Source organism: Muntiacus reevesi, chromosome 5 (assembly GCF_963930625.1).
Source record: "Muntiacus reevesi chromosome 5, mMunRee1.1, whole genome shotgun sequence".
NCBI classification, from domain to species: domain Eukaryota; kingdom Metazoa; phylum Chordata; class Mammalia; order Artiodactyla; family Cervidae; genus Muntiacus; species Muntiacus reevesi.
This window is the reverse complement of record NC_089253.1, coordinates 51,130,695-51,416,986: the sequence shown is the minus strand read 5'-3', so window position 1 is coordinate 51,416,986 and position 286,292 is coordinate 51,130,695. Positions and strand designations below refer to the sequence as shown.

At 47.7% G+C, this 286,292-nt stretch overlaps 4 protein-coding genes and 3 non-coding genes across 19 annotated transcripts; 5 read left to right on the top strand and 2 right to left on the bottom strand.

The window, feature by feature from the left end:
- Positions 1 to 6,778: 6,778 nt before the first annotated feature.
- LRRN2 (leucine rich repeat neuronal 2) lies at positions 6,779 to 72,357 on the top strand. Of its 6 annotated transcripts, none has more exons than XR_010663472.1 (5): positions 6,779 to 7,156; positions 11,266 to 11,722; positions 12,126 to 12,215; positions 12,497 to 12,553; positions 14,119 to 15,253. XR_010663472.1 is itself a non-coding variant. In XM_065938225.1 (5 exons), the coding sequence occupies exon 5, from the start codon at positions 69,598 to 69,600 to the stop codon at positions 71,734 to 71,736; it is 2,139 nt and encodes a 712-aa protein (XP_065794297.1). In that variant the 5' UTR covers positions 6,779 to 7,156; positions 11,266 to 11,722; positions 12,126 to 12,215; positions 12,497 to 12,553; positions 69,362 to 69,597; the 3' UTR covers positions 71,737 to 72,357. The 6 variants fall into 6 exon arrangements, 4 of the variants coding, with proteins under 4 accessions (XP_065794297.1, XP_065794299.1, XP_065794298.1 ...); XR_010663471.1 differs by having other exon boundaries at positions 13,524 to 15,250; XM_065938225.1 differs by lacking the exon at positions 14,119 to 15,253 and adding an exon at positions 69,362 to 72,357.
- Positions 72,358 to 125,172: 52,815 nt separating this feature from the next.
- Positions 125,173 to 175,130, bottom strand: MDM4 (MDM4 regulator of p53). Of its 4 annotated transcripts, XM_065938221.1 has the most exons (12): positions 173,119 to 173,181; positions 160,509 to 160,771; positions 154,154 to 154,258; positions 152,645 to 152,719; positions 150,289 to 150,422; positions 149,226 to 149,281; positions 145,659 to 145,726; positions 144,892 to 144,991; positions 142,118 to 142,278; positions 140,165 to 140,314; positions 139,314 to 139,394; positions 125,173 to 137,268 (listed from the first exon to the last, which is right to left on the bottom strand). In XM_065938221.1, the coding sequence occupies exons 3-12, from the start codon at positions 154,229 to 154,231 to the stop codon at positions 136,696 to 136,698; spliced, it is 1,476 nt and encodes a 491-aa protein (XP_065794293.1). In that variant the 5' UTR covers positions 154,232 to 154,258; positions 160,509 to 160,771; positions 173,119 to 173,181; the 3' UTR covers positions 125,173 to 136,695. The 4 variants fall into 4 exon arrangements, with proteins under 4 accessions (XP_065794293.1, XP_065794295.1, XP_065794291.1 ...); XM_065938223.1 differs by lacking the exons at positions 160,509 to 160,771; positions 173,119 to 173,181 and adding an exon at positions 175,080 to 175,130; XM_065938219.1 differs by lacking the exon at positions 160,509 to 160,771 and having other exon boundaries at positions 173,119 to 173,243.
- Positions 175,131 to 180,175: 5,045 nt separating this feature from the next.
- TRNAK-UUU (transfer RNA lysine (anticodon UUU)) lies at positions 180,176 to 180,248 on the top strand. The gene has a single exon. It is a non-coding gene; the product is annotated as a tRNA-Lys (tRNA).
- A 268-nt stretch (positions 180,249 to 180,516) lies between these two features.
- On the bottom strand, positions 180,517 to 180,589 carry TRNAK-UUU (transfer RNA lysine (anticodon UUU)). Its single transcript has one exon. It is a non-coding gene; the product is annotated as a tRNA-Lys (tRNA).
- A 5,626-nt stretch (positions 180,590 to 186,215) lies between these two features.
- PIK3C2B (phosphatidylinositol-4-phosphate 3-kinase catalytic subunit type 2 beta) lies at positions 186,216 to 251,804 on the top strand. Of its 4 annotated transcripts, none has more exons than XM_065938214.1 (33): positions 186,218 to 186,534; positions 205,881 to 206,901; positions 210,006 to 210,106; positions 210,684 to 210,838; positions 211,015 to 211,135; positions 214,391 to 214,502; positions 214,653 to 214,732; positions 215,115 to 215,178; positions 216,564 to 216,710; positions 217,355 to 217,388; positions 218,187 to 218,382; positions 219,504 to 219,626; positions 222,948 to 223,115; positions 223,541 to 223,652; positions 224,812 to 224,954; positions 226,151 to 226,339; positions 227,463 to 227,556; positions 227,693 to 227,787; positions 228,448 to 228,628; positions 229,368 to 229,475; positions 230,835 to 230,927; positions 231,743 to 231,872; positions 235,802 to 235,938; positions 239,868 to 240,037; positions 240,482 to 240,638; positions 240,936 to 241,045; positions 241,959 to 242,160; positions 242,591 to 242,715; positions 243,640 to 243,757; positions 245,016 to 245,097; positions 248,551 to 248,657; positions 250,336 to 250,398; positions 251,315 to 251,804. In XM_065938214.1, exons 2-33 carry the CDS (start codon positions 205,969 to 205,971, stop codon positions 251,501 to 251,503), a joined length of 4,839 nt encoding a protein of 1,612 aa, XP_065794286.1. In that variant the 5' UTR covers positions 186,218 to 186,534; positions 205,881 to 205,968; the 3' UTR covers positions 251,504 to 251,804. The 4 variants fall into 4 exon arrangements, with proteins under 4 accessions (XP_065794290.1, XP_065794286.1, XP_065794285.1 ...); XM_065938213.1 differs by having other exon boundaries at positions 186,219 to 186,534; positions 250,270 to 250,398; XM_065938217.1 differs by lacking the exons at positions 186,218 to 186,534; positions 205,881 to 206,901 and adding an exon at positions 208,294 to 208,610 and having other exon boundaries at positions 250,270 to 250,398.
- Positions 194,232 to 194,361, top strand: LOC136170123 (small nucleolar RNA SNORA3/SNORA45 family). Its single transcript, XR_010663567.1, has one exon. It is a non-coding gene; the product is annotated as a small nucleolar RNA SNORA3/SNORA45 family (small nucleolar RNA).
- An 8,507-nt stretch (positions 251,805 to 260,311) lies between the features above and the next one.
- Positions 260,312 to 268,455, top strand: PPP1R15B (protein phosphatase 1 regulatory subunit 15B). Of its 2 annotated transcripts, none has more exons than XM_065938212.1 (2): positions 260,312 to 261,563; positions 265,651 to 268,455. In XM_065938212.1, the coding sequence occupies exons 1-2, from the start codon at positions 260,913 to 260,915 to the stop codon at positions 265,870 to 265,872; spliced, it is 873 nt and encodes a 290-aa protein (XP_065794284.1). In that variant the 5' UTR covers positions 260,312 to 260,912; the 3' UTR covers positions 265,873 to 268,455. The 2 variants fall into 2 exon arrangements, with proteins under 2 accessions (XP_065794284.1, XP_065794283.1); XM_065938211.1 differs by having other exon boundaries at positions 260,318 to 262,823.
- Positions 268,456 to 286,292: the final 17,837 nt, after the last annotated feature.

Sequence of the window (286,292 nt, the reverse complement as noted above, 5' to 3'; positions counted from 1 at the left end):
CTTCTAGGCATATACCCTGAGGAAACCAAAATTGAAAAAGACACAGGTATCCCATTGTTCATTGCAGCACTGTTTACAATAGCTAGAACATGGAAGCAACCTAGATGTCCATGAATGGATAAAGAATGAATGGAGTGGATGAATGGATAAAGAAGCTGTGGGATATATACACAAGGGAATATCACTCAGTCATGAAAAAGAACACATATGAGTCAGTTCTAATGAGGTGGATGAATCTAGAACCTATTACACAGAGTGAAGTAAGTCAGAAAGAGAAAGATAAATATCATAAACTAACACATATATATGGGATCTATGAAATGTTACTGAATTTATTTACAGAGCAGTAATGGAGAAACAGATGTAGAAAATAGACTTATGGACATGGGGAGAGGGGAGGAGAGGGTGAGATGTATGGACAGAGTAACATGGAGACTTAGCCATGTTAGCCAACAGAAATTTGCCGTGTGGCTCAGGAAGCTCAGACTCTGTATCAACCTAGAAGGGTGGGATGGGGAGGAAGATGGGAGGGAGGCTCAAGAGGGAGGGGATCTATGTACACCTATGGCTGATTTCTTCTGAGGTCTGACAGCAAACACCAAAATTCTGTAAAGCAAGTAGCCTTCAATTAAAAAACTAATTAATTAAAAAAAAACAAGAAAGAAAATATAGGGGTTAGAGACAGTGCCAAGAGAAAAGGACAGGATTAGACTAGAGGGAGTCCCAGTTTCTTTGCCCTGTCAACCACTTCTGAAATAAAATGTTCATAAATGAACAGCATCTGATTGGCAAAGAAAAAAATCAGAGGAGTCATGCCATGGAAAAAAGCTGGATTTGAGTAAACACTTTATTTTTAACATGTGATACTGAGTCAACTCCTAGGCAGGTTGATAAGAAGTCCAGGGTCCCCAAGAAGGAGACACGGGTCTGGGGCTCTCAAGGAGGAGACAGATGTCTGAAATTCTCGAGGAGGAAGAAAGGACAAAAAACATTTTTTTTTCCTCTACATTCCTTAGTCTTAGTTACATAAAACTAATTAATTTTTCTTAATAATTTTTTATTAATACTTTTGCTCCAGTTTCATGAAATCTTATGTGTGTACTATGTTGTGGTGTTCAATATATATCTTACCATGGTCTCTATCAAACCATGGCCATTTATTCCAAAGATTCAGCAAATAAGATACTTATGAGGATCTTCATAGCTTAAGGTGAAAGGTGTTAGGCCCAGAACTGATGATTACACAGCAAAGAACGCAACTTGAACTCTGTACTAAGGGTTATATAACAACAACATATCCTACTTGAGGACAGTTTTCCCTTCCTGGAAACCTTCTGACGAATCCTGATATCTTAGAATGTACATTACGGGAGTGGGTCTGGTAAAATCTTTCTATTGTTAAGTTATAAGCTTGTTAGACTTACTTAACTTATATGCTTATTTAACTTATATGCAGAGTACATCATGAGAAATGCTGGGCTGGAAGAAGTACAGGCTGGAATCAAGATTGCTGGGAGAAATAACAATAACCTCAGATACGCAGATGACACCACCCTTATGGCAGAAAGTGAAGGAGAACTAAAGAGCCTCTTGATGAAGGTGAAAGAGGAGAGTGAAAAAGCTGGCTTAAAATTCAACATTCAAAAAACTAAGATCATGGCATCCAGTCCCATCACTTCATGGCAAATAGATGGGGAAACAGTGAGAGACTTTATTTTTCTAGGCTCCAAATCACTGCAGATGGTGATTGCAGCCATGAAATTAAAAGACACTTACTCCTTGGAAGAAAAATTATGACCAACCTAGACAGCATATTAAAAAGCAGAGACATTACATTGCTATGGTTTTTCCAGTAGTCGTGTATGGATGTGAGATTTGGACCATAAAGAAAGCTGAGCACCAAAGAATTGATGCTTTTGAACTGTGGTATTGGAGAAGACTCTTGAGAGTCCCTTGGACTACAAGGAGATCCAACCGGTCCATCCTAAAGGAGATCAGTCCTGGGTGTTCATTGGAAGGACTGATGTTGAAGCTGAAACTCCAATACTTTGGCCACCTGATAAGAAGAGCTGACTCATTGGAAAAGACCCTGATGCTGGGAAAGATTGAAGGTAGGAGGAGAAGGGGACGACAGAGGATGAGATGGTTGGATGGCATCACCGACTCAATGGACATGAGTTTGGGTAAACCCTGGTAGTTGGTGATGGACAGGCAGGCCTGGTGTGCTGTAGTCCATGGGGTCGCAAAGAGTCAGACACAAGTGAGCGACTGAATAACAACAATGGAGAGAAGGGGGAGACTCTGCAGCCCCCTCTGTGGCTCCCTCCTTTCCCCCAAAGAGCGTTTCTCCCAGGAATCTTCTGAATACATTAAATTAAGCAGAATGGGATTTGGTTACCATTTTCCCCAGTTTAGCTGTTTTATATTATATTATATACTCAAAGTCAATTTAACAAATACAGAGTGCAGGTGTCTCACTTAGAGTCATTAAATATGACGTTTATGGTGTTTATACTTATTTCTATAAAAAGCTGGGCACCAGGACCTTGGTGAGAATTATAATTTCCACCATCACATCGTTTCTGGGCAAAACCAGACTCAGCCTACATCATTTTCCCTGCAGTACCTGTTCCAGGAATATAAGCCAAGATACGTTTGGGGACTCCCTGCAGTTCCCTCAGGTCCACCATCTGCAGTGTCCTCTTGCTTCTCTGGTTCTCTGGGCTCCAAGGGTGTCTATGGGTCCTGGGAGCTCCGTGAAGGCAGGGGCCAGGGGAAGATCCAGTTTTTGTGGGGCCCTCTTAAGAAAAAGAACAAATACAAAATTAGGCCCAATGGTTTTATTTCTTTAGAACTAGAAAGATCACACCAATTTATGTGAACCTTGGAAATTCAGATCCCTTTCTTCTGATACCTCTTCATTCAGTTCACCAGAAATGCTTGCATAAAAATGCTTGCTGTTTGTAAACCAACCTCCCCTCCCTTCCTCCCCTCAAGTGAACAACCATAAAGCTTTAACTTCATCAGCTTCATCGAGAATCTGCCTCTGGCAGGGACGTCGTGTTCTCCTTTCACTGTTGTTCCCCAACAGCCAGAATATAGGGCTCTGTACTTGTGCCCAGGTAGAGAGTGATCAGAGAGTGACGGACACCCCCCACCAGTGTCTCAGAGCAGCTTTCATCCACCACTTAAATCAGAATCACCTAGAGAAACTCTGCCAAACTGTAGATTCCAAGAACTAGAGGATCTAACTCTGCTGTAGGACCTGTGAGTCTGCATTTGCACACATGCTTAAGCCTGAGGACCACCGCTCTGGGGTCACACTCTCTACCGAGCTGAGTCACTGGTGGTACAACAGTCCTCAGCAACTCCAAAGGCCTCATTCAGGGCCTCCTGAAGTCGGGGCTGAGCAGAGGCTGCAGCCAACAGCGGGGGGGTCCATTGAAAGAGGTGGCACCAACCCGCAGTCTCCCTTCTCTAACTTGGCTCACCGCCAGGCTCCAGGAGCACCCCTTCTCTCCTCATCGCCCTCCCCCACACAAACAGCATGCTTCCAGCTCAGTGTCTGACTCCTACAGTAGAGAGAGCCAAGCGGACTTCAGCTGAGAATCATTTGTAGCGGTGTGTAATCCAGCATCCTTCTCCCAAGACACTCTGGGGTCACAGAGTCCCAGGCTTCTGGCAGTAGTGATGCACAGCTAAGCCTAGAGATTAAATCTGGAGGTCAAAAGGTCACTCCCCAGTCCATTAAATCTCCCGGGTAATTACCTAAGAGCTTCCAAAGGACTGAGTTGAGTGCCCATCTTTCCCCAGGAAAGTGTCTGGTCCGGAATGGAAGCCATGGAAGACGAGTTGAGAGAGAGAGAGAGAGACGGCCATTTACTGAGATGTGCTATATGCCAGATAACATGCTCACTGCCAGACACACGTATCCCTGTGACATCTCACAACAATCCTCTGAGTCCCAGTGAACGCCCTTATCGCTACCCTCATCTTCAAGAGGTGGTGCAGGCTAGTGGTTCAGAGTTAGGACTCTATCATCAGATACCCTGAGTTAGATCTCAGCTCTACTAAGTACTGGTTACATAATTTTAAACCTCGTTTGTCTTCCCATCTCCAGAGTCCTAGGGTTGATGGAATTTTCAATGAGCTAAGGCATAAATATGCCTTATGAGTAGTAGGTGTTCAAAAAGTACTAACTGCTATTACTTGAATTTTTTTACACAGAAAAGAAGTGGAACTCAGAGAAGTTAATCCACTTTTCCCGAAGAAAGACTAAGTGATGAGGAGAGTTTCAAACCTCAGGGTCTGAAACCAATGCTCAGGTCCATTGGATTGTAAGAAATCTGGAGTCAGCAAGATGTTTCCCCCATTCTCTGCCCAGAGACAATACAATTCCCTTATCCCTTACCCAGCACACGTCTTACAGGGTCTGCCACTTAGAAACAGCCAACTGGCGATGTTACTTGCTTTCACCCCACTTATTCTGTAATTATCAGTTATTGAGCATCTATTATAAGGCATTGCTCCCCTGGTAGCTCAGGGCTAAAGAATCTACCTGCTAACGCAGGCGATTCAGGTTCGATCCCCAACCCACTCCAATATTCTTGCCTAGGAAACCCCATGGACAGAGGAGCCTGGCAGGCTCTAGTCCATGGGGTCGCAAGAGAGCTGGACTTGACTTAGCGACTAAACAACCATAAGGCGCTAATCTCGACTCAACGCTGTGTGGGAAGTCCTAGCTCTCCAGAAGTTTCCCATCTGGGTTGGGAGCTAAGACACACCATGCAGCACGGATAGGTGTTGGGGGCTGGGACGCTGGAGTGTCGCTGAGTTGGTAAAGGGCTGGTGACACTTCCTCCTTTGTAAGATTAACCTGAATATACTGACATCGTCCCTCATGATGGTGAACTGACAAGGGACTCCAACACTCCTGCTCAAAAGCTTAGAGTCAAGTTTTGGCCCCTTTCACTCAATCAGTCAGTGTCAAATTTCTACCAAGTCTTCTCACAGAGGCCTATTGCATTTACTCTCCAGTCTCACCGCTACCCTCCCTTTTGTTCCACTAACAGTCTTCTCTCCAGCCTCCCATCTTCCAGCTTCTTTTATCCCAAATCACTTGTGTTCTGGGCCAAGGCTAAACTGTTCAGCCTGGAAATTCATGTTCTTTGCTCTGCAGACCCAGCATGGTGTTACAGCAAGGGCACTGTGGTTCCAAGAAGAGGTTCAAATTCTGCCTATAAACTCTCTGAGCCTCTATTCTACTGTCTGTTAAAGGGGGGTGTAAGAGTCAACTCAGACGATAAAATGAGAGGGACAGGGGTGTGTGACCATGCTTGGCATCCAATAGTAGCTCCATAAACTCCCTCCATTGCCCCCTGCCCGCCAAGCAACCCACTCTGCTCTGCCGTCTCTACTTGCTTGCATTTGCTGGTCACTGTTTTCTGTCAGCTCCTCCATTCGGGCTCAGCCTGACACTCACCTCCTTCATAAAAGCTTTCCTGAATAACCTTAACCTATGACAGCGTTTTCTTTCTATATTTCTATGGCACTTCCCTCGCCTTTAAATGTTTAAAATTGCTTCCTGTAGTTCCAACTTGTCCCTCTAAGCTCCTAGAGGCCATCATGCAGGGGTGGAGAGGGTGCCATGGGAGTGGTTTAGGAGGTACAATGGGAACTTAATAGGTGCTTACTGAATACAAGGAGGTGAGAACCCCCTCGTGCATACAGAACACACAGACCTTCAGGCTGATTTGATAAAAGCCTCCGGGGGTGGAGTTAGCATTGGCTGTGCCCTTGGAGAAGACAGAGCCAAAAAGCTCTCTGAAGCTCGCAGCTGAGCTCTAGCACTGGATGGAGGAAGGAGGACCGGATGCCACTCCTGGCAGGACTCCCCATCCCTTGGGCTCCAGCCCACCTGCTTCTCTACGGTTGTTTCTGCAGGCTCTGGTCAGAACCCATCAATTAAGAGTGTGGCCTGTCATGGATCTGAGCTTGTTTTGAGTGGTCCAGGCTGAAGGCCCCAGTGAGGAACGGGACTCAAGCAGTCGGCCCCAGCAGGAAACACACGCTCCTACGCTCTGACAGGGGTGGTGACCCAGCCTTCGTAAGCCAGCATGTAGCAGCCGAGCATCACCTTCAGCGCCCTGCTCTCCTTTTCTAGTGCTCACAACGCTCGGCCCGTAGTGGGGGCATCCGCCCAAGCCAAGCCCCAGAGGGGCTTGCCAGTTCCTGTCTCACACCTATGGAGATGGACACCTTTGCTAAAGGCCAGGATGGAACCTTCCAGAAGGTCAGAGCTACCGTGCTCAGGGGGCCATGCTAGAAGTGTATGCAACTGGCGGCGGTGGGGTGTATATTCCACACTATTCTTTAGGATAAAAGACGCCTGTGCCCGTGGACAAATTCTATCCCACTGTTTGCATTCCTTAGTCCGCTGTTAACTTGGGGGGAAAGGGCGGGGGGGAACAGCACCGAGCAAGGCAAAAATGCTGTGCTTGTGAGTTGCACCTGTCCTCTAAACGCTGCTGAATTTCCCCTCTGTCTTCCTTTCCAAGGGAGTAAGAGGCAATATGAGACCGGCCCCTTTCCCCTCTCGGATTTCCCTTCTTTCGGACCAGCCCTGCGTCTGAAGGCACAAGGGCGCCGCGGCCCCGGAGGCCCAGCCGTAGCATCCGGCCCCGGCCCCGCCTCCCGCGGGCTGTGTCGGGAGCGGGCCGCCGGCCACTCAGGAGTTAAAACGGCAGCGGGCCTGGAGGGAGGGGGCGGCGCGGCAGGCAGACGGCGAGGAGGCGCCCGGCGCGGGCTGGGGAGGCCGGGGCGCGGCGCAGCGGCGAGAAGAGGCCGGGCGGAGGGCGCGCGGAGGGGCGCGGGCGCCGCGGGGTCCTGCCGGCCGCACCCGCGAACCCGCGAACGCGCGGCGGGCGGAGGAAGCGCCGCTCTCGGCCGCCGCCCTCCAGCCGGGCGCGCGGGCCCGGCGCGGGCGGGGAGCGGGTGCTTCTGCCGGCGCCGTCACCCGCTCTGCCCCGGGACCACTCCCAGGAAAACTCCGCGGCGGGGAGGCGCCCGCGACCCCGCCCCGGCCTGTGCGCGCGGCCTCCCTGAGCCCGGCCCGGGCGGGAGCCGAGCGGTGCGCGGGCAGCAGACGGCGCCCGGGGTGAGTGTGCGGTGCGGCTCGCGGGCGGGCCCCGGGGGCCGAGGGGCCAGCTGGGGGCTTGGGCGGGGGGCGTCCGCGCGGGGGAGGGGAAGGAGGGCCGGAGACCGGAAAGGTTGCCGGCCGAGGAAGGGGCGTCCGAGCCGCCCCAAACTGTGCCTCGGCAGAGCGGGGGCCCCGAGACGTCGGGGGGCCGCGATCTTAGGGGGGGCGTGACGGGGGCAGACTCGCCAGGGAGAGCTCCGGAGCCTGCGGACTTGCCCTCCCCGGGAGCTTGGGCGCCCAAGGTGGCCTTCGTGTCGGTCCGAAGTCTCTGGAGCCCGGCGCCCGGCTCCTCCCGAGCGGCCGGAGTCTGTGCGCGGCCTCTGCGCGGGGACCTGCGGCGTGGAGGAGGGGCCGGCCCTGGCCGCCGCGGCCGCCGGCCGACTGAGGGTGGGCCAGCTACAGGTGGTGAGTCCGTCCTGCGGGCGGAGGGCGGCGCGGGCTCCGGCTGCCCCGCCAGCGGGGAGCCGCTGGGTCGGGGGAAACTGAGCTCGGAGAAGCCCCGGAGGTGCGGAGACTGGGACCTGGAGGAGGGGGGTCCGGGGGATGTTGCTGTGCTCCCCTGCGGGCTCTGCCCTTCCTCCCCCACCAGAGGAAAAGGAAGGAATATGTCAGCTGGGCTTTGTGCTCTCTTCTTCAGCCTGCCGCAGCTCCCATCTGTTGGAGCCAACGCAGCTTCTAATTGGGCAGCCGGCAGGGTCGGGAGGGGGTGGGCTGCGCGCAGCGCTCGGTTGCTAGAGATGGGCCGATTGGGCCCTCTTCTTGAAGACCCTAGAAGGTGGGTGGTAGAGAAAACAGATACCCCCTACCCCAGGTCAGGGGGGTAGAGGTGGCTCCCTGCCAGCTTGGCCATCATCATGGGGAGATCTGGGTCTTTTCATGCGCCCTGGTAGCCGCAGGCTCCCCTTTCCTGACAGCTTGGGATGGGCTCTGGCCCATGTCCTCTTCCTGAATGAGAAGGCAGGGATCCTCTCCCACTGCCCACTGCTCTTTAAAGTTCCCTCCAACAGGAGCACTGGGTGTGGGGTGGGCAGGGCCCTGTACAGGGCACTGAGGCCCCTGGCCTGTTGTTGTTAGACGAAAGTCACATGTGAGCAGCCTGACCCACTTTCCTGGCTGACCAGGTGCCCTTGTGGGGAGAAGATGGAAAGAGAGACCAGCGAGGGGTCTGAGCCTTCTGGATACCTTTCCTTCCCCTGGACTGGCTCACACTGAGTCTCCTTCCCTTGGTGGCTGGGGAGGGGCCACCTCCTAGACCTAGGGTGAGACCTCATTGTTTGGAAAGGATGGAGCTAACCACCTCAGGCTTCAGGATTGGGATCTGCCCAGGGTCTGGCAGACACCTGGCATCTAGGGGCACCCCCAAATCTACAGCCTCCCCCTGCACAGCCCAACCCAGAGGAGATGCTGGGTGGCAGGGGGAACTCAGAAGTCTTGCTAAGACGAATTTCACCCAGGCTGAGACAGCAGATTTCCTCTGGAACTCTCCACAGTTCCTACCCACTCCTCATCCTTATTTCCGGTGCCTCTCCCCCTCTGTGCTCCTCCTGTCTCCTTCAGGAGTCTCTTCCTCTCCCCACCCCCTCACAGAGTTCCCCCTCCTCTCTCACCCTCCTCCTCTCCCACCCTCCTCCTCTCCCCAGACTTCTCCCTCCCTCACTTCCAGGCCTGTGTGCACCTTTTCCCCTTCTCTTCTGTAACCTGCAGCTTCAGCCACAAGCTGGGCGGTGCATGGGTTCCTGGCTCTGGAGCCTCCTAATGGTGGGAACACCTGTCCTGTGCTGGTAGCTTTGTTGCGGCCCCTTTGCAGGGGCGGAGCCTGGGTGGCCTGCCTGGCAGCTGCATTCCCCTGGCATCACTCCTGAACCAGGGCATTTACCCCTCCTACCCCCTCTCTCTCTTTTTTTTTTAAATTTGAAATGGGAAAGAAAACCCATTGTTTAAAAAAAAAATCATTGATTCAACAATTTATTGAGCACCTCCTCTGCTTAGCACTATTTTAGGAGCTGAGGATACAGCCATTAAACCTTTATATCTCAGGGCCGAATTTGTATCTGGACCTCCCAGCCGATCAGGTCTCTGCCCATCAGACTTTTTACCCATCACTTGTGGTGTTGCTGGGGGAGGGGTGTGAACAGTCCTAGCAAACTGTCATCTTGATCATACTGAGTAACCTCTAATATGACAGGCCCATCTCCTTACAATAAACCAGATACTGCAAAGCGTACAGACCCAGGGTCATCCTGTCCTTAAGACATTTCTGACCTCCAAGGATAGACCAGTTCATATCTCATCGTTTATCTGGGAGAGCTGAATAGAAGGCCGGTGTCTTAGATGGAGAAGGGAGAAAGAAGCATTTATTATTGAGTATCTACTAAGCATCAGTCTGTCAGGAACTTTACAAAAATTATCTGATTTGATCCTCCTAATAACTTTATAAATTCGGGATTATCATCCACTTTATAACTGAGGACATTGAGGACTGTGGAGGATAAGCCGCTTGTCCCAGGTCACAAAGGTCTCCGTTTTGAAATCACTGCCTCTTTGCAGTTCATTTGGCACCTGTGTCTGTGACAGCTGGTAACTTATGCAGTTCTCTGAAGGTTACATTTTAACCGAACTTTGCAGAAGCATGCCTTGTCTCAGAATATTAAGATATATAAAGATTTGCTGAATGGTTGCATGAATAAGCTTTCTCAAGGGATCAGGAAAGGCTTCCTGGAGGAACTGGGCCCCTGGGAGAAGAGACAGGGCAGTGGGTCTTCCTGATCTCACACAGGTCTGTGACAAGCTGCAGGCAGGCAGTCACACACACACAGCACGTAAGCAGAGGTCGCTGTTTTCATTCAGGGTCTGTGTGTAGGAGCTTGGTCTGTGGCCAGTCTAATGAATCAGTGTCACTGGTGTTCTCAGCTTCCTTGGGCAAGTCTGGATTCTAGAAAAGCTCTAAGGCAGAGAATGAGGGTGGAAGGCTTTCAAGCCTGCAAGAACTATACGGAAGGGCAGGGACGATGGATGGAGGCTGAACGGGACAGGACAAGGGGAGAGTGACCGATGAACAGACAAAGGCAAAAACCAGAATGCAGGAGACGTGCAGGAGAAGGCTCAACGGGCAGGACAGACTGCAGTATGTGGTGCACTTGCTAAGAGAGGGCGCATAAGAAGGATGCCTTTACCTGATGCTTTCCAGAGGGCCTTGGTCTCTCTGTCCTGCAGCTCAGAGGCTGGGACATTCGCCATGTTAGCCATATGCAGGCACATGCTTTCCCCATCTTTTGTAAGCACCTGCTGTGCGTTCAGCCCAGTGCTAGGTTCGAGGGATAGAAACACATCAGGTGTTGCCCCTGCCTTCTAGGAGTTCTAAAGCCGCATCACTGGGGCTTAAATCCAGGCCCCATGACTTCTAGCTGAGTATTGGGCAGGTTATCTTAACATCTCTGTGCATCGGTTTCCTTGTGTATGAATGGGATGATAACAGTACCTACTTCATAGAATTGTAATGATTGAATGAGTTAATACATGGCCTGAGTTTAGAACAGTGCCTGGCACAGTAAGTGCCAGATAAGTATTATTCTTAGTCTTATTAAATGGAGTAGTTAGCCTTACAATAATGAAACAAGTGCTATAATACGTGGCTTTCCTGGTGGTCCAGATGGTAAAAGTGAAAGTTGCTCAGTCATGTCCAACTCTTTGCGATCCCATGGACTATACAGTCCATGGAATTCTCCAGGCCAGAATACTGGAGTGGGTAGCTGTTCCCTTTTCCAGGGGATCTTCCCAACCCATGGTAAAGAATCCACCTAAAATGTAAGAGATCTGGCTTCGATCCTTGGGTGGGGAAGATGCCCTGGAGAAGGCCAGTATTCTGGCCTGGAGAACTCCATGGGCAGAGGAACCTGGTGGATACAGTCCATGGGGTCACAAAGATTCGGATATGACTGAGCGATAAGCACATACAGCAGTTAGTCTTTCAGTAATGAAACAAGTGGTGTAAAAAAAAAAAAAAAAAAAAGAAACAAGTGGTGTAATACAGGGATAGTGGATAAAGAGGTGACTATGTCTATCTCCAGTTTAGGAAATGGACCTTGGAGGACAGGATACTGGGGCGCAGCTTGAAACGGAGTCAGCCAGGCAGAGGTGGTGGGCTGAAGGCCCTGACGCCCAGGACTGCATGTGGAAGGGCCTTGCTGTATGCGTGCTGTCTTCTGTGGCGAGCAGGAGCACCTTGGACACACCCCACTTCAGCCTCTGTTTCCAGCGCTCAGAGCTGGGCTTCCAGTGGGGCTGGCAGGTCATCCAGAACATTCCAACACCCTCCAGCCGCAAACAATCGGCCTTTGGGCAGGGGACCTGGTGCACCCCTAGGGTTGCTAGGGTTGGTCTTGTGACCGTGGCATCCTAACTGCTCTAAGCCTTCATCGGGCAGTCTCTGCTCCAAAGCCAGTGTGGCCACGGGCCTTGTTCTCTGCCTCTTTGCTCTTCCTGGGACCCCGGAGACGCCTGGGCCTGAGGTGCCCGTCTTCGAAGGTGAGTTCAACCAGGCTTGGTTTAGAATTCAGTTTCTCTCTGTACATTTCTTCCACCCACACCTTCCCTGCTGCTCAGCGTTTGATGGACTTGAAGTTCCCAGATGAAGAGCAGGCAGAGGGTTTGTGGGGCACTGACTGTTATTCAGCCTCCACCTCACACGTTGTAATGGCATTAATTACAGCAGCTGGCATTTATGGAGCACTAACTATACGCCAGGTACTCCGCCGTGTGCTTTACCTACGTTATTCCATTAAGCTCTCAAAAAGTACCCCGTTAGGTAGGTCCCCTTGTTATCCCTAATTTAAACACCAGGAAACTGAGACTCAGGTTCAGTAACTTGTTCAAGGACATGTCGCTAGAAAAAACCTGAGGGAGGACTCAGCATTCTCTCTGACTGCAGGGATCCTGCTCCTTACGCCCCCAGAACCCAGCATTGCTGGGCCAAGAGGTGCCCTGGTGGCGTCCTGCCCATTCTCCTCCACTTCCTACGGTAAGCCGCTCCCCAAAGGAAGGAGGTGGGAGGGAGGGGATCTGGGTGTACCTGTGGCTGATTCCTTTTGATGTATGACAGAAAACCACAAAGTTATGTAAAGCAATTAACCTTCAATTAAAAAAAAATATGAAAAAAAAAAACCGATGCCCCTTGGACAAGTCCTGCCCAGGCCAGGGGCTGCCTGCCCCTCTTTGGGGACCTTCAAGAAGGGTCTCCCTTTTTTTGCCTCCCTCAAATGACAGCTCCTGGAGAACCAACATTTTTTCCTTCTACTTCAGCTAAGTGCCTCAGGGGCCACATGGAGCCAGTGACCTCAGAGGAACTGTACCCTAAGAGTAAGTCCCTGGGGGCTGACACAGCAGTGGGGCCAACGCAGAGGTGACTTCTGGGAGAGGTCTTCTCCCAGTGACTGAGGTCCCAGTGCCTCCTGGGAACCAGAGTGCAAAGTCCAGACACGGCGGTGGCAGGGGGAAAGCTTGCGATTGGTGTTGCCAGTGGGATGAGGCTCCTGTGTGCTGGGAAGAACAAGCGTTCCTTTTTGCAAATATCTTGCAAGGCAGAGCCTCCAGGAGCAAACATGTGGAAGAAGGGGCAGTGATTGTGAGGCCGCCAGCGTGGGTCCCCCAGGAAAAGCAGGTCTGTCTTCCCTCATCCCTTCCAGAGTGGGAAGAAAGGGGCGAGGAGAGAGGAAAGGCAGGGAAGGCTGTGTTCCTTTACGCAGTATTCTCAGAGTGAGCATCAGAGGCAGGTGATGAAAGTGTCTGGACTGGGAGGGCAGGGGTGGTGATGCCCAGGAGATGGAGCGACCAGGGGCAGCGGATGGGCAGGCTGGAAGTGTGAACGCTGTGCGGGCGGAGCGGAGGGGCTGGACACTTGACATTGACTCTGCCTGGTCCTCACCCTCACCCTTCACCGGCTCCTTGGAGAGCCCTCCCAGCAGAAGGTGCTTGCCCAGACTTGGCCCGGGATTGGAATTGTGGAACCCTGGGCTTCCCTGATAGCTCAGTTGGTAAAGAATCTGCCTGCCATGCAGGAAACCCCCGTTTGATTCCTGGGTCAGGAAGATCTGCTGGAGAAGGGATAGGCTACCCACTCCAGTATTCTTGGGCTTCCTTTGTGCCTCAGCTGGTAACAAATCCACCTACAATGCGGGAGACCTGGGTTCAATCCCTGGGTTGGGAAGATCCCCTGGAGAAGGGAAAGATTACCCACTCCAGTATTCTGGCCTGGAGAATTCCATGGACCATACAGCCCATGGGGTCGCAAAGAGTCAGACACGACTGAGTCACTTTCACTTTCATCTAGGGAGAACCTACAGAAGTTCCTGTCCATTGTCCTGCTCTGAGCAAAGCTGTGCCTCGGCCATCTCAGACCAGGGTGGCGCTGGGGTGCCTTCATTCAGCAAGTATTTATGAAGCACCTGTGTCAGACGCTGGGTACAAATAACTAAGCAACCAGAGATCATCACCCTTACAGAGTTTATACTTTATTGTCTGAGGATACAGTAAATAAATAGTACAGTTGACCCTGAACCACACAGGTTTTAACTGCATTTTTTTTTCAGTAGTAAATGCTGAAGCACTACATTACCCCTAACATGCTTGGCTGAATCTGTGGATACAGAACTACAAAATAGAGGGTTGATTATAAATTAAACTCAGATTTTCAACTGTGCAGAGAGAGGGTCAGTGCCCCAAACCCCACATCGTTCAGTAGTCAGTTATGTATTATTAGGTTGGTGTAAAAGTAATTGCAGTTTTGCATTGTCGAACTTTGCCTATTGATATTGGAATATATTCTTAAATGTGGTTATGTTATATGTCATTTTAACGTGCATTTCTCGCTTTATGTTTTTTTGCTAATGACTTATTACTTGCTGTTTGTTTTATATTTATTTTAGACTAGGGAAATGATGTTAGACAAAAAGCAAATTTGAGTGATTTTCTTGAGTTCAAAATGGGTCATAAAGCAGTGGAGACAACTCACAGTATTAACAGTGCATTTGGCCCAGAAACTGCGAATGAACCTACAGTGCAGTGGTGGTTCAGAAAGATTTACAAAGGAGATGGGGGCCTTGAAGATGAGGAGCACAGTGGCCGGCCATTGGAAGTTGGCAAGGACCAACTGAGAGGATCATCAAAGCTGATCCTCTTAAAACTGCACGAGAAGTTGCGGAAGAATTCAGTGTTGACCATTCTGTGGTCATTCAACATCTGAATCAAATTGGAAAGGTGAAAAAACTCAATAAGTGAATGCCTCATGAGCTGACCTCGAATTAAAAAAAAATCATCATTTTGAAGTATCTTCTCTTATTCTACACAAAAATAACAATTTCTCAATTGGATTATGACATATGACAAAAAGTGGATTTTATATGACAACCGGCAACAACCAGCTCAGTGGTTGGAGTAAGCAGCTCCAAAGCACTTCCCAAAAGCCAAACTTGCCCCCCTGAAGGTCATGGTCATTGTTTGGTGGTCGGCTGCCTGTCCAATGCAGCTTTCTGAATCCCAGTGAACCATTACATCTGAGAAGTATGCTCAGCTAATCCATGAGATTCTCCATAAACTGCAATGCCTACAGCTGGCACTGGTCAACAGAAAGGGCCCAGTTCTTCTCCACAACAACTCCCAACCCCACATCGCACGATCAGTGCTTCAAAAGTTGAAAGAATTGGGCTACGAAGTTTTGCCTCATCCGCCATATTCACCTGACCTTTCCCCAACCCACTTCTTCAAGCACCTTGACAACTTTTTGCAGGGAAAACACTTCCACAACCAGCAGGAGGCAGAAAAAGCTTTCCAAGAGTTGGTTGAATCCCAAAGCATGAATTTTTATGCCATAGGAATTAGCAAACATTTCTCGTTGGCAAAACTGTTGATTGTAATGGTTCCTACTTTGACTAATAAAGATGTGTTTGACATTGTTGTTGTTGTTCAGTCACTACCGACTCTGCAACCCCATGGACTGCAGCACACCAGGCTTCTCTGTCCTTTGCTATCTCCCGGAGTTTGCTCAAACTCAAGTCCATTGAGTTGGTGATGCCATTCAACCATCTCATCCTCTGTCATCCTCTTCTCCTCCTACCTTCAGTCTTTCCCAGCATCAGGGTCTTTTCCAGTGAGTCGGCTCTTCACATCAGGTGACCGGAGTATTGGAACTTCGGCTTTAGCATCAGTCCTTCCAGTGAACACCCAGGACTGATCTCCTTTAGGATGGACTGGTTGGATCTCCTTGCAGTCCAAGGGACTCTCAAGAGTCTTCTGCAACACCACAGTTCAAAAGCATCGATTCTTTGGTGCTCAGCCTTCTTTATGTTTCAACTCTCACAACTGTACATGACTATTGGAAAAACCATAGCTTTGACTAGATGGACGTTTGTCAGCAAAGTCATGTTCTGCTTTTTAATACACTGTCTAGGTTTGTCATAGCTTTTCTTCCAAGGAGCAAGCATCTTTTAATTCCACGACTGCAGTCACTGGTCACAGTGATTTTGGAGCCCAAGAAAATTAAAATCTGTCACGGTTCCCACTTATTCCTCATCTATTTGTCATGAAGTAATGGGACCAGATGACATGATCGTAGTTTTCTAAATGTTGAATTTTAAACCAGCTTTTTCACTCTCTTCTCGCACCTTTATCAAGAGGTTCTTTAGTTCCTCTTTACTTTCTGCCATTAGAGTGGTATCATCTGCATATCTGAGGTTGTTGATATTTCTCCCGGCAATCTTTATTCCAGCTTGTGATTCATCCAGCCCAGCATTTCACATGAGGTACTCTGCATATAAGTTAAATAAGCAGAGTAACAATATACAGCCTTGACTTACTCCTTTTCCTAATTTGGAGCCAGTCTGTTGTTCCATGTTCAGTTCTAACTGTTGCCTCTTGACCTACATACAGGTTTCGCAGGAGGTAGTCTGGTATTCCCATCTCTAAGAATTTTCCACAGTTTGTTGTGATGTGCACAGTTCAAGGCTTTAGGATAGTCAATGAAGCAGAAGTAGATGTTTTTCTGGAATTCCCTTGCTTTTTCTCTGAGCCAGCAACAAGACCTGGAGCTGACTGTGGCTCAGACAACGAACTCTTTATTGCAAAATTCAGACTTAAATTGAAGAAAGTAGAGAAAACCACTAGACCATTCAGGTATGACCTAAATCAAATCCCTTTATGATTTTGCAGTGGAGGTGAGGAATATATTCAAGGGATTAGATCTAGCAGGCAGAGTGCCTGAAGAACTATGGACAGAGGTTTGTAACATTGTACAAGAGATGGTGGCCCAAACCATCCCCAAGAAAAAGAAATGCAAGGAGGCAAAGTGGTTGTCTGAGGTCTTACAAGTAGCTGAGAAAAGAAGAGAAGTGAAAGGCAAATGAGAAAGGGAAAGATATACCCAACTGAATGCAAAGTACCTGAGAATAGGAAGGAGAGATAAGAAAGCCTGAAGTGAACAATGCAAAGAACAATAGAATGGGAAAGACTAGAGATCTCTTTAAGAAGATTGGAGATACCAAGGGAATATTTCATGCAGAGATGGGCTCAATAAAGGACAGAAACAGCAAGGACCTAACAGAAGCAGAAGATATTAAGAAGAGGTAGCAAGAATACACAGAACTATACCAAAAAGATATTAATGACCCGGATAACCAGATGGTGTGATCATCACTGAACCAGACATCCTGGAATGTGCAATCAAGTGGGCCTTAGGAAGCATGACTACGAACAAAGCTAGTGGAGGTGATGAAATGCCAGATGAGCTATTTAAAATCCTAAACGATGATTGACTTCCCTGTAGCTCAGATGGTAAAGAATCTGCCTGTGATGCAGGAGACCAGGGTTTGACCCCTGGGTGAGGAAGATGCTCTGGGGAAGGGAATGGCAGTCCACTTCAGTATTCTTTCCTGGAGAATTCCATGGACAGAGAAGCCTGGCAGGCTACAGTTTGTGGGGTTGCAAAGAGTCAGCCATGACTGAGCGACTAACACACAGACAATGATGCTGTTTAAGTGCTGCACTCAATATGCCAGCAAATTTGGAAAACTCAGCAGTGGCCACAGGAGTGGAAAAAGTCAGTTTCATTCCAATCCCAAAGAGAGTGTTTGAGCTTAGTTATAATGATTTAAAAGTCACAGTCCAAAACTGCAATTATGTTTGTACCAACCTAATAGAAAGTTGGCAAGTGCTAAACAGAAAAATAAAGCCAGGAAGGGGGATAGGAGAGTCTTAGAGGAGGAGACTGTAGCTTTGTCCAGGCTGACCTTGCTGAGAGAGTGGCATGAGGAAAGCAGAAGGTGCAGGTACAGGACTTGGAGGCAGGGCTGTGCCTGGCGGGATTGAGAAGGCCAGATCTTGGCGAGCCGTGGAGCTGGGCTAGGGAGTTTGTTTTTTTCTCAGAGCGAGGGGACGAGGGGAGCTTTTGCAGCATTTAGGACAGGGGGTGATATGGTCTGATACTTTGAAACCCCAAGGTTGGGGCCATCCATTTCCATGTTTTACTAAGTGGGAAGAAGTTCTCCAGGCCTTGAAGCTGGTTTAGTCAATCCACATTGTCCCAACAAGTCGTCTCATGAAGGGCACGGCCTCCCAGGCAATAGTGGGTGGAGGGGAGAGAAGATAAAGAAACAGTAGACACGGTCTTTACTGGTAAGGAAATCTCCTGGTCACTGGAAAGGCAAAACTCACAGTCACAAGAAATAAAGAGGGAATAATACCAGACAGTATTTAAAACCAAGTGCTAAACTGTGTGATTTAGACTATAAATGTTATCAGAGCTGTGAGCTCTGTGTGGGAGTATATTCTTCCCTGAGGAGGTACAGCTGATTTGGGCATGGAAAACAGGGTGGGGTTTGGATATGCAGAGAGGAGGACTCTCTGGAGGAGAGCTTGTGGGGTGGGAGGGGGGACGGGTGGCCAGGCCAGGAGAGGGTGTGTGGCTGGGGGTAAGGCGGCAGGTGTAGAAGCTGAAAGGGCAGGCGTTTGTCTCTGGAGTGGCCCTTCCCCATCACCTGGGTTTCTGGGTCCCCTTTATGCTCTCAGGGAACAGGAAGGCAGCCCTTCAGTGTTCTTGGCCTCTCCTTTGCAGAGCCAGCTGCCCTCTGTCCCTTGAAACCCTCTTGCTCTTCTCAGTCCCAGCCCCAGCTCTCTGGTGGTTTTCATGGACCCGCTGTCTCACAGTCTGGGGCCATCCATGAGGCCCCAGCCTCCTCACGTTCGGGGCTCGGTTCTCTGCAATTCCCTGGGGCCCTGTCTGCAGCCAACTTCTCTTCTTCATTTCTCACTGCCTAGGCTCCTCTTGGGTAGGTTACTCCTAGAACATCACAGTAGTTTCATGTGTAGTGAAATGGGGCTTCCCTGCTGGCTCAGACAGTAAAGAACCCGCCTGCAGTGCAGGAAGCCTGAGTTCGATCCCTGGGTCAAGAAGATCCCCTGGAGAAGAGGGTGGCTACCCACTCCAGTATTCTCGCCTGGCAAAACCCATGGACAGAGGAGCCTGGTGGGCTACAGTCCATGGGGTCGCAAAGAGTCAGACATGACTGAGCGACTAGAGAGAGAGAGAGAGAGAGCGCGAAATGGAAATGAAATTCTGCCCAAATGTGCCCCCATCCTTCTGTTTGTCTTGGAGAGGGTCTGCCTGGGTCCTGGGGGTCGGGCTTCCTTCTGGAGTATGAAGAAAGACAGCCCTGGAGTGGGGTGGGATCTTGGGTGGTGCCTCCCCTGCCCGACACCGGCCGACCCGAGCCAAGCGTCACTTGGGCGAAGCCTTCTGCCCAGCGGTCCGCTCTCCCTCCTCGGGGCCCCTGGCAGTCTAGCACCGTCACCTCCAGGATGCAGGCCTGAGCCTGGGGCTGCCTGCCGACCAGAGGAGCTGTAACCAGAGCTGCTTAACATCCCTTCCCTGACTGTATGCCCTTGGGCGTTTTGCCTCTCTGAGCCTCAGTCTCCTCATCTCTACATCTGGACTAATAGCACTCACTTCATAGGCTTGTTAATGACCACAGCTGAGTCGTTGAGTGCTTGTGATGTGCCAGAAGTTCTGCTGCATTCATCTCACTTAATCCACATAATGCTGTGAAGTAGATGTTATTTTCTCCCATTTTGGTGTTGAGGAAACTAAAGCTGGGAAACATTAAATAACTTGCCTGAGGCCACACACAGCCAGCAAATGGCAGCCGGGAATTCAGCCCCCAGTCTTTCTGACTCCAGAGCCCTGGTTCCCAACCAAGTGAGCTAATGAGCCAATCTGTGTAGAGTGCCTGCCTGCTCCAAAGTAGAAGCTCAATAAACGCTAATTCCTCTTGCTTCCCTTGTGGCTCAGCTGGTAAAGTGTCTGCCCGCAATGCGGGAGACATGGGTTTGATCCCTGAGTTGGGAAGATCCCCTGGAGAAGGGAAAGGCTACCCACTCCAGTATCCTGGCCTAGAGAATTCCATGGACTATATAGTCCATGGAATCTCAAAGAGTCAGACATGACTAAGCAACTTTCACTTTCTTCTCCTCAGTCTTTCCAGGGCCCCACCTCCAAAGAACAACTTTCCCCTCCTCTATCAAATTTCTTCTCCAGAGTTCCCTGGGGCACATGATAAAAGTAGGAATGGGAATGAGCCATCGGTTGATACCAAGGGGGAAGAAAGGCTGAGAGAGGGTGAATAATTTGCATAAAATAAAAAAACACCAGGGCTGTGATTAATACTCAGGGTACCCTTCTCATAAGAATTTGGTTACTCAGCTCCACTGGGTCCCAGGCAGTTTGGCAGAGACTATCTTGCAGAAGTGAGAATAGGTTATGCTGTAAGGGAGGGCCACCGTCTCCGCCAGGGCAAGTCTAGGCTCCCAAGGGGCCTAGAGACGTGCTAGTTGGGAGATTCTAAGATCTTTGTTTCTGAACTTGGGTGCTGTTTCTGGAGTTTATTACAGAGCATCTGGGGGCTCCTCTGGATGGATTTAGGAGGGGGACAGTGAGGGGAGAAGAGATGCTATCTCTTCTTTTTGACTGTCAAGCTAGTGTACCTTCTGCACCAGACACAGTGCCGAGGGCTGGGAATGGGTAGTGGGGTGCAAAGCAAGCAAGGATGTGGCCTCTGGGGTCACCTGGTCTGATGGGGAGGTCATTCACTGCATGCCTGGGTACACCGCACACACAGCTCCATCCGACCTGACTGGAAGCAAAAACAAGAACAGATGACTGCAGGGTAATGCATGTGGATACAAATATGTGGATACAGAGGGATGGGAGAGGAAAGAGTTGAGACTGGTGGATTCCCCAAGACAGGGCTCTTCTGGTGGACACGGACACCCACCTCTCTGCATACCCTGCTGGGACAGCCCAAGCTGCCAGCTTTCATTCTCAATGGGCAGGCCCTAGAGTTCCTCTGAATTTCCTTGCAAGGGTCCCCCAGGGAGAAAAGGAGGTGTCCAGGTCGGAGCATTTAAAACTGATGGCCACTGAGAGTCACGTGGCTTTCAAACATTGCTAGAAATTGATCTGTTTTTCAAAACAAAGCTATATGTGTGGTAGGCAGAATAATGGCCTCCCAAAGATGCTCACCTCCTGATCTGCAGAACTTGTAAATTTGTTATGTTACGGGGCAAAGGGAATGAAGGCTGTGAATCAGCTGACCTTAAAATGAAAAGATTATTCTGGATTATCCAGGTGGGCCCCATGTTATTATCACAAGTCCTTTGAATGTGGAGGAGGGAGCAGAAGTCAGTGTCAGAGTGATGACATGTGAGGAAGACTGGCCGTTGCTGGCTTGGAAGGTGGAAGGGACCGTCAGCCACAGAATGCTGCAGCCTCAAGAAGCTGGAAAAGGCGTGGAAACAGGCTCTCCCCTAGACTCCAGGAAGGAACACATACCTGCTGACATTTTGATTTTTGCCCAGTGAGACCCATTTTGGACTTCCCAGGTGGTGCTAGTGGTAAAGAGCTTGCCTGCCAATGCAGGAGAAGTAAGAGACGCAGGTTCGATCCCTGGGTTGGGAAGATCCCCTGGAGAAGGGCATGGCAACCCACTCCAGGATTCTTGCCTGGAGAATCCCATGGACAGGGGATCCTGATGGGCTACAGTCCGTGGGGTTGCAGAGTCAGACATGACTGAAGCAACTTAGCACACATGCACGAGACCCATTTTGGACTTCTGGCATTTCAAATTGTAGACAATTATGTTACTTTAAACCACTAAATGTGTGGTAGTATGTTACCGCAGCAACAGGCAATTAATACCGGCTGTTGTAGCTGGAGCAATGCTGAACCACAGCCCCCCTGTTCAGCCTCCTCCTGATCCTGACTGGAGGAATCGCTCCAGAACTCAGAGGCTCAGCAGAGCCCTTTTGAGGTACACTGTATCTGGAACACAGTCTGGTTATTTTCTCAGTGATGAACTCGAGGCCCAGAGAGAAGTGACTTTGTCGAAGGTCCCCCTAAACTGGTGTTTGGTCCAGAGCCTGCTCCTGTCCTGTCAGAGATCTCGGGTACTGACCACGTTCGTTCCCATCTACTCACCCATTTGTGGCCAGTGGGTGTATGTGCTAAGCTCTGGACTGAAGCGCACGTGAGTTCCTCGTCCAGGAAGGTGGGAGAGTGTGGTTGAGCATAGTCCTGCCCTCACCCCTCGGGCTTCTTCCTCTAGACTCCGGCCAGCTGCTCAGGTCACTGGGGCATTAGCTTTCCTCCCCAGGGCTGGTCCCCGAATGTTCTTCATCACCTCCTCCGGGCAGAGAGGCAGCTCTCTGAAGGGAGGGGCTGCCTGCTGGCCTGGTGCTCCTGCCCTCTGGCAGCGCGCAGGGCCTCGGGGAGGGCGGGGGGCTTGGCCTGCTGCCCCCTGCAGCCCGCGCCTGCGGGGGCCGCCTCTCCCCTCTGCCGGGTGTTCCGGCCTTGCCAGCCCTGCGCGCAGCACACCGGGGCCACGGGCCGGCCCGCAGGGCTGCCAGCTCCCGGTGCTGGTCTCCATGGCAACCCCACATTTGCTGTTCTGGTTCCTAATGACTTATTGGCATGTGTGGTAATTTGCAGAGCTTGGCAGGCAGAGCTAGGGGAGTTTGTGGGGGAGCGGAGGGGGGCTTGGCAGTGGGGAGGGGGTTCAGGTTTGGGAGGGTAATTGAGGCCCGCTTTCCTTCCCAGCCCGCCCTGCCTGTTCTCTGCTGGTTAACACCTGTAGCAAAGGAGGACCTTCAGGTCCAGGCTCCCGTCTGAGGAGCATCAACTCCCTGCAGGCCCCTGAGATGCAGATGGACAGACAGATGTGGAGTACAGCTGCTCACCTGTCAGGCAGTGGCGGGCAAGCGTGGGCTGACAGCCATGTTCTTCCATGCAGGTCAGACCCCTTCTGTTTTCTGACATCTCCTGTGTGCTCCCTGGGCCCTGAGAACAAGGGTCCCTCTTGAACAGATAGTGTTTCCCCCTTGTGGGGAGGAAACAGGGCCGGTTTATCCACAGTGGGACAGATCTTTGCTGCATCTTGGCCTCTCACACGCTCAGAGAACCAAGTCAGGCAGTGCTAAGTGGGATGCCAGCTCTCATAGGCAGTGGGTAATCCAGCCAAGCAATCAAAGAGGGAGGCATGAGCAAGGGTCTGACCCTCTGCACTTCTCTTCAGCAAAGCTTACCCAACCTCAAAACTGCTTCCCTGGCCAAGGCAGCGGGGAGCCTCGCCTGTGTGCCACACAGTCTTCACCCTTTTCTGCCACCGTCTTTGCTTCTGTCTTCATTCTGGTCTCTCTAGGTGAGAGGTAGCTTGGTGTGTTGAAAAGACCACCATCTTTAAAGTTGGATGCATCTGGGTTAGTGTCCCAGAGCCACTGGCTACCACTTCTATGACATTGGACATATCTCATAACCTCACTTTGAGCCTCAGTTTGCTTATCTGTAAAATGGGATTAACAGACCCAGTTCACAGGGTTCTGGAAATGAAGCCAACTCACACTTCAGCAATTGGCATATAGTACTGTGCTGTGCTTAGTCGCTCAGTCGTTTCCAACTCTTTGTGACCCCATGGACTGTAGCCTGCCAGGCTCCTCTGTCCATGGGGATTCTCCAGGCAAGAATACTGGAGTGTGGGTTGCCATGCCATCCCTTAGAGGATCTTCCCAACCCAGGGATCAAACTCAGGTCTCCCACATTGCAGGCAGATTCTTTACTATCTGAGCCACCAGGGAAGCCCAAGAATACTGGAGTGGGTAGCCTCTCCCTTCTCCAGGGGGATCTTCCCAAGCCAAGAATTGAACCAGGGTCTCCTGCATTGCAGGCATATTCTTTACCAGCTGAGCTACCAGGGAAGCCCCTGGCACCAATAAATATAAAAGAATTTAAGAAATAATCTCTTATCTATGCCAATTAATAGCAATGTGATCAATAATTTAAACAATTGTGGTGGGCTTGGTCAAGTTTTCTAAGTACTTGAAAATAGTCTTCATTTATTCAGTAAATGTTTACTGAGTACCTACTGTGTACAAAGCCCTGGGCCAGGTACTGGTCTTTGCTAATATTATGATTAGGATGTAACTAAGTTGCCTGTGCAGTTCCTAAGCATTAGCGTCGGACAGGAGGTGGAGGGGGGCTGAGGAGGGCTGGTGGCCGAGAGAGGGGAACCCAAGGTCAGCCACGTAGTGCTTATCTGTGGATCTCCAAGGAGTGGTGGCCCCAGAACGGTCTGCACTTTGAAGGCTCTTTCTGGGTCACGTGCCCCGAGACATTCTGCCTTGGAAATAGGGAGCCCGTTTTTAGAACTGGGAAGTCTTACAGGAGCAAGGAGGAGGTCGCTCCTCCACTTCCAGAAGTTGCTGCGGAGGCTTGAGGGGGTCACCCGCAACCCCCTGGCCCAGGACGGGAGAGGAGCAGCCGCACCGGCTCACCTGGGCAGCCATATGGGTCCCAGCCCTTCAACTGTTGCTGGGAGGGAGGCAAGGGGAGCTGGGCACTTGGCTTCCGTCTCTGCCAGCAGATGGGCTTCTGCCTGCAGCCAGAGTCTGTCTGTTCTTCCGTCAGCCTCCCCACAGCCCCTTCCGAGATGTAGCGCTGAGCTGGCTGGGCCTGGAGAGTCTGGCCCACGCTTCTCTGTGCTCTTGTGCACCATGCAGCACTCTGACGTGATGACGGCGACTCAGGAACTCTGACTCGGGGGCTGAGGGGCCCCGTGTCTGAGCACACCTGTAACCCATCTGGGGAGCGCTAGCTTAGCCATTTCCCCAACCTATTTTTATTGATGTGAAATCTGAGGCTTGGGAAGGGGGAAGGACCTGCCCAAGGTCACATAGCATGCAAGTGACATCAGGACTGGTGTTCATTTCTTGACTTCTGACCCTGTGCTGTATCTGTTACCTCTTCTCAAGACTCTTTCTGCTTTCTTTTCTGACCTTCCACTCTGGAGAACGTACTTAAGGTGCAAGGGAATGTAATTCCCCTAAGAGACCATTCTTCCCCAAATCTCATAAAATTAGGCTTCATCTCCACCTCCCCCTTGTCATCACCAAGCGCCCTCTTGTTCATAGAAGTCTTTGGCATCTGCCCCTAGGCATCCTCCCCTGGAGCAAGTCTGTCCATCATTCGGAGTGAGCTCAGTGACTCAATGCGCAACGAGTTCTACCCCCAGGCCCATCAGCCCCTTTACAGGTCTCCCCCTCAGCCGCCCACTCCCAAGGTCACACACTGGATCTTGCCCTTGCCTGGAGGTCACCTGATAGAGCCCCCTGCTTTCTGGCCACAACCTCCTAGCCCCCAGCTTGTTATCTCAGACTCTCACACAGCCATTTTTAACCTCGCTGAGACCTTTGGTTCTTATGGACGTTGATCTTTTGGGACCTGTGTTCTAGAGTCTTCAGTCCACTGGCACCTCTACTTTCTTGCCATCCATGACTTTATTCTGCCTACTCTTCGAATCCAGAGAGGTTCCATGTTCCATCACTTTAAGAACTCTCCTGCTGAATGCAAGGATTCTTTAATATCTGCAAATCAATCAATGTAATACACCACATTAACAAATTGAAAGATAAATACCATATGATTATCTCAATAGATGCAGAAAAAGCCTTTGACAAAATTCAACATCCATTTATGATAAAGACTCTCCAGAAAGCAGGAATAGAAGGAACATACCTCAACATAATAAAAGCTATATATGACAAACCCACAGCAAACATTATCCTCAATGGTGAAAAATTGAAAGCATTTCCCCTAAAATCAGGGCTAAGACAAGGGTGCCCACTCTCACCACTACTATTCAACATAGTTTTGGAAGTTTTGGCCACAGCAATCAGAGCAGAAAAAGAAATAAAAGGAATCCAGATAGGAAAAGAAGAAGTGAAACTCTCACTGTTTGCAGATGACATGATCCTTTACATAGAAAACCCTAAAGACTCTACCAGAAAATTACTAGAACTAATCAATGAATATAGTAAAGTTGCAGGATATAAAATTAACACACAGAAATTCCTTGCATTCCTATACACTAACAATGAGAAAACAGAGAAATTAAGGAAACAATACCATTCACCATTGCAACAAAAAGAATAAAATACTTAGGAGTATATCTACCTAAGGAAACAAAAGACCTATACATAGAAAACTATAAAACACTGATGAAAGAAATCAAAGAGGACACAAATAGATGGAGAAATATACCGTGTTCATGGATTGGAAGAATCAATATTGTTAAAATGAGTATACTACCCGAAGTAATCTATAGATTCAGTGCAATCCCTATCAAGCTACCAACGGTCTTCTTCACAGAACTAGAACAAATAATTTCACAATTTGTATGGAAATACAAAAAACCTCGAATAGCCAAAGCAATCTTGAGAAAGAAGAATGGAACTGGAGGAATCAACCTGCCTGACTTCAGGCTCTACTACAAAGCCACAGTCATCAAGACAGTATGGTACTGGCACAAAGACAGAAATATAGATCAATGGAACAAAATAGAAAGCCCAGAGATAAATCCATGTACCTACAGACACCTTATTTTTGACAAAGGAGGCAAGAATATACAATGAAAAAAAGACAAACTCTTTAACAAGTGGTGCTGGGAAAGCTGGTCAACCACTTGTAAAAGAATGAAACTAGAACACTTTCTAACACCATACACAAAAATAAACTCAAAGTGGATTAAAGATCTAAATATAAGACTAGAAACTATAAAACTCCTAGAAGAGAACATAGGCAAAACACTCTCCAACATAAATCACAGCAAGATCCTCTATGACCCACCTCCCAGAATATTGGAAATAAAAGCAAAAATAAATGGGACCTAATGAAACTTAAAAGCTTTTGCAAAACAAAGGAAACTATAAGCAAGGTGAAAAGACAGCCTTCAGAATGGGAGAAAATAATAGCAAATGAAGCAACAGACAAAGGATTAATCTCTAAAATATACGAGCAACTCCTGCAGCTTAACTCCAGAAAAATAAATGACCCAATCAAAAAATGGGCCAAAGATCTAAACAAACATTTCTCCAAAGAAGACATACAGATGCATAACAAACACATGAAAAGATGCTCAACATCACTCATTATCAGAGAAATGCAAATCAAAACCTCAATGAGGTACCATTACACACCAGTCAGAATGGGTGCTATTCAAAAGTCTACAAGCAATAAATGCTGGAGAGGGTGTGGAGAAAAGGGAGCCCTCTTACACTGTTGGTGGGAATGCAAACTAGTACAGCCACTATGGAGAGCAGTGTGGAGATTCCTTAAAAAACTGGAAATAGAACTGCCACATGACCCAGCAATCCCACTCCTGGGCATACACACGGAGGAAACCAGATCTGAAAGAGACATGTGCACTCCAGCGTTCATCGCAGCACTGTTTATAATAGCCAGGACATGGAAGCAACCTAGATGCCCATCAGCAGATGAATGGATAAGGAAGCTGTGGTACATATATACCATGGAATATTACTCAGCCATTAAAAAGAATTCATTTGAATCAGTTCTAATGAGATGGATGAAACTGGAGCCCATTATACAGAGTGAAGTAAGCCAGAAAGATAAACACCAATACAGTATACTAACGCATATATATGGGATTTTAAAAGATGGTAACGATAACCCTATATGCAAAACAGAAAAAGAGACACAGATGTACAGAACAGACTTTGGGACTCTGTGGGAGAAGGCGAGGGTGGGATGTTCTGAGAGAACAGCATTGAAACAAGTATACTATCAAGGGTGAAACAGATCACCAGCCCAGGTTGGATGCATGAGACAAGTGCTCAGGGCTGGTGCACTGGGAAGACCCAGAGGGATGGGAAGGGGAGGGAGGCGGGAGGGGGGATCGGGATGGGGAACACATGTAAATCCATGGCTGATTCATGTCAATGTATGGCAAAAACCACTACAATATTGTAAAGTAATTAGCCTCCAACTAATAAAAATAAATGGTGGGAAAAAAAGAACTCTCCTGCTAGTATCCTAAACTCTCCTGACTCACTGTCTTTTTACTGTTCCAGTCTGGCAAAGTCCCAGTTCTGGATTAACCACTCTATAAGCTGCTTTCTGCCTGCATCCAGTCAACAAACCTGCTAGAAGAAGACTCAAAATGAGGCAGATTGGGACCTGTAAAAATTCACCATCACCAACCCAGCTTCTTCTTCAGAAGTGTTCCTACCACATTCCTATGGTTATCTCCCTCTCAACTCTCCACGATGACTAGTTCACACCTTCCTTCCCAAAACTCTACCTACGCCCTCACTCTCAGCTCGAGACCTCGCTTCCTGCTTCACAGAGACACAGGAGCCGTCAGGAGAACACCCTCAACTCTTGCATCAAGCCCGGAGGCCCGCCTGCCTCGCCCAGTCCTGCTCCTCCCTCCCCTCTGAGCCGAGGCGGGAGGCGGTGTCGCCCCTGCGGCCCAGCTCCCGCTCCGTCTGTGCCGCGCACCCTGTCCTCTGGTCTCGGGACGTCCTTGCAGCCATGCTCATGCCTCTCCCATCTCCAGCCACAACAGAAAGCGTCCTCGAGCCGGCGTTGCCTCCTTAGGGGCCGTGTCTTGAAAGGACCGGCTGCGCGGGATCCATTTCAGCCCTCCCACCGCTCCCTCGCTCCGCCTCCTCCGTGAAACAGCTTTCCATGGCGCTAAGCGCAGGCAACAGTTTTTAGCTCTCAGAACCGTTTTTCACTCCTTTCTGACACTTCTTTTCCCTCGGCTTCTCTGACCCCCTATTCCTGGCTTTTCTGGTTATTCCAGGTCTTCTTTGCTGACTCATCCTTCCCTTCTCTGCCTCTCAACGTTGGCAATGCCTGTAGTCTGGCTCACACTCTTCTTTCCTGACGGGGTAGCTGTCCCTAGACGATTTCATGGCAGACTTCTCCTGTCAGCCCTTTTGCATGGATGTCACCCGCACGTTTCCGCTGAGTTCCACGTCCCTGTGTCCACCTGCCTAGTTGACGAAGTGGGGTGTCCCGAGAAACCTCAGCCGTGCATATCTAAAGACAGAGTCGTGGTCCTCCTGAATCTCCACTGCCCCTCAGCTCCCCTGCCTGAACCCCTCCACCGTTGCCTGGTTTTTGAATGCCACCACCTCAAGCCAGTTCTGTACTGGGAGTCCTTGTCAACTCTTCCCTTTACCCCTTTATGGATGCACTTGCTAAGTGCATTCACAGGTCCTGGCCAGTCTCTGGAACAACACCCATGTCCCCCCACTCCCCATCTTCACACTCCCCTTCATACTGCCTTCACCTCTCGCCTCAGACACTGGAATCCCCTTCTGATTTGAGTACATCTGCCCTTGCCAGTCCGATCTCCAAATAGCTGCTGGAATGGTCTTTTAAGGACGCAGATCTGATCTGGTCCCAGTTTTTCTGTACTCTCAAAACTCCTCAATGATTCCCAGCGCCCCTACTACCCTCATGCTCTACACTCTGCACACTGGCTTCTTTCCATTCTTTGCTAAACTCTTTGCCTCACGGTTTTCACACATGCTGTACCCTGGCCTTTTGTCACTCTTCCCATTCCATACACTTCTCCCTCAATTCTAGTTAGGTTTCAGATCTCAACTCAAATAACCCTTCTCTCAAAAAGCTTCCCCAGGGTACCTGCAGAATTTTATCAGGTCCCTGTTGGACACACTCATAATACCCTGTATGCTTGGGTGCTTGTTGGACAAATGTCCATCTCTGCCAGTAGACTGTGACCCTGTGAGGGCAGAGACACTGGCTGTTAAGCTCACTTTTGTAACACAGATTAGGTGTACAAAAAGTATTTGAGGAGTAAATTAGTTAGTGAAAGATCTTTAAATACAAAAAGGATTGCAAGAGAAAGGGTGAAGGGAAAAGCCAGCCACAAGTGCAGTGTTGGTAGACCAGATGGCCACTGCCTTACCTGTGTTCCCTTGTGAAGGGAAGTAGGGTTGATGGTCCTGTCTCCTTTCCCTTCACTCTCCTACCCCAGCTAAAGACCTTATCCAACTTCAGAGAAGGTTTACTCTGGTTTTCCAGCCAGAGGGGTAGACTCCTCTTCACCAAGAGTTCTTTCAGGAACAATAGCGGTAATCTTCTGCATCTGGACAGTTGTTTGCAACCTAGAAAGCTCTTTCACATATGTCATCATAGTGTTTTTTAAAGGCCTTTGAGCCACCCCTTTGAGGAAACTGGGGTATGCATTATGATCACTTGTTTCATAGCAGAGGAAACTACTGCTCAGAAAGGTTCAGTGGCTTACTTGCAGCCATGGGGCTGGTCAGCGAAGAGTTAAGCTCAAACCTAGTTCTTGTGGCCCAGTTCTGTGCTCTCTGCACTGTTCCATTCATGCTAGTATTCAAAAAGGAGACAAGTTCCGGGTTATCAACAGTAGTGGAAGGAGTTGTACCAAAGAAAAACAGACAAACCTACACGGGTGGGGAAGAAGGAGGTGGGTTGGAATGTGATGTGCAATCTGGTTTGTGTAGATTTACCTGCTGCGTGGCTCAGGGCGATCCCAGTGGGCTCTGCGGAGCCTTCACGGGCCTCTCACCTTTCCCAGGCACTTAGAGTCCCTCTTTCAGCACAGACCAGCAGGACCCGTCAGGCTCTGGGGACCCCAGGAGCAGAGTGCCGGGGGAATCCAGAGGAAGGAACAAGGTGGCTGAGGTGGGCACGGGGCAGCGGCCCCCACACTCAGCTTCGGAGGGAGGGTTCTGCGCTCCCAGTGGCTCCCTGCTTGGCTCCTGCCTGCTTTGCAGCCTCCTTCCCTACCACTCTCTGCCCCCTAAATGCGCGAGTAAGCCTTCTCTGCCGCTCTGCACTGTAAGCTTTGCTCTAGTCTTGCCCTGCCTTGGTGCCTTTCATGCACACTCACCTGATCAGCTCTCCCTGAGCTTCAGCACTCAGCTCTGGTGACATCTTTCCCAGGAAAGCTTCCCCGAAGCCTGAAGACCTCTTCCCTTGTACTGAGCACACTCAGCTTGCCATATGAAAAATCTCTTTCCCGTGTCTTCCTATCTCGTTGGGTTGGAAGCTCCTTGAGAACAGAGGTCTCTGTGACTTATTGATGTGGTGCTCCCAGCAACTGGCCGGAAGTAACAACAGGTAATGAAAGCTTGCCATGTTCTAGATGCTGTGTGAAGTGCTCTGTATTAATTCATTGAACCTTAAAAACAACCTTATCCTGTAGGTACTATATACCCTATTTTTAGAAAAACGTTTTGTCTTGGAATAAGTATAGATTCACTGGAAGTGCAAAGAAGCGTACCAGGAATTCCTGAGTATGCTTCATCCAGCCTCCCCCAGCATTAACATCTTATGTGGCTATAGTTCAATATCAAAATCAGGAGACCGGCACGGATGAAATTCATAGAGTTTATCCAAATTTCATTTGTGTATATAGCTTTGTGTAACCACCACCACAATCAAGACCCTTACCTGGACGGTCACAGGGCTCCCTGCTGCTACCTTCACAGCTACACACCCCATCCCTAATGTCCGCCAGCCTCTGACATGTCCCCCATCTCTGTGGTGGTGTTATTTCACAGGTGTTACATCAGTGGGATCGTACAGTCTATATCCTTCCCATTGGCTTCTTTCCCGGCAGCCCAGTTTCCTTGGGCTGCAATCAGCTTGTTCACTGTATCGGTAGTTGGCTCCTCTTTGTTGCTGAGTGGTGGTCCCTGATGGGGATGTGCTCCAGTTTAATTACTCACCCCCTGAAGTACATTTGCATTCCTCCATTTTCAGGTGAGAAAACTCACTTGCCTAGGGTCACATAACTAGTAGCTGGCATTTAATAAGGGTTTAGTAATAGGCACCTAATAGATGTCTCTTGTTCTAAGCTCAGCTGAGGGCACTTCGTGCGCTTCTGTTAGTTCCTAGCCTGGTGTCTTACACACAGTAGGTGTTCAGTAATATTTGCTGTGAGGATGTGGATGCAGTTGCATCTGTGTTTACATAGGTAGCAGTAATGTCTAACTTATCCCTGTGCCTAGACATTTGCAAGAGAGACATTTGATAGCTTATATAACTGCACTTTCAGTTTCACTTGGAATATCAGAAAAGGAAAATTGGGGCAGTAAATATGATCACATACAGGGCTGGCATTTTATTGCCTAAAATGCCCAAAGCTGTTGGTTCCAAATTAATACATGCCGTATTTGCATGGTATTTTGCATCTGATTTGCAGGTGGCTCGTTTTAGCACAATGGAGAGAGGCCCTTCCGGCTCCTGCTTGTCACCCCGGCCCTCCCAGCTGCTCCAGGCAAGCCGGCTGGTGCAGGCTGCGCAGACCACAGTTGGGGCCTGAAAGTACCCACCCTCGGCCAAGAGGGCCACCAGGGTGTTTTTGCCCATCGAAGAGGACCAGAGTTGTCCCTCAGCAGGGGCCTCTGGAGGTTTAATTAAGGAGGATTTGGGGAGCAGTTGGAAGCCTCAATCTCAGGTGTGGAGCCAAATGCGATTAAGTGACTGGAAGGGCCCCGCAAGGTGGCTTGTCTCCACCTGGGCACGGCACCCAATGGATGGGCTTGCTCAAGTCCCCGTGCCATCCCTCTGTTGGGAGAGGAGAGGTGGCAAGAGAGCCAGTCCCAGCCTCCAGGAGTCCAGTCAAGGCCTCACCAAGGGTGCGTGTTGGAGGGTCAGACAAAAAAGGTGAGCCCTGCCCTCAAGAAACTGCTAATGGTGTTGATCCAGCCTCAAAGCAATTATTTAAACACCAAACTAAATGGTACAGGCCCCCACACCAGTGACAGTTGGTGGAGAAGAGAGGCTGTTAACTGGAGACAGTGTTCTAGAGGAGGTCAACCTGGTGGGTGCGCCTCTCGGGGGAAGCTGCTCCTTGACTCAGAGGCTGAGGGGGGAAACCCTAGAAAAAAGCAAGTGTGGGTCTAGCGTGAAGTTCACAGAGTCAGGCCAAGACTGCAGAGTCCCTGGGACCTTTCTGCAGGCCGCTTGGGACTGTGTCCTCAGACCCCCGGGAAAGCGTGACCACTCTCTGTGGTCAGGGCCGCTCCAAAGGAGCAGCCCTCAAGAGCGTGGAGTGGTGGGTGGAGAGGCAGCATGGATGTTGGGAGGACGGCTCTCTGGGGGCTCGGCCGACACCGGGGAGAGGGTGTGGCGTGTCTGATTTGGGGCCAGTGTTCGAAGGACTTGGGTTGGAGTTTGGTTGCTTAGGGACTGAGTGGAGAGAAGAGATCCCAGCGCTCGGTGGTCACCGGGGTGGTGCTGCCAGTGTGATGGGGGGGCCAGGGAGGGCGGGGATGAGCCTGCAGGAGGCCGGCCCTAGACGGGGGTGAGAACCGGGAGCACGGAAGACGGGGAGAGGGTTCCCCAGTGAAAGGGCTCCTCCCCGTGTGGCTGATTCCGTCAAGGGCTCCCAGAGGCTGAAAGCAAAGAAAATGCTGCCAAGTTGAGAAGAATGGTGAGACTGGAAAGCAGCTCACATAGCACTTTTATAAGCCTCTATTTAGGAGGAAGAGCAGACCAAAATGGCATTTTTATTGTTGGTTTTAAAGGTGGAGAGGGTGAGTGAAGGACTGAGTTTCCTGGAGGTGGGAAGGGATGAGGTTGATGTTTAGAGAAAACCTCTCTCTTTAAGATGGAGCGAAGGAAGAGAAGACGGGCTGCTGGGTGCTGGGCGAGGTGGGGACGGAGGCCCAGCGCGGGGGGAGGGGCACGGGAGGTCACGCCTGCCCAGCCCGTCAGTCCCACGGGTTGGCAGGGTCTCTTGTCAGAGGCCAGGGAGAAGCAGGTCCGGGAAAGGGCACCCAGAGTGTGCCAGGGTGGCAGTGAGAGAGGGCTGAGAGGGCGGCAGCGAGCCGGCTGGGGAGGCTGCCCCTGCAGGCCTGTTACGCGGCTGGTCTGCTGGCTTCTCTGTCTTCTTCCTGCAGTGCTTTGGGAGGAAAGGAACGAGGCGGGGTAGGGAAAATCAGTAATCTTTTCATTAAGACGGGGTGGCATTGACACCAGTAATCTTTGCCTTAGTTCCTGGGGCCTGGGCTCCTAGACCTCTCTAAAGACTACCCAGCCTGGCCTCCTCCTGCGAACAGCCCAGCCAGGTGGCCCATCCATCTGGCCTTGCCATCTGAGGAGTCTTCCACCTCTCAAAGGCTGAGGTCGTTTCTTCTTGTCCAGACTTATCAGTGGATCCGGTTCTAAAAGAGTCCCATTTGCCCTCACTGCTCTCTGGGCCCTGTTTTCATTTTTCTCCCCTCCTTGGTCTTGCAACAGCAGCTAAATAGCCTGCGAGAGGGTCAGACGGGGAAGATGAATGCTGGCCTGTGGGGGCTGCATCCTGCCTCTCCGTTAAGGAGTCGATAGAAGGCGGGAAGCAAAGAATGGATAATCCAAGGAAACAGCAACAGACGCAACATGCACCTTGTAGGATAATCCAAACAGCGCTTCCTCTTGTGCTCAGAGAGTGCTGTGATGACTCGAGTGCGCCGATTTGCTGGTCTAATTAGGTCTGATTTGCAGAGCACTGGTTGCATTGCCTAGAGGAGAGGCAGCAACAAGCAAAGGATTGCTTTGGAGAAGCCATCTGGTGAATAATCCCCAAGTTCATGCAGAAGCAGGATGGAGGGTCCGTGAAGGCCGCCTCCCGGCTCGTCTTCAAAGCAGTCCAGATCCTGCAGGGCGCCCCAGGACACAGGACTCCACACGTGTTGTGTGTTGGCCCCCAAAGGCCAGGTTAAGCAGGGGAGAATGCCTGCCCTTGACTCTCTCCCTCGAGATAGGAACAAAGAAATAAGGGAAAAAACCCACCAGATTTTTCCCGTGCTTAACCCTAACCCCCCCTCATGGCACTTTCCTCCCTGTCCCCACCCCAGGCCTTGGAGATGTCATGTTTGGTCGCCATCCTCTAGTGCTTCTGGAGGCCCAGGACCCAGCGCAGTGCCGCCAGAGGACCCAGGCCTGTTCCCCTGCCCGCCTGCCTGTCACAGCTCCTGGGGACACACGTTTGCTGTGTGCAGATTGTCAGAGTCCAGGCACACTCCAGATGAAATTGGCCAATTTTAGCTACAAATGAAAAGACAAATGAGATGGAAATTGCACAGAACAAGCCTGGTCCTCATCAGTAGGTATCAGTCCTGACACAGGACTGTGTAGCCTGTCCAGGCCCTTCCCTCCCACTGAGGCCCATAGGACTCAGCCGAGCTGAGATGCCCGGCTCCTTCGCTCCCAGCCCAGCAGAGGGGTGGTCTGAGGGGCTTCGAGAGGAAGCCAGCCAGGGTGTGAGCGTGTGTGAGATGGTGGTGGGGTGGGGGGTACAGGTAGGGAACACAAAGCAGAAACCGAAATAGCACCATGCAGAAAGAAGAGTTCATTATTCCAAAAAGGAAAAAAAAAAAAAAAAAAATGAACCTCTGTGTGCCCAGCCCTGTGCTAAGTGTTCTCACTGTAAAGGTAGAGAGCCCTATGGGGTTCCCAGCCCAGGGGACATGAAGAGAGAAAACGAGATGATGGGGCCAGAGACAGCAAGTGCAAGAGGACATGTCTGGCAGAGGGAGGAGATACTGGAAGGAAGAAGCAGGGATGGGCAGGAGAGCGGGGGTCAGCTCACACAGCGGGGACAGAGCAGTCTGAGCTCTACAGCCGGCCAAGGCTGTTTCAAGACCAGGGCTGTCCTGGAGCCTTAGGTACAAAGCAGAGAGGGAGAGCTGGAGGACGCAGCCCGCCTGTCCCCTGGACCGGGAAGGGGCAGCCAGGAGGAGAGCTTACCAGTGCTTTACAGACAGCAGCTAATTGGTTCCAGGTGAAGTGTCAAGGAGTAGGGGTGACAGGGAGTAAGCGCACCAATCTAGTGAACGAGGAGAACTAACAATCCAAATGTTTGAAGGATAGTTTACTTGCTCTTTGTGAAGAGGAGTCAAAGACCCAGAAGTTCTCAACTCTGGGTTGAGGGACCTTACACATTTTCTGAGCTGAGGGAATTGCAAAGAGGCGGGGAATGCAAATTTGTTTTCATATGGATGTAAGCTAAATACAGCTTTTGTAATAATAATAACAGTAGCAGACACTTGTAAAGCACTTACCAGGAGCCGGGCTATTGTAAGCACTTAACCGAGCTATTGTAAGCACTTAACCATATTAGTTCATTTCTATAGTAAATATTCTGGGGTCTGGGGTTCAAAGCCAAATACATGTAACTTAAAAGCTATCCATTTCCTTTCTTCCTCCCCACTCTGAAAGTTGGTTAAGAACTGGTGGCCACAGAAGGACTGAGCCAACTCTCCCTTACTTGGGTTAGCATGAAGCAGAAGGGCTGGGGATTTGGGAGTAGTTCCAGGAGGCCTTGGATGATCCGATCTTGGTAGGTCAGACAGACTTCCCCCTCTGCCTCTGCATTCTCTGAGCTGAAGTGCTTCAAGCCAGGTCCCTTGCTAGGGTGGGGCTCGGTGCTCATGGACAGAGGAAATCCAGGAGACACCTTGAAGGGTGAAACCGGCCGTTAGGATGAGTATGGCCAGTTCTCCAGGGACTGCTCTCTTCCCAGAGCCAGAATTGATGTGCATCCCACCACTGTGAATGTCTTTAAGCCTGGCTGTCACCAGGGAACAAGTTTCTATAGTGACAGAGATACACTAGACCCTTGACATTATCAACATCATAGCCTGTCATGAATCAATGGATTAAAAACTACCCTATAATTTCCCCCATAAAACATAGTATGGCTGAGAAATGTAATGAGGATGACTAGTGAGGGCAAAGTTACCTAACTCTCAGCTTGCCAGGAGGTTTCCCTGAATCAGACTCAACAGCCTTCAAGTCAATGCCATGCACTATTTCATGTCAGATGTGAGCTGGTGGTTGCAGTGTAAGCCACTTTATGATAAACTTGAGAATGCCAAGTGTCTATTGCTTTTCAAACAGCAGATAGCACAGAGGGGCTGTGATGGAACGGGGTAGACTGAACTCACCCATGCTTCTTTCTGCTGCCGCATGTAAACAAGAGTAGAGAAGGGGTGCAAGCCCACAGGGCAAGTGACAGGAGACCAAAGTGAGTCAGTGACGTCTGCAGCTTTGGAAGTTGAAAAGCTGACTGACCTGGCTTGATGGAGAAAGTAGAACCGAGAGATCCCTGGACAGATTCCTGCCAGTGAACTACAGACAGGCTCAGAAATCAGCGACATCTGACGATAGGGTAAGGAGTAGGGCCAGAAACAGAAGAGTGATTCCTCACCCATTTTACCACCTAGTAGCATCCTGGAGAGAACTTTATTCTCCAGAGAGACTGAACCCAAGAAGTGCTGGCTTGGGAACACGGGTACAAGCATGGGTGGAGATGAAGCAATTTATTGAAAAATGGGCATCTGCTGAATGTTTGCGAGCCAAATGGGGAGTTCCCCTTGCCCTGTTCTTCCTGTTGGCTCTAGAAGTGCTGGTGAATGGGCAAATAGTGACATTTGGGGGACTCCATTGAAACCTCCCTTGGTGAGATGCACACAGAGCTTCCAGTCAGCTTCCAGATGCCTCGCTCGTAAATACAAGCCATTGGCCAAGCACCACTGTATTTTTAAGGAAGGCGTCCAAAGTAAGAAAGCATTAGCCAAAATAAACATAAAACAAATTGAAGACAGTGAATATATACAGGGAGCAAAATAAAATGTAAACACCACCACTGTCACAATTGAAATCCTCAGAAAAATAAGGCAGGGTTTTTTATGCCCAAAGAACAAAGATCCTTTAAAAAAAAGAATTGAGATATAATTCAATTTATAAATTGATCCTTTAAAAATGAACAGTTTCATGGGTTTTAGTGGTATCCACACGGCCAGATCACCACTATGTAATTATGGAACGTTTTCATCATCCCCAAAGAAACCCCACATCCGTAAGCAGTCACTCCTTATTCTTTCTTCCCCAGCCCCTGGCAGCCACTAATCTACTCTCTGTCTCCATCCATTTATCTATTCTGGACATTTCATAAGTGGAATCATGCAATATGCAGCTTTTGTGTCTGGCTTCTTTCACTTAGCATAATGTTTTCAAGATTCATCCATATTGTGGCATTATCAGTACGTCACTCCTTTTTATGGCTGGATAATATTGCATGTGTGGATATTTCACGTTTTATTTATCCATGTATTGGTTGATGGACATTTGAGTGATTTGCAGACAGTGAAAATGCAAAGAATAAGAATGAACTCTTATAAACTTAAAATATACTCCATATTTCTTAAAGGAAAATGATTACATACTTTCCAGATCACAAATCCACTAGGTGGCCAGCACAATTAGTGACAAAAGACCCTTACAAAGACACATTTTAAAATTTCAAAATATTGGTGATAAAGTGAAGATCCTACAGGCATTAGGATAACAGCAGACTTCTCAACAGAACCCTGGCAGCCAGTAGATAATGGAAAGATTCCTCCGAACATAGGAGGGAAGATTTTTAAAATCTGAAATTATGTTTTCAGTAAATCCATCAATTAATTATGGAGATTAAGACATTTTCAAGCATGCCAATTATTAAGAAACTCACCTCTTGTTGAAAAAAGTAACTTGCCAGTGTGCCCCACCAAAACAAGAAAGATGACGTGAAACCTAGGCAGAGGAACAAGCAGTAAGAATATTTGCTACCGTAGGAAAAAGCCTGAAAGGACTTGCACTAAAATTTTAGTATCAGTTAGTTGGAATTGGGGGAGAAAGCAATGGCACCCCCCTCTAGTACTCTTGCCTGGAAAATCCCATGGACGGAGGAGCCTGGTAGACTGCAGTCCATGGGGTTGCTAAGAGTTGGACACGACTGAGCGACTTCACTTTCACTTTTCACTTTCATGCATTGGAGAAGGAAATGGCAGCCCACTCCAGTGTTCTTGCCTGGAGAATCCCAGGGACGGCGGAGTCTGGTGGACTGCCGTCTATGGGATCGCACAGAGTCAGACACGACTGAAGCGACTTAGTAGCAGCAGCAGCAGCAGCTGGAATTGGGAGGTGGAAAGGGACATTATTTAAACCTTCTCCATGTGTTTTTCTCTTTGCAATAACAATGCTATATTGCACCTACATGACTACCTGTGTGCCGTCTCATGCTGAGACGAAGGCAGGAGTGAGGCGCAGAGGGCAGAGGCGAGTCCCTCTGGGGGCTCCCCCTCCATCACCCCCACTGCAGTGCCCCTGTGACACGCTGCAGCCTCTGGGGCTGTATCGGACCTGCGTCTGTCTGTCTGTCTGCTCTGCTAGGCCGAGAACTTCCCAGGGAAGCGCTGGCTCTTGCCCATCGTGTATAGCCCTAGTGCCCGCAGAGAGCAGGCCCAGAATCAGAGCTTGAATGAATCTGTGGAACGAGAAAGGGAGGAGGAAAGCAGAGACTCCTCACCACACGTAGACCGCAAAGTGAGTGAGGCCTGGCAGTAGGGCCGCTGTCAGAGTTTCACAGACCTGCTGGCCTGGAGATGAGGTCAAGGACGGTAGGCAGCCCGGGCTTTCTCCACCCGGGCTGGTGGAGTCAACTCCTGGAGTAATAATTCCCCAAACACAGAACTGCACCGCTGAGAGGACCAGTGGTCATGTAGCTTTCATCTTACAGACCAGATTCGGAGGCCAGGATCCGGTGAGTGCCCTGCTCTGGGCCTTGGTTTGTTCCCCTGGAAAGCCAGGAAGCAAAGTGAGGTGACTGAGGTGAGCTCTGACCACCCGAGGCTCTTTGAACACGCATCCCAGGAGGCTGAAGACCAGCTCACCTTACTTAGGTGTAGAGGCTGCCCAGGCAGACACCTCCACCTGAGGGTAGAGGGTGGGTAAAGACTCCGCCTCCCAGCCAGCTCCTTCCCTCTGTGGAGGCAACTTCTGAGATAGGTGCGGTGCTGGACCACGTGGGCCAGCTTTCCCCCAGGAGGCAGACGCTGGCCTGGGACAGCATGTTGGACCCAGCCGCCTACATCAGAATCACCTGCTTAGAAGTGAGTTCAATCTGCAGGTTTCTGGGCTCCACCCCTGGGCTTGCACGATCAGGGACTTACAGTTGCTTGTTAACAAGCACCCCAGCTGATTCTTGGGTGCACTCTGATTTGAGAAATGGATTCAGGGGGCTGGGATTACGGTTGGGAGGTTCAGTGCTCATAATCAGGAAATAGCTCCCATTCATCCTGTACCTACTCCGCGTGGGGCACTTTCAGACATGTCTAATCTTTACAACCACCAGCCCGCAAAGTAGGTATTACTCTAATTGTACAGAAGAGAAGATTGAGACCCAGAACAATAAGTTGCCAGACATCACACAGCTAAAGAGACAAAGACCGGAATTTTAGCTGAGGTCCTTCTTTGCTGTCCTACTACGAAACTCTGGCTCTCGCGTGCCTCACCCACTGCACCCGCAGACAACGGGGTCATGTAAAGGCGAGGCTGCCCTGGGTGGGGGCGTGAGGGGCACTGCATCTCTTCTCAGGCTTCTTTCAGGCCCCCAGGCGCGTTTTGACAGGGCGTGAAGTCATCTGAGACCTCTGTCTCCCCTTCTTCCCAGCCTCTCATTGTCTCGCTAATTAAAGACGCCTCAAAGAACTGCCCTGCTGTGAGCCGCTGGCCACCTGCCCACACCCTCTGGGGAAGCTGCGGCAAGGCGGCAGACACCTGGGCCCCGGCACAAGGAGACCCCTGGGCCCTGGTGGGGCAGCAGGCGGAGAGAGCAGGACAGAGGGCAGCGGCCCGGGAGGACGGTGTTATGGGAGGAGACCGCCAGCCCCTCCGGGCGGGTCCCTGTCCTGAGCAAGAGTCCCCACAGCTCCGTCGCCTGCTCTGGTATTTGCCGTGACTCCCTCCGGGACGCGTTCGGTGGAGTCACCAGAAAGCCCCACCTCGGAGCCTTTGCCTGCTGTCCCCTCTGCCTCCCAGTGACCAACCGTTTGGTTTGCTCAGGACTGAGGGCTTTGAGGATTCTGGACTTTAAAGCTGGGAACCGGGGACAGATTGGTCATCGTCCTCTGCTTCCCCATCCTCATTCAGAGAGAGGTCTTCCCAGAGCCCACCATCCAGAGCCACAAGTCATGATCCTGTCACTGTTTGGTTCCTGGATTGGTTTTCTATTGCTCCTGGAACAAACCACCCCTTTAGGTTTCAAAAGGCCGAAATCAAGCTGTCAGCCAGCCAGGCTGGATGCCTCATCTGGAGGCTCTTGGGAGAACCCCCCTCGGAACTTAGGCGGGGGCAGGTGGAGCCCAGCTCCTTGCGGGCGTGGGACTGACGTCCCTTCTTCCGTGCTGGCTGTCAGCATCCAGAGGCCTCTCCAGCCCTGGGCATAGCCCCTGTGCCTCGGAACTAGCAACAGGACCCCAAGTCCCTGCAGCCTGGACTCCCCCTCCGCTTCAGCTGGACAAAGCTCCTGCATTTAGGGACTCATGTGACTAGGTGAGCCTTACGTAATAATCCAGGTCACTGCCTCTTAGAGTCCACAACCGGAGTCATATCTGCACTGTCCCTTTTGCTGTGTAAAAGGTAACAGATTCAACAGATTTCAAGATTGTCAGAGGGCCATCCTGCTTACCACATTCCTTCAGAGCCCTTGTCACTAGCAGGTGTCTTATTTGCGTAGGTGTTTATTCTCTGTTGGGCTCCCCTGGTGGCTCAGAGGGTAAAGCGGCTGCCTGCAATACGAGAGGCCTGGGTTCGATCCCTGGGTCAGGAAGATCCCCTGGACAAGCAAATGGCAACCCACTCCAGTATTCTTGCCTGGAGAATCCCATGGACAGAGGAGCCTGGCAGGCTACCGTCAATGGGGTTGCAAAGAGTCGGACACGACTGAGCGACTTCACTTTCACTTTCTCCTCCCCATGCAAGTGCCACACGAGCGGGACGGCATCTGTATCGTTCCCTGCAGGGCCCCTGGCGCTTTCTAGTGCTTGGCATGCAGTAGGTGTGGCACACAGTTTGTTCAATGAGTGTTATAGTGATTGCTGGACGCCCAGTGGAAAGGGCAACTTCTGCAAATTGCTCAAGGCTTCTCAGAGCCCGCCCCCCCACGGAGCAGATGCCAGGAGGTCGGGCAGGGAGACACCCATGGCTCCAGTGCCCTTGGCACTGACTTCTGACCAGCCCAGCCTCTCTGCCAGTGTCCCCTGCTCCTCCCAGAGCCCCCAGATGCTCAGTGTCTCCCTGCCCGAGGACCCCAGAGGGCAGAATCCTGAGGCTAGCTGGCGCCCTAAGGGGTGGTAAAGACTGCAGGCCAGCCCAGGAAGAGGCAGGGACTGCTGCCGCGGCTGGGTTCAATGCCAATCCACCTGGGACTTCCAACAATTAATTTCCCCCATCTGCACAACGATCAGCTTCTGAGGGAAAACAATTAGCCCACTGCAAATTGTAATTGTCATCTCACTCCTGACTTTAATTTGGACTAATGAGGCTAAGTGATTCCCACTCCCTCTGCCTCCCGCTGGCCCTGGGCCCTCACCTGGGCGGGCAGTTAACCCTTGGCTGTCCGCCTTGCACCAGAGACTTAGGGCCATTTGGAGGCTGGCCCAGGCCAGGGCTGGGCCCAGCAGAGGCTGGCAGGAAGGAGAAAGGAAGAGAGTGCCTCAGGCCCGCAGGGAAGCTGCCTGTTTACGACGATCAGAGTTTTATTGAACAGAATTGACTAGCTGGCTCGCTCCTCTGTCACAGCCAGTTACCTCTGGCGCGCCGTCTCTGGGGACCCAGCGTCCAGGAGCCTCTCCCTCCCGCAGGCCGGGTGCCCCTGCCCACCCTCTCCACTCTCCTGAGCTGAAGCTGTGCTTCTCCGCAGCCGGGAGAGTCACGGGGTTGGTGTGAGCGACTTGGCATCGTTCAGTTCAACCCTGCTCCTACCGCACAAATCAGGGCCGGAGCAGGCAGGGACGTGCTCAAGGTCACGCAGGGGTCCGGCCTCAGGAGGAGCACGCAGCACCGTGCTGCTTGTCGCTTACCTGTCTCTCATCTCCTCGGGCGCGTCCTTGCTCTCTTGCCCATGGCTTGCCCCCAGCACAATGCCTGGCACCCTCACAGATGCAGGAAATGAGGCGTGCAACGTCCTGAGTCCACCAAACCCCTCAGCCCACGTGGCTGCTTTGATTCGTGCGCTCACACTCGTTCATCCATCCGTCACTGTCACTGTGCTGGGACCCGCCCTAGATGCTCGAGCACAGACAAGACCCTTCCCATCCCTCAAGGACCTCCCAGCCTCGTGGCTCTCGTGTGTGGGGCCGTTCTGCCCGGGACCCCCAGCCTCTGGCGGGTCAGTCTTCAGTGAGAACCGACTCTGACCTGACCGGCCGCAGGTGAGGAAGCAGGCCCTGGCTCCCGGCCCCCACCTCTGCTGCGGAGCCACCCTGTCCCTGCTGCCTGAGGAGTTAGGTGTGGAGTCAGGAATTTGGATTCCTCATCCTGGCTTTTTTTTTTTTTTTTTAAAAAACATCTATTTTTATTTATTTGGCTGCATAGAGTCTTAGTTGTGGCATGTGGGATCTAGTTCCCTAACCAGGGATCGAACCCAGCCCCTTTGTATCAAGAGCGCAGAGTCTTAGCCACTGGACCACCAGGGAATTCCCTCATCCTGGCTTTGCACTGGCTCTCTCTATGGCCTTCCGCAAGCCCTCTCCTCCCTCCTGAAGCCAGGGCGCTGGGCTCTGGTGTCTGCACGGCGGCCTCTGGAGACCCCCACCGTGGGGAGCCGGTGGGGCTGGTGGGAGGCCCTGGGCTCCTCAGGAGCAGCCTGGCTCCAGGCTGCTGCCACCCCCGTGACCTGACCCCACGAGCCCCCATCCCTGGCAGGTAGAATGGGGCGGGCGTTACAAGGCCTGCAGGTGAAGCTCTGCGCTGCAGCGGGCAGGCGTGGAGCCCCTTAGGTAACCGCTGCCGCCACAGGAGAGGAAGCAGGCCTTGCTGGCATGCCCTGGTGGGAGCACCGACTCGTGGGGAGGTGGAAGCTGGGAGTCGGGAGAGAGAGACATCTCAGAGTGTCCTCTCCCAGGCTTCTGTGGTGCCAGGCGCATTGGCAGCTGAGCTTTATCCCCGTGATTCCCTGTGAGGGCAGCCTTGGGGGAGGCCACGGCTTCCTCTGGGCCCTGCCCTGGCCCCTCCGTCACCTCCTGAGGGAGACAGGGGACTGCCCATCTGCTGCCTTCTCTCTGCATGCTCCCGTGGCCTGCCCACCCGCGGACCAGCCAGCCGCCACCCGAGGTCGTTTCCTGCTCCTGCTCCTCTTGGCTTGGCTGGGTCACCGGGCCGGGTCCCTCCTCTCCCGCCCCGGCCCGTGCCTGTGAGGGAAAGGCATGGGAATATCAGGACCCCTTCTGCTCTGAGGCCGCTTAGAGCTCATCACCATCAGCCTGTTTGTTGTCCCTGAGGGCGAGAAACCAGATGCCCCAGCGTGGCTGGTTGCTCACCCAGGACATCCCCACTGCGTCCCTGCTGCTGCGGCATGGCCCATTCCCCAGGTGCCTGGGAACCGCCTCTGACACACACAGCTGCTTTCTCTCAGCCACCCCACCCTTCCCTCCGCCTTGCGATGCACACCTGGTCCTTCACTTATGCTTGAACCTCACCCGCTGATGGGGCCGACGCAGCCTGCTCCCGGCTGGGGCTAGGGAGGGCACGCCCCAACCCAGAAGTCTTACGCTGACCCTGCCTGGGATCTCCATCAGTGCTTGTCAAAGACCACCTCCAGAGTGGGCTCAGCACGCAGATTCCTGGGTCTCACCTGCAGAGAATGTGAGTCCAGAAGTCTGGGTGTGTGTAGGAATCTGCAGGATTAGTAAGTACCCTGAACCTGATTCTGGTGTAAGAGGACCACCGTGGACCACCCTCCGTGAAAGGTTGCTTGATCTAGATGTGGTGTGAAGAGCTCTCCCCTGCTCTTTAAGGCCTTGGAGCTCAGGGTCAGAAAGAGAAACCAGCCAGACTTGGTCGGGGCTCTGGAGTATTGGCTCCCCCGAGGTCTTCAGGTTGCTGTCATCACTCTCTTCCTGCCTGGGTGCCTCTGGTAATCCTGGTCTTCATCCTTATTCGTGCACTGTCTGGGAGGTGGGCGCCTCAGCAGAGCAGAGGGGCTGGCTGTGGGCAGCATCTGGGAGCTGGCCCAGCTCTGTAGGAAGGGTATATACTTCCCCAGGGACTCGGCGATGCTCTGATGCTCTCCCACCTTCTTTAGATGCACTTTGAATCCCCCACTTGGGCGCACGAGGCTGGTGATGTGGGGGCTTCAGCACGGTGCGCCTGGTCCAGATCCCCGCCCAGAGCGGTGGTGTCTGCCACAAGGCGCAAGCGCATCAGGCCACCCTAGGAGGTCAGGAGCATCACCACTGCACCTTCCTCCCGCTGCTGCTGCTAGTCCCTCTCAAAGACAGGTGAGGGAACAGTGCCCCGAAGTTAGGTAGTTCATGTTACGGGTCACAGAGCTTTGGGGCACACTCAGAAGTCATCTGCCCTCCCTTCATTTTACACTGAGAAAACCAAGGTGCAAGCAGTAACAGTTTCCCAGATTCTCACAGAGGGCCGATGGAGAAGTTAGGCCTGCAGCTAGTTAGTGATGAGACTTGGGCAGTGTTCAGTCCTGGCTCCTAGGAATAGGAAGGGGAAGCGTTGAGTGAGTGGTGGAGGTAGGATTTGGAACTACATCTTTCCAAACTGCAGTCTATGCTATTGCTCCTCAATAGAAATCTAATACAAACCACACTTTATATATGGAGTAGCCACATGAAGGGCTTCTCAGGTGACTCGGTGGTAAAGATCCTGCCTGTCAAAGCAGGAGACACAAGTTCGATCCCTGGGTTGGGAAGATCCCCTGGACAAACAAATGGCAACCCACTCCAATATTCTTGCCTGGGAAATCCCATGGACAGAGGAGCCTGGAGGGCCAGTCCCTGGGGCTGCGAAAGAGTTGGGCATGACTTAGTGACTGAACAGCAACAGCCACATTAAAAATGTAAAAAGAAACAGGTGATGCTGATAACATATTTAACCCAGTGTATCACCCCAGACTATCATTTCAACATGTAATGGGCGTAACAGGTTTACTAGCACTTTCACTCTTTTTGCACTAACCTGTGAGCTGGCACAGCCGGCAGTGTACTGCGCGTCTCAGGCTGGACTGGCCGCGTCCACGTCTGGCGGGCTCAGTGGCCACGGGGGCCGCCGTGTTGGGTGGTGCGGGCCTAGGTTTCGCAGCCGCTCATTTCTGCTGCTTCGCCCGGTGACTCAGCAGAGACAGCAGAGCCGCCTCCTGGCCCCTGCCGCCCTGACTCCCCGCCGTCCCCGGGGCCCTCCTCTTCCTTTGGGCTCTTAAACGGGATTGTGGTCTTCCTTCCCTCTCGCCTGCCCATCTTCCCGTCCACCTCTCTCATCCCCCCTCTCCTGAGTCTCTCCTGGAGGACTTGTCAGACAGGAAACCTTTAAATAGGTGAGACAAAGGTGACAAATGTCCCTCATTTACATTCAGGTCCTATCTGGCTCTTTTGGCCCCGTTGAATGGCACTTCTATCAAAACATCTCATTTGGAAATGTCAGTGTGCTTTTTGATAAGTCATCAGTCACTGTGATGGCGACCGGCAGACGGGAGACAGCGTGGTGGCATCTGACACGCTGCGGAACCGCTCTTCTGCAGTTGCGTAGTATTTTATTTATTCAACGTGGCATGAAATCTCTCCTGAAGGGAAGATGTGATTAACCCTGCCACACCAGGCCCGTCAAGGCCTTCTTTTCTCCTTAACTTGCCAGCCTTGCGTTTGCTTCCTTGCACCTTTTCTCCCTGGAGTCAGGATCTCATGGTCACCACAGGCCCCAGGGCACCTCCGCTCGAGCGGGAGGCAAGCCAGCTGCCCTCCTGGCACCTGAACAGGAGCTGTGAGAACTGCCCAGCTGCTGCAGGACCCTGGCTCTGAATCCAGGCGCCAGGGCTGCCCATGAATTGCACCTGGACCTGGAACAGTTCCCGTGTGCAAGGAAAGCTGGTGTCCTGCACAGTCACTGTCCACTCTGGTGTGGTTGCTGGTCCTCCATGTCCCCCTCTCTACATCCCACCCTTCCTCAACTCCTGCAGGGTCCCCGCAGGACTGTGCCCCCAGCCATGCACTAACCAGCTGCTTACAGTCCTGATTTCCTGTCAGTTTCACCAGAAACAAGAGTAGATTTTTGAAAAGGAGCATTAAACATTTAAGAAAAATGATAATGCACATGCAAAAAAAAAAAAAAAGCACAGGAGTCTCAAGTTTTCCAGATCACATGTTTCTAATAGAAAATAAAGGTACTGAAATCTGAGATGGGCTGGTTCCGTCCAAGCAGCTGGCCTCCGGCTCCTTCCTTCATTTCATCCTTGTGTGGAATCCCCCTCTCCGCTCACCCTGAAGGGCTCCCTCCCCCTCCCCACACTTCCTCCCCAGCCTTTTGGGGATGAGACTTGGGCCAAGTAGTGCAAGTAACCAAACATGGCATAGAAGCAGATGCGGGCAGAAGCCCCTGGGTTGTTCGCTGCTGTGCTGAGGGCCATTCCCCTCTGGTACTTGGAGACGGTGACGGCCGTTCAGAGGCTCTCCTGTGACCCTGAGCCCGTGTGATGGCCACTCAGAGGCTCTCCTGTGACCCTGAGCCTGTGTGATGGCCGCTCAGAGGCTCTCCTGTGACCCTGAGCCCATGCGAAAGCCGTTAAGAGGCTCTCCTGTGACCCTGAGCCCGTGTGATGGCCGCTCAGAGGCTCTTTTGTGCCCCTGAGCCCGTGTGAAATCCCCTGACCCACATCTGGGCATGCGGGAGGAGAGGTCATCCGGACCTTCCTCCATCCCTTCTCTCTTCATTGGTGTTGAAGGGGAAATATCACACAGGCACACACGTGCGTGCACCCAGTCTTTCAGTGTGAGCCTTCCCCATTCCTTCTCCCTCTGGGTGCTGTGTTATGATTTCTGCAGAAGACAGCGTCTTGGGAAGAAAAGGGCTCTGGCTCTGGAGCGGGACCGTTGGCTCCGGTCTCAGCTCTGTGCAGCCTCCTGCCTGGCTCTGAGCCGGCGAGTCGCCTCTGAGCCTCAGTGTCGTCGCCTGGGAAGTGAGCGGAGGATGCCAGCCTCTCAGAGCTTGCCCGCACACTGCCAGCGTTCCTGATGGTTAATTCCCCTCCGTTCCCCCTTCACATCCACTTCCTCCTGATGCAGGTGCAAGGTAGAGAAGGGTCTGCAGTGATTGGCAGAAACCCTGTGCCCTGGTCCCGTGGCTTGAAATAGGCACGTGCAGATCTGCCTTCTAATTGTCGCCCACTACTCGTCTAGTCTAGACAAAGGGTTAGACCTGCCCCATCAGGGCCCCAGCTGGCCACCTCTTAATGGGGGGCTGTCCCTTTTCAGGAAGCCTCCTGTTAAGGGCAGCCCCACTGCCAGGCATGGGCAGTCACACCACTTGTTCTTTTACCCCCAACCCACATTTATTGAGCACCAGTCATGTGCCAACCCCTGTGTGAGGTGAAGGGGATGGGGGGGGCGGTGCAGGCCCAGCCCCTGCCCTGGAGAAACTCAGGCCCAGGAGGCAGCCACCCTATGGCTGCTGCTCAGCTAGGGTTGGTGCTGGGTCGGGGGGGAGGGAGAGGATGGAGGGCAGGGATGTCACAAAGGAGGTGACAATTGAGCTGACGCTGGACGATAATTAAGAGTTTCCCCAGTACCGAATGGAAGGGCATTCCAGAACAAGTTAAAAGGCCTGCAGGCAGAGAAGGGACCATCCAGTTCCTGTTCAGTTCAGGAAATGAGGAGAGGGGAGGCTCTGCAGAGGGGGTGGGGATGGATGGGGCTGGGGCTGCTGCTCGAGCAGCCAAGGGTCTGCATTTGGTCAAGGAGAGTTGGTGCCCTCCCTCATCACAAGGAGAGAGCTGAGGCAGATGGAGCGCCCAGAGGAGAAGGGGGCCCCAGGGATGCATGAAGGATCGGGAGATTTGGCAATGTGGGCAGAAGTAGCTTCTGGCCCATTCACATGTTACCAAAAAGCCGCTCTCCCCTGCGGTCCCTTTTCTCTGATACTGCACTAGTGAAGCAGGAGGGTGTAGGTGTGCATGTCATGCCCATGTCTGCTGGGATATAGAACTCATTTGTTGAATGCCTGCTGTGCACCAGCACTGTGCCAGATTTTTTGTCAGCATTACTTCACTCAGTTCTGTTCAATTGCTCAGTAGTGTCCGACTCTACGAACTCACGGACTGCAGCAAGCCAGGCTTCCTGTCCATTACCAACTCCTGGAGCTTACTCAAACCCACGTCCATCAAGTCAGTGATGCCATACAACCATCTCATCCTCTGTCGTCCCCTTTTCCTCCCACCTTCAATCTTTCCCAGCATCAGAGTCTTTTCCAATGAGTCAGTTCTTCACACCAGGTGGCCAAAGTATTGGCACTTCAGCTTCAGCATCAGTCCTTCCAATGGATATTCAAGACTGATTTCCTTTAGGATGGACTGGTTGGGTCTCCTTGCAGTCCAAGGACTCTCAAGAGTCTTCTCAAACACCACAGTTCAAAGGCATCAATTCTTTGGCACTCAGCCTTCTTATGGTCCAACTCTCACATCTATACATGACTACTGGAGAAACCACAGCTTTGACTAGATGGTTGGATGGTAACGCTGACTCAATGGACATGAGTTTGAGCAAGTTCTGGGAGATGGTGAAGGACAGGAAAGCCTGGCGTGCTGCAGTCCATGGGGTTGCAGAGAGTCAGACACGACTAAGTGACTGAACAACAACCTCACTGAATCTTTGATAACCCTGTGAGACATTATTCCCATTTTACAGATATAGGAATTGATGCTCAGAGAGGTTAAGTAATTTGTTCAAGGTCACACAGCTAGGAAGAAGCAGAAGTAGGATTTGAACTCGTCTTTGCTATTCTGAAGGCTGTGTTCTCTCCATGCTGCTGTGTAAAGCGTTTGGTCCCTAGCTTCCTGAGCCTGTTCTTCATCTAGCCCCTGGGGTTCTGGAGGGATTTATATGACTTTGATGCTGCCTTCGTCATTAGAAAGCTGTCACTGGGGTGACAGAGAAGAGCAGATGCGGAGCTGTCACAGCGGGAAAAAGGCGACAAGGAAGGCGCTTCCTCCCCGCCGCTCGATTGGAGGCGGCCACAGCCCTGCCTGGTGAAAGCCTCCCTGTCACAGTTGTGTTCCTGCTGCGTCCCCAGAGTTGTCCTAGGCCCCTTCTTCAAGCCGATGGGCTCCAGGCCTCAAAATCCCCTGCCAGTTTCTGAAGGATGCAGAGGATTGTATGGAGAGGGGCCAGCCCATCCTCTTCAGAATTGACCAAGGAATAGAGCAGTGGTCCTTAACATCTGGGGCCATCGACCCCACGCAGGGATTTCTGGACCTTCTCTCCAGAGAGACATACCCGTACGCTCACACTCACGCGCACACACACACATGATTTCAGGTATTTTCCAGGCTCTTCAGTCCAGCTGTGGACTTGAGATTAAGCAGGTTTTCTCTCTGGAGATGCAGGGGATATGTTGATGATAAACACAGTTGCTGACTGTGTTTACCCTTCTGACCCTTTCCTCGTCCTATGGCTCCTGGAGGAAGCAAAGGAAATGTCGCTCAAATTCAGTAATTGCTTTTCAAGAGTGTCTTTGGGGAGGTGAAACCACGGGCTGCTTGAGAGTTCTGGCTTCTCCATATTTAAATTGCAGAGGCCCTTCACGTCTGTGAGGGCTGCACAGGCTGCCTGGGCAGCTGGGAGTGTGCTCTGCCTAAAAGTCTGCCAGGATGCCACTCTCGGAACCTCAGGAGCACTCCTTCCCTGGGTTCCCTGAAGACTGCTCTGGAGGAGACAGCCGTTGCTGCAAGGCTCCGAGGACCTGCGCCTCCCCCTCAGCCACCGCTGGAAGCTCCCGTCCCTTCCTGACAGGAATCACGTGCGCTTGTAATAGAGCTGCCTAATCACTTGTCTAAACTAGACATTTGGTGTGTAATGACTCCTGGCTGCGACCAGAAAGAGCCATCAGCCTTTCTGCAGGGACCAGACCTGCCAGCCATGGCTCCATTGGCTGGAGGAGCGGGGCCGTCCTCCCCAAGGTAGCACCCCTGTGTTAGGAGCCCAGAGAGGGGGTCACCTTTCAAGATTGGGCAAAGACGGCTGACACCCCACTTCCTTCTTCACCTGCTTGCCTCCTCCTGGGCACAGGGTGAGCCCAGGATGGGAAGGAGTGAGAATGTGGGACGGTGGGATGCGGGGGGTCATTTCCCACCTCTGCTAGTGACCCGAGGGGGCGGCTTCTGGAACAGTGGGCCTGTGGAATTGTGGGCCTGCCTTGCCGGCCGGCTGGAGGATATAGGAAATCTGGCAGGGCCTGAGACTTCCCAGGCTCGGGGGTATGACTGGAAAGCTAGCAGATTTGCTATTTGCCCAGAGTTTTGAGATCTGGGGAGAGAGACGCTGGAGAAATATAAGCCACTGCTGTGTTAATTATTATTATTTTTATCATTATTACAGAGGAGAATGTTCCCTTGTTAATTCCCTGGGAAAACAAGCTGGCACCACTCAGGCCTTGAGCCCAGGAGAGCAAGCAGTGGTTAAAAAAAAGTAGCCTCCGTATCTGCTCTACTCCAAGCTGGTTCACCTGGCCGGCTCTGTGCCTCTCACCCACACATATGCACACACACACGTGCCCTCATATGTGGCATAGCCCCTGAAGTGCTTGTTCTTGCATCAGTGGGAGAAAGCTGGCCAGGTCAGAGCAGAACCTTGTGAGACTTGGGGAGAAGACCCCTGCTTCTGTTATTCTGGAGTTTCGGTCGATGAGCACTTTGAACACATCCACCATCCACAAGTGGGCTCCCTCGCGGCCTGGCATGTGGTGTGGTGAGGAGCCAGGGCCCAGCGTCACACGGGCTGGCCTTGTGTCGTGGCTTCTGCATGTGCCAGCTGTGGGGCCTGGGCGGCGGCTTCACTTCTCTGAGCCCCCATCTCCCCTGCAGTGCGTATGCCTGCCACTCTGAGAGGGCTGTTCATGTGGGTTAGAGAAGAGAGAAACTTTGGGAAAGGCCCCGGACAGAGTAAGTGTTCAGTAAATTGTACCTGCTAAACTTCAGAGCAGATGTTCTTTCCCATTTTACAAGTGAGAAGCATCTGGGGCTCAGGGAGGAGGTCCCCTAGTTGGTAAGTGGTGAAGCTTATGTTTCTTTGGGAGATTTCCTTGGGGGCAGTGTGGACCTGGGCCTCCCACTGCAGCCAGCTCCGTCATCCCTGGACTGTACACACACGGCCACCCCTCTGGGGACTGCTCCAAGAGCTGACCTGGACTGCAGCTGCAGCTGCCCCCAGCCTCTGCCAGGTGGGGACAAGGGTGTGGAGACAGAGGAGACCCCCAGCCAGATGGCAGCATCGGGAGCTGGTGGGGGCAGGGAGAGGAGGGATGGATGACCTGCAAGGTGGGAGAGGGGCAAGGAGAGAGGGCAGCAGTGAGAACAGGTGGAAGCAGGGAGAAGGCAGGCCCCACTGGCTCCTGGGGAGCCCATGGCCGGACTGCGGCTCCATTTGCTCAGACAACTGGATGCCCTTCCAAGAGGAGCTTCCTGTTGGTAATAATAAAACATCCTTAAGCTTGGTGGCAAATCCGGCCACTAAATTTGCCTCTCAATATAATATGATTGTGAATTTGTGGCACATGAATTATATCTGAAAACCATTATTTATATATAACTATGTAATAATTATATATACTGCATATACATATATATACACATGCTTATGCATATACTTGCATATTTGTGTGTCTGTAATCACACAGTCATGTCCAACTCCTTGCAACCCTTTGGACTGTAGCCCTCCAGGCTCCTTTGTACATGGAATTCTCCAGGCAAGAATACTGGAGTGGGTTACCATGCCCTTCTCCCGGGGATGTTCCCAATCCAGGAATCAAACCCACATCTCCTTTGTCTTCTGTATTGCAGGTGAATTCTTCACCTACTGAGCCACTGGGGAAGCTCTGCATGCATATATATAAGTTTATAAATATACAAAATGGGGTTGTTAAGGCCACTGTTTCTTGACCCTTCCTAGTTGTATGATCTTGGGCAAGAAGTTTAAGTTCTTTTAGCCTCAGTTCTCTCATCTGCACAATGGGGAGAATATAATGGTTGTTCTGAGTATTTAAAGAGGTAATGAGGGGCAAGTCCCTGGCAAAGAAACAGTCCTTAGTGAAATTGCTTTGCATCTGCTTTAGTTGGACAAGGGGTATGCCGTTGCCCCTTGTTTAGGATCAAGGAAAGTGAGCCCAAGAGGGTTGTCTGCAGGCCTGGAGGGCAGGCGCCGGTGGAGCGCTGACTGTTTGCAGAGTGAAAGGCGTTTCGCCACTTCCTGGGAGGCACAGCTCTGGGAGGCTGAGGAGGGTGACTTTGTGGCCCTGGGGCCGACTGGACCCCCAGTGGACTGAGGGCCCCCCCAGAGCTGCCGGGGTGGGCTTCTCACACCAGAGGGACCCTTACAAGTGAGGAGCTGAGGGAGCTGCCGGGGGGGCGGTGCGGGGTAGCCACAGGTGGGTCCTTGATGGGCATGTGAGCCCCAGACACCCTCCTCCAGCTGGGGCCAGGGGCCTGGGTGGGCTCCCACTTGGAGCAGATGAGCTGAGGTGCAGTTTCTTAGCAAGTTGTGCCTTTTTAACCCCAACCACTCTCTCATCAGGAAGTTCTTCCCCACATCCAACCTCAGCATCCTATGGCCTTTCACCTGCTTTCCTGACCTTTGGTTCTTAACAGATGGGCTTGGCTTCAGATGCCCGCAGCCAGCTTCCCGGAGGCAGCCGGGAAGCGGGTTGAACCCCTGAATGTGTCGGCCCAGGTGTGATCTTGCATGGGGCACATTGACATATTCCCGCGTGGTGGGTCAGGAGGCCAGGGCCCTGGAGAATCTCCATGCCCGCCCCGGCTTCACCCTGGAATTACTTTCCTAGCTGGGCACCTGGAGTGGAACCCGTTCTGAAGGCTGAAACAGGAACACACCACCAGCCTCAGGAGCTAACAGGGAGCCTCTGCAGGCAGCCTGGGCTCGCTTCTCTGCTGCATACTACTTACAAGATCCTGGGCAAGCTCTGTAACTTTTTTTTTTTTCCTCTGTAACCTTTTAAACCCCGGTTTCCTCATCTATAGCGTGGGAATGCCAGTAGTTCGTACTCCGAGGGTTTGGGGCAATTCCGTGAGATCCTGCATGGGAAGCCCTGCGCTGGGTGCCATGTAGGTGCCAAGGCTGAGGTTGGAGGCCTGGCCCTGCGGCACTGCCCTGTGAGTGGTGATGCCCGCGGTCAGTGCTGGTCATCAGCTCCCAGACTGCGGCTGGCAGGCTCTCTGCCGAGGCCTGGCGCTCGGGCTGGGGGAACGGGCAGTCGCAGCTGGGGGTCCCTACACTCAGTGAATGCATTCATGAAGCAGAAGGGGGGCCAGAAAAAAGCAAAGAAGAGGAAAGAAACGCCAGCAAATTCTCCTCTGTCCTCCCCCAGCTCTGCAGCTCCTGGGGGAACTGAGCTGCATAATACAATGGGATTTAATAAAATGCCTTTAACTCACAAAGTTTGTCTGCCGCCAGCTCCTTAATTAAATTGCCTAATGCTGCTTTGCGATGGCAGCACAGACTCCTGTGTTTAAACAGCGTGGTGTTGCCATGGTGCTCTCCCGGCAGGGCCAGCCGGCCTGGAGGAGCATACAGATGAGACGGGGGCCTGGCCCTGCCCGCAGCGTCCGCCGCGCCACACACACCCCAGAGGCACACAAACACCAGACACACACACACACACCAGAGACACACACACACACACCAGAGACACACACACACACCAGACACACACACATACCAGAGACCCACACACCCCAGACACACACACACACCAGAGACACACACATACCAGACACACACACCCCAGAGACACACACACACACCAGAGACATACACACACCAGACACACACACACCAGAGAGACACACACACATACCAGACACACACACACACACCAGACACACACACCCCAGACACACACACATACCAGACACACACCAGACACACACCAGACACACACACACCAGACACACACACATACCAGACACACACACACCAGACACACACACCCCAGACACACACACATACCAGAGACACACACACACCAGACACACACACATCAGACACACACACACACACCAAACACACACACCCCAGACACACACACATACCAGACACACACCAGACACACACACATACCAGACACACACACACCAGACACACACACACACCAGAGACACACACACACCAGACACACACACACATCAGAGACACACACACAACAGACACACACACACCAGAGACACACACACACCAGACACACACACATACCAGACACACACACACCAGAGACACACACATACTAGACACACACATATGAGACACACACACACACACCAGACACACACCAGACACACACACACACCAGACACACACACACCAGACACATACACATACCAGACACACACACACCAGACACACACACACACCAGACACACACACACATCAGAGACACACACACCAGAGACACACACACACCAGACACACACACATACCAGACACACACACATACCAGACACACACCAGACACACACACACCAGAGACACACACACACACCAGACACACACCAGACACACACACACACCAGACACACACACATACCAGACACACACACACCAGAGACACACACACACACCAGACACACACACACCCCAGAGACACACACACCCCAGACACACACACACCAGACACAAACACATACCAGACACACACACCAGAGACACACACACACCAGACACACACATATGAGACACACACACACACCAGACACACACACAACAGACACACACACACAACAGACACACACACATACCAGACACACACACATACCAGACACACACACACACCAGACACACACCAGACACACACACACCCTAGACACACACACACCAGACACACACACACACCAGATACACACACACCAGACACACACACATACCAGACACACACACACACACCACACACACACACACACTACAGGCCTGGCCCCTGCCCACAGTGTCCACCCCACCACACACACACACACACACACACACACACTACAGTATACCCTGGTGTTCCTGGGAAAGGATTGAATCCCTGCCAAGAACGCTAGCTGAGGCTTTACAAAGGGGAGCCCTGGGGACACTGAGCAGAACGGAGCTGGCCTGCTGGCGTGGCAGTGGTCCTGGGCCCCGCCCTGGCACTCGGGCAGCCCCTCGAGGCCTGGGAGCCGGTATCTCCCCAGCCACCACTCCTACGGGCAGTCGCTCCCTCTCCCCTGGTGCCCACCCAAACGCCCTTGTCTGTGTGTTCCGAGACCCAGGGAGGGCCGGAAACGCTGGTTGAGAGTCCGAGTTTGGTGAGAAAGGGGTAGGATATTCTTTGACACATGGAGGGTGGAGGAAAGAGACGCTCACTTGCTTGTGGAATTTTCCTTTAGATGCAGTGCTTCTCAGTAAAACCAGTTGGGTATTTTCCCCCTATACTTTATTATGAAAAATTTTAAATATTGTATCACAGCAAAGTTGACGGAATTTAACAGTGAGCAGTCATATACTTGCTACCTAGATTCTACCATTAACCTTGGGCGAGACTTGCTTTATCACGTCTCCTCACATCCATCAATCCATCTTATTTTTCCTGCATTTTAAAGTAAATTGCAGGTATTAGTACATTTTCCCTAAATGCCTCAACAACTGTGGAGTTCAACTTTATTTTACAGATTTGTTTTTTATGTAAAATTTTCATGCAAATAAATTCTGTGGAGTTTTCATTCCATGCCTGCGTTGTACCCCCAGAGACTGGTTTAATTGGTCCGGAGTGAGATGCAGACATGAGTATATTTTAAAAAATCCTCATATGAATCTCTGGTGCAGCTGGAGTTGAAAAGCAAAGATAACAGGAGGCAAAGAGTTATCATTTTTATTTCCCCCAAGGAGAATGCGAAGCTCTGGTTGCCTGTCCCCTGTTTACACTTCCAGCCCCACTTCCCTTCTCCCAGTACCCTGTGTGTATGCATCACACGTCCACATTCATGCTTCTTTTAGGGTGTACATGTGAACCCACTCATGCTCATGTTAGCCTTACAGGGTCTCTTCATCTATATTTCCAGTGGCAAAATCCATATCTGTTTCAGATCATGTACAAGTCACAGAGATGAACCTGAACAAATCTTAGGATGATCAGGGAGCTTAACGATGACCAGGATTGAGGCAGCGGATGCAGGGATGATGATGCTAGTGAAAGGTGTTCTCAGTGATGTGTGGTGATGACGGTGAGTGAGGGGGTCCTGGCATCACCGCTGAGGATGAGGGCAACGACAGGAGCTGACACTGATGGAGACGGGGTGCTGCAGGCGGGGGGCCGCCAGTGTGGTGTCCATCCCAGGTGACCGCCTCACCTGGTGGCGGTCATCACGTGGTGCTGCTGTTCCCTTCCTGTGAGGGCGTGCAAACAGACACTTGCTCACCACACTGATACCCATCTGGGGAGAATGTTGGTCGGCATATGGCAGGAAGGTGGGTCCCGCCACCTGAGAACCCCACTGCTGCAAAGTGCAGCTCCTTCCCAAATGCCGAGAGGTCACCTGAGAGCCCAGGACGAGGCCCTGACAGAGCAGCGGCCCCGCAGTCGGCTGCCCTGTCTCACTGTGCTTTAAAAAGACACAACTCTAACGTTAAGTACAGGCGGACCATTAGCAACATTTATTTAAGTTGACCAGCTCTGAGCCAGCTGGACTTGGGATGCCAGCCATCTCAAGATCGATAGAGATTTTATTTGCTGCCTTCGTGGTTTCCTGTTCTTTCATGCCTGGTAAGCTTGAGTGAGGACAGAGGGAAAGGGCTTGGGTTCCTCCCTGAGGCAACAGGGGCAAAAGGGTGCAAAGCCCAGCACTCCCGTCTCACCACAGCACTTAGCTGGCCCCTGTATGCATTGTCCTGGGCTGCTGGGATGAGAATGAAGTTAGGATGCTAAGGTGTGCTACTTTAAATATATACATATATATCAAATATATCTCAACATATATATGTATAAGGAATTGTTAGAAAAATATCTTAATGTTGTCCAACCCTTTCATTTTACAGATGAGAAAACTAGGGCCAAGTGGGCAACAAATAAAATCCCTGTTGAGAACAACAATAAAAATCCCTTTCACGTATGTAATATTTCTAATGTGGCAAAGACACCTCACACCTGTGATCTGATTGGATCTTTAAACCAGCCCTGTGAGCTGGCAAGGACCTTCTTGCCCATTTGACAGATGGCTCCTGAGTCATTCCCAGATTTTTTCCACTAGCACTTAAGCCTAAGTGGTATATCACAGCCCATAGCATATTTCACACTCATGTTTTCATTAGATCTAAACCAGATCTCTGGACAAAAGATGGAAGGCACTAGTCTAAACCCCATTTTTCAGAAGTGAAAACTGAGGCTCTTGGAGATTAAGCATTTTGCCAGGTTTGTACAGTTAGTAAGTGGTAGAGTGACAGCCAGAATCTAGGATCCCAGCATAAGTTTGCTGGGACTGCCATATCAAGTACTACAAAGTAGACTGGATGGCTTAAACAAGAGTAACTTAATCGCCTTGGGTTCTGGAGGCCAGAAATCTGAAATCAGTATGTTTGCAGGGTGGCAGGGGTGCAGTCTTCCTGCAGCCTCGAGGGGAGATTCCTTCCCAGCCCCTGGTGCTGTCTTCCTCGGCTCAGAGCTGCAGCGCTTCAATTGCATTCTTCATCACCTCATTGAATTCTCCTTGTGTCTCCGTGTCTGTATCCAAGTTCACCTCTTCTTACAAGGACACCAGTATTGGATTAGGGCCCACCCTAACCTAATATAACCTCATCTTTACTTGGTTACATCTGCAAAGACCCTGTTTCCAAATTAAGGTCACATTCACAGGATCTAGGAGTCGGTCTTCGCTGTATCTTTTGTGGGGGACACAGTTCAATCCTAAGGGTCCAGTGGTCTGCAATGCTGTTTGCTTCCCGTGCTCCACCCCACCCATTTTCTCCTCTGTGGCTGCTTCTACCAAGGATGAGGCGCTCCCCTCTCCTGCAGTGCAGAAAGTGGGGCTGGCTCGGAGCGCTTTTCACCTTCCGCTCTTCCCAAACGATTACAGGCTACTAGGGTGGAATCATGAAATAGAGGCAGGCTTTTTGTCTTTTTTATTCTCAGACAGTAAAAATCATTAAAGCTTGCTCTTAATTAGTTTCATTTCGAAGCTTCTAAATATTGATTTAACCTACACTCCTTTGTACTTGCTGCAGTCACTGAATTATGCCTGATATTGATCATGGGATGGAAGCATTTCCCTCCACCAGGCCCGGGGCCCTAGAAGGCCGTGGTCCCTCAGTGGCGTTGTGGGGCTCAGAAGGCATTGATGGGCTTGGAGGCAAGAAGACCCTGCCAGGTTGGATAGGGCCTTCCTCTCCCAGAAGGGCTATTCAGCTTAGGCCACGGGGCAGTTTCTTTCTCTTGGGCTGGCCCATGCTTGGGGGAATTTGATCAGCTGGAAACCTCCCATTCCTTTCCAGGCCTGAAGAGAGCCAGGCAGGGGGAGCTGGAGGTGCTGTGGGCTCAGGGTTTAGAGTGTGGGCATTGGCAGCCACCAGACCTTGTCTGACTCCTAGCTTTACCAGCCGGATGTTGTTGAGCGAGGGACCTATCCTCTCACATCTATGAAATGGGGCTAGTAATCCCTTTATCTTGCTGTGGTTTTGAGCATTGAGTGTGACCACTCATGTCAGAGCCCAGCCCAAGGCCTGGCTCATAGAGTCCTCAGTCAGTGGCTACCATTATTAACACTGCTGTCCCTCTGGGATAATAAATCTGAATTTGGAAGCACACACTGTCTTTTAGCTGTGGCTCCATTACTTGTTTGCTATATGATCTTGGGCAAGTCGCTTAATATTCTTTCCATTAAAATGGGAGTGATGACATCTATGACCCTGCCAGCCTATTGTGAGACTCACACAGGATCATGGAGGAGGAAGAATTTAAACTGTGAGGTGCATACGGTCATAAGGGGTATTATTGACGGCTACAGGAGGTACTGCGTTCGATGCCCTCTGTCTGCATACTGTGGCCCTTCTGGCTCCAGCCTGCTGTTCCAGTCTCTTCCTACCACTTGCACTCTTGGAAACTAAGGGGGACCACTCAGTTCTTGAAGTTCTCTTCGTCATTTTTATCCCAGGACCTTTGTTCCTGGTGTCCCCGGTATGTAAAGAATATCTTTCATCATCTGTGCATCTGTTGACCTGTTGATTTAGACAGCACTTCCCTGGGAGGTTTGTTTTTTAAAGAAACAAAAACAACTTTATCAAAGTACATTTCATACCTTCAGATCCACCCATTTTTTGTGCATAGTTGAATGACTTTTGGAAATTCCCTCTGAATTTTTGCCCAGTGTCCCTCATGAGGCAGAAATGTGTTTTCTCCTCATGAGGCAGAAATGTCCCTGTTGCCCTTGGTAGGTACTTCCATGACACCTCTTATCATGCTTTAGTAGAGTGGGTTTTTTTAAAATCTGTGATCACACCTGCCCTTCCCATGACCTTGTACCCCTAGCCGCCCATAGTGCCAGCATACAGTCGCGATTCTATTAACGCTCATTGGGTAGAGAATTTCCTTGTGGCCAGGACAGAGGTGCAAGGGGTCTGGAATACTCAACTCGTACCTATCAGCATAATGATAAGAAGCTCATCATACACAGAGTTTTAATTAAGTATTCCTAGCTGGCACTATTCTTGTTCACAGAATTCTAGGCTCAGCTGTGGGGGGAGCCTTAGAGATAATCCAGCCCAGCAATTCTCCAACATGGAGCCCGTCGGAGGCACCTGGAGGGTTTGCGCAAACAGAGGTAACTAGGCCCCACCCTCCGATCCTGGAGGTCTGCGGTGGGCTTGCGAATCTGCACGGCTAACAAGCTCCCAGGTGATGCTGATGGTGCCAGTCCAGGGACCCCAGCTTTAGAACCGCTCTGTAGCCCAGCCCCCCAGTTCACGGGTGAGGAGCCCGAGGTCTGGAGCAGTAGGAGGACACACCCCAAGGTCGGCCCAGGCCAGGCCGCAGACCCAGTCCTGTCCTGCCCCGCGTCCTCTGACCTCTGCTCCTGCCCTAACTGCAGAGAAGGCGGGTGCAGGCACAGGCCACACAGGGCCTCTGACAGGCTCCCCACCAGCCTGACCCCAGGTGGGGAGGGACGCTGTGCTGACTTAGGAGGGAAGCAGGGACAGGGAGGGCCCCGGGAGGCGGGCAGGCGGGCCTGGAGGAGGCCACGAGGACAGGCCCTTCTCACTGCAGTGGTTGTGGGGGGGACCCCCCGCGGGGCTGCAGCTGCAGTCATTTGTCTCGAAGGCTTGCCCGAGACAGCTGACAGAGAGGGGAGGCCGTGAGCCCCACCGGGACCCAGGCTCCTTCCGACGCGTGATTTATCTCGGAGCTTCATCTGGCAAACCTGCTGATGAAACGACTCTCCTTTTCTCTCCGCCTCATCAATTTTCATTCTGATTTCATTTTCTTTTTCCGTTAGAAGAGCTTTGGCCTTTCTCCTTGTTTAACTGGTCTGCTCCCCACTTGCTCTGCATCTTTCTCCTCAGCCGCCCGGGCCCCGCGCCCTCCCCCCAGGCACCCCTCCCGCCGCACCCCACTGCGCACACCTCGTGTTTCTCCCCACCTTGGTTCTGGGCACACGAGTCACAGAGTTGCCCTCGAGGGGCTCACAGTCTGATAGAGGAGCTGAGCACCGTATTGGGTGTGGGTTCCTCAATGAGAAAAAGAGCAAGGGATTAATTAGCTGGGGGTGGGGGTGGTAATGGAAGACTTCAGAGGAAATGTGAACTGAGACCTCAGAGAATTCCCAGGGTCCATGGGTGCTGACAGGGACTTCTGGGCAAGGCCCCTGCATGTGCAAAAGCAGGGGGGCAGGAAAGAGCATTGCTTGCCTCTCTGAAGCCTCCCCCTCCTTCCGCCTGCACTTAGCTCCCAGGGAGCCACTGTGTCTTAAGGGCTGCTGAAACGCTGCCCAGCACCCTGGGTGATTCTAGGAAGAGCGGGGGAATTATTGGGAGGGAGCCGGGGAGGCTGAAGGTCAGCGCTTGGTCTTCGCTTCCCCTTTGGCTGGTGGCCAGTGCAGAATGTCTTCGGGCTGCAGTCACGCTGGGGCATTTAGAGCGCCTCTAGGAAGGGCCCTCTCGACCCTTCCAAGGGGCACCTGGGCAAATGGAGGAGCTGCTCACCTAAGCCAAGGAGAGTGAGCTGTTTGTTGGGTAAGAGTGTCAGACATTGGAGATCTATAAGTGGACTGAGTTCTAGAGCCTTCTAGAGTCCTGAAGACTAGAAACAGAACCCTGTTAGGAAGCTGCAGGGAGTGCTTAGAGAGAGATGGAGAGGGCAGCTCCATCAGGAAGGAGTGTCAGGCTGAGATGGAAGAGCTCCTGGGAAGGGCCGCCTGCTCTAGGGGCACATAGCCTGGGGCAAGCCATCTGGGGCGGGCCTGGTGCGTGGGTGGCCTGGAAGCTGGAGACTGTGCCCCAGACAAACCCAGGGAGATGGAAGTGGAAGAGGGCTCTCCTGAATGCCAGGCGCTTGGCAGGCATCACCTCTTTCAGATTTCCCCCATGAGGGAGGTCTCTCCCCAGTTACAGAGGAGCAGCCTGAGTAAGGATGCTCGAGGTCACCGGGATTCAGGTGCAGACTAACTCCAAAGCCCTTTTGAATGGCTGACCTAACCTAGGTCCCCAAGAGTCCAAGGCCAGTCCAGAGACCTGGAGATGCAGATATTTCTTTCTGGAAATAAATCCCTTCCCTCCCAAGTCAGGAAAAGGGACAGTGAGTCCTCTCACTGCAAAGTGGAAGAGAGGGCAAAGGTGGACAGGAGAACCTCATCCTTTCCCCCAAAAGATGCCCCCAGTTTTTATCCCTGCTCTCCTCCAGTCTCCCCAGCATCTTCTACTCTTGGAAGTCAGCTTCTGGCACTAGAATCATGGAAGCAGAAAGGGCTGGTGTGTGAGGCACAGCCAGGTTCCCACTCAGGCCGGTCCACATCCGAGCTGTGGGACCTGGGTCTGATCCCTGGGCTCCACTGAGCTGAGGTTTCTCTTCTAAAAATTACCCCCTTACAGGGATGTTGGAAGGATGGGAAGAGGTATCTAAAGGGCCAGCAAATAGAAATCCAGCATGTACAAATCACTCAGGGATGTCATATCTTCCCTCTGACACTGATTTATATCATCCTTCTTGTAGCATCAATGAGAGTTGAAGGGACTCACCTCAGTCAGAGAGGCTCTGCAGACTCATCATTTCCAAGCTTCTATAGCTGCAACTCAAAGGCAAAAATGCATGATTTTGCATCATATCTGTGTGTACGCAAGTGTGTGTGTATGTGTGTGTATAAAACAGAAAGAAAAACATTTCTCAAAACATTGCTTAGTCTAGCTACATACCATGCACTCTATTGTCTATTTCATTTTTTAATGCACATTGTTATCCACTTTAAACTGTTTTCATGACCCACTAATGGGTTGAAGTTCATAGTTCATGGTTGTGAACACCTCCCACCTTCTACACTGCCCTAGGTTCTGAGAAGACAAAAGTCAGTACCAAACCATCCTTTCCTGCAGGAGCTTACATCCTGGTTGAGAAAGCAGGCTGACTGAATGGCAGTAAGACAGACGCTGTTATGGTGGAGGTTTGTTCTGGGTTCCAGGGGCTGCGGTGGGCGTGACCACCTTTCTCTGGGGGACTCTGGGCACATGTCACAAGAAGGTGGCCTTTGGGATGGATTTTTATGACTGGAGAGCAGTTTGACAATTGAAGTTGGGGAGAGGTTTTGCTGGTTGAGTGGGAGGCCTGGGGAAGGGAAGGAAATAGCAGGTCTAGTTTGGGGGAAGCGTGAGGTGTTTGGGAACAAGAGGGTCACTCAGGGCTGAGAAGGAGACACTGAAAGAGGCTTTTGTAAGAGTCAAGACGACCGATAAGAAGGGATCGTAAGCATGAGCACTGTGGCGGGCGTGTGTGAGGCGGGAGAAGGGTGGGTCAAGGTGGCAGAGAGTTCCAGTCTTGGAGACTGGTGGGTGCTGGTGCCGCCTGAGCAGGTTTGGTGTGAGATGTTGGGCTTGGGGCACTCTTGTTGAGTGCAAGGAGCCTCTCAATGGGCAGGTGGAGGGGTCCGGGGCAGTTAGAGGAGTCTGGTCTGGGTCTCTCCTTTCTGGCCACTCCCCTGCTTGTCCTCTTGCCTGGAGCCGCAGACTGTCATCAGAATATCTACAGCTCTGGTAGCAGAAAGGGGCCAGCAGTGCTGCCCCAGGAGGAGGCCAAGACTCAGCAGAGCTTTGGGGAAAGGCTGCCAGGGGTGTGTGAGGCCAGGAGGTCATCCTGCCTTTGCCTCGAGGCAACATGGTACTCACGGGTTCAGGTCATAGGGTTCCAACCAGAGAGGGGACCCTAAGATGTAGAACTGTAGATCAAGAAAGAGAAATAGGGCTTCCCTGGTGGTCCAGTGGTTAAGACTGTGCTTCCACTGCATGGGACACAGGTTCAATCCCTGGTTGTGGAATTAAGATCCCACATGCCATGCGGCATGGCCAAATTAAATAAATAATAAAAATTAAAAAAAAAAAAAAAGAGAGAAATAGAGGAATCAGTCTCCCTTCTTGGAGATCACTGATTAAGAATGAGATCGTGAGAAGCTATAGTCACTGTGAAGCAGGAGGATGAATTAAGTGAATTTCAAGTCTGAGGCTCTGGAATTCCCTACAGCCAGAGTCAACTATTTCCAGAGCCATGGTTTCAACTTGTGATAGGAAAGGATGGGAAATTCTGTGCTTAAAAGAGGAAACTGACTGATGGTGACAAAGCTAGGCGGGACGATGGCTACTCCAGGTGGGAGCTGGACAGTGACTGGGAAGCGTCACACGGGAACCTCAGGAGGACTGGAAGTATCTGTTTCTTGTTCAGGGGGTGGTTATATTGGTATCTACTAATGTAGAAATTCACCAGGCTGCACACTTGGGATTTGTGCCATTTATGTACTCTCTTATTATACCTGAATAAGAGAAAGGAAAAGTTTACTACAGAAGGTGAGAATTGAGAAGGAGGAGCTAAGATGGGAGGAGAGGCAACGGGAAAGGGGCCATGACGTTGCCCCTTGTCTAGGACAGGCACATCCTAGACGTTGATCCGGGCTCCTCACAGCAGCTCTGTGAGAAGGTCTCATCCTCACTTCCCTGCCTGGGTCACTGACTTTGCCCAAGGTCACACAGTGAGCGGCAGAGCCAAACTCAAAGCTCTGATCGCAGAGACTGGCTTCCTTCTGCTTCACCACTCCTCCTTTGCATAAGTTATTTATGGAATTCAGACTCTGGAAGACCAGATAAACGCTGAGGTCTCCTGCAGCCCTGAGGTCCTGGTTGTCTGTGATTAAATGGGAGGCGGGAGTGAGGGCTGTGCTCCCTTCCCAGGAGGAGCTCTCAGGGGCCAGGTGTACAGATGGAGTGCTGCCCCCACCCCCGCCCCTCGCGTCCCCCCACCCAGCACTTATCTGCCAGTGAGGAGGCCGGAGTTTATCAACGCTACACTCAATTATGCTGCCCATCTGTCTCCGCAGCTCAGGGGGCCCTGGCACTGAAGCTGCAGTGAAGGCCAGGCTATCGATCACTGCCTGCTGCTCCTCCCTTCTGAAGGCTCCCAGCCCAGGGGGGCTGGGCTACGAGGAGGGGTGGGGAGACAGAGCCGCTTTGCACCCACAGCCATCTGGAGGAGTGGTGCTGTCTGCTGGCAAGAGCCACTGGCCCTGCTGGGCCAGAGAAATGGGAGAAGGGCCGCTCTGCCCCTGATGCCAGCTTCTCCAGAATTCTTCATTTGGTGCTTTGCCTAGGATCGGGGTTCAGTGGGAAGTGTGTGGAGTCCATTCCATACTTTCTGCTAGGTCCAGAGCAGCTCCCCAGAAGAGGGGGGTCCATCAGGGCTCGCAGAGCCAGCTTTTCCAGGAGAAGCTTTGCTTCTCTCTTCTCTTGGGCTAGATCACTCTGCATCCCCCTTACTGAAGGCCAAGGCTGCAGCGGTCTGCACACGGCAGCCCCCAGCCCCCAGTTCAGAGGCAGACTGAGGTCTGTGCCACCTCACAGAGGAGCAGGGTCTTCTCTGTGTGTCCCCACGGGAGTCCCTGTAGCCAGGAATCAGGGCATGGTGCCCGAGGGCCCCCTAAGGTCGCCATCGGGGAGGAGGGGCAGAGGGTGAGGTCATCCCTGAGGGGGCTGGCCTCTGGGGCACACTTGCTGGGCTACCAGCCCTGCATTCTGCTCCTGTCCGGCCAGCATCGGTCTGCCAGGCAGTGAACCTTGGCTGGGCTGGGGAGCCAGGTTATGGAGTCAGAGACCTGGGTTTGAATTCTGACCCCACCATGTCAGAAGCTATGTAACCTCCGACATGTCACTTAACCTCTTGGTGCCTCAGTTGCTTCTGCTGCAAAGTGAGACTAAATAATCTCTTCCTTCTCTGCCTGCACACAAGATCGATAGAATTACATGCTTCACTCTTTGTATTCACTCACCAGTACCCTTGCACACTCAGTCCTACACTTGGCACCATGGGGACACAAAAACATGCATGACACGGCCCCTGCCACCAAGAGCTTGCAATCCAGTTGGGGAAAGCATACATGTGATAATCTGAACTCTTGCTCACCCAGGGAGATTATAGATAAAAGACAATTAGCTTTCTCTGCAGCTCCCAGCAGAAACTGCTAATCAAGCCTGCATGAGTGGGCCATGTGCAAGACAGCCTTAAGCAGTGATGGCAGGTGAGTGGGCAGCTCTGAGTTCCATCCTGGAAGGGGCTGCGAGCTCAGCAGTGATGGGGAGGACTTGTCTAGGCCTTTGCCAAGCATCGGGGCCAGAGGTGCATGTGAACGTTAGGCATCCAGCCACTGCCCCTCTCTAGATGCCGGCTCACCCCCCAGCCCAGCCACAGGGGCAAGGAGGTGGGTGAGCCTGGGGTGGAGGGAAAGGCACGTCTCTGAACATTTTAAATGAGTTTTAAGTGGCTTCTCGATGCCCTTCACACAGTTGTGCATCCCAGAACAGAGGTGCCAGGACAGAGGCACTGGAGGAGGAGCCTGGGGCTTGGGCAAGGCTCGGGGCCCTCCCCACCCAGTGCAGCCTTCTCTTCCCTCACGAGCGTCTCGGGCTCTCCTCATCATTTTGCATTTTTGGTCCTGCCAGAGTGGCACTCTTAAAGGTGTGGCATTTGGCTCTGCCCCCAGGTCCCCACCCCACCTGGGGATGACACTGGGCCTACAGTGGGCAAGCTTCATAGGGGCTGGTTAAGTCCTAGGATCCAACTTCTATCCCCTCTAAGAAGTCCTGGAGCTGGGGTGCCTCCCCATCCTGGGGGATGCAGAGAACTAAGACTAAGCCCTCTCTCTGTGCACCGCACCCAGCTCCTTCAATCCTAACAACAAGCTCGTTCTACACTAAGGAGCAGATGCTCAGAAAAGTCAACAGTTTTTCCCAAAGTGCTCTGGTAGGAAGTGATAAGTAATAGTAAGATCTGTTTGATGGTAGGTAATGTTCTCTTAAGTCAGGCCTGGGCAAGAAGCAGAGGCTTCTTGTGTGCCCGTGAGGCAGGACTGCAGTCCCAGCCCCACGACAGGGACAGCCCTGCTTCCTCTGCACCCACGCAGCACACTGCAGAGTCCTCACCCTTCCTCCTGACCTCCACTCACCGGCCTGCATGGCTGAGTTCCCTGGCTCCCCTCTGCACGTGGATGTAGGTGTGCATGGTTTTGTACACGTGTGTTTGTTTGCCCTGAGTTTTATGTGTCAGTGTACACACACCCCCCACGCAAAACCTCTGTGCATTTTAAGTCATGTTGTTTTTCCCACCTTCAGAAATAGCTGCAGAGGAAGGTGGGAAGTAGTCAAATGTAAACAGGCATGCCGCTCCCCTGCTCAGAGGAGGCCTCCAACTGCTCCCCTCCCAGCCCAGCATCCTGGAAGTGGGAGAAGGCAGCAAAGAGCCCCTCTGGCCAGCTGAGAGGCCCCTGCCTGCAAGGTGATGGGAGACACAGGTCCCAGCTTCCCATAGCTCCCTGGCAAGTAGTCATCTCCTTGGGGGACAGAAATAGTCACCCAGCCTGCTGCTGCAGCAGCCAGGGCAGCTCAGGGTGCCCAGGATTGGGTCGGGCAGATGTGGGGCAGAGGACAGCGTAAAGGGCACACCCTCTGAATTCCTGGCTCTTGCCACTTGCCAACTGTGTGGCTGGAGCCAAACTCTTCAACCATCTCTGAACCTCAGTTTCTTCATCTGGAAACTGGAAGTATTAATGCATGTCTTATCAACTCTTTATGATGGTTAAGTGAAATAAGACATGCACAGTCTTGGGTCCTGGCAAATTGCAGGTGTTTAGTAATCGTGTGCTCCCCTGACGCCTACAGCTGGAAAACTACCAAGTCAGACCTCCACTCAGAAGTCAGATGAGGCTTGGAGGTGCCCTCTAGCTCCCCATCTTGGTTCTAGGCCAAGGCTGGACTTGCATCAAGGGTGATGCAGCTGGCCCTGGGTTCCAGAGAATCTAGACCGGATTGTCCATGCCTGGGAAGGAGGAACAGCAGTGGCTGGGATTCTAGATGGCGGTAGGGGTAAGGACCCAGCCTCCTGGGGGAAGGAGCCCTGGGACCACAGAGATTGATTTATATGATAAACTCTCCCTGGGCCCCTACCCTGGGCTGTAAGCATGATGATAAGTGAGAAGGTGCCCAGCTGGAGAGACATTTCCACATGGTGTGATCAGGGCTGTGATGGAAGAAAGCAGAGGGCACTGTGAGAACAGGAGCCAGGCCCTTAGCCTTCCAGGGGTGGAGAGGGTGAGAAGCAGCTTTCTGTAGGAGCTGACTGGCCTTAAGTTGAGTTTTGAAGAACAAGTGGAAGTTGTCTGGGAGACAGTGAGGAGGAGACAGGGGTGAATGTCAAGGGTAACTCTGGCCCAGAATATTGGCTGCAGTCAGTATGGTGGCCAAATCTAGGAGAATGGGCAGAGGCCAGATCATGTAAGATCTTACCTGCAGGACTGAAGAGCTCAGGCCCAGGCTTAAACACACCTCCTCCTCCTAGCAGCTTGGCCAGGCTGCTGGAGAAGGGAAAGCCCCAAATACCAGGTAGGGAAGTTGGCAAAAAACAAAGCCAACCTCTATCCCAGGAGAGCCTAAGCAGACCCTAGACGACCACCCTACCGTCCCAGCCAGTCTGGGTATAGGGTCGGGGCCCACTGCCTTTCAACTTTCAAAGTTTTAGGAGCTTACCCTGGAATTGCAAAGCCACCTTTGGTTCTGCCACCCTCTACCTGCACTGTTCAGAGAGATGTCTGAAAACTATCACTTTATTTCCCGTTTACTAAACAGTGAGCCAAGGAGGAAGTGAGGAGAGAAGTGAGGCAGGCTGGAGAATCTACTTCATGTCTCTCTGGGCTCAGAGGACTCTGAAGATGGCAGCAATTCCAGCCACCCCCTCTCCTCCACACACACACACACCTTCCCCGAGTTATCCGGGAAGCTTCCAAGGCTCAGAAGGCTTCCCAGAAGACTCTGTCACTCCCCTAGCAGATGGGAGAAAAGGACAACAAAGCCGAAGGGCTGTAGGATGGAATTCAGGAGCCCTGGGTCATCTTGTCCTTTGGCTTCTTGAGTCTAACCAGGGAGACACAGGAGGAACGGGTAGATTCTGATCCTTTGAACCCTCCTTAACTCTGCGTCCTCTTCTTCCAGGTTACCCTGATGGGGCATGGTGATGAGTGAGCAGACCCGGCGCCTGTAGACCAGGATGGAGCACTGTTCCCAGGAGGGCAGGACATGGTGTCCTCCCGTCCCTGCATAGAATGACTGCCCTGGGGGGGTGGTTCCCTGGGTCCTGGCCGAGCTGCTGACCCTCAGCCTGCAAACCACCAAGAGCACCAGGACTCCAGACTCTCCTTGTGGATGGTCCCCTGCCCTGCAGCTCCACCATGAGGCTCCTCGTGGCCCCCCTTTTGCTAGCATGGGTGGCTGGTGCCACTGCCACTGTGCCTGTGGTACCTTGGCACGTGCCCTGCCCCCCTGGGTGTGCCTGCCAGATCCGGCCCTGGTATACCCCTCGATCATCCTACCGCGAGGCCACCACCGTGGACTGCAATGACCTATTTCTGACGGCTGTGCCCCCAGCGCTGCCAGCAGGCACGCAGACCCTGCTTCTGCAGAGCAACAGCATCGTCCGCGTGGACCAGAGTGAACTGGGCTACCTGGCCAATCTCACAGAGCTGGACCTGTCCCAGAACAGCTTCTCAGACCCCCGAGACTGTGATCTCCGCGCCCTGCCCCAGCTGCTGAGCCTGCACCTGGAGGAGAACCGGCTGACCCGGCTGGAGGACCACAGCTTCGCGGGGCTGGCCAGCCTGCAGGAACTCTATCTCAACCACAACCAGCTCTACCGCATCGCCCCCAGGGCCTTCGCGGGGCTCAGCAACCTCTTGCGGCTCCACCTCAACTCCAACCTGCTTCGGGCCGTTGACAACCGCTGGTTCGAGATGCTCCCCAGCCTGGAGATCCTCATGATTGGCGGCAACAAGGTGGACGCCATCTTGGACATGAACTTCCGGCCCCTGGCCAACCTGCGCAGCCTGGTGCTCGCGGGCATGAGCCTGCGGGAGATCTCTGACTACGCCCTGGAGGGGCTGCAGAGCCTCGAGAGCCTCTCCTTCTACGACAACCGGCTGGCCCGTGTGCCCCGGCGGGCGCTGGAGCAGGTGCCGGGGCTCAAGTTCCTAGACCTGAACAAGAACCCACTCCAACGAGTGGGGCCTGGGGACTTTGCCAACATGTTGCACCTCAAAGAGCTGGGGCTGAACAACATGGAGGAGCTGGTCTCCATTGACAAATTTGCCCTGGTCAACCTCCCCGAGCTGACCAAGCTGGACATCACCAACAACCCTCGGCTCTCATTCATCCACCCCCGAGCCTTCCACCACCTGCCCCAGATGGAGACCCTCATGCTCAACAACAATGCTCTCAGTGCCTTGCACCAGCAGACCGTGGAGTCCCTGCCCAACCTGCAGGAGGTGGGTCTCCATGGCAACCCCATCCGCTGCGACTGTGTCATCCGCTGGGCTAATGCCACCAGCACCCGCATCCGCTTCATCGAGCCCCAGTCCACGCTGTGTGCCGAGCCCCCGGACCTTCAGCGCCTCCCAGTGCGGGAGGTGGCCTTCCGGGAGATGACGGACCACTGCCTGCCCCTCATCTCCCCCCGCAGCTTCCCCCGCCGCCTCCAGGTGGCCAGCGGAGCCAGCCTGGTGCTGCACTGCCGGGCGCTGGCGGAGCCGGAGCCTGAGATCTACTGGGTGACGCCTGCTGGGGTCAGGCTGACGGCCGCCTGGGCGGGCCACAAGTACCGCGTGTACCCCGAGGGGACGCTGGAGCTGCGGAGGGTGACAGCGCAAGAAGCAGGGCTGTACACCTGTGTGGCCCAGAACCTGGTCGGGGCCGACACAAAGACAGTTAGTGTGGTTGTCGGCCGGGCCCCCCCGCAACACGGCAGAGACAAGGGCTGGGGGCTGGAGCTCCGGGTTCAGGAGACCCACCCCTACCACATCCTGCTGTCTTGGGTCTCCCCCCCCAACACACTCTCCACCAACCTCACCTGGGCCAGCGCCTCCACCCTCCAGGGCCATGGGGCCACTGCGCTGGCCCGCCTGCCACGGGGCACCCACAGCTACAACATCACACGCCTCCTTCAGGCCACGGAGTACTGGGCCTGCCTGCAGGTGGCCTTCGCGGATGCCCACACCCAGTTGGCCTGTGTCTGGGCCAGGACTACTGAGGCCGCTTCTTGCCGCAGAGGCCTAGGGGACCGGCCCGGGCTCATAGCCATCCTGGCTCTCGCCATCCTCCTGCTGGCCGCCGGGCTGGCAGCCCACCTTGGCGCCGGGCAGCCCAGGCAGGGCGTGGGTGGGCGGCCTCTGCTCCCAGTCTGGGCTTTCTGGGGCTGGAGCACCCCTTCCGCCCGGGTGGTGTCGGCACCCCTCGTCCTGCACTGGGATCCAGGGAGGAAGTGGCCCAGGTCCTCCGAAGGGGGGACTCTGTCCCCGCCGTCGTCACAGAGTTCCTAAAGCTCAGCCTGCTCTCAGCAGTAGAGAAATAACTTGGACTACTTTTTACCAAGAGGGAGGTGATCTGGGCCAGACGCCCTGCCAGGAAATTGACCTGGACCCACATGCTTGAGGCCTGGCAGCTGGACTGAGACAGCCAGCTTCGAGCCCCAGGGGGTGCCTCTGCAGCCTCCGGGAACCGCCTCACCTTCGGGGGGCGCCTCGGCTGCCATTCTGAAGAGCGGCTCCAAGGAGCAGGAAGGACTCTGGCTCGAGCCGCCTACCTCCCCAGTTGTCTTTCTGCCTGGAGAGTCCTGGGCCTCTGCCTGGATGTCCCCTGCCTGCGTCCCCAGGCCCCCGGCCCACAGGAGGCACTCCCTCCTCTTCGCTGTCTCTGTACAGTCTCAGTTGCTTGCTCTTTCCGCCCCTGGGCAAGGGCTGAAGGCCTCTCCTCCCGACCTGGGGGAGAGCTGCTCCCCACGTGGGCCGCCCCCCGGCCCTCGCTGGATTGGAAGGACGCATGGAAGAGGGACGCCCAGGAACGGCTCTGCCCAGCAGCCGGCTCACTCTGACAGTGACTTTCTGTAGGCAATTTTGTACCTTCGTGGAGAAACGTGTCGCTTCCCCTCAATTCAGTTTTGCTCCTGTTTTGTAAAAAATAAAAATAAATAAGAATCACAATAATCAGGGGAGGGGAATGGAACAAAAGAGAAGCGATCATTCGAATACTGAGTGTAACTACAGAGCTCTCAGTTCGGAATCCCTTCGGAGCCTGAGGGTGACAGGGGACTGGGGGGGATGAGGGAGTTGGGGGGGCTTGGAGCTAGAAGCCCGGTTTGCCCCGCAGGTTTGGAGCCTGACCTACAGGCGCCTCTGGACCGCTCCCCAGAGAGCCCTGTAATGGAGCAGGAGATCTGGGGACGGGGAACAGTGTGCAGGAGAGGCTGACAGGACAGGAAAGAAGAGGGGACACGGAGCGAGAGGGAGGGAAAACTGGAGGAGAGTCTGGAGATGGAGACAGTGGAAATTTCCATCACCACACACTCTCGCCCCTTCTCTTTCTGTGATAAGCAATTAACATGCCAGTACATAGGAAGCACTTCCCAGCCTATTTCTAATTAAACAAACCCAAGAGGCAGAGTCACGCAGAGAATTTCAAATCGTCAAGACAGCAAGGACTTTGGCTTACGGGGGCAGGAGGAGTGTTGGGGGGTGACGGAGGGTCTGAGCGGGGAAGTCTGTGGGAGACCACAGCATCTATCTTTCCAGTCCATTTCAGTATAATTTGCAATGAGCTGGGTTTGCTTTTGCAGTTTTTTTTTTTTTTTTTTTTTTAATGGATCGACTTCTTAGGACCAAATGTGAAGAGAAACATCTGTTGGAAAAGCAGAAGAGCCAAGGGGAGGGGGCTGCCGTGGCCAGCCAGTGGGGGTTCCAGGGCAAGAGGCTGCCAGACAACAGCTCTTGTTTCTGAGACGGGTCTCTTGAGACGGAAAAGAAGCCACATGAGAACCTGAGGACTCCAATGTTACAGACACAGTTAGCAGACATGAAGGAAGTGGGCTCAAAGTCACCCTCAAGGTTATGAATGTAGACGCAAGTGAAGCCAGACCAGTAGCCGGAGCTTCCAAACCCCCAGACCCAAGAGAGAGACCCCTCATCCAAGTCAGAGGGTGATGCCCCTCTCCTGATAAACACAGACAGTAGGGTTCTCTGAAGACCTTCAGCAAAAAGCCAGTTGAGAAGGCTTCTTCCTCTTGGACAGTAGGGTTCTCACACACCAGCCTGCATCAGAGTCACATGAGGGCCGGGTCAGCACGGAGGCTGGTCCCATCTCAGAGTTTCTGATCCAAGTCTGGGCGGGATCTAAGAGTGTGCATGTTTAACAAGCTTTCAGATGATACTGCTCTTGCCTGGAAAATCCCATGGACGGAGGAGCCTGATAGGCTGGAGTCCATGGGGTCACTAAGAGTCGGACACGACTGAGTGATTTCACTTTCACTTTTCACTTTCATGCATTGGAGAAGGAAATGGCAACCTATTCCAGTGTTCTTGCCTGGAGAACCCCAGGGACGGGGGAGCCTGGTGGGCTGCCGTCTATGGGGTCGCACAGAGTCGGACACAACTGAAGCAACTTAGCAGCAGCAGCAGATGATACTGATACTGCTGGTCTGGAGACTACACTTGGAGAACCGTGCAGCTCCAACCTGGGTTGGCTGCAATGTTTTGCTTCCTCTAGGCCCCAGTTTTTTTTTTTTTCTAGATAGTGGTATAGGTTATGGCCCTGTGAGAGGGTTGCGGGAGGGGCTGGAGGCTGGTCCATTGGCTCCTCTCCCCTCTACTGCAGGGCTACTCAGCCCCGTTTCAAAAGGACAGCTCATTGCCCTGAGTCAGCAGGCTCCATCCACATGTGCTCTTTCCCATGCACAACAGACACGCTCTTAGGGGAAAGTGAAAAGGAAAGTCGCTCAGTCATGTCCGACTCTTTGAGACCCCATAGAATTCCCCAGGACAGAATACTGGAGTGGGTAGCCTTTCCCTTCTCCAGCGGATCTTCCCAACCCAGGTCTCCCACATTGCAGGTGGATTCTTTACCAGCTGAGCCACAAGAGAAGCCCTCTTTAGGGGAGGGATCTGGGAAAGCTTTAGGACCATCATAGCCAAGTTTGGGGCAGCCTATTCACCGCTGGTGGAGTTCATCCTCCATGATCCAGAAGCTCTGTGGGGAAGAGGCAGGGCAGGACCTGCACTGATCTCAGAAAACTGAAGTCAAAAGTCAACACCTCCTCTGTCTAGGATGAAGGGCAGGTGCTACCTTCCTGATGGGCCCACATGGCAAGGAGAATCCAGGTTCTGGTCCTTTATATAAGCACCCAGAGCCCGGTGAGCCCTGCAACCCTCTCCCAGCAACACCTCCTTTGCCACCTCAAAACTCCCACCCAGAACGCCTCTAAGAGCTCAGGCTCAGCCATAGTAACCCCAAAAGGGACCCCAGCACACCTCAGATCCTGCAAGTGCAAATGCTTGTAAAGGTGCCTGGGATTGGAGGGTGGAAAGGCTGGAAGATGAAAGATATCTTTGCTACCTTCCTTTCCCAAAGACTCCTGAGTTACAGGCAGGGAGCCCCGAGGGAAAGGGGTGCAACTCTGGCTCCCACGTCCTCAGGAGTTCCCAGCACTGAGTCCTTGAAAGTGAATCCCTTCTTCTGGGGGGAGAGGTATTATGGGGAACCCGAGTCTCAACTGAATTCCCTGGTCCTGAGCATGTGGCTGCCCCCAGAGAAGTTAGGTGAGCTGGGAAAGGATGGGGGTGAGTGGCCTCTTTTCTCCTGGAAAGAAAGCAGATGCTGCCAGGCTGAAGCCAGCTAAGAAGGGGAGGGATAGGCACTTTGGGGTTGCCGTGTCCCGGAATAGCTAGAAACTGAGAAAATGAGAGCCTCTACCCTGGTACAGAGCCGGGCACGCGGCTCAGGTGTGTTGAGACCAAGTGGGAGGACAATGGGACTCACTCCCAGTATATCTATTAACGCAACCTAAGTGCCATTCAAAGTTTTAGCTTTCCAACTAGACTGGGTGTGTGGGCAACTAAACATGCTGGGGTTAAGACAAAGCGGCTCTTCAGCCTGGTCTCTTCTGGATATTTAAGATTGCTTTTTAAAATATGCTAAATAGAAGGCAGTATTTATCACTGTTTGAATTTCAGGTTGCTACATTGGGCCTGTCATTTCCATCTATTGAGATGATTTCCAAACCCTGCTCAGACTTGCTGATGGTGTGGGTTGTCCCTGGCTAGGACACGCCTCTGCAGTATCCAACCCTGTTTCTCTGTCCTCATCCGTGGCCCAGATCGTGGAGAAGATGCAGGCCAGGATATGGTTCTGTGGCTCACCACAGCAGCCTTCCCACAGCTGACATGGACCCATCCATCAACACATCTGAGATGGGTGTTCAGCCAGCTACAAACTGCATAAACACACCCTCTTGCAGCCCACGTCTGTGCATTCTCCCACGAGACAGACTTCACGGGAGGCTCTGCCAACACAAGGAGAGAGTGAGCATAAGGCAGTGCTGAGAGCTCTCAGATTAGTCCCCATATGCAGGAGTCATTGAGTTGGGCTGATCTAGTGTAGCATGACCAACTGGGTCTTTCCCGGCCTCAGCACTGAAAGTCCCTTGTTTCAGAAACTCTCTGTCCTGGGAAAACTGGGATGGTTGGTCACGCTGGTCTAGTGACCTCTTCCTCAGCGTACCAGCCACCATCCTTCCTCCTGTTCTCCTTTCTGCCGTCCCATCAGCAAGCATTTAATGAACAAGACTATGCAGTTGGCAGAGTTCGAGGGACTGGGGATGCAGATAAACCTCTCGGAGCCCATAAACCTTACAGTTTAGTGAGTGAAGGAAGTTGATGAACAGGACAGATAAGTAAGAATATGTAGCCTTTTGGGTAGTAGCAAATACCATGGAGAAAAGCTTGAGTCAGGGAAGAGGATGAGTTGGGGTGGGGAGGCTACACTGGAGGGCTCAGGAAAGGCCTTACTGAGAAGCTGATGTTTGAGCAACGCCTTGGGGGAGGGAACCAACCAGTTATCTTGGAGGAAGAGTGGTCCCAACAGAGAAGGCAGACAGGAAGCCCAGAGCAAGGAGAAGGGCGGAGGGAGAGGAACCGTGAGCCCTGAGGGAAGGGAATAGCCTGGCAGTGGGGCTGGGCCCCATAAGCTCCTGCGAGGACTCAGAGTTTTCCCTCCAGTGAGAGGGGAGACACTGGACGGTCCCGAGCAAACTTGGGCAGATTTGACTCAAGTGGATCCTCAGATCATGGGCATGGGGGGAGGCCGAGGGCGGCACAGAGAGACCACTCAGGAGGCCACAGCAGTGAGGGCCTCAGCTTAACCATCACTTCTAGACCTTTGGCAGAGACACACATTCACATGGCCCTCTTTCCTAAGTCTATCCTTTCCCCCATTTTTGAAAATCAAAGCCTCATTTACTCTTTTGCAGGCTCCTGACCCATCTCATTCTCCCTGTGACTCTTCAAGGCAGCTCACATAGGTCAAGACTCCACCATCAAGTCTGCTAGTTCTGCCAATGCCTGTCTCATAACAGAGACTAGAATTTACACAAGGTAGTGAGGGATGATCTTCACTGTCCTCTAATTCCATCTTAATTGTGTTTGTCATTCAAGCACGTTAGTCATTTCAAGGGAGAAACAGCAGAGGCGGGAGTCCTTATCCTGCCCGTTCCTTGACAACTCATTGCTGGGAGTATTGCAAAAACACTGCAGAAGCAATGTGATGACAACACTTTGGCTGTTCCAGGCCTGAAGTCTATCTTCCTTCTTGATGGTTTTACCAAAAGAACACTTGTGTGTTCCTCATAGGTTTCACACACCTCCTTAGCTTCCTAGTACAATTGTTACCCATTTGGGCTATCCTTTTACAGATGCCCTTTGATTGAAAAGTATTTTGTATTTTTTTATGGAATGGTAATAATGGCTAATGTTGAGCATTTACCATATGCTAGCCACTCTAGTAGGGATTTTGACCCACCACTTCATTTCAGTCACAGCTACCTTATGAAGTGGGTACAGCACTTCCCTGGTGGTCCAGTGGTTAGGAATCCACCTGCCAATGCAAGGGACACGGGTTCAATCCCTGGTCCAAGAATATTCCACATGCTTCGGGGCAACTAAGCCCTGTACCAGCTGCTGAAGCCCAGGCTGTAGAGCCTGTGAGCCGCAACACGTGAGCCTGACACCCTAGAGGCCGCCGCAGTGAGAAGCCTGCGCTTCACAACTAGAAAGAGCCCTCATCCAGCAGCAAAGACCTAGCGCAGCCAAAGATAAATAGATAAACATTTAAATAAACAAAGTGGGTGCAATTACCCCCATTTTACAAATTCAGATATCAGAACTCAGAAAAGCTAAAGGACTTATCCATGGTCACACAGCTAGTAGGTGGCAAAGTCAGGATTCAATTGCTGTCTATTTCCAAAAAACTCTTATCTTAACTACTGCTCTACGATATTCAAATGTATGTACTTTTAAAGTATGTCAATAGATTTCCAGAACACGAGAACTTCTAAAATCTGTCTGCAGGTTTTAGAGCACTCTCTGTGCAGCCACATCTATTTTTAGATGCTGTCCTCTTTTTTTTTTTTTTTAAACTCAGGATAATTTGTGGCTTTATTGTCAGGCCTTCAGTTTTAAAACCTCTTGAACTATATTCTCTTGAGAATCAACCACAGCTTCTAACTCTTTTCTCTGAATTTTTGGAACATGCCTTTTAGAAGCCCGGGTGTCTGATTTTGCCCCCTCACCCTCTGCGTCCTTAGATACTGTGAACTCTAAAATTCCACAGTGGCTTCCCCTGGAGGTTCTGATGTCTCCCCTCATCAGTCAGTTCTCTGTTGATTAGAATCACGTCCAGAGCAGCCTTTGCCCACAAGCTTCCTTTTCTTCCACTTTGAGCCAAGCAACGCACCAAGCAAATACCTAGGTGGCAAGAGTCCTGTTACTGCTTCCTCTGGCCTCTGTGTCCGTCTTATAGCATCCATTAGAAAACATGGTCCCCACGGCCCCCTTCTGATCCAGCGACCCTCATCATTCTCATACCACAGTGTCCTCTTGAGCCATTCTCCTTTCACCTTCATCCAAAAGCTGGTTCTGCCCCTTGTGACCTTGCATTGCCCTGGGTCAGCCACCAGTCAGTGTCCCCACCACACACTCCAAACCTCTGTGCCCCTCCAGGTTCCCCTTCCTACAGTCACTAGCCAGGAAACCCAGAGATCCCCTCTGCCATAGTCCCCACCACTGCCGTGCACAAAAAGAGACCTGCTTGTCTCGCTCGTGAATGTCTTAGAGCAGAAGAGCCAGTGTTGGAAATGGCAGCTCCCTTGGCAACAAGAAAACACAAGTTGGTTGAGGGAACACTAAGGAGCTATCCCTCATTCCTTCATTGCTACCCTTGGGAATCAAAAAGCATCAGGCTATCAGCCTGTGAGGGAAGAAAGAACCCAGGCTCAACTATGTGACAAGAACAAGGTGCATATGTTGTGGCATATTACTAAGCCCATTGATACGCACGTTCTCTCTTGCTATTAGTCACAATGAGTCGTGCTGTACAGATACAATTATTATTCCCATTTTACAGGTAAGGAAACTGAGGCTTGGAAAATTTAAATAAGCTTACCCAAGGTCACACAACCAATAAAAGTAGAATGGGAATTTAAACCCAGGTCTTCTAATTCTGAATTCCCATGCTCTGCTCACCTACCCACACCTCACCCAGACACGCAGTGAGCGACTGTGCTCCTCTCAGGATTGGGGGGTGGGGTGGGCATACCCAGGTACTGACTGCAGAGGACAGAGAGGAGAGGGAGTCGCTGGTACTGACTGGGTCTCAGGAGCTGGTGAGAGGGGCGCAGGAGCAGCAGCCCACAGATGGGCTCCAGGACCACGGGTGGGGCTGCCCCAGGCAGCAGAGCCACAGCCGAGAAGGCCAGGTGGCGGCAGTGCCCAGCTACCGGGCGCGGAGGCCAGGCGTGGCGAAGTCCACCTCCTTCAGCTGAAACCAGCCTCCCCGAGTCCTCTGGACTAAGTCACTGGGAGACGGATAGGCACGCTCCTCAGAGCCGTCCGTTAGAGCCAGTCATTCACAGATGGGTGGAGAGTCCATGGGCCGCTGTGAAATTCTGGCAAATTTTTCAGTGCACGTGCACATGTGACATTTTCTGTAGAAAGGGCACCTCGGATTTAGTAAGACTGAAACGGGCCCCAAACCCAGAAAGACCAAGGATTACTGCACTAGAGGGTCTGAGAGTCCCGCTCCCAGCTGTAGGCCTTTTGTTGGGAGTTACCGCAGGAAACAGGGCCACCCACAATTTGTGGGTCTGTCCGGAGGATTAGAGTGATGGATATCCCTCATCCTTCGGAGCGCGGGCTTCTCTCTAGTTGTAGCAAGTGAGCTCAGTTCTGTGTGGCATGTGGGATCTGAGTTCCCTGATTGGAGATCAAACCCGCATCCTCTGCACTGGAAGGTAGATTCTTAACCTAAGTGGATTCAGATTTCCTTACATAGACATTTCCTTTAAAATGAAGAAGGTGAAGTGGATTCTCAGCATTTTCATTTGCAAACATTGTCTGCCCCTAACCAATCAAAGCATCAAGCTTTCAACTCATCAAAACCTATAAGCTCCCTGGAACTCCACAGCAACCCCCACCTGAGCTCCATGGGTCCCCCAGCCCTGAGAGCCCCAGGAGAGTTCACTCAGCCGCTGAGCAACGCCCATCTGACAAGCATGTGCCCAGGGAAGGCACAGGATTCACCCAAATTCCCTGGGAAGCCCAGGCTGAAGCCTTTCTCTTTAATCCTGAGTAGACTAGAATCATCCATCCTATTCTATTTCTCCTTTATCCCCCTTCCCTAATTCCTCAACTTCTCTGACCCCCTGTGCACACACACACAAGCTGTGTGCACACATGCATGTCCATGTATTTGCACAAACACACACAACTTTGTAAATGTCATTTGCTGCTCTGTTCCAGTCCCCATTCTCCACGCCATCTGCCAGAAGCTATTTTAAGCACCTAATAAAACTGTTTTAGAATGAATCCTGGGATGTTCTGCCCTTTGCTTCCCCAGGACAAGAGCAACTGGGCTCCAGATGGAGCTATGTGTTGGCACCAAGTGAAGAGAAGAAGAAAGAAGCATCAACCTAGGGCCAGCAAGAGAACCCAGTCACCTCCCCACGGCAGTGTGGTGTCTACACAGCCATACACCTGGATTTAAATCTCTGCCGTGAAGACTTCCCTGGTGGTCCAGAGGTTAAGAATCCACCTTCCAGTTCAGGGGATGCACATTGTATCTCTAGTCAAGGAACTCAGATCCCACGTGCCTTGTGGCAACTGAACTTGTTTGCTTCAACTAGAGAGAAGCCTGCGCACCAAATGAAAAACCCACGTGCGTCATCTAAGTTCCGATGCCGCCAAATAAATAAAAATAACTCCTCATGGTGATCTTTACCATCCCTGAGACCTTGGCTACTGACTACACCTGTCTGGTTCATCTGTGAAGGAGGGCTGCTAGCAACTCCACGGTTCTCAGCCTGGAGCACACATCAGAGTCACCTGGAGGGCAATTGAAACACAGACTGCGGGGCGCACCCTCAAATCTGGAGTGAAACTTGAGAATTTGCATTTCTAACACAAGCTCTCAGGAGGGTGCCGCTGGTCCAGGACCACTCTCTGAGAAACAGTGACCTAACTTCTGAGCTCTTGTGAGGATTAAATGAGAAAATAGATGTAAATCCCCCGGCACTTAGTATGGTAGTGGATCTCCACCTTGGCTGTGCATTAGAACCACCGAGGGAGCTTTGAAAAGTGGTGCCCAGCACCACAGACCAATTAAATCAGTCTCTAGAGGTGAGATACAGACATTACTACTTTTTCAAAACAGTTCCCGGGTGACTTAAACGTACAGTCAAGGTTGAAAGCCCCTGTAGTAGGGGCTCAGCACGTTTAAAACACCCTGTACAAGCCGCCCAGCTGCCACTGTTTCATGACCTCTATTCTCTCCTCAGGGCCCCATCACCCACTCTGGTTCCCCTGGGAAGGACTGTGGGGAAACTTAACCTTGAATTGACTGCTGGAAGGGCCAGGTGCTGAGGACCATTTGGAAGATGAGAACTGGTTCATTCATTCAAAGCACTCAGTCAGACAGTCATTCATTTACTAACCATCAACCAAGTTGCGAGGCTTCCCTCATGGCTCAGTTGATAAAGAATCCGCCTGCAGTGCAGGAGACTCCGGTTCGGTCCCTGGGTCGGCAAGATCCCCTGGAAAAGGAAATGGCAACCCACTCCAGTGTCCCTGCCGGGAGAATCCCCCTGACAGAGGAGCCTGGCGGGCTGCAGTCCGTGGGGTGGCAAGCGTCGGACACGACTGAGCTCAGCGCAGCACAACCACGTTGCTGTGACTATTTATGAGGGGCTCAGGAGGGGGAGACACGAGAATGAAGAGAACCCAGTCCTGTCCACAGGCGTTCCTGCCATAGCACAGAGGAGGTGGAATAATCACCTCTCAGCTTTGGACGTTCTCAGCCTCTCCTCCTATCTGCCTGGGGAGCTCTCTCCACAACAACCCCATCATTTCATCCTAGCTTCAATACTAAGAGAGCTCCTTAGCTCACAAGGCGGCCGTGGGGTTTAACAATTCTGCCTTTTAAAAAGTTTTCCCGCAGACTGAACGGAAACAGAGCCCTTTGACTCCCACTCATTAGCTCTCAACTCGCCCAGGACTCCCCGCCCACGAGTGGGCCTTCCTGGTGGGTGGGGGTTGGCAATTATGCTGCAGGTTGAGAGTGGTTTCTGATCACCATCCAAGTGTCGGAAGGGCAATGCAGAGGTTCTTGGTAACTGAGTATTAATTCACCAGCTTTAACGGGTTGTGCCAGGACCCAAAAGTCAACATAGAACAAAAACACTTACTAATGAACTGACCACACTCTAACCTTAACCCTCACTCAGTTTTGTTCTGTAGTCTCAGGCTGACCCTGTGGCAAAGGTCTTTGTCCAGGCTCTGCTAACTGTGGGAGGTTAGCAGGAAACAAATAAGATACAAGCCCATTGCAAAGTAAAATTGTGTATCTTGCCCCCAAAATGCAGATTTTAATGCTGTTGACAAAATCCGTGTTAGAGAAGTATTTAAATCATCCACAAAGCAATTGAAGTATTAACGCTGGGGTGGGGACACCACTTAAGAATGAAGAGAAAATCAGCAAGGATCATACACAGCAGTCACCTCAAAAGGAAATCATTTGGATACCCAAAATTGAGAGGCCCATGGGAAATGGAGGAAGCACTGTAATAGTTTTACAAAATGAAGACCCTGTTTAAGATCCTGTTCCTTCCTTTGTGGCTCAGACCGTAAAATGTCTGCCTGCAATGCAGGATGCCTGAGTTCGATCCCTGGGTTGAGAAGATCCCCTGGAGAAGGAAATGGCAACCCACTCCCGTATTCTTGCCTGGAGAATCCCATGGATGGAGGAGCCTGTTAGGGTACAGTACATGCGGCCGCAGAGTCAGATACGACTGAGTGATTTCACTTTCACTTTAAGATCCTGTTGCAAAAGTAAAGAAATAAAGACTGTTTATCTCTAAGAATCTATCATTTGGTTAAAGAGTCAAGTCTTACCCAATAAAAGAATTTCTATGTTATGCCAGTAACACACAGCAGTGATGATCAAGAGTTGGATTGAGGGGAACACAGATTATGAGTTCAGGAGAGGAGTACCAGTGAGGACTGGAGAGGCCAATGAAGGTTTTGCCAGGAAAAGACTTGATTTTCAAGAAAAATGTACACACACCACCACTGTTCTTTCTTGACTCCTCTGTGGATACTCACCACATCCTAGTCAAGAGTCCCAAAAGTTTAGGAAAGCCAAGTGCACCTGGCCTACCCAGCACACCCCCATGTTTCTAGTGAAGATCCCAAGAGCTTAAACACGCGATGGACCACACCCAATGGCAGAGGAAAGCCAAGGGCTGGAGGGCGCCTGAGGTGGCCAAGCAAACACTCAAGGCCCTGGTCACGTCAGTCCAGCCCGTCTGGGGGCACCGCCAGCAGCACATTCCTGGGACACCAGTGGATCTGGCTGCCTCAGCCTGAGGAGCAGTGAGGAAGGCAACAGGGAGTCAATGGCCGCCTTCCCCGCCACGTGGGTGAAAAGAGCTTCCCACCCACCAAGCCACCCAACCCTGGTCTTCAGTGGGACCTCAGCGCAGTTTTCTGGAGGAACAGAGATTGCTTCTCGGCCTTGTGGCTAAGATCGAGTGGAGAGGCCGAGCAGGGAGGAGAAACTGGGAGCCAGAGACACCTTTAGACGAGTGTGGAACCACGGCCACTTCAAGCGTCCACCTCTCAGCCTCCCCACTGTACTTACAGAGAAGAAACAAGCTAGGACTAGTGTCGCGGGGAAGGTCAGGTGAGAGTGTTCAGAGCAGATACAGTGTGTGTGTGTGAGTGTGTGTGAGTGTGTGTGTGTGTGTGAGTGTGTGTGTGTGAGAGAGAGTGTGTGTGTGAGTGTGTGTGTGAGTGTGTGTGTGAATGTGTGTGTGTGAGTGTGTGTGAGTGTGTGTGTGTGTGAGTGTGTGTGAGTGTGTATGTGTGAGAGAGAGTGTGTGTGTGTGAGTGTGTGTGTGAGTGTGTGTGAGTGAGAGAGAGTGTGTGTGTGTGAGTGTGTGTGTGAGTGAGTGTGTGTGAGTGTGTATGTGTGAGAGAGAGTGTGTGTGTGAGTGTGTGTGTGAGTGTGTGTGAGTGTGTGTGTGAGTGTGTGTGTGAGAGTGTGTGTAAGTGTGTGTGAGTGTGTGTGTGTGTGAGTGAGTGTGTGTGAGTGTGTATGTGTGAGAGAGAGTGTGTGTGTGTGTGAGAGTGTGTGTGTGTGTGTGTGAGTGTGTGTGTGTAGGAGGGGCAATGGGGAAGCCGCAGCTGTGACCTTGGCCATTTGGGTACCAGTTCAACACTCAAGTATTTCTTCTCCTGCTGCCCCAACATCCACCTCATGTCCTCACAAATCCCATGAGGTCAAGGGGACTCCTGGGAATCAGACGTCCTTACCTAGGGCTGCTCAGGGGAGGAAAGTCAGAATACAGTTCGACCTCTCACTTCCTACTGCCCTCAGAGAGTGGGAGCTGTTTATACCCCCAGCCCCTGGTCCCTGCTTTGCTTTCTTTTTAATTTAAATCACCTGATTTTTAAAATTTTCATTTTAAATTGTGGTTTAAAACACACAACATAAAGTGTAGTATTGTGGTGAAGAACGTGCCTGTCACTGCAGGAGACCTGGGTTTGATCCCTGTGTTGGGAAGATCCCCTGGAGGAGGGACTGGCAACCCACTCCAGTATTCTTGCCTGGAGAATCCCATGGACAGAGGAGCCTGGCGGGCTAAAATCCATGGGGTCAGAAAGAATCAGACACCAGTGAAGCAACTTAGCACTCATGCAGAACCCGTTCTAAGTATACAGCTCAGAAGTGTTCAAGATATTCACACTGTTGTACAACCACCTCCACAACTTTCTCATCTTGCAAAATAGAATCTCAGTTCCCTTTAGGCAGTGACTCCTTGGTGTTTCCTGGTGGTCCAGTGGTTAAAAATCGCCTTGCAATGCAAGGGACACTAGTTGAATCCCTGGTCCGAGAAGATCCCACGTGCTACAGAGCAACTAAGTCTAGGGGCCACGACTGCTGAGCTGGCTCTCGGAAGCCCGTGAGCCACGACCACTGAGCCGGCTCTCTGTAGCCCATGAGCCATGACCACTGAGCCGGCTCTCTGAAGCCCATGAGCCCATGTGCCCATGTGCCCAGAGCCCTCGTTCTACTAGAAGAGGAGCCACCACACAAGAAGTCATCACATCGCATGGAAGAGGAGCCCCCCTCACCGCAGCTAGAGCAAGCCTGCGTGCAGTGGCGAAGACCCACTGCAGCCAGAAATAAAATAAAGAAAAAAATAAATCTTCAAAGAAGATAAGCAATGACTCCTCATTTCCCCCTCCCCACAAGCCCTGGAAACCACTATTTCTACTTTCTGTTTCTGTGAATTTGACTATTCTAGGCTCCTTTCATTTACATAATATCTTCAAAGTTCATCCATGCGTTGCATGTGTCGGAACGCCTTTCCTTCTGAAGGCTGACTGACACTCCACTGAGTGTATACACCACATTTTGTTCATCCATTTATCCATCGGTGGACAGTTGTGTTGCTTCCACATTTTGATTATTGTGAATAATGCTGCTGTGAACATGGGTGTACAAATATCTCTTTGAGATCCTGCTTTCAGTTCTTTTCTATATATACCCAGAAGTGAGGTTTCTGGATCATATGGCAATTCTATTTTTGATGTTTTTGAGGTATTGCTGTGCTGTTTTCCGCAGCAGCTGCACCGTTTCACATTCCCACCAATGGTGAACTCGGATGCCGGTCGCTCCGTCCAACTTTGCTCTTAAGGAGTCGCCGAGAAGGAGGGGCTCCCAGCGTCTCTGGGCTTGATGAAGAGCTTGGACCTCAGAATGCTTGCTGTCCTGTCCTTTCTGGCCTTATCCTCAAAGGTCTCACGTCACCCATCAGCCCGTGAGGAGTCCTGCTCTCCAGCGGGTCGGGGGGAACAAAGGCAACAGTCTTCCCAGGTAGCCCACAAAACAGATTCCCAAGAGCGATGGTGCTCAAGTAACAGGAGTGCCCAGCAATGGGACAGATCCGGGTGAGGACAGGAGTGGGCCCCTGTCCCCCACCCTGAGCTGCCTGCGCAGCAAGGGGTGGTGGGGGAGAGGCTGGGTGGGGAGCCCCTCCTTCTCAACGAATGTGGAAGTCCACACTGCTGCCAGCTCCCCCCTGAGCCCCCCAACAGCCGGCAACCTGGCCCCCAGCCTCTCTCAAAATGTGCGGGCTCAGCAGCAGGCAGAGGGTGCCTTTGAAAATTCAAACCCAGGGCTCTCACTTTGCTACTGAAAATGGTTCACTGCTCCTCCTGTCCTCAGACTAAACTCCCTGACACACGGTCACAGCCCTTCACATCCCAGCCCCGCCTAGCCCTCGGTGCATCCGCTGTGTCCCTCCCTCCTACTCCGAGATCCAGCCACACAAATGTGTTCCAATTGCTAGAACATACCACACTTGGTCTCTGTTGGGCTTTTGTACGTAATGTTCTCTCAGCTTGGATCAGTCTCCCCCACAACACCCTCTTTCCTCTCTTCATCTAACTAGTTCTTGGCATCCTTTGAGTCTCAGCTTAGATGTCACTTCCTCCAGGAAGCCTCCCATGGCCTCCAGGATTCTAAGTATTACCATGGGGGTCATCTCGGGACTCTGCTGCAGGCATCTTCCCTGGTGACTCATGTCCCTAGGACACTAGGTCTTGTGAGCAGTGTCTTGTCCATGTTTATCTCAGCTCCTAGAACACTGCCTGGCTCAGGGTAGGTGCTCATGACAAGTTTTTGATGAGTGAATGCGTGTGTGAATAAAAGCCTGGAGGCTTCAATCAGGAGGCTGATGAGACCTCGGAGATAAAAGGGACTGGCTTCCTTCCACCCCCCTTTTAACCTCAACCTTGTCTTTTAGCTTTTAGTGTCCCCCAAAGTTATGGGGAAATGAGGATATGCTAAAAAGGGGATAGGGCCCATGCAAATGAAGCATAAACCCTGGAGTTCCTTGGGGAGCTGTTCCAAAGCTCTGGATTATCAGGATATTTGAATTTATCTGGCTGTCCCCGACCTTGTGACCCTGAGTAATGAAAAGTTCATGGCTTCTTCCACCTTCTCTCGCTTCCCAGATTGTGCACAGTGATCACGTTCTGTCCCCTCTGGCCCTACCCCCATTGCTAGGAGACAGCTGTGACCTATGACCATTTGCCTAGGCGGCCCCCCCCGGCCAAGAGGCCCAAGGCCCCAGCTACAAAAGTGATGTACCTCTCAGAGCTGGGCTCTAACGGGCCATTCTCCATCATGTATGGAGATGTGGCAAGACAAAAGACTCCCCTACAGATCCTGAATCTTTCCCCCGCAGCAGAGAAACAGCAAGCCCTGGGCTGGGGACATTCAGAAGGGAAGGGCAGCAATTCGGGGAGAGGAGGGCAGACAGGGTCCATCCCAGCGCCTGACCTCTTCTCAGGGCCCCAGGTCTGTGTACATTCCAGCACTGCCGCGTCACAGAGCCCGGGCCCTTTCTGCTCCCCAGCGCTCCCCAGCCTCTCCTGTGGCAGGCGGGTGAAACGCAGTCCTTTGTTTGTCGTGTGGTAACTGAGGGTCCCATGGTGAGGGCCCGCAGAACCCACCACACCCTTCCTCGGGCCCAGGCACCATGATCCCCGCCCGTTACCCGCTTCAGGACTTGGGAGGGTCGGACAGCACGTCTAAGGCCTCACGCCTCCTTCTGGGCATCAGGAGCCACATTGCAGTTTTTTCTGGCTGCACTGGGCCTTTGTCGCTGCACTTGGGCTTCCTCTAGTTGTGGCAAGCAGTGGCCCCTTCCTCTGGTGTGTGGGCTTCCCACCGCAGGGACTCCTCTTGCTGCGGCGCCAGGCTCCAGGAGCGTGCACAGTGGTTGTGTACACAGGCCTAGTTGCCTCATGGCATGTGGGATCTTCCTCAGCCAGGAAATCCCCTGCACTGGCAGGCGGATTCTTAACCTCTGGACCGCCAGAGAAGTCCACGTGACATCCTAATTAGGAGGAAATCTGAGGCCACTAGCATGGGGGCTCTTAGCGAGAATGACACCCACCTCCACACACGCGGGTCTCAGAGCACTCCACCAGGGCTCATGTGAAGCTATTGTCAGCCAAGGCCTGCAGTCTAGGCCCAGGTTACCAGAAGTGGGCTTTGGGGGCCTCCTGGGTTCTGCACAAATGCAGCCTCCTTGGTTATCTCTTTGCACTGGGGACTGGAGGGGATGGAGGGGGTGGTCCAGAGGTCATCTCACGTGTAGAGTTCAGCTCAGCCTGCAAGGAGGTTTTTCCAGTAAAATGAGATTCAGTTACAGCCAAGGAAAAAAGGAAAGGTCCAGACAGGTGAGGCAAAGACAGGCACTCAACAGCTGTTCTAGAAGATTACTCTCTCACATCATACACAAACACATGTGTATACACACACACACCCCATCACAGCTCCACCCCAGAAGAGACAGTTGCTAAGCATCACAGACAAACCAGGAATAGCCAGCTCAACGGCAAGCCAGCCAGTCAAAGGGGCCAGGAATAGCCAGCTCAAAGGCAAGCTCTCTTGCCTCCTCTCTGCCCAGCACTTAGATCCAGAGACCAGACTCACAGATGACTCAGGCCAGACCCAGGGGGTTTGCAGTTCTTACCCTCTCATTATTGTTCCTGCTTTGAGCTAAACACCACAGTAATTCACCCACATATGCCAGAGCAGTGGAAGAATTTCTCTTGCCAAAAAAGCTAATGGGAGGCGAAATGGCATTGATAACAGTATAGTGTCTAGACAGGAGGCAATGGTCCGGAAACTCTCTGCCCTGGTCAGGCCTCTCTTTGCTCAGCCTAAGAGCCACACGCAGAGGCCACTGGTAAACCTGGGCTCCCTTCAACAAGGGCTCCAGAAAGCAGGGTGGGGGTCTAGAGGGAATCCTTCCCCACTTGCAGCCTGTGAGAGCCATCTTCAGATGGCTGAAGGTGGAGGAGACTGGTTCTCAGCAGGGTCAGGGTGGACACTGAGAACAGGGCCTGTGAGTTACAGGGAGGTGGGTTTCCACTCAAAGGAAGAAAACCTTCTAACAATCAAAGCTGCTAATGATAGCACTGTCATCTTGTGAGGTGCTGAGACCTCTGTCACTGTATGTATACAAACAGTACAGCGTGGTGTTTAAGAGCTTAAGCTATAGTGTCAGATGTATCTGGCTTCAATTCCTTACCGCCACATACTAATTGTGTGACTCAGAGGAAGTTAATTGAAATTGTTTGCTCATTGGTACATAAGCATAATAATTACCTCCTCAAATTTTGATGCATATATGAGATTAGTACATGTATCGTAGAGCACCTCATAACCCCAAATACTCATTGGAAGGACTGATGCCGAAGCTGATGCTCCATTACTTCGCCCAGCTGATGCAAACAGCCGACTCTTTGGACAAGACCCTGATGCTGATGCTGAACAAGATTGAAAGCAGAAGGAGAAAAAGGCAGCAGAGGATGAGATGGTTGGGTGGCATCACCAATTCAATGGACGTGAACTTGGCCAAACTCCGGGAGATGGTGACGGACAGGGAGGCCTGGCGTGCTGCAGTCCATGAGGTTGCAAAGAGTTGGACATGACTTGGTGGTTGAATAACACCAACTACTACATAACAGTAATAAGCACTTGATAAATTTTAGCTACAACTGTTCTTACATATAATAACAAGCAGAAACCAGGTGGCTACCAGTTGGGGTATGCTAACAAAGAGAGTCTCAGAATGATTAGAGATGGGAATAGATAATCTGAGATCCTTTCCAACTCAAAGGATATACAGAGCCACTTATTCTTTTTTTTTTCTCTCTCTTTTTTCTCATTCAACAAATGAAACCACTCAGTGGCAGAAACTATACTAGACTCTGAATAGACAAAGGAGCAGAGGCTGCCTCACACTCCTCCTTCCCTCTGAGAGCTCTTTAATCATTTCTGGCCTTAAAGCCCTCCCCAGCTGATCAGCAGGATGAGATGTTGGCATGCAACACGCACACGCACGCACACACACACACCACCGCCACCACCACAGTGCTCTGCCCTCACCAGCATGACAAACGCTGAGCCCTGCACAAAGCATAAATGCTTCTACACTTGGCTTTTTGCTCCTGTAGCCAGCTCTGGCCCATATGCCTCATCACAGGCTGTCTCTGGACGCTGTTGATGACCCAGCCCTAGCAGTAAGATCTCTCTGCCACAACCTGGGTCACCAGATACTTATTCCTTGGGTAAACAAACTAAGGGCTGCAGACTCCACCATTACAAACATGACCCTGGTTAGCAGGGACCCTCTTTCCTCCAGGAACAAATGTCTGTTCCAGGAGAACAAGCTCCATGGATCAGGAGCCACAATACATCTCAATTAGAAGGAAATTTGGGGCAATTATCTGAATTAACCAACCTAGCCTAAAGCAGCTGACACGTCCCTCTAGATTATGGTGCAAGTCAGGAACTCAGGGTTGGCACCTGCTTTTGGACTGCTGGGCATTTAACGACAGCAGTAATTGGCTTAGCTTTGGTGAGACGATGTGGCTGAGCTATGCCAGGCCCTCAACCTGGTCACTGTGGCTACTCTGTTCACAAGCCACTGAGCAAACACAGGGGAGGCTGAGGGAGAATCCAAACACGTACAAAGTGGACCATCTTGTCTAACTGACCACCAGTGGGAGCTTGGTAAAATTCAGGTGGAACACAAATATTTTCACATTCTGTGCACATTCTAAGAGGCCCGTCCACACACGTTTTTTCTAAACGTCCTTCCTTGTCACCAGTTCTTGAATCTTATCCCTTCCAAGCTCATGACCAAACCACACAAATTAGTAGTTTAACTAATCAGACCTTAACTCAGGCCATCTCTCCTTCCAAGTAAAGTTGTCCAGCTCCAAGCACTCGCCCTGGGCAGCATCTGTCCCCATGTGAGAGCCATTCCAGAATGAGCTGCAGTGCGAGGGGAGTCCCTTCAGGTGGGAATCAGCATATCAGGAAGAGTTCCTCAGCGCAGTCTGGGCTGTTCTCCTCCTGAGTCACCTCCCCCCGAGGCCACAGGTGTCAGCTGAGGAAGGAGCATCAGAGAAGCAGGAGTGGACACCCTCTGAGCTTGAGCGTCTCGCCACGAGAACGCAGGTGAGCCACGGGTATCGCTCAGCCCAGTACCGCTGCTAGCACCTGCACTTGATTATGGAGTGCTGCTGGGCAGGCCTGAATTCATGGCTTGTCAGTCGTGATGAGTAACTGTGGTTGCAAGGTCATGTGTTATCCTGTGGTCAGAGATGTAGTCTATCAGGGCCGGCAACAAGCCAAACCATTTCTCAAACGAATAGTGAGCTGACAAAGCGTGTGTTTGTTCCCAAAGCCTCAGGACAGACTGCGTTTGCCACAGGTCCCACAGAGCATCCCAAGGTCGGTCTCCAAAATCCAGAGACCAGCTTGGAGTCAGGATGGTGCAAGAAGGAGACGATTTACCCTCCCACCTAAGACAGCCACACGCCAGACAAAACGTATGAAACAACTGTTTATAAAACACAGCACACCGGGCAGCGAAGGACGACGATCCCTGTGAAGTGGGAAATAAACAAGGTCATCCCTGGGATTGCCCCAGCCTGCTACCTTAAGAGGACCCCCAGGAAGCCTAGGGAGAGGGAATCCATGTGGAGCCTGATGGGCTGGCTGAGTCAAGGCAGTGATGCTGAGAGTGCAGCAGGCTGAATCCACAGGACGGAGAACAGGAAGGAAAGAACGCACAGAGGGAGGACTCTGGAGACCTAAAGCGCATCCCCATCGGGTCCTCAGCGGAGCACTGATGAGCACGGACACATGAGGATCCTCTGCGAGGCGGGGGAGGAGTAAGCCGGGAGGACTAAGGGAGCAGTGCTCAGTGCTCACACAGGCTGGGAACGGCACTGGCTCCCACGCAGACAGGAATGCCCGGCGACTCAGGAGCACTGAGCAGAGGTGAAGGGCTTCCTTAGGGACTGGAGGACAACTTCTCAGCTTTCTCAGCTGACATTTGGGCTGGATAGTGCTTCATTGTACAACAACTCTAAACATTATAAGCCTTAGAGCTTCAAACTACATGAAGCACAAAGCCACAGTCATCAAGACAGTATGGTACTGGCACAAAGACAGAAATATAGATCAATGGAACAGAATAGAAAGCCCAGAGATAAATCCACGAACCTATGGACACCTTATCTTTGACAAAGGAGGCAAGGATATACAATGGAAAAAAGACAACCTCTTTAACAAGTGGTGCTGGGAAAACTGGTCAACCACTTGTGAAAGAATGAAACTAGAACACTTTCTAACACCATACACAAAAATAAACTCAAAATGGATTAAAGATCTAAATGTAAGACCAGAAACTATAAAACTCCTAGAGGAGAACATAGGCAAAACACTCTCCAACATAAATCACAGCAAGATCTTCTATGACCCACCTCCCAGAATATTGGAAATAAAAGCAAAAATAAACAAATGGGACCTAATTAAACTTAAAAGTTTTTGCACAACAAAGGAGACTATAAGTAAGCTGAAAAGACAGCCCTCAGATTGGGAGAAAATAATAGCAAATGAGGAAACAGACAAAGGATTAATCTCAAAAATATACAAGCAACTCCTGAAGCTCAATTCCAGAAAAATAAATGACCCAATCAAAAAATGGGCCAAAGAACTAAACAGACATTTCTCCAAAGACATACAGATGGCTAACAAACACATGAAAAGGTGCTCAACATCACTCATTATCAGAGAAATGCAAATCAAAACCACAATGAGCTACCATTACACGCCAGTCAGGATGGCTGCTATCCAAAAGTCTACAAGCAATAAATGCTGGAGAGGGTGTGGAGAAAAGGGAGCCCTCTTAACTGTTGATGGGAATGCAAACTAGTACAGCTGCTATGGCGAACAGTGTGGAGATTAGAAATAGAACTGCCATATGACCCAGCAATACCACTTCTGGGCATACACACTGAGGAAACCAGATCTGAAAGAGACACGTGCACCCCAATGTTCATCGCAGCACTGTTTATAATAGCCAGGACATGGAAGCAACCTAGATGCCCATTAGCAGACGAATGGATAAGGAAGCTGTGGTATATATACACCATGGAATATTACTCAGCCATTAAAAAGAATTCATTTGAATCAGTTCTAATGAGATGGATGAAACTGGAGCCCATTATACAGAGTGAAGTAAGACAGAGAGATAAAGATCACTACAGCATACTAACACATATATATAGAATTTAGAAAGATGGTAATGATAACCCTATATGCAAAACAGAAAAAGAGACACAGATATACAGAACAGAATTTTGAACTCTGTGGGAGAAGGTGAGGGTGGGATGTTTCGTAAGAACAGCATGTATATTATCTAGGGTGAAACAGATCACCAGCCCAGGTGGGATGCATGAGTCAAGTGCTCGGGCCTGGTGCACTGGGAAGACCCAGAGGAGTCGGGTGGAGAGGGAGGTGGGAGGGGGGATCGGGATGGGGAATACGTGCAACTCTATGGCTGATTCATATCAATGTATGACAAAACCCACTGGGGAAAAAAAAAAAAAGAATCTGCCTGCCAATGCAGGAGACATAAAAAATAAATAAATAAATAAATACAGTTAAAAAAAAAAAACTATATGAAGCAAAAACTAACAGAACTGTAAGGAGAAATGGACAAATCCACAATTAGTGATTTCCATACCCGCTGTTAACAACTGACAGAACGAGCAGTCAGAAAATGAGCAAGGATAAAGGAGATTTGAACAACCCTATCAACCAACTTGACCTAATCCACAATTACAGAACATTCCACCTAACCACAGCCAAGTATGAGTCATTTCAAATAAACTGTTATTCAAAAAGATTGCCTTCTGGGCCATGAATAAACTCAATATATTTAAAAGGTCATACCAAGTATGTTCTCTGACCGCAACAGAAATAAACTAGGAATTAACACAGGAAGATATCAAGAAAATCTCTAAACATTTGGAAACTAAATAGCACACCTGTAAATAATCCATGTGTCAATGAAAAAAAACTAGAAAGTATTTTGAATTTAGTGAAAATAAAACGAATGACAACATATCAAAATCATGGGTTTGGGTAAAGTGGGACTTACATGATTTTTATTATTAATCATAACAACTAAAATTTGTTGAGCAGTTACTGTTATGTGCCAGGCATATGTAAAACCTTTATGTATATTATCTCATTTAATCTCTATAAAAATTCCATATTAATAGAGTGCTATTATTATTCCCATTTTATACATAAAGAAAGGGCTTCCCTGATAGCTCAGTTGGTAAAGAATCCACCTGCAATGCAGGAGACCCTGGTTCGATTCCTGGGTCAGGAAGATCCTCTGGAGAAGGGATAGGCTACCCACTCCAGTATTCTTGGGCTTCCATTGTGCTCATCTGGTAAAGAATCCGCCTGCAATGTGGGAGACCTGGGTTTGATCCCTATGTTGGGAAGAGCCCCTGGAGAAGAAAAAGGATAATCACTCCAGTATTTTGGCCTGGAGAATTCCATGGACTGTATAGTCCATGGGGTTGCAAAGAGTCGGACATGACTGAGCGATTTTCACTTTCACTTTCTTTCATACATAAAAGAAACAGGCTTGGAGAAACTAAAAATAATCATCAGGATGCTGCTAAAACAGTACTATGAGGAATTTAAAGCACTAAACACATAGCTTAGAAAAGAAGAATGATTTTAAATCCGTGCTCCAAGGTTACTTCTCTCAGCATCCTTCTTCTAGCCCATGACCTGCCTGTATCCACCCCGCAAGAGTAAGTGCTCTGAGGGCCGCATCTGTATCGTGTACATCCTAACACACAGCCTGGTCCACCATGGGCCTCCAGAAACACGCCTCGACCAAAGTTTCATGCTCACTGGCGTCCCTATCACAGGAGCCAGGAGAATGCCTTGGGCCTAGGCCTTCTATTTCATTCTATCCAGAATGAACAGAATTCTGGTCCCATAACTTGGCTCAGGGAGCCTCTGAGGACTGGCGACGGGCCCACTCCCCAGCCCAGTCTGAGAGGGACCACAGGGCAAGCCAGCCTGACCCGCGTGGCTCCAGGGAGACCCTTCCCACCACGGGCCTCTGTACCTGCGCCCCTCTCCCCGGGGCTCTTTCTCACTGCTGTGGTTTCAGTTCATTTCCTCAGACGGGCCTTCTGTGCCCCTTACCTATAATCCTTCCTTCTATAGCATCACTGGGATTTGGTTTTGGAAAGCCACCCCTCCCCCAGTAGATCCAGTCCTGGTGAAGCTGTCGGCTAAGGTGCTCTGGTCTCCCTGGTGAGAGAGCTGTGTGCCTTCCGTTCCTGCGTCGTGACTGCTGAGCTGGGTGTCACAACAGAATACTGTCCGGGGAGCTTTCTCCCCAAGTCTACTCTCTGGACAGACAGTCCAATATGCCACAAAATAACCCTGGTTCCTATGCCTTCCCTTACTCTCTCTCCCTTTTATTCTGTCCTTTGATCCTGCGACCTCCTCTATTGTGTCCAGAAATTTCCTTTTGGCCAAGCCAGCCCCTTTGGCTTACAGTAAAGACCCCTGACACCGGTGTCCCACCTTCAGCCATTATCTGTTCCTCTTACTGCATTGTTCACAATCCAAACTGATTTTTTTAAATGTGCTGACATGTTTGTCATCTGTCTGCACCATATCGGGAGGAGCCTTTTCAGTCTTGCTCCCTGCTGTCCCAAGACCTCGTCCAAGGCTGAGGCTGGCGCAGGCAGGGCTGGCCCGCTGGGCCGTGTCTCACCGCCTGGCTCTCTGGCTGGAGCGCCGCCCAGGCTGTGTGAGAGGGGGCCGTGGGGACCAGGGGGGAACCTCCACCTTCGCTTCGGATACCAGGCAACAGATTCCAAGACCAGATCTCTCTTCCCCTCTCCCTGTGATCTCTACCAATCCTTGTAAGTCTCGAGCAGTGTCTTCTAAATCTTTAATTACAAAAAAATTTGCAACCCAACCAGTGAACACATGAACACTGTTGATAAATATTTAAAATTGCTACAGCAGCAGATCTGAAGGGATTAAGAAAAGATATATTGGAGTGACAGTTATTAAACACTAAATCCCAGTAAATGTTACCGAGCAGATAAATAATGCAAACTCCTGACAGCCGCTCTGCTGCTGACAAGACAGGAGAGACATCTGCTCGGGGACACGGCCTCAGGGGAGGAGAGGCCCTCCCTGCTGTGGCAGGGGTGTTGGGGAGGGGGCAGTGTGGATGCAGCTCCCTGCCCCCCAGGCGCGCCCCGCCTCGTGCTCGCTCACTGTCCACGAGGGGACAGCGCCACTGCCCACAGAGGCATGGGGCGTGGCGGGAAGGGCAGAGAGAGGAGCCTGCCGGACAGTTGCCAGAGGCTCTGGGGCTGGACCGTTTGGGCTGCCACCACCACACAACTCCTCGGACTGACCATTCACCTATCACCCCAGTATTTCTCTAGGAGAGTCACTCACTGGCGTATGCATACTCTCACACATTCATTCAGTTATGCATGTGCTAATTTACTTATTATTTACTCACTCACTGGTCAAATGTTTGCCGAGAGCTTGTTATAGCTGGGGGGACACGGAGCTTAGGAAGACCCAGGCTTCGCCCTCAAGCTCTGAAAGCCTAGGTGTGGGGTGGGGTGGAAAGCACAAAGGTGAAAATATAGCCACCCTGTAGACTCGGCATTTGCAGATTCCATACTTGAAGTCTGGCTACTCAATAAACAGCCACAAAGGTCTGCGACCGCCAGAGACGTGCCCTGTATCTGAGGCACGCTTGAATTGCGTGTGCACCAAGACTGGTGTGTGGGAATGAGGAAGGTACCGGAAAAGGTTGAGAGAAGCACGCAGGAAAGCAAGGTGGCATCAGACACCACCTGCATGCCAGGCACTTTGCTCTGTGACTGGATGACTCTTTTACTGATCAAAACAATTTCCCGGCGCATCTTGAAGATTAGGAAATCAGAGATCAGCTTGTCCAAAGTCACAACGATAGTGACAGTCTATATAGAACTCGAACTAGAGAGTACCTGACTCCAAAGTCAATGCGCTTTCTACAATAACACCCAGCTCCAGCAAAGAAGAGTGGGAACGTTTTCTCCTGGTAAGAACAGCAAGGCAAGGTTATTTTGCTGATTATTTGAGATATAATTTATGTGCAGTAAAATGCACAGATCTTAAGTGAAGAGTTCAATAAGCTTAGACAAATGTATACAACCATGTAACCAATATCTAAATCAAGATATAAAATGTTCCCAACACCCCAGAAAGTTCCTACCAGAAGCAACCACTATTCTAATTTCTATCACCATAATTTGGTTTTGCCAGTTCTTGAACTTCATATAAATGACTTCGACGTATAAATGGCTTCTTTCACTTAACATAACAAGAGAAAGTTTTTAAAATGGATTTTTTTAAAAAGAAGTTAAAGAGAAACCTTCAGAAATACCCAACCCAATGAAGTGACATATTACCAAGTTCTGACTTAACTGTAAAAAAGGCTAGGTGGGTTGGCACTGCCCAGGCCACTCGAGATCCCTAGTTCCACCTACTTGCCCTGTCACCTGGGGTTAGGGAACCCCACAGAAGCTCAGAGGGCAGACCCTGTGCTCCGGGTCGGGGAGCCTCTGGCCCTGCAGGGCCCGTCTTGCAGCAGGCACTTGGGCTGAGCTGCTGTCTGGTTGGCTTCTACCCTGGGTCTCAGCGCCACCCGGCCCCCTGGGGAGGAGGGTCCGTTCCCCTCTGGCCTCCAGACTGGCCACTGCGTTTTAGACGGCCCCCCACCTGCCTGGCCATGCCTTCCTTGCGCCTCCAGGAAGCAGAAATCGGGGTTGTTTCCGGGATTCCCACCCTTTCCTGGGGGTTCTGGCCACCATCTTGACTCTGGCTCTCTAGGCGCCCAGCAGCCTCCACACTGGACACAGTCTTCTCAGGAGGCTTCTGGCTTTGTGTCAGATTCTCTGTGGCTCAGAACCTGTGCCTCTGGCCTCTGCAAAGCTTCGCTCTCTTCCTGGAGCCCCCCCAAGTCCCTGTGTGCCATGTGAGCATGCCTCTCCTGAAGAACAGGGGCCACAGAAATGGCTTGGCTCCTGCAAAGAACAGGCTGGCTCAGGGAACCCGTGCTGTGGATTGCAGGGGTGACATCCAGGTGTTCCCCAGGGAGGGGCAGAGCATTCCTGCACGCTGCTCCATTATATTTTCAGCACCTGGGGGATCACTTTCACACATGACAACTGGATGGCAAGCTTTTCTGACACAGGGTGACTGGGGAAGGTAGGGGAGAGTGTGGGGGGAAGGATTTCCCAAGTGTCTGCAGCTGCAGAGACCCAGGTGTGGTCAGGACTGGGTCAGGTGAGGGGCGAGGCAATGACCTTGGGGCCTCTTAGACGTTCCACTGTCTCCCTTTAAAAGAGCTGTGGCTGGACCAGATGCCTGATGGAATCTCTTTAACTGATGTCCTAGACATCTCAGCAGTAATTATCTCCGGCTCAGGCTATCTCTCCCCGAGGCAGCTCAGTACTAATGCGCCCTGTGGCAGCCTTCCAACAGCCCCTCACAGAGAACTCAGGCTTTGCCCTGCCAATTATCCGTGGGTGCTGCTCATCCCAGAAGGAAGCAGGGGCTGGGACAGAGTAACATCTCTCTCCCAGAGTCTGTTCATCAGTCAGTCAACAACGATTGAAGAGCCCTTCCAAGGCAAATGCCTGTTTCATTCACTCTGATCTTTAACCACCTGGGCTCCCACACTATTTCCTAGTTGTCTCCTTCTCTTTCCCTCTGACATACTCATTCATTCAGCAAAGATGTAAAGAACTTGAGAGACAATCCAGTATGATAAAGGACACTGATTTTGAAGCCAGATATTCTGGGTTTGACTCCAACTATTCCCCTCACTAGTTCTGTGATTGCAGACAAACTGTACCTCAGAATCAATAACTGACAGTTAGTGCAGACAGCAGATGAGTTAAATACGTTACTGATTTGGAGGGTTTCTGGCACATAGTACTATAGATGTGTTTGCTATTAAAATTATAATTATCACTGTGTTCAAAGCATGCCACTAGCTCTGGAGATAAACAGTGACCAAGCAGAGAAATTCCGCCTGCCTTCATGGACTTTAGCAGGGAGCTGCCTCTGACTGTGACAGGTGCAAACACAGGGATTGAGAGATGAAATGGGGGGTCACCCGAGCTGAGCTCCCCACCTCGAGGAAGTCACGCTGAGAGATGTAATGGGGGTCACCCAAGCTGAGCTCCCCACCCCGAGGAAGTCACACTGAGAGATGTAATGGGGGGGTCACCTGAACTGACCTCCCCCACGAGGAAGTCACACTGAGAGGTGAAATGGGGGTCACCTGAGCTGAACTCCCCACCCCGAGGAAGTCACACTAAGAGATGAAATGGGGGTCACCCGAGCTGAGCTCTCCACCCTGAGGAAGTCACGCTGAGAGATGAAATGGGGGTCACCGGAACTGAGCTCCCCCATGAGAAAGTCACACTGAGAGATGTAATGGGGGTCACCCAGGCTGAGCTCCCCCCCCGAGGAAGTCACACTGAGAGATGTAATGGGGGTCACCTGAGCTGAGCTCCTCCACAAGGAAGTCACACTGAGAGATGAAATGGGTGTCACCCAACCTGAGTTCCTCCACAAGGAAGTCACACTGAGAGATGTAATAGGGGTCACCTGAGCTGAGCTCCGCCCCCGAGGAAGTCACACTGAGAGATGTAATGCGGGGTCACCCAGGCTGAGCTTCTCCACAAGGAAGTCATGCTGAGAGATGAAATGGGGGTCACCTGAGCTGAGCCCCCCCCAAGGAAATCACACTGAAAGATGTAATGGGGGAGGTCAGCCGAGCTGAGCTCCCCCCTGAGGAAGTCACACTTAGAGTTGTAATGGGGGTCATCTGAGCTGAGCTTGCCCCTGAGGAAGCTGCAGTGAGAGATGCAATGTGGGGTCACCTGAGCTGAGCCCCACCCCGAGGAAGTCACACTGAGAGGTGTAATGGGGGTCACCTGAGCTGAGCTCGCCCCTGAGGAAGCCGCACCGAGAGATATAATGGGGGGTCACTGGCTGAGCTCACCCCTGGGGAAGCCGCATTGAGCCGACTCTGCTGGATAGTAGGAGTTGGCTGCAGGAACAGCTGAGGGAGAGGGGAGCTGCAGGCGAGGCTGAGGGGGAGTGCATTTGAGGAAGCGAAAGGCCTGGGGCAGCAAGGTTTCAGAGGGAGGGGCAGGGAGCAGGTGGAGAATCTGGGGTCAGGAGTCAGGAGACCTTGGTGTGCGCCGCGTAAAATTAGACAACGTGAAAAGCATGAGTCATGAAAGAAGAACTGGAAAGCTGGACTTGATGAAAAATATAAACTTCTGCCCTGTGAAAGACATATCCAAAGAATGAGAAGTCAAGCTAAAAACTGGAAGAAATTATTTGCAAAAGATATATCTGACAAGAGACCGTTATCCAAAATATACAAAGAACTCTTAAAACTCAACAATAAGAAAATAATCTAATTAAAAGATGGGCAAAAAAAAAAAAAAAAGATGGGCAAAATATCTAAACAGACAGCGGAGAAGAAAGATATACAGATGGCAAATAAGTACACTAAAAGATACTGTAGGGAATTCCCTGGTGGCCCAGTGGTTAAGACTCAGGGCATCCAGTGCAGGGCACATGGCTTCAATCTCTGGTCGGGGAACTAAGATCCTATATGCTATGGCACATGGCCAAATAAACAAATTTTTTAAGAAAGATACCGGATGTCATATGTCATCAGGAAAATGTTAATTAAAACAAGGAAATATCACTACACACTACACATTAGAATGGAAAAATTCCAAAATACTAACACCACCAAATGCTGGCAAGGATGCAAAGTAACAGGAACTCTGGTTCCTTGTTGCAGGAATGCAAACACAGACAATTTGGCAGTTTCTTACAAAACTGAGTTCCTACCATGTGATCCAGCAACTGCATTACTTGGTACCCAAAGGAGTTACACAGCGATTTGCACACGGATGTTTATAGCAGCTTTATCCATAATTGCCCAAACTTGGAAGCTAACAAGATGCCCTTCAATAGGTGAATGGATAAATTGTGGTATATCTAGACACTGGACTGGTGGGGTATCCAGCAGGCATTTAAGTTTGTAGCTCTGAAAACAGCAAGGTCCTACTGTATAGCATGGAGAACTATATTCAGTATCCTATGATATGCCATAATGTAAAAGAATATTTTTTAAAAGGATGTATCTACTAACATATGTGTAACTGAATCATTTGGCTGTACAGCGGAAAACAACACAACACTGTGAATAACTATACTTCAATTAAAAACTTAAATTTATGGCTCTGAAGTTCAGAGATGAGGGAGGCATCCACATATGCTTCGAGCCAGGAGAGTGGAGAGATTTCCCAGGACAACATGAAAAGACAGAAACAGGAGGCCTGGTTTCTGCGAAGATTACGCGTGGTCTGTCTTGTGCAGCCCAGCCACACCCTGAGGCCTGAAGTTGTGCCTTCTTACCATCAGCGTTCAGGCAGCAGCTGGGGCTCCGCCTTCTTGAGGAGAAAAAACATGGTCAGACTTCAGCGCCCAAAGTTTAGGTGGAGAGGGTTTGTCGGACTGAGAGAGGGCATAGAGGAGGCAGGTGCTTGAGGGACAAAGGCACTGTGGCCCCAGCTGGGCGCAGAGGGAGGAGAACAAGAAGGAAGGGGAAGCGGTGGGTGAGAGGAAGGAGACACAGGTCACAGCGGTCCAGCGTCATATAGCTCTAAAGAAAAAAAGGATCTGGAAGCTAGCATTTACCTACAGTGGGAAAGGGAGCTTCCCGACAAACACATGAGTGCAGGTGTGCGTGTAGGTGTAGGTTTGAATATGGATGGCGGCTGACATAGAAACGCACGTGGATGCCGACGTCATCGGAGATGGAGGCACGGGGCTGCAGTGGACGTCCTGATAAGGAGAAGAAGAACGGGGGAAGGGCCACAGAGGAGCAAACTGCCTGTCTTAATGTAGATGGGATTCTATCTTCTGCTCCCCCCATATGTACACGCATCTGAGAAGCAAGCCTCTCTGTAGCCGTCTGCCTGGCCCAAATGCGCTAGACTCTAACTCATCAGAGTCAGTTACCAGCTGAGGGAAGCCAAGCCTTGGACCCCAGAAGGCAGACTCCTCACTCATGACCTCCCTGTCCTGCCACGGCCCCTGCGCCCCACCTGACCCAGCCTGACCCAGCTTGGGTTTGTTCTGTCTCTGCGAGGAGTTTCCCGTCCTTCCTGCTCAGAGTGCCTCACTGTGCCTCCCCAGCAGGCAGAGCCTCCCCCAGCCCCAGGTTCCTCAGCTGAGCTTGCCGGCAGGTTTCCCACGGCCGACAGGCCCTGGGCCATCCCTGCTCTTCCCTCCCGCCCTGAGCGGCTGGGCAAGCAAAGGCCCAGTGACTCTGCCACCCCTCACACGGACACTTTTCCATGTCGCGTGCAATCTGTGTGTCTCACACAGAGATTCACTCATGGCAGGTCCTCTCCCCAACCACTGCTTAGGCTGAAAATACAGGGAACTACTTTTAAAAAAATGTGGGAGAGGGTTGTTCCCCTTGAAAGAATTCCCTAGGAGCCTGAAAGATGAGGAAGGGTGCAGTTCTTCTGATCCTTGGGCAGTTAAGTCCTTGAACTATCTGCTCTGCTGAGGCCCAGAGACAGTGGGATTGACCTGTGTCCTGCCTTACCTGACCTCTTTCCCCGCAGCTCCAGCGGATGGTTGGGGAGAGCCCCCATCCAGGGACACTTGGGTCCCCATCGCTGGCTGTGCCACATTGCTTCATAGCATGCCTCAGGAGCCTCCCTCCTCTAGTCACCACGAGGACTCGAAGGGCCGGTCATGTTCCCATCTCTCTGCCCAGCCTCAGCTCAGTACCTGACGCATCATGACAGGAGTGCACAGAGCAAGCACCAGATGAACTCTTGCTCTCTGCCAGGCACAGATCCCTTGCACATACTGCAAGCCACTAGCGTGCCCATTTTACAGATGCTGAGGCTGAAGCCCAGAGGTTAATTTACCTGCCCACAGACACATGGGTAAGAGAGACTCAACTCACTTGCAGGCTCCTGAGTTTCTAGTGAAACTTATCTGAAATAATCATATAGCAGGAGAAATCTGGAGCTAGCTCCAGGGAGGGCTCAGAGGAAACACTGCCCCTGGCTTCGCCTCTATTGAGGTGAGAGGTGACTTATCCAAGGTCACAGCGTGGTGAGAGCAGACAAAGTGTCTGTAAGCTGGAAAGAATTTCAGAAGAGGATGGAGCTCATCTTTACCTGGGGAGGAAGCCTCCCTTAGGCCATTTGCCGGTGGCTCGAGGCACCTGAGGGTGACGCCTCTGTGCTCAGGGCCTGGGTCTGAGCTGCCCATGCACCAGCCTGTTCCTTCTTGGAGGCAGAGGCTGGATGGCTAGCCCTCAGGATGGTGCCCATCTGGTACAGGCCTCCTGCCCCTCAGTGGCTACACACTGCAGAGCCGCTTTATGAAGGAGGACCAGCAGTGTTTTCCCACCTAAAACACTGTTATGGAGCTGTAAACACCAGACTCTAAAGTGGGCTCTCTGGGTTAGAACTTCTGAGTAACTCTGAGAGTCAGTCATGGAGAAACTGGCCCTTCCACCCAGAATGTGGCTGAACCCAGAGCCCGGATGGCACAGCAACATTACCACCATGCTGGTAAGTTCAGGCTGAGCTGCAAGGGGGCACGGATGGAGACAGGCAGGCCCAGCTCTCAGGAGTGTGTGCAGCTGGGGCGTCTGTACAGCTGTGCGTGTGCGCACCTGGGACACACCCAGCAACTGCAGGGGACTCCTAGAGGGCCGGCTGCCAGGAGCTCCTCTTCAGAAACTGGCTACAGCAAGACTCCCAGGTGTCAGTGCCTCTCCCCGAGCCCCAGCTCCCAGCCCATGACTGGACCAGCAGTGCAAATCCATCTTAGCTGGGCCACTCAGAGCATTTTCCCTGGGAATTTGGATTTAGAACCCAGAGATCCCAGCAAGGTCTGACTTTCTCATACACAAGTGTTAGTCACTCAGTCGTGTCCAGTTCTTTGCGACCCCATGGACTGCAGCCCGCCAGGTTCCTCTGTCCATGGAAATCTCCAGACAAGGATACTTGAGTGGGTTGCCATTCCCTTCTTCAGGGAATCTTCCTGACCCCAGGATCAAACCCAGGTCTCCTGCATTGCAGGTGAATTTTTTACTGTCTGAGAAAGAGGGCTTGTAAATTTCATAAATGTGGTTATTAGCCATTTTCCTCCATGTAGACAAGGAAACAGGGGAAGCCAGTCAGCAGCAAAAGAAAAGAAGGAGTCAGACCTAAAAAGGGAAGGACCAGAACCTTTGGGTTCTGCAATACTCTAAGATCCTTCTAACAAAGTTGCCATTTTTACATCGGGTTGGTTTCTGTTATTCGCAACCAATACAGAATTAATATAATGCCATTCAATTGTTCTCAACCAGGGGTGATTTGTTCCTCAGGGGACACTGGCAATATCTGGAGACATTTTTGGTTATCATAACTGCAGCAACACATCGTACAATGCACGGGACAGCTCCTGCAACAAAGTTTTCCAGCAAAAGTGTCGATAGTACCAAGGTGGAGGAAGCTTGCTGTGACTGAATGTACCACGTATGCCTAAGGCAAGAGCATCATCATATAAGAGTAAGTTCTGTGTTTCAGTTCCTCTTGAGTAAAGATTACTTTTTGCTAAATAATAATTTTCTGGTGGTGAGAATTCTCAAGCCTTGGGAGAGAGAGGAGTGTGGATTAGTGCAACCTCACTGAAGAATCATTTAACAATATGTATATCAAGGTCCTTAAAATATTCACTCTTAGATCCAGTAATTGACTTTGTAGAACTTATTCATCATAGAAAATCTTAATACAGAGATATACACAAAGATGTATGCGGGAAGGATATTCATTGCAGCTTTATAATGGTGAAAGATTACATATTACTTATATAAATTATGATACACTCATATCACAGAATATTATATGTAGTACTGAAAATTATGTTTTTAAAGATTATTTAATAACATTGTAATGTTCATTATGTTAATTAAAAAAAGAATTTAAAAACTTTGAAACATAAAAGTACAGAAAAAGTCTTTAAGGAAATATACAAAAACATTAATTATGGCTATATCTAGAGAGTAGGATCACAGTTAGGTTTTGCTTTCTTAGTTTTAAGAAACACCAATTTTTCTACAGTGAAGCATGTATTACTTCTTTAAAAGATATTTATTTATTTATTTGATTGTGCTGAGTCTTCGTTGCTTCGTGTGGAATTTCTCCACTTGCAGCGCAAGGGTTTCTTGTTGCGGCGGCTTCTTTGTTTCGGAGCGCAGGTACTATGGTGTGAGAGCGTCGGTGTCCGCTGCATACAGGCTCTACAACTCAGGGTCAATAGCTGTGGCTCTCGGGCTGGTTGCTCCACATCATGTGGGATCGTCCCAGATCAGGGATCAAACCCGAGTCCCCTGCACTGGCAGTCAGATTCTTAACCACTGGACCACCAAGGAAGTCTGTTCTCCTACTTTTATTATTTTTATAATTAGGAAAAAATAATACTAAAAATGAATCCTAAAATTAGAATTGAGGACAATGTAGATGTATTCATCTATCCAAAATTAAATATATACGTTAAGAACCTTCCATGTACCAGACACAGTGAACAAAAGACAAGGCCCCTGCCTCACTGGGTTTCTAATCGGGAAGGGGAAACACTGGAGTTTCCAACCACTTTCAAATTCAGTTTCATAGAAATTCTTTGAAAAGACTTCATTATTAATATTTAAACATCCACCATTTATTGAGAGTTTGTTGTAGAAGTACTAGATGCCTCACAACTTGGATATCATGATCTCTGCACAGCATCCCAGAGAGGTCAGAGGTCAGGTCAGGTCTTGATTCAGGTCACAAAGCTGTTGGCAGTGGCCGGGACTCAAATCGGATCCACTTATCCTGTGAACCAATTAACCTGTCTACTCTGCTCCCTGCCTCAGTAACTGAGCATTTGTGAGCTTGAACCATGGGACGCGGCAAACAGGGGTCACCAAGAAAGATGTTAGGAAGGGCCACGAGGGGGTTCGGGTTGGCCTGGGTATGGGGCTAAAGCGTCAGGCGCTTGTGGTGTCCGGAAAGGTGGCAGGGCGGGGGGCAGTCAGCGGGGCTCTGAGCATCCCACGGGCAGGAAGAAGGGAGCCTCAGCAAGTCTCCTGCTCCCCTGCTGATGAAAGAGCCTAGGAGAGCGGCGTGCAGGGACGCCGTTGGCTTGGGATCAGCGGATTAGCTTTGTGAACTGAATTAAGAAACAAGAGTGGAATGCCTGGAGTGGAGCAACTCAGGCAGTTTTGCCCAGGACAGAGCGAACGGCGTCTGCACTTCTAACAGCTGGCTGACTGGGTCACACATGCCCCTCGAAGCCCTGGTCACTGCAGTTGGCGGTGACATCCTGGCCCCTTCAGTGTCAGAGGCAGAAGCTCGTTGGTGGAGAAATACCAGGCAGATTGACCTGATGTCCACTCACAATCTGGTTCTCTGCTTTGGTTCAGATATTTCGTCGTGAGAGGCAAAGAAATTTCCAGGAAGGCTCGGAGCCCAGAAGCCTAAGGGTCAGCCTCTAGGGTCTGACTCCTAGCCGCACAGGTTGCAGTTGTCTGTTTCCAGCTTTTTTTTTTCTTGTCTTATTTTTCATCTCTTGCCCTCACCAGTTCCCCTGCCCTCCACTCCCCACTCCCCACCCCTGCCATCATGAGCTCCTTGTCTAATATGTTTTTGTATCCCTGGGCTCTGTGGAAATCTAGCCATATGATTGTAGGCTCAGTAAATGTGTATCAATTTGAATGAATGAGTAAATAAGGTAATGTATGTGAAATCACTTTTGACAGTCTTAAGAATGATGCTTTTTAATAGTTCATTCCACAGATACTCATTCATCACCTGCTACTCTTTACAAGGCCTCTACTAGGTGCCTTAGGCATGCGTATGAGTCCCTGCCCTCAAGGAGTTTGCAGGGGAATGTAGGAGAAACCCCACTGTAACTTTATTCCCTACAAACTACAATAGCATAAACATATTAGCATCAGGATGTGCTAAGAAAGGCCCAGGCAACGTGGGAGTACAGTGAGGAGCAACTCTGCCAGGGTTTGGGGAGGCTATCTAAAGGAGGGGTGGTTTGGGCGCTGCCCGTCAAGAAAGAAGAAAGGGTTAGTTGCTCAGTCATGTCCAACTCTTTGTGACCCCAGGGACTGTAGCCCGCCAGGCTCCTCTGTCCATGGAATTCTCCAGACAAGAACACTGGGATGGGTAGCCATTCCCTTCTCCAGGGGATCTTCCTGAGTCAGGGATTGAACCCTGGTCTCCCGCATTGCAGACGGATTCTTTACCATCTGAGCCACCAAGGAAGCCCAAGGAGTCTCCGCAAAGCCTGTGGCAGGACCCAGCCCTCCTCCAGCCCTGCCCTGCCTCCCTGAGGGCAGAAGTCATCCCGGGACCACAGGGACCCCTTGTCTGAGGTCTCTGCCGTGCCCTCTCTGGCCAGGGCATCAAGGCCGGCAGAGGCAGAAAGTGACAGAATAGGGCTTTGGAGATGCCAAGTTGTGGCCCTGCTGCTCACCACTGTGTAGCCTGACATCTTGACTGTATACAAGGATCAGTCTCCTTGTGCAAGACAACACTTGTAATTGGTGACGTGGTGACACAAATGAAATAGTACAAGTGGAGAACCTAGAACATTAAAAAAAACACTCAATAAGTGTAACTTGTTTTTACTTCTGAAAGTGAAAGAAAGTGAAGTTGCTCAGTCATGTCCGACTCTTTTCGACCCCGTGCACGGTAGCCCACCAGGCCCCTCAAGTCCATGGGATTCTCCAGGCAAGAATACTGGAGTGGGTTGCCATTCCCTTCTCCAGGGGATCTTCCTGACCCAAGGATCAAACCCAGGCATTGCAGGCAGACACTTTAACCTCTGAGCTACCAGGGAAGCAGGACCTATCAAACACAGTGCTTCTCAGCCAAGGGTGGGCCCTGGGCCTAATGGTGTGTCACTCAAGACATCTCATAGGCCCCACCCCTCCCTCTGGTCTTTGGGTTTTTCCTGGTATCGCAGGAAAATTATGCATGTTTTTAATAGTAAAGCCCAGAGCTCCCAAGTTTTATAGGTACATTTAAGAATCTCTCCCATCATTTGGTCAAGAATTGGCCTGTGATTAAGTTATAGATATCTGAAAGAGAGAATGGTCCCGTTTTAGCCTCTGATGCTGTGAGGCACAAGAGGGCAGGTGTGATTACCCCAGATGAGGAAACCAGGTCTGCAGAGGGGACATGACTTGCCCAGGGTAATACCAAGAACTGGCAGCCAAGTCCAGACCAAATCTACTCCTGCCTCCACCACGCAGAGTGACTGCCTAACAGGCTGGATGCCAGGGCTGATCAGAACCTACACCTAGAGCCACCCTCCGTGACACAGGGAATGATTTGCTGGGTTTGGGGGAGATACTCCTGGGAGCTGATGGGAAATGCCTAAAACCCTCAGTGAACACATCTAGCTTTAGCTCTGCAACTTAAAGCTCTGAGACCTCGAGCAGGTGCCTTTGCCTCACTTGGTCCTCTCCTCCTCCTTGTGGAAAGAGGCAGCTTTCCTTGAAGTCTCCAAGATGCCTTTGCCCTGACTCTCATGGACTCCCAGGCATTCAGCAGAGGGAGTGTAAGGTTACATGTCCCGACAGGACCCCACTGTCTTTCACAGGACACAGGTCTTAGGGAGAGCTAACCCTGCCCCCCACCACTCCCCTTGCCACCTGCTTCCCAAATGGATCTGCCCCCTCCCTGGCTGTCAGTGGTTGGCAGGGAGGGAAAGCAGAGGCCAGATCCATGACAGCCTTGCCCGTGGCCGCCACGTGGTTGCTGTGGATGATCTGCCACCTGTGTTGACCCATAGGCTTCACCTCCATCTGCCCACTCACTCTGCAACTGCATCATCTGTAGTCACCCCTCTCTCCCTGCACCCCATGCCCCAACCACAGAAGCTTCCAAAGTCAACAGCTCCTTGCCCTTTGCTCTGGGGATGGGAGCCCTCTAACCTGGGTATCTTGGGGAGAAGGTGACTTGGACCTCTGCTTGCTAGGCCTCCTCCCTGTTGCCTTTGTCCCTGTGTGCAGGGTGGGGAGGACAGTCACCAGTCCCCTTACCTGATACATTAAGGATGATGCAGAAGTCTGGGCTGTGTTCCCAGCAGGAGCAGGAGGAGGAAGTCGCTCACTCAGCGTGTGGTAGGCTCTTGGCCAAGACACCAGACCTCTGTTGCCCTCATCCCACCCCCTCCATAGATATGGGGAAGGGGAACTCTGTCTTCTAACTCAGTGTGCTGTGCAGATTCAAGGAGAACTCAGATTCCAAGACTGGGATGGGACTTCCCTGGTGGTCCGGTAGTTAAGAATCTGCCCTGCAGTGCAGGGGACATGGGTTCGATCCCTGGTCCAGGAAGATCTCCCATGCCCTGGGGCAACAGAGCCAGTGTGCCAAAACTACCACACCCATGCAAATGGCAACTCCTGAGCCCACACACGGCAATACTGAAGCCCTGGTGCTTAGAGCCCACGCACCTACAGCCCATGCTCCACAACAAGAGAAGCCGCTGCAGGGAGAAGCCCGCACACCACCTGCCAACTAGAGAAAGCCCATGCACAACCACCAAGACCCCACAGCCTAAAACAAACATATTAATAAAGAAATAATAAAAAAAGAATTCGTCTGGCAATGTCAGGGACATGGGCTCAGTCTCTGGTCGAGGAACCAGGATCTTCCATGCATCAGGGCAACTAAGCCCACACGTCTCAACTAGATGCCACGTGCCATAGGGAAGGATCCATGTGAGGCAATGAAGATCCCATAGGCTGCAGCTAAGACCTGATGAAGCCAAATAAATTAAAAAATAATTTTAAAAAAAAGCCTGGAAGAGAAGAGTGACAAAGGGGGAGAAGATAAAGACCACACCCCCTAAAGAAAGGAGGCGCCTGATCCACGGATCCATTCTTCCAACCCCTTGCCAGCACCCAGTGCCTGGTGCAGCTCCCACTGCTACTGAATCTTTAATTGAAAGAACAGACTTATGTGGGGACGGGTTGCAAGCTACCTAATCTGCACCAGAGACCGTCCCTCCTGGAGGGCTGAGACACATCAAGCTCTCTCCATGGAGCACATACTCTCCAGGGGAGCGAAAGAAGACTTGGAAAACAAACAAACAAAAAGGTTGAGGAAAGAGAGGAGAGTTGGGAGTGGGGCAGAATCTGAGGAATGCTGGCCAAGAAGAGCACAGGCTTCCAGAACACCTTCTCCCCTTGGGTCTCTCCGGCCTCAGGGAAAAGACAGTTGTCCTCAGCTCCAGGGCCCTGCCGTGAGCCCCGGACTCTGTACCCCTGACCCAATGATGAGCCCGCCTGAGAGTTGCTTCCGTCTCTTCTCCCAGTAGCTTAGCCCTCCCTGACCACCCGCCTTCTCCTTCAGGCTTCTCAGCCTCTGCTGCTTCCTCTGCCCAGACTGTCCCTGGGTCAGGTGTCCGTCACTTGCGATCAAGCATCTAACATAAGAGGACGCTCACCCTGGGGGCGGGGGGGCGGGTGTGTGTGTGCAGAATGGGTAGTGGGTACATACGTGGACTTTGGAGGGAAATTGCCAGGTTCAAACCCCTGTGCCACAGTTTACTAGCTGTATGACCCTGGGCAAGGCCTTTAGCTTCTCTGTGCCTCAGTTTACTCATTCATCAAGTTGGGTTGTAACAGGACCTACCTCACAGAGTTGCTGTTGGTGAGTTCATCTCTGTGACTCTCTGATGAGAAGGATGTGCCGTGTAGACACAGGCCATTACCATTGCTGCGGCCATATCCCGCCGGACTGACTGGCAAGGGCTCCTTGCCAAAGCAGGTATTCAAGTTCCTCGTTCAGCCAGATTGGCCACGCCTGGTTCTGCAACCTGGGAGCACTCCAAGGCCACATCTAAGAGTGCGAGGGTCGGACTGTCAACGGGGGAGAGATGCAGAGGGAGAGGACCGTGGAGGGAGGGAGAGGGGGAGCTGGGGAATGAGGGAGCATGCGCATGGAGCATCTCAGAAGCCCTGTCCTCCACGTGGTGCCAGGAAGCGGGCGCCGCGGACCTGCAGAGGGCAGGGCTGAGCTCTGGTCTCCTTGCAGGGGGCCCTCTGGCCCTCTGACACGGCTTCCTGTCCCATAGCAGCTGCCTTCCTCCTAAGAGGTATTCAGTCAAATGTACCTTGCCACCAAAAGGTCAATTGCTTTTCAAAGCTCCCATTCACATTCCTCCGTCTCTCACGACTTTACTCTTTCTCACAAGAGCTCAGACTCCTGGCCTTATTTTGCAAATAGAGCATTTGTCCCCCATCTTTCACCTTACAAATTGTTTATAGATTTGCTCCTCAGATTGAGCAAAAACATCTTAATTTGCCCTGAATGGGAAGGTAGGGAGGCAAGTGGGAGATGGTGTGAGGTGGGGGATAATTAAATAAATTCTTCTACAACATGAAAGAAGGAGAGCATAAAGCATTTTTAATGTGCTGTTCTTCCCAGTGAGTTAGCACTCACTTTGTTTGTTGAATGAATGACTTAACAGCATGTGATTCTGCCTTTCCTGCTCTGTTAAGATAAAAAGTCCTTGTGGCCAAGTCAGCATTAAACCTAGTTTATACGCAGTTTTGTTTTGGGACCCAAGGCCAAGGTTGAAAAGAACTGAGAATATTCACTTGCTGTTTGTGTTTGGTAGGGGGAGGGTTTACCTGGCTTGGTGTTGGGAGCTGGAGGGTGGCCTCCCGCTCCTGCAAATGCAGTTCTCTGTTTCCAGACAAACCAGGGTTAGGCTCCCCATCCTACGCTGGGACCCCAGAAGCAGCTCCAGTGAGTCACCACCACAGGGGACTCATTGCTTTCTTGCTGGGCTCAGGAGGTGCAGGAGAAGCAGCAGCAATCCGGGCAGGACCGGCTCTGGCCTCAGCAGGGCCCTGCCTCGCTCCTCACGGGTGTTTTGGGCTCTCTCGTGCTGCAGTGGCTCTGCCCTTGGCTCCATGCGGGAGTCACACACGGATCCTGGCTGCGACCGGTACGCTGAGCATGCTGGGAGATTCTAGGGACAATAATTTCTGAGTAAATTACCTAAGTGCAGAAGGGTCTACCACGGGAGCTAGGGGCGCTCAGAGCAGGGGCAAGAGGTGATGTGTCATTAATCACAAAACAATCAGTGGATGCCAAGGGGCCCTGGAGTCGCTTGGTCTGTCCAGCTGGACTTGGTGGGGGGAAGGTGACGCCGGCCCCATCCATCACCGAGACACCCACTCACCTGGCGTCCGTGTGCTCTGGCTCAGCGGCAATGCCGCGCCGACCTGGCTCATGGTCCTCGGTCCTCGGGGCCGTTCCAGCGCCGCCTGCCTGACCCCCCCACCCCAGCGCAGGCCCGAGGTCTCCTTGGCGCGCACAGTGCAGAGGGCGTGTGGCCTTGGCCAGCTGCCTTTAGGAGGCTCTTTCGGGTCTGGCCCTCCTCAGCTCTCGAGTGCAGCCTCCTCTCCCTACTCCCTGCATCTTCCTGGCTGTCACGTGCCAGGGGGAGAGCATGGTGCCCACTGCTCCCCCCAGCGCCCTCCTGGTTCCGCCAGGGCCACGTCCCCCTCAGCTCAGGCCGGTGCAGCCCCGAGGAGCCCCCGCTGCCCCTCTCTGCCTGTGCTCTGGCCCCTCTGACAACTCCATTCCCAGGTTTAGATCAATTTGCTTTGGACATGATTTTCACGGCAAGTGTGTTAGGCCTTAGAGGGCGTCTCCATTTTAACGGGGGCACGGTCCCTGCCGTGTGCAGCACTGGGCGGAGGAGCTCCGCAGCGGGGGCCGGTTTGGGGAGGAAGCACCCAGGACCAGAAGGGCTGCTTCATGGCTCAAACCTGCAGCTCTGGAGCCAGGCCCCGGATTTCAATCTGGCAGTCATTGAACCTCTTCTGGTTCCTCACCAGTAGCAGGGGCAGACATATCTCTCTCCCAAATCTCAGGAAAGAATTTAATGGTGTATATTTTAAGAACCTGGCCCAAAGTTGAAACTATACCCCTGTGCATGGTAAGCCTGGTGCTTTTGGCATTGGACGGGAGTGAAGGGAAGGGAATCAAACTGTCCTCTGCAGCTGAAAGTCAGCAGGGCAGGTTATTTTAAAGGCGCTTGACCCCAAATATCTATAACCCAATATCTCTCTGGTCACCATATGGTCATTCTTCCATTACTGTTTCCTTAGGGTCCTCTTTGGAAATGCGAAAATCCTTGGTAAGTCAAAGTCACTAATACTATAATATGAGAAGCTTAACCAAAAATTTTACTTTCTTTGTGAAAACTCGGGTGGCCTGGGCTCAGAATCCAGAAGAAGCAAGGACTAACCCTCCTTTGGATGGCACATTATGTGCCAGGCCCTGGGTCAGACCCTCACTTACCCATGACCTCATTCTACCCTCACGACGACTCTCAGAAGTAGTTATTGTGCTACAAAACTCCTTTAAAGAAAACATCAAGACCTCCTACAAATATAAAATTGACATGTCAATGATATCATTTAACTCATCAATTAATGAGGGATCTAGTAAGTTGTTACAACTCCCCAAAAGAGAATCCAAAGAGCGGGTATACAGAAACCATCAGAAATGCTGTAATTAGTTTATGTAATAGATGCGACACCGGTCAGTATCCACAGGGCAATAATCGACTGCATCTCCACCGGAAACAATTTGCGCTTTTATTGGCAACATCATTTACATTATGATCAGTTTTCTACAATTTACAGATTGGTAAAACAGCTCAAAGACAACGAAAGGCAAAGGTAATCCAAAAGGAACAGGACACCCAATAATAACCTTTTTTTGCCCATTTCAAAGTCTCTCAGAGCTTTCCCTAACGTGACAAAGCAGAAACAAGAGAGACAGGCACAGCCTGGAAGGGAAAGCTGTCCACTGTCAGCCCCATCGCACTGCTGAGGGCGCCCATAAAATGTTGCTTCAGGGATGGAATTAGGAAAATAAGAACGAGATAACTTTCTCCACAAAGCTATAAAATTTCCTTCAAAGGACTATACTTTATTAGAGACTATCACCTTCACACACTGGCGGCATTAAAAAGTCCTTTCTTATATGAAAGGATGGTGGTAATATATGGTAGCAGTAATTGTTCTTTTTTGAATGTACTTATGTAAGTCCCCATCTTAAAAAAATGTCAGTTTTTATTGTTGTGTTTTGTTAGTTTTAACTCCACTCTTCTGTAACAGCCAACAGTCTGGAAATGCTGCTCCTGCTCACAATTCTGAAATTTTGTGCTATAGGTAAGTTCCTTAAAGGATGATTCCTGAGCTGTACTACTGAGGTCCCCTAGCCCCTGAGAGTTGTCCTTGTAGTGGAGGAAGGAAAGTTGACTTGGAGAGGGCATCCAGATATGAGGCTGAATGGAGAAGGAAGAAGAAACTGCTGACTGATGGGCTGACTCCCGGGGATGTTAGAGGGAAGCTGAGATGGAGGAGAGCTGGAAAGCCCCCTTCCCCATTGCTGGCCTCAGAATTCATTCTGTTTATGGCACCGCATGGTCTGTCAACAGCCTCTGCCTACACTGTCCTCCTGTCCATAGCAGAGAAGCTTCTGAGGATCAACAAATCCTGGCCCATGCTGGATATGACCCAGGAAGGACAGGCAACAGGGCTGGGAACCACCTACCATCTGAGAGCCCACCCGAGGGCCCAGGGAATAGAGATGTAAGCAAAGCCAGGAAGGAGAGCTTGCAGATTTCTGACGCCCGTGACTGACAAGACCCAGAGGAGCGAACCAGAGGTTTCCTGGCGTGTTTGGTATTAATATTTGCAGCCTGGTTTTCAGCTCCTCTGCATCGGGAGTTTGGTTGGCAAAGCCCTGCTGCCTCCCGCACTCCTGCCCGCAAGTCAGAGACAGCAGCCGCTCAGCTCAGAGAGCAGGACGCCCTGAGGGCCACCCCCGGAGCGGCTTCACTCCTGCCACCGCCCCGAAGGAAGGCCGGCTGAGTCCGACAGAGCCTAGCCTGCTCCCAGTGCCCGCTTTCTGCCAGGCTCGGGCAGAGACAGAAAGCAGGCAGGAGGAGACGGCTCCCGAAGGTTTTCTTAAAAAGTGCATTTAAACTTAAGCCCGTGGTGCCGCTGAACTGGGCTGGAAACTCGGTTGTTTAGCTCCGCAGTTGGTGTCAGGGGCCACTGGCTGAGACAGAAGAAAGCTGTTTGAGTTTGTGGACCGAGGCAAAGGGCCTCGGGGGAGCGGGGACTGGGTGACCTCCTTTCCCCGAGTCTGCACATCAAGGGGAATGGCAGCACCGAGCGGAGGAACCATCGCCAGGGGCGTGACAGGCAGTGGCTGGTGGCATGACAGGCAGTGGCCAGGCTCTAGGGTTTTCCTGTTCCCACCTCTACCTTTAAGGACTCACAGGCCCAGAATTCCAGAGTCTCCGATCCGGAGGGGACCGGAGTGTGCACAAGAATGCCTGCGTCAGCTCCCCGTTGATGGCCCTCCGGCCTCTGTGGAACCCAGAGCCGCAGGGAATGCTCACAGCTCCTCTGCAGGCCCCTCTGATGTTTGCCAGCTCAGGAAGGTAGTAAATTCCTCCTGTGTGTGCTGAAACCCACGCCCTTTCCACCAACTAGCATGGTGGGCGTAGCCCTTAAACGGGAATGGCCCCACAGATGACCTGACCCACAGGTCAGAAACTACCCAATTCACCTGCAGGCATTTTTTCTTGGCCTAAATAATGCTTTGAACTCTTCTTTTTAAATCCAATATTTACTCCAGGCCCAGCACTCCCTGTTGTTGCCTGACCCAGTTGCTTTTCTTGTCTGTGAGACCCAGGTGGTTTCCAGAGGTTTGAGTTTGTCAGGCCAGACCTTGTTCATGCTTCGAGTTTTAGCAGTGACCATGTACAAAGGGCTTCCTTGTTTCACCCCCTTCCCTTATAATCTAGCTTCTTCCCTTCCACAGCTACACTTACCCCAAGCATTACCTACCTCTCGACTTGCTGTTATCTCCATCTTGTGACCTTTATTAGTGCAAAATCTTGGTTACCGCTCCTTTTCCTGTGTGCATGCAATTAAGACAGTGGTTCCAACCAGCAACAGTATCACCTCTACTTTACCTTCTGGGATTTGGAAAAACTGAAGGTGTTATCATAGTGACTGAGGCAATCAATGCTTGGGGGGGGGGGGGGCGCAGAGATGCTAAGTATCCTGTCGTGCAAAGGATAGTCCCCTTTAAAAAAAAGCCACTAACCCTCATGGGGACTTTCCAGGTGGTTCAGGGCTAAACAATCCACCTACCAATGCAAGTTCGATCCCTGGGTCAGGAAGATCCCCTGGAGGAGGAAATGGCAACCCACTCCAGTGTTCTTACCTGAGAAATCCCATGGACGGAGGAGCCTGGAGGGCTGCAGTCCATGGGGTTGCAAAGAGTTGGACATTACTTTAGCAAGTAAACAACAACAGCAACAAATCCTCATGGAGAAACACTTATTTAAATGTACCTGACTTATTGTTTTCTCTCTATCTTTAATTTCTTTCTCTATGCTTCCTTAAAATAGGGATAACATATTTCATTCACGGAACACTACATTTGATACACAGAACATTTCTTTCACAGGGTTTTTGTGAAGATTACACAAGATAAAACAAAACAGATGCTTGACACATGAGCACATAATAAATGCTGGTGGTGATGGCTGATTTAAAAAATTAAATGTTGAGACAAGAACTGGTGCGTCTACCCATGGATCTGAAATCTAGTTCTGTTAGAATAGCTAGTCTGCCGTTAACCAACCGTGTAATTCTGACCATGGCGTTTCTCCTCTCTGAACAATGAGGGGTTGGACTAGATTTCTGGAGACCTGTTCTTCCCAAATAGTCTATGATTCTGTTACTAAGATGTACGACACACCCTTTGATTTCTCCCAGGCACTGTCTGGGCCAGTGCCCCCAGGAAGTGCTGAAAGCTGACCTGAGGTTGTATTTCTTCCCACATCAGAGTAAAGAACAAAGAAGACAGGCCAAGAAGAAACGGTGTGTATGTACAGGACAAATATACACTGGCTATCATTTCTTCCCTGTCGTCTGTGATGTTTTGTGGAAGGCTGTGGTGGCTGGTGGCCTCAACTTTTCCCAGTTGTTTGCCTTCCTTAAAAGGAGAAAAAGCTTTCTCCCCAGAACACATCCTTTCATAATGGTACCCGCCGATCACTAGACTGTCACCACAAAGAGATTCAGGGAAGCAGCTTCTAGGCTCAGCAGTGAGACAGAGGCTCGGAAATCGATCCCCACCCTCCCTTCCCACCCGCAGGAAGGAAGGCGGCCGGCGCCTGGGGACAAGGGTGGGGCAGCTGCACGTCAAAAGGACAAAAACAGCAGTCCTGATCGTTTGAATAAAGCAGGGAGAAAGGCACCGCAATAGCCTATCACTGAGAGAATAATTCGTAGCTAGGTTACAGATAATCTGAGAGGAAGGAGAATGAATGGTAGAAATGGACCAAAAAAAAAAACAAAACCCAAAACCAGAAACATAATCCTCTTTGCGCCTGGTGTGGAGTTAGAATATCATTTACTCCAAATTTCCTACTTCAGATTTTCCTCCTGGATATTTGAGGAATGTTACAAACAATTCCTCCAAGCACCAGGAAGAATATTTAAAGACTTGAACCTAGGGGGTTATCCTCAGGCAGATTCAAGTGTGCTGTTTTAATGAGGACCTTCCCCTTAGACTTTATAGAGCGCTGGGGCCCTCTGGTGGAAGATAAATGTTACATCTGCTGGTTAGAGGCCACAGATTTGACTGGTCACTCCCCCAGCCGAAAAGTGAGCAAGAAGAAGAGGGACTATCATGTACTAAGGACCTCACACACGTTACTTCATTTGTCCCTCAATGCTCTGTGTTCCAGATCAGTGGCTGAAGCTCAGAGACATTAAGTGAATTGCCTAAGGTCACTTGCTAAGTAGCTAACTGGCAATCCTAATTCAGTGCCAAGGATTCCAGAAATCCTGCTGGTCACACATTTTGAATACACGTACACACACATACACACCAAGAAAAATGCAGATGCAATTATCCTCAGATTGTGTCCCATATTTAGGTAACAGCTTTATCCAATCTTAAACAGCATACTTTGCTAGAGTTTAATTAAGGTTTTTCAATGTCGGGTGCCAGAAATTTCATGTTTCTTTAAATTGATTTTAATATATGGCTTATTTCCCACTTTTTCTTTAAACATTAATGATGAAGGGAAAAGAGTCACAGAGGGAGAAGAAGCAAGACGGGGCTACAGGTCAAATGTTTTAATTAGCCAAGCAATGTTAATATCGCTTCCCCTCTGCAAAGTAAGTGTGATCGCTTCCCCTCTGCAAAGTAAGTGTGTTCAAGAAAACGATCTTTAAGGACATGTTAATCTGAAGGGTGTGCTTCGCACCTCTTGCCCTAAACCTCTAATGAGGTGCTCACGCTCTCTCCCTTCTTTTGTCCACCCCTGAAAGGTCCTCTGTGGCAGGGGGTGGGAAGCAAAAACATTGAGTATCTAACTGAAATCTAGGAGTCTAGTAGGACAGAGCAAAAATTCATTCTTCTCCTCATGATTTTGCCTCCAACAATTTCCCACTGTTCCTCTTCATTCCAAAACATTCTACTATAATTAGACAGCAGCAGGGACTCAGAACGTGATTCCTAGACCAGCATCACCGGGAACCTTAAAGAAATGCAGCTGCTTGGGCCCATCTACACACATTGGTCAAAACCTCTGGAATGAGGCCTAGCAAAGCCTCCAGGTGACTTTGATGCTTGCTAATGTTTGAGAGCTGCTGCAGGAGAACAAGGACTTCCCCAGTGGCTCAGCAGTAAAGAATCTACCTGCAATTCGGGAGACCTGGGTTTGATCCCTGGGTTGGGAAGTTCGCCTGGAGGAGGGCAGGGCAACCCACTCCAATATTCTTGCCTGGAGAGTCCCATGGGCTACAGTCCATAGGGTCACAAAGAGCTGGACACGACTGAAGCGACACAGCAAGCTTGAGAACAGGGTTTTAACCTAGGGTCCACAACCTAGGGTCCACAGAGAGTGTTAGGGGGTCCAAAATTCCTTGGGTTTGCATGTAAAATCTCATGTATGTATTTACCTTTTCTCTGGAGAGGGGCTCCAGAGCAGCTGCCTCTTGACCCATTATGAACTACTTTGTTGTTTAGACCCCATGGACTGTAGCCAACCAGACTTTCTGTCCATGGAATTTTTCAGGCAAGAATACCAGAGCAAGTTATCATTTCCTTTTCCAGGGGATCCTCCTGACTCAGCGACTGAACCCATGTCTCCTACACTGCAGGCACATTCTGTACCTCTGAGCCACCTGGGAAACTCCCTATGAACTACTTAGGACTCTGTAATTCTGTTTCCTGGTAAATATCCCCCTGCTTGCACCCACAAACTCTTCTTTTTTCCACTTGTTTACCTTACAAGATACCTGGCTTTCCTTTAAAGAATCTTAGTGGTGATTTTCTCACACCTCACCTATCTTCAGTACAGGAGATGGGCCTCCCTTGTACTGCACCCAGACCGTTATCCCTTTGCACATAAAAATCTTGCTCTTTTGAGGCTTTCACCTATTCTCTTTTCTCCTTTATTGTATCATCTGCTGACCTTCCAGATACCTGCCCTCATTCACTATAGACTTTGACTTCCTACAGTCCTGCCATCAACTTGGGCGATAGCAATGTCATATGAATGGCTCATCCAACATCCCAGCCTCACAGGATTGCTACTGAAACCTCAACATCAATGAATTTCACCTCATAGCACTTCAACCGCTCACCCTGTGCCATGCCTGGGGCTTGTCCTTGCTTGGGATTGTACCAGATGGCTAAGACTGAGTTACAGAGTGGTAACAAATCCCCCGGACCTGCCTCTTGAGAAACCTGTATGCAGGTTAGGAAGCAGCAGTTAGAATTGGACATGAAACAACAGACTGGTTCCAAATAGGAAAAGGAGTACGTCAAGGCTGTATATTGTCACCCTCCTTATTTAACTTCTATGAAGAGTACATCATGAGAAATGCTGGGCTGGAGGAAGTACAGGCTGGAATCAAGACTGCTGGGAGAAATATCAATAACCTCAGATATGCAGGTGACACCACCCTTATGGCAGAGAGTGAAGAACTAAAGAGCCTCTTGATGAAAGTGAAAGAGAGTGAAAAAGTTGGCTTAAAGCTTAACATTCAGAAAATTAAAATCATAGCATCCAGTCCCATCACTACATGGCAAATAGATGGGGAAACAGTGGAAACAGTGGCTGACTTTATTTTGGGGGGTTCCAAAATCACTGCAGATCGTGATTGCAGCCATAAAATTAAAAGATGCTTACTCCCTGGAAGGAAAGTTATGACCAACCTAGACAGCATATTAAAAAGCAGAGACATTACTTTGCCAACAAAAGTCCGTCTACTCAAGGCTCTGGTTTTTCCAGTGGTCATGAAGAAAGCTAAGCACTGGAGAATTGATACTTTTGAACTGTGGTGTTGGAGAAGACTCTTGAGAGCCCCTTGGACTGAGAGGAGATCCAACCAGTCCATCCTAAAGGAGATCAGTCCTGGGTGTTCATTGGAAGGACTGATGTTGGACGACAGAGGATGAGATGGTTGGATGACATCACTGACTCAATGGACATGGATTTGGGTGGACTCCGGGAGTTGGTGATGGACAGGGAGGCCTGGCATGCTATGGTTCATGGGGTCACAGAGTCGGACATGACTGAGCGACTGAACTGAAATGAACTGAAGAAATCTGCGGATCTCACTGGCTTTCAATGAAATGTTTCTCTGCCCATTTCAGGACAACTTCAGCTCTGCCCCTGTTCTCACGAAACCTGGAGTAGGCTGATGGAGCACCCCATTCTGGGGTGCACTAGCCTCTGTGCAGAGAGAAAGGAGCAGACTGGCCTCTGCAATGGCCCCTGAGTATCTGCTCAGAATGCTCCTTTCCCACTAACATTTCACTGACAAGCCTGCTGTGAGGGGCCAGGAGGTGCAGTCCTCCACAAGCCTGGTGAGAGAATAGGCGGATGTCTTTGAAGTCTTGCTAGACCATCAACCTCTCAGAACATCATGACCTATCCCTTGTTCTCAGACCACTCCCACTACACCGTTCTCCCAGTTTCATTAAGGCTTTCCATTTCCTATCTGCCCCTCCTGGCAACAGTTAAGAGTAGATACCCTGAACACTGAGTGAGTGCTGACTTGACATCTGTTACCTTGTGAGGTATTTTGGCCTTAGAGAAGTGACATATCTGTCTTCCCTTTTGTTGTCTTCTAGATCAGAACCGTCACTGCAACTGTTAGGGAACCTGAAGGACCAGGTAGAACTGCGAGCCCAGGTCAGGCTCCTGGATGTGCAATAACAGCAGTCTGCAAGCTGCGTGACTTTCCTCCAGAAGCACTCGGCAGCGGGACCTACCGGTTCTCACCTGGGGCCACTCTCTCCTTAAGTGACACCTGCCAATGTTGGAGGCATTTTTGATTGTCATAATCGGCTGGGCAGGGAGTGCTACTGCTGCGGGCATCTAGAGGACACAGATGCCGCTCACCATCCTCTAGTGCGCAGAACATCCCTCCGCCCAGCAAAGAATTTTCCAACCTAAAATGTCAGTGGGTTGCCATGCCCTGCTCCAGGGGACCTTCGTGACCCTTGCATGTCTCCTCTTACCTGTTAACATGCTTCCCCACCTCTTCAAACTCCTCTCCTACCTTTAGATCTCAGTTTCTCATTTCTTCAAGGTAGTTGTTCCTAAACCCTTAACTAAATAAGGCCCCTCTTCTATATTTTTCATAGCAGCATGTATTCTCCCAACATAATTCTTCACCGCACAAATAGTATGTGCTTAACCAGTGAGTTTCCCTAAACCATGAGATCAGGGTCCACATTCATCACTTTCACCACTGTATCCCCAGTACCTAGAAAGTATAAGATACATAATAGATACTTAATATTTACAGCCCAGGTCTCTCCTGAGCTCCATTTCCATTTGAATCTCCTTATATTCACAAAATCGACACATCCCACCCATCTTTTCCTACCTCATCATCACCACCAAACCCTACACGCTTACCCATATTCTTTATTTCAGTGAATGGCACCACAATCCACCAACTGTCCAAGCCTTCCTTGACACCTCCCTTCCCCTCATATCCACACTCATTCAAGAAGTCTGTCACTTCCATGCTGATTTCTCTCAAATCCATGCATTTCTTTAGGGCTTTTGTCTCAGATACAATGGTTTCAACTGCCAACTCTTCAATTCTTACTTGCCTTGGACAGATTAATTTTGCTAAGTCTTAAATACCTAAAGGAAAAATAGATGCCAGGTCAGCACATACTAAGTGTTCAATAAATGTTACCTATTATTATTTCCAGGTGCGCTGCCATCAGCGTAGGAGTATCATCATTCCAGCCCAGTCACCACAGCCTAGTTCTCCCTGTCTCTGATCTAGCCAGCACTCCAGTCTCTTATCAACAATGCAGCCAGAATGATCTTTCAAAAATGCAAATAAGATCATGTCACACTCCTCATTAAACTCCTTTGACAGCTCTCCACTGCCTTCAGGGTAAGGCTCAAACTTGTTAGCCTGGCTCATCACAGCTTTGTCACTCAGCCCCTCCAACACTCCAGTCCCATCTCTCATCACTTCTCCAATCACAGCCTTTGGCCCAGAAAAGCAGAACAAGTTTATGTTCCCCCAACAAGCTATTCTCTTACCTGCAGCTCTTTCATTACTGCTTCCTTAGTCCATGTAGGAACTGTCTTATGTCCCTAACTCAACTGCTAGACTGTTAGGCAAGTTGAGGGAGATTCCTTATTGACTATGGTATTCCCAGTACCAAGCAGGCTCTGGCTCATATTAACACTTAATAACTGTTCATGCTGAGCACTGAAGAATTGATGCTTCTGAACTGTGGTGTTGGAGAAGACTCATGAGAGTCCCTTGGACTGCAAGGAGATCCAACCAATTCATCCTAAAGGAGATCAGTCCTGGGTGTTCTTTGGAAGGACTGATGTTGAAGCTGAAACTCCAATACTTTGGCCACCTGATGCGAAGAGCTGACTCATTGGAAAAGACCGTGATGCTGGGAAAGATTGAAGGCAGGAGGAGAAGGGGGCGACAGAGGATGAGATGGCTGGACGGCATCACCGACTCAATGGACATGAGTTTGAGTAAACTCCAGGAGTTGGTGATGGACAGGGAGGCCTGGCGTGCTGTGGTTTATGGGGTCGCAAAGAGTTGGACAGGACTGAGCAGGCAAACTGAACTGAATTGAATTGTCTATGCAATGAATTTAACGCATCCTTTATTTTGAAGACGAAAAAAAGCAAAAGGAAAATATTAATTTAGCGCTGGGCATGTACATAGCAAGATTATCCCTCTATCCTCAAACATTCAGGTTAACAACCTGAAATTTTTCTAATAGCACTAATACTTGTTATACCTTTAGAGGGTGGATTTAAGCAAATCCTAGCAAACAAGTATGGGCTAGGATTTGTCTGTTAACTGTTTAACTCAGTTACTGGTTTCAGCTTGCCTTCTTCTAGCCTTAAGACTACATTCAGCAGAGATTATAAATCTGCAGTCCCAAGAAACAAGCTGAGTAGCATACAAAATCCAGGTAACAAAATAAGGCATGCAGTTGTTATTAAAAAGTAACTTTTTAAAGAGGTCACAAAACATGGAAATAGTTGTGTGAACACAGAAGCTGGTTCCATCTTTATCTCTAATGTTGTTTTCATTTTTATTTTAAAAAAATGTTAACTTGTGGCATATAAAAACCTTAGTTGAGGCAGGTGGGATCTAGTTCCCTGACCAGGGAATGAACCCTGGGACCCCAGCCTTGGGAGTGCAGAGTCTTAGCTACCAGACCACTAAGTACCCTGTTTTCCTTTTTAAAATGCCACCCCTATTTCCAGTATCACTCACATCGCGCCCCAGGTGCTCCTCATACCAGTGTACACTACCTGCCTCTAGGGCATATCATTTGTGTGGCAAGGGCGCTCCCGAAAGGTGTGCGCGTGCCAACCTGTGCCAACTACACGACAGCTGTAAGCTCAGGACAACTGACCAGCTTTATCCGCCTTAATGGCCTTAGCATGTGAGCTAGCCAAACTCTTTATGGACAGGTCTCACTTTTCTTTGATATCCCTCCAAAGAACAGAACCTGGGGGGGGTCACAGACTAGTTTGAAAGAAGCTCCTGAAAGTAAATGTGAAATGTACTTTTAACAAGAGATTTCATAAGTTTCATTAGCTTTTCAAGGAGGGCTGTAATTCCCCAAAGTTTAGGATCCCTGCTAGAGACCCCAGCACACGCTCAGCATACAAGTGAGTGATCAGTACTTGGTGACAAGCCCTCAGGACCTCTCACTCAAGCTTCAGTTCAAAACCACAGTGAAACAGAGTCCTGCTCTTGCCTCTTCATAAACTCAAGGGCAACCCTGAAATCTCTACATCAGTAGCAAAGGGTGGTAGACAGGCTGATATATTCATGGGTTCTGAAGAGTCAGGCAGTCTTGGGACCGGAAGGTGGCTTGCCTTAAACCACTCTAGACATGCAGGTGCTATATATGCTCTAATTCTCAAGGGCTCTAGGGGGAACCTCCACAACTCACTGCCTTAGCTATTAATAGAAGATACTCTGTAAATTTTGAGGTTTCCTTCAAGATTAGGAACCTAAAATTGAAACAGCCCACCAGGTTCCTCTGTCCATGGGATTTTCCAGGTAAGAGTACTGGAGTAGGTTGCCATTTCCTTCTCCAGGGGATCTTCCTACCTGGGGATTGAACCCAGGTCTTCTGCATTGCAGGCCGACTCTACCATCTGAGTCACCAGGGAAGGCTATTAATAAAAAAATTCTCCCCAAATTTTGAGCTTTCCTTCAAGATTGGGAACCCCAAAGTGAAATATAACACTCTATTAATATTAATTGTGTGTATGATTGGGGGTGGGGGGATTAAAAGTTGTTTTTAAGTACAATAACTTCTATTGTAAAAGCTACTCTCTTCATTCGTTCCCGTCAAAGACTGTATATAATGACAGAAAACAAGATTTTGCTGTATACAAAAACAATTATGTATTTCCTCAATAATGACACCACAAAATGACAAAATGAAAATTATTTAATATACAAAAAAAGCACAACAAAATCAAATACATAGTGCAAAAAGATACAGAGCTATCAACTTAGTGGTAGCTAAAAGATTAGGCAAGAACTCATGGAAATATCTCCTTTTCTCATGTTCTGGGCTGGTTTCAAAGTTTTTTTGTTTTTTTTTCGAAAGTTATTTTAAATTGCCTTTTTCTTCCCATTTTATGAAACCATATTTGCTACTATTATTAATTATGACTACCTAATTAGATGTTATTTAGAAAATTGCATGATTTTTATATACAGATTGCATTTTATGCCACCTATTCAAGTGCATGTAAGACAGAATTTTTTATATCAAGACCATAACAAGGCAGTTGTAGCTACTACCCAAATTTACATACATACTTCTCTCAGAACCTAGACAAGAGATCATGTGAAGCAAGGGATATATGAGCTAGAGGCATGGGTAAAAGGAAGTAATGTAGGCTCTGCTAGGCAGGCACAAAGGGGAGCTCAGCTTCCAGGAGATGAGGCATTCTGAATATATACCCCAGAGCTTGGTCTACCAAAAGCTTAACAACTTCTAGTATCTGGCCCTTTTTAGGATACTTGACCAATCCTGCCCCAAGAAATAAGCAGTTCTACCTGCTGGAATATCCTCCAAGATAACATTTAATAAAGATCCCCAGTGAAGAAAAACCACCTGCAGAAGCAGCATCTGGACTTCAGGTAAGCTATCAAGAAATACTACCTCCTTCTGAACACTTCTTTCTCTGTAACAGTCCAGTCATTCAAAAGGCTCTTGAGAGAAGTACAGTAAACTCCAACTGTAAGCTTATTATAATATTTTAACAACACCACATTCACCAACAGTGGCATTATTTGGGATTGCACATTCGTTGCATTAAAAGATCTCAAAATACTAACAGGACATTTTCCCACAGAAGAAAAAGAGATCTGGTTGCTAAAGAAAGAATATAGCAATGGCAAGCAAGGAAAGCTCTATCAACAAAAAGAATATCTCAAGGCCATCTGGAAAAAACTTTTCCCAGATTAGGTCTGGGGGGGCGGTCACCTGAACTACCACCTCAGATAATTTCCATTTCCAGTTTAGCTTTAGAGTCTCCAATATTTCTTTTCATATGCTAAACTGCAACTCAGCTAATCACAAATGTGAACAATTCCAGTAAAGTAACCTCAGGTACGCTATGGTAGTGCAAAATTCTAGACATTTGTAAACACTATATGTGGTTATTTTTGGCACAGGGGAGAGCTTGCAGGTTTCTTTATCTTTGAAGTGCAGATTCTAAAATCACCCAGTCTATAGCCAGTTTTAGCAAAAGCATTAACAGTCTTGATAGTGTATGTGCATACATAAACACCCATGAATGAGACAGCTGTCAAAATGAATTCTTCTCTAAGACATGAACAATTTAAGCAGATATTTGGCTAAATGGAAAACAACAGATTCACAGTATCTAAAATCATATACTTTCATGGACTTCCTTGGCAGTGGTTAAGACTCCCTGCTTCCAGTACAGAAGGCAAGGGTTCAATCCCTGGTTGGAGAAGTTCCACATGCCATGAAATGTGGTAAAAAGAGAGAAAGAAGGAAATCATATTTTCAGAAGATCATAATAACTGTCTGTTGGGAAAAACCAAATAGTTGGTTACGTTTCCTACTTTCTAAAACAAAAAAACCAAGCAATAACACTACAAGAGCTCTGTAGATAGACTGATCTAACAGTTCACACATTTCTCTTTAGCAACTGTCAAAGAAGTCAACATTGCATTGAAGTAACATTTCAAAAAAAGCTACCTAAAAATAAGATCCTGACCTTTAAAAATAAGTTCTTACAAACAAAACAACATCACATAAAGCATTACATACAGCTTTAATACATAAATTATTATTAAAACACAACTGAATATTTCAAATGCCTGGCAGTGATTCACTCTTAAGTTTGTGGCAGTTTAGAAGCTGGACTGTCTGGACACTGATCCATTGTTCAAGTCTAGGATTGGGAATCTATGATATTCCATAGATGGACTCTGAAAAAATGTTAATATCAACTTAAAGCCTTGCTCTAAGATAAAGTCTGATTAAGTATAAAATACAAAAGCATACCAAGTATTATCAGTACCAAGCATACCAAGTATTACAAGTACAGTGCAAGTAGAATGAATTAACAATAGCAGGCAGGAGACATTTTTAGCTATAAAATGGAAATTCATTGCTTTTCTAAGGATTTGTCATCTCTGGTCTCAACATTTTGTCTGGGATAACATGGTCATAAATATTAATTTAAATAACTAAAATAAGAAATCTGATGCTAATGTGGGATGATTTCATTAATCACAAGTCTATGGTATAACGCAGTGGAAACAATAAACTCCACTGACAACTACTTTAACAGATCTTTTCCACACGGTTAAGGTTTCAAGCTAAGCATGCCTTATCTATAACTAGGGACCATAATAATTTAATGTCTAAAAGAAGACATTTGAAAGTGAAACAGGAGAGACAGAGACAACCTGTGTAAGATGCTGAAAAACAAGAGTAAACTGGCCCTGTCTCCAGAAAACCAAAGCATTATAATAACCCTAATTACAAACTAAATGCTAGTGTTTGGAAGTCAAGAGTTTCATCATCATATAGCAATAAACTATGAAGTCTTAACATACAAACCATGTCTTGCTTATCTGTACCACAGTGACAGTGAAAAAAGAACAAAATAAAAAATAGATCAAGAAGATGATTTAAAAGTTACTGCAGGTAAAGCGTTGCTCTGACAGTTTTATTTGGCCGTTTTTAGGATCCCTAACCCATCCTAACCCAAGAAACACAAGGAGTTCTACTGGCTGTGCTATGCTCCCAAACAACATTTAATGAAGATCCTGGGGGATGGAAGAAGGTATTCCATGAAAGTGGAAATTCAACAGAAAGCTGGAATAGCAATACTCATATCAGACAAAATAGATTTTAAAATAAACACTGTGATAAGTTCCCAGGTGGCACTAGCGGTAAAGAACCCGCCTGCCAATGCAAGAGACACAGGAGACAACAGTTGGGAAGTTTCCTTGGAGGGCATGGCAATCCACTCCGGTGTTCTTGCCTGGAGAATCCCTGGACAGAGGAGCCTGGCGGGCTGCAGTGTCAGACTATGCAACTTAGCACCCAGAGCACATAAGAGACAAAGGATGACAATATATAATGATCAACAGATGAATCCAAGAAGACACTGTAAATGCAAGAACAACTGTAAATATATATGCACCTAATATAGAAGCACCTCAATATATAGGGCAAATACTAAGAGCTGTGGAGGAGGAAACGGCAACCCACTCCACTACTCCTGCCTGGAGAATCCCATGGACAGAGGGGCTTGGCGGGTCACGAAGAGTCAGACACGACTGAGTGACCAAGCGCAGCACAAGAGCCACAATGGGAGAAACCAACAGGAGCACACAATAGTGGCGGACTTTAACACCCCACAGAAAATTAACACGGAAACAGAGGATTTTTTTTTTTTTTGATTTTTTTTTTTTTTAGACTACACTGCACAGCGTTTGGGATCACAGTTCCCTAACCAGGAATCAAACTCAGGCCTCCTACAGTGGAAGTACAGAGCCTTAACCACTGGACTGAGAGGGAAGTCCCTGAAACAGAGGCTTTAAATGACATAGTAGACCAGATGGAACTAACTGATATTTCTCAGGTGCACATGGAACATTCTCTAGGGCTGACCACATGCTGGGCCACAAGGCAAGCCTTGGTAAATTTAAGAAAACTGAAATAGTATCAAGCTTCTTTTACCATCATGCTATTAGACTGGAAATAAATTACAAGAAAAAAACTATAAAAAAACAAACATGTGGAGGCTAAACAACATGCTATTAAACAACCAATGGATCACTGAGAAAAATCAAAGAGAAAATAAATACCTAGAGACAAACGAAAATGAAAGCCACAACAATCCAAAATCTATGAAATACAACAAAGGCAGTTCTAAGAGGAAAGTTTATGGAAGTCTTAACTGAGGAAACAAGAAAAAAATCTCAGATAAACAACCTAACCTTATACCCAAAGGAACTAGAGAAGGAACAAACAAAACTCAAAGCTAAAAAAAAAAAAAAAAAACCCTCAAAGCTAGCAGACAGAAAAGAAATCATAATGATCAGAGTGAAAATAAATGGTATAGAGACAAGGAAAACAGCAAAGACCAATGAAACTAAAAGCTGGTTCTCTGAAAAGATAAACAGAATTGATAAACCTTTAGCCAGACTCATCAAGAAAAAAAAGGGAGAGGACTCAAATAAATAATATTAGAAATGAAAAAGGAGAAGCTACAACTGACGTCACAGAAATACAAAGGATCGTAAGAGCAACTGCATGCCAATAAAATGCATGACATGGAAGAAACGGACACATTCTTAGAAGGTTTGGCATTCCAAAACTGAACCAGGAAGAAGTAGAAAATACGAACAGACCAATCACAAGCACTGAAATTGAAAATGGTGATTAAAAATTCCCAACAAACAAAAGTCCAGCACCTGATGACTTCACAGGAAAAATCTATTTAGAGACAAGTTAACATCTATCCTTCTGGAAACCCTTTCAAAAAACGGGACAGGAAGGAAAACCCCCAAACTCATTCTATGAGGCCACCATCACCCTGACGTCAAAACAAGACAAAGATACTACAAAAAGGAAAATTACAAGCCAATACCACTGATGAACACAGACGCAAAATCTTCAACAAAATACTCGCAATCTGTATTCAACAATACATTAAAAGGGTTATACACCATGATCAAGTGGGATTTATTGCAGTCATGCAAGGATTTTTTAATGTTCATAAATCAGTGTGTACACCACATTAAAAAAATTGAAGAATAAAAGCTGTATGATCAATAAAGTGAAAGTTGCTCAGTCATGTCTGACTCTTTGAGACCCCATGGACTGTAGCACTCCAGGGTCTTCTGTCCATGGGATTTTCCAGGCAAGAATACTGGAGTGGGTTGCCATTCCCTTCTCCAGGGGATCATCCCGACCCAGAGATTGAACCTGGGTCTCCTGTGTTGCAGGCAGATTCTTTACCATCTGAGCCATAAGGGAAGCCCAATGATCAACAGATGCAGAAAAAGGTTCTGACAAAATTCAGTACTCGTTTATGATAAAAACTCTACAGAAAGTGAATATAGAGGGAACATACCTCAACATATTCAACAAACCTACAGCTAACATTATATTCAATGGTAAAAAGCTGAAAGCATTTCTTACAAGGCCAGGAACAAGACAAGGGTGTCCACTCTCGCCACTTTTATTCAACAGTTTTGGAAGTCCTGGCTATGGCAATCAGAGAAAAAAAGAAATAAAAGGAATCCAAGCTAGAAAAGAAGTTGAACTGTCACTGCTTGCAGATGACATGATCCTATACATAGAAAATCCTCAAGACGTGACAAGAAAACGACTAGCACTCATCCACGAAGCTCGTAAAGCTGCAGGTTACAAATTAATACACATCAATCTTTTGCATCTCTATATACTAACAATAAAAGATTAGAAAGAGATTCAAGAAACAATTTCACTTACCACTGCATCAAAATCAAAATGAATAAAATATCTTAGGAGTAAACCTACTTAAGGAGACAAAAGACCTGTACTCTGAAAACTCTTAAGATGCTGATGAAAGAAATCAAAGATACAAACAAATGGGACGATAAAACACATTTTGTGGATTGGAAGAATCAAAAGTATCAAAATAACTATACTACCTAAGGCAATCTACAGATTCAATGTAATCCCTATCAAATCATCAACGGCATTCTTCACAGGCTAGAACAAAAAATCTTGAAATCTGTACGGAGACAAGACCCTGAATAGCCAAAGTACTCCCTGACTTCACAATATTGTTAACTGACTACACGCCAATATAAAATAAAAAGTCTTTAAAAATAAATAAGTGAAGAATAGTCTTTGAACAAATGCTGCTGGGACAACAGGGCATCATAGACAAAAAAAAAGAAAAGAAAAATCTTCATCTAATTATAACGTATACAAAATTAAATCAAGATTCACAGATTTAAATGTAAAATATCAGACTATAAAACTGTTACAGAAAACAAGGACAAAATATTCCAGATTTTGGGCTAACCAAAATTTGACGGCAAAGCACAAAATATATACAGAAAAACTGATAAATTGAACTTTATCAAAACTACAAACTATTTCTAAGGTCCTCTGAAAGGGATAAAAAAGACCAACTACAGAGTGGGAGAAATATTTTCAAACCCCATATACAGCAAAGGACTAATATCTAGAGTATAAAAAGAACTCCCAGTCCATCTTAAAGGAAAGCAATCCTGAATATTCATTGGAAGGACTGACGTTGAAGCTGAAACTCCAATACTGTGGCCGCCTGATGCTAAGAGCTGACTCATTTGAAAAGACCCTGACTGAGGGCAGGAGGAGAAGGGGACGACAGGATGAGGTGGTTGGATGGCATCACCGACTCGTAAACTCTGGGAGTTGGTGATGGGACAGGGAGGCCTGGCATGCTGCAGTCCATGGGGTTGCAAAGAGTCGGACATAACTGAGCAACTGAACTGAACTGAACCCAAAACTCAACAGTAAGAAAGCAATTAGAAAATGGGCAAAAGACATAAACATTTTACCAAAGAGGATGTACGTATGGCATATAAAAGGTTCCGGTTCACTTGTCTCAGGTTCACTTATCTCAGGTTCAGTTAAAAGGTTCAGTTATTAGGAAAATTGTAATTAAAACCACAAGGGGATATCATCACCTATCTATCAGAATGACTAAAATTAAATATTTATATATAAAGAGTGAAAGCACCAAATTCTAGTGATCATGCAGAGAACTGGAACACTCTTAAATTGCTCATGAGAAAGTGAAATGGCATAGCCATTAAGGAAAAAGCATTTGGCAATTCTTAAAAGCTAAAATTCATTTACCATCCCTTCTTATCAATTGTACTACTAAGCATTTATCCCAGAGAAATTAAAACTTCGGTTTGTTCAAAAATATGTACACAATTGCTTAGAGCAGCTTTTTTAATAATGGCAAAAACTAGAAAGAATCTAGATGTCATTTGATGAGTGAATCATTAAGCAAACTGTAGTACAGCTATACCCTAAAATACTGCTCAGCAGTTAAAAGAATGATTCATATATATAACTCAGATGTATTTCCAGGCAATTATGCTGGGGGAAAAAAAAAATCCAATCCCAAAAGGTTGCATACCATATGGTTCCATGCACGAGCATTTCTGAAGTCACAATATCACAGAAATGGAAAACAAATTAGTAATTTCTAGGGTTAAAGAGGGGATAAGGTTATAAGGAACCTAACAGGTCTATAAAGGATTATAGAAGGATTCCAGCAGTGATGGAAATGCTTTTTATCCTGACCGTATCAACATCAATATCCTGGTTGTGATGCTATACTACAGCTTTTCAAGATGTTATTATTGGAGGAAATCATTACAGATTACAAGGCATCTCTCTGTACTGCTTCCTGCAGCTGCACGTGAATCTACAATTACCTTAAAATAAGAAATTTAATTAAAAGACAAAATGGGCAGAAGACCTAAACAGACATTTCTCAAAAGGAGATATAGATGGCTTAGAGGCACATGAAAAGGTGTTCAACATTGCTAATTATTAGAGAAATGCAAATCAAAACTACAATGAGGTTATCACCTCACATCAGCCAAAATGGCCATTATCAAAAAATCCATAAACAGTAAATAATGGACATGGTGTGGAAAGGAACCCTCCTACACTGTTGGTGAGAATGTGAAATGGTACAGCCACTACAGAGAACAGTATGGAGGTTCCTTAAAAGAACTAAACATAAAGCTACCATATGACCCTGCGACCCCACTCCTGGGAGTATATGTGGAGAAAGGACATGAACCCCCGTGTTCACTGCAGTGCTGTTTACAACAGCCGAAAAACGGAAGCAACCTAAGTGCCCATCAACAGGGGAATGGGTAAGGAAGGTGTGGTACATACACACAATGGAACACTACTCAGCCATTAAAAAGAATGAAATGCCACCTGCAGCACCATGGATGGACCCAGAGACTGACATACTGAGTGAAGATGGAGAAACAGAAATATCACACGATATTCCTTACATGCAGAGTCAAAAAACAAACTATACAAGTAAGCTTAATTACAAATCAGAAGCAAAATCACAGACTTAGAGAACTTAAGTTACCAGCGGAGAAACATAGGGGGAAGGGATAATCAGAGAGTTTGAGATCAACATGTACACACTGCTATATTTAAAATGGATAACCAAAAAGGATCCACTGTATTATACAAGGAGCTCTGTTCAAGGTTATATGGCAGCCTGGATGTGAGGGAAGTTTGGGGTAGAATGAAGTGAAAGTGTCAATTGTTCAGTTGTGTCTGACTCTTTTGAGACCCCAGGGACTATAGCCCGCCAGGCTCCTCTGTCCATGGGATTCTCCAAGCAAGCATACTGGTGTGGGTTGCCATTTCCTTCTCAAGGGGATCTTCCGAGGGACCAAACCTGGGTCTCCCGCATCGCAGGCCAGTTCTTACAGATTATGTATATGTATGGGTGAGTCACTTTGCTGTACACTTGAAACTATCATAACATTGTTACCTGGCTACACTCTGATACAAAGTAAAAAGTTAAAAAAATAAATAAAACAAAGATCCTGGATGATGGAAAACAAACTGCAGAAGCAGCATCTTGGATTTCAGATAAGCTACAAAAGAAATACTACCTCCTTCTGCAGATACAGCTCTTTATAACATTTCAGTCATTCAAGACTCTTGATAGGGGTTCAGTACACCTAAGTGTACATTTATTGAAATATTTTCAGCTCAAATGTGCAGTTTAAAATCTTCTAAGCAAAGTATTTACTGCTGATGGGGACAGTAAAAACCCAGGTGATCCAAGGGGGAAAAAAAGTAAGTAGAGTAGCATAAGAGGATTCTGTGCTAGCAAATTAGCAACAAATATCTATATACAAAAATTAAAATTTTAGACTTTTTCTTATTAAGCTTTCTTCAAAAACTCAACTTTATGTAAGAGGAACCAGAGGGTACAAGTGCAGATCCCAGCTCTCCCTATTCCTCATTTTACTTGCAAAAGCAATTAACTGGCAAAATTAAAATCAATAGCTATCAAACTATCATGAAGAGAGTAGTGTGGGGGGAGGGAATGGGGCATAAAGTTACTACCTTCCTAAATTTTTAGAGCACTTACCATAGTCTAACAAAACACTGAACTTGAAGGACTGATTCTATTTACTGAGGGGAAAAAAACCCTTGTCCCTAATGCCTGGAGACAGCCAGAGACCTAAGTTTCATCCCTCAAGGATGAAAAACACTGGAGAGAGAGTTCAGGTTCCTCTGCTGCCTCTACTAGTCTTTCCAGTGGGAGGAGTAATTTATCGGATTATGTTAAGAAAAGTGGACATGTACTGCCTTTTCTCTTTGAGGAGAAACGGTTAAAAGTCTCTATTCTCTCTGAAGTCCTATTTCGGCTGCAGCTCACATTCTTCAGTATTTTAAGGCTACTAGTTATTCCAAATTCAACAAATACCACAGTTTAAACAGTTAACAAATAATGAGAAGGAAGAAAGCATGGTTTAAAGATTTACTGTAGGAGACTTCGATCCCAGTAAGAGCTCTATCACTAGCTGTGACTTTCAGCAGTCATTTATCCTTTCAGCCTCATGTGCAAAATAAGAGGTTGAGTATATGAGTGCATGCTAGTTAATTTCCACGAGTTTAGCAGATCTTCTCTAAACACGATGCTAAATAAAGGGATTCTGCTCTACTCTCTGTACCTGTGTGTGCACCAGCTCCTGTGAATGCATGCATATGTGTGTGTTTGGGGCAGGGACTAAAATTGGGCTTATAACAAGCAACCCAGGTGATTCTTAAGAGCCTTAAATTTAGTAATTTTAGGGCCTTAGTCTTCAAAATATTCATACGGCTGAGCATACACCAAAATTTTTTCCATAGGGAAAGTAGACAGGAATATCTATAAGGAAAGCAACTTAAAGATCTTCAATTTCCATATGTATTATCCTAATATTTACATGCACAGATAAAACCTCTTCAGGGTTATCTTTAAATACTTTCCTTTTCACAACTGCCATACTCCCTATTCTCAGAAGGCAGGCTACTTCTCACCCAAAAGGCTGTCTCTCACCCACCTAGAATCTTATGGGGCACTGCCTCAGAACATTAAAAAAGCCTCTAGAGGCATCAAATAAAAATACAAAAACCCCGAGCAGGCTCCCGAGAGACCAAGAGGGCAGAGTAGAGCACAGAAAGCTTTGGTCAAAACCTCTGTGCCTTATCTTAGAACTATGACTGAGAAGGCTATGCCGCAGATGTATGTAATACATGTAACTGGATTAAAAATGAAGTCAAACAGGGTCTTCCCTGGCGGTTCAATGGTAAGACTCCATGCTCCTGATGCAGGGGGCACGGGTTTGATTGCTGGTCGGGGATCCCATATGCTGTACAGTGTGGCCAAAAAATAAGTTAATATAAAGTCAAACATTTTGACTGAAAATGAAGTTTGATTTGGCTGATTAGTTTTATAATGAGAATAGACTTTGCCAGTTTATATGACAGGACTTTTTCTATAAATTCAACCAGCCAGATCTACAGCTCCAAGGTTTTGGCAAAAATATCTTTAAAGCACATCTACAATATATTGGATGATACATCCTCTTTAATTAGTTAAATTTATTTTAAAAATTTAGAAGTCAAATTTAACATGTGCAAAAGGAAAACTAGCTGAGGGTAAGAGCCGTGAGACGACGGAGGAGCTGCCTGGGAAAGGAGACAGACAGGCACTACTGCTTGCTATGAGACGCCCACAGCTCAGCAGGAGGGAGCCCTTTACCGGCTTTACTGTCAGCTAACTACACCTCAGGTTTTAATGTGCAAAAAGTTGTTGTACTTTTTCAAAATTGTTTTTTGAGGTATGTTAGCAAAAATGTTGGATATCACTGTTCTAGGCACTTTACAAAAATAATCGTTTCTCTGAATCACACAACATAATCTACTTTATACATTAATTACTTGTTTTTTCATTGATAGCTTTAATATCTTTCTAACAGTCACCTTGGATTTTGATGCCCAAGAACATTCCCTACCAGAAAAGAACAGTAAGAAATTAAATTAAATAAAGAAATGATTCAACTTCAGGTAATTTGGTAAATGAAAGAATGAATGTATTTCTATTTGTACTGCTCCCTCCCAGAGCCTCATCTATGAAGACAGAATGATTAACTTCTCTTTTAATGTTAATAGTCTCCATACTGATAATTCTAAAGAACTTATTCTCAAATTCTATAAGTTTAGAGGTAAAAATGGCTTAGAACATAAAAGTTTACAAGAATAAATGAAAGTATGAAATGAGTCACCCTGCGTAGAGATGCTCAATACTGATATTTGGACACATGACCAGCTCTGTTAATATGTGTCTGTAATTCACCGATTCAGCTATGCTACAAAAACCTTAATAACCAACTGAATTTCTTTCTTGCAAATAGGACAAGAAGCCCCAGCCTTCTTTAGTCTTCTAGCACAATGAAAACAAGTGACAAGATGGCCTGTCCTCCCGTGAATGATGTTTCCGTCTCGTGGTCTTTTCTCACACAGACTACATGGCTTCAAAAGATTCTGGCAATCCTCCATGTTTTCTGTATCTTTTCTCTGTTCAAAAAGGTTATCTGATTGTTCTACCATGCTTGATATGGTCTCTTGACTTTCAGAACTATGAGCCAAATCCAAGAATTCCACCGAGTTGCAAGGATCAAAATGTTCAGAGTTTTCTTCCTTTATGTATATATCTTTAGGTCTAACAACTGGAGCTGATACAGTTCTTCTGCAGTCAGGGACATCAATTCCTTCACTTTCTTGCTTTTCAGGTATGGCAGTGATAGCAGATGTGGAGAGAGAATGGGTTAACTTGGAACAATCTGAGTACCAATCCTTCCTCAAGGCCCAGCAACGAAAACAGTACCTCTTGCTTGGAGAGTTAAATTTCTTGCACTCAGTACACTGCCACTCATCCTACAAAGACAAATGCAGCCAGTTAATACTCACTCAGTGGAAAACATGATACTGAGGAAAAGGGAGAGTAGGCCAAATTTTCATCATCTCACACTAAGATAGTAATAATCCAGGCATTTCACACCAGACACTCAAGTTCTAGCCTAGAACTTGAGCAAAGTCTACAGCTATCTGTAAGAACATCTTGAGATGTTTTACAATGATAGCGACATAATCGCCATTTCAAGCCAAATGTGATGTAGTTATCTTTAAGAAAGTTAAACTATTTTATCTTTCTATTTAGTCTGCATGGAATTTGCATTGTTCGCTTCTATCCACTGCCTTCTTTTTACAAAAAGGCAGTTCTTTGTACAACTTACTCTTTTACTGAGCAAGAGGCTAAAGAATGAAGCAAAGGTAATACTCAAGATGTCATTCTTTCCTACTAATTAAAAACTGCGATAAAATTTGTCAAAACGGAAGCTAAAATTAAAATGATTATTTGACAACTACTACATTTACTCCTTCTCTCACTGCTCTCAGAAATAGGTAGGCAATTGTATGCCTAAATCACACTCTGAAAAATGAATGCTCCTGTCCTTGAATGCCAGGTAATTTTTTTTCCTACTTCTCCATATTCAAATTAGGAGATAACAGAGCACAATGAATTTTAAATGCCTTGCTTAATTCAAAGGTAGCTACCTGGAAGAAGTCAAGTGTATTTAAAAGTGGGTAATTGCCTGGTTTTGACAGGATCGATGGTATGATACATGCTGATCTGTACTTTCAGAACAAAAGTCAAGCACTTCAAATTTAGAAATCACAACTCAAAAAAAAAGAAAAGGAAGTCACAACTCAACTGCCTATACTGAGAGGCAGAGATATGACCATTTGTTAAACTGGGATGTTTCTCCAGAGAGCCTCAGAACAGTCTTGCCAGTTTTAAGATCCTCAGATCTCATCTGAAACGCAATACAAATATGCAAGGAACTTCATAAAGATTTGGAATTCATAATTGATGATGTGTCATAGTCTAATTGGCATCACTTTTCTTTTTTAGTAGTACATAAAATAATAGGATTTATTAAGTTCTATGGCAGTTCTGAATTGATGAAATATAATCCACTTGCTTAACAGGTTTTCTGGGCCCAAAGTGCCTCAAAAATCTGATTAGGATGGAAACACTTATCTCTGCTATCATATTATGGTCAAGAACACTTAATGGACCAATATATCCCACCCTATTACTTAACCATGCACAGACAAATAATTTGCAATGAATTACCGTAATGGTCAGCAGTGGTGGGGTGGGAGTTGGGGGACAGGATAAACAGTAGAGACAACGAAAGATTTTTATATCCCCAAGCAGCAGGCTGTTAAAACCCCCTCCTTAAACTTACTCCACTATCTTTCTTCCCGCATATCAGTTAGCCAAAGAAAGTACTAAAGAGCAAATGGGGAGCTAGCATGAAAAGAGACAAGCAAGACATTCACGTGAGTCTAAACCTGAGTTGCCAACTGATGACAAATCCGTACCTATTACCTAACAGCTTAATACTCAAAATTCATTTATCAACCCTTCATTAATATAAACCTCCATGGACATTAAGCCATTTGTTTAATGGACAAACAATGGACATTTTCCATTTGTTTCTAGTTAAGAAAACATCAAAAGTATAATACTTAACAAAAAATTTCAGATAGCTTATAGGTCTATCTTTGGGACTACAGAGAGGTGTTTAGCGGGAAAAGCAGTGTAGGACTACTTTAAATCTATGTAGCCACTGCATAATTTCCAAAGAGTTTTGAAAGCAGGAAGAAAGGCACACAAAGAGGCATTTAAGTCATCCCTTTCCAAGGCAGGGAAAGCATCAGATCAACTCATCCCCTTCTCTTCTCAAATTCCAATAAAAATCTAACAAGATATAAAGAAACCAACATCTCTTAACACCTAGGAAAAGGAGACAGAAATGGGGAGAAAGGGCACTCTTTAACACAATTGCACTGCGGGAACATTAGCATCTGAAGACGTGAGTAGTGTCAAATAGCCCATTAGCCATTCATACCTCAGAGGTAACTTCTGTGTCGGTATCATCACTTATGGATTCAGGGTCCTCCAGATCATCATTTTTTCCCATGTCAACCACCTGAGAAAGCAAAAACATCTCATTAGCCAGGTTTCTGTATTTTAGATGAGGCTGTTACCTGAGAGCAGAAAGTACAGAGCTTCAGTTTAAAACTCACATTCCTCCCCCATCACTAGCACTTAAAAATGAGACAGCTTATATGTGACACCGAAAACATGATTCTGTACATACCTAGCTGACATTTCAGTAGAATAAATGATCAAAAAGCACCAAGAAGGGTTACCAACTATCTCTTCAGCATTCAGAAGGGAGAGCATTCCCAAATTTATGTATTTAAATAGACAGTATTGCTGCTGCTGCTGCTGCTAAGTCACTTCAGTCATGTCCTACTCTGTGCAACCCCATGGACAGGCTTCTCCGTCCATGGGGTTTTCTAGGCAAGAGTACGGAGTGGGGTGCCATTGCCTTCTCCAAACAGTATTAGGGTATAAATTATTAAATATAGAAATGTTTTATCTTGAAAATCTAGGAAGGCATTCATAAGAATAAAATAGGATTACATGAGAAAATGTGGGGAGTGTCTTCTAAACTTTAAAATTCTAAAAATTAAAACCTCACTTCTGTGATCCACAAAGTCCTATCCTATTTTTAAGACAGGCATGGTTAACTTAATATAAATCTTAAAACTGGATAAAGTATTAAAAAATGAAAAGGGGAGATTATATGAGTCATTTGTTGTACAAAGTAGCATACTGTCAGGTTAACCGATCTGAACAAGTTATACTGTATGTACATAAATACAATCAATGTGAAATTTTTCTACAACATACCTTTTTGTCTCTCACTTTCCCTACTTCTTCACTTGTTTGTTCAGGATCAGCAGCTTCAACTTTTATCCCAACACCGAATTGCTCTGACACTGATTCATTCAAAAACCACAAGTCATCTGTGGTGTCTGAAACAATGGCAGTACCTATATCCTAGCAGAAAAAAATAAACATGAGTTTATGTGAAGTGACGTGAAGTGAAGTCGCTCAGTCATGTCCGACTCTTTGCGACCCCATGGACTGCAGCCTATCAGGCTCCTCCATCCATGGGATTTTCCAGGCAAGAATACTGGAGTGGGTTGCCAGTTGAATCAAAGTAGATGAACCCAAGACTCAATGTCCTCATACATCTCAAAAGAATGCCTAGCCTTTCTTCTACAGATATCTATTCATTCAACAAATATCTACTTGGCAGCGACTACGTATAGACTAATGGGTGGATATGAGAGTACTTGGCAAGGAATTTTCTATTTTAATAGTAACACCAGAGAAACAGCAATGAAGTGCTTAAAAGCTAAAAACTCTTAGTTGCTCAACTAAATAAAACCCATCTCCTACATTCCTTTTTACAGGTGGCAAATCTGAGGACCTAAAAAACTTTGTTAATTGTGATGTGTTCTTCCCTGTAAGTCAATGATGTTTATTAAAGAAATATGAGAGATACTGATGATAATATAAACCTCTATCCTCTTTCTGAATTCTTTTATTGAAGTAAAGCTGGTATATAACACTTCTTTCTTAAACAACTTTAAATATAACTGTTTCCACATTCATCTATGTATACTTCATGATGCTTTTCTACAATATTCCTGAGACAACTTATTATTTTATTTCTATATGTCCATTCATTTACTGAACAAATAGTGCCTATTATGTGTCAGATACGAAGCAGGTACTAGTTACTAAGCAACAGAATACAATGGTCAATAAAAGCAACAGAAAAGAGTGGTCAATTAAAAGCCCTGGACTTATACTTCAATGGGGTCAAACAGACAATAGATACATAAACAAAATACAACAATACAGAGTAAGAAGCGCAATGGAGAATATAAAAGAGCAGAATGGTGATGAATTAGACTGTGGAAGTAATAAAAAGTGGTTAGATTTCAGGTATGCTTTAGAAAAAGAGTTGACAACCTGAATATGGTATATGACAGAGAAAGAAATCAATGAAATCTCTGGATACTATGAATAAAAAAAAAAAAAGAGAGAAATCTCTGGATACGTGGCTAGAATAACTGAGTAGAAGGTAGATGTAAGTAAAAGGAAACACTGAATAGGAATATTAGTTTAAAAAAAAACAAACTGAGGGACTTCCCTGGTGGTCCAGAGGCTGGGACTCAGCGCTCCCAGTGCAGGGGGCCCAGGTTCGATCGTTGGTTAGGGAACTAGACCCCACATGCGGCAACTAGAGTTTGCATGCTGCAACTAAAGCTTCCACGTGCTGCAGCTAAGACTCAGCGCAGCCAAATAGACAATTAAATAAAAAATGTTTAAGGAAAATATCAAAAGCTCTCTTTTGGGGTTTAAAAAATTATTTATTTGGCTGCGCCAGGTCTTAATTACAGCACACAGGATCATTACTTTCAGCATGCAAACTGTTAGTTCTAGGGTATGGGATCTGATTTTCTGACCAGGGATCAAACCCGGCCCCCCTGCCTTGAGGGCACAGAATCTTAGCCATGGACCACCAGAGAAGTCCCAGGAGTTCTGTTTTGAACATGGACAATGTCAGATCACCCAGTGTTGAGTAGGCAGTTAGATATGGAAGCTGGGTACTGAAGAGAGATGTCAGGGCTGCAGATACAGATTTGGGCATTACAGGCATATAGATGGTACTGAAAAGTCATAGCACTGAATGGGAATTCTTAGACAAGGTAATGTATGTTTCAAGAATAATCAAGAATGTCACTCCATCAAAAGAAAAAAAAGTTTCTCTTCAAATGTGAAATTTACCTGATTTGTCTGTAAATCAGTTGAGCCATTACTTCTAGGTGTATAGTTATTTCTCAAGTTTCCCAAAAACCACCAAGGCAAGCCAGCTACATCCCACTCCTCAAACCCGAGGTCCAGTCTTGACGTCTCTTCTTGAGTTAAATTTGCTACCAAGTCTTCATCTACAAAAGTCAAATGGAAAAGATGATAACTATGTATATAACACTTAAGACTCTCTTCATAATACTTAAAATTTCTTGTATAAGGCAAGTAAAAAGAAAATCCTCTTCCCAGTAAGAAACAATCAGAAATCAAATACCTGTATTAGTTGCAGAGCCCAGATCTTCTTCCTCTCCTTTTAGATTTCATTATCAAGTAATGACACTAGAGGTCATTCATCAAGAAATATAAACTCTGAAAGCGTCCAAACAATAACATTGTTCTAAAAGGATTTCTAAATGGTCACTTGGTGGCATTTTAAACATGCCTACCAGGAAGAATTTATGCTTTTGAACTGCAGTATTGGAGAAGACTCTTGAGAGTCCCCTGGACTGAAAGGAGATCCAACCAGTCCATCCTAAAGGAGATCAGTCCTGGGTGTTCATTGGAAGGACTGATGCTGAAGCTGAAACTCCCAATACTTTGGCCACCTCATGCAAAGAGTTGACTCACTGGAAAAGACCCTGATGCTGGGAGGGATCGGGGGCAGGAGGAGAAGGGGACGACAGAGGATGAGATGGCTGGATGGCATCACTGACTCGATGGACATGAGTTTGAATAAACTCCAGGAGTTGGTGAGGGACAGGGAGGCCTGGCGTGCTGCAATTCATGGGGTCACAAAGAGTCGGACACGACTGAGCGACTGAACTGAGCTGAACTGAACCACTATAATAACGAAGGAATGACTTGCTCTAGTACATGATACGGGACGATGACTTGATTTGTGACTGCAAATGGTGATAGCATAGTGGCCCAACCCTTGAGACAGAAACTAGGTGGTACAGACCATATTGAGCAATCACAAGGTTGTCAAGGCAGTCTCACTGGTATCACATATTTTCAGACGTTTCTCAATAATTCATGTTTCAATAGGTAACAACCATTATGAAACACTGAACTCTAGGCTGTCCAAATAAATACACATATATGTCTTTTCTGGATCAACAGGCTTTTTTGGAGTTAAGACATTTAAAAGCTAGAAATATTACAAATCCAGGACACATTAAGGATCCACATATTCTAAATAAAAGATCTTGTGTTGTACATCTAAATGATACTCAAGGGAGTTACTAACATAAGTTTGTTGCTACCACATGAAATTCTTTTCATTGTTTCCCACTGTTCAATCTTTTTTGTTGTACTTTCTTACTCTTTTCTACCTCTTCCTAATAGACTAGGCATGCCAATGGCAACTAAAGGTGTTTAAATGTGCTAAGGTACATACGGTTGAAAAAATGTCTGCAATAAATGGATCCCTGCCAGAACAGTTACCTTATCTACTTACAAATTATGTTGTTCCTGACTATTAAAAGGTATACCTGTGCTCAGGGAAACTTCAACTACCTTTTATTTACTCACTGCTGAAATTATGAGAAACCTAATTCTGAGATGGTATCACATTAAAGTTATCTTCAACTATTCAAGCTCTATAACTTCTTCTGAAGGGAATGAAAAAAAGGCCATTCTTTCCACATGTAAAAATTCTGTACTTTCTCCCGATACACATCCCTGAGAATACTTAGCTATTAATTCTCAAAATTTACATCATGAACTACAGTTTCTCATCTCGACTGTTGTTATATATTAAACAGCCTTTGAGTAGAAAATAAGCAAAGGCTTCTATTTAAAGAAACAAAATTACACACTTAGTACCATACAGACTGAAATAAGCTCCCAGCTAACTAGATAGCCCAAAATTCAGCTTATATTCAAAGCAATTTGAAGAAAACAACCCAGTATAATAAACAGATTAAATTTTATCATTTACAACAACTGCAGCATCATGATTTTCTGGGATGTTGCCAGAGGTCTAACCTGCCACTTCTGCAAATGTGAGTCAGGTACCTACACTAGAAACCATCATGCCATAAAATATCTTTAAGAAATTTATGACTTTACATTATCTTTGCAGGAAAAAGTTTAGGAAATATTTTATAAAGCAGGGTTTGGGGAAAACTTCCAAAATGTTGATCAACTCACTTAACCTGACTGTACTCTATCTAATATGAATGGGAAAGATCTAATGACGACCATCCAAGGGTAAAGGAACTACTAGGTCTCTCATGTCTCATTCTTGGCTCTGAGACATTAGGTCCATTTTACCATCTTTCCAAACTTCAAAAATATATGAAAGTTAGCCTCTGCCTCAAGCAGACAAATAAAAATTCTAACCAGATCAAATATATACAGGGGAGCCAAGATTTAAATGCCAAGGCAGCCGAGTTACCAGGTGGGAAACTGACAAATACATGGCTATCTTCTATTAGCATGCTAGCTAAATATGGTCTTGCTCCATCCTAGTCACCATGTATTGCTAAAAGAGAACTACCATCTTCTTCAAAGTTAACAGTGGTAAGTAGGATAAAGAAAAGGTTTTCAGAAAAGAGTGAAAATAAGTATGACATACACCTCTGCTACATCACATAAGAAACAGCATTATTACTTTTTTGAGTTCTCGATATAATGGTCTTAATTACTGCTAGCGCTTAATACAGATAGATGCCATTTCTAAAAGTCAACACCAAAAAAAGAAGAAAGAGAAAGAAAAGTCTACATAGTTGTAAACCAAAACTTACCTGCTCTAGAACTTCTGCATTTATACTGTGAGGTAGGCAGTGTGGGAATATTGCCTTCTTCAGTTCTTTTCCTGGAACTGGGGCTTTCCTCTACACTTTGCTGAAAGGAAGGGAAATGCATCCATCAGTGCAGCAGAAACAACTGTGACCAGGGGATGTAGCAGTTCCATTCCAGCTCACCAGTTAGTGTGCGACACAATGGGTTACGCACCAGAAAAGGAAACTCTGGAGTTCATAACAGTCATCAAATACAGGCAACCTCTCCTCAACCCACTGTGGGAAAAAAATCTGCACAAAAGGTCAAAATCTACTGTTAAAAACAGGCTATCAATATAAAGCCTCTAGCCTACACAAAATTAGGCATAATGCAGAAAACATATACCAAGATGATCATAAAGTTTTTGCAGGTTTAGGGAAGCTTTAAGAAATGGCCTGACATGAACTTATTTGCAACAAGTCTGTTAAAATCTAATAAAGCAATTTCCTCAAACACCTATATACATACACCATCACACACAAGCCCCAAGAAAATGCAACTGGAAGAACTAAAGATCGGAAGTGCTACATCCCAAAGAAAGATTCAGAGACTGGAACTCTGTTATGGGCAGAACAGAGAAGGTTCGCTCTGTCCCTAGTCTTTGAACTCCCAAGAGCCTTTCTTATTAAGTTCTTACCACGTTCAGGAAAGGCCTTGGGAGTCCAAGATCATAGGTACAGAGAAGGGGCCACTCTGTACAACAAAAGAAGTCACCGTGTGGTGATTTTACCTTCGGTTGGTCTTGACTTGGAATATCCATACTGTGCTCCTGTGCGATAGCGAGAGTCTGAGCAGCATCTGGATAGCAAGTAAAACAAAAGGAAAACCTTCCCTGGTAATAGCCGTTCTTTCCACACCAAAAGGACCTCAGCAAACAACCCTGAAGCCAGGCTCGAGCCCTAATTTTGACTGGCCAAGGCTCTCATCCAAAAGGAAAGTAAAAAAATTAAAACTAATAAAAATGGCATAGACCAAAAGAGGCTCTATTCAAAATATATTACCAAAATATAATCTGAAGAAAAATGAAAAATGAATAAAAAATGTTCTTCTATATGATGCTTTCAAATTTAATATGACAGTGATTCCAAGCATGGAATAATGGAGAACATTTTATCAATTCCTATAGGTGTGGTTCCAAATTTGTCTTTTTTAAGCAATAAAAAAATTTTTGACTTTTTAATTTTTATTTTCAAGTGTTAAAGCTATATAGGATTATGAAATCTAAAAAATCTAGGTTTGCTTTATGACACAATAGTTCCCTCATGTAATTACATTCTAAGTGTAAATGATATTTCACAGTTTAAACTATTATCACCAGGTATATACTTTTTTTTAATGAATAAGACTTATTTTTCCCAGTTCCTGTAAACATTTCCTAAGGAAGAGGAAGAAGATAAAGTTCCTCTCAAGGCCAACAAAAAGGAGTGAAGGAAAGAATAACCTGAGAGAACTTCTTAGATAATCAGAGAAAAATGTATTTCAAGGCCTTGCAAATTTTTCAAGCAGAAGAGAAGATGAAAATTTAGCTACAGGAAAAGAAAAGATGCAGAAAACTTAATAACCTTGGACCACTCTTTACCTAAGGCTATACGTAACTATATGCACTCAAATAAGTCTATCATGGATTGGGTTCATCAGCTACTATTACGTCCAGAAATAAGACACTTTATAGAAAATGTCATTCCTCATCCAATAAAGACTTCCAGAGAAAGGATACAGATCCTACAACTGGTCTGACAGATCAGTTGTTTGGCACAGAGCAAATATTTTCAAAATTGTAATTATAAAGAACATTATTTCTAGAAGCATTTTTATAGATAAAATGAATATACTAGAAGTTTTAAGAGCCAGCATTTTCTGAGCACAGCAGTTTTTAAAGATCAATTAACATACAATGCAGTGAAGCATTTAATAAAGTAATTTGATTACTGTCATTTCTAATTCTAAATACTACCTTACTTAGGCTAAAACAATTAGAAGCAAAAAGAAATTATCAGTGAAAACTACAATGTACAAGGAAATTTCAATACAAAATTTGTCATATAAATTTCATTTTATTCAAATACATGTGGAAATTTGGAGAAATGATTTATAAAGAACCACCTTCATTTCTTCAATCATCAAAATAAAAGGTTTACTTTATTTGCAAAGGTATAATGTAATTGATAGGGAAAGCAGTTTTCTCATTTGTCCTTTCAAATAAAAAACACGCAATCCAACTTATGAAGAGCAACAGAGATGGCCAACCACAAACACTAATGCAAGCTTAAGTTCAAAACAGACAACCAATCAAAATTACTTTGGGGCCAATTTCCTGGTTTTGATCACTGTACTGCAGTTATATAAGTTAGTACCATTGGGGAATCTGGGAACTCTTTTTAATATCTTTGTAACATTTTTGTTAAGTGAAAAAGTGATAAATTAAAGAACAAAGAATGTTTTAGAGATTTAATGTTCAGATTTTTGAAAATGTGTTAAAAAATTAGTTGGGGCAAATTTTTTAAAAGCAGGGATTAAAGAGACATCGATGTGTGGCATAAAGGAAAGAGCAAGGGCAGAAGTCACAAACATCTGGTCTCATATCAGTGGCATCTCATCTTGGGCAAATTACTCATTTTGTTTAAAAAACAAAAACAAAACTCAAAAATCCTCAGTATCTTCATCTCCAGACCTTCCTCATAGGGTTGTGAAGATAAATTGAAATGTCTGTTATAGGAGAGTTCATTTAATATACAGCATGTTAAATTCTGATGAGGAAGTACAAGAAAGAAAATGAGAGAAAAGTAAGAATTATGCTCACTCTATATATTTAGAGAACAGATCAATCAAAAAGCAAATTTTACTGAAAGAATAGATCAGTAAACATAAAATTACTTGTGTGTTTCAAGACAATAGTGACTATCCCAGGAAAACCATACTATTTCACAAGTGCCTGAATTTCAAAAAAGTGTCGTATCATTTGCAAGGCCTTCCCTCTAAAACAGCTTTATAGATGGGTGAGTGGCTCAGTGAAACCAACAGGCTTCAAAATTCAATGTAAGTTCAAACTTACATTTCAGTATGAGAGCAGAGTCTCTTCGCTCTCACTGTAAAGAGTAAATCTTAATTAGGAATGGATTTTTTTTCAACCTGTTTGTTTCAGTAAACTACTGAAAAATAGCCAATCTAAAGGGATTATTACCAACTTGGGTTTTCTTCAAAGAACAATGTCACCTAAAATCGAATCTGAAACTCACAAAAGTGCTTCATGTAGGAAGGGAGAAAGAAAAAAGTTTCATTATTTGGAAATGAGTGAGAGGGTTATATTTGAGCTGTATACAGTTTATTCACTTATCTCTAACACACCATACTTCAGACCCCAAAACAGCCAGTTTCCTGCACAATACTAATAAATTAAACTCAAAGGGAAGTATTTAAAATATGTGGAATCAAGCAAAAGGTCAGGCGAATTGACATTCAAATAACAGAAAACTAAAACCTTTAGGAAAAAAGGTTCTTTGGGGGCAGGGGAGGGGGGCCTTTATAACAGATGAGTCAGGGTAACACTACATAAAGCCCACAAAATATCAACACCACTGAAAAAGGGACACATAGACCTTACATGGCTCTGATGTGATGCAATAGATGTATGAAGCACTACCTATGAAATCTTGGCAAAAAATTTAACCTTGAATCTATCCACACACTATTTGTTCACCAGAAATAGAAGACAGAGAAACATGTTAAACAATATCACAAGGACACAATCTGAAAATTAGAATGTGGGAAATTTATAAGACAAATGAAATGATCCATTTCTTCAACAAATAAATAATATAATGAAAAGAAGGTTAAGTTTTATAGATTAAAAATACTTAGCAAGACATATCAACCAAAAGCAAAGTGTGGACTTTGTTTGGATACTGATTTGAATAAGCCAAATGTAAAAGATATTTCTGAAATAACTGGAGTTAACATACATGAACTGGCTGCTGGGTAATGTTATGGAGTTACTATTTTGTTTATTACTATTAATTCTTTTAAAGCCCATGTAGATGAAGCAAATACGACAGAACATTAACAATTACTAAGTCTAAGAGGTGGGCTTTACTTATGCTAATCTCTATTTTTAGTATATTTGAAAATGTTTACAATGAAAAGTCAAATAAGTAGTAGCAACATTTTGTGTGACAGCCATCCCCCCCAAGTCATGGAAAGACAGCATTCAATTTCCATCTAAATCCTCCCTGTTTACCCATGATTTGCCCCCTTAAAGTTAAAACTGTGATAAGGACTGAAGAAATATGATGTGACGTACCTGTAGTAGCAGTAGCTAGTGTGACAAGATTCTTTCTTAGCATATCATAGAGAGGGCTGTAAAAGAGATAAAATAAAAAATTAATAATCACATGGTTTTCCATTAATATGTTAAATATATTTTTCATATGCTATGTCCCAACATTCTCTATAACATATAAAGAGGCAGAATTTTTCCCCCAGAATACATTTTTTAAAATTATTAAGTATCAGCATGTTAGTACCCAAGCCTTTGTATTACTCTGCCCTCATAAAAAAATTTTACATTTTATTTCATAAGCTAACAGTAACCCAACTGGGGAGATTTCCTTTAAGACTGCTCCTTCCTTCTAAAGGTTGTTTTACATTTTATTGGAAGGGAGTCTTAGAAAAACTGATCACAAAGCTATAGAGAGAGAAAGAGAACACTGACTTCTCAACTGCGAATTAGCTCCTGATTGTCTAAGTGAATAACCAAGTACCCCATGCAGCTGGAAAATGCCACGCAACAGGTCAGAATAGCTCTAGTGTGATTCTTATGAAGCCCATCACTAACCTTAAACTGCCCAGCAATTCTACATTTCAGCTCATTCTTCCTCGCTATAACAATGCTTCACAAAATCTAACCTAGTCACATCAAGCTCCCTCCTACCTAAGCCTTTATATACGATGTTCAATCTGCCAGAAGCTCTCCTTCAACAGGCTCCCCTGAGTTTTTAATCATCCAGCTCTCAACTCAAATATCACTTCCTCAAGGAACCTTTCAACCCCAAGACCCTGAATCCCATCCCCAATAGTCTCATGTACCTCTTTTATGTAACACTTACCATATATAATTTTACTATGTATTGATGTGACAATTCAATTAAGATGAGGAACAGTGTTTACTGTCTCACTACTCATTAAACTCCATAAAATTAGACACTGTTGCTCACTATTATGTTTCCAGTACCTCACAGTCACCTGATATATGCAGGCCCAACAAATAACTTGTGGACTAAAGGATTAAATAAATATTAATAACCATGGGGATTAAGTGGTTAGGTGTAAGCACCCCAAAAGATAAACAAACGCTTAGTTTTTACCTTGGATCTTTCACAGAGAAGCTCTGACGACCCAGTAGTTCTCCCAAAAGATCTCCACCACAATATACCATATGCTGCTCCTGCTGATCATAAAGCTGCTTCACCATTATATACTGGCCTAGATAATGCATAACCTACATGGGAATAAAATACCATGAAGAGATTTGTCTAGCTGCGGCCCAAAATACAAATTAAATGAGGAGATAAGTTTGTTTGCTAGAGAAAGAGATAACACATTTTGAATATGACTATCAGTACTTATGTAAGGGGTCCTACAACAGGAGAGTTGCCCCCAATTACTATGTTCATCTACTTACTATTATTCTGGACACTAAGAGACCCTTACTTTTAAGAACAGAAATATACCAGTCTGATAATGAGGAAAAGTGGTGAATTTACCAGGTATCCCCTTAAAAATGTTCTCACCAGTCCAAATAAAGGGATCTGTTCTATTACTAGAAGTAATAAACTTTAAATCTGCCTGGATCATAAAAATGTTTTCCAACTCTGGAGCACACAACTACCACAGACTTTGATGTGTGTTCAGTTAAATCTTTCTGGCAAACTGAAGTACAATGGTTAATAAGACATCAGCACTATAAGGGCATAAAACAATTTAAGTGTTTAGCAAAGAAAAATTTAGGCTATCTGACCTTTTCACAGACTTAACGAAATGGAAGGGAAGACACAGAAGTCAGTGATTCAAAAATTTTTAATTATCTAATTTTCCAAATGTTTCCTCCAGGTAGTAGATTTTTTAAAAAACTGTGTGTGGGTAGTGTGTGTGTGAGCGTGTGCTCAGTTGTGTCTGACTCTTTGAGATCCCATGGACTATAGTCTACTAGGTCCCTCTGTCCATAGAATTCTCCAGGCAAGAATACTGGAGTGGGTTGTCATTTCCTACTCCAGGGGATCTTCCCGACCCAGGGCTCGAACCAGCATCTCTTGCACCTTCTGCAATGGCAGGCAGATTCTTTACCACTGTGCCACCCATAAAATCCTTTTTTTAAAATTGCTTAATAGTTAATTTCACTTGATGACAGTTAAGAATTTTATCACAGACCACAAAACAGATCAAAGCAGTAATTTTTATCTTTAGTCCCTGACTTCCCAAGAATTATTAGATATTTGCACAAAACTTTTCCCTATACTGTTTCTATTTTACTGGAGTAACGATGCTCTCAGGCTCTCCTCCATCCCAGGCAACGCATCCCAGTATTAACAGAGCTCTCATATCTAATCGAATATCTAGAGAAAAGTAAGATGAGAAAGAACGTCTACTGTAAGGAAAAGGAAGTTTTACATTTATGTCTATCCAACTTCCAGAAAAAAATAAATCCACTCTATGTATACAAAATAAGATCTTTAAAAACACTACTCTGAATTTGTACATACTACCATTCTCATTATACTATACTGCCTCAATGCACATATGATAACTAGTATTTAAAAGTAAAAATGAGAAAATTCCTCTTTATGTACCAAATAGTGTCAAGATTCACAATAAAGAGCTTATTGTGTAAACTGACTGCCCAACTTTTCCCCCATAAAACAGTTTCCTGAAACAATATATACTTAATTCTGTCTTAACTCAGGCAAACTCTGCCATGCTACTGAAGGAGACTGCATAATGCATTATAACAACTTTATTGATATAAAAATCCACATTTTAATAAGAGTTTGGAAAAAAGTTTTATCAGAATTTTAAATATAAAGTCCAAAATGATACACTTAATTTAAAATGACAATGGAAATACGAGTATTCTAGAAAAACTGAAATGCCTCCAGATTTGCTTCCTAAAGAGGTAGAATGACTCAGGAATACAGCATTGCTAATAGGTGCTAGCTGTTTTGTGTGTGTGCTCAGTTGTGTCCAACTCTTTGCAACTCCATCGACTGTAGCCTGCCAGGCTCCTCTGTCCATAGAATTTTCCAGACAAGAATTCTGGAGTGGGTTGTTATTTTCTCCTCCAGGGGATCTTCCCAACCCAGGGATCGAATCCACATCTCTTGTGTCTCCTGCATTAGCAGGCAGATTCTTTACCACTGTACCACCTGGAAAGCCCTGATAAGCTTTTATGAAAAGTCAAAAAAAGCTTGATAATTTGTTCCTTCCCTCTGTTTAAGAAGGGTTAGATATTTACTCTACTAAATCCAAGCAGTTCAGAGAGACTAATGTTTCAATAGAGTTTTTTCCACTTAAAGAATTTTTGTTTAAAAAAAAAAATTAGAAACTAAGTTATTTAAATGCATAAGTATTTAACATAACTCAGTCCTCAGAAGAGTATCTGACCACACCCTCTGCACTGGAAGCCAAAGTCTTAACCACTGGACCACTAGGGAAGTCCCAGCTTACCTCTTTAACAGTGAACATTTCACCTTGTGCACCTGCTGCTTGCAAAATCTTCAAAAGAGGCAGTTTTGGTCGTACCTGATATAAACATAAAATAAACCTGCTATTTACATTTCAATCAGAGTGGTCTCTGAAATCCAAGGGAAAATCAAACCTTAAACTTCTTTTTTTTTTTAACAAACCCTGGCAGACTAATTTAGCATCTAGTAACTACAGATGATCAGACTATTACTTGCTAATTTTCTGAAAAATCACATTTTTAAAAGACAGCATGTTCATACCCACTAGGATGGCTATAACAAAAGTGTTGGAGAGGATATAAGGAAACTGGAACCCTTATGCACTGCTAATGGGAATGTAAAATGGTGCAGCAACTGTGAAACAGTTTGGCAGTTACTCAAAAAGTTAAACATAGAATTACCGTATGACCCAGCAGTTCCACTTCTAGGTGTATATCCAAAAGAACTGAAAGCAGGGACTCAAGTAAATATCTGTATGCCACTGTTCATAGCAGCATTATTCATAATAGCCAAAATATGGAAACAACCTAAACACCACTGATAGATGAATGGATAAATAAGGTGTGGTATATACATACAAGGAACAGTGACTTTGCCATCTCCTGAGTCTGATTGTGGAGTATGTCTTTAGTCCAACAATTTAACTTTTTTCAGTTTATGTGATCGAATTTGTCTCTCTCTTCCTCTTACAGCCTCTTTGGTTTTGTCTTAAAGTTGCTCTTATTCTAAAGTTTTACAACATCTCCTAAATTTCCTTCTAATATTTTTTATCATTTCACTTTTTACATTGAAATCTATCTCTCTGGAATTTATTTTTGTTTAAGGTTTGAGGTCTTCCCCTGTTTCCATCTAGAGATGGTCAATTAAGAAAAAGCCCTTTATTACATAAGCCACATTTTCCCTTATCAAATCCAAATTCCAGCTTTATCATAAACTTATACATAATACTTATATATGGTGCAATATATATAAAATCATAAACAAAATTACGTATTTTCATGTTAAAGGAAAAGATCTGGAACAAGATACACCAAACTGATAATAGTGTTATCTTAGGGGGAGAGAACTTTGAGGGAAGAAGGGAGGAGATGGTCACAGGAATCTCTACAGATAAATATGTGATAAAAGTTTGAATTTTTCAATAAGAATACACTTGCTATATTTACAATTTAAAAGTGATTTTTAAAGAAAACAGACTAGCTACAATGAAGTGAGAAAGAAGACAAACATATAACTTGGCCCCAAATTCTCCACTAGCCAGTCATATCCTAAAACAGGGTGGTGTTTAAAATGTGCCATTTTGAGCAATCTGAAACCTTTAAATATTTATTTAACCAATGATCAATTCAAATTTATGAGCACTGATGCTATTTATGACATTTAAAAAGTAATCTTCTCTGCTCTACATAAAATCCTAGTCAATGAAGTCAGAGACATGCCCCAATCTATTCAAAAACTTGAAGAAAAACAGGAATGCCTAAAAATAATTTACCTGATTGGTTTGTTCTGGAGAGATCCTGCAAGCACTGTCAGATGCTGAACACTGGGCAGAGGTGGAAAATGATGTCATTTTGGCAGTGAAGTGATGTGAAGTCTGCTGTTAAGTGTAAGCGGGGGGATAAAAAAATTATAAAGTATCTTCTAAAGTAGAAAATTCTCTTCAGGATATACAAAAAAAAAAGCAGCAAGTAGAAGTAAAAAAAGACACATATATCAGAGCACCCTAGCCAAGTGCTGCAGTTCTGATCACTTTCTAGTTGATTCTGAAAAAAAATGGAAGAGCGTAATTAAGAGTAAAAACCATCTGTACTTCCCTCGAGTGAAGTCTGCAAGAGAAATCGGTTCAGGCATGTTCCAACCTCTACACTGATGACGATGAGTACAATTTTAGCTGAAAGTGAAACTTACAATCAATACCTCCCCTGTAGATCACACAGTTCTCTAGTATCTCCTCCTCTTTTGGACACACCCCCTAGGAGACAGATGCAGGGCTGAGGGAATTACCAAGATTAAGTAACAGGTTTAAGATTTCAAGACCATGCCTAGGAAAACCTCTGCAACATGTTCAAACATGTCTTGGCAAGAGACCACAGGAAAGTGAGAGACAAAATATTCAGTATCAGTTAAAACAGCTTTTAAAATGTGCCAAGCCCAAAGAGCATATAGCAACTAAATACCTATAAAATGGGTTAAACCAAGGTGGACAAACAACATCAAAGGAGAGATACAAGAATTGAAATAAAGAGTAAGTAAGGTTTAATTATTTTTCACCTTTTATCTCTTGTCCTTTAAAACAAAACAAAACAAAACAAAAGCCCTATATGGGTTTCCCTGATGGTCCAGTGGTTAAGAATCCACCTTGTGATATAGGGAACACTGGTTCAATTTCTGGTCAAGGAAGATCCCACCTGCCACAGGGCAACTAAGCCCACGCGCTACAACTATGGAGCCCATGCGCTACGACCACTTAAAGCCTGCACGGCTAGAGCCCACTCTTCACCACCACACAGAGGCCACCACACACTGCGACAAAGCGGAGCGCCCACCTGCCACACTAGAGAAAGCCTGCATACAGCAACGAAGACCTACCACAGTCAAAATTAAACAGATTTCCATTAAAAAACTATAGAGAAAGAAAAAAATTTTAAATAAACTTGCGCTTACCCTCAGAACTTTTTCTAGTAAAAAGCTGATAAAAGTCAGTGAAATTTATAAATAAAATAAAATCAACAGAGTCTGATTTGCAGGTAACAAGACTCCTCACTCTTCTGAAAAGACTTATTAAAGACAACAAAGTATAAATTCAACCCTCAGGACTTCCCTGGTGGTCCAGAGGTTAAGAACCTGCCTTCCAACACAGGGGACACGGGTTTGATCCCGGGTCAGGGAACTAAGATCCCTCACGCTGTGGGGCTCTGGAGACCAGGCACCACAAGCCTGCGCATCACAACAAAGAGCCCACGACACATTATAAGATCCTACAACTAAGATCCAATGAGGTCAAAACTAAATTTTTTTTAGTGCTATCCTAAATTAATTAAATTCAACCCTCTTTCTATCAGCTTCCCTTGCTATAAAATGGAAGTCAAACAGGGTATACAACTTGTCATTTTAAAGCAGCTAGCTTTTCTTTCCTTAATGGATTTATGGCTATGCTGGGTCTCCACTGCTGCTTGAGGGTTTTCTAGTTGAAGGGACTGGGGTTTCCTCTCCAGCTGCAGTATGAGGGCTGCTCTTGCTGCAGAGCAGGCTCCAGAGCACACAGGTTTCAGCAGCTGCGGGATGTGGGCTCAGCAGTTGCGGCACCATGGTCTTAGCTGTCCTGGAACATGTGGGATCTTCCTGGACCAGGGATCAAACCAGTGTCCCTGCACTGTAAGCAGGCTCATGACCAACGGACTACCAGGGAAGCCCTGAAGCAGCTAGTTTTTAAGTGGCACTGCAAACCTATTCTTAAAAAACCCTCATCTCCCTGAACCTACCAATCCCAGTCTCCAATGGCTGTGCTTGCACAGGTCAGGGAGCTGGAAGCTATCCATGATTCCTTTTTTCTCTCACCCTTCACAATTCGGAAGCTCTATCTTCAAAATAAAATCACGTGTCACTACTTCCATTATTACTATACTAACCAAACTTTCCAGCTCTGAACTGCCTTAGTTCCTAAAGGTTTTCTTGCTCCACCCTTGCCCCTCAGGCTCCTAAACCTCTTCCTTTCGTCTCTGCTTAAATGTCAGTTTATCAATGAGGCCTTCCAAAGACAATACATTTTTGAAACTGCAACTCCCAACCTCCCAGTATTCCCTATCTCCTTCCCTGATTTATTCCTCTCTTCTTCACTGTCCTTGTTATCAACCTATTATATAGTTTAATTTTTATTATGTAAGACATAAGCTATAAGTGGGAAGGAATGTATATTTATTTGTTCACTAATATATCCCCAGTGCCTAAATTGTCAATTATATACACAGTAGAGCAACACAGTGAATACAAATATTAGTAACAGTTTGAATGGTTTCCAAAAACGGCCCCCAATGAACCACATCTCCCCACTGGAGACCACACAGAAAGGCCCTGGCCCACTTTTACCTGATTTTTTAAATAATGCAATAAACATCCACAAACTATGATTCTGACAACAATCACACTTAACCATAAGATTCTCTCCTACCATCCCCTGCCTCCTCCCAACACTCATCCTGAATCCTATTTTGATTTTCTCTCCTTCCTTTTTAAGCACTTCACTGCATCAAAATGGAATCCTAAAAAATACATATTTTTAGTTTGGTTGCTTTCAACTTACAAAAAAAGAAGTACATTATATGTAATTACAGGAATTTTCCCAAACAGGTGTTTGGTTTATAGTTAGTTACCTGATCACTAATGATGTTATCTCCACATATTTATCAGCCATGTATATTTCCTCTTTTGTGAAATGTTGTGTTTTACACACTTTTCTAATTGATTTTTTGTCAATTTGCAATAGTTCTTTGTATATTTTTAATATTAACCCTTTGTCAATATAATGTCCTGCAAATATCTTCTCCCAATTTTAACTTCCTTTCCATTTTCTAGGTGGAAAAAAACTTTTATGGGCAAAAACTTAATTTTAATGAACTCAAATTTATATTTATCAATCTTCTCTTTTTCAGTCAATGGTCTCTGCCTCTTCAAGGTTTCATTTTCACCAATATATGGATGGCCATTTTTTTTTCCTGTTCTATCTGCTGAATACTTTCTTGATTGACAGCCACCTTTGCTATGTAGCAACACATACTGGTGTTCACAAGTTCTCTATTCTAGTCTACTAGATGATCTTTCTGTCTATACAACTCCACATCTAATCCTTACATCTTATCATGAATCTTGTTATCCTATAGGGCAAGTCCCCTGCCATTCCTTTTTATTTATTTTTTATTTTTTTATTTTTTATTTTTTTTGCCATTCCTTTTTAGAAGTGACAAGCTATTCTTGGCCCTTAACTCTTCCATACAAAATTTAGCATCATCAAACTCCATGAAAATCCCTGCTCAAGTTGTTTTCCAATCATTAATATGACATATTCCTCTATTTATTAAGGTTTTATTTAATATCTCTTATTAAGTCTTCAACTTTCCCTTTAGAGGTCCGGCATATTTGTTTTAGACTGATTTCTTAAGTTGGTGTTCTGATACTACTGTGATGCCTTCTCACTGTTTTTTAGTGGGTTTTGCATATGTACAGAAATACAAATGACTTTCAATAAACTTATATCCAGTCACCTTGCTAAACTCATAATTTTGTCTATAGATCCTTCTGTTTTCTATGTAAATGACCATATCACCTGCGAATAAAAATTTCATTCCTCTTTTCCAATTCTTGTGCCTCTAATTCCTTCTACTTGTCTTACATTACTGCTTAGGACTGGCGATACAATACTGAATACACACCGTATCAAGCATCTCTGTCTCTGATTTTAAAGGGAGTGTTTCTAATGCTTCCCTATATAACATGTTTTCTCTATTTTTTTCTAATAGTTATACCTTACTGGCTTCAGAAGGTTCCTTTTCTTCCTCATTGAATCAAGATTGCTGGGAGAAATATCAATAACCTCAGGCATGCAGATGACAGCAGAAAGTGAAGAACAACTAAAGAACTGCTTGATGATAGTGAAAGAGGAGAGTGAAAAAGCCGGCTTAAAACGCAACATTCAAAAAACTAAGATCATGGCATCTGGTCCCATCACTTCATGGCAAATTGATGGGGAAACAATGGAGACAGTGACAGACTTCATTTTCTTGGATTCCAAAATCACTGCAGATGGTGACTGCAGTCATGAAATTAAAAGACGTGTGCTCTCTGGAAGAAAACCTATGACCAACCTAGATAGAATATTAAAAAGCAGAGACATTACTTTGCCAACAAAGGTCCATCTAGTCAAAGCTATGGTTTTTTCCTGTACTCATGGACAAATGTGAGAGTTGGACCATAAAGAAAGCTGAGCGTGGAAGAAGTGATGCATTCGAGCTGTGGTGCTGGAGAAGACTCTTTAGAGTCCTTTGGACTGCAAGGAGATCAAACCAGTCAATCCTAAATGAAATCAGTCCTGAATATTCATTGGAAGGACTGATGCAAAGCTGAAGCTCCAATACTTTGGCCACCTGATGCCAAGAACTGATCATTAGAAAAGACTCTGATGCTGGGAAAGATCGAAAGCAGAAGGGGATGACAGAGGATGAGATGGTTGGATGGCATCACCAACTCGATGGATATAAGTCTGAGCCAGCTCCAGTGACGGACAGGGAAGCTTGGCGTGCTGCAGTCCATGGGGTTGCAAAGAGTCAGACACTACTGAGCGACTGAACCGAAGAATATATCAAGGGCAAACATGCTACTATATACAAAACAGATAACCAACAACAACCTACATATAACACACAGAACCATACTCAGTATTTTGTAATAACCTGTAAGGGAAAGGAATTTGAAAAAGAATATATATGTGTGTATCTATCTATATTTACAGATATATGTAAAACTGAATCACTGTGTTGGATAACTAAAACACGACACTGTAAATCAACTATACTTCAATAAAATTTTTTTAAAAAAGAATATATCATGGAAGAGTGATTTAGGAAATGCTTTTTCTTTATCTATTGAAATGACCATGATTTTTTTCATCTTTTATTAATGTGATAAAATTTTGAATTTCATTTATGGATTTTCTAATATTAAATTCCTGCTCATCTGAGATCAATCCAACTTGGTTTTGGATATTATTCTTTTTGAAAACTATTGGCTTTGATTTCCTAACACTTTGGTTAGGTTGTAAAGTCTCTATGAAATAAATCTGTTTTCCATTGTGTCTTATTTGAATGTCAGGGTTAGCTGGCCTAACAGAATAAATTGTTTAGTCCCTATTTGTCTACAGTCTGAAAAATAATTCTATAAAACTCGGATGTTCTAGTCTTTGAAAGCCTCACCTACAAAACTTATAAAACCCAGTGTTTCCTTTCTGGGAAAATTTTTAATCGCTGCTTGAGCTTAATAAATATTATTCAAGCTTTTTTCTTCTTCCATTGTCTAAATCTTCAAAATTGCTGGCATACAGTTGATAGTATTCTTTTAACCTCTATCCAATGTATAGATGCATCCTTCTTTCCATTTGTGATATTGTTTACTATATCTTATTACCTCTCCAACTTAAAAAAAAAATTACTGTTATTTCCTGATACCATAAATTAGACACTTTGTTGTTGTTCAGTCACTAAGCTGTCTCTGACTCTGTGACCTCATGAACTGCAGTGTGACAGGCTTCCCTGTGCTTCACCATCTCCTGGAGCTTGCTCAAACTCATGTCCATTGAGTCGGTGATGCCATCCAACCATCTCATCCTCTGTCGCCCCCTTCCTCTCCCACCTTCAATCTTTCCCAGCATCAGGGTCTTTTCCAACGAGTTGGCTCTTCGAATCAAGGGACCAAAGTATTAGAGCTTCAGCACCAATGAATATTCAGGGTTGATTTCCTTTAAGATTGACTGGTTTGATTTCCTTGCTGTCCACGGGAGTCTCAAGAGTCTTCTCCAGCACCACAGTTCAGAAGCATCAATTCTTCAGCGCTAAACCTTCTTTAAAGTCCAACTCTCACATTCATCCATGACTACTGAAAAGACCATAGAGAGCCTTGAGTATATGGACCTCTGTTGGCAAGGTGATGTGTCTGCTTTTTAACACACTGTCTAGGTGTGACCTACAATTAAGAGACATAAAATGAATTCTCCCATCATGATGGTGAATTTGTCCACTGATCCCAGAGTAGTTCTACCAATTTTACTTCACCTACTGCAAGGATTTTAAAAAATTATTTACTTTACTTTTTTGGCCGCGCTGGGTTTTCTTTGCTGTGCTGGGTCTTCTTTACTGTGCATGGGCTTTCTCTTCTTTGCTGTGACGCACACTTCTCTTCTCACTGCAGTGGCTTCTCTTGTTGCAGAGCACAAGCTCTAGGCATGCAGGCTTCAGCAGCTGCAGCTCTCAGGCTCAAGAGCATGGGCTCAGCAGTTCTGGTGCACAGGTTTAGTTGCCCTGCCGCATGTGGAAACTTCTAGGACAAGGGGTTGAACCCGGGTCCCCTGCAATGGCAAGCAGATTCTTAAGCAGTGGATCACCAGTGGAGTCCTATTTTAAGGATTTTTAACTTGAGGCACTCACACTTTAAACTGCTATATCTCTTGGTGCATTCTTAATATATAGTGATTATCACTATGTCATGATTTTTATCTTTAACTGGTGAATCAAGTCCATTTACTGTAATTGATAAATATAAATCTGTCTCTACCATCTTAATTCAGCATTGCAATTTGTCCTATTCTTCCTTTTAATATGTTATTACCTTTCTTGAAATTGCATCTCTGTCTTCCTGCTAGTAAGATATGAACTTAAGCACAGTATCATTTGGACTTTAAATTCTGGAACAGAACTATTTTTCTCTCTCTTGATTTTTCCTTTTCTCCTTCCCTCTCCCACTCTCTTCTCCCTTTTTTTCTTTTGCTTTAGCCTTTACCACAATAAATGACACCAAGATATCTAATCACCTTTACTTCATGTATCTCCTGTAACATTTTCTGGATTTGCATCACTCAGTACTTATCTAGAGCTGTTATCAATGTGGGTCTTTAGGTGGCAAGGCTTCCAATACCTTATACACCTGAATATACCTGTATCATGCCGTTCTATTTAAATCTGGTTAGGTATAAAACTCTAGTTTCCCTATAAAACCTAAAGAAACTTTTGTCTTTTTCCATTTATTGATGCTGTTCAAAATGTTAATGTCAATTCAATTTTTGCTTCTTTATATGTGTGATCTGTTCTTCCTCTCTGAGGCTTCTACAATTTTCTTTAGCTGTTATACTCTTAAATTTCACTATAATGCTCCTGGTGTTCAGTCGCTAAGTCATGTCCAACTCCTGGCGACCCCATGGCTGGACCTGCCAGGCTCCTCTGCCCATGGGATGTTCCAGCCAAGAATACCAGAGTGGGTTGCCCTTTCCTTCTCCAGGAGATTTTCCCAACTTAGGGATCAAACCTGCATCTCTTGCATTGCAGGCGGATTCTTAACCACTGAGCCATCTGGGAAGCCCAAGAAATGAGTTTTTCTGGACCTCTCATATTTACCACTCTAAGAAACCTTTCCATCTAGGGACTTTGTTTTTCCTTTGTAATTTTAAGAGAACTATTTTTTCCATTATTTCTTCAATACTTCCTCCTTTTCATTTATTTTCTCTAAGAGGCCTATTATTCACATATATCTCTATATCTATTCTCCTTATCTTTTAGCTTTTCATATATATATATATATATATATATATATATATATATTTTTTTTTTTTTTTTTTGTCTTTTTCCCCTTTGTTCTGGGAGATCTCCTCACTCTAGAATTCTAATTCATCTAATTGTATCCATTCCATTATTCCACCCATTTGATGTGCTGTTCTATGTTTCAACCACTGTATTTTCAAGCCCACTATTTCTGCTTGGTTCTCTCAGCCTCTGCTTATTCTTGTTTCAAGTTGCTAATATCAACCCTATTTCTTTCAGACTGATTATCTAACTTTAAACCCTTGATCTATCTCTTCTATTATTTCTGTTCCAAAGAAACCTATACATTGTTCTCCTCTTGAAATACCTGTGCTCTTCAACATTCTTTTTCCCTAGAGGACAGTAGCTATTCTAATAGGTGAAGCATTAGAGAGAAGACCAAATTCCACTCAATATCAGTCACAGTAAGCTGAGTAAGGGAGGAAATAAGCACTAAAGCAGGAAATCCCAAGCACCAGAAAACCACAATTACTCTCCACCCCATACAATCACTGCTCAACCAAGGAGTCGTCTTTTGTTCCCCAGAGAGATACAGCATTATGACAGGGATTTGGGGAGACCTAAGAATTAAGCATTGCTGTTAATAAAGTTAGTGGATGCAATGGAATTCCAACAGAGCTATTCAAAACCCTAAAGGATAATGCCATCAAGGTGCTGCATTCAATACATCAGCAAATCTGGAAGACTTAGCAGTAGCCACAGGATTGGAAATGGTCAATCCTCATCCCAATTTCCAAGAAGGGTAGTCCTAAAGAATGGCTAACCATCAGACAATTGCACTCATCTCCCATGCTAGTAAGGTCATGCTTAAAATCTTGCATGTTAACCTTCAGCATTATGAGAACCAAGAACTTCCAGATGTCCAAGCTGGGTTTAGAAAAGGAAGAGGAACCAGAGATCAAATTGCCAACATTCGCTGGATCACAGAGAAAGCAAGGGAATTGCAGAAAAATGTCTACCTCTGTTTCATCAACTACACTAAAGCCTTTGACTGTGTGGATCATAACAAACTGTGGAAAACTCTTAAAGAGATGGGAATACCAGACCATTTTACCTGTCTCCTGAGAAACCTGTATGAGGGTCAAGAAGAAACAGAATCCTGTATGGAACAACTGACTGGTTCCAAATTGTAAAGGAGTACAACAGGGTTGTCTGCTGTCACTCTATTTGTTTAACCTATACACTGAGCACATCATGAGAAATGCTAGGCTGGAAGAGTTACAAGCTGGAATCAAGACAGGCAGGAGAAACAAAAACAACCTCAGATATGCAGATGACACCACTCTAATGGCAGAAAGCAAAGAGGCACTAAAGAAACTCTTGATGAGGGTGAAGGAGGAGAGTGAAAGAGCCAGCTTAAAACTAAATATTAAAAAACTAAGATCATGGTGTCTGGCCCCATCACTTTATCGCAAATAGAAGGGGAAGTAGTGACAGATTTTCTCTTCTTGGGCTCCAAAATCATGGCAGATGGTGACTGCAGCCATGAGATGAGAAGACGATTGCTCCTTGGCAGGAAAGCTATGACAAACCTAGAGAGTGTGTTGAAAAGCAGAGATTTTACTCTGCCAACAAACGTTCACACAGTCAAGGCTATGGTCTTCCCAGTGGGCATGTACAGTTGTGAGAGCTGGACAGTAAAGAAGGCAGAACACCAAAGATTGATGCCTTTGAACTGTGGTGCTGGAGAAGACTCCTGAGAGTCCCTTGGACAGCAAGGAGATCAAACCAGTCAATCTTAAGGGAAATCAACCCTAAATACTCGTCGGAAGGACTGATGCTGAAACTAATGCTCCAGTATTTTGGTCATCTGACACAAACAGCCAGCTCACTGAAAAAGTTCCTCATGCTAGGAAAGATTGAGGGCAGGAGGAGAAGAGGGCATCAGAGGATGAGATGGCTGGATGGCATCACTGATGCAATGGACATGAACTTCGGCAAACTTTGTGAGATGGTGAGGAACAGGGAGGCCTGGTATGTTGCAGTCTATGGGGTTGCAAAGGGTTGGACAGGACTAGGCAACTGAACAAGAAATAAGGAGGTAAAGGACAGAGAATGGACTGTCTAAACTCAGTCACCACTTTTTTTTTCTCAGTCCCTCCCAAGTATAGGCTTCTGTTATGCCCTGATTTACTTCTGAGGAGAGCTAGACCAGAGCTGAGTCATAGCAAGTGTGAAAAAAGGTAATTCCAAGGTAATGAGGCAGGGAAGAAACTAGGGCAGCATTCCAATAGTTCTCTTCTCCCCTGGTTTTATTCTCCTACAGCCACGCCTGGCTGACTCCTGTCTAAGGCCAAACACCCAGCCACCCCCTACTCCCACCCACCTGACAATTCAAAAAAGCCCACATCACCCGCTTGTTTCTCAGTCTTTTCCTTTTATAGTGCCTCTAGAGACAACTTGGGAGAACAGAGCCAGCAGTCAGGCTAGTTGAGCAACTTAGCAGGAACAGGACTTGACTACTTAGCAGTTCTGAAGAATTTAAGCCTCAACAAGGGTTTAACATCTGGCAGAAAGTGTTGTGCCATTAAAGAGATACTGGAGAGGGAGACAGGAGGAGGGTTCAGGAGGGATAGGACATATGGTAGAGGCCAACACAATACTGTAGAGCAACTGTCCTCTAGTAATTGTATTTTGTTCTATATGTCTCAATATTGTACAATTATATCTTTGATAATTATTATTCAAAAAAAACCACAAAAAACTGGAGTTTACAAAGTGCTTAGATCCATAACAGCATGTAACAGTTGATTATGAAATCTTACTATCACTTCCTATTATATTGCTTTTACTATGTACTGTTTGTCATACATGAGTTAACTGAAATCATGAATTATAAAAGAGCCTCAGTTAAAAAAAATAAAAATAAGATACTGATTTAAGGGTCAGAGAAGTTGTGAGCAGGACAAATTACTTTTGACTACACAGAGGAGGAATGAGAGGGAATAGACAGCAGTGGAAGGATTTTAAAATGGGAGAATACTGGAAAGAATAGAAGAGAGAAAAATACCTTGAGCAATGGCACTATTCAAGGACATATATGAGAAATGAATTCAGCTGATGGGCTTTGAACCCAAAGCAAGATCTTTTTCCTTTCCCACCCGGAATCTCTTTTGAGTGCAACAGAGTTAGGTATGTTACTTGCTCCTTAAAAGAGAAAACTGAGGCTTCAGTTCAGTTCAGTCACTCAGTCGTGTCCGACTCTTTGCAACCCCATGAACCACAGCACACCAGGCCTCCCTGTCCATCACAAACTCCTGGAGTCTACCTAAACCCATGCCCATTGAGTCGGTGATGCCACCCAACCATCTCATCCTGTCATCCCCTTCTCCTCCTGCCCTCAATCCTTCCCAGCATCAGGGTCTTTTCAAATGAGACAGCTCTTTGCATCAGGTGGCCAAAGTATTGGAGTTTCAGCTTCAGCATCAGTCCTTCCAATGAACACCCAGGACTGATCTCCTTTAGGATGGACTGGCTGGATCTCCTTGCAGTCCAAGGGACTCTCAAGAGTCTTCTCCAACAACACAGTTCAAAAGCATCAATTCTTCGGCACTCAGTTTTCTTTATAGTCCAACTCTCACATCCATACCTGACCACTGGAAAAACCATAGCCTTGACTAGACGGACCTTTGCTGACAAAGTAATGTCTCTGCTCTTTAATATGCTGTCTAGGTTGGTCATAACTTTCATTCCAAGGAGTAAGTAAGTGTCTTTTAATTTCATGGCTGCAATCAACATCTGCAGTGATTTTGGAGCCCCCAAAAATAAAGTCAGCCACCGTTTCCCCATCTATTTGCCATGAAGTGATGGGATGCCATGATCTTAGTTTTCTGAATGTTGAGCTTTAAAGCCAACCTTTTCACTCTCCTCTTTCACTTTCTTCGAGAGGCTTTTTAGTTCTTTTTCACTTTCTGCCATAAGGGTGGTATCATCTGCATCTCTGAGGTTATTGATATTTCACCCAGCAATCTTGATTCCAGCATGTGCTTCCTCCAGCCCAGAGTTTCTCATGATATACTCTGCATATAAGTTAAATAAGCAGGGTGACAATATACAGCCTTGACATACTCCTTTTCCTATTTGGAACCAGTCTATTGTTCCATGTCCAGTTCTAACTGTTGCTTCCTGACCCGCATACAGGTTTCTCAAAAGGCAGGTCAGGTAGTCTGGTATTCCCATCTCTTTCAGAATTTTCCACAGTTTACTGTGATCCACACAGTCAAAGGCTTTGGCATAGTCAATAAAGCAGAAATAGATGTTTTTCTGGAACTCTCTTGCTTTTTCAATGATCCAGTGGATGTTGGCAATTTGATCTCTGGCTCCTCTGCCTTTTCTAAAATGAGCTTGAACATCTGGAAGTTCATGGTTCACATACTGCTGAAGTCTGGCTTGGAGAATTTTGAGCATTACTTTACTAGCGTGTGAGATGAGTGTAATTGTGAGGTAGTTTGAGCATTCTTTGGCACTGCCTTTCTTTGGGATTAGAATGAAAACTGACCTTTTCCAGTCCTGTGGTCATTGCTGAGTTTTCCAAATTTGCTGGCATATTGAGTGCAGCACTTTCACAGCATCATCTTTTAGGATTTGAAATAGCTCAACTGGAATCCCATCACCTCCACTAGCTTTGTTTATAGTAATGCTTCCTAAGGCCCCCTTTTCTTCACAGTCCAGGATGTCTGGCTCTAGGTAAGTGATCATGATTATCTGGGTTGTGAAGATCTTTTTTGTACGGTTCGTCTGTGTATTCTTGCCACCTCTTCTTAATATCTTCTGCTTCTGTTAGATCCATACCATTTCTGTCCTTTATTGAGCCCATCTTTGCATGAAATGTTCCCGTGGTATCTCTAATTTTCTTGAAGAGATTATCTAGTGTTTCCCATTCTGTTGTTTTCTTCTATTTCTGAGGCTTAAAGAAGTCAAATAACTTGTCCAAGATTAAAGCTTATCATTTTACATTCAGTTTCTCAAAACAGGGGTTTCCCTTGCAGCTCAGCTGATAAAGAAGTCGCCTGCAATACAGGAGACCTGGGTTCGATCCCTGGGTTGGGAAGATCCCCTGGAGAAGGGAAAGGCTACCCACTCCAATATTCTGGCCTGGAGAATTCCATGGACTGTACAGTCCATGGGGCTGCAAAAAGTCGGACACAACTGAGCAACTTTCATTTTCACTTCTCAAAACAGAAAGTTCAGTCATCATCTTGCTCTCGCCCTCTTTCTCCATTATCACATCAAACTTTATGGATTTTAACTCTTAAAAATCTTTCAAAACCACCCCTTCTCTTCATTTTCATGACCAACTCCCCACATCAAAAAATATTTCTTGCCTGTGTCAGTGCAGTAGATCCGTAACTATCTCTCTAACCCCACTTCAATTCAAACTCCACACTACAGCCAGAAGGATTAAAAAAACAAACAATCCTGCCCTTCCAGACCCCACTCCACTGCTTGGGACTGTTCTAAAACAGCCCAGGCCCTCAGCACCTTCCCAGTCTTTCCAACGTGCACTGCTCCACACCTCACTCCATGCACCTTGTCCACACTGACCTGTTCTGTTTCTAAAACAGGGCCTTTGCGCACACTGGTCCTTCATTTTGAACACTGAGTTCTGTACCAGACTGACTCATCCTAAAATTTCCAGTCTCTGAGTTAAATGTCATCTTCACAAAAATCATTAACAGATGCTAAAATCATTTAAGTGAAAGGTTGGGGAAAAGGGAAACTTTTAAACATATTGAGCAGGCTTATGGCATTTGACCCATTGACCAATCTTATCTCAAAGAAGAGGGAGAGGCATTCGGACATCAGGTGCTTTCTGTGTGAAGCAAAGGAAAGCAGCCAGTACTTCCTATGAAGCATTCTTGACCCCCTGCCCTCAAGTCCAAATCTAATCAAGCTTCTAGATCTAACTACTACTTATTTGTAGTAGGAAAAAAAATTGAGGATAGAAGAAACAACATTAAAAGCAGGCAGTCAGTCAAATCCAGAATGTAGGAAATTCTACAGTACCTTGGGTGCACCATTACTGCTAAAGTGGAAGACTGTTTACAAACACTTAAAAAAACATTACCCTAATACAATGGATGGACCTTGTTCAAGTCTTGTTTCAAAAAAGCCATCTGCAAAAGTGTCATTTTTTCCTAAACAATCAAGAAATTCTGAATTATGTACTAGGTTTTAGATACTATTAAGAAGCTATTAATGGTAGTCGAAAGGCACTGTGTTAACTTTTTAAAAACTGCTAAGAGGCAAATTTGACCTTGGAGTACAAATTGAAGCAAGGCAACGGCTAACAAGAGTTTTGCCAAGAGAACACACTGGTCATAGCAAAACCCTCTTCCAACAACACAAGAGACAATTCTACACATGGACATCACCAGATATCAATACCACATCAGACTGATTATAGTCTCTGCAGCTGAAGATGGAGACCTTCTATGTAGTCAACAATAACAAGGCCTGGTGGCTCTGATCATCAACTTCTTATTGCAAAATTCAGACTCAAATTGAAGTAGGGAAAATCACTAAGCCATTCAGGTATGACCTAAATCAAATCCCTTATGATTATACAGTGGAAATGTCAAATAGATTTGAGAGATCAGATCTGGTAGACAGAGTGCCTGAAGAACTACGGATGGAGGTTGGTAACATTGTACAGGAGACGGTGAGCAAGACCATACCCAAGAAAAAGAAATGCAAGAAGGTAAAGTGATTGTCAGAGGAGGTCTTACAAACAGCTGAGAAAAGAAGAGAAGCGAAAGGCAAAGGAGAAAAGGAAAGATTTACCCAACTGAATGTACAGTTCCGGAGAAGAGCAAGGAGATAAGAAAGTTTTCCTCAGTGATCAATGCGAATAGAGGAAAACAATAGAGTGGGAAAGACTAGAGATCTCTTCAAGAAAATTAGAGATACCAAGGGAACATTTCATGCAAAGATGGCACAATAAAGGACAGAAACGGCAGGGTCCTAACAGAAGCAGAAGATATTAAAAAGAGGTGGAAAGAATACACAGAAGAACTGTACAAAAAAGGTTTTAATGACCCAGATAACCACGATGGTGTGGTCACGCATCTAGAGTCAGACATCCTGGACTGTGAAGAAAAGGGGGCCTTAGGAAGCATTACTATAAACAAAGCTAGTAGAGGTGATGGAATTCCAGCTGAGTTACTTTAAATCCTAAAAGATGATGCTGTTAAAGTATTGCAGTCAATATGCCAGCAAATTTGGAAAACTCAGCAGTGGCCACAGGACTGGAAAAGGTCCGTTTTCATTCCAATCCCAAAGAAAGGCAAAGAATGTTCCAATTACCATACAATTGCACTCATTTCACACACGCACAAGATTATGCTCAAAACCCTTCAAGCTAGGCTTCAGCAGTATGTGACCTTCTAGATGTACAAGCTGGATTTAGAAAAGATACAGGAACCAGAGATCAAGTTGCCAACATCTACTGGATCATAGAAAAAGTAAGGAAATTCAAAAAAACATATTTCTGCTTTATTGACTATGCTAAAGCCTCTGACTGTGTGGATCACAACAAACTGAAAAATTCTTCAAGAGATGAGAATACCAGACCACCTTATCTTTCTCCTGAGAAACCTGTAATCAGGATAAGAAGCAATAGTTAGAATCTTACACAGAACAATGGACTAGTTCAACACTAGGGAAGCAGTATGTCAAGGCTGTATACTGTCACCTTGCTTATTTAACTTCTAGGCCAAGCACATGATGCAAAATGCCTGGCTGAATGACTCACAAGCTGGAATCAAGAAATACCAATAACCTCAGATATGCACGTAACACCACCCAGTAGCAGAAAGTGAAGAGGAACTAAAGAGCCTCTTGATGAAGGTGAAAGAGTATGAAAAATGTTGGCTTAAAAGTCAACATTAAAAACTAAGATCATGGCATCTGGTCCCGTCACTTCATAGCAAATAGATGGGGAAAAAGAGGAAACAGCGACAGATTACATTTTCCTGGGCTCCAAAATCACTGTTGTTGGTGACTGCAGCCATGAAATTAAAAGACGTTTGCTCCTTGGAAGAATAGCTACGACGAACCTGCTGCTGCTGCTGCTGCTGCTAAGTCGCTTCAGTCATGCCCGACTCTGTGTTACCCCATAGACGGCAGCCCACCAGGCTCCCCCGTCCCAGGGTTTCTCCAGGCAAGAAAACTAGAGTGGATTGCCATTTCCTTCTCCAATGACGAACCTAGACAGCATATTAAAAGACAGAGACATTATTCTGCTGACAACGTCAGTATAGTCAAAGGTATGGTTTTTCCAGCAGTCATATACGGATGTGAGAGCTGGACAAGAAAGAAAGCTGAGCACCAAAGCTTCTGAACTGTGGTGCTGGAGAAGACTTTTGAGAATCCCTTGGACAGCAAGGAGATCAAACCAGTCAATCTTAAAGAAAACCAATCCTGAATATTCATTGGAAGACAGATGCTGAAGCTGAAACTCCAATACTTTGGCCCCTGATGCAAAGAGCCAGACTCACTGGAAAAGGTGCTGATGCTGGGAAAGACTGAGGGCAGGAGGAGGAGGCAACAGAGGATGACATGGTTGGATAGCATCATCGACTCAATGGACATGAGTCTGAGCAAGTTTGGGAAGTAGTGAAGGACAGGGAATCCTGTCATGCTGTAATTCATGCAGTGGCAAAGAGTCAGACATGACTCGGTGACTGAAAAACAACAACTTAGTAAGAGCTACATCATGACATATTTAAAGGTAAATAAAATGACACAGCTGTGAAACTTTAAAATATTTCACTACAAAGGTGGGAAAAAAGAAAAAGCAATACTGAATTAAAACAATGGGTTTCAATTATCCCACTGAATGGTACACAGTAAATGTATGCTGTGTGTGCTCAGTCGTGTCTGACTCTATGCGACCCCATGGACTGTAGTCTCCAGACTACATGGGAGTATCCAGACAAGAATACTGAAGTAGGTTGCCATTTCCCATAAGAAATTACAAAAATCCCATGTGTTTGCCAATTGTAGCTTGAAAAAACTACTAATCTTGGTTTCTAGTAACCTCCTTAGTCAAGGCTTTTCTGACTCCCCAAAGGAAGGTGATGACAAAAGAGCACCTCTATTAAAATACCCACAATATTAATTTTATGCTTTTATGTGTGTCCCCTACTGAACTGAAATCATAGAGAGCAAGCACAGTCTTATATGTCTCTCAAGGATAATGGAAGAGTGATTTTTACCCTACACTTAGTCCAAGAGACTCTTATACCTGATCTTTGATCTCTACCTTTGAAGACAACTATAATTTAAAGACTAACTAAAATAAAAGTTTCTTGTCAGAAGTTAGCAAAACTAATCAGTGTTATCAATTCTTTGAAGTCCTGAAGTAAGTAAGTAAGTAAAGTCGCTCAGTTCTGTCCAACTCTTTGTGACCCCATGGACTGTAGCCTACCAGGCTCCTCCCATGGGATTTTCCAGGCAAGGGTACTGGAGTGGGTTGCCATTTCCTTCTCCATGAAGTCCTGAAAACCTCTACTAAACACTACTGTCTGATTCTCTTTCAGCTAGATACATGAAAATAAGAAAACCAACTTTTTTCTTTAGAAAAAAAAAAAACTACCATTCAGATATTGTTTTAGTTCTTATCAGGTCTGCAACACACCTAAAAAAAGTGAAGAGTGTAGCAAGAATACACTCCAGCACAGTTTGCAAAACAAACAATATGCTTTAGGAAACAACCAAAAAATCCCCTGAAGAAATTCTTGTGTGCAATACTCAAGTCCTTAAAAGAAAATATTATATGTACACTTTATGGAAAGCTTCCTTTGATGTTGCTACTGAAAAATTTAAGGTGCAGAATAATAGATACAAAATGACCTCACTGTTGTTTAAAAATAAGAATACATGTAGAAAAAGTCAGAAAGAACATAATATCCAGTAGTTAAGGGTAGCTAGCTTGAGGAGGGGACAGGTTAACAGACAGTTCATTTTACACACTTCTATACTGTGTGCCTTTCTTCAACAACAGGCAAGTAGTATTTTGATTTTTTAAAAAAACTATAAAAAATTGTGATCCTGACTATACTGTGAAACAAAATATTCTTAAGTAACTACTTCTAAACGAAATGAACTTTTCGTAGCAGAAATGTATAAGGAGTACGTGCATGAGTGTTAAGTCGCTTCAGTCGTCTTCGAATCTTTGCGACCCCATGGACAGTAGCCCACCAGGCTCCTCCGTCCATGGGACTCTCCAGGCAAGAGTACTGGAGTGGGTTGCCATGCCCTCCTCCAGGGGATCTTCCCAACCTAGGGATTCAAACTGCGACTCCTGCAATGCAGGCGGAGTCTTTACCGCTGAGCCACTGGGGAAGCCCAAGTAAGAGGGAGGAGACCAAACCCAAACTGAGATGTAGTAACACTTAATACCAAAAAGTACCAAGGACCTTTGATACTTGTTTCCCATGCTAACATCCCACGGCATGGAGGAGCTTCCTAAGAGAGCTTCCGAGATGAAGGGAAAGAGCAGCAGCATTTTCTCTGCGTGTCGCTTTATAACAGTGGTTTTCAAACTTGGAGGTGTACAAGAAACAAGGGAACGCGCTGATTAAAATACATCTTCCCGAGCTCCAACTCCTGATATTCTGTTAGGGGAAGTATGGGTGTGGCCCCCAAATGAGCAGTCTTCAAACGAGTACTCGAAGGCCTCTGAGACAGATGGTCCGTGGCCCTGAAAATCACTACCATAAAATCTTGAAGACACCGCAGTGTCATTCTCTCCTCCCTCTTTCCCGTCTTTCCTTCAAAGTGCCTCAGTCGTCCTCTCACTTTCCGTCCTATCGAGCACCATCCATCCCGACTTCCGGTCGGTAACCCGCCGGCGGACCTGTCCCTCGTCACTGCACTCCCACCGTCGTCCTCCGCGGATTCGCGTCGCATGGCGCTTACCCCACCAGCCCGGCCTCGCCCAGGCGACCTTCCGCACACCGCCACCCACTTCTCTGGCTCCTCCCGCCGGCCGCCCCTGCCCCGGGCCGCACACCTGGCCGCGCCGCTCCCACCTCCCGCCCCCCGCCCCCCGCTCCCGGCCTGCAGGCACCTCACCAACGAAACCCAAAAGCCACACCTCACGGCTGTTCCATGAGTCGCTTTCCGCCGAGCCCGGGGGTGAGGGGGCGTCACTCAACTGTCTCTAAGCTCTTAGCAGCATTTTGAAACGGCGAGTAGTGAGGGCGCAACTTCCGGCCTCCCCAACCCTTCGCCCAGAGGAGCTTCCGGTGAGGCCTCCGGAAACCATAGATGGGCCAACGGGAGGGCTAGAGAGCTAGAAGACTGAGCTGGCCCTACCATAGAGGAGATCCCAATCCGGGGAAAGAGAGTAGCAGGGCCTGGACGACTAAGACTTCTGAGGTTTCAAGAGATACCATTTGAGGAAATCGCAGGGTCTTATGCTATTTATAAACGTGTCCTGGGAGAGTTAAAAAAAAAAAAAAAACCCAGGGTGGGGGGAAAGCTAAAAGCACCATCGGAGACACCTTTTCAGCTCTTTAGAAAGCTGAAAAGCCACCCGCTCTGCTTCTCGGTGTTAGCTTATTCATTCTTACTCCCCAGACGTGGTGGAGCAGAAAAACAGCACACTTGTGTTGTCGCTAATTGGGCGAGGATAAGATTAGTATATACAGAGATCACTACAAAATATGTGGTGAATGTTAAAAGAGAAGCGCAAAGGACAATGAGGTGGAGCTTATTTGGATCACACAATCAAGTCGTCTAGCCTACTCTCTCACAACACAAAAGTGCCTTCAACAAACTTCTCAGGCACGCTGTCTTCAACCTCTGCGGGTGCCAAATGGCATGATCCCTCCCAAATACTTCATTTCGTTTATTGTAGGATGAGTCTAGATACTCGAGGAATTTTTGAGCTGAAATATGTTATTTTACCATCAATATTCTGCACTTTGGAGAAGACTAAGGCTTCTTTCTTTCTAATACTATTTTTTCTTTCCTTTTTTTTTTGCAGACAGCTACCATGTCCCATCTCTAACCTTTTGTTTTTCTGCTTGCTGAAAATCCCCTCAGAGCTTTCAACTACTTATCTGCTGTGGCTTCAAGAACCTGTTTGTCCTATTTAAAATGTGCCTCCCGGAACCAGATACACACCTATGCAAAATGAGGCAATGACATTTCTTTATTTGCACATTGCACCTTTTTCTGTTTCTGGCATCACCTCCAACTTAGGTGGAGATCCAGAGTTCTGTAAATGAGCTAAAGAATTAATTCCTTTTTCACCGTTGCTCCCAGAAAACTTTTCTAGGTGAACTGTTAACTATTTCTCCTCTCTTTTCCTGCAATTAATTTTAATTGAAAAAAAAAATCCCAAACAGAAATTTGTTTTGTATCTTTTAACTAGTACCTGGTTATTTTAGGGCCTCTCCTATTGTCTACTGGACTTTTTGGATTATGATCCTGTTACGCAATTCAGTTTAAGGTCCACAAGTATTTGTTGAACACCTACTATGTGCCAAGCACCAACTTAGAGGATTCTAAAACAAGTGACTCCTGGAGGTGCGTCAAAATGTGGTAAGTGCAATGAGAGCTGCAGGTGGCCTTGCCTGGAGAATCAGGAGGGATTAGCTCTTTCACTTTTGCATATTGTTGATTAACATATACAAATTATTTTCATTTAAAGCCTTGATAAATATGTTGAGTAGGGAATGATTAAGAATAGAGGCTTCCCTGGTGGCTCAGTGGTAAAAGAATCCACCTGCCAATACAGAAGACACAGATTCAATCCCTGGTCCAGGAAGACCCCACATGCTGCAGAACAACTAAGCCCATGTACCACAACTCTTGAGCCTGTGCTCTAGAGCCCACAAGCAGCAAGAACTGAGCCCATGTGCTGCAACCAATGAAGCCCACATGCGCTAGAGCCGGTGTCCCACATCAAGAGAAGGCTTGCAGTGAGCAGGCTGCAGACCACGACTAGAGAGGAGCTCCTGTTCTCCACAACTGGAGAAAACACCTGAACAGCAGTGAAGACCCAGCACAGCCAAAAATAAATTATTTTTTAAAAATAATAGAGCTTACCCCTCATAGTTGACTCTGATTCACGATTCCAGAGTTCCTCTTCCAGAGTTGTTCTTAAACCAATTATCCCACCTAACAGAGGTCAACATCTGGCAACATTTCCCAAGGAGTTCATAAAAAAAAATGACTTTCTATAATGAAAACAAATCATATCTATAGTATTTCTTTTACCAGCCAAGTAATCTTGCCAAAAAAGAAAACAAAATTGGTTTAACAAGATCATAACTGATTCAGTGATCCCCACTTCCTTCTCTAAGAACTGTGCTCACAAACCATTTATTTAACAAACAGGAAATCTGGGTTTAGTCTAACTATTCTAGAAACCAGAAAGTTCCACAGGTCTTTAGTTTCCCGATCTGTAATGTAAAATGAGTGAATTGAATAAATTTTCTAAGGCCTACTGCAGCTTTAAAGGAATTAAAAGCCAATGTTATTGGTCTATAGCCTTTCCGAAAAGCTGTAAGAAACTATTTCAGACATGCAAAAAAGTATAATGAAGCATATGACTCCTTTTCCCCATAATTCTTCATAGAGAACAATACATTACCTGTACAAAAAAGTCCTACATGTGGGACTCCCCTGATGATCCAGTGACTGACTCTGATCTCTCAATGCTGGGGCCCTGGATTTGATCCCTGGTTGGGGAACTAGTTCCCACATGCCACAACTAAGACCCTGTGCAGCTAAATAAATAGATAAAAATAAGTATTCTTAAAAGTTCCCCTTCAGTATATTCTCCGATGACATTTCCCTCCTTCAACTGAAGAGGGAACCATTATCCTGAGTTTGGTATTTACCTCTGCAGCCATTTAGTCTTTTAGGATTTATACCTCTATATATTCCTTTCAAATATTTTATACTTCAAATTTTAAAAAAATTTGTCTTCATGTTTACCTTTTTGTCTGTGTACTTTGTGTGTATTCTAATCTCCTTTTCTCATGAGGACATCAGTTCAGTTCAGTCACTCAGTCAGGTCTGACTCTTTGCAACCCCATGAACCGTGGCACGCCAGGCCTCCCTGTCCATCACAAACTCCTGGAGTCTACCCAAATCCATGTCCATCAAGTTGGTGATGCCATCCAACCATCTCATCCTCTGTGGTCCCCTTCTCCTCCTGCCCTCAATCCTTCCCAGCATCAGGGTCTTTTCAAATGAGACAGCTCTTTGCATCAGGTGGCCAAATATTGGAGTTTCAGCTTCAGCATCAGTCCTTCCAATGAACACCCAGGACTGATCTCCTTTAGGATGGACTGGCTGGATCTCCTTGCAGTTCAAGGGACTCTCAAGAGTCTTCAACAACACAGTTCAAAAGCGTCAATTCTTCGGCACTCAGTTTTCTTTATAGTCCAACTCTCACATCCACACATGACTACTGGAAAAACCATACCCTTGACTAGACGGACCTTTGCTGACAAAGTAATGTCTCTGCTTTTTAATATGTTGTCTAGGTTGGTCATAACTTTCCTTCCAAGAAGTAAGTGTCTTTTAATTTCATGGCTGCAATCACCATCTGCAGTGATTTTGGAGCCCAGAAAAATAAAGTCAGCCACTGTTTCCACTCTTTCCCCATCTATTTGCCATGAAGTGATGGGACCGGATGCCATGATCTTAGTTTTCTGAATGTTGAGCTTTAAGCCAACTTTTTGACTCTCTTCTTTCACTTTCGTCAAGAGGCTCTTTAGTTCTTCTTCACTTTCTGCCATAAGGGTGGTGTCATCTGCATATCTGAGGGTATTGATATTTCTCCCGGCAATCTTGATTCCAGCTTGTGCTTCCTCCAGCCCAGAGTTTCTCATGATGTACTCTGCATATAAGTTAAATAAGCAGGGTGACAATATACAGCCTTGACGTACTCCTTTCCCTATTTGGAACCAGTCTGTTGTTCCATGTCCAGTTCTAACAGTTGCTTCCTGACCTGCAAATCTAATGTGTATTCCTTGAGTGAGAAATTGGAACATTAATGAGCCAAAATTTAATAGTTCCCCATTACTTAGGGGATAGTTATTATTTCAAGTTAACTTAATATTGTCAGCTTTCTAAATTCTCTACGTCTCCCTCTACTCCAGTAAAATATATGTTAAGCCTTAAATTGAAGCATTATTTTCTTAGGTCAGTCTCCCAAGACAATAAAAGTAAAAGCAAAAATGAACAAGTGGGACCTAATTGAACTTACAAGCTTTTGCACAGCAAAGAATATCATGAAGAAAACAAATACATAGCCTACAGACCAGGAGAAAATATTTGCAACATGAGACTGACCAGGGATTCATTTCCAAAATTGTATACAAACAACTCACACAACTCAATAACAAAAAACCCAAACAACTCAATCTAAAAATGGACAGAAGACCCAAGTAGACACTTCTCCAAAGAAGATATATAGATAGGCAATAGGCACATGAAAAGACACTCAGCTTTGCTAATTATTAGAGAAATGCAATCAAAACAACATTGAGGTATACGCTTCACACCAGTCAAAAGGGCCATCATCAAAAAGTCGATAAATACTGAAGAGGGTTTGGAAGAAAGAGGACCCTCCTACATTGTTGGTGGGAATGTAAATTGGTGCGACCACTATAGAAGATACTATGGAGGGAGGTTCCTCAAAAAACTAAAAATAGAGTTGCCACTAACTCCAGGAGATAGTGAAGGACAGGGAAACCTGGCATGCTGCAGTCCATGGGGTCGCAAGGAGTCGGACATGACTGAGCAACAACAATGATCCAGCAATCTCACTCCTGGGTAGATATCCAGAGAAAACTATGATTTGAAAAGGTATATGCATCCCAATGTTCATAGCAGCACTATCTAGGATAGCCAAGATATAGAAGCAATCTTAATGTCCTTTAATAGATGAATGGATAAGAAGATGTGGTACACATATACAATGCAATACCACTCAGCCATAAAAAGAAAGAAAGAATGCCATTTGCAGCAACATGGATGGGCCTAGAGATTATCATACTCAGTGAAGTAAGTCGGAAAGAAAAAGACAAATATCATATACCATTTATATGTAGAAACTAAAATAAGACAAAATGAACTAATTTACAAAATGGAAACAGACTCACAGCCATAGAAAATATGGTTACCAAAGGGGAAGGAGAAGAGGAGGGATAAATTAGGAGTTTGGGATTAACAGTTGAAAACTTCTGTATGTAAAATAGACATACAGCAAGTTTCTACGGTATAGCACAGGGAAGTATAGTCAGTATCCTGTAATAAACCATAATGGAAAAGAACATGAAAAAGAACGCGTGTGTGTATCTGAATCACTTTGCTGTATACCAAAAACTAACACAACATTGTAAACCAAGTGTACTTCAATAAAAAAAAAATGTGTTAAACTTTATATATAGCGTGACTATAGTTAATAATACTGTCCTATATATTTGTATTGCTAAGAGAGTAATCTTGAAAGTTCTATTACAAAAAAAATTTTTTTTGTAACTATATGTGGTGACAGATGTTAACTAGATTTATTAGGGCAATCATTTTGCAGCATATACAAATATCAGATCATTAGGTTGTGCACCTGAAACAATGTAAAATGTCAATTTTACCTCAATAAAAATTAATTTTAAAAAATATGTTAAGCAGTTGTTGAAGGTTGGATAGTGTCAGAGAACCATACAAAGAACAGAATGATGGAGTCTGATCTTGTTATATTTTTATGTAATTTTGTGAATGCTTATTATATGTTAGATACTATTCTAAGCAATTTACATAAACAACCTTATTTAATTCTTGCAATCATTTTATTGTCCTGAGACAGAGAAATAATTTACTCTTGATCACACAGGGTAGTAAGGTTTCAAAAAGTGGCACCTAACTTCAGCACCCAGGCTTTACGGATCCTTTCAATTTTTGAAGGTACTTATATGCATCCTTTAGAAAGTTTCAAATTGGAATATAGTTGATATACAATATTATATTAGTTTCAGATGAACAGCATTGTGATTCAATGTTTTTAGATACTGCTGTTGAAAGTTATTACAAAGTAATGGCTGTAATTTTCTGTACTGTACAATATATCTTTGTTGCTTAATTTTTAAATTTGCAATATAGCCTAACTATTTTACAGTTATTCCCAAATTGTGTTCTTTTACATGATTATTAATGGCTGCATATCATTCTTAATAGGATAATTTAAATAACCATTTATGTCACTTACAGGCTTTTCCCAGTTAAAATGCCTTGATGTTCTTTTCTCTCTTGTAATCAAGTCTTTTTGCACATCCATGATTATTTCTTTAGGACAAATTCCTCAGAGTGGAATTGCTGGACCAGGGCAATCACTTAAAGCAGTCGGAATTAAGGGAAAGCAACGTCAGCGAAGGAAAACCCTTCGATGTCCCGCTCTAAGCCCCACCGAGGGTTAACTCTCCATGCCAGCCGTGTGGCAGAGGGCAGCGCTCAGAGTACTGGCGGCTGTGGAAGAGAAGAGCCTCCGATGCCAAGATCGATAAACTGTCTCACCGCTGGCATGTTCAGCTTTCCCCTCCTGGCTTCCTGGGGTTTCTGACCGGAAGGTCACTGGGGCTGACCTACTCCAGGGTTTGTGTCACGTGAAACTGTGACTCGGACCCCAGGAAGGGACCTGCGGGACAATCCCACCATCCTTCTGCGGGGTCCTTTCTGCCGCTCCACACCACACAGTTCAGTCCGACAGCTTCAGAGCAGCGTGTCTGTCTTCTCTCTTAGATTCGTTCTTCGGTGGTTTTTTTTTCTTTTTTTTTGTCGGGTACGTTTTAGATACTCACCCTTTTATCGAGTGTAATAAATCTTATGTCACTACAGCTCTTCAAAAGTGGCCTACGTCACCGTTCTGTTCATCCTAGACTTGTCAGAGAGATTACCTAATTATTATTATTATTACCTGATAGTGGTTATTGGGCACATAAGAGTCTCGCAATCCTGAGTTAACCGGCAATGCTGGTGAAAAGTATACGATGTGCGCTCTGTTTTTTCCGGCGCACGAACCCAGCGCTTCATCGGGTTTACCACAGTTTCACAAAATGCCGGCGGCGGAGGCGGGTGCGCCGCGCTCGTCATCCTCAAGTAAGACACCGCAGAAGCAGGGCTTGCTCGTGAGAGCCCGGATAGCTCAGTCGGTAGAGCATCAGACTTTTAATCTGAGGGTCCAGGGTTCAAGTCCCTGTTCGGGCGCTTTGGTTTTAACCTTCGGTTTTGTTTTCTTCCCCAATTCTTAGAAATCTAAAGGAAAAAAAGTCTTCCCGGACAGGACATCACCGTGCAAAACCTCCGCACACACCAAGAAACTGAATAACGTTTTCCGTAGCCGCTTTTCTTTCTTCCCTGACTGTACGTTTATCTATCATACTCCGAAATCAATGAAAAATAAAATTGATACGACTTAAGGTATAAGTAGAGTTAGCAACTAAACAAACCTTGGAATTTTCGAAAAATCAGAAGGCGCCCGAACAGGGACTTGAACCCTGGACCCTCAGATTAAAAGTCTGATGCTCTACCGACTGAGCTATCCGGGCTCTCTTGTAGAATGTTTTCTTTTCCGTTTACTTGATAATATTCTAATAAATTGACTCTCAAATCTAAATTTTAGTTATTATTTTTTCCAGTAAGATGAGAAAACACAAACATTCATTTTTCTGCTTTTCTCCATTTACTTAATACATGTTTTCTTCAAGTTCCTTCATATTTCATGTCTGATGAATTTCCAATAATCACTAAGTTCTCTAAAATTAGGTGGTAGTAAATTACAGAAAAATGGGCAACGGAGAAGAACATTAAAACTTCAGACAGCTGCAGCCTCTTGTTACTACACTTCTGTCTTCAGTATACTGCTTCCCAGGGCCTCTTAATATCGGTTATATTCTGCTGAACCAGCTTTCAGTGTTTTCCCCATGATTTTAATGAACAATAGGACCTTTTAATTTTAGTTACATTCTACTAAGCCAGACTAGAGGATTTTCCCCGTATTTTTAAAGAACAGTGTATTTCCATTCACTTGATGATAAGCTGTTAAATAGGCATTCCTTAGCACAAAAGAAGGAAAGATACATTTGACTCATAAATAGAGGAGCTAATATAGGAAAAGAGAAGTGACTGTGGAAAGGTGGATCTGAATACAGATTGAGAGAAAGGGAGCTTAGACCTTTAATTTAGATTTTGATTGAATTTTTCCCTTTCTCCCTCTTCCAGACAAGTTGCAGTTTTCAAATCAGACTCCCAAGGTGAATCTTTCTAAAGCAGTATTAGTGTGTACCAGTGAAAGCAACATAAATTATTAAGAATAAAAATCTCCAGATCAGCCTGGCTTTTCCTAAAATCAACTTCATCAACCATGACACATAGGGTGAGGAAAACAGGATTATGAAATTTCAAGACTGATAAGGGGGTGCGTTTTTGTTTCTGGGAACCTGAGACTTCTGACACAGTGAACAAAATTGCCCAGCCTCAGTTGTAGGAGTTTGTTTCCTACAATTGCTGATTCTTTAAACACAAAGGCCAACAAACTGTGTGATCCTAAACAGGCCTGAGTTTCCACATCTACAAAATGAGGGAAATTGATTAGATGACCTGTAAGACACTTTCTAAATCTAAAATTTTTACCACTCTCATTACGTTTTCTGCGGGGAATAAGATTAGAAGGAAGGCTCAAAATGCAACAGGAAGGAATAATGTAATTGTACAAACATTTATTGATCATCTGTTGATATTATGGTTTAGGTTCTGTGATGAAAGTCAGAGATATATAGGACCTGGCTCCTGTTCACAGTCTAGCAAAGAAGGCAGACAGTTAAGCAATTAATTTTATCAAAGTAATAAATGCAGTAATAAGAATTCAAGTACAAGAAGAGCAGGAGATGAGAATGGACAGAAAGGATGTACAAAATGAGGGCAAGGGGTCCTTGAGTTTTCAGCAAGGAAAACAGAATCAGAGTTAAGTTTCAACAAGTTAACTGTCAGAGGTATGCAGAGGAAACTCTAGTGAGCCAGACAGACATTTATCTATTCAGATATTTCTTGAGCACTCATGTGTGAAATAAGGAAAAACTTTTTGCTCTGTTTGAATGAGATGTGAAAATGTATTATACCTAACTTCTATTTTTTTTTTTTTAAGGACGGGAAATGGTAGCTGTCCAGTGTCCCTAAAGAAGAAAAAATAAAGTTTTTTTTTTCCCTGCCCAATGGCTTCGTTCGTTACATCGTATTGCCTTTCCTCCAGGATAATAAACCAGCTGTTTAAATAGACTAACTCATAACTTGCTTATTGAGCACCTACTATTTCCACAGCAACGAGATAGGCACAGTGGGAAGGAAAACAGTAAGTCTGGAAGGAAAATGAGAAATGAAAATTGTGTTTTAGGGATGGTGAATAAATTAATCTGGCTGTAATAAAGGGAGGTAGACAGGAAAAGTGTGGGATTGGAGACAGCTGACGGGATTTATTTCAGGCTAGACAAAAATAATTTTATCACATAGGCAACAGCAAAGTTTGAAAGTCAAATTGAAAGTTTGACCTGTTAACATTGTAAAGTCCCATCTGAAGTAGCATGAACTGAATCTGCTTTTTCTATATTGGGTTACAAAATACCATCAGTAGAGCTTTCTCCTTTTTAAGCATGAAATCTTCCTGGAGTGCTACCAAGTTTCTCACTCACAGTGACTGTTGAACTTAATTCTACCACTGGAGGGCAATCTAAACTCACAGATTCTAGATTTGTGGGCCAAACCCTCCCCGCACCCACCCTTCTCAAAGTGAAATTTCCCCGCTAATTATTAAACACATTCTCTGCTCTTCTACTCATCAGACTCATCGGTCTTTGAAAATTTCCATCAACTCTGTCAGAGCTAGAAAGTTGTGGAGGAAGAAATGGGTGCCCAAACCAATGCCTAATGTACCTACTCAGAGACCCGGTGCTTCACCATCACTGTAGAGTCTTTGAGTTGAGACCATTATAAGGTGCAGAGATACATGGTACAGAGGAGTTGTTCTGAAGTTTCCTTTTGTGATTTTGGCCCAATAACTCCAAACTGAGAGCAGCCTGGGTTTCTGGTGGGGCTCTTCAAGCTCTCTCCCACCACCCTCCTCTCTATGACAGAAAGGCTAACAACTCAAGAAACCCCTCTAGCATCCAGAATTCCCTGACTTCTTGTCAATCCAAAAGGCATTTCCAGTCCTGCCCTCCTGAATGTCTCGGCCACACTTGTGTTTCCATCCCTCTTTCCTGACACTTTCTCTCCTCCTCCCTTCTGACACTCTGGCGTCTCAGTTCTTACTCCCGTTCAGGCCTCTTCCTTCCTATATTTGTCCACTTGGGTGATGTCACATATGTAACTTCGTTTATCATCTATGAATGGAAGAGTCCAAAACTGAAACCACTTGTCCATGCCTTTACTTTCAATTTAGTTTCATAAATCTAGAGTCTACTAGACACCCCCACCTGAACATTCCAGAGACACTGCAAGTCCAAATTTAATTTAACGTCCAAAATCAGAGTCATGATTGCGCCCCCAATACCCGGGCCCTGTCTTGCTACGTCCCTCACTTAGCAAATGGCACCACCTGCCCGCAATTCCTAAGGCATCAGGTGGGGAGTAGTTCTGTCCTATTCCCCCTCACTGATGATCCCTAAATCAGTACAGTACCAAGTATTATTGACTTGACTGCCTGACTCTCTTGTATCTGTCCTTCTCTCCCATCCTACCCTTCTGTCCCTGCTTCGAGATTCTCTGCCCTTGCACCCTGAATGCAGCCATGGCCTCCCCTGAGTTCCCAGCCAGTACTCCTAAGTGTGCAAATGGCACACTCCAGTTTGAAGAGTTTCCACTTCTTGGCTTGACAGTCGAAGGAAGGGAGTGAGCGATTCTCTAAATGAGGAGAGAAGAGGGGAAGGGAGAGGGAGGGAAAGCAGCTGAGAGGGAAGGGGAAACACCTGGAGGAAACTTTGTTGAGTGTGGCAGCCAGCCCACAGTGATCCCAAAGAGAAGGAGCCCAAGGAAGAAATGTCCAGACCTCTTTGACCTCCCTCCTCCTGCTCTTCTGAGGAGGCTCCCCACTGGCCCACCCCTTCTAGGAGACCAGAGGGCCCAGAGTGGGTCTGCAGGGGCAAAGGGAAGACATGCAGTATGTATTGCAAATCCTCCGTAATAGGCCACATCACCTATGACATCACTCCCAGTGTACTCCCTGGGTTCTCTGTTGCCTACAGGGCTAAACCTAAACTTTTTGACATGCCTGGTTTCTCTTATAACGCAGAATTTTCTCCATACCAAGATGCATTAAAAAGACTTTAATGTGATCCTCAGCCCAGCAACGCAGGCAGGCCTATCTCCTGTTAGCTCTTCACTCCAGCAACACTGGACCGCTGACAGCCCCATACTACTCTGTTCTTTCAGGCTTCTGAGCTTAACTTGATGACAGGCACACAGCAAGCTGTCATAAATTTGTATTGTGATCAAGCAGTGAATGAGTGAATGAACGCATGTTTGGATTCCCCGAGGCTCTTGAGCATTAGGAATAGCATCATACATACGTTATGTGTACAGAACATAGACATGTACAGAATAGGCTGTGGTCATCAAAATGGTCCATTGCATTCTTTCCTTTGATCTTCACAACAGGCCTGAGTGGGAAGCCAACCTGATAGAACTATTGATGCCAAGAGGGTGAAGTGGACTACCCAAGGGCACAGTGCAGTGAGTAGAAAACAAACATAAGCCTTTGTCCCTTCTTTCAGGAGCTTCTCCCCCCATTGTCTCACTCAAGGTTGCCTGCAATTAATGGTTCTTTGCACTGGCCCAGATTTCACCTTATATGAGAACAAAACAATATCCCAAGTGAAGTCACTCAGTCGTGTCCAGCTCTTTGCAACCCCATGAACTGTAGCCTACCAGGCTTCTCCATCCATGGGATTTTCCAGGCAAGAACCTCCAAATCATGATCTCACTTTTTACATTGCTTTCTCCCTCTACTTAGGACTTCATCTGGTTATTCAAATTTCCTTCCCCAAAAGAGTTATCCTCCTTTGAGCTCTAAAGTCTTCCATTTCTATAAGCCTATGAATCTAAGACATGTTGGATATCTTGAAGTTTCATATTAATATGGAAATTTTAAAACGCCCCTTGTCTTTTTTAAAAGGCCTGACACCCTTAAAAAAAACCCCACAAAACTCCAGTGAACCCCAAATAGACTGTAAGAGTAGCATTTTAACAAACATATCTTTGGGACCAGAGAAGGTACGGGTTTGCAGATGTTTCCCTGAGAACCCTGGCAAGGGAGTCCTGGGCCTCTGACCTCAGGATGGGAGTACTGAGCCCTAGATACCTAAAGGGGACGGCAGGGGAGGGATGCTGAGAACCAGGTGCTGATCGTAGTCTGGCAAGGAAGAAAGGAGGAGGACCCTGGTGGAGAGCAAGATTCAAGTTTTGAGGAAAATGTACTTTGAGATCAGAGAGTTTCGTTATTATGCAAAGCAAATGCAAATGAGGGGCGGGCCAACTATGGGTTTGTTTGGGTGGAGCCCTTCGGAAAATTCTAGAGACCACTGCTCAAACAAAGGTACTGAGTCAAAATTTTAAAACATAACGTAATGTATAAAAGATTTTCCCCTTGCGCTGGTTGCGCTAGAGGATCAACCACCACCCTTCCCCCTCAGGGTGTAGACTGCTATTTAACGGGGCTCGGGTCACACAACCCACAAGGGCGAACCGAAAAACCAATGAAGCAGAAAAGTGCAAAAGGCAGAGACAGCTTCCCCCCGCCGTCTCCTCCGCCCTCAAGGTAGGGACTCTCTAGGGCATCGCTCTGTTAATGATGGGGGGGAAATTCCACCCACCAATACCCGAACCTCAAAACTCTGTCATTTCCAGTAGAATGATCTGGCATTCTTCTGGCACACAGCCAAAGGGTCCCAGCAGGGGAAGCCATCTGCAAACACCCTCACACGAGTGGGGAGTGAAGATCTCGGCCCCTGGTTCCCGAAGCACGACTCGACGCCTTGCTTTTTCCTCCCCGCGCGCAAAGGCCGGGGAGGCGGGGAGCCGAGCGGGAGGGGCGGGCGGCCGGGCTCGAGGCCCGCCCTCCTCCGCGCTACGGGCGCTGCGGGCTGGGGCCGCGGCCTGCGGCTGGACGCCCTGCCCGCATCCGGCCGAGCCTCCGCCGCGGTGCAGTGCGCGGGGTCTCCGGGAGATGGCTTCCCCGCGCTAGCCCGCCGTTGCACCTATTGTCTCTCCGGGGCCAGTCGGACCCCGCGGACTCGCGCACGCCCTCCGCTTAGCCGACTCCCCAGCCGGTCCTCGCGCACCTTCTGCCTCCCCGCTGCCCGGGGCCCGCCGCCCGCCGCCCGCCGCCCGCCGCGTGCTGCCCGGGAGGGAGCGGCCGGGAGGAGGCGGTGCGCGGCCGGAGCCGCCCGGAGCCGGCAGCCCGGGTCTCCGAGTGCACGACCGCAGGAAACCGCAGTGGGCGCAGGTAAGGCGCGCACCCGGCCGGGCGCCCCGGCCCGCGCCTGCGGATCACCCGCCGAGTGGGGCGGACGGAGGTCGGGGAATCTCCCTGCAGCATGGCAGCGGCGAGGTGCAACAATGGAAGGAGCCGAGGGTTCCCGGGGCGCGGGCCGCGGGGGCGGTGGGCGCCGGGCTCCGGGCCCCGCACCCGAGCGGGCGGCCCAGCCGCCTCCCCGCTCCTGGGGGCTCCGAGCGTCTTGGACCCCGGGCGCCCTCTTCCTCACCCCTTTCCCTCTGAACACACTTCCTGGCTCCCAGTGGCAAGGCGCCCTGAATCAGCCAATGGTTTTGGTGTTTTGGTTTGTTGAAGATGAGAAAATAAAAGGCAAAACCTGCCCTGGAGTGAGAGTGGTGGGGTGATGCTTTCTCTTGCAGTAGGTGAAAAGTCAGCATCTAGCCTAGGGAATATATATAGATATACATTTTTATGCGGACAGATAGGAAAATTGGCTTCTGCCTTATAAGGATACTGCAGCAAAAGGGGAAAGCTTAGGAGAGGGAGAGGGGCCTTCATGCCGGAGTTCCCGGTCCTTGGCTCCCCCGGCCTGTACTTGTCTCTGGTTTTCAGCTCCCGACAGCGGTGGCTTTGATGTAGGGGAGCAATCGCAGCAGCAGGAAGCCCAGGGGAGCCTGCCAAGCCCGCGTGGGGTGGGGTGGGAAGCCCAGGGGCTCGGCAGGCTCCCAGGTTGTGAAAAGAGGTTACTAACGTGAGAGGTTAGCGCACACGCCCTGGTTGGCCGCGGGGCGCGTGTGAAAACCCTGCCATTGCTCGCGCTCTTCGGGCCGACCTCCTTTCTCTTGGTCTCCACCCCTTTGTGGGGTCTTTGTGGCTTCCCAGTCCCTCCAGCCTGGCTGCGATGGAATCTCTATTGTCTCTGCTGCCCTGATGTTTTTTTTCTCGGTTCTTTTAGAGAATTTTGTACCCTGGGTGGCTGGTCCCAGCGTGGCACTAGCTTCCTTAGCACACAACTACCCAGGCTTCCAGAAGTGGGCCAACATGCCCCTCCTTCTCTGTCTAAACTACCTGACTCTGTGGGTTGTGGCCAAGCAGATGTAAGTAATTTGCACTGAATTCCAACCCTGTATCAGCCGCTGAATGAAAACTTACTTTCTTGCCACACAAGGCCTCAGGAAGATACTGGAAGAGAAATGGTCCAGGGGGTGGCAAACCTGATCCACATATACTCCTCCCTCCCGGACTCCAGCTGTGCATCCCAGGACAGAGAAGTTATGAGGCTTCAGAATTGCAGCTCCTCCAGAGCCTGGCGGTCCCCTCTGGGGTTGCGTCCATGGAAAAATTAAGTCGAGGCACATTTTATAGCCCTGCCTGGCAGCCAGCGTCTGAAGAGGTGGTGGCTCAGAGCCGGAGCCCTGGACTAAAGCTGTGGCTGCTTCCCCTTTGGCCTTTGGGCAAGCCCAAGGTTTGACTTCCGCAACTCTGAATTTACTGCTGAGTGTGCATGGGTGTGTGTGTCTGAATCTGACCAAACTCTCAGCCCTGGCCAGAAGGGAGCGAGTCAGTCCATTTCCCTCTTCCTGGAAAGATCAGTGAGGGAGGCTCCATTTATCTGGATCCTCAGGCTTTTCCCTGGAGTGCTCCTTTGGATTGTGTAGTGACCTAGAATACCTGCAGCCTTGGCCAGGATGTAACGATGCTTTAGCAGATACCCCACGTTCTTGTGGGCCTTAGGTCTCCTCTGTCTGGTTTCTCCACCCCACCTAGGCCTGACATTTTGCAAATATCTCACGTGTGTGGTCATTCAACCTGAACAGTCCTGCTGGCCAACAGGAATAAAAATGAGGGAACTCTTTTCCCTTTGGGGGTTTGTAACTGGCCATAAACTTCAGGCTGCTCATGTTCCCAGGATGTGAACTTGGGTGTGATAGTGTGGAGTAGTAGAGAAACAGTGGGTGGGTTCAGTGTCAGGAGGCCTGGCTTCCTAGCTGTGTGAGTATGAACAACTCATGAACCTAAGACTCAGTTTGTATATCCAAAAAATGAGGGAAAATACCTTTGGCTCATAGGATTGTTTTAAGGATGAAAAACACTGCTTACCGTGAACTGAATAAAATCATGTATGCAAAAGCACTCTGAAAACTGCAGAGTGCTGTACAAAAGTAGGTTATACATCCTGAGTTTAGTTTCACTAACGAGGAAGGGAAAGCTGGTGGGGATGGGGGGTGGGGGGAGGAAAGGGATATGAAATAGAGAATGTTCTGGAAACTTTCTTTTCTGGCTAAGGGAAAGTAATGTGACAATGCCCAGGTAACTTTTCTTTGGGTATTTCTCTTTAAATAGGGTTACTAGAATGGGAACTGAGAGAGAAGGAAAGTCTACTTAATGATATTTCTAGGGAATCAGGGGGATATATACACCCCCAAAGGCTGATTGCTGTCTATAGTTATGGTAGTACTTAGCTGGCAAATAATATTGTAGCTGACACTTACTGATGTCAGCTGGCTAGTCAAAGACAGAGGAGAGATTCGAAGCAGGCATTCCTTCTCCAGACCCTGTGCTCATAACTTGGTTGCCCCTCTCAGGGAGATGTTGGGTCCTGGGAAAGGAGCAGCAGAGTTACAGTATTCATTCATACTGGATTCCTTGATTTGAATGCTGGTGAGATGTTACCAGACTGGGACATACTTTAGATAACTCACTTCTCAAGAACAGAGATCCTGGGGGACAAACTTCCTCCACCCAGTCCTAGTCCAGCAAGCACCTCCTTAATTCTTGCATTTCCTAGGATCACATATAGTTTTAGAATTGGAAAGTCATTTCTCTGCAAGGAAATGACTCTTCCAGGGTCACATGAACTTGTTCCACAGATCATTTTACTACCAATGAAAGGACCTATCTTTCAGCACTTTGGAATGTACCTATCAGTTGATCCTATCATTGCTGGGAAATTCTCTTCTCTCAGAATATTGGTGATGGAATTCACTGTCCTCAAATCTCCATAGTGTTAAAGAGATTAATGACACAGAACACCTTTTGAGCTCTGGGGAAGAAGCCCACAAGGTATGGAGGAGGAAGAGGAGAGCAGTCCCAATAGTCTTGGGGCAGAGTATAGAATCTGTGACAAGGGATCTTTAGCAATTCGTCCTCCCTCTTCTTGAGAACTTCTTGTGGGAAGTCTCACCTAGCAGAGGCTCCATAGTGTTTCAACGAGAGACCAAAAATCATTTGCCTCTTTGGAAACTTTTTTCCTTCCTCCTTAACGTTCGCACCTGCCACTCTCCTTTCTTGAAAACATTGTTCAACACTCTTCATCCTGGACCTTTCTCTGCTAACCTCAGCCAACCCTAGTGCGAGACTAGTTTCCCGGGTGGTGGCTTCTCTTCTCCTTGATGTTTCTTCCACTGTGTTTTATGCCTCATTCCAAATCTCGGCCCGTGGATCCTGTCTTAGAGGTTAGCTTCTATTTCTGCATCCTGCCCACCATCGAGGTGGGTGCCAGTCCTGAGAGCTGCTCACACACTCTGGTCCCCAGGCCCACCAGGAAAAAGCTTGCATGGGGGCATCCTCTATGCTTTTGAACTGTGGTGTTGGAAAAGACTCTTGAGAGTCCCTTGGAGATCCAACCAGTCCCTCCTAAAGGAGATCAGTCCTGGGTGTTCATTGGAAGGACTGATGTTGAAGCTGAAACTCCAATACTTTGGCCACCTGATGTGAAGAGCTGACTCATTGGAAAAGCCCCTGATGCTGGGAAAGATTGAGGGCAGGAGGAGAAAGGGGTGACAGAGGATGAGATGCTTGGATGGCATCATCGAGTCGATGGACATGGGTTTGGGGGGACTCCGGGAGTTGGTGATGGACAGGGAGGCCTGGCGTGCTGTGGTTCATGGGGTCGCAAAGAGTCAGATGCGACTGAGCTGAACTGGAGGCATCCTCTCCTGCCACGTTTTTCTCTCTCTTTATCTTCATCTACTTACTACTGTTGACAGCAAACCAGAAGGCACAGAGTGAGGGGAAAGGAATAGAGAGCCAAGGAGATTCCATTTTGAGGAAATAGTACAGTTTGCCTTGCCAGGTAAAGACAGATATGAGCTCTTCTCATCTCAGGTCCAAATTAACCTAGAACCCAGATTGGAGTGATTGATGGTGCCCGGCCACTGTTGAGACACCTCTGAGGGCCCCACGTTTCTGAAAGCAGAGTGTCTGCCCCATTCCTGACTTGTCACGCTCCTGTGTCTTCCAAAGGGTAAAAGAAGTTAAAGTACGAGGAGCACTGGAGGCCTCATTTAATTCTGACCCAAAGTGGAGAGATTGTTAGAAAGTTGGACATTATGGGCACCTGGGAAAAGGCAACTATATTTTCCCCAAAAATATAACTAGGATGTCAGATTTACACTTTCGAATTCAGCAAGACAGATTTTTTTTCTTTTTTTTAATTAATAGAAAAGATGGATATAGCTCCCTGACAAGAGATTTTGAAAGAGTGGCTCCAAAGGGTTGTCAGTTCAATTTTGGTGATGCTATTGTAGATGGTCCCAACAAGGAAGGCAAAAAGGAGCCATTTGAGAAAAAGTTCAAATACCAAGCAAGGCATAATAAAAATAATAATAAATAAAATAATAAATAAAAAATAAATAAAAATAATAAAAATACCAAGCAAAGCGTGATAAAAAAGAATAGCCACCAGCACTGAGTGTCTGTCTTCCTGTAGCTTTTCAAACCTTAATTCCAACCCCCACTGCCATCCTTGGAGGAAATAGATGATGAAATTGTCCCATCCTCCTTTGCAGATGAGAGAACTGAGGTTCAGCTTAGTTTAGATTCAAACCAAGATTAAGGTTGTACAACTAATAAGAAAAGAGCCAGAGTCTGAATGTAGGTCAGGATACCTCTAGGACCCGGGTTCTTTCTCTGCTGCACTGGAGGGACCTGTGGGGAAAAAATGTCAATGAGGCCCAGGTTCTCAATGAAATGGGGCTTCCTCAAGAGTCAGGTGACAGCGGCAAGTGTTCTTCTTAAAGTCGTCTGTGGGTGAAGACGTGATCACAGAGGGAAGAAAGCTTGTCAGTTACTGTTTAAAAAGAGCTCATCTGTTCATTCACAGATGTTTTTTGAGTGCATACTAATGACTTTAGGTGCTTTCAGTGTCTAGCACATACAGCCTTCCAGAACTTACTGCTGGGTGGAGAACATAGACAAGTGAGTAGGCTATAGTATGGGGTGCTTAAAGAATTCGTAAATGAGGCATTTAGGGTGGTCAGAATTCCTGGTGGAAATGAAATGTTAGCTGAGATCTGAACAATGAGTCGGCATTGGGGCGGAATGGGGAGTGAAACAAGTGCTGAAAGAGGTAAAGGAGGTGTAGTTTAATTTGGCCAGAACCATTGGAGGAGCTTGCATTTTGTCTTTTATTCATCCATCACCCATTATGCATTGAATGCACATGGTGAACCTGAGTGCACAACAGGGAAGAAGACAGACAAAATGAATTACCGGGAGTACTATCTGAGGCATGGCAAGGACTCAGCAGACGGTGGTGCTCAGTTATTTTATCATCTTACAGTAGCAGGTTTGTGCTAAACCCTCAGAATATAAACTTTGAGTTCAGCATGGTCCCTGATCTTGGGGCAACCACACTGTACTCCAAAAAACTCAACTGAACAGGTGAACTTTATGTAGGGGGTAATTCTGTAAGGTCAATATGAGTCAGTTGTCCTATGGTTGCCCCAAGGCAGCATTTCTTAAAAAAGTATAGAAACCAAGACTAGAGTACTTAATATCTGGGGGGACACTTGAATTCTGAGAACCTAATAAATGCTATTGGGTATCAACCTAGAAAAATCAATTACAATTTTGCCTTCCTCATCAGCTTCAGAATCCCTGATACTACAACGGGGAAAGTGATAATTCTTCTCTAGGTTGGTCAGAGCACCCTCAGAACACAGTGTTTAACAGCTCTGTCCCGTGTGTAAAGCGTAGTATTGAGCATTGTGGGGAAGACAAAGACAAATAGGAGGTAATTTTTTCCTTAAGATTAATGGGCTTATATTTATAAAGAGCTTTGTAGTTATAAACCGTGTACATGGATGTTTGTTGTTGTTGTTTTTAGTCGCTAAGTCGCGTCTGACTCTTGCGACCCCATGGACTCTAGGATTTCCCAGGCATGAATACTGGAATGGGTTGCCATTTCCCAGTCCAGGGGATCTTCCTGACCAAGGGATCGAACCCACGTCTCCTGTATTAGCAGGCGGATTCTTTACCTTTGCGCCACCAGGGAAGCCCCACCTACATGGATAAGTTATTTTTAGTCTAATCACCAGTGGGGTAATACAAAACAATATAAATACAGTGGGATGCATTAAAATTTTTACAGACATTTGAAAGAGAGCAAAGTCACTTTCCGTCATAGGAGATAAAAAGAAGGCTCTAACATAAAAGCAGGTCGGGCAAGCCAGAGTGCTCCAGAGGGCAGGCGCATGAGCGAAGGAGTGTTCAGAGGGCGCTCACACGAGGGAAGGAGTGCTCCAGACGGCGCTGGTGCGAGGGACGGAGTGCTCCAGAGGGCGCTGGCGCGAGTGAAGGAGTGCTCCAGACGGCGCTGGTGCGAGGGACGGAGTGCTCCAGAGGGCGCTGGCGCGAGTGAAGGAGTGTTCCAGAGGGCGCTCGCGTGGGCGCAGGAGTTTTCCAGAGGGCTCTCGCGTGGGAGGAGTGCTCCGGAGGGCGCTGGCGTGAGCGAAGGAGGTTTCCAGAGGGCACTTGCGTGAGCGCAGGAGTGCTCCAGAGGGCACTCGCGTGGGAGGAGTGCTCCAGAGGGCACTGGCGTGAGCGAAGGAGTGCTTGCTCCAGAGGGTGCACTCATGAGCGAAGGAGTGTTCCAGAGGGTGCTGGCGTGAGCGAAGGAGTGCTCCAGAGGGCATTCGTGTGAGGGAAGGAGTGCTCGCTCCAGAGGGCGCTCGCCTGAGCGAAGGAGTGCTCCAGAGGCCGCTCGCGTGAGCGAAGGAGTGCTCCAGAGGGCGCTCGCCTGAGCGAAGGAGTGCTCCAGAGGCCGCTCGCGTGAGCGAAGGGGTGTTCCAGAGGGCGTTCGCTTGAGGGAAGGAGTGCTCTAGAGTGCTCGCATGAGTGACAGTTTGTAGGAGAGCGTGGGGTCCTGGAGAATGGCTAATGACCATCAGCGCTTTGGGGGGCATGCAGGGGACTGGGCTGGGACTCGGTGTGGGGAGTCGAGTACCTGATAAGGAAGGGGAGAGACAGAGTTTCTCACTGGACGCATGACCTGACCAGAGCTCCAGGATTCCCTGGCACAGGAGTATACCAGAATAGTCACCAATATCAGCTTGAACATTTGGTAAAATGTGATATTCCTAGGTCTTCATAACAGAATGGGAAAAAGACCTCAAACAATTTTGGCCTCAAACAAGATTCAGTTTAGCTTTTACTTATTTATTTTAAATTTTATTTTTTTATTTGCTTATTGACGTATAATTGATTCATAACAATTTGATTCTGTCTCTTTTACTACTTGGGTGACCTTAGGTGAATTACTCAATTCCTTTCCTGTTTTCATAAAGTAAGGATAATAATATGCACATTTAAGGATTGTTATAAGGATGAAGCAAGACGATACCTGGCACAGAATGCCAGATAGGGTGGGGGTGGGGAAAAGGTCTGTTTCCTTCCTTCTGTTTCTTTGATGCTTATATTCACTCATTGAGGCTAGGGTCACACTTGGGTATCGGCTGTTGCCTTAGTGTGCTAGAGTCCTTGAAGAGTAACTGCTAACCTTATTCACTGGCTGTGACCCTCATGGCATAGTCAGTCACCAGGTTAGTAACAAGCGTCAGATTGTTACACAACTGTTAGATTGATTAGTGCCCATAACTTAGGGAGATGGTAATAACCATTTCTTTAGGAGTCCTATGTTACAGGAGTGTGTAGAAGCTGTCAGGTCCTGAAGGAGGACATGGCAACCCACTCTAGTACTCTTGCCTGGAGAATCCCATGGACAGAGGAGCCTGGCAGGCTAGAGTCCGTAGGGTCGCACATAATCGGACATGACTAAAACGACTTAGCATGCAAACATGCACGCACATATTCACTTAGCCTTCCTCTCTGTCAACCTGTAGTACAACCCCCCCACCCCCCGCAACCTTCGCTTTGTTTTCACCGGAATAAAGTGTGATACCCTCACTCCAGGCAGGATAGGGGACATAATCTTGGGGTACTAATTTGACAGATTTGTAAAGATGTTTACATGCATTGCAGTGGTGTTTCAGCAAGGTAGCTGTGGATGGTTAGCTCCATTGTGCTTCCACATGTGGTCACGTTCTGGCTTCTCTCTTCCAGCTGCAGGCATGCCGCTAATCCCTGCTGAGAACAGCCTCTGACTGTTGCTGCCCTATTCTAGACCCTGGGCGAGGGGCATGTGGGCACGGGCCCCATGACGGGGGGGGGGGGCTGGTGGGATGTGCGTGCCTCGCTGAGCCGGGTGGGCAGCTGAGTCCCTGTGCTGGTGTCGCCTTGGCCTCTGTCTCCCTTGGATCTTCCCGTGCAGGGTGGGACATTGGGGATGGAAAAAGGCATTAGGGTGTGTGCAGAGCAACACTGAAGTGGACAGGACTCCTCATCTACCCCCCACCCCCAGGTTACTTCGTACGTAGGAAAGACATCTTCACCCCTCCACATGCAGAGATGCAGAGTGGTTATTGTAACACCACCTGAGACAAAGGTGTTGTTCTTGTGCCCCCATCCTAATGTCATGTCAGTACACAGCATCAGAATGTTTAGGAAACACTCAGAGCGTGAAAGAAGTAAGACCAGTTTGAAACAGCTGGCCGGGGAAGGCTTCTGAGGATCTTGAGCTGGGGTGGAGAGAGGAGAGAGAAAGTAGGAGGAAAAGCGCCTCCAGCTGCACTCATGGCTTTTGAGGCCCTAAGGCTCAAGTGGGACCAGGAGGATCCTGGGCACTGGAGCTGCCACCACTGTGACAGGGGTAGGTAGGGGGTGACCGGGTGGAGGGGAGTCCCAGCTGGGATCCCCTGCGATCGGGCACCGTCAGGACCTCTGCCCACTTCCCAGCGCCCTCCCTGGTGTCCCCGTCCCTGTGGTCTGGGAATTCTGAACACTGGGAGGCCGTCTAGGGGAGGATCTCATCTCCCAGTTCCCTCTTAGGGCCCCGCATCCCTAGTGGGGTTTCCCCTTTGACCTTGGTGAGAGAGAACCCTTGGTCTCCTCCTGGGTTTGGTGTCGTTGGCTGATCCAGGGCAGGATATCCTTCCGGTCTGCTACCAGGAAGAGGGGAGAGGGACTTCATGGCTGCGGGGTGAGGCCAGGCCAACAGTAGCCAAGGCCAAGGATCGGGGGGTCAGTGACTTAGAGGGTCAGGCCGCCTTGTGGACAGCACTTAGGGGAACTTGTGCCCTGGAGAGGTCGGGAGCTGGGAGCAGGGGAGGACTGGCAAGGCCTGTGTCAGAGATCCGTGTCCTCCACCTTCTGATGGATCATTTCTTCTGGTGCCACTCGCCATTTCCTTTTCCATTTCCAGATTCCCTTAGGTTGAGCACCTTCTCCTCAGACTCAGCTTTTTAACTGCAGACGTCCCTCTGACACCCCTGAGTAAATCAGTATCAGATGTTTGGTGGTGTTTTGTGTGTGTGTGTGTGTGTGTGTGGTTTCTGGTCTGAAAGAAGGGGGCCACTTGGGAAATGACACCCGTTCCCTTGCCCATCCTGGTTTGTGAGGACCCCAGGGTTCTCCTTTGGTTTAGGAGATAACCAGCTGCCGCTGAGGCTGACCGGGTTTGTTTGGGCAAAGGCGCTCCGGGGCTCTGTGTGTGGGGTCTCCTTCCCTGGCGTCTCCCTCCTGTGAGCTCTCCTGGTTGGCCCAGCCTGGCCCTGCAGCCTGGAATGTGGACAGGGAAGGCCCCTGGAACCTAGGGGCCCCATTTTCCTTTTCTTCGGGTTCAGCTTCCTGCCTGCTTTTCTTAGGCTTCTTTGCCAGCGGCACTGGAACTGTCCCCTCAGATGTCTAGGCCGGCTTCTTCTGCCCTCGGGGAGCTGCTGAGAGGATGAGTTGGAGCCAGCGTGGTGGGCGGGAGTGTGCGGGGTGGGAATGTGTGCGGTTTGTGTGGTGACTGTGGCTCTGGGCCCCGGGGAGTGACTGCAGTCTGTCAGGGACTTTCTTGATTTGGGGAGCTAGCACTAATGGAAGATATTCAGACAGCCTGTCAGGATTGCTGGGTTAGGGACTGTGGTGGCAGAGAGACAGCGGCCAGAGCTGGCGGAGGGAGGTACAGAGCCTCCCTGCCGAGAGGGCGGGAAGGAGCTTGCCCTGGGCACATCGTGGGGGCCAGTCTTCACTCCTCCGAGGTTCCCATGGGTGACTGGCTCAGTCTTTTTCTGCTCGACTTCCTTTCACCCTTCTCTGAGCCAAACAGGTGGCTCTCAGCTGCCCACACAGCCTGGCTTGCCTGCTGGCTCCTCAGCTGGGGCTTCCAGCCGTCACCCTGCCCCTCCCCAGAGGCAGCACCACGGTGTGGGGGCTGCTGGCTCCCCTCCTCTACTTTGTGGAGTCATTCTGGGGACCGAGCCCTCAGGTCCTTCTCGTCCCGGGCCGTGGCCATCAGTGCCAAGTGTGTCCTCATGGGGAGGCGCGTGGGGCTGGGCCAGGCTTGTTTCTGAGGACCAACAGCACCGTGTGGCCTCCCCGCACTGGGTCACGGGCGCTTCCCAGCTCTGTGGTGAGACCCAGGGCAAGTGCACTGACTGTTTGTGGGGCTCATTCTACTCATTTCTATTAGACAGGCGGATCCTGTCATGGAGATGGGAGTTAGCCTTTCAGATGTCCAAGAAAGGTGCTACCAGAAAACAACTGAAGAATTGTTACAAGTGAATGAATTGGAGACACTCCCTGCAGATCAGTTGATCCGCAGCAGTGATGCCATTCTTGTGGAGGATGGTCTCACTGGTGTTATTCAGTTGACTCTGGCTAGTCTGATGCCTCGGTGGTTACCCTGAGATACTTCCCCATCCTCTTGCTGTGGGCATGGGCCATCATTTGTGATGCTGTTCAGTGCTCCCTTCTTCTTCCCTGCAGACTCTGATGGGTTGGCCCTGCCCAGCTTGTGAGGACTTGAGGAGTCTACGCTGGAGCCGTGAGCCAGAGTGACACCACCTGTCCTCTCCCCTCCGGGGACTCCTCCAGGCAGAGCAGAGCCTGGCTGGTGTGTTGGGTTCTCACTTCGGTGCCTTGGCTGGATGGGAACAGCTGTGACCTGCTTTCTGGATTTTGCTTAATGGGCTGGCCTCCTCTAGGGAGTTTTCCCAGCCCACGCAAGAATCCCGGAGAACTGGGTTTCAGCGGGCGTGAGCTGGGGAAGCTAGACTGGAGGTTCAGCTGGAGGTGACAGGCAGCAGTCTAATCTTGCAGGAGCTCTCAGCTGCAGCCGGCACACGGCACTGGGAACGACTGTGTCCCCGTGCCCTCCTGCACCCGCTTTCTTATACCCCCTCCTTGAGGGGCTTCCTTTGTGCTTCAGGGGCCTACAGTAGATTCAGAGAGGCTGAGGTTTTTGAGATTTTGGAAACGTTAGGTTGTTTTTCTCCTGTAGGTAGGCTGGGTACACTTTGGTGGGAACTGATCTGAACTAGAAGGACTGGTTCTTGGAGCGGAGGGCAGGCAGCAGAGAAAGTGGGAAACGTGGCCCAGACAGAGGGGAGGTGTGGCTGCTCTGGCTCCTGGGATGGTTCCTGGGTTAGAAACTCTCATACTGCCAAGACCTTTCCTTCCTTTTTGCCAAATGTTCCATTCAGCTGACTGCCAGCTCCTGGTCCCGGGCCCTGCCGTCTGTAACAGGGTGGCTCTTGGAAAGTTTTGAGAGGAGCCGTGAGCTGCCGCCTCACCTCTTCCATCCCCGACTCTCTTAATACCAAGACCCCATGTCTACAGGGTGTGTGCCAGGAGCTTTGAGCTGCAGGGATTCCATGTGTATGCACGTATACATATGTGTGTGTGCTTTGAACAGAACCTGCTGCACAAATGGTTCGTGAGCAGGGACTGGGCACTTTGAATGCAAACCCGTCGGATGTAACCGCGTCACACGGCCTCCTGACCTTCTGCCTTTTTAGGGCCAGAGAGCCTCTTATAAGGGCTCTGGGTCCGCTTTGGCTTCAGATTGGTGGAGAATCCAGGGTAGGCCCAGGAGAGAGAGAGATGGAAAGTAAGTCCAGTAGCAAAGACTGCACTACATGGGACTGCTCTAATTTGGCTAAGAGGGTGCTGGAGAGGGGCTGTGTGAGTAGGAAGAAAGTGCAAGTCTCTTTCCTCCACATTTGGAGCTAAGTGAGAACCACGCAGAGAAAACATGGCTAATAAGAGAAAGACTTTGTTGGTGTGTGTTACTCAGCGATGGGCCTGACTTCAAAGCAGCCTGTAGAGTTGTATAAAACCTGTAGGTTTTCATTACTGAAGCAGGGATCGGCTGCATATCTGTTTGAGGCAGAGAGCTGACCTACTTGACTTCTGGTTATACCTCCCTGCTGGAGGAGTCAGATTCCTGGCCCAGAGCACGCTGACTTCCCTGTTGGAGCTGTGGGCGGGGAGACGTGGAGCAGGACAGTAGGGTGTGGGTTGAGGTGCAGGTGATGGGGCCCTGGCTGCAGAACCCTTGGAATGGGGATCTGGATAAGTGTGGTTGTTGGGCGTGGCTAGGGGGAGGGTCCTCTCAGAAGAGAAAACTGTGAGTCAAAGGCTAATGCCCTAATGGCCTCCAACCCTTTGACCCATTCTGTCCCGAGTGGTGGTATGGAAGGTCTCCTCCTAGAGCAGCCCTAGAACTGAGTCATCTTAGGGAAGACAGGGGCTTGAGACTGCATATTTTTCACCACCTTTTTGATAGTTTTCCATTTCCCCTGTTTGGTGAAGATGGGCCAAGATGTGCAAGGTTCAGGAGGGGATTGAATTATTTATGATACATCTGTCACCTTTGCTAGATCATAAGCTTCCTGAAATTGTGCCATCGTCAACTGAATGCTTGGGTCTAGTGTGGCACCTGGCACATAGCTGGTACTCAGCACCCATTAGAATCCAGTTCTGTGGCTCAGATTGTGGGGAGAGGACCCAGACCCATTAGTCTGTCCCAAGCAGGGCAGTTCTGATACAGTGCCCTCCAGCGAGGCAGCAGGAAGCGCTCTCCACCCAGAGCTGGTGTCACCGCTGGCCCCTGGGGCACCACCCTCTCTGGCACAGGCCCTGCACAGAGTCAGCTCAATGCAGGGAGTGCCCTCTCCACTCTCCCCACCCTTTGACTCTGAACCATTGTGTGGCTCGGCCCAGACCGGCCTCCTCCCCTGCTGACCTCCAGCCATCTGTTGGCAGCTGTGTGAACTGGGTTTGGTGCCTGGCACCGACCCGCTTGGCCATCAGCCCCTTTCCCCTCACCAGCTGACTGCCTGGTGCTCTTCGGGGTCCCTTTCCCCAGTTCCCTCCTGTCCTCCTGGTGGTTCTGAAACCTTAGTCTTTGGTGTCAGATCTACACATCTGAATTGCCTGCAGGTCTTTGAAATGTTCAGAGTCCAGGAACTCACCCCACTAAATCAAATCCTCCAGGAGAAGGGCCAGGAATTTGTATGTTCGAAAAACTTACCAGATGGCAATTACAAACATTCAAATGTGGGCCCTATATTAGGTAGTATTACTGGGTCAGCGTTAACATTTTGCGAGTATGCTAACTGGCATTGTGTTTACCTCAGAGAATGTCCTGGTTCTGTAGAGATTCAGGCTAAAGTATTTAGAAATGAAGTGCTTGCATCTTACTTTCAAATGTTAAGCAGAGAAAGTGTGTTCAAATGTGGGGAAATGTTAATAATGAGTGCATGCAGGTGAAAAGTAACTGGCTGAAAATGGTCTTTCAGATGGTTTTCATCTACTTTCTAAGTGATGGATACTGGAAGAGAAGATAGCTGGGGCACCACTCTCTGTTGTGGTAGACGGTGTCAGTCACATAGAGTACAGTGTCTGGGTGCTCCTTGCAGTTTGTGACAGAGTGGTCCTGGCCCCTGCCTTTTCTTCCTGGATGAGCTGCCGAGTAGCAAAGAGCCCGGTCCTCCTCTACCCCAGCTCTTTCCTTGAACCTCTTTCTTTCTTTCTTTTTTTTTTTTAACAGAATCCTTAGTAGCCCTTGAGAACTCAAGGAATAGAGAATTTGTCAACCCAGCAGAGTTTGGCTAGGAGGGAACTGAATTGGAAAGAGAATGGGGGAGGCAAGAAACATGAGACTCTGATTCCTAAAATACTTTGTGTATCCATACCCCTCCTGGAGGATGAAATTCAGGAACGAGTTCTCAGGGGAAGCCAGCTCCCTCTAGCTCCACGTGGCTGGGATCCTGCCTTCCCCCCTTCTAGGTTACCCCTGCTGCAGCTCTGAGCCTTTACTCCGCCTTGGGGGATGGCCCTCCTGGTCCTGTCTGCGCACCACGGGCCCGTCCACAGTAGAGGGAGCCAAGCACTGAGCTGGAAGGCAGCTGCCGGTGTCGCCCTGGACACGAGACTTGTCAGCGGGCTGGGCCTCCTCTGCTTGGCCTGGTGGCATCCTGGCTGGGAGCCAGGGGGCTGGTGGTTAGAGAGGGGTAGCTCAGCTTTCTGCATTTGAATTCCAGTTTGGAAAGAGCCTTAGGAGCTGGACCTGCTGGATCTCCCTTGGACCTTTTTTTTTTTCCCTTGGCCAAACCACGTGGCTTCTGGGATCTTAGTTCCTGGACCAAGAATTGAACCTGGGCCCTCAGCAGTGAAAGTGCCAAACTGTAACCACTGAACTGCCAGGAAATTCCCCCTTGGGGCTTTCTTCTCTTCCTAGGGCTAACTTTGGAGTCCTCTGAGAAATCAATAGGGACTGAAGGGAATCAGTAGGTCAGAATCAAAGAATCCCAGGGCTGGAAGGCATTTGTGTGGTGGCCTTGTCCATTTGCCCACCTGCATTTACAGATGCTAAACCTGGTCCTATTAGTTGAAGCCCAGTCCTTCCTTTGAAGGATCCTCAAGGAAGGATCCATCTGTATCCTGACCACCCATCTCCATGTCTGAAAATTCTGTCAGAAAGCTCTATCCTTATGTCCCAGTTCAGGAGCATTTTTTTCTCAGTGGAAATGAGGTGATATTGGAACTTGAGCTTAGTTGGGGGACAACAGAATCATACACATTTAATTTTGAGTAAATATTTTAAGTTGATATTTGAGGTATATATAAGTTGCTTCCCAAGAGGTGCTAGTGGTAAAGAATCTGCCTGCCAATGCAGGAGACGTGGGTTCGATCCCTGGATCAGGAAGATCCCTTGGAAGAGGACATGGCAACCCACTCCAGTATTCTTGCCTGGAGAGTCCCTTGGACAGAGGAGCCTGGCAGGCTACAGTCCATAGGGTTGCAAAGAGCTGGACACGACTGAAAGGACTTAGCACATTGAGAACATGAAGATAGGGCCCTTAATTCAACCTGGGGGTCCAGAGAAGGCTTCCTGAAGAACCTGATGTCTGAGCAAAGTCTGAGCATTTAGAATCAAATAGGCGAAGAACATTGGCAGCTGGGAAGGGTACCCCAGAGCAGGAAGATACTGCATAAAATCACAGAGGTATCAAATAGGTAGTAATGAATGGTTGGAGATGGGAGGGAGATGTGGGCTGGTGATAAAGGCCTTGTAAAGGAATCAAATAGCCTTTGAAGGGGTTTAAACAGAGAGTGAGATGATCAGATTTACGCTTTAGAAAGAGCCTTCGAGCCTCTTTGGGGAGCAAGCTGTAAAAAGGGAAAGGTTAGGACAAAGTACTGTTAGAAGGCTATTACGATAGCCCAAGTAAGAGAAGGTATGGGTCTAATTAGGGCAGCAGCAGTTAGGATAGAAGGAAGGACTAGATTTGGGAAGAATTCAGAGAACAGGCCTTGGTGATTGGATGGGGGTAAAAGGAAGGAGGGATCCAGGAGGACTGTCAGCTGCCTAGCCTGGGTGACTGGGTGGTGCCGTTGACTGTGATGGGGAACCAGGAAGGGGAAGGTTGTGTGAAGGAAATGAGAATGTGGTCGTTCATTTTGGGCATCTGGGGTTGAGATGTGGGTCACCAGATTGACTTGAGGGGAGAGAGACACATTTGGGGTCATCAGCACGCAACTTGTTTGAATGGGGAGACAGACCGAGACTGCCCAGGGTGGTGTCATGCCAACCGAGGCTGAGAATGGAGTCCCGAGCCTACGCCAGCGTTTCAGGGGTGGACATGGAGAGGAGGACAATGGTGGAAGACGAGAACAAGAAAGAGAGTGTCATGGAAGTCACCGGGTAGAGGGTATAGGGAAGAAGGGAATGGTCCGAGAGCCAAGTGCAGCAGCAGTGTCTGGGCAGATAGAAACCTCTGTGGGACTGGTAAGCCTAGGCATTGTTGCTGGGGCATTCTAGTGGAATGTTGGGGGCAGAAGTCAGGTGACAGTGAGTTGAGGAGTAAATAACGGAGAACTGAGAAACACTGTGTGTCTTCTGCTCTTGGTGGGGACGGGAAGGGAGCACTGAGGGTATGAGCTGAAGGACAGGAGGTCAGGGTGATCAGGGCGTGTGTAGGGTTCTGGCTTTTGTTTCTTCTTTTTCCTTTCTAAGGCCAGAAGAATCTTGAACATGTTTAAGTGCTGAAGACAGCGAGCCAGTTAAGGAGAAGAGGTGAAAGTCCGGGAGAGGGGAGGGGAGTTTGTGGAGCATCGTGTGAAGGAGACCCAGTGGCTGGACAAGTGCCCAGGGGGCTTCTAAGTCAGCGGGAGGGGGGCTGCTTCCCCAGAGGCCAACCAAAGAAAAGGAGGCTGAATGCAGGCATGCATCAGTTAGTCAGTGGGCAAGGGAAGCCAGAAGTTGAGAGATTATTTCCAATGGCCTCAGTTTCTCTCTTCACAGTGGTGCCAGGCCAAGCTGTGTCACTACTGTGCTTGTTCCAGCTTGGGACTAAAAATACAGCCATTTTCTGGATTAAACCTGGAGGAGGACATGGCAACCCACTCCAGTATCCTTGCCTGGAGAGCCCCCATGGACAGAGGAGCCTGGCGAGCTACGGTCTACAGGGTCGCAGAGTCGGACACGACTGAGCGACCAAGCACAGCGCAAGCTCAGTTCAGCTTTGAGTGTTTATCTCTTGTCTCCTTTCAAAAGCACTGGGTCTCCTCTTCCCGGGTCCAGTGTCCCATCTCTGGGCAGCCAAGTTCTGGGTCTCTCCATCTGCTCATCCGATTCCTTGGAATTTTAAATAGCAGGACTCTCTCTTTTTCTCTGTGGATAAAAAGTAATCTATAAGGAGATGTTGAAGGGTGGAGAAACGCAACAGACAGGGGAAACAGCAGAGAGCCATTTTGCATACCCTGAAACTGAGCTTGGTCTATTCCATTTTTGGGGAAATACATTCTAAGACTCATGGAGCCAGCGTGTGCCTAATGGATGCTCCAGAATCTGGGAGGGGACAGCATGTAAAGGATGCTCTTGTCCTAACTCATTTGGTGTGTGATGGAACTTGCCACCATGAATCTATCTGAACTTTTTTTCCTATTGATGTTTTCAATTTTCTTATCATGAAGGATATGCTTTATATGTTTGTAACTTGCTGGGCAAAGCAGTACAATAAAATGAAGGATTTTTGATAATTTTAGAAATGGTGAACTCAGCTGCTGGTGAGAAGCATTAGAAGTGACTTACTTCACACTCAGCTGTCCCAATCTAATCTGAAACACACATACACACACAGGTCTGTGGTTCTCAGCTTCGGCTCCAGTCTAGAGTCTCCTGGGGAGTTTTTAAAAATACCACTGCCTTACTGAAGACCAATTAAATCAGAATCTCTTGAAAGTACCTGGGCTTCAGTACTTTTAAAAATTCTCCCAGTGTTTCTAATATGCAGCCAGGGTTGAGAACCACTGGGCCAGGCTAACCTTGTCATCACGACCATGTCTTCATGCCGTTTCATCTCACGGCTCCTGAAAGAGAAGGAAGCCAACACTGGAGTAAATGAACAGGGCTGCTCACAGCAGAGGCAGCTGGCCAGGCGTGTGTGTGTGTGTGTGTGTGTGTGTGTGATCTTCCTGTTTGGTTTCCTAAGGCTGAGGGAAATCAAGATTTTCGGCACACCTTCCCTTCATCAGGCACCTGGGTCTTACCTGTTGGCCAGTTTTGTTTTATTGCTTGTGTTGATGTGTTTGGGGAGGATCTCCATGCAGTCTGACTAGTTATTTCATTGGGCTTTAGCATACTTTTCATTATAGATTTATTGAAGTATAATTGACATACAGTAAATTGTACGTATTTAAAGTGTGCAACTTCATAAATTTTGACATACAACTATGTGGTCAGTGGTAAAGACTCTGCCTGTCAAAGCAGGAGACGCAGTTTCAATTCCTTGGTCAGTAAGATCCCTAGGAGAAGGGAATGGCACCACACTCCAGTACTCTTGCCTGGAGAATTCCATGGACAGAGGAGCCTGGCGGGCTACTGTCCATGGGATTGCAGAGAGTCCACACAACTGAGTGAGCAAGTAACAGTTGCACTTTCACTGTAGATTAGTTTTCCTTTTCCAGAATTTTATATAAATGGAATGCTACATGCTCATCATCTTTTGTCTGACTTCTTTTTCTCAGCATAGTTATTTTGAGATTCATCCGTGTTATCGCATGTATCAGTAATTAACTCCTTTTTGTTGCTGAGTAGTACTCAGTTGTGTGGACGTATCACACTTTTTAATCCACTCACCTGCTGATGGATATTGGGTTGTTTCCAGGTTTTGATACATCTGTTAATCCCAAACTCTTAAGCCTTCCCCACCCCCGCCCCCGTGGCAACCGCAAGTCTGCTTTCTGTGTCTGTGCCTCCGTTTCTGTTTCATAGATACGTTCATTTGCGTCATATTTTAGACTCCACATATCAGTGATATCATTATGGAACTTGTCTTTCTATGTTTGATTTACTTCACTTAGTATGATCATCTCTAGGTCCGTTCATGTTGGACAGCTGTCCTCTTTAAATTGACTGAAGAGCCCTTGTCTCTGTCTTCTCGTCTTTGCTGATGCAAACTGCCTCCCCTTTCCTTAGGGTTATGGGTGCCTGTGAGCGAGATGAGGATGGGATTTAGGGACCAGAGATAGAAACACGTATGGATGAATGGAAGGGTGGATGGGTATAACATATACATAAAGTTGTCCTGGTATCTCTCTTTTTTCCTCCATCTTCCTGTTTCTTTCCATCTGTTGTAGACACTCAAGAAACAGGCAGTGGCCCAGATTCTAGGGCCCAGTCAGATTACTGACACATCTCTTTTTGAGACTGAATGACTGATATTTTTACCCCTCCCTTGCAGGTGCCCAGACACCATGCCACAACCCTGCAGACTGGACGTTGCCGTGAAATAGGAGACTTCCTTGTCTGCTCTGTCCCCCATCCTCACCATGTCTTCTACTCAGGGCAGTGGGGAACACTGGAAGTCCCTGGAGTCGGTGGGCATCAGCCGCAAAGAACTGGCCATGGCTGAAGCCTTGCAGATGGAGTACGATGCGCTGTCCCGGCTTCGGCACGACAAGGAGGAAAGCAGGGCCAAGCGGAACGCAGACCCCTCTCTGATCAGCTGGGATGAGCCTGTCCTGGACTTCTACAGCAAGCCAGCGGGAAGGCGGAAGGACCTCAAGCTCTTACGCGGTCTTTCTGGCTCTGATCCTACCCTCAATTACAACTCAGTCTCCCCACAGGAAGGGCTGCCCAACCACTCTACCTCCCAGGGCTCCCAGCCTGGCCCAGATCCCTGGCCCAAAGGCTCCCTGGCCGAAGACTATCTCTACATTTTTGATGGTTCAGATAGGGGGCTCTCTTTGTCCCCAGGACCAAGTGACAGAGAAGACTATTCTAAGAAACTGTCCCCACCTCCTCTGCCTCCCCGAGTCTCTATCTGGGACACTCCTCCCCTGCCTCCCAGAAAGGGGTCCCCCTCCTCTTCCAAGGTTTCCCAGCCCAGTGACATCAACACTTTGTCTTTGGTTGAACAACCTCCAGGCAAGTTGCTGGGGCCCCGGATCCTAGAAGAGGAGGAGGAGCCAGGAGGTGGGAGTCCGGGGCGGCCGCTGGGGTCCGTGGACTACGACGGCATCAACGATGCCATCACACGACTCAACCTGAAGTCGACCTACGATGCAGAGATGCTGCGGGATGCCACCCGGGGCTGGAAGGAGGGTCGGGGGCCCCTGGACTTTGCCAAGGACACTCCTGGGAAGCCCGTGGCCCGGAGCAAGACCATGCCCCCCCAGGTGCCCCCCCGCACATACGCCTCCCGCTACGCCAACAGGAAAAACGCTGCACCCGGCAAGAACCGCCGCATTTCTGCAGCTCCGGTGAGGACCTCTGTGTTTCTTCTGTGCCCATTCCCCTTGTCCTTCAGAAACAAAGAATAGCCCCTCTTTCTTCTTCGCTGTCCAAATGCAGGCCTGCTCCACCCTCGCCCCTTCAGTCCGCTCCTGCCTCTGCTTCTGACACTGTCCCCCGGGGAAGAGGGATGCCAGGAGAGGCAACTCCTTTTCAGGGCTAAGTTTCATGTGTCCCGGCCAAGCGGCCCTTGTGGGTGCGGGCGTTTCTGAATGCCCGCTTTGTGATATAAGGGGAGACCTGGGGTGAGGAGATGCAGCGTTGACCCCATGGCCGAATGGCCTCTGCTTTGTGACTTTCTGCTCTGCCAAAAATGCTGCGTGACGATGGGGTTCGGTCACAAGACTGGCCGATGTTTGGTGCTCACAGAGTCCTAGTCCTGGCCAGACCTCCCGACGTCTTGCCTGATGAGCCTCGGTGCAGGGCCCTGTTGCCTCTCACCCCAGAGCTGCATTGTTCTCGCTCACTTTCTCTCTGTGGTCTCTCCCCCACTTCTCTCCCTGTCTCTGTCTCTCTGCCCCGCTGTCTGTCTCCTCCCTGTCCTCTGTGCGCGCGCATGCCTCTCTCTTTCATTAGGATAAAATATACATCCCATAAATCTACTCTCTTAACCAGTCGAAAGTATGCAATTCAGTGGCATTAAGTACATTCATGTTGTTGGGCCATCATCACCATCATCCATCTCATTTTGCAGTGAAAATATTTAGAAAAAAGTATGCAGCATGACAATAATAGTTTCACTTTTATCAGTACATAGTATAAAATAGCAAAGTATTTACACAGAAGCACAGGGTAGGTTCCAGGGCAGCTTTGATTTTTTTCTGGTTTAAAAAGTGTCAGGAGCATCTCCTTCAGGGCAGGACCTGAAACCTGCTTTGTGTTTCATGCTTGGGGCCTGGAAACCCTGGCCCCAGAGGAGTCAAGAGGCACCCCGTGGCTGATGACTTCTGTGCTAGTGGCGTTCCACTTCATTCCATCCTTGTTTTCTCCTTATCCATTGTCTAACGGACACTGGGGCTTTCCCACGTTACGTCCCAGTAATTGGGATCCTCCACGACTCTGGAAAAGCCACGTGGTCCTTCCTTCCTGTGCTGGTTAGGAGAGTCCCCCAGAGCAGAGGCAGCTCCTGGGATAAGCTGTAGGGCGCCGGGCTTTTTAAAGGCCCTGCTCCGAGAGGTGGGGCTGTTCCTGCTATTTATAGGGACAGGGAGAGTCTGTTCCCCCACAGCCGGGCCTGCTCGCACTGAGTCAGGCCACCCTGGTAGGTGGGCGCCCCTGTGGCTCCCTCCCCGCCCCCAACTCTCACCCTTCCCACATCCCCTGTGTGTTATCAGAATTCTTGGGGGAAACTTGGTCCAGAGTCTCCTTGAAGAAGCTAGGGCAAAGCAGAGCTCCTGCCAGGTCTTAGGGGGACATGCGGACTTGGTCCTCCCCACCCCAGCCTGGTGCGGGGGCTCACCCCAGGAGCGGGACCCCCTCCGGCTTCCGGCCCACACCACCTCCTCGCCTTCGCCGGGCCTCCAGCCGGAGTGGCCCTCCTCATCCCGGGGCTGCGGGGCCAGCTAAGGAATCTGCTGGCTCCAAGTGCCAGTCCGCTACCCCTGCCGCCAGCCTCGGCCTTGCAGGTGCCCCCGGCCAGCATCAGGCGATGCCCCCAGGGCCTGCCGGCCGGGCAAACGTAAGTGGCTTTGTTTCATTTTCTGATGGAGCCCGTGAGTGGTACTGAAAGGGCCTGTAAGTGGCCCTTCACCGCGGCTCTGCTTTCTGCCGCTGCCTTCCCCTACCCTCCGTCTCTGTCTCTCTGTCTCCGTCACTCTATCGCTCTCACTTCTGTGGGTGAGCTGCTGACAGGGGCACTATTGTTTTGACTGGGACACTGCACGAACTTGGCAGGGCCGGGGCCTCCCGTGCCAGCTGCCCCCATGCTTCCCTCCCCTCTCTGCACACCCTCCACGCCCGCCCAGGGGGGCAAGGCCAGTGAGCGAGGGTCACTCAGAGGAAACGCTCTGGATATTCAAACGAGGAGCTCACTTGCTGCTGTCTGCCCCCGGGGCGGGGCGGGCAGGCTGAGAGGTGAGGGCTGGTGTGAGCAGACTGGCGCGGCTTCTCGGCTTCTCAGCTTCTCGGAAGCGGCGCTTTTACCTGATGCCGGCTTGCGCTCCATCTGAGCCTCATTTCGTGCTCTTGGGGTGGCCTCCCCCAGGGCTCTGGGCAGGTCTGTCAGGCCAGACCTGCACCGGCCCCTCCTCCACTTCCTCCCCCTGGGGTTGTGCTGCAGGCCTTGTTGGAGGGCTGCTTTAAAACTCTCTGGGTGACTGGACAGCCCTGTGGTGGAGGTCCTGTCTGAGAATCCCCGGCGGCACACACGTGTTCTTGGACCAGAAGCGGGGCTCAGGCTGGCTCCCTGACATTCCAGCTGTGGGGGACCAGCAGACTCCAGAGCCGGGAGGAGCTCACCCTTTTAGCAGGTCCTTTCCTGCCCAGAAAGCTGCTTTGACACTTTATTCCCCAAACAGCATTGACCGGGAAGGCACGTGTGTCTGAGTCATCGCCTCCATCTATGGTCTCAGTCTCTCTCTCTGTGTTGGGTTCCTGGGGCTTGCTGTGGATGTTGAAGCGTTGCCCAGGGCCCCGCTTCCTTGGGGACTGTTTGGGCAACCTGCTTGCACTGATTTCCGTTCTGGGACAGGGGAAACAGCTGTCCGCTCAGCTTCCCGCCACACCTCTGGGAGCACCCCCCAGAAAGTCGGCCCCGGGATCCAGCGAGCTGGGCGCTGCCTGACCTGCAGGCTTGAGCTTATTAGACACTGGCCTCTCCAGAAGGAGGTTTGGCCACACTCACGTCCATCTCATCCAGGCTTCCAAACTCAGCCAAGGCTTCAAGTGCTTTTTCAACTTGGCTCTTAGTCTCCCAGGACAGTAGATAAATATATTCCTGAAAGTCCCACATTTTCCTATGCCCCTTTCACCAGGAAGCCTTTACACCTAGAGGTTAAGAGTTTGCATCGAGGAACAGCCTGTGGGAAGGGGATGATGAGGGAAAGGCTCTGAGTCAGCTGTTCTTCTCTTAAAGGTGGGCTCCCGGCCCCACGCCATCGCCAATGGCCATGAGCTGTTTGAGGTCTCAGAGGAGAGAGATGAGGAAGTTGCTGCATTTTGCCACATGCTGGATGTGTAAGAGTTAACGATGGGGTTAGGGCGGGCTGTGGGGCAGGGAGAAAACTCACTCCTTTCAGAACTTTCTAGGGAGGAAGAAGAGCCACATGTAATAGATCTCAATTATAACTATGGGGTGCTTCCTGCAACCGGTGTTTGTAGGCTCTTTTGGAGTCTTAGAATTTTCACCGTTTGGACAAAATGCATGAAACTTTGCTCTAACAAATTATTCCAATCACTTCAGGAGCAGTTGCCCTTAGGAGCAAATATACCCCAGATGGTGATAACGGGTGTAATCTTATCTGGAGCTAAAAGAGAAAGGAAATGGATTCAGAAAAATATTCCTCGGAACTTATTATGGAAAGCTGTGTTGTTTAGAACTGTCCCTAATGTTCAACTCAGCTTGAGAAACATTTGCAACTGTAACAAATGTGTCAGGAGCAAGGTTTCGCAGAGATGCTTCCCCAGTGTCCCCATCCCGGCCTGAAGACCTGGAGGGCGGCAGGCGGGTGGGGCCGGAGGGACCCCTGGGCCTCAGGACAGAGGTCCCAGCAGGCGTCTTGTCCGCCCTGTCTTCCCCTCTCTTCCTGCACAGCCTCCGATCTGGCTCTGACGTCCAGGACTACTCCCTCACCGGGTATGTCTGGAGCGCTGTCACCCCGAGCCCGGAGCATCTCGGGGATGAGGTGAACCTGAAGGTGACTGTGTTGTGCGACAGCCTTCGGGAGCCACTCACCTTTACCTGCAACTGTAAGTTGTGGGGGCGGCAGCGTGGGCGTCCTCAGAGGTGGGGCAGGGGTGACTTCTGAAACCCCAAACTGCTTCATTGGCTGGTGATGGCGCTGCAGGGCTTGGGGGCTCGGGCTGGGCCTCGCCTGCCCCAGTGACCCCCTCCTTCCCCCCGCCCCACCTCACCCCCCTTTCAGGCTCCTCCACTGTAGACTTGCTCATCTACCAGACCCTGTGCTACACCCGTGATGAACTGAGGGACGTCGACGTGGGTGACTTCGTGCTGAAGCCCTGTGGGCTGGAGGAGTTCCTGCAGAAGTGAGCGAGCGGGTGGGGACAAGCGGGCAGGAGGTGGCACGTGCCTTCTGGGTCGCAGGGTCGTGAGAGGCCTTCTCAGGGGTGGCGCTGGGCTCAAGGCCTGGGCGCAGGCAGGACTCCTGCTTTCTGGGCATACTCTCAGCCACGTTGCGCTGTCCCCAGGAGCTCGGTCTTCCAGAGGGCTTGGCCGGCTTCCTGAGACAAATCTGCTGTGGAAAGAGCTTGGAACTGGGATTGGGCAAAGATCATATCTGCCTGCAGACTTCTGCACGTGGAGAGATGTGTGGGGGGGGTGGGGGGCTATGCTTCTCCTGCCCTAGATTACGTGCGGTGTCTTTACGACTGGGGGCAGGATGAGGACTGGGCAGAGTGCCCTAGGGGGCTGGGGGGTGGGAACCACAGTTGCTCTCCTCCCCCTTCTGCTGGCGAGCCCTTGCCTCGCTGGCATGTGGGGCTGGCTGTCCTCCCCACCAGAGGCGCACCTCTAGCGCCCGTCCGTTCGGTGCCCGCTGCAGCAAGCGGCCTCACTGGAAAGTCTGATGGGGACCAGTCTTCTTTCCACTGCGCCAGGCTCTGGGGGCTGGGCTGGCAGAGAGGGGGCTGCACCCCTTGGGTGGCATGGCTGTGTGGCGGGCTGCGGAATCAGCCAGAGGTCAGCGCATCAGGAAACAGAGAGATCTGCCCTCCCCCTCAAGCTTCAGCCGCCTGCTGCCCTCATCCCTGACCACCTGGTGCAGCCGATGCTGGGAATAGGGAGAAGAGGCTGCCTCTCAGGGCTGAGGGGTGCGCGGGGAACACCGCCACTTGCTCCTTCCCTTCCATGCAGGTTGAGAGGGAAGGATGCCTGATCTGTGGCTAGCGCCGTTCTTGGCTGGCGTCTTAGGGGTACTGTGGGCACTTCCTGGTCTCTGTGCCCTCAACAGGAAAGCAGAGAAAGGAAGAGGGCAGGGCCCTTCGTGGCACAACTCCAGGGAGCACAGCTCAACGTGTACTTACTCTCCCCCAGAAGAATAAAAGGGGCCCCAGACTCAGGGGCTCCTGGCAGAGAGGCCCTGCCACTGTTGGAAGAAGCGGTGGGCACCGTGGGCGCCTGAGCACAGCTGGTCGGGGTCTGGCTGCCTCTTACGGGTTGTGAGACTCTGACCCTCAGCTTCTTCTGTAAAATGCAGCAAGGGTTATGGATGAAAACGCCCCAATGAGCAATCCCTAAATATTCCCAGAGAAGGACCAGTCCAAAGAGAGGACCCAGGTCAGCTAGATACTGTCACTTCCTTTATGGCCCCTAGTCCTTCAGCCCCTGAGTCCAGAGGTGGTGGATAAGTGCTCAGGTTCTGACGTCTTGTCAAGACGCAGGGGGAGTGTCGCAGGCGAGGTGGAGCAGGATGGTTGGTCCTCGGGTCAAGCCTGTCTCCTTCTACCTTGAATGCAAGCAGAGGAAGGCCTTCCACAGAGAAAGTCAGGCGCGCTCCCCGGGGACTGTGTCCGTCACTCCTGGTCCAGGAGCCACCTCCTCCATCAGGGCTCGTCTCTTCCCTCTCGTGTAACAGAACAGCCCAGACCCCTGAGCACAGATAGCTGCCTTGAGTGGAGGTGGAAAGGCCCCTCCGGGGGTTCCAGAAGGCTGCTGGCTCCCAGGAGGCCCTGGGTTTCCTCTCCTGGCCTAGCAGAGGGGCTGACGCTGAGGGGGAGTGGCAGTCCAGGATGCAGGCTGCCCTGATAAGAACCTTGAGACCTTCCCAGGGGAGGCCCGGGTTTCCTGCCACCTCCCCCACCTCCACCACCTCTTCCTTCCTCCCGGTCACTCCCGCCAGCCCCATGCCCCGCCCAGCTGCTCCCACCCCCAGGTTTCTGCTGCCACCCAGTTCAGAGGCTTGGCCCCTCTGGATGTGGAAAACCCACTTAGGTCCTAGTGGCCTGGCCTGGCCATGGGCCTGGGCATTTCTGTCAGCTTCTGCACAGAGCCCTCTGCGTTGCTCTCCTTTCCATTTCTGGCCTAGACTCCCAGCTCTGCTGAGGAAGGAAGTCCCTTTCCGGCTTCTGTTCCCCAGCTGCTGGGACCTGGCCCAGGCCTGCTGAGCTGGCCTGCAGGGGGGACTCAGTCTGCCCTTCTCCCGGGCTTCCTTTCTGACCAAGGTTTGACTTGGGGCTGGGTCACCGGGGGACCCCCTAGTGCGCCTTCTCTGGAACCTGGGTTGGGGAGGGGCACAGAGGTCTCGTGTGTTGTCCTCTGAGCAGGGGAATGGCATGCAGGTAGTCTGTAGAGATTATATTTTTATTCCCAGTCACATGACCCACAGAGGGAGGTGAGAAGCAGAGCTTTGATTAGTTGGGGATAATTCCACTTAAAATTTTGGTGGGTTTGCTTGGTTGGCCTTGGCACCCCAGATGGTAATAGTGAGGGGTGTGAGATGTAAGACCACAGTGTGGGGTGACTTGAGACCACCTGTGCTTAGGCTGGCTTCTAATGTGTCCTATATACCAAAGTTGGGCTTCCCTGGTGGCTTAGTTGGTATTGAGTCTGCCTGCAATACAGGAGACCCAGGTTCGATCCCTGGGTAGGGAAGATCCCCTAGAGAAGGGAAAGGCAACCCACTCTAGTATTCTCGCCTGGAGAATCCCATGGACAGAGGAGCCTGGCGGGCTACAGTCCACGGGGTTGCAGAGTCGGACACGACTGAGCAACTAACACACATATATACCAGAGCCAAGAGGAAAAGTGAAGTCGCTCGGTCGTGTCCAACTCTTTACAACCCCATGGACTGTAGCCCACCACACTCCTCCATCCAAGGGATTTTCCAGGCAAGAATACTGCAGTGGGTTGCCATTTCTTTCTCCAGGAGCTCTTCCTGACTCAGGGATTGAACCCGGGTCTCCCACATGGTAGGCAGATGCTTTACCGTCTGAGCCACCAGGGAGGATGGAGTTTAAACACTGCCCCTGAGAAATCCCTGTTCCCCACTCTCTCCAGAAATTCCCACCCCTAGAGGTGAACCAGTGATAATGGGAATAAACACCTAGGACAGTTAGTGTTTGCACAGACCAGGGGTTAACTGTATTAGGTACTTTTCTTTAGACAGACGTATTTCTTTCCCTGAGCCCTACCGTGACACTTCCCAAGCCAAGGCAGCGGGCACAACACAGGTATGCTGCCCCCACCTTCCTCGTTTCTCTTGCCCCTAGGCTAAGGTGTGCACTTCCCTTAAAGTTCCACTGAGTCTCTAGGATGCTAACGGCCTTGTCCCCCTGTCCCTCCAGCAAGCACGCCCTGGGCAGCCACGAGTATATTCAGTACTGTCGCAAGTTTGACGTCGACATCCGGCTGCAGCTGATGGAGCAGAAGGCCGTGCGCAGTGACCTGGCCCGCACGGTTCGTGTGTGCTGGGGAGGTGGAGGGCTGCACGGGATGGGGAGGCGGCGGGCAGACGGCGACACGGAACACGCTGCGTGGGCCTGGGGCAGGAGCGCTGGGCTGCGGTAAAGGCAGCGCCCTTCTCTGAACAGGGTGCTTCTCACACAGGCGAATGATGACCAGAGCCCCTCCTCCTTGAACTACCTCGTCCACCTGCAAGAGAGGCCAGTCAAGCAGACCATCAGCAGGTGAGAGCGGCTGTCGTCCTGGATGTGGGCCAAGCAGAGACCGCCAGGGGGCCCTAGCAGGCACCCCGCTTGCCTTTCTGCTGGGGCCGGGCTTCTTGCAGGTGTCAAGGGTGGGGGTCCAGAGCCTCACAGGAGAAGATCCCCACTCCAGGGTGTGTGACGTACCTTCCCTTAGTACTTGACCACGTTCTCCAAGTAAGAGGGGGCCCACAGAAGGGACTTCTGGCCTTCAGTCTTCATGGGACAGACGGGAAGAGCAGAAACCCCCTTAAACCAGAGCCTGATTCCTGAGCTGAGGAGGAGGAGGGAGAAAATGGGTCTTCCAGAACACTGGGTCTGTCCTGACTTCTCCTATGACATTTCCCTGTCCCCAACTCCCCAGGCAGGCCCTCAGTCTTCTGTTCGACACTTATCACAATGAGGTGGATGCCTTCCTGTTGGCTGACGTGAGTACAAATTCTGGAGCTGGCCCCAAACTTCTTTCTTCCTCTCCCCCAGTCCTCCTGGGATTAGCAAGCACTAAAGCGATCCGGAGCGGACCCTGAAATCTATTAGCAGAGCACTTTTCATTCCTCTAGCACATGGGCACACCAAGACTGCAGGCTGTCTGGCGGCTGGCAGGTGTGTTCAGGAGGGTTCTGCTCCTCTGTGGGAGCAGGTCAGGAGTCACTCCTAGATCCTCTCTCTGGAGTAGGGCATCTCCAAAGCTAAGAGACATAGAGTTGCTGCCCCGCTGCAAAACTTGAATGTCCTGTGAGCAAGGCCAGGAACCTCCGATGTGCTGAGTCACAGGTGGTAAACCATCCGGAGGTGGAAGGTCCCCAAGGTAGGGAAGGGCCAGGATTCTCCCCACTCGGATTCACACGGAGTTTTAAACCTGAAAACCATGGGAATAAACATGTGCCCCACATGCTGTGAAGTTGAAGAAAATCGGATAGTGGTCTTCATAAACAATCCCTGTCTCATTGATACTGTTTAAATGGTGGTCATCCTTTTGGGGGAGCTAGATATAGCTTTGTATCTAGCTCACCCCTCCACTGACTGCCAGACTCCCTGCTCTAGCAGCCTCTGCTTAGATCTTTACTGTGATGAGAGATGAGTTCTCTGAATGCCTTTTTTGTACTAGTCTGGCCCAATGTTAGTGGCCGCTGTGGGTGGAGAAGCATAAGAATTGTGTCAGGCTTCCGGGAGCCTGTGTTCCTGCCAGAAAAATGAAATATTAACATAAAGCTATTAGACAGAACAGGTTGGTACTGGGTAATCAAGGGCTTTTGGAGAGTGATGTAGAGGGGGACTGCTAGGTAAGGCTTTGGGAAGGAAGTGAGAATTTAGCTAGTCTGTGATCTGCATTTACTTAGGTAGTCAGGGCAGGGAAGGTGAAGGGATTCCAGATTAGAAAACCGTTGGAGCCATGGTGCAGAGGGCATGGCATGGCTGTGGGACTGACATGAGACCCCCGGGACAGCCTCGACATGACTGGGAGACATAAAGCTGCATGTGCAAATTCACCCTCAGTGCATTTGGCCCCCTTGCTCTTCATTCTCTGTGGATTGATTTTATTAAAACTGCCCGTCACCCGGTGAGACCCCGCATGTGTTTGTGTAGTATAAACAGACTAACAGACAGAGGGAGGCTGGAGATAAGACGAGGTTCGGTGACGATGGCTGAAAGCACTGGGGAACGTGGGCACGGCTCCTTTAATTCATCAGGAGCTGTGTGGTATTCACTGACACTGGGTGTTTGAAAATAAAGCATGGGTCCCACTGGTTACCCTCCCAGCCCGCTCCCCTTCAGCACTGGCCTGCCGGCCTCACTGTGCTGCCTCCCGCAGGGGGACTTCCCACTGAAGGCCGACAGGGTGGTCCAGTCCGTCAAGGCCATCTGCAACGCCCTAGCCGCCGTGGAAACCCCTGAGATCACCAGCGCTCTCAACCAGCTGCCCCCCTGCCCTTCCCGAATGAAGCCTAAAATCCAGAAGGTAACGGGGCACAGAGTGCTAGCGTGGGGGAGGAGGGGAGTAGCCCCCGGAACCAGGTGGCGGGGTGTTTGCTGACTGAAGGGCTCTTCCCTCCACCTGCACCTTTCACGTCTGAACACTCAGTCACAAAGTTCCTGGGAAATGGAGGCCAAGCATGTCGTCGTGTCCCTGAGCCTGAGTGCGGCCGGGGCCTGCCGCCAGGACTGAGGCCAGGAGCATAGGCCAAGGCTGCTCAGTCCCTGAGGCACCGCCTGGCGATTCGCACACTCCCTGGGGGCAAGACCAGAACCTCCTCCCCGAGCCAGGGACTCGCCGCTCCACGGCGGGGGCTGCATGCTGTGCAGACAGGGCCAGCCGCACGGCAGGCGATGCGATCTAAACGCAAGTGGCCCGAGGGCTACACAGGCTTGTTTGGGTGGACGCGATGGCTGTATCCTGGCTCGTTTGGGTGGACGCGAGGACTGTATCCTTGCTCTGGATCACTGTCACACGAATCTGGTATAGACTATTATTCTATCCTCCCTGGGGAACCTCTGCTCCTTGAATTTCGGTCCAGTCTGGTCCAGATGAGGGCGGCTGTGAAAAGCTGTGACGGAAAGGACTGTGGCCCTGAAGCTCCCCTTCCCCTCCTTTCTCCCCAACAGGATCCCACCGTCTTGGCCGTGAGGGAAAACCGAGGTAAGGGGGTTGCTCTCTTGCAGGTGAAACCGCAGGCTCTGCCCAGATTCCTTTTTCTCCCCAGCTCCCTTGATTTATGGGTCCAGGTCTGCCTGTGTGTGTGTGTCTTTTCCTATATGAGGCGTGGGCACAGCTGGAGAGCACATTTCTTTCCACAGAATGTTTTTGCATTATTTTTCCTAGTTATTCCTATGGTGTCCCTGGGAGATGAGATGAGTTGGTTTAAGTGCGAGGGTGGGCGTAGTGCCCCGCCTTCCAAATGGGAAAATTTTTACTTACGTAGGTTGTAGGCTCATAAGCCCTGTGTTTCCTACTTAGCAGGGGCCTGGGGAGACAGTCATAAAGAATTTTTCCCTAGGATTCCCTCTTAAGTCTTTCAAGCAGAATGTTGCCCATATCCTAGAAATATGTTGCTCATATCTCTAGGATTCTTGGTCAGCGATTCCCAGTCTTTCAGATTTTGTGGACCAAAAAATATTATTTTGGTGACCAACATACAATTGTCGGTCTTATTTTGCTAAGCAGTGACTTCCAAGTAACTGATAACTCTTATTCCTACTATTTCCTAAAAGAAAGGACATTTAACACAAAATAGGTAGCAGTACATATGGACAAGGACGGTGTTTAAAACTGAGCATCTTTCATTTTATGAGCAGCATATGCCCTGCTCCTGCTTTCCCCCATTTCAGCACAGACGGTGACTGGCGGCTGGGGACCGCGGTCCCAGGCAGTGCCTTGTCCACACGACGGGGCTCATGGACCCTCAGGGCTCTTCCTCCTGCCCTCTTCCTTAAACAGAGAAGGTTGTGGAAGCTCTGACGGCTGCCATCTTGGACCTGGTGGAGCTATATTGCAACACGTTCAACGCAGACTTCCAGACCGCGGCGCCTGGGAGCCGCAAGCACGCTGTGGTGCAGGAGGCCTGCCACCTCTCCGGGCCGCTGGCCTTCACGGTCTATGCTACCCACCGCATCCCGATCGTCTGGGCTACCAGGTGAGCGCGGGCTGCCGGCCCGGGACTAGGGAGCGAGCCGAGGGTCGCTTCAGATGCCTTTCTGTCTGCATGGGACTCCACGGCCCTAAATGCAGGATCTGTGGCAGAGTGGTGCCCCACGTGCCCACTGAGGGACACAGAAGAGGGACACGCAGCGGGGGAGGGGCAGCGGCGGCCGGGGCTGGCATTCCCCTCTGTGCTGGCTGCAGAGGCATCCCTGCCCCTCCCACCCAAGGCCGGCGGGGGACACGCTGGCGGCGACAGATGGCGGCTTCCCAGGCTGAGTGCACCCTCCCGCCGCCGTGACCGCGCTCCCCTGGCTCCCCTGCGCGCACAGTGGGCGGGGCAGGGGCGAGGCAGACCCTTTGTCTGGAGTCCCCCGGCCCGCGGGGGCAGGCGGGGGGGGGGGGCACATTAGCGTGGTCCTCAGGCCCTCCTGGCCCCGGCCCGTTGGCCTGAGGGGATCAGGCCTGTGCCCCCCCCCCCCCCCCAACCTCGCCCTCCTCCCGGACCCCCGCCCCCTTCCCCGCTCTCTTTGTTCCCTGCTTAATGTATTCCTCTGGGCGACTGGCGGAGAACAAAGGGAGACTCTGGGAGCCCGGGCCTTCGCTGCCCTCCTCTGTCAGGCACCTGTCTGCCCTCCTCTGTCAGGCACCTGTCGGCGCAGGGACCCCCCTGTGTCGGCATTCACATCCGCATCTGTCGCGCTCTCCTCCCATACCTACCCCCTCCCCACGCAGGCGCACCGGCGCAGATGTGCACGCGGGCCTGTGGCTGGCGCTGGCCCTGGGCAGGGGCTGCGGGCTGCGTCCAGTAAGGGGGCAGAGACCGGGGCTCCCGGGGCTGGCGCTGGCCCTGGGCAGGGGCTGCGGGCTGCGTCCAGTAAGGGGGCAGAGACCAGGGCTCCGCATGCAGCCTCGGAGCGGGCAGGGGCACCCAGGCTGAGCTGCTTTTCCCAGAGCCCGCGTCTCCAGATCCCACCTGGCTGTTCTGCCCCTTGGCTGCATGTTCCAGTCCCGTAGACCGAGAGGAGTGATAGCGGGGGAAATGGAGCTTAGCGTGGTTTGGTGCCGAGATACCGTCTAGGAGCCAGGGTCCTGACTTGCCTCTTTCCCTTGTAGCTATGAAGAGTTCTACCTCTCCTGCTCCCTCAGCCATGGCGGCAAGGAGCTGTGCAGCCCCCTGCAGACCCGACGGGTCCACTTCTCCAAGTACCTCTTCCACCTCGTCATCTGGGACCAGCAGTAAGCCCTCCCGCCGGCCTCCCCAAGGCTCCAGGGCCCATGGCAGACCCTCTCAGCCTCTGAAGACCCAGGTTAAACCGGGCTTTCTCACTGACTAACCAGGAGGGCCTTTCAAACTCTTGAGTCTCCACTTCCCGACCTCTTAAATGAGGACGGGTGTAATTTCTGCCTTTAAAGTGGCTGAGTCTCCAATGAGAAGTGACCATGAAAGCGTGTTGTAAACCATGAAGGACCATATAGACATTAGTCTTAATAATAATTCATCATTTTCATCTTGTCTCCCTTGAAAGGTTTAACTAGTCTGATAGTCTCATCTTCTCCCTTGTTCCTAAATTTCCTGTAGAAGAGGGAGACAGGACCATGTGCTTTCTCCCTTACATATCAAGGGGGAAAGGCTGCCTGTGGGGAAGAAGGATGGGCTTGGAGCCGTAGGAGTGAAGCTCTGTTTCTAGTTCTGACTGTAGTCCTAGATTCTCTGAGGCCTCAGTTTCTCAGACTGTGAAGTGGGGACATTTGTTCAACTCAGAGGCATTTGTGGCACTGAAGTGAGGTAGGTTACAGACATAAAATGAAACCACAAGCACAGGGTAGTAACACCGTGGTATTAACAGTAGTTTGCTGTCAGGAAGGTAGGCATCAGCCAAGCAGAACAGGAAGGAAGTGGAGGTGAGGGCGCCTTGATGGTGACACTGCGGAACTCTGTGCGCCTTCCGTGTTTCCTGTGCTGTGCTCCATCCACTCGGAGTTTGGTGCCTCCCCCCAGCTTCACTTTCCCAGACTGACTTATCTCTGAGTCCTTATGTACAAAGCAGAAGATTTAAGAGATTGAGGAGGGTCCTCGGTGAGGCCCCGGGGTGTTGAAATAGGTGAATGGAGAGCCTGGAGATCTGGGAGAGGTGGGCCGTGTTACAGGTGGCGGCTGGGGGACGAGGAGTACAGATGCAGCCTCTGTCTCCTGTTGTCACACTTTTACGGTTCTGAGAGCAATAAAGGTGTGAATACAGTTCTCTAACTAAGCAACTGCCAGGGCAGGAGAGGCTCTTGGAGGCGAGAGTGGCTGCATTAAAAGGTTCCTGAATTCCATCATCCCCTTGGGACTCAGTTAGCACTGCCGCTAAGAGAGGCGTGTGTTACGGTGCTCTGGCCCAGGCAGGCCCCACAGTTAGCCGTTTCCCGTGCGGTGTCAGAGGGAGGGAAGCAGCCCAGCATGTCCTGCCCTGGGCTGCGTGCCCTGTGGCCTCAGACCCGTGGGGCTGGTGTCCTTCCTAGAGCCTCATGGAAGGGGTCGTCTCAGCGCTGCCTCTGCAGGTCCCCCTCGGGCACCTTCCTGATCAAGACCAAGGCGCGTGGGAGGGCGTGCTACAGTGTGGGGTTCAGAGCACAGGCTTGGGGTCCACCATCCTCTCCTCCCTGCAGGTGCCACCTTGAGCAGGTCATTTAGTCCAAAATGGATGGCGATACGGCCTACCCTATAGGGTCGTTTGAGAGCAGACGAGACATTGCAAGTAAAGTGCTTGGCACGATACCTAGTGCATGATAAATGTTTTCTTCTTTATCATCTTTGTCGTGTTTTGAGCTGGGGGAGCTCTCTCAGTTCCGGTTTCTCTGTTCCAAGTGACTGACACGGTGACTGACACATGAAGATGTTTGTGCGTGAAAGGACTAAATGTGTAGCTCGTTCCAGTGCAGCAACCACAGTGTCACACAGGAAAAAAGCACAGTATACACACGTCACACACGTGAAGCTCTGTTCCCCTTTTCACTGATAAAGAAACTGAGGCACAGAGGTGTGAATAGCTGGCCCAGGTTGGGAGAGGCAGAACCAGGACCGGAAGGGCACATTCCTGAACCCCTGCCGGCAGGAACTGGCGCTGTGCCGTGCTGTTAAGGGATGGGTTGCAGAAGGGAGGAGGCCCAAGGCTGCAGCTCACCTACTGGTTGTCCTGACTGACCCAGGTGAAGGTCCACGGGGAGATTTCAGAATACCGGATATACCCAAGGGGCGAGGAGAAGGGGGCCTTGGCTAGGGCCAGACTTTCTGGTTTCGGTTCAGAAAGTGTCCGCACTCCGCTTTTCCCCTGGGTGCCCAGCTGGAAGCCGGGCACCCAGGTTCAGGACTAGCTCCATCTCCTCTCTGCTGTGGGGCCAGCCGGTCCTCTCTGCCACCGTAGTGTGGGGATCAGCTAACTCTCAAAATAGGCCCAGTAGCCTGGCTCTGCCCCTGGCCGGGCCTGGCATGTGAGCTGGCTCCTGGAGGGGTCCTAATTATAGCTGTGGGCCCCCGGGGTAGGGCCGGGGCAGGGCCCTGCCAGTCTCTGGCAGGGAGGCAGGAGTGCTCCGCTTAGGTGGAGGTTCCCCCAGGAGTGAGGGGTGTGGTGGGGGGAGCTGCTGATCATGAAGCTGCTCACCGCAGGGGTGGCAGCCCTGCCTCTGTGCCCTCGGGCCTAGAAGCTGCTGGGCCCGGGGCTGGCCAGAAGGGTGTGACCGTATGGACTTTGGCCCTGAGACTGCTTCCCCGAAAGGTAATGCGGGTCCTCCCTCTTCCCACAGCTTCCCTCCCCTTCCCCCTCACCCCACCCCAGGGCCTTATCCTGAACTTGGAGGGCGCGGCTGGGTGTGGTGTGACTCAGATTGGGAGCAGGCGGAGACCATCTGGGCTGAGGCCCCACGGGGGCTTCTGAGTCTGACTTCTTGGGATCCTGCCAGTTTGCTTTTTCACTACCCGGAGGCGGGGAGGAACCCCTTCTTTTTGTCCCTTTGGTTTTCAAAATGTTGGGGATGAGAACAAACTATTTGTGTCTGGTGGGTTAGGAGAAGAGGGGGTTAGGGGAGGACAGACAGGTTCCGGCAGGGCTGTCCGGGTTGGGGGGGGTGCCATCAGCGGGAGGAAGAGATCCTGCTGCTGCTTCCTGGTGGTAGGGATTGTTCCGTGGAAAAGGACTGTCAGCAAGCAGGTTCTTGGGGACCCTCTGCAGAAATCCTGAAACTCGGGAAGGAGTGCAGCAGACAGTTTGGGTCATGTTGTTACCTGAACTCTGGGTGACTCTGGCTAAGTGAATTCTGTCTGGTCACACTGAGTAGCCTCAGAGTCAGAGGATGTTTGCCTGACTCTCCCCAGGGCCTGCAGAGACTCCAGACTGTGATCCCGAGGGCCTTGAGGGAAGTTTTACCTGCAGTCTGGGGTCTGTCCTAGTTTTGCAGGAAGGCTTCCCCAGGGAGCATATGGGAGGCAGCGCCCTCAGCCTCAGCCTGACATCCTGGCTGCCTGGCCTGGAGGCCACAGGGGTGGCACTGGCTGATCTGGTTTCCTGTCCTCCCTAGGATCTGCTTCCCTGTGCAGGTGAACCGGCTGCCTCGGGAGACCCTGCTGTGTGCCACTCTCTACGCTCTGCCCGTGCCCCCGCCTGGGAGCTCCTCGGAGGCCAACAAACAGCGGCGGGTGCCCGAAGCCCTGGGCTGGGTCACTGCTCCGCTCTTCAACTTCAGGCAGTATGTGGGCCCAGGGCACCAGCGTGGCCTTGTGGGGAGGAGGGCCTGGGCAGAGGTGTGACTAGGCAGCTACTGGGCAGGACCTGTGGCCCAGAACTGGTGGGAAGGGGCATGGAAATGCGTGCTCAGGTAATGCCATCTGGTCTTGTCATTGGAAGGACCTCAGAGGTCCTCCATTCTTGCTCTCTAGCTCATGAAGGCATCCATCCCAGGTGTGGTGAGCTTAGAAAGGCTTCCTGGAGGGAGTGGGGTTTTTTTAGGGCTTGAAAGAAGGAAAAGGTGGTAATCTGGGGGGAGAATGAAAGAGAAGAGTTGGGCAGTGGATTCAAGCAGAAAAGGCAGATTTTTGGATGGGGAAGCAAGAGGAAAACCATGTCCTTAGCCACTGGGTTTGTTGGCTCATCCCCCCCTTCCATCCCCCTTAGAGTCCTGACCTGTGGCCGGAAGCTTCTGGGCTTATGGCCAGCAACACAGGAAAGCCCCAGTGCCCGCTGGAGTGCGCCCAATTTCCACCAGCCAGACAGTGTGATCCTGCAGGTGAGGGCCCAGCCTGCCCCTTCCCCGCAGGGCCCCCCTGGAGGCGGCGCCAAAGCTCCCTGGATGTCTGGGCTGGGGCGGCAGGAGAGCATGCGGGGCTGGGGTGTGGGGTGGTGGGGCTGGGGTGTGGGGTGGTGTGACTGCGGCTGCCAGGTGCATGAGGCTGGAGCAGAGCGGGAGGGCCGTCTCTGTGGAGTCCTGGAGGTCACCTGATCTCAAGGAGCCCGAGGCGGGATTTGAGGCCCTTGCCAGGCGGGGCTCAGCTCCTCAGAGCCCTTTATGATGAAGGGGCTAATATTAGTAGTCTGAGCCATCCCCTCCTGGGGCCTGTGGGGAAGCCCTCGCACAGCCACTCAGTGTTCTAGTGGGGGGACCCATTCTCTGGACCAGGGAGGAGTTGGTCAGGTCCAGGGTCTTGTTACCACTCTATGGCTCCCTTGTGGTCGTGAGATGCTTTGGTATGGAGTATGGAATATCAAACTGGATACAGAAAACGAAAAAAAAAAAAAGAGAGACAAAATGGATATAGAGTAAAAGCTCCCAGAGGCAGGCATTTTTACTCTGTATCCAGGGCTTAATGCTTGGCATATATTAGATGTAAATAAGCATTGTCAGTAAGCATTTCTTGAATGAAAGAATGTGGACCTCCCTTTGAGGACAGTCTCCCTGAGCTCTGACATCCCTTATAGGAGGATGAACATGGCAGAATAGAGCAAGGGGACGCAGCATTGCGGGCCTCAGAGTTGACAGGGCCCTCGCCCCGCATGTGGCCCCACTTTCCATCAGGCGGTACCCTCCAAGACTGAAGGCTCCCCAGCCTCAGCGTGGAGGCTCCAGTGGCTCAGCCTCATCACGCATCTGTTCAAATCTCTGGCCTGGGACCAGTCCCCTCACCTAGAGGCATCTCAGCCCAACCTCTTCCTCACTTGACCATTTTTCTTTCTGTCCCTCTGTTTCTGTCTCATTTTTTTTGCTGGAGGTTATAGCTGGAAGGGACTGTAGTGGTCACTAGGTCCAGCAAGGTTATTTTACAAAGACTCTGAGGGGGAGGGAGGGAGGCAGGAATGCTGGCAGGTAGGAGGGATTTGGAGCCCCAGGTCCGTGGCAGCCCCACCCAGTTGCGGTTCTCTCTCCTCACTTTCCTGATGTCATCTCGAAGATTGACTTTCCCACCTCGGCCTTTGACATCAAGTTCACCAGCCCTGCTGGAGACAAGTTCAGCCCCCGCTATGAGTTTGGCAGCCTCCGGGAGGAAGACCAACATGTGCTTAAAAACATCATGCAGAAGGAGTCCCTGCACTGGTGAGGCCCTTGCCAAGCGGGGCTCAGCTCTTCAGAGCCCTTTATGATGAAGGGGCTAATATTAGTAGTCTGAGCCGTCCTCTCTTGGGGCCATTGAATTTGAATTTCCATTGAATTTCTCAGGTTCCAGCTGACCTCCCAGCAGGTCCCTGTCCTCCTGCTCTGGGAGGCGAGGTGGGCTGGGGTGGGCATTGATTGCCACCTAGGCGGGAAGCCATGGAGAGGGGGCCCCGCAGCCCCTAGGGTTTTCAAAAGCCAGCCTTAGGAGAGTGGAGAGCTCAGAGTGAGGATGTTAGGTCTGGGAATGCCCCTCCCCACAATGGGCACTTGAGCCAGGATCAGCTGGACAGGAGCAGCAGAGCTTTGCCCACTGCAGATGAGCTGTCCGCTGTTTGCTGCCCATGGGGCTGCTGGGCTCCATGCTTCCCACCGTGCCCCCACCTGCTGCCCCCGCCACACCCACAACTTTGGTGTTTCTCTGGCCCTGTCACTTTCCAAAAACATCCGCTGTCAAGGCAAGCTGGCAGCTCTCGGGGGTCTGTGAGCCCAAGCTGACCTCACCCTTGGGGCCACTTCTCTCAGCGGGTTTGGAGGAGCTGGCGGGGTCTGGGCACTCCCTGGGCTGTCCTCTTGTGTCCTTCTCTGGCTCTGGCATGCCATTGTCTGTGGCAGCTGAGGAAATGAGAGAGCTGGGGCTTCTCTTGCTGGCTCCTGTCCCATGGGGCACACCCCCCCATCTCCACCCCCCCCCCCCCCGCCGCTGACCCCTTACTCATCAGCCCCTCAGCTCCCTCCCCCATTGGACACCTGATCACACGCCAGGCCAGATTAGCTCCAGAGCCCAGCGTGGGGACTGCTGCCCTCTGGTGGCTCTACTTGGGAGCTGCCCTCAGTGATGCCCCCAGGCACCCGCAGGAGGGGCAGCCGATTCGGTGCCCTGGGCCCTGTGTCCCTGAGATTTGGACTCTGGCTCCCAAAGTTCGCTTCACACGTTGCAACCCCTTAGGGACAGCCTCTGCCTTCCCCATCTGACTTAAGGGCTCTTGGATGTAGCCTGGACAGAGGCGTTCACAGCGCCCCTCGGGTACTAGGAGGGAAGTTGGGGAGCTCTTTAATCGGTGAGCGCAGCGTTCTCCTGAGCGCCTTGCAGACAGCTGGCCCTGCACCCTCTCACCCCCCACCGCCCCCGCCCCCAGGCTCACGGATGCGGACAAAAAGCGCCTGTGGGAGAAGCGGTATTACTGCCACGCGGAGGTGAGCGCGCTGCCCCTGGTGCTCGCCAGCGCCCCCAGCTGGGAGTGGGCCTGCCTCCCCGACACCTATGCTCTGCTGGCACAGTGGACCCCCATGAACCACCAGGACGCCCTGGGGCTCCTGCACGCCACGTGAGTCGCGACACCCACCTTTCCCGACCAAAAGTCCTGCCCGAGGCAGGCTGCGGTGCTGGAGTGAGCCAGTCCTGGGGAGAGCGGTCAAGTGGGCGTGGAAATTCTGGGCTTTCCACTTCTTTTTCTCTCTATTGCATTCCACCCGTTCCCCTCATGTTATACTATGAACATTTTCCAAACATACAACAAAACTGAAAACAGTGAACATCCATATTCCCACCACCTAGATTCTAACCTTTAGCATTTATTACATTTGTTTTATTCTATATGTACTTCCATCAATATATCTTATTTTTATATGCATTTTGAAGTAAATTGAGACATCATAACTCCTTCCTAAATTCTTTAGCAAGCATATCATTAACTGGGGTTTGTTAATGTTTATTTACAGTTTTTCCTTTGAGATGAAATATACATATAAATAAATGCCCGAGCCTTATGTGTACATTTGCTGAGATTTGATGTATGCACACACCTGTTTAACCCAAATCTTACTACTTAATTCTTTTAAAGCCACCGCTTTCTTCTTTCCTGTGGGGACACAGGCTTCCAGTCTCAAACTCCTAGATGGTACCCACTGTTCTTGGCTTATTTTCTACTACTCTTAGTAATTAAAGTGTGTCTAATCCATACATTTTACCTTCAGGACTTTTTGAGGCAATGGATTTGCTAATCTCTGCTAAACTAACTCTGGCTAGGTATACTGGCTTATATATAATTCCATGGTCTCTGTTATTCACCAGACAAGTTTTGCATTAAAGGATGGTACCAAGAAGTGATAACACTTTGACTCTCATGAGGGCTCTTTGATGATGGGAACTTCTAGCAGAGTGAGAATTAAGGAAGAGATCTTTGGGTGTAGGTTTGAGGACTTTGTCTCATTTTCTTTAGCTCAGACAGGGAACGAGAGTGACTTCCATGGCCTGAGGCTTTCTCTGACTGTGGGCTGGGCCATTCTCAAGGAAAAGATGCTTAAGGACTCCTAGTGGCTTTGGCAGAGTCTGGGAGTCATTACCTTTTCTCCACCCATGCCTCTGAGGCCCTGTGGTGAGGGTGTTTGCTCGCTCCTGTGCCTCAGGCCTGAGGCTGGGTTGTCAGCGTCCTGGGCTCCATCCTGCAGGTTCCCAGACCAGGAGGTGCGTCGCATGGCTGTGCAGTGGATCGGCTCCCTCTCCGATGCCGAGTTGCTGGACTACTTGCCGCAGCTTGTGCAGGTGGGTGGGCTGGCCTTGCCTCCAGTTCTGATGGTCCCGCCCCCAGGCCCCAAGACAGACTGTATCCTACAGGAACATTGCTTGGTGTAGAGTACGGACAGTCTGCAAAGCCTCCTGTTCCCTGTCTCCTACCCAGGCCTTAAAGTACGAATGCTACCTGGACAGCCCCTTGGTGCGCTTCCTCCTGAAACGAGCCGTCTCTGACTTGAGAGTGACTCACTACTTCTTCTGGTAAAACTGTGCAGAAAGGGAGAGGTAGACTTGTCTCCCTCACTTGGGAGTATTTTACTCTCGGCCTGCAGGGTGGGGGCTTCCCAGGTGGCGCTAGTGGTAAAGAACCTGCCTGCCAGTGCAGGAGACCAAAGAGACGCAGGTTCTATTCCTGGGTTGGGAAGATCCCCTGGAGGTGGGCATGGCAACCCACTCCAGTATTCTTGCCTGGAGAGTCCCATGGACGTAGGAGCCTGGTGGGCTGCAGTCCGAGGGTTTGCAAAGAGTCGGGCACCACTGAAGCGATTTAGCACTGCCAGGTGGGGAGCTGAACCGTCTGGGTTGCAGTATTTGGGCCAGCACCTTTTCCTCAGGGGGTCTCAGCCCACCCCTATGGTAAGCAGAGTGGGGATCATCCCTGGCCCTCCCCTCCACCCTCACATGGCAGAAATGTAAAGGAGAAACCAGGTGCATGAGGACTTTGCACTCTACTTAAAAACAGCACGGGCAAGCTGAGAAGTGGATGAACACCTCTGTATTAGTTTTACATCCAGAGTCTGTTTTCCTTCCCAAGTTTGGGGTGGGTTTTCCAGGGAGTTGGAGCTGGGTCTGGCCATCCCTCAGCCCCCTTGCCTGTGATCCCTTGGTATTCTGACTGCGATGCTTCCCTTTGCCGGATAGGTTGCTGAAGGACGGCCTCAAGGACTCTCAGTTCAGCATCCGCTACCAGTATCTGCTGGCCGCCTTGCTGTGTTGCTGTGGCAAGGGGCTGAGAGAGGAGTTTAACCGCCAGTGCTGGCTTGTTAATACCCTGGCCAAACTGGCCCAACAGGTCCGGGAGGCTGCTCCTTCTGCACGGCAGGTGAGCAGGGCGAGGCTGCCTCTGTGCAATTCCGGTTCTGGGCCTCTGCAGCCAGTCGTAACTCCTTGGGCCTCCTGACCAGCAGGACGGCCCTTGACCATCGCTGGTGAGGGGTTGGAAGGAGGCGATTCTCTCATCTACAGGCTACAAACCATGGGTGTGCTTTCTTTGGCTTGCTGAGTATTAAAGTGTTTATTTAACTGTTTGCCTTAAAGGCTGAGCTAAGTGGTATGAGTGGTTCACCGCACAAGATCATCCAGCCAGAGGGCCAAGTGAGGGCTCAAATTCAGTCATCCTTTGTTCACTGTGCGGCCAGCCCCATTTCAGGACCACCAGAGGGGGCACCTTTATATGTGTAGAACGGGCCTGTGTTACATCAATATTAGCAATCCTGGTTGCTAACCTTTAAAGATTGGGAGGTGATGAAGTCTAGATTATTGGCTTTCTCTGGCCACGGCCCAAGGGGCAGCTCCTCCTGGGCCTGCCGCCCACCGTGCATTCACCGCGGCCCCCATAAGCTGTTCTGTCATCCACTCTGTCTCTGCAGGTGTTTGGGCTGTGGCCTGGCGCTGGCCCGGGCAGGGGTGTGTGAGGGGTTTTCCTTCATTGCCGTCTGCAGGAGGCTGTCCATACCTCTCTGGTGATTGTTTCCATACCAGCCACTACTGGGCACCCGCCCGGGGAGAGGCCTGACTTCGGTGGAGCCTCCGGCCCTCACCCCACCCTGCTCCCCCCACAGGGCATCCTCCGCACCGGCCTGGAGGAGGTGGAGCAGTTCTTCGCCCTCAACGGCTCCTGCCGGCTGCCCCTCAGCCCCAGTCTGCTGGTTAAGGGCATCGTGCCCAGGGTGAGTGACTGGTGGGTGTGGGGCTCTCAGAGTGGGGAGGGCTCATGGAAGCAGGGTCCTCACTGACCAGGTTACTGAGAGAGACGAGGAAGAGAGGCTTATGTGGAGCCTCTTCCCAGCCCTGACGCATGTGGTCTTTCGCTTGACAGCTGTGTGGTGTGTGTGAGTGTGTGGTGTGGGCAAGTATGTGGTGGGGGTAAGTGTGTGGTGTGGGTAAGTGTGTGGTGTGTGGTGTGGGTAAATATGCGGTGTGGGCAAGTGTGTGGTGTGTGGTTGGGGTAAATGTGTGGTGTATGGTATGGGTAAGTGTGTGGTGTGGGTGAGTGTGTGGTGGGATGAGTGTGTGGTGTGTGGTGGGGTAAGTATAGTGGGGGTAAGTGTGTGGTGGGGGTAAGTGTGTGGTGGGATAAGTGTGGTGGGATGAGTGTGTGGTGTGTGGTGGGGGTAAGTGTGTGGTGTTGGGTGGGGTGAGTGTGTGGTGGGGTGAGTGTGTGGTGTGTGGTGTAGGTAAGTGTGTGGTGGGGTGAGTGTGTGGTGTGTGGTGTAGGTAAGTGTGTGGTGGGGTGAGTGTGTGGTGTGTGGTGGGGGTAAGTGTGTGGTGTTGGGTGGGGTGAGTGTGTGGTGGGGTGAGTGTGTGGTGGGTAAGTGTGTGGTGTTGGGTGGGGTGAGTGTGTGGTGGGGTGAGTGTGTGGTGTGTGGTGGGGGTAAGTGTGTGGTGGGATGAGTGTGTGTTGTGTGGTGGGGGTAAGTGTGTGGTGTTGGGTGGGGTGAGTGTGTGGTGGGGTGAGTGTGTGGTGTGTGGTGGGGGTGAGTGTGTGGTGGGGTGAGTGTGTGGTGTTGGGTGGGGTGAGTGTGTGGTGGGGTGAGTGTGTGGTGTGTGGTGGGTAAGTGTGTGCTGTGGGTGAGTGTGTGGTGGGGTGAGTGTGGCTGGGTCAGGGTCTCCTGGTGATGCCGAGGTTGAAGGCCAGCTGCTGGTCTGCCGTCCGCCCAGCGCTCTCCCTGTGCCCAGCGGTGTTCTCAGTGCTTCCCTTTGGCTGTCTCATTTCATCCTTACCACTCTCATGAAGCAAGTCCTGTGAGCCCCGTTTTAGAGGAGAGTTATAGATGGGACACCTGATTTGCCAGCAGTCATGCAGCGTAGCAGTGGAGTGAACAGAAGGGGCCGGAGGTCAGGTGCAGGAGCTGAAGCCCTAACACGCTAGACCGGGGTGAGGGCGATGGGAGGGCAGAGCAGGAGTGTGCGCTCCACAGAGACCTGAGGAAACGGTGAGCGGCCGCTGCTGGAGCAGTGGGGCGGCCATTTTCCTGCGTGGGCCTGGGCCACCCTGACCCTCACCACTACCCTCTCGACGGTGACAGGACTGTTCCTACTTCAACTCCAACGCCGTTCCCCTCAAGCTCTCCTTCCAAAATGTGGACCCGCTGGGCGAGAACATCCGTGTCATCTTCAAGGTGAGGACCCCCTCTCAAACCTGGTGGGACGTAGGCGGTAGAGAGAGGAGAGGAGGGAATCCAAGGTGGGCAGAAGCAGCCTCAGGGCCCTTCTCTTCCTGCTAAATGCACTCACGCTGCCACTATAGAGCCTGAAAGACTATCGGCTGAAAAAGGAAACAGATCAACTGTGTGTGGGCCCAGAGAACTAGGAACAGTGTTGGAATGTACAGAGAGGCAGCTGGCAGCCTGTCAGAAGTGCTTTCTAGAAGGCCAGCAATGGAGCAGATAAGGTGCTAACCTCCTGTCTCTGGGGTGTTCAGGCTGAATGACTGTGACAGGCATGCTGAGGGGGAAATTCATGTATCAGGTGCAGGTTGGATTTAGATGAATCTTGAGGTCCCTCTAACGGATCCGTCCCTGATTCTGAGGAATAAATACAGCCTCAGAGCATACAGTCTGGAGGGAAAATGAAAGACATGAGCGTGGCTTAGTCACGTACATGTGCTCTCTGTAAGCTCCAAATCCAAGGTGTAAACCCTTGACTTGGATGGTTAGGAGGGCTGCATGAAGAAGGGGACCCAGACTTCACTTCAGATGGGGGTGTGGGGCTGGGGAAAACCACACTACCACAGGGATAAAGTGTGGCTGTTGGCCCCTCTCTGGTGTCTGACCTGGTGGGAGCTGGGTGAGCAGGTCCGAGGGTGAGGTGGAGAACTGGGCAGTTCCTGGCCACTGTAGTCTGGGTCAAGGTTGCCCTCCTGGGAGAGCTGGGGCCTGGTATGAGCTGGGGGAGGTGATCGAGGTGGTTCTGGTCCCTGTATTCCTTCATCTAGTGTGGGGACGACCTTCGCCAGGACATGCTGACCCTGCAGATGATCCGCATCATGAGTAAGATCTGGGTCCAGGAGGGGCTGGACATGCGCATGGTCATCTTCCGCTGCTTCTCCACTGGCCGGGGGAGAGGTCAGTCAGGGGTGGGCGGTGTGATGGCTTTGCAACTGCTGTGGGGGGCGTCCTTGCTTAATGCCCTTCTGCCGTTCCTTCACATGAACTTTGTGCTTCTCCAGAAAAATGAAAAGGGCAGGATTATTCCTTTAGAAACTATGGAATGGCATAAAAAAGGAAGGCAGGGAGAGAGACTCATAAAATAAAGCAGATTTGGAGACATAGCAACCATGTATACTGTGTAGACTTTGGATTCTGATTCTAACAGACCCAACTGTGGAAAGATATTTTTGAGACAGTTGTGGGAAATTTGCATGTAGATTGGGCTAGATCAGATCAGATCAAAGAATGATTGCTAAATTTTTAGATTTAATGCCATAATTATGTCCTTGTTAGTTATACTTGGAATACTTATGAGTGAAATGACATGTATGGGATTTACTTAAAAATACTCCAGATGGGATTGAGGCTGGAGGAGAGAAGAGGGAGGCAGGGCTGGGTGATTGAAATAGATGAAACAAAATTAGCAAAATGTTGATAATTTTTGAAACTGGTGATGGTTATGTGTGAGTTCTTTGTACCATTTCTTTATTCTTACATGTATTTGAAAATCTCGTAATAAAAGTTAAAACAATAAAAGATCATGGATATGAGCTGGGGAGGCCACAGAGTCACAATGTGGAATATGAAAGCTGGGGAATATCTTTCCCCTTAGTATATATATATTTTTTAATTGAGCTATAATTGCTCCACAATACTGTGCCAGCTTCTGTTGTACAATGAATTAGATGTATCCACATATCCATGTATCCAGCCACATGTACACATATACCCCCTCTCCCAGTCTTCCCGTCCCCCAGCCCCTCCATTCCACCTTCTAGGTTGGCACAGAGCACTGAGCTGAGCTCCTTGTGCTATCAGCAGCTGCCACCAGCTCTCTGCTTTACACATGGTTGTGGCCTGTCTATCCCAGTCCCCAGGTCATCCCCTGCTGCCTCCATTCTCTGTGTCTGTGTCTGTTTCTGCCCTGCAAATAGGCTCATCTGTACCGTTTTTCTAGATTCCACAAATATGCCTTATTAGACAATATTTGTTTTTTCTTTCTGATTTACTTCATTCTGTATGACAGGCTCTAGGTCCATCCACGTCTCTACAAATGACCCAGTTTCATTCCTTTTCATGGTTGAGCAGCTTTCCATTGTGTATATGTACCACATCTTCTTTATCCATTCATCTGTTAATGGACATTTAGATTGTGTCCATGTCCTGATTATTGTAAATAGTGCTGCAATGAACGTTGGGATACATGTGTCTTTTTGAATTATGATTTTCTCAGGTCATATGCCCAGTAGTGGGTTTACTGGGTCATATGAAACCTCCATACTGTTTTCCATAGTGGTTGTATCATTTGACATTCCCACCAACGTGTAGGAGGATTCCCTTTTTTATACCCTCTCCAGCCTTGATTGATTGTAGATTTTTTTTATCTTTGACCAGTGTGAGATGAGACCTCATTCTAGATTTGATCCACAATTCTCTAATAACTAGGGATGTTGACATCTTTTCATGTACCTCTGGGCCATCTGTATGTCTTCTTTGGAGAAATACCTATTTAGGTCTTCTACCCATTTTTTGATTGGGTTGTTTGTCATTTTGATATTGAGCTGTATGAGCTGTTTGAATGTTTTGGAGATTAATCCCTTGTCAGTTGCTTTGTTTGCAAATATTTTCTCCCATTCTGAGGGCTGTCTTTTCATCTCATTTATGGTGTTCTTTGCGGTGCAAAAGCTTTTAAGTTTAGTTAGAGCCCATTTGTTTCTTTCTGTTTTTAGTTTCATTACTCTAGGAAGTGGATCAAAAAAAATCTTGCTGTGATTTATGTCAAAGAGTGTTCTTCCTGTGTTTTCCTCTAAGCATTTTGTCCAGTCTTATATTTAGGTCTTTAATTCATTTTGAGTTTATTTTTGTGTATGGTGTTGAGTGTTCTAATTTCATTCTTTAATATGTAACTATCTAGTTTTCCCAGTGCCAATTATTGAAAGAGATTGTCTTTTCACCATTGTATATTCTTGCCTTCTTTGTCATAGATTAGGTGACCACAGGTGTGTGGGTTTAATCTCTGGGCTTTCTGTTCCAATCTGTTGATCCACATTTCTGTTTTTGTTCCTGTGCCATGCTGTCCTAATTATTGTAGCTTAGTCTGAAGTCAGGGAACCTGATTCCTTCAGCTCTGTTTTCGTTCTCAAGATTGCTTTGGCTATTTGGGATCTTTCGTGTATCCATACAAACTGTAAAACTTTTTGTTCTAATTCTGTGGAAAATGTATTGATTCTGTAGATTGCTTTCTCGTAGTAGTCATTTTCACAATCTTGATTCTTCTAATCCAAGAACATGGTGTATCTCTCCATCTGTTTGTGTCATCTTTCATTTCTTTCATCAGTATCTTACAGTTTTCTAAGTGCAGGTGTTTTGCCTCCTTGAGTAGGTTTATTCCTATTCTTTTTATTGCAGTGATAAATGGGATTATTTCCTTAACTTCTCTTTCTGATCTTTTGTTCTTGGTGTTTAGGTATGCAAGATCTTTCTGTACATTACTTTTGTAATCTACAAGTTTAACAGATTCATTGATGAACTCTAGAAGTTTTCTGGTGGCATCTTTAGAATTTTCTGTGGATAGTATCATGTCGTTTGCAAACAGTGACAGTTTTACTTCTTTTTCAGTTTGGATTCCTTTTGTTTCTTTTTCTTCTCTGATTGCCATGGCTAGGACTTCCAAAACTGTTGAATAATAGTGGCAAGAGTGGACATCCTTGTCTTGTTCCTCCTGATCTTAGGGGAAATGCTTTCAGTTTTTCGCCATTGAGAATGATGTTTGCTGTGGGTTTGTCATATATGGCCTTTATTATGTGAAGGTAGGTTTCCTCTATGCCCACTTTCTGGAGAATTTTTATCATAAACCAGTGTTGAATTTTGTCAAAAGCTTTTCCTGCATCTATTGTGATGATCATATGGTTTTTCTTCTTTGTTAATATAGTATAACACCTTGATTTGTTTATATATATTAAAGAATCCTTGCATGCCTGAGATAAATCCCACTTGATTATGGAGTGTGATCCTTTTAACATGTTGTTGGATTCTGTTTGCTAGTGTTTTGTTGAAGTTTTTTGCATCAGTGTTCATCATTAATACTGGCTTGTAAGTTTCTTTTTTGTGATATCTCTGTCTGACTTTGGTATCAGGGTGATGGTGGCTTTGTAGAGTGAGCTTGGTAGTGTTCCTTTCTCTACAGTTTTTTGGAACAGTTTGAGAAGGATGGGTGTTAGGTCTTCTCTAAATGCTTGAAGCCATCTGGTCATGGGCTTTTGTTAAAAGATTTTAAATTGCAGTTTCAATTTCATTACTTGTGGTTGGTCTGTTTGTTTTTCTATTTCTTCCTCGTTCAGTCTTGGAAGGTTGTACCTTTCTAAGGATTTGTTCATTTCTTCCATGTTGTCCATTTTGTTGGCATATAGTTGCTTGTGGTAGTTACTTATGACCTGCTGTATTTCTGTGGTGTCAGTTGTAATTTTTCCTTTTTAATTTCTAATTTTACTGATTTGAATCCTCTCACTGTTTTCCTTGATGAGTCTGGCTAAAGATTATCAATTTTGCTTGTCTTCTCAGAGAACAAGCCTTTCGTTTCATTGATTTTTGCTGCTGTTTTCTTCATTTCTATTTTATCTCTGCCCTGATTGTTATGATTTCCTTCTTTCTACTAACTTTGGGTTTTGTTTGTTCTTTCTCTAGTTGCTTTAGGTGTAAGGTTGATCTTTCCCCTTATTATCGAAGTTTGTCCAAATGTCCTAGTGCTTAGTTTATAGGGATGCATCCAGCAAAGCTCTTGTAGTCCTCTCCTGACAGATAGCTTTTTTCTGCTCTGGAGAGTGACTCGGTGTCTCCCCTCACAGGGATGGTGGAGATGATCCCCAACTCTGAGACCCTGCGCAAGATCCAGGTGGAGCACGGGGTGACCGGTTCCTTTAAGGACCGGCCCCTCGCCGACTGGCTGCAGAAGCACAACCCTGGGGAGGACGAGTATGAGAAGGTAGGACTGAAGGGGGGGTGAGGCTGGGGTGGGATGCGCGTGGCCTGGTGCCCTGCTGTGTTCCCACAAGGCCTGCGTGTACACAGCGAAGACAGCTCAGCTGTGCTGAGAGGGGAGAAACACTCCTGGTGGACTGGTGCCTCCCAGTGTCTAGAGGTGGGTTAAATGCCTGAGAAGCTGACCAAGCACATCCTCTTGATCCAGCTGGGAAGCCTCAGGCAGACTGAGTTTGGAGGAAGGGGTGCCCTCTTAGTCAGGGGTCCTATTCAGGTCCTCCTGTGCCTTCTGAGGAGTCCAGTGATGCTTTGCAGAACAAGAGTTGGAAGAAACTTAGGAGATCATTTTATCCGACTCCTCTTTTTAATTAATTTATTTTTTAAATGAAGGATAATTGCTTTACAGAATTTTGCTGTTTTCTGCCGAACATCAACATAAATCAGCCATAGGTATACATACATCCCCTACCTCTTGAACCTCCCTCCCATCTCCCCATCCCACCCCTCTAGGTCATTACAGAGCCTCTGTTTGTGTTCCCTGAGTCATAGAGCAAATTCCCATTGGCTATCTGTTTTATCCAACTCCTCTTTTCCATAGATGTGAAGTAAGGTTCATTCAGTTGTTTCCAGTTTTGGAGTTAGTTTGTGGCATGCAGGGGTGCAGGTGGATGATGACACAGAGACGATGGAGCAGGTAGTTGCCTTTGCTCTGGAGGGGCTTTCCTGGGCGGTAGGGCTCGGTGGCCTGCTGGGCCCTGTGGCTGGTGCGCAGCCTCACAGCTCTTGCCTCTGGCTTCATCATGTTTAAGGGAGAGAGAGTGAGTCATAATCACCATGCTCCTAAGAGGAGGGCCTTAAACCAGAATGCTAATTTATGGGGATCGGTATATACTGACTTTTCTTGACCAGTGCCTTTTATCCCTTAGGGAGAACCTACATGGGCAGCCAAATTATAATCAGAATGTTGTTTAGTGAATATGTAATTAGATGATCTTCCAAGGCCGTGAGTGCTTGCGTTCCCCAGGGTTTAATTCCTGGCCTGCTGAGCTCTTTGTACTCTTCTTCGGCCAGTTCATCATCTCCTGTTACTTTACCCCCGCTGCTGATGACTTCCAGAGCCATCCCCTCTTCCCTCTCACCATCTGATTGATGGACCTCTGCTTGTGTTGACCTGTGTCAAACTCAAGTCAAAACCGAGCTTTCTGGCTCTCTTTATCCTCTTGAAACCTGATTTTTGTTTGTTTCCTGAGTGATAAGACTCTCTGTGTGGTCTCCCAAGACAGAGCCATGAGTCTTCTGCTTTTTATTTTATTTCATTTAGCTTTACGCTGTGCTGGGTCTCCGTCGTTGTGCTTGGGCTTCTCCTGGCAGGGGCTCCTCTTGCTGCAGAGCCGGGCTCTAGGGCACGTGGTCTTCAGCAGCTATCACAGGCGGGCTCTGGAGCACAGGCTTAGGAGTTGTGGCACTTGGGCTTAGTTGCCCCGCGGCATGTGGAATCTTCCCAGATGAGGCATGGAATCTATGTCCCCTGCATTGACAGGTGACTTCTTAACCAGTGGGCCGCCAGGGCAGTCTGAGTCACAGTCTGCCTGATGCCTCCGCTCTGCTTTAGCGAGCCATGTTGACTCTGTTTCCCAGAGGCCTCTTGACTCTGTCTTACTTCTTCTCACCATTTCTTTTATCTGCGTGCTGTCTGCCCCCTGAACCAGTGGAATGCCTCTCCTCTTCCCATTATCATTCTCTCCTTGATTTCTGAGGCTTTTAAAATAAAGTGCAGACTGCTAATGTCATGCCTCTGCTCTCTGTTCTTCAAGGACTCCTTGTGTCCTAAGAGATGAGCTCATCATCCACGACATTGTGGCAAAGCCCTTCATAACCCAGCCCCGCCGACCCCTGTGGTCTCCTCCTCTGCGCCTCCCCATCTTACGGTCACTTACGTTGTAGCTTAGGGAGCCACCTCCATTTCCTAGATTCTTTTAGACGGTGGTGCTTCCTTTGCCAGAAAAGCCCTTTCTTCCTTTCCCCATCTCTCCAAACCCACCTCCTCTATGTTGTGAATGTTAAGGTCCTCTACCCTTGGAAAGAAGTAATATTGTCTCCACCCGCCCTCAACTCCATATTGCTATTTATACTAACATGTCTTTTTCAGGTATTAAATAGCCACCATAGAGAGGCATTATACTTGGTGTTGGAATTGTGATTACTCCTTGCCAATGTAATAAAGAGTCATAATAAATGTTATAGAAGTTTGTACAACAAGAATGCACACAGAAATTAACTCAGCATCTCCATGTTTAATATCAGTCTTTCAAAGGTGACTCACACCTCTTCTAGCCTTCCTACGAGAATGATGCTGGTAGTTTTTTATGGTGCCTTCCAGGAGGGAAGAGCTAGAGATGTTTGTCTCTTGGCCACCTACTCAGCAAACAGAGTACCCCCATCCTACACATGAAACCCCTTAAATCAGGAGTGCTCTCTTTACATGTTGAGACTTCCTGCCAGTAAGCAGCTAACACCCTGTATAACTTAGGTGAGGAGACTTTAGTCATCTACTCTGTGACATAGGACAGGCATACAGCTGCTTCGTAAGTCAAAACAGGATACATTTCAGGTAGCAAGAATACCTGTGACAGGAAGACAGGTCGGTAGAGATGGTCAAGACTGAGAGTTGATGGGTTATTGAGCAGTTTCTTTTCAGTTACGTATTTTCCTATCATAGAAGTCATCTTTTTCTTCCAAAATGTACATTCTGTGAGTTCTTTACAAACTTTCTATTCTTAACTTCCTAGGGGATTAGTCATCTGGTTTAATTTAACAAGTAGCTGGGAGATTTCTGTGTTTTGAAGTAGGCCTGTGGAGCAGCCAAGAGGCTGCTGGGGGATAAGCTCACTAGACCCTGGGAAAGGGAGAGTACTAAACTCTGAGTGAGTGTTGGCGCCTGTAGGGGATCAGCAGGGAGGAGTCAGTGCAGGCTGGGCGGGTCTGGGAACTCAGGAAGGTCCCTGAAGGCTGGGTAGAAATTTTCAGAGGGCGGCGGGAAGGGCATATTCTATAGCTGGGAAACTTTCTCTCATGCCCAGTTTCCTGCTTGGCTCTGACAACTGTGGCCTCTGCTTAGGAGTCTTTCTTGAGTTCTTAGGAATTCTATGAACCTCCCAAAGAGGATTTGGAGGATGAAAGGTGTCCATTCACGAATTCCATACATTTTTACTGGAAAGACAGATAAGGGGGCAGATATTAACCAGATAAAATAAGGTAGATCCAACCCCTTACTCCTCCATCTCCTGCTTTAAACTCAGAAATAGCTATAACACATTTTACCAACTAAAGATGTCTGATTTTCAAGTGTAAAACACCTCTAAAAGTGTTAAAGCTCCCTCAGCTCTTCCTTGGAGTGAAGTGAATTTAATTAGATTAGCATTTATTGGTTACCAAGAATACCAGAAATGGAGCTCTGTTGGGGACGAGGAGATGAACAAAAGAATTCTGAGCAGGGTCAGGAGGGGACCCTGCTGCCTCGGTGCTTTGCTTGAGTTAAGGTCACCAGAACCAGGTGGGAAAGTTGTAAACATCAAGCTTGCCTGATTCTTGGCTGGTCAAGCCTGGGCTCCTGAATCAGTCCATTGTCCTTCCCACCAGTTTCCCGAGGAGAAAGAAGGGTGTAGAAAGTGTCTTGTATTGCAGATAATGGATATATTGCAGAAGGTGGATATATACATATAAGCCTCCCATCTCCTTTTTGCCCCATAAGATACAAGACAAGCTTCTGTATGCTTCAGTGTGTATGTCAGTAGTGATGAAGGCTGAACAGGCAGATGCGAGAGCCCCTGGACTCCTGGGAGAGGGTCAGGGCAGGCTTGGGTTAGCCTGGTTTTGCCCTTGGGGCTCCTGTGCATGACTTTATTCCCTCCCCTCTGCGTGCCCTCCACTCAGGCTGTAGAGAACTTCATCTACTCCTGTGCTGGCTGCTGTGTGGCCACCTATGTCCTGGGCATCTGTGACAGACACAATGACAACATCATGCTGAAGACAACCGGCCACATGTTCCACATAGATTTCGGCCGCTTCCTGGGCCATGCCCAGATGTTTGGCAACATCAAGCGGTAAGCGGTCCCCTGAAGCCAGGATGTGTGTGTAGGCCCGGGAGGTCAGCAGAAATGGTTCAGAGCTGGAACACAAGCCCACTGTAGGGTGTGACCCCTGGGTTGAGCAGCTCTGGGGAAGAGAGCACTGAGGCCTTGCAGAAGAAGGCAGGGACCAGCCCTTCTCCCTCCCTGCTGAGGGCTGAGCAATGGGAAACGAGCCCAGACCACAGCCAAAAGAAGTCCCAGATACCCGGGGGAGCCATGAGCTCACAGCCAAGGGACCAGTGAATGACGTGTCTGGGGACCTTCCAAGGTTAAAGTAGAAAAAGAAACAGTGTTGGAGGAACCCGTGATCCAGTGTCACGCAGGTTTTGAGGGATGAGGGGAAGCTCCCCCGACAGCCCACACGGTGCGCTCCCTCCTCCATGCTGATCTTCTGCCTGTGTGTTCCCCTTGGCTCAGGGACCGCGCCCCCTTTGTCTTCACCTCGGACATGGCGTACGTCATCAACGGGGGTGACAAGCCTTCCAGCCGCTTCCATGACTTTGTTGACCTTTGTTGCCAAGCCTACAACCTCATTCGCAAGCACACCCACCTCTTCCTCAACCTTCTGGGCCTGGTGAGGAGCTCCATCCCTTTCTGAACCCCTCCTTCTTATCATCTGACACCATCTTTAAGTCTCCATTTCCGGAGATCTGCCTCTCTGAGCCCGAGAAAAGGGCAGGGCCCAGGCCACCTGGGGACAGTGGTGTCTGCTGGTATCTGACTTCCTGCTCCAGACCCCCCAGCTCCGGTGGCCTGCCAGCCACTGCCCACCACATCTCTCTACCACCCTCCAGAAGGGTTGGGGAGCGAAGCTGTAGAAAACCTTGAATTCCTGGTCGTTACAGACGCCCTGTCGTGTTTGCTCGTCTAGATGTTGTCCTGCGGGATTCCTGAACTCTCAGACCTGGAAGACCTCAAGTACGTGTATGATGCCCTGAGGCCTCAGGACACGGAGGCCAATGCCACCACCTACTTCACCAGGTGAGACGCTCCATACGAAACAGTGCTGCCCATTCTGGGCAGGTAATTTCCAGGCTGCTCAATGGGGAAAAGCTGGGCTAGGGCGACGGGAGAGGCTTTGTTCTGAGGCAGAGCTTAGCGTTGACAACGTGGGTCAGTTGTCTGACTTGGGTAAATCGTTTTACTTCTCTCAGGCTCAGTCTCCCGCCTGAACTTGGGTGCCAGCCTTTACACGGAGGTATTGCGATCCCCTGCTTGCATTCTCACCAAGTCTCGGTCAGGGACGTTGTCTGTGGGGCCTTGGACAATAGGGATTTTGTAATAGTTCTTAGCTCTCTCGATCAGGACCTTCCCCCTTGTTAGAACATGGAATTTCATGGTTCCATTTTCCCATATTTGATGTTTTTAGACACATTATGTATGAAAGCAGGAAAGTGCCTATGTACTAATGTCTACGGTTTTGTCCATTTTATTATGTACCCTCTTGGGAACTTAGCAGGTTTAATTTTCTCTGGGGTTAGTACAGTACCTTTCCTTCAGAACTAAAATCTCTGTATTGGATTTTGTTTGGTGGGGATCCATTGTGCTGAAACTTGAAGCTCAGTTTGACAGCAATGTTTAGACTTTGACATGGTAACCCCACGGTGGCATCCCTCAGTCCCCTCCTGCTTTGGATTAACTGTCTTTGGCCCTGGTGGGCAGTGAGGGGAGATGAGACCCCCATGGTTCACAGGAATAAACTGTATTCAGATCATTGTGTGCAGTCATGTGCTTATGAGGATATCACACAGGGGAAATGATCTGATCTGAGCTGTGTGTTAGCCTCAGGTGTTGGGGGATATTCCTTGAGATATCTGGAATATCTGCCCAGCTCTGCCCAGGCAGTGGGGACTTGGGTCTGTGGTTGCAACCTTTTCTTCCCATCCTTCTGCAGGTTGATAGAGTCCAGTCTTGGCAGTGTAGCCACAAAGCTCAACTTTTTTATTCATAACCTGGCTCAGATGAAGTTTTTAGGCTCAGATGATCGGCTGACCCTCTCGTTTGCTCCGCGAACACACACTCTCAAGAGCTCAGGCCGCATAAGCGATGTGTTTCTCTGTCGCCACGAGAAGGTCTTCCACCCTAACAAGGGCTATGTAAGTGTCTGCTGCAGTCTGACTCTCCTGCCCCCCGCCACCCCACTTGTTGCAGTTGTTTCTTTCCTTCCACACTGTGGGTGCTGGAGCTGACTGAGCACCCTGTGCTGGGGTCAGTTGCAGACCCTTTCCCCTCCCCTGCCCAAGTGGCCTGCCTAGTCAGGGAGCTGAGCTGGATGGCTGTTCCTGCTGAGCCAAGGGTCTTGTGAGCTAAGAATTCTTGTGAATCTTTGCTTTCATTTTCCTGCATATGTATATTATCTTCATCTCCATTAGAGACATTTTTATCCTCTTCCTTCTGGAACACATAACTCTTCCAACACACACACACACATACACCCACACACACACACATACCCCCTCTGTCCCCTCACCTACCCTTCCTTCATTGGTTTGGCAGGAGGTATTCACTAAGATTTGGGCTTCGCAGGTTTACGTGGTAAAGGTTATGCGAGAGAATGCTCATGAAGCCACTTACATCCAACGGACATTTGAGGAGTTCCAGGAGTTACACAATAAGCTGCGGCTGCTCTTCCCTTCTTCCCTCTTGCCCAGGTAACTGCTCCACCTCCTGTCTGCACTGAGGGGTAGCCAGGAGGGCAGGCAGACCGGGGCTGGGCAGCACTGCCCTTGGCAGTCAAGACCTGCGTCCTTGGTTTTCTTAACTGGCAATGTGCGCTGACAAGCGCGCCCCCTGCTGGCCGTGCGCTTCTGAGGCTCTCAAGTGGTTCTCCAGCCTGGAGAACAAGCCTGAGTGCACCCCCAGGCTGCAAACCGGGCCTAACCGCAGGGGATTGATGGTGTCTGAAGATGTTGTGAATTGTCTAATTTTCTAAAGAGTAAAAGTATTTTTCAAATATATAAAGAAAACGTGGTGTATATACAAAATGGAATATTACTATACTGCATGATTCCACTTCTATGAAGTACTAAGTAGTCAGATTCATAGAAACAGCAAGTAGAATGGTGGTTGCCAGGGGGAGGGAGCAAACGGGGAGCTGCTTAGTGGGTACAGAGCTTCAGTTTCGCAGGAGGAAAAGACTGGAGAGGGAGGGTGATCGTGGTTGCATCCCAGTGTGAGTGCATTTAATTCTGAACTGTACACTTAACAAGGGTAAGACAGTAAATTTTATGTTAGATGTGTTCTACAACAATTTTAAGGAGCGTTTTTTCAAATAGAAATTTTACTGTGAGGGGGAGAACTGGCGGCTCCAGAGCTGCCTGAGCACTCCTGGGCAGCTGCAGTGCCCTGCTCAACAGTTTGGTTTTCTCTTCTGGGGTCCTTACAATTGCCCAGCGTGAGATGCCGCGGCGCGCGTCCTGGCACAAACCTGGGGAGCCGGGCCAGGCGTGGAGTCGGGGAGCGGTCCCTGGGATGCGAGGCCGGGAGAAATGCGGGTCAGGTGGCTGAAAATGAAAGTGGAATGGGACTAAAGGCTGTTGCTTCCTTTTCTTGACCGTCTCCCCACCGGCCGCCAGCTTCCCCAGTCGCTTCGTGATTGGCCGCTCGCGAGGAGAGGCGGGGGCCGAGCGGCGCCGGGAGGAGCTGAACGGCTACATCTGGCACTTGGTCCACGCGGCCCCGGAGGTGGCCGAGGTGGGTGGCCCTCTGTCCCTCCTGGCCTGGCGCCGCTGAGGGGTGGGTAGTGTGGACGGAGGCGGGCGGCCATCACGGGAGGCGCTTGCGTTTTTTGGGTCCGTCCGGGGAGCGGCGGGGCGGGGGGTTGTGGCTCCAGCCCGCTGAGCCGCGCGCAGAAACGTGAAACCCAGACCCGCAGCCGGGCACAGGGAGGCACAGACCTGTGTCGGTGCGCTCACACAGTGCTTGGGCTCGGCAGGAGCCTGAGGAGATGGAAGGCTTTCCTGAACAAGCTGAGTGTGCGCACCACCTAGGTTTTTCTTTTAAGCAAATGCCGTTATAATTTGGTGTTATAATGGTCATAAAGTCAGAGTCATCAGGAGTCCCATCGCCCTAAATACCGCCTAAGCACATTTCCCTGTTTCCTTCCTATCTGGCCATGTATAAATGTGACTTTTACAGTTTTTTAGTGGTTTTTTATTTTTACTTAAGTGTTTATAGGTAACATAACTTTAAATATGTATGCCAGGTTAATACACTGACTTGCAATACCATCTCTTTAACCATTCGCCTCTTGAAAGATATTTAGATCATGCCCCTCCCCCACTTTTCACTATTAATGGCAGAGTGGGTATTGTCACACATTTTAGTTTTTGTTTTTGTTTCCCTAATTGCTTAGGAAACATTCTCAAAAGTAGGATTTATAGTCTTTGTCCAAGGCTGGCTTAAGCTAGGGATCAAACCTGGGGCCAGGCAGTGAAACCTCTGAGTCCTAACCACTTGCCTGCCAGGGAATGCCAAGAACGGACTGCTTTTGAGTTGATGTGACTACTTTTATTTGCTTTCTTTTTTCAAAACTTTTTTATATGGGAACTTTCAAACATACAGAAAAATAGAGAAACAGTATGATGAATACCTATATATTCATCACCTAAACAGGTATTATTTTTTGCCATGTTTACTTCATCTGTTTTTTCTGAAATATTTTAAAGTAAGTCAAAGCCATCATGACATGCTACCCCTAACTACTATGCATCTCTAAAAATCAAGGATATCATTTTACACAATTGGACTGTTGTTACAGCACCCAGTTCTTAGCCCATATTTAGAATTTCCCTGTTGTCTCCAAAATTCTTTAAACAGTTGGTGTTTTTAAGCCATGACCCAAATAAGAACTGCGTATTACATTTGGTTATCACATTTTGTAAATCTCTTGTAACATTTCATTGTGCCATTGTCTCGCTGAGGAATGACCTGTTTTCTGATTCTGTTCCAGTGTGATTTGGTGTATACCTTCTTCCACCCCCTGCCCAGGGATGAGAAGGCCACAGGCAGCAGCCTGGCTCCCAGGTCCTCAGGTACAGTGCTGTCTGTGACACTTCTGCCAGCTTCCCTATTGTTGTTCAGTCACGCAGTCGTGTCTGACTCTGTGACCCCATGGACTGCAGTGCGCCAGGCTGCCCTGTCCTTCACAATCTCCCAGAGCTTGCTCAAACTCGTGTCCATTGAGTCGATGATGCCATCCAACCATCTCATCCTCTGTCTTCCCCTTCTCCTCCTGCCTTCAATCTTTCTCAGAATCAGGGTCTTTTCTAATGAGTCAGTTCTTTGCATCAGATGGTCAAAGTATTGGAGCTTCAGCACCAGTCCTTCAGTTACTGAATTTGCAAGCCCCTGTGCCCAATGCACAGTAAGGACCATCAATAGGAAATAGTAGAGTCAGGAACAGAGAAAGGTTTATTACAGATTCATATAAGGAGCTGGGTGGCTCATGCCCTAAGAACCCCAAAGTTACTGAAAGCTTTCCACAAGGCCCCTTAAAAGCAAAAGGTGAGGGAGGGGTGTGGTTAGTTCTTGCAGACTTCTTAGTGTCAGAGTCTTGTTCTTGAAGTTAGGTCAGTGTTCAGGTAAGGATGTTCCTGTGAATCTCTGCTCCCGTGAATCTCTGCCTGACGCATGTTATTCTCTGTCCTGATAAGACAGGGTAAAGTCCCAAGGCACAACTTTAACCTTCCAAGATCCCAGTCCTGGCTAAGGGGAGGCATATCTCAGTTGGCAGCTCCTTCAGGACCAGGTTCCCATGTCTTGCCCAGCTGGCATCCTTGAGGGAGCCTGGCATCCAACCCAGCTGGTCCTCAGTCTCCTCAGGTTGCCCAAGTGGGGAGACCAGATCCCCCAGACTGTGCCCAGGCAGACGGCCACTGCTAAAGGGTCACAGAGACAGGGATGGGGGAGAGGGGCACCGCTTCTCAGGGCCGGGGCCAGGGCTAGTGGAGGGCCTTCGTGAGGGCTCCCAGTACTCATCCTCAGTCTATTCCCCGGGCCCCCCAGCTCACTACTGGCGTGAGGCTGGGTAAGCTGGAGGGCCTCCAGAAGAAGGAGGCCTGGATCTGCCTCTTACCTCACTTCCATCTGATGACTCCCCACCACCAACCCTTGACTTGGTCACTTCCCCAGTGCTCCCTCACTGACAGTTACCAGTGGGTGCAGCCCGCTGCGGCCCTGACCAGTAGCTGAGCGGGAAACTGACATTGCTCGTTGACAGTGGTTGCTTGTGGCCAGGGTCTGCTGAGGGACCTGAGCCCAGTAACAGGTGCAGAGTGATGAGGACCAGCAGGGCCTGCCTGCTCAGGGCTGTGCTCACTCTGTTACCCTTCCAGTGAGTATTCAGGGCTGATCTCCTTTAGGATGGATGGGTTGACCTCCTTGCTGTCCAAGGGACTTCTCGAGAGCCTTCTCCAGCACCACAGTTCAAAAGCATCAGTTCTTTGAAACTCAGTCTTCTTTATGGTCCAAATCTCACATCAGTCATGATTACTGGAAAAACCATAGCTTTGACTACTTGGACCTTTGTTGGCAAAGTAACATCTCTGCTTTTTAATATGCTGTCTAGATTAGTCATAGCTTTTCTTCCAAGGAGCAGTCTTTTAATTTTATGGCCGCAGTCACCGTCCACAGAGATTTTGGAGCCCAAGAAAATAAAGTCTGTCACCGTTTCCACTGTTTCCTCATCTATTTGCCATGAAAGTGGTGGGACCAGATGCCATGTTCTTAGTTTTTTGAATGTTGAGTTTTAAGCCAGCCTTTTCACACTCCTCTTTCACCTTCATCAAGAGGCTGTTTAGTTCCTCTTCGCTTTCTGCCATAATGGTGGTATTGACTGCATATCTGAGGTTATTGATATTTCTCCCGGCAGTCTTGATTCCAGTTTGAGCTTCATCTAGCCTGGCATTTCTCATGATGTGCTCTGCATAAGTTAATAAGCAGGGTGACAGTATACAGCTTTGACGTTGTACTCCTTTCCCAATTTTGAACCAGTCCATTGTCCCCTGTCTGGTTCTAACTGTTGCATCTTGACCTGCATATAAATTTCTTAGGAGGCGGGTAAGGTGGTCTGATATTCCCATCTCTTTAAGAATTTTCCACAGTTTGTGGTGATCCACACAGTTAAAGGATTTAGCATAGTCAATGAAGCAGAAGTAGATGTTTTTCTGGAATTCCCTTGCTTTTTCTGTGATCTGATGGATGTTGGCAATTTGATCTCTGATTCCTCTGCCTTTTCTGAACCCTGCTTGTACATCTGTAAGTGAAATAAATGCAATTGTGTGGTAATTTGAATATTCTTTGGCATTGTCCTTCTTTGGGATTGGAATGACAACTAACCATTTCTAGTCCTGTGGTCACTGCTGAGTTTTCCAAATTTGCTGGCATATTGAGTGTAGCACTTGAACAGCATCATCTTTTAGGATTTGAAATAGCTCAGCTGGAATTCCATCACCTCCACCAACTTTGTTCGTAGTGATGCTTCCTAAGGCCCACTTGACTTCTCATTCCAGAATGTCTGGCTGTAGGTGAGTGATCACACCAGTGTGGTTATCTAGTTCATTAAGACCTTTTTGTACAGTTCTTCTGTGTATTCTTCCTCCCTCTTCTTAATATCTTCTGCTTCTGTTAGGTCCATGCTGTTTCTGTTCTTTATTGTGCCCATCTTTACATGAAATATTCCCTTGGTATTTAATTTTCTTGAAGAGATCTCTAGTCTCACCCATTCTGATTCTGTTGTTTTCTTCTATTTCTCTGCACTGATCACTGAGGAAGGCTTTCTTATCTCTCCTTGCTATTCTTTGGATCTGTGCATTCAGTTGTGTATGTCTTTCTTTTTCTCCTTTGCCTTTCTCTTCTCTTCTCAGCTATTTGTAAGACCTCCTCTGACAACCATTTTGCTTTTTGCCTTTCTTTTTCTTGGGGATTGTTTTGATCACCGCCTCCTGTACAATGTTACGAACCCCTGTCCATAGTTCTTAGGGCACTCTGTCTATCAGATCTAGTCCCTTGAATCTATTTGTTACTTCTACTGTATAATCATAAGGGATTTGATTTAGGTCATACATAAATGGCCTAGTGGTTTTCCCTACTTTCTTCAATTTAAGAACCAATTTAACTTCTCTGAACCTTCCGAAAGGTAATTTTTCCTGTCCCCATTTCTTCCCAAGTCTCTCTCCTTGACTCGTCTCTGTTCCTTTGCTTACTGGCTAGAGAATCTGTGAGGTCCACAGCTCCTTGAGCAGATTTTTCAGGGACTGGATCTACTTACATACCGAAATTGGATAGACTCACCCCAATCCAGGTCATGCTCGCAGTCACCAACCTAGGTCATGCTCACAGATGCTACGTGACCGATCCCTGATGGGATATCAGGAATCTGACGTGGAGACAGGGCAGGGGATCAGAAGGAAACAGAAACATCTGCCTGGCCCCAGACAGGGCAGGGCTGGCCCCCTGACCTTGCTCTGTGCCCTTTGTCCCTGCAGAAGGCACATGGGCCCGGCCAGTCGGGAAGGTTGGAGGAGAGGTGAAACTGTCCATCTCCTACAAAAACAATAAACTCTTCATCATGGTGATGCACATTCGGGGCTTGGTAAGTACATACACAGTCCTTATTTGGATCTTTATCTTTCTTCTGGTACTTTTTGACTGATGAGACCTTTTTATACCCCCCTATCATGAGAGTAATCACAAAAGTTACTAAATGAATCCCCAGTGGGCCTGCTCCCATGCTAGGCCTATGGAATGACCAAGCAATGCTGGGCACAGCTTCTTAATACCTGTGGCCTTTGGCAAGTAGCCCAGTTACTCTTAGCCTCATTAAAATGAGGATAATGTTAGCATCTGTCTCATAGGGTTGTTATAGGGGTTAAATGAGATAATGCATGTAGAGTACTTAACATAGTGCCTGGTATTATTATTATGGTGATTATTATAAGGGAGAGACCCAGGGGGCCTATTTCCTGGCTATAGAGGTCAGGCAGCCTCCTTGAAGATCTCCTTCAAGCATAATCAAGGGAGCGTATGCTTACTAAATATTTGACATATTTCTGAGAACCTTATGAGTGGAAGGGGAAGGGAACTCATAGAATACCTACAGAGTGCTGGACTTTCGCAGGTTGGGGCATTGATGTGTGCAGGAGGTCCCTGAGCTTTGGAATCAGAGATGACGGGGTTCACTCTTACAGCATCAGTCATTCATTTCAGTCACCAGATCTTCATCAGTGCCTTGCTATGTGCCAGGCACTGATACGTTCGCTCTGGATACCAGGGTAAACAAAAGAAAACCTCTGCCTTCAGGGAGCTTACATTCTAGTAGGAAGAGGCAAACAGTTCAGTAAAATACTTGGCAAGTCAGATAGTGGTAAGTACTTTGGTAAGAAATAAAGCAGAAGAGGAATACCGGGGTAGAATGAGGGCATCAGCGGATTCTCAGAGTGGCCAGGGAAACCCTCACTGATCAGGAGGTATTTGGGCAGAGATGCAAGGAGGTGAAGGAGGGAGTTGTGAACACACATCTGAGGAAGGACTGGTCCAGGCATCAGGAGTAGGTAAAGCCCTAGTCGGGAGCCCATCCAGTGTGTGTCAGGCCCTGCGGGGGGGAGGCCAGTGTAACTGAAACCACTGGAGCAGGGGCGAGAATAGCGGATGCTGAGGTCAGAGAGGGCAGACCAGAGCCTTGGTCCTGCGTTCAGGAACATGGCTTTTCCTTGAGTGAGATGGGAGCCACTGGAGGGTTTTGAGCAGAGGCATGCCAAGATCTGACTTAAGTTTTAAAAGGATCAGCCTGCGTGAGTCACTGATTGGCTGACGTTGAACAAGCAACTTAATCTCTCTGACTCATTTCTCTACTTATCTCTCACTAGGAGTTTCTTGGGTCAAATGACAAAATATACAGACATTGGGTGAAGATATCTGGGGATATTATGGTTCATTCAGAACAGGCCAAGTTATGGTGTGCCCTGGGCATTCATATACAGAGTATAGACTGGGTATCATGGGTGATCTGATTGATGTTTGAGGAGGACATCTAATGTTACCGTGGTAGGTGTTTCTGGCAGAACACAGTAGGCTGGCTGGGAAACATGAATTACTGTGCATTGCAAGAAGCTGGGTGTGGGAGAAGAGAGACTGGCTCAGGGAGTGACCCCAGGAATGGTGACACAGAGGCAGATAGAAGGCTTGGCTTTGCATTCCCTTTGTAGCAACTGCTCCAGGATGGGAATGATCCCGACCCCTATGTCAAGATTTACCTCCTTCCTGACCCTCAGAAAACCACTAAGAAGAAAACCAAAGTGGCCCGGAAAACCTGCAACCCCACCTACAATGAGATGGTATGTGGGGAAGGTGATGGGTGCGGCTGGGGTTGGTAAACAAACTATGCCTGGTTTTGTAAATAAAGCCATATAGGGACATGGCCATTCCTGTTCATTTAAGTCTTGTCTGTGGCTGCTTTCACATTGTAGCAGTAGGGTGAGTATCTGTGACATAGACCAAACTGTATGGCCTACAGAGCCTAGTATATTCCCTATTTGGCCCTTTACGTTAAAAAGTTTGCTGATACTTAGGGGAAGGATTGGAGAAGGAAATGGCAACCTACTCCAGTGTTCTTGCCTGGAGAATCCCAGGGACGGGGGAGCCTGGTGGGCTGCCGTCTAGTCTATGGGGTCGCGCAGAGTCGGACTGAAGCGACTTAGCAGCCACAGCAGCAGCAGGGGAGGGATTCCACAACTGGGCGTGTCTGTGGGGAGGAGGAGCCTGCTGGTCCTTTGCTGATAATGTCGAACCTTCATTTGCTGGAATCCTGAGCTGAGAACAGGGTTTTTCGAAGGTCCCCTTGGGTACTGTATGCCTTCTGTATTCCTCGGACTCTGGTTAGGGAGGTAAAGTGGTCTTAGGCTCAGCCAGATCAAAGCACCACAAACTACCATTCTTTTTTAACCAGAACATTTTTTCTTTTGTTAGGTTCACTTGTTTCCCCCCAGTATTTATTTGGTTTATTTGGCTGTGCCAGTTCTTAGTTGTGGCACATGGGATTTTCAATCTTCACTGAGGCATGAGAGGTCTTTAGTTGTGGCAGTGGAATCTAGTTCCCTGACTAGGGGTTGAACCCAGGCCCCCTGCACTGGGCGCATGGAATCTTAGCCACTGGTCCACCAGGCGATTCCCTGAACCACCACAGACAAGCGTCTCCCCCTTCCATGTTCCCTCTCTCACTGCTTCCCTCCCTTCCCAATGTGGCGTTTGCAGCTGGTGTATGATGGAATCCCTAAGGGAGACCTGCGGCAGCGGGAGCTGCAGCTGAGTGTGCTGAGTGAGCAAGGATTCTGGGAGAACGTTCTCCTTGGGGAGGTGCACATCCGCCTGCGAGAGCTGGACCTGGCCCAGGAGAAGACTGGCTGGTTTGCACTGGGATCTCGAAGTCCTGAGACCTTATGAACACAGCGGAGCCCCGACCCGGGACCCCAGGCTCACGGTAGAGCCGGGGAGAGGACTCGTCCCTTCCTCGGGTAGGGGCATGGCCCTCGGTGGGCCTCCCTGCCGTCCTGGCCTCCAGGGTGGGAGGCAGGGAGAGTGAAGATGCTCTCTGCTGTCCCCTCCTCTGCAGACGGCATTTGAGTTGGTTGTGATGAGCAGCCCTGTGGAGGCTGTGAGGTTGCAGCAAAGTTTTAAGTTTACCTTGTGTCAAGGGAGCAATGCCTGGTTTGAAGTGTGTGAGGTGCGCTGTAGAAGTAGCATTTAGCGGGAGGGTGGGTGGGTATCATTATTTTTATTTTTAAAAAATGAAATAGTAATGTTGTCCTAACTGGACAGGAAGCCTTGTGAGAAGGGACTTACATGTGCCTCAGAAGGCAAAGAGGAAGACTATTTGGACTTTTTTTGATTAAGGTTCTTATTGGACTTTCCCCTAGGTTTTTGTTTGTTGTTTTGTGTTTCTATCTATAGGAATTATTTGGGGAGAGGCCCAGTGGACCCTCGGGGAGCACCCTCCCTCCCTGAGGCAGGTCAGGAGGGGCAGGGAGGGCTGGGTGTGCTTGACTGAGGCCTGCGTGCTGGGCCTGTCTGATTTTGCCTCCAAAGGAGAGCAGTGTGATGCCTCTGTGTGTAAGGAAGGGCCTTCCGGACGGGGTTCTGCAGAGGACCTATGTTCAGGAACCTGGGCTCGTCTGGGGCAGTTTTTCCTCTGGTCTTCCCCTACTCTGCTAGGACATGCCTTGAATACTCTCTTCTGCCCCTTCGTTCAGCCTTTCTGGGGACCATGTTGTCCCTGTGAATACGCTGGGGTGATCCCCCATAGGTCTGTCCCTTCCATTTCCTCCAGTGGGATAGACTGCTGGCTGGTTTGGCCCCGGGGAGGGGCTCTGGGCTGCACGCGCCAGCGGGGCTGTCTACTGCTACGGGGAAGCTTTCCTCATCACCTGCCACTCCTTTGTCACTGCTTCTCTGCCAAACTCCATTTCTGTCATGTTTTTTAATAAGAATTTCTTTCATTCTGTGGGGCCATAAACCTATTATTCTGGAGCCAAAGGGATGCCCTAACTGAAGACAAGGGGTGCGGGTGGGGGATCCCATCAAAACTGGGTTTTTTCCTGTGATTTTCTTTGGCTGTGTGGAGGCTGGATTGAGCTGAGCTGGGAGGGAGGGACTGGGTCTCTGATCTCTTATTACTCTCATTCCCTATCAAATGGATTTGAAATTCACTCTTGTGCTTTACTTCAAAGGGTTGTCTTCATTGAAAAAAGGAGCGACTTTGAATTTGATATTAACTTTTTAAATTGGTGGCTGTGTCCAGTGATTTGGGAATGGAGTTAAATGGGGATACTCTGTGGATTGTCCTCCCCAGCTCCACCAAGGATCAGAAATTTCCCCTTTTGTTAACTCATTCCATAATTGGAGAAAGAAGCTCCATTGATTAAAGCCACAGTGCAGCAAGGAAGTTATAAACTTTTAAAGTAAAAATGCCGAGAATATAGCTGGCTGCTGTGAGCAGGAGCTGGGAGAGTGGGGAACAGAGGTGGAACTTCTCCAGGTGAATGGACCAGAGATGTGTTACTGGCTTTTTGCCTGTAGCTCATTTTACTTTGACCCTCGATGCCCCTGATTTAAAGAGATCTGTGTACTGTACCCACTTCCCAGATGTCCTTGTATCTCCTACTTTCTCTGGAATTGTATTTTCTAATAAATGATGTTTAGAAAAACAAAACTATCATTTTCAAGATTTGTTCATGTTTAAATGTTTAGATTAAAACATCTGACATATGAGATGAAGATGATAATGTTAGTAGTGGTTCCATAAATGATAACTTTTATATGCATGTGTCAGCTGAATCTTTGCTTACAACAACTTGATCGGGTGAGTAGTAATATCTCCCAGTTTACAGACAGGAGTAATTAAGCAATTTGCCTAAGGGCATAGGCAGTCGGCCTCGGCTGTAGAATTTGAACCCAGGTTTGATTCCAAACCTGTGCTACCTTTTCTAGGCAGTGTTTAATGCAGTCCTTTAAGTTAGTGTAATACTTGGTAGTTTTGGAGTGTTTTAATACACATGTCATTTTTCATTACAACTGTGCTGGAAAGTAGGCATGGCTCATTTGTTAACTGTCAGCAAACATTTACAGTGCTCTCCAGTCACTGCTGCCTGCTGGCGTGCCTCCATCGCAAAGAATACGGTCCCTGGAGCTGTGCACTGGGCCCTCTCTACCAGGTAACAAAGATTACACAGATAAATGAAGATAGTTCTCTGCTTTTAGGAAGTTTACTGCCTAGTGATATTTAACCAAGCCTGTTTCATAAGAGAGGAAACAACCTTTGAGATGCCACACAATGATTATGTTGTTAGAGTGGAGCCGTCGCCCAGAATTGAACCCAAGTGAAAGCTGGAGGTGATGTGACCCTTGTTCAAGCAGTTTACTCAGAAGTTCTCAAAACTCTCCAGTGTGGAGTCATATTTCATGCTGGGAAATTTTGTGGGGCTTCCAAGGGACCTTTAGTAGTAACAGTAGTATGTGATAACCTACCTTCTGTGTTTCTAAGTAGCTTTGAGATGTCTCTGCAGTTCTAGGCAAGTCCCAACGGACTTTTTAAAAGTTAGAACTTGAATCTGGCAAGAGTCTTAGTTAAGGAAATTTCTTGGCCAAATAGGGTAGAAACCTGAACCACCCAGAGGGAGTGGGAATGAGAACTAGGGAGTATGGGGGGAGGGGTGCCCGGGGAGAAGAGAAGCAAGCCCAGGAGACTGGATTTTCTGAGTTCAAACAGAGGTGGTAAAAATGACATAACTGGACTTGTTAGGGTTTGGGAGGTAAAGGTTAGATTAGACCTGAAAGTTCAAAAGTGAGGCAGCATTTTAAGTTGGGAGGTAATTCTGGGGTCTGGGACTTGTCTGATATGTCTATACACAACACGGATGACCTTCTCTGGGTCTAGTGGGTACCAAGCACTATGGCTACTAAGATAACAAGGGTGTGAGTCCTGTCCTCATGGAACTCAGCGTCCAGCGAGGGAGGCAGACATGGAAACGTGATTAGAGTGCTGTGTCCTGGACAAGGTGGAAACGGGGGGAGGGGCTGGGCAGGCAGAATGGGCGTCACAGGGAGATATTTGAATTGAGTCTTAAAGTCCATCAGAGCTCTGGATTTCATTCCCAATGTGATGGAGATGCCATTACAAGGTTTTGAGAAAAGGATTAGAGCACTGTACGTAGTCAAAGATCATTCTGGTTGCTGTTTGAAGGAGGAATGGAAGCAGTAGTCTAGGAGGGGAGTGACATTAGGATGGGGATGGTGCAAAGTAGATCAATTCTGGATATATTTTGAAGGTAGAACTGGTAGGGGGCTTCCCTGGTGGCTCAGCAGTAAAGAATCTGTTGATGCAGGTTTGGGTTGGGAAGATCCCCTGGAGAAGGGCTTGGCAACCCACTCCAGTATTCTTGTGTGGAGAATCCCATGGACAGAGGCGCCTGGCGGGTTACAGTCCATAGGGTCATGAAGACTCAGACATGACTGAAGCGACTTAGCACCTAAGATTAGGGGCTTGGCAACTGGGTGAAAAGGACTGTAGGGGTATTATGGGATGGGGAAGATGCGATTGGCGGATCTCAAGAGTTTTATTTTGATCATGGTAAGTCTGAGGTGTCCACACATCCAAGTGGAGAAGTAGGATGATGGAATCCGAAGCCCAAGGGAAGAGTTGGTCTGGAGTTTAGAAGTGGAAGTTGGCACTTAGTGCTGTGGAACTGGATGTGATCACCTAGATTCAGTTCAGTCGCTCAGTCGTCTCCAACTCTTTGCGACCCCATGAACCGCAGCACGCCAGGCCTCCCTGTCCATCTCCAACTCCCGGAGTTCACTCAAACTCATGTCCATCGAGTCAGTGATGCCATCCAGCCATCTCATCCTCTCTCGTCCCCTTCTCCTCCTGCCCCCAATCCCTCCCAGGATCGGGGTCTTTTCCAATGAGTCAACTCTTCGCATGAGGTGGCCAAAGTACTGGAGTTTCAGCTTCAGCATCAGTCCTTCCAATGAACACCCAGGACTGATTTCCTTTTGGATGGACTTGCAGGATCTCCTTGCAGTCCAAGGGACTCTCAAGAGTCTGATTAGAGAGGCTTAAAAACAAACAAACCAATAGGTGACTGAGCTCTGATGCAGCCAACACTTAGAGGAAGAGAAAGAGTCCCTGGAATTGTAGGGACACCAAAGTAATGATGTCATGGGAGTCTGAAGAAAAGGGCTACTGTAACAAAGGACACAGACTGGGTGGCTTAAACAGCAGAAACTAATCTCAGTTCTGAAGGGCGGAAGTCCAAGATCAAGGTATAGGGCTGGTTCTTTCTGAGAGTTGAGAAAGGTAATCTGTTCTACACCTTTTCCTAGCATCTGGTAGTTTGCTGGTAATCTTTTGCATTCCTTGGCTTGTAGATGCCTCACCCTGGTCTCTGCTTTCATTTTCACATGGGGTTCTCCCTGTGTGTGTGCATGTGTGTATGCAGATTTCCCCATTATATAAGAACATAGTCATGCTGGATTTGGGCACACCCTCATGACCTCATCTTAATGTACAGGACGATATTTCTAAATAAGGTCACATTCGTAGGTCCTGGGGGATTAAGACTTCAACATCTTTTAGGGGTGCACACATCAACCCACAAGTTAGAGAACTGGATTTGGCAAAGTGTTCTTGATAAAATCTGGTTTGTTTTTTGCAGCACTGACTCTGTTATATCCAGTGTACTTCTCCTGTTGTGATGCAAGGGCTGACTAGTTGAGACGTGTATGGGCTTAGTTGCCCCATGGCATATGGGATCTTAATTCCCCACCCAGGAATGGAACCTCTGTCCCCTGCATTGGAAAGAAGATTCTTAACCGCTGGATCACCAGGAATGTCCCAGTAAGAACTGTTTTAATGAGTGTTGGGGATGAAACCCACATTGGAGTAGCTTGAATACAGAATAAGTGCAGAGAAAGTGGAGGCTGTGAGAGTAGACAACTCTTGAGAAATTTTTGCTGCAGTGGTGTGGAAACTTGGAGATGCAAGTATCTAGGGAGAAGTTATTTGTTGTTTCAGATAGGTGATATTAACACATGTTAATGTGAGTGTTCAACTAGTTTAAGAAAAGAAAATTACGTGTTATAGGAAAGAGGAGATAAAGGAGGCCAGATTCCTCAGGAGGACATGAAGACATAGGATCCAAGAGGCTTCTTTGCTAATAATGGGATCAAAAGCAGAGTATGTGGGTCCAGATGCAGGAAGATTGGTGGATTTGGTGGTGAAAAAATGAAGTTGTTTATGTTGTTTTATCTGTCTTCTCAGTGAAGTATAAGGTGTGTCCATAAGCTGAGAAGGTGTATGGGAATGCTGGAAATTTGAATAAACATTGTGAAACAGTCTCAGTGTAGCAGATGCAAAGCTGCTAAGGAACTATCTAAGGGGACTTCTCTGGCGGCACAGTAGTTAAGATTCTGCACCACTGCAGGGGGGATGGGTTCAATCCCTGGTTGGGAAACTAGAATTCTGCATGCCTTGGCCAAAAAAATAAAAACGAACTATGTAAGAGTGCCTAGCATGGATGAAATTTGTCATCACAAATAGAAAGTTTGAGTGCTTTTCTCAAGCTTGGCAAGACTGTAAGCTCAGAATAAGTGGATAGTTGGGTTTCCCTAGAGTTGAAATTTTGCCAGAGAAGAATACTGGAGTAGGAGAAGAGCATGAGAATGAAGGGTCTTTGCATGGTGGTAGTTTTCATACTGGATCATGAGATTCTTAATTGGGTGAGGAAGGAATGAAGGAGGGTGATGAATCACAAAATGTGGTAACTGCAATGGTTTGGAGGTTTGGCGAGGGCAGTGGTAGCAGCTGAATAGGGGTTTCAAGGCAGTGAGCTGGAAAGATAGGAGGTGATTTCCAGAGTGTGAGATACTTGAAAAATAATTTTGGAGGTGGTACTGACTGAAAAATGAAGGGAAAAGCTACACTCTTTACCTTAGACCCTGAAAAATCTTTTAAAATAAATATAACTGAGGTTTAAATTATCTTCGGCCAAACTGCCAGTCAGCTTGCTTGTCACTTCTTGTCTTCACCAGCAGGCACACAGCCCTGACAAGACAGTGCTATCTCTGCAGACAGAGCTGCCTTCCCTCCGCTGCCTGCTTGATAGCGGGCTTCAGGAGGTGGCTCACACTTTATTTTCCTGCCAAGACTGACAAGGCAAAGTCACATATTCTTAAAGTTTTCCAGTACTTTATGATCCCATTGTTTCCCCTTAGAGCAAATTCCAAGGTAAGGAGAGTAGAAATTATATATCCAATGATTAGATGGGGAAGGAAGGCCCATTCAAGATGTTTTAAGGAATATTTGGGGGAGGCAAGTGGTATTAGTGACAAAGCTGAGTGGAATGTAAGAGACTTGGCCATAAGGAAGATGCTATTATTTTAAAGTATTATTACTCTTCCATTCATTCAACAAACATTTATTGGTCACCGATTATGTGCCAGTCAACATCCTAGGTCAGTGGTTCCTAAACGTTTTGGTCTCGGGATCCCTTCCTTAAGAATTGGCAAGGACAATTCTTAAGAATTGTTGAGGACCCCAAAGAATTTTGTTTATGTAAATTATATCTATAATTATTGTTTATAATTATTGTTTTAGAACTCAAACCAGAAGATTTTCTAAAATATTTATTAATTTAAAAATATAAACCCATTACATGTTAACATAAATAACAGCAAAAAACTGTTTTCTTGAAAAAATGTCTAGTGAGAAGAGTGGCATCATTCTACATTTTTTCCCAAATGTCTTTCATATCTGGCTTACTAGAAGGCATCTGGGATCTCACATCTGCTTTTGCATTCAGTCTGTTGCCAGATCACATATCATGTACCCTCTAGAAGATACATGTGTACTATATATTCATGAGAAAAGGAAAGTTTAAAAGAAAAATAACAGCTTAGTATTATTGTGAAAATAATTTTGGCCTTGAGGACCCTCTGGAAGGGTCTTAAAATGGGATCCTCAGGGGTGCCCAAATCATACCTTGGGAACTACTGTGCGAGGTATTGGTATACAGCCCTCAACAAGCAGAGACCAGCAGGAGAGAATGTTTACAGGGCTATATACAAAGCAGTGTGTTACATGCTCTAATGGAGTACAGCGGTATAGTTCTGACTGCAAAGGTCAGCAGAGACTTCAAGAAGGTGTTGACATTGGAGCTGAACCTTGAAGCATGGAGGTGAGGGCCTTCTTGACTAAGAAACTGAATAGTGGCAGGAAACAAGTCCAGCGTTCCTAGAGTAAAAGCGGCATGAAGGGAAGTTACTGAAAAGAAGACTAGAAAAATATAGGAAAAAGACAGACTGTACAGAGCCTTTATTTTGCAGATGATGGGGAAAAAAATCTTTAGTGGATACCTAGCAAATATTAACTGATGTCTGTGCCTCTAATCTATATAGGAAAGGCAGGATATTAGAAATTTAGTTCACTCACCAATCCACTGAGCTTTGAGTATTTAATTTGCATACCTAGATCTCTTGTCATTAAACTTACTCCCATTATTAATATATTTTTTCTGAATTGTAAGTGAGCTATTGCTAGAGATACGGATAATAAGATAAAAAGGGATAAACCATAGAAATCGCGGACCTCTTAGTTTCCTAGAAAGAACTGGCCATTCTTCGAACAGTCTCAACAAAGCAAGAGGAGCAGCTGGCTTCCTCTGGGTTCCTGAAAGATCTTACTGCTGTCTCCAGGGCTCAAACCTGCTACACTCCCTCTGAACAAATACTTGACTTAAGAGGTGTTGATTTAAAAGTTTTATTAGAAATAAAGAAATGGACTAAGATCAAACTCACAAGAATCAAATGTAGCAACTAAGATTATAAAGTGAAGTTGCTCAGTCGTGTCCGACTCTGTGCGAACCCATGGACTGTAGCCTGCCATGCTCCTCTGTCCATGGGATTTCCCAGGCAAGAATACTGGGGTGGGTTCGCATTTCCTTCTCCAGGAGATCTTCCTGACCCAGGGATCGAAACCGTGTCTCCCGCATTGCAGTCAGACTCTTTACCCTCTGATACACACAATTTTTTTCAAAGGATAATTCTCTGTGCTTCCTTCTTTGGGTGTTGTATCCCATGGTTCTAGGGGCTCAGGATACAAATACGACTTGAATATGACTTGAAGGGGAAGCAAAGACGAGAGTAAACAGTTCTAGGGGCTCCGTTTCTTTCCTCCTCTGTTTGCCTCATTTGAAGAAACTAACAGGGACACCACTTGAGAAACAGTTCACATTTTTTTATTAAAGACTTATGTGGGTTAGATGCTGAAAGACCTCAAAGCTGGATCCAAGGTAAAGCTAAACCGTTATTTAGAAATCCTAAAACCGAGAGGGCAGGAATGCATAATGATTCATTTTTCACTTAAGACTTATTAATCACTCCACATTATTAGTGTTTTTAACACCAGATATATATTTACACATTTCCCAACTTTTACTGGACTTAAATCTTAGGGTGATGATCTACTTAGCAGTGAATAACACTGGAACCACAGTGTTGTATAAATACATGCAAGTCTAAGGCATACGTGTACACTTGGACTCTTGGGTATGTACCACGCCATTAACAGTTCCAGGGCCCCCTCCACCAGTCTATGCCGCTCCCTTGGGCCCAGAGGGCCGAGGTGGGGGGCGGGGGGGGCGGGGGATTGCGGGCCGCTGCGGAGGGGCGGTTTCCTAAGCGACCGCTGAGCTGCAAGTGCGCACGCGCGAAGCCTGGATCCGGCTGATGCAACCTCCCGCGCGCAACCGGCCGAGAGTAAGGAAGCCGACAGGGACCTAGGCGCGGCCAATCGGCGGCCGCAGGAAAGAGCGCGGAAGGGCCCGCCCCCGGCCCGGCGAGTGACGTCAGGCGGCACGGGACTGGTGGCGTATCCGGCCGCCATCCTTCGTCTCGTCAGCCTGCCTGGAACGGTCCTGCCGCGGCGCTGGCCCTGCGGCCATTTTGAGCTTCGCTTGCACCGCTTGCCCTCCCAGACTAGCCCTTCCGGGGTCGCGCTGCTGAGGGGATTCTCCACGGTCCGTGCCTCCGAGGAAGCCGCTGCCGCCGCCGCGGAAGGGCTCCTATTTATGGTGGAGCGGCGGGGGCCCGACTAGGACCCCTTCTCGCCGCCAGAATGGATGTCGCCTTGGCCGCCGCGTCCTGTGTCCGCTGTTCCGGACTGTGGCCCGCTGCCCGCGGCCGGAGCCTCTCACCTTGTTGGCTCTTCTGCTGGCCCGGGGATCGGCCTGGGGCACCCACCCCGCCGCTGGGGAAGGCTGAGACTGTGTAGGGCCTCGAGCTCCGCGTCCCTGCCTCCATGAGAGACTGCAGACAACAGGAGATGGAGCCGGCGGCGGACGGCTCGCGGGAACCGGACCCCCGCTTCCGGCTGCCCTCCTTCTTCCCTCGGCTCTCGCGACCAGGCACATCGAGGTTCCCCGCACCGCTAGCCCCGGAACCCGACCCCAGGCTGGCTCCCAGCCCTCCGCCCGAGGCCCGGAGTAGCTCCTGGATGCAGCTGCTTTCCCAGCTCCTCGCGCCGCTCCCGGGCGTGCTTCAGAAGCTGCTGGTCTGGAGCCAGCTTTTCGGTGGGATGATCCCCACCAGATGGCTAGACTTTGCTGGAGGCTACGGCCTCCTGAGAGCCCTGAGGGCCCGAGAGGAGCCCGCCGCCCCCTCGGCGCCCAAAGCTCTGAGCTCGCTGCGGCTCGACCCCTCGGCCGACTCAGCCGCCGGTCCCCTTGACTGGCTAGAGGGGGGTCTCCACTGGCAGTGCTCGCCCCCAGATCTGGAGTTAGAACTTAAAGCCAAGGGAGGAGCTTCGGACCCTGCAGCGCATGCTTTTCTTCTGGAGCAGCCGCTGTGGGGAGTGGAGCTGGTGCCCCGGAGCGTCCAAGCGAGTCTGTTTTCCGACCCGGAGCTTGGCCCTTCACCCTGTGGACCGCTTAACGTTCAGCGCTTAAGCAATGTCAGTGTCGTCTCCTATTTACTGAACCCTTCCTACCTGGACTGCCTGCCCCGGGTTGAGCTGAGCTATCAGAGCAGTGTTGGAAGCTGCGAACTGGTCGATTTCCAGGCGCTGAGCCCAGAGAGCGGCTACCTGGATGAGGCCCCTTCTTATCCCCAACCGCTCAACGCAGAGATGGCTCCCGCCTCGTGGCAGGGATGTCCGCCTCTCTCTAGAGAAGGCCTGCCCGAAATCCACCATCTCCGCATGAAGCGGTTGGAATTCCTTCAGCAGGCCAGCAAGGGTCAGGCTTTACCCACCCCTGACCAAGATCATGGCTACCACAGCCTAGAGGAGGAGCACAGTCTGCTCCGGATGGAGCCGAAGCACTTCGGAGAAAGTTCGACTCAGTGTGTTCCTGCTGCTGGAGCTGTTCCCGGAACCGCCCAGGAACCCACTGAGGAGAAAACAGAATTGTTGATTAGAGAAGTTCCTTTTGGATTGGAAAGACAGGGCCTCTCGGGAGGCATTCCATCTTGTGAGACTGGACAGGAGCTTGGAGAGGACCAAATAAGTGTAGTTGACGCTTCAGACATAGACGATGACCTTCCCATTTCTACCAGACCAGCCTGTAGTAACAAGTTGATAGATTACATTTTGGGGGGTGCAGCCAGTGACCTGGAAACAAGTTCTGATTCGGAAGATGAGGATTGGGGCGAAGACGTTGAGGATGACGGTTTTGATAGTGATAGCTCATTCTCAGAATCAGACCTTGAACAAGACTCAGAAGGGCTCCACCTTTGGAACTCTTTCTATAGTGTGGATCCTTATAATCCCCAAAACTTCACAGCAACAATTCAGACTGCTGCCAAAATTCTTCCCGGAAACCCTTCTGATTCAGAGAAGGATTTGTCTGACAAGTCTGACCTAGGGAATTCTCCCCAGACTAGAAGCCTTCCGGAGTCTCCAGATTATAATTCTGGAGATGATGATGACTGGGAATCTAGTGCAGATGAAGCAGAGAGTCTCAAACTGTGGAATTCTTTTTGTAATTCTGACGACCCCTACAACCTTCTAAATTTTAAGGCTCCTTTTCAAACAGCAGGGAAAAATTGGAAAAGCTGTCTTGACTCAGAGAGGCCATCTGAGCCCATTTCTGAGTGTCACACCTTACTTTCCTGTAAGGGGCAGCTGTTAGGGCGCCAAGAAAGTAAATGTCCAGACTTGGTACAGGATGTGTTTCTTTCTGGAGAAAGACACACACATATCCGGAGAAAAAAGGTTTGTTTAACATGCCTGATGATTCGTACTTTCTGTTCTGATGTGGAAAAGCATGAGTTTCCTGGAGCCATAATTGTGCATATTTTTAAGGAAAGATTCCAAGCTCTTATACTTGGGTTGAGAAATGACCACTTCTTTTCCCTCATGTAGAGTGTTGTTCCTGTCTGAATTGAAGGTGCCAGTGTATAGATGTTAGCTCGAGGGTGCTGTTTTCTTTTGGGTTGGCAGCTCTGGGCTGTTTTCCTTCAAGTTTCAGCTTTTCACTTTTTTTAAGGAACAGAAAAATTAAATTTTGTGTATACATGATTTAATTCTAGAGATTGAGAAGGTCCTACTGTAGCAGTAGAGTTTTGTGGTATTAAATGTGGTATGTCATTTGCAGACAGTTACTGCTCTAGTTTCAGGATAACTGTTTTCATTCCTGTCTGTTAGAACCCAAAAGGATGATGGTACCAAGTAGCAAGTCATATTTGTCTGGTTGTTTGCCATGAAAGAAAATATTTTCAGTATTAAAAACATCTGGACATTTGGAATTTTGATTGACAAAAATAATACTGAAAATAGTATTACCCTTTCTTAAGATAGCAGTTCAAGTTACCATTGGCCCACTATAGGTTAATCATTCGTAACTATGATGGTACTTACTTGGTTTTCTTGAGTAGTTGTTTCCTATTCCCAGGCTAGTCTTAAAACTTCATGGAGCATTTATTTTACTCTTTCAACACATTATAAAGGTAACCTTATTTAGGGAATCGTTTGAATTGCCTTTTTTTTTTTAAATTCAGCTAAGGTTATTATTAATTGAAGAGAAATCCCTGCAAACAGACAGGTTATCTTTTATTGTGGAGCAAAAGTTTCTTTAGTTACCTTTACTTTTATTTGGAAAGAGAAAGGCATGGGTGAATTATTGACCTCAAATTCTGCATCAGAGTTTCAAGTGGAAAGAACTGTAATCCATTGGCTCCAAATGACCAGCTTAATACTTTGAAATTCTCCCTAGGGTAGAAAATGTCCCTAAATGGTGGTATTCTTACGTCTTAGCTGTAGAAGCAAAATAAGGCATATTAAAAATTAGATTTTAGTTCACACTTTTGTTAATGCTGTCGTAAACATTTTCCTCTATGTTTTTAAAGGGTCCCTGACAAAACGGCCTGTTTAGTGAATAGATAAGAAACAAAGTGAGGCGATAGAATGAGCACTTGGCATCTGGAGACCTGTGTTCTCTACTCCTGAGTGGTTAGGGCCAACAGATTTAGGAAGATAGCCAAAGCTGGGAAGTAACTTGACCTTTCATGGCTTTGACTGACTGACTTATAGTAATAATAGTAATAATGGCTATTTTATGAATTATTGCACAGTTTAAATGAGGTGAGTAGATAAAACTCATAGTTGCTTTTCCTTTAAATGATAACTCTTGTTTAGGGATCTCAGCCCAGCCTCATGTCTCTTTTTAGCTTGCTCACTGACTGAAAAATGAGATGAGTCAAGTAGATGTTACTATTACTATGCACTAGAAGCAACATTTATAAAAGATTATGTCTGGAATATGGTAAAGTTATTTACAACCTTTGACTACATCCCATTCTTTAGATATATGGGAATAATGGATAGTGCCTAATTCTTAGAATGAGGCTTTCAGATCTGGGAATGCTTTATTAAGGGGCAAACATGGTGCAGATTGTGGAGCCGGGCTCAGAGTTGGAATCCTGATTGCACCCGTGGAAGCTGTGTGATTTGAATGAGTCAGTTTACCTTGGTTTCCTTATCTATACAATGAAGATGATAATACATACCTTATAGGGTATATATCATTAAGTGAGATGAAAATTGTTAAGTACTTTGAAAAGAACCGGGCATATGGTAACCACTGTATAAATGTTATTTATCTTGGTGATACAATGAATGAGTAATGCTAGAATGCAATATTTAGTAAGGTGTTACATATCTACTAATTGTCCTCGGGGGTATTCCTTGGCCTGATGTAAAGGGAATGAAAGTAGCAGGCCACAGTGGAATTAGCTGATGTAAGTATTGAATGTACTTTAAAACAAGTTTTGACATTTGATGTTTGATATCTTAAAAAGAAATTTCTGCTGCTAAGTCACTTCAGTCATGTCTGACTCTGTGCGACCCCATAGACGGCAGCCCACCAGGCTCCCCCGTCCCTTGGATTCTCCAGGCAGGAATACTGGAGTGGATTGCCATGTCCTTCTCCAATGCATGAAAGTGAAAAGTGAAAGTGAAGTAGCTCAGTCGGGTCCAACTCTCAGCGACCCCATGGACTGCAGCCCACCAGGCTCCTCCGCCCATGGGATTCTCCAGGCAAGAGTACTGAAGTGGGGTGCCATTGCCTTCTCCATATTAGAAATTGAGTAGAGATTAAAAGGAACTGTCACTCTTGCATGTGATCATGTATACTGCAGTAGTCACAGTTGCATGTATATATGGTGATAGCATAATGAAGAATACAGAGGGTTTTTATCTTAACTACAACATCTCTTATAGTAGCATAACCTTAAAGATATGTTTTGTTGCAGTTTGATTACTAAGTAACTTTTTCTTCTGTGTTCTGATTATAAAAGTAATTAATATTAAAAAAATATAAGAATACTACTCCATGTTTATGATTCAAGAATTGAAAAATACTGAAAAGTGACTTTTTTGAAAAAGGAAGAAGTGAACTTTTGTGCTGTAATAAAAGCATTCAGGAATATATTTCTGAAATACTTTAGAAACATTTGTCATTTTGGAAGAGTGTACAAGTTTGTTTGTTTCTTTCTTTACTTCTCTTATATTTGAGATTAAAATTACTCTTTTATCTTTATAGGTAACCTTCCTTGAAGAAGTTACTGAGTATTATATAAGTGGTGATGAGGATCGAAAAGGACCATGGGAAGAATTTGCACGGGATGGATGCAGGTTCCAGAAACGAATTCAAGAAACAGAAGAAGCTATTGGATACTGCTTGACATTTGAGCACAGAGAAAAGATGTTTAATAGACTTCAGCAAACATGTTTCAAAGGACTTAATGTTTTTGAGCAACATTAAGATGATTTGACAGCCTCTGGCCCTAGCATACACCACCTCTTACTTGAGAGGTTACTTTTAAAAACAAATATTGGCAGCTGTCCTTCAACTTTTTCTTAGAGGATGTGCAGCTTGGATCCAGTGACCTAGTTTAATATTGTTTTGCACCATAGCCCACTCAAAAATGTCCAGGTTTGAAGCCAAGCCCTGAAAATGAAGGATGAGATGGTGTGATTTCTAATCCTCCCTTGTTTGTTTAGTTGGATCTGTTCTAGAATTTTGTTTGCTTGCTGAAGTGAAAAGGGGACCTTTTAAGGTGTAATTTTGCATTTTGGAAACTTATTTTCTTGGGAAACTATTTATAGGGTTCAAAGCCCATTTCCCATTCTAATTTAAATTATATGCACCTGTCTAAAAACTCTGGGCTCTCCCCACCCTCCCAACATTCTGAAATTATGGGGCTGTTATGTTTTCTATATATTTTTTTTATTTCAGTAATTTGACCCTTCTACTTCAATGTTAAGAAAAATAATTTTGTATATATGACCAACTTAAAGTACATTATCGTGTGTCATTTTTTTTTTTTTTTCCTAAAAATGACTGAAAATGTGTGGTTGGTTTTTATTTCTAGGTTAAGCTCTATCTAGGAAATGTTTCCAAGGACTGCCACAAAACCTGTATGTGTAGCACTTTCTGCTACTTTGGGGAAGCTGCATATTTCTGCCAAGTTTTAACATCCAATATATTTAAGTTCTTTGTAAACTCTTTTTTGGAGAGGGTTCTGTGTATGTTATTGTAATTCCCACTTGAGTAGTTCTTTGTGTCTTCAACAGGTGGAAATTGTTGTTAAAAGACTCCAGAAAGTAATAATTGTGTCATAGTTGCTTTTAAATTTAAAAGCTTAGAATTTTCTTATGAAGAATAGGAGACATATCAGAGCATTGGTTTTGTTGTATATGCTCTCAAAAGAAAACCAGTGTTATTAATAACATGCCTCAGCACCGTCACTTTTGTAACTTGTCAGGGTGACACTGTAAACTTGGAAATGGGCAGTTCTGAATTTTCCAGTTTGAAATGTAAAATATAGACTTCAGTCAACATCCAAGTTTATTGTGTCCTTTTTTAATAGAGAAGTAATGGCAAGGCCTGTAGTTTCAGGAAAGATCTATAGATTTAACAGACTGAAAGTTTTAATATCTTTATCCCGAAGCTTACTTTTGAATTGAAGTTTCTGCAGTGACTGACTGTGTTTGGTTTAGTTAGCACTACATGATGTGCATATGTTAGGTTGAGGGAATATTAACCCACAAGTTACTGGTCTGTTTTTACGTCACATGCCTCCCATTACAAGTAATAGAAAGCACGAGCAGAATAGATGACGTCTTAATTTTGAAGTTGTTTCAGAACGAGGACAAGTTTTTCGTCAGAAGTGCTTGCAGGATTACTACCTCAGTTTATAATCTACCTGGTCATTGTTTTATTTCTGTTTGGTTTGCTCTGAGAGGACAGCAGCATAAAAGTTGGTCAGATTTTTGCAGAGCTCTTTTTCAGTGTGTTTGTGCCCCTCTATGTTAGGTAATCATGGGGAATGCATTTATAGAGTCTGGTGGAACACCATGGAAATGCTGTTTCAAGCATCAGCTGTGTCAGTTGGAAAGAAGGTATTACTTGCCTTGAAAAGAAAACTGAAAATGTATAGGCATTCTTTTAAAACCAGACTGAAGTATACTATTTTATTTCAGAGACTTAGGTTGTGTTTTGGGGTTTTAAATCTTGCACGTCTGCATATATGAAAATAATGGGAAATCTTTGCATTTACTAGGCTTCCTTGGTAGCTCAGATGGTAAAGAATCCACCTGCAATGCAGGAGACCTGGGTTTGATCCTGGGTCAGGAAGATCCCCTGGAGAATGGAATGGTAACCCAATCCAATATTCTTGCCTGGAGAAGTCCATGGACAGATGACCTTGGCAGGCTACAGTCAGTCCATGGAGTCTCAAAGAGTTGGACACGACTGAGCTATTACCACTTTACATTTACTGGATTTTAGAGAATTGTTCTCTTGAGATTCCAACCTCACTACTAAATATGTAAAAGCTTGGTGAAGAATTCTTGCATTTACTGCCCTCCTTTAAAAGAAGTGAACAGTGATGAGAAGGACAAAAGGGACCGTTTTAAAGTTGGAAAAGGGGAAAACAATTCTTACCAGTTTTGTCCAGATCCTAATTACTAGAACAAAGTTAAAACTTCAGTCTTAAAATCCTTGGAAGTTTTAGTTGAACATTTTACACACTTAAGGTCTTGCAGTGGTGCTTTATGTATCAATGTAGCATATGAAAGGCTTCGTGCAGACAAGTAACATTTCCTTTAAGTGCTGAAATGTGATAACACCATCTCCTCATCTTTAACTTGAAATCAAAACTATCAGATTTTATTTTTTTATAATTTAGGGGAGGTGAAGTTAGGGGACTAGAAGACTTCTATGTTGGCTTCTTCAGATCCAATGATTTAAATGTAACCAGTTTTTGTTGGGACTTTATAAAATTATATTGTATATATAACTGTTAACCTGTAAATTATAATAAATATATTTGCAATTATTAAATGTTACTTGATATTTTGGTTCAACTTTATATTGTCTTTTACATTGTTTCTGGAATTACTGAGCAATAGTTTCAGAATTAAGTCAGGTGTTTTTGTAGAAGCATTATAAACTTAAAAGGTGCTGCACAGATTAATGTGGTTAAAAAGGTTATTGTGACATGGTAATTGCTCTTCAGCTAACTGAAGAGGAGGAAATGGTTAAGGGGGTAAATATTGCAAACTACATTTCGGTATTAAGAGAAGTTGGTTCTTAGAGTACGAAATGCCCTTCTTAGAGACTGGGGATTTGATTTCTAAAGCTCGCCCCAGCTATGTACTAATGCTGCAAAGAAAATAGTAAAACAGTATTCACAGAAGCAGTAAATTAATATGCTGGGATTAGCATAGTGTTTCTCCTAAGTAGCAGGGAAGTCTGCTGCTTTATTTTGTGCATTATGATTAATGATAACTGATATTGTCAGTCATGATGTTCTCCCATTTACAATATTGAATAAATGTGATGGTAACATCTGAAAAAACAAACTTCTTATCCTGAAGAAAAGACATTTGGACTATAGCAGGCCTATTAATGGAATTAATTCTTAATTATACCATTCTTAATTTAGGCATTTGAATCTTGCTAGCTAATGAAAAATTATTAAAGGTGTATTCTTAACTGGAAGGAAAGAAAGTAACAGTTGCAGATAAATCTGTTTAGTACAAATTGAATTGACAGCCTACTTTTATTACCATTTTAGGGTTAATTGAAGCATTTTTGCCTGTCTCTCCCCCAGGAAGATGTATGAAAATAGTCATGTTCACATCACGCCAGGTTTGTCATGACTGTCCTGGCATCCCTATGGAGGTGGCGATGTCTGTTGTTCAATAGGAAGTGTAAAGCGGTATTTAGTCGCTGACCTCAGGATCTCTGAGTTACACCCAAAGCTGGACGTTCGTTGTCTCATCTGGAGACTTCCTGTGGACCCTGGTTTATGGACCTTTTAAAAATGAATTTTTTTTTCTCATTTATAAAACTATCTAACACAGAGATGTACAAAGACATCCTGGTCATTCTAAAAGTGTATGTTGCCCACCATTTTTCTGGAGCTAAGAGACCTAATTTCTTTATGTGTGTGAAGAGGTTTTGATACTCTTAACTGATCATGACACAAATATTGGCTATTTGGAATGTTCCTATATTGGAAATTAGGATTTTTATGGACTTGGTTGAATGCTTTGGTCAATATAAAATACCAGTCTTTTTCTCCTTGGATTTGCTCCATTGAGACTAAGTTTTTTACTGGTCAAAGTGGTTCAGTGGGTAAACAATCCACCTGCAATGCAGGACACCCAGGAGATGCAGGTTTGATCTCTGGATCGGGAAGATGTCCTGGAGGGGGAAACAGCAACCCACCCCAGTGTTCTTGCCTGGGACATGCCACAGACAGAGGAGCCTGGCAGGTCGGGTCACAAAGAGTTGGACACGACTCAGCATGTGGCCCATGATTTTAAAATACAAAGGCAGTATGATACCAAGCTCTGCAACCCTAGTGTAGTAAGTAGGATGAATAGATCTAACCCTGCTCACTTTGAGGGTTCACAGACGACCTATACTGCATTCAGTTAATACATATTAGTGACAGGTTTGAGATCAAGGAAGTTAAAGAGACATTATTTTATACGTGGAATAGAGAACACATGGTGGAGTTTGGGGTTATGTTATTACTGTGTAACAATTTGAGTCACATCAGTGTTTTCCCATTGACAGACTCAAGCTCATTAGGGAAAGATAGGGGAAATCAGACTTATGGAAATTAGGTTGCTTGACCCAGAAAGAGGATACCCTAGAGATCTAATGGAAACAGATCTAGAAAGCTGAACTATTAAGAGAAAACACTTCGGAACGATTTTTCAGGTTTTGTTCTTTTATTCCATTACCCCTCCCTTTGTCTCCATACTATCCTTTTCTTCTAGTTTCCTTCTGCCTTTGCTGAACGTTTTATTTTTACTTCTGTTTTATAGATCTTACCTAGAAGAGGAATGAGGGCCTTCACAGCAAAAGAACAGCACAATTGTCAGAGGTGTGTTCATTAGCAATACTATCCATCAAGCTGACACTGCAAATTACCCCACCAAAATGTTAGGTTAATATATACACTGGATTAACTTTTAGAAATATCCCCAAAATGTTCAAGGTCAAAGAAAGAGGTGGTAGTAAAACTGGATTATACTGCTTTGAGGCAAGCCTGTTTTTCCTAATGGGGTTCATGCATTGACTTTGAAGGCAGAAACCAGAGAGGAGTCCCAAAAGAGTTTTTTATTTTATTTTTTATTTATTTATTTTTTTCATTTGTATTATTTTTTAATTTTTTTTAATTTTTTTTTAAAATTTTTTTATTTTTCAGTGGGTTTTGTCATACATTGATATGAATCAGCCATAGAGTTACACGAATTCCCCATCCCGGTCTCCCATCCCACCTCCCTCTCCACCCGATTCCTCTGGATCTTCCCAGCCCAACAGGCCCGAGTACTTGACTCATGCCTCCCACCTGGGCTGGTGGTCTGTTTCACCACAGATAATATACATGCTGTTCTTTCGAAACATCCCACCCTCCCCTCCTCCCACAGAGTTCAAAAGTCTGTTCTGTACTTCTGCGTCTCTTCTTCTGCCCTGCATATAGGGCCATCGCTACCATCTTTCTAAATTCCGTATATATATATTTTTTTTTCCAAAAGAGTTTTTTAAAAAGTTGATCTGGATATATGTTGTGGAACGGTTGTTTTTATTTTTATTTATTTATTTTGGAACGGTTGTTTTTAAAAACAAATTTCATCATGAGAAGATTTGTTTCCTCTTTGGATCTCACATATCATCTCCAAGAGACCTCTGACAACCCTATCCTCCAACTCTTCCCTTCCCACTATCTTAAACCTTTTAAAATTGTTTTCACTGCTCTCATCTTAACATTTTTACTTATTTCTTGTCTACTTTCACACTCTATAAACTCTGTAAGAGTAGGGGTCTTTTTCTGTGTCTTGTTTATTCTATGAGCACATAACCTAGGACTGCACCTGGCACATGATAGTCAACAGATGCTTGAATGAGTTGATAACTTTCTTTAAGTCAGTTACGATACAGTCTTTACTGAGACTTCATCAACACAGCCATGTCTGATTAGAATTCAGTGTGCCTTAGCCATAGATGATACAGAATCACAGAACTGAAAGGTCCTTAGGGAGAAGCTGTAGCAGAGCTCTAAATTTTTAGAATGTAATTACAAATTTCAATTGTAATTGAAATTTGTGCTAGAGATAACTCATCAATTAATTTGAGTGTCATTAACAAGGTACATCTTAATTTATGAAGTTAACATGTGAGCAAATCAGCTGAGACCTTTCTTTTCCAGGATTAAAGAGTACTAAAGTATTGTGCCTGCGTGCTAAGTCGCTTCAGTCGTGTCTGACTCTTTGTGATGCTATGGTCTATAGCCTGCCAGGCTCCTCTGTCCATAGGATTCTCCAGGAAAGAATACTGGAGTGGGTTGCCATGCCCTCCTCCAGGGGATCTTCCCCACCCAGGGATTGAATCTGCGTGTCTTAAGTTTCCTGCATTGATAGGCAGGTTCTTAACCACTAGCACCACCTGTACTGAAGTATTAAAAGTATTTTCCCCACCACACCGGAGGTTTCACTTCTACTCCTCGTTTTTAGAAAACAATTGGCTTTGAGTTTCTAGAGATGCTCAGTTGATTCCACCAGATGGCGTGACTTGCCATCTTAAGAGTGCCTGACAGAGTCCTGTTATTGCTAATCTGATGACTGTTGCTTGGAGGTCATTTCCTTGGTATATAAACAAGCTGGCAAACCACACTGCCTTGCCCATGCTAGGCCTGCCTGGCCCACTGTGACTTCACCTTTTTGTGGTAACTACTCATCACTGATAGCTCCCTGATAGCTTCCCTGACAGCTCAGTTGGTAAAGAATCTGCCAGCAATCCAGGAGACCTGGGTTTGATCCCTGGGTTGGGAAGATCCCCTGGAGAAGGGAAGGGCTACCCACTCCAGTATTCTGGCCTGGAGAATTCCACGGACTGTAAAGTCCATGGGGTCGCAAAGAGTCGGACACGACTTTTAACTTTCACTCATCACTGGGGGCTGTTCCTTAAAGGAGAACTAAAATTTATTTTTGAACACAAATAAATGAATTGATTCTTCATGGTCTCCATGGAGGAATAATAAAATGAATATGGCAATTTAGGTAATTGCAAGTGAGATATAAGAGGCTGAGGTACAGATATTTGCTGGATTTTTGCGTTAGAGTTTTTCTCGTTAGGGTTTTATCTCACTTAACTCTTTGTTCAACATTCAGTTTTCTGTTGCACTCCTGTGCGTCTGGGCGGTCATTCTCAATGAGACCAGACAGCCAGACAGTTCCCTGGGGCATGGGAACTCCTGGTGCCTGATTACAGAGCAGTGTATGCAACTGGCGTGGAAGGAGGAAAAGGGCCTCGAGAACTGTTGGTCTGAGGCTTTGGGCGGGAGTTACCCGTTCCTCGCTCAGTAGCCAAGGCCAGGTGGATATCCAGGACTGCTCTTTGGCTCCAGGGGGCTGCTCCCATCCGCTTCTAGGTGTACAGAATGGAGGCTGGCACATGCTTGCCTACAACTTTCCTATGCCTGCAGTGACGGAGGCACTTTGAGCTTGCAGTGGTGTCCTTTCTTTTGTTTCTGCTTGGCTTGACTGTGGGGAGGCTAGGCATGTTTTTGTACCTTCAGGAATTTACATGGGAGTTCTTGTTTTCTTCACTTCTGATTGCCACGTTTTCTAGATACTCACCTCTGAACAGATCTCCCTTCCCCAGGACAGTCTGCTGAAAAGTCACAGCCTGATTGGCCTGGGGGATATAACCCAGTACTACCCGAGAGATGGCAGTACTTTTAGAATAATATTGAATTACAGAAGAAAAGTCCTTCATTGGGATGAAAGTGAAAGTGTTAGTCACTCAGTGATGTCCGACTCTTTGTGACCCCATGGACTGTAGCCTGCCAGGCTCCTCTGTCCATGGAATTCTCCAGGCAAAAATACTGGAATGGGTTGCCATTTTCTTCTCCAGGGGATCTTCCTGACCCAGGGATCGAACCCTGGTCTCCTGCATTGCAGGCAGATTCTTTATCATCTGAGCCAGCAGGGAAGCCCCCATAGGGTAAAGCAGGTACATTTTCTTGCAATTAATTTCCCAGGTTCTTTCAGATAGGATGATGGTTACATTAGCCAGTGTTCCTCATTTTTCCTTTTTTCTCAAGCAGTTGTTAAAAAAATATTAAATTTATTTAAGCTAAAAAAAAAAGTCAGTTCACCCACTCTTCCACTCTCATGCTCTTCTCTGGCAATCACCAATCTGTTATCTGTATTTTTGAGCTTGTTTTTATTTGTTCAGTTTTTGTTGTTGTTTTTAAGATTTCACATATAAGAGACAGCATACAATATTTGTCTTTACTTATTTCATTTAGCTCAGTGCCCCCTAGGTCCCAGGTTGTCACAAACAAGACTTCATTCTCTCCAGTATCTCTTCTTACCATTTAGCATAGAGCCCCCTCAGGGTCCCTTGGGAATATTTGCCTTCTGTGATCAGGTTTCATCTGTCCTCTGAAGGCTTCCCTGATGGCTCCACCTCAGAGCTCACTGTCCTGTCTTTACTGTGACAGGGCCCTGTACACGTTCTGATCACTGTTCAGCGCACTGAATTGTAATTATGTTTGCAATTCCATTTCTTCCTGTAGATTGTCACCTCTTTGGTGGAGGGGTCCTCAGCACAGGGACCAGAATGTCTTGGGTGCACAATATACTTTTCTTTAACTCAAGTTACAATTTCCAAAGTCTCCTTCTTCCAGTGGATAGGCTCCCTATCCCGCACAACAACTGAGTAATTTACTAATTCATGTGTTTCAAAGAAGCAATTAAATATGTGAAAAGGTCTGTCTTCAATATAAACATAATTTTTATTTTTAGTACTTGAGATATTTTGAGAAGCTAGTATTACTAGTGATGACTTTACACCTAAGGTTTTAAATCAGTTGATATTATGTCTTCATTACTGATCTTTCAAGTGATACCATGAGGTTTATTGAAATTTGATCAGTATTATGAAAGGTACTTCTTCATTAGGCAGGATATTATTCATATCCAATTTTCCTAGTTAAGGACTTTTTTTTTCAATCAGCTTATTGAGGTATACTTTACATATAAATAAAATTCTCCAATTTTCAGTATAAAATTCAATGAGCTTTAAGATTTGTGTACAGTCATGTAAACACTACCACAATAAAAATATAGAGCATTTCCATCACTCCAAAAAGTTACCTTACACTCTTTTCTGTTCAGCCGCCTCTTCAGCCTCCAGCTTTTGGCAGTCATTGCTCTGCTTTTTATCATTGTTTCACCTTTTCTAGAAATTTAAGAATGGTGTCATATATACAGTATGTGCCCTTTTGTGTTTGGCTTCTTTTACCAGTGCAATGCTTTGAGATTCATCTGTGCTGTTTAGTATATCAGCAGTCCATTCTTTTTTGTTGCTGAGTAGTATTCCATTGTATGAGTATACCACAATTTATTTATTCATTCACTAGTTGATGGATGGTTGGTTTGTTTATAGTTTATGGCTATTGTGATTAAAGTTGCTATGAACATTTGCCTATAAGTGTTTCTGTAGATGTACATTTTCATTCCTTTTGGATAGATTTAAGAATGATATGCTGGATAAAATGAGAACTATATATATATATATAAAACTTTATAAGAAAACTCCCAGTTTTCCAAAGTGGCTGTTCCACTTGGCAGCCAGTATGAGAGATCCAGTTGTTTCACACCCTTGCCAACACTTTACATTATAAATCTTTTTAAGTTTAGCTACTCTAGTGGGTTTGTAGTGACATCTTATTTTAGTGTAAATTTTTAGTTCCTTGATGTTTAATGATATCGCGAAGTATGTGTTCAAACCTTTTGTCCATTTTTTAAACCAAATTGTGTGTGTGTGTATATAAAATATTTTCTCCTAGTCAGTAGCTTGCCTTTTCATTTTCTTAATGTTATTTGAAGAGCAAAAATTTTAATGTTGCTGAAGTCCAATGTATCGATTTTTCTTCTATGGTCTGTGCTTTTTTAATTGCCCACCTTATAAATCTTGCTCTAATGCAAAGTCATAAACATTTTTGCTTATTTCTTTTTCTGGACATGGTTTTAATTTTGACATTTAAGTCAGTGATCCATTTTGAGTTAACTTTTTGTTTGTTTGTTTGTTTGTTTTCAAATGGACTTAATTTATTTATTATTTGATTGTTCCGGGTCTGCACTGTGGCACAGGCTCTTCACTGCGGTGCTTCTCCAGCTGTGGCACAGGGCTTAGTTGCCCCACAGCATGTGGGATCCTAGTTGCATGACCAGGGACTGAACCCAGGCCCCCTGCATTGGGAGCTCAGAGTCTTAGGGACCAGACCACTTTGGGAAGTCCCTGAGTTAATTTTTGTATATGATATGAAGTAAGGTTTTGAGATTGATGTTTTTACACACAGATAATAAATTGTTGAAAAGTAACTTTGACATCTTTTTTAAAAATCTATTGACTATATTAAGATTTCCCTTGCAGTCCAGTGGTTAAGATGCCATGCTTCCAGTGCAGGGGGCATGGGTTCCATCCCTGGTCAGGGAACTAAGATCCCCATATGCTTGCTGTATGTGTGGGCAAAAAAAAAATCAACTGATTATATACTATTTCAAATTCTGTTTCAGTGATCTGTATCTCTGTCCTTACATAAATGCTACACTGTCTTGATTACTGTTAACTTTATAGTAAGTCCTGAAATCACTTTGTTCTTTTTCAACATAGTTTTGGCCCTTGTAGATCTTTGCATTTCTCTTTCAATCTTAGAAGCAGCTTAATTCTTACAAAAAAAAAAAAAAACCAACTTAACTAAGGTATTAAATGGGATTGCATTGACTTTATAGACTGACTTTAGAACATTGACACCTTAGCAATATTGTCTTCTGATCCAAAAACAGAGTACATTTCTCCATTTGGGCTTTAAAATTTTTCTATCACCAACGTTTCATAGTTTTTCATATACATATATTTATTTTGGTATATTGATCTCGTCGTATCCTGTGACCCTAGAATTTTTACATAGATGATCTTATTTTGGAGAAGGAAATTGCAACCCACTCCAGTATTCTTACCTAGAGAATCCTTTGGACAGAGGAGGCTGGTGGGCTGCCATCTATGGGGTCATACAGAGTCGGACACGACTGAAGTGACTTAGCATGCATGCATGCATTGAAGAAGGAAATAGCAACCCATTCCAGTGTTCTTGCCTGGAGAATCCCAGGGACAGAGGAGTCTGGTGGGCTGCTGTCTATGGGGTCACACAGAGTTGGACACGACTGAAGCGACTTAGAACATTAGAACATAAGAACTAAGTTCTTAGAACTTAGAACATAGCGGCAGCAGCATATCATATCTTTGAATAGTAACAGTATATGCCTTTTATTTCTTTTTTCTTATCTTATTGTACTGGTTAGACATTTAGCAGCTTTTTGAACAGAAGTTGTGAAAGCAAGCAACATCATTGCCTGGTCATTAGGATCGGTGATGTCTTCTCTGTCATTCCCAATGTTGGTGATTTATCTCTCTTCTCTTCTCTTTCTTTTTAGCCTGTCAAGAGGTTTGTCAATTTTATCAATCTTTAAAAAGAAACAGCATTTGGCTTCATTGATTTTTTTCCCCTGTTGTTTTTGTTGTACTTTGCTCTGTTTTGTGTTCTGGTCCACTGATTTCTGATTTGTAATCTATTTCCTTCTTTCACATCCTTTGGGTTTAATTGTCTCTTTCAAATTTCTTAAGGTGGAACTTAAAGCACTGATTCAAAACCTTTCTTTTCTTCTAATGTAACTACCCAACGCTATAAATTTCCCTATAAACACTGCTCTAGCTGCTTCTCAAAGGTGTTCACATGTCGTAATTTCATTTTCATACAGCTCCAGATATTTTCCAATCCCTCACCAACAAAGATGTATCCAGTCCCAAATGTCATATTCTGAGGTTGAGAAACCCACTTTCTTTATTACTTTATACCCAAAGCTCTAGCAGTTTTTCAAGAATAAATACTCCTTATATTGGGGGATCCACCTTTGGTTCATTTCCAGAGTTCTGAGATATTTCTTTTTGACAGTTTGTCCAGTTTTATGTTTGCTTTTGGTGGGTTGACAATCTTGTCACACTGCCATAGATGTAGGTTTGACCATACTTTTATTTTTAACCCCACCTGTCCTTGTGTTTGGGCTTCCCTGGTGGCTCACCTGGTAAAGAACCCATATGCACTGCGGGAGATCTGGGTTTGACTCATGGATTGGGAAGATCTTCTGGAGAAGGGAACGGCTTCTCAGCATTCCAGTGTTCTGGCCCGGAGAATTCCATGGACTGTATAGTCCTCATATTGAAAGTAGGTTTCCTGTAGACAACATATAGCTGCTTTTTATTGTTTAGTTGCTCAGGTGTGTCCAACTCTTTGTGACCTCCGTGGACTGCAGCCTGCCAGACTCCATTGCCCACGGGATTTTTCAGGCAAGAATACTGGAGTGGGTTGCCATTTCCTTCTCCAGGGGATCTTCCCAATCCAGGGATTGAAACCACTTTTCCTGCATGTCAGGTGAATTTTTTACTGCTGAGCCACTGGGGAAGCCTGTTATAGTTGCTTTCTTTAAAAAAAAACAACACCTTAAATTTTGGGATATTTGTTGCTGCCTGGAGGTTTTCTCTAGCTATGGCGAGCGGGGGCTACTCTTCATTGTGGAGCTCAGGCTTCTCATTGCAGCGGCTTCTCTTAATGTGGGGCACAGGCTCTGGGGTGTGGGCTTCATAGTTGCAGCAACAGGTTCACTAGTTGTGGTGTGTGGGCTTAGTTGTTCCACAGAATGTGGAATCTTCCTACACCAGGGATTGAACACACGTCCCCTGCATTGACAGGTGGATTCCTATCCACTGCACCACCAGGGAAGTTCATACAGTTGTATTTTTAAAACCCAATATGATGATGTCTGCCTTTTACTTGGGAGTATTTAGACCACTTATATTTAATGTAATTATCAATAGAGTTGAATTTAAATTTACTGTCTTGCTCTTTGTTTTCTTTCTGTCCTATCTGATTTCATTTTTTTCTCTCTTTTCTTACCTTCTTTTGGATTGAGTATTTTTTTGTGATTTTATCTACACTATTGATCTATCAGCTATACCTCTTTATCTGATTTCATTTTTGTGGCTATTGTAATGTTTAAATGTATAGGTTAACTCATCACAGTAGATCTTTAAATAATATTATACCATTTCATGTGTGTACACACACAGACTTCATTGACTACACTAAAGTCTTTGTGTGGATCACAACAAACTAGAAAATTCTTAAAGAGATAGGCATACCAAACTGCCATACCTGCCTCCTGAGAAACCTGTATGCAGGTCAAGAAGCAACAGTTAGAACTGGACATGAAACAGCAGACTTGGTTCCAAAGTGGGAAAGGAGTATGTCAAGGCTGTATATTGTCACCCTGCTTATTTAACTTATGCAGAATGCATTATGTGAAATACTGGGCTGGATGAAGCACAAGCTGGTATCAAGACTGCTGGGAGAAATATCAATAACCTCACATATGCAGAGGACACCATCCTTATGGCAGAAAGCGAAGAGGAACTAAAGAGCTCTTGATGAAAGTGAAAGAAGAGAGTGAAAATGTTGGCTTAAAGCTCAACATTCAGAAAACTAAGATCATGGCATCCAGTCCCATCACTTCATGGCACATAGATGGGGAAACAATTGAAATAGTAACAGACTTTGTTTTCTTGGGCTCCAAAATCACTGCAGATGGTGATTGCAGCCATGAAATTAAAAGACGGTTGCTCCTTGGAAGAAAAGCTATGACAAACTTGGATAGTGTATTAAAAAACAGAGACATTACTTTGCCAACAAAGGTCCGTCTAGTCAAAGCTATGGTTTTTCCAGTAGTCATGTATGCATGTGAGAGTTGGACTATAAAGAAAGCTGAGCGCAGAAGAATTGATGCTTTTGAACTGTGGTGTTGGAGAAGACTCTTGAGAGTCCCTTGGAATGCAAGGAGATCCAGCCAGTCCATGCTAAAGGAGATCAGTCCTGGGTGTTCATTGGAAGGACTAATGCTGAAGCTCCAATACTTTGGCCACCACATGTGAAGAGCTGACTGCTTGGAAAAGACCCTGATGTTGGGAAAGACTGAAGGCAGGAGGTGAAGGGGACGACAGAGGGTGAGATGGTTGGATGGCATCACTGACTCAATGGACATGAGTTTGAGCAAGCTCCAGGAGTTGGTGATGGACAGGGAAGCCTTACATGCTGCAGTTCATGGGGTCCCAAAGAGTCAGACATGACTGAGTGACGGGACAACAACGAGGACTTCATCTCGGTGTGTGGGCTTGCGCTAGTTGCAGTGCTCAGGCTCCTCATTGTGGTCGCTTCTCTTGCTGCAGAGCGCAGGCTCTAGAAAGCGCAACAGGCTTCAGTAGTCGTGTCTTGGAGCCTCAGTAGTTCTGGCTCACGGGCTCCAGAGTGCGGGCTAACACTTTATTTTTGAATGATATTTTCACTAGCCAAAGAATTCTAGGTTAATTTTTTTTTCTTTCAGTACTCTAAAGATGTCACTCCATTTTCTTGCCCAGCTCTTAAGCTCTTTGAGTCCCTGATTTTGTGCTAGGTTCCCTGGAGTTAAAATGTTACACACACACACACACACACACACACACACACACACAAACACACAAAATGTTACACACAGCATTTGTCTCCTCAAGTCAACAGTTTCAGTTTACCTTTCCCAGTAACAATTCTGACACTGCTATTGGGAATATAACCTGATATTGCTATTAAGATCATAACCATGTGTAATGTATCAGTTATTTCTTTTCACTTCAAGGGTTATATACTGGCTCATCATCTCCCTTTGACTCTGATCCTAGTGTTACTTCCTCATGATTCTGTGTTTCTCTGTACTCCTTCCAGAGCACACAGTCTTCACTGCCTATTCCATCTAAGCGGAAGTTTAAAGGATCAGACCTCTCTGGTTTCCCTCCCAGGGCTCTTTCCAGTGCTATGAAGGAAACCTAGGCACTGATCCAGACAGACTTGGGCTTGAATTCCAGTTTTCCATTTCCACCAGCTGTGTGCCCTTGAGGAAATTACTTGACTATTAAGGGGTCATACCTAAAATTTGAATAATAATAATACCTCTCAGAGAAGTTGGGAGGACTAAATTAAATAATGTATGAAAAGTTTTTAGTACCATATTTGACACATAATACCAACCAGACCACCTGACCCACCTCTTGAGAAACCTGTATGCAGGTCAGGAAGCAGCAGTTAGAGCTGGACATGGACCAACAGACTGGTTCCCAATAGGAAAAGGAGTACATCAAGGCTGTATATTGTCACCCTGCTTATTTAACTTATATGCAGAGTACATCATGAGAAACGCTGGGCTGGAAGAAGCACAAGCTGGAATCAAGATTGCCGGGAGAAATATCAATAACCTCACATATGCAAAGGACACCATACTTATGGCAGAAAGCAAAGAGGAACTAAAGAGCTCTTGATGAAAGTGAAAGAGGAGAGTGAAAATGTTGACTTAAAGCTCAACATTCAGAAAACTAAGATCATGGCATCCAGTCCCATCACTTCATGGCACATAGATGGGGAAACAATGGAAATAGTAACAGACTTTGTTTTCTTGGGCTCCAAAATCACTGCAGATGGTGATTGCAGCCATGAAATTAAAAGACACTTACTCCTTGGAAGGAAAGTTATAACCAACATAAATAGCATATTAAAAAGCAGAGACGTTACTTTGCCAACAAAGGTCCGTCTAGTCAAGGCTATGGTTTTTCCAGTAGTCATGTATGGATGTGAGAGCTGGACTGTGAAGAAAGCTGAGCCCTGAAAAATTGATGCTTTTGAACTGTGGTGTTAGAGAAGACTCTTCAGAGTCCCTTGAACTGCAAGGAAGATCCAACCAGTCCATCCTAAAGGAGATCAGTCCTGGGTGTTCATTGAAAGGACTGATGCTGGAGCTGAAACTCCAATACCCTGGCTACCTCGTGCGAAGAGTTGACTCATTGGAAAAGACCCTGATGCTTGGAAGGATTGGGGGTGAGAGGAGAAGGGGACGACAGAGGATGAGATGGCTGGATGGCATCATCGACTCGATGGACATGAGTTTGAGTGAACTCTGGGAGCTGGTGATGGACAGGGAGGCCTGGCGTGCTGCGATTCATGGGGTCGCAAAGAGTCGGACACGACTGAGCGACTGACTGAACTGAACTGAACTGAGTGTATATTATGTGATATGTGTATATATCTCCCAATTTACGGATGAGGGACCTGACACATAGTAACCTAACCAAGGTTATACAAGTAGGGAATGGTAGAGAACTGGGAGTTAAACCCTGATTGGTTCCAGAGTCCATACTTTTAACTATGATGCTTCACTCATTGTTTCAGTAAATATTAATAGAAATGGGGTTGAAGTTTGAAAAATAAGTACGCTTGATCAGGTGAATGTTGGAGGAAGAGAGAAGTTAAAGGATAGGGAGGTAAAGGACACTTCAAGTAGAAAAAAATGGGTTTAGAGAAAAGGTAGAAATGGAAGAATATAGACAGCATGTTGGAGAAATGACTAATAAGCTGGTCAAACTGGGTATAGGTTCTATGGGATGGAGGATAGGTTTGTTATGTAGGGACTGAATGAGACAGTACTTTGAAAGCCATGCTAAGCAATTTGGTCTGTTTCCTTCTACATAAAGTGTCAAGCCAGCAAGGCAGTGACATGGTCAGATTGGTTCTTTTGGAATAGCTCTTGGGTCATTTGGTGACTGGACTGAACTGAGCAGAAGCCAGAAGACAGAGATCAAGTAGAATGTTCTTGTACAAGTATAGGTATGAAGCAATAAGCTCAACCAGAGAGATGGCTAGACTGGAAAAGGGGAGGTGGGGAGTCATGAAGGTATTATGGTTGATAGGACTCAGAGACTGATCAGATGAATAAGAAGGAAAAATTACAATGAGTCAGCTTTACTATGTTTGGCGACAAAGAGGAAGATGATGTTTAAGAAGCATCTCAAACTTAATACATCTTTAAATTAGTTTTCCCTGAGTCCTCGTTATCTCAGAATATGGTCCAATTAACAATCACCCCATTTCTTGGCCTCCCAAACCTAGGAGTAGTATGACCAACTGTCCTGATTTGCCTGGGACTCTGGGTTGGGAAAGATCTCTTGGCGAAGGGAATGGTTACCCACTGCAGTATTCTTGCCTGGAGAATTCCATGGACAAAGGAGCCTGGTAGGCTACAGTCCCTGGGGTCATAAAGAGTCGGACATGACTGAGCAACTGACACTTTCACTTTTGTCCTGGTTTTAGTTCTGATAACTCCACGCCCTAGGAAACCCCTCCGCCTCAGGCAAACAGAGATTGTTGGTCATCCTAACCCAAAAGTCACCTTAGATTTCCATTTCTCACAATCAATTGGATCGCCCTCCCTTCAGATATACCCTCTTTCCACCTACACTGCCACCTGGTCCATGCTGCCACTGTGTCCTGCCTACAAGGAGTAGGCAGTTGGATCTGTACATCTGAAGCCCAGGGGAGAGGTCAGACTCAAATGGAAACTTGGGAACCGGCAGCATGTGGATGATATTTAAAACAATGGAAGAAGGACTTGCCTGGTGGTTCAGGGATTAAGAATCTGCCTGGAAATGCAGGGGACACGGGTTTGATACCTAGTTGGGAGGTCAGGGAACTAAGATCACACATGCTGCAGGCAGCTAAACCTGCACACCACAATGAAAGACCCCACGTGTGGCAGCTAAGACCAGTTGCAGCACTAGTAAATAACTAAACATAAAAAAAATAAAATGGTAGAGGGGTTTGCCTAGGGAGAGTAGGCAGAGAGTATGCAGAGAGTGTACAGAAGCATGCCAGAGCGGAGTTTGGTGGAGTTGGAATACTCCAACATTTTGAGGTTAAACAGAGAAGTTGTAACCCAAGAGTTTAAGAAGCAATAGCCAGTGAAGTGGGAGATAAACCAGGGGAATGTGGTGTCATGAAGGCCTGGGGGAAAAAAAGCTTCAGGCAGGTTGTGGTGGCCAACTGTGTCAAATCCTGGACAAACAAGTAGATTTAAAAAAGAGTTCCTGTTCCCAAGGAGTTTCAGACCAGGGAAATAGGAAAGTGAGCTCTCATACATGGTGAGTCCTGTAACAGCGACAGACATGGGGCACGCGGCCAGTGAGGAGGGCTTCTTCCTGGGCTGTGATTTCAAGGAGAACTGAAGAAGAAAAGAGAAGAGGATTCTTCAGGCCAAGAGGGCCACAGGCACAAAGGATAATCAACTGTAGGGTTTTCAGGATGGCTAGGGTGTAGAGGGTGAAAGAAATGGGGCACCCATTGCAGGGAGGAGAGAGGGCAGAACTGTCATCAGGAGAGTCACCTAAGGTGGGACAGAAGATGGTCCGCTGGATTTGGCAACCTGGAAATAAACGTTTATTTTTGTCAGAAGAATTCTAACCATTTTCAACTGAGGGAACAGAAACCAGATTGTGAGTAACTGGAAATAAGGGATTAGACACGCCGAGGACATAGGGCATTCCTTTAAGAAACTTGAAGTGAAAGGAAGGAGAAAGTGGTGATAAGGTAATTGGGGTGGGGAGTTGGCATGAGGCTTTTTTTTTTTTTTTTAAGGCAGAATTCTGTAACTTCATTATAGGCTTTAGGGAAAGAACTGGAAGAGGGGGAAGCTTGAAAATACAGGGAAGAAGAGATCATTGATTTGAGTAAGATTTCAGAAGGGCTTCCCATGGGGCACTAGTGGTAAAGAACCTGCCTGCTAATGCAGGAGACATAAGGGACAAGGGTTCAATTGCTGGGTCAGGGAGATCCCCTGAAGGAGGAAATGGCAACCTACTCCAGTATTCTTTCTTGAAGAAACCCATGGACAGAGGAGCCTGGTGAGGAACCAGTAAGAATGAGAACATGAAAATGTAACTGTGGATAGGAGGAAAGAGAGACAGAAAATATAGACAATGTAACAGTAGGCATAGGGAGACTGCAGTGAAGGCATTCTAGGTTAAGGCGGTGCCTTCCTTACGGCCTTTATTTTCTCTTGGAATAATGACGGTCTGCTGCTGAGCGTGACTACAGACACAGAAAGAGGCCTGTGGAAGACTGGAGTGTGAATGATAGGGGCATCGACTTATTTAATTCCTACAGTGGCTTGGTATGAAGTTTTTCTGGGCAGTGGAGCAGAAAAGGTGGGCAGTTGAATTCCAAGTGGAACTTGCAGTAGGGTAACAGCTGAGGACACATGGACTGGAGTCTTGGTTAGTGCGGGGATAAAGTCACAGGCCAAGAGTTTGGGCAGAGCGGTGCAGGAAGCGAAACAAGCAGTAGATTAGGGGGAAAGTCAAGAGGCTAAAGGTTGCAAAGAGTCAGGCACGACCGAAGCGACTGAGCACAAAGGTACTGTGGGAAGGCAAGGGAACATGTGTAAAAGGAAGAAAGTAAAGAGGGCATTCAAAGAACCGAAACTGTGGTGAGAACGTGGGATATTAGAGGTTTTGTCTTCCAGGTAGGAGTAAATCCGAGTCGTGAGAAGGTCTAAGGAACGGCCTTGGTTGTGAGTACCTTACTGCAGTGGAGGTGAATGTCCCTGGAACTGCAGAGATTAAGGTGTTGCGAGGTTAGGGCATTGAGTCGTTTCTTCACATCAGTACTGAAATTCCCCAAAGTGAAAGGGAGACAGGAATGGAGAGGATGATGGTGAGCCAGAAACCAGCGTAGAAGCCTGACCAGCAGGCTGGTGAGTGGCAGAGACAGGAGGAGGAACTGGTTGGTTGAAGGCTGGAATGGTTTCAGAGATACAGGCAGAATGGTGCCTTGTACGTTTATTGAACTAAACTGAACCAAAGTGGTTCCAGGAAATGCCAAAGTCAGCACTAGCTGCCATTTTCTAGAAAAACCCCAGATCAGACTTTAAAGTCAGTGCAGGAAGAGCATTGCCTAAGCTGTGGATTCAAGAAGAGACCCAGAGAGGAAATGGAGGCAGTGACTCCAGGCCCCGCCTGCCCGTATCTGCCTGTGATGATAGACTGTTTCATTCCCTTAGCCCTGCCCCACCCGCCCCTCCACGGCCCAGCTCTGGGGAGCTGCCAGCGCCTGGTCTCTGCGCCAGGACACAGTCCTGGAGGAGAAGTCAGACAGCCATCTCGGGCTGGCCTCCTTACGAGGAGGAGCCAGCACAGGGACTGAGAGACGCAGCCTGAAGGAAGCACGTTTCAGGTGCTCCTCTCCATGGTGAGCAAGGGCTCATTAGCTAAAACGATCATTTTCCAGGGCCCTTCTCAGACCAACCGCAAAATAACCTGAGCGGTCTCCACGCTCTCACCCAGGAGTACAAGTCTCTTCCTGCTCAGACAGAACCCAGCCTAACCTCAGCCCTTCTGCAACACAGGCACCGTTTCCACACTCCTCCTCGTGAGTGACGTGAACGCACTCGAGGCTCACTTTCAGGACGTGGTTCTCTCTTGTTCGCCTCCTACTTCATTAGCCATTGTGATTGAGTCTTTTGTTCAGGTTCCTTCTCATTAACACGACCTCTAAAAAGCAGCCTGTTCTGGTTCGCAGCCCTTGATCTCTGCCTCCTCCCTACTCACACACATTTTCTTTGTGATCTCAACTTGCTTCATGGTACTGATACCATCTAACCACTGAAAAATACCAAATCTCTCTACTCCTG

Excerpts from the sequence above, each read along its gene's own strand:
- PIK3C2B (XM_065938213.1), top strand. The coding sequence starts at position 205,969 with ATGTCTTCTACTCAGGGCAGTGGGGAACACTGGAAGTCCCTGGAGTCG. Across the intron at positions 219,627-222,947 it reads CTCGTCATCTGGGACCAGCA|GATCTGCTTCCCTGTGCAGG; the intron begins GTAAGCCCTCCC and ends TGTCCTCCCTAG. Across the intron at positions 226,340-227,462 it reads CTGGGGCTCCTGCACGCCAC|GTTCCCAGACCAGGAGGTGC; the intron begins GTGAGTCGCGAC and ends TCCATCCTGCAG.
- LRRN2 (XM_065938224.1), top strand. The coding sequence starts at position 69,598 with ATGAGGCTCCTCGTGGCCCCCCTTTTGCTAGCATGGGTGGCTGGTGCC.
- PPP1R15B (XM_065938211.1), top strand. The coding sequence starts at position 260,913 with ATGAGAGACTGCAGACAACAGGAGATGGAGCCGGCGGCGGACGGCTCG. Across the intron at positions 262,824-265,650 it reads CACATATCCGGAGAAAAAAG|GTAACCTTCCTTGAAGAAGT; the intron begins GTTTGTTTAACA and ends TTATCTTTATAG.
- MDM4 (XM_065938223.1), bottom strand. The coding sequence starts at position 154,231 with ATGACATCATTTTCCACCTCTGCCCAGTGTTCAGCATCTGACAGTGCT. Across the intron at positions 142,279-144,891 it reads ATGCAGAAGTTCTAGAGCAG|ATGAAGACTTGGTAGCAAAT; the intron begins GTAAGTTTTGGT and ends TGACTTTTGTAG. Across the intron at positions 139,395-140,164 it reads GGAAAGTGAGAGACAAAAAG|GTGGTTGACATGGGAAAAAA; the intron begins GTATGTTGTAGA and ends TTGCTTTCTCAG.